At 41.7% G+C, this 257,088-nt stretch overlaps 1 protein-coding gene and 1 long non-coding RNA gene across 2 annotated transcripts; both read left to right on the plus strand.

Moving 5' to 3' along the window:
• Window positions 1-24,425: 24,425 nt before the first annotated feature.
• UST (uronyl 2-sulfotransferase) lies at window positions 24,426-190,295 on the plus strand. Its single transcript, XM_086745714.1, has 8 exons — window positions 24,426-25,029; window positions 87,390-87,433; window positions 101,974-102,129; window positions 110,097-110,176; window positions 125,724-125,877; window positions 153,631-153,728; window positions 156,111-156,268; window positions 187,391-190,295. Exons 1-8 carry the CDS (start codon window positions 24,756-24,758, stop codon window positions 187,669-187,671), a joined length of 1,245 nt encoding a protein of 414 aa, XP_086601840.1. The 5' UTR covers window positions 24,426-24,755; the 3' UTR covers window positions 187,672-190,295.
• Window positions 190,296-247,344: 57,049 nt separating this feature from the next.
• On the plus strand, window positions 247,345-251,904 carry LOC147601391 (uncharacterized). The gene is made up of 3 exons (XR_015258258.1): window positions 247,345-247,471; window positions 251,385-251,493; window positions 251,611-251,904. It is a non-coding gene; the product is annotated as an uncharacterized LOC147601391 (long non-coding RNA).
• Window positions 251,905-257,088: the final 5,184 nt, after the last annotated feature.

The raw sequence follows: 257,088 nt of genomic DNA on the forward strand, positions 1-257,088 counted from the left end.
TCTCCATTTTGTGGCAGTGTGAGCAGTGCAAGGGGGGCAGGTGTGTGATTGTAACTCAGAAGCAGTCAGCTCTGGGTCATGCTACATCTTCTGTTCCAAACTGAATGTTCCCCGGGTGCTCACTGACTGCTGTGGCCACAGCAGCAGTGCTTGTTTGTGCTCAGTTGTCTTTCTTAGGGAAACTTGTGTATTTCACCCTTGAAAAAACGAAATGGTGTTTTGTCAGGAAGCAAAGGGTGGGCTGAGGGGGTGTGTGGGCCCTGGTTATCTTACACGTGATGCAAGGGGCTATCGCTGGCCCTCTTCCCTGTGAGTGAGCCCTCAACCTGTGTCTCCAGAAGGATTGTTCCTTTCCTTTTGCTCCCTTTTTTATTTTTATAGGTTTCCCTCCCACCCTGGCGCTTGACTCCTTAAACTAATGCACGATGATTCACCTTTAAAGCCTTTTAGCTCTACCTAAAAGCTTTCATTGCAGTTTAACTCCTTTTAGCTATCCAAGCAGTAGTGGAGGGCTCTTAGCATGTTTTCCTCTCCCTCTGCAGCTTGTTTATATTTCTCTGATGTAATTATTTGAATGATGTCTTCCTCTTGTCTATGCTCTCTCCTACTAAGTTCCTGCCTTCCAGATCTGCTTTTCCCCTTCAGTGGCAGTTTTTCTCTCTCATCTATTTATGTGTGACTCTGCATATACTAATAATGGAGTTCAGTGCTGCATATGCTCTGCATACACCAATAACAGGGTTCAGTGCTCGCCCTAGAAGGTAACTTTCCTTGCGTTACAAACATGCATAAATGTTCCTATTCTGAACTGGTTTGATCTGCACTCTCACTTAGTGGAATGATAAGAAACTGTTTTATTGAGTAAATGCCAATCTATTTACAAGTAGCTCACTTTAAAGAGGAAAGAAGTTGGCAACTATTTCATTTATTAAATCAATGTCAGTGCAGTTATGCTTTTAAATGAGTGAGGTCTTATATTGGAGGGGGCAAAAGCTGCCTAGTATGGGCCATTAGAGTGTTGTTACAAATTGTTTTTAACTGGTAAAGACCATGTAAACAACTGCTGTGTGACTAATAAACACATTGTCATCTTTAAGCTATAAAAACTAACCCATTCCCTCCACCCTTAGGAAAGAAGGTATCACTTATCAACCTCTACAGCTCCAGAGTGTGAGTGTTCAAGATGGTGATGTAAGCACACTTTTTGTACAATCATAGAATCACAGAACAGTTTGGGTTGGAAGGGACATTTAAAGGCCAGGTAGTCCAACCCCCCTGCAAGAAGCAGGGACATCTCCAACTAGACCAGGTTGCTCAGGGCCCGGTCCAACCTGGCCTTGAATGTTTCCAGGGATGGAAACATACTACCTCTCTGGGCAACCTGTGCCAGTGTTCCACCACCCTCAGTGTAAAAAAAAATTTTTTGTGTAAAAAAATTGCTTCCTTAATGCTGAACCTGTAGGGAGTTATTTCATTTTTACTTTGAGGCTAAGAGTCAACTGAACCTTTATCATGGATCTAAGGAATACACATATACGTATGTTGTTTCCTGTTCTGTTAAATCTCAGTAAACAGAGTTACGCTTCCAACAATAAAAATAATTCTGGCAGCTACGGCAGAAGGCAAGAGAGACTAGGACATTTCACCCCACTAAGGAAAAGATAATGCCCTCTAATTAGGATAAAGCACATGACTGTGAGGTGTGGGGGTCCAGCCTCCTATTTACCCTCCCCAATGACACAAGTAAAAGTGGCTTAGTTTCCACAACTGCCAGTAGCTCATTCTCTCTGTGCTGTGGAAATCAGAGGGAGATTTTTTTTGAAGGAGAAGGGGGAAATGAATGTCATGAAGTGGATGAAGACTACACTACTCATTGGCTTTGTTTTATGACTGTCATGGCTCCAGGTAGCACAAGACCATTGCCCTCAGCCTAAACTGAGCCATTGCCAACTGTAGTTTCTACGATCCCTTATCGTAGGAAGATTTACCAGAGCATCATTTCTCTAAGTCACTGCGCAGAAGTGGCAGCACTTGTAAACAGATGTTGATGAACTACCCGTGGGAATTATTCCTCCTACATGTAGTGCTGTTGGAGGGCAATATCTGCCTGGCAGCAGACAGCTGCAGGAATCCAGCGGGAACAGGGGGACTAGAGAGATTACTCATCATCCCACTCTTCTGCCCTGCAGCAGCTTGACTTTTGGCAGGACAGCTTTGGGGACTGTATGGTAAACATGATGTTTGCATTGCCTCTTCAGTGATACAATTAAACACCGCACTTGCTGAAACAAGAGGCTGGGACATAAGAAGGGAGTGAGAAGGCGGGGAGCTGTAGCTCTTTCCTACACAGAAGCATCAGTGCCACACAATCACTCTGTTCCCCTCTGCAACACTGACTGTATTTCCAAAGCTCTCCAGCAAACATGCTCCTCCAATGCCACCTACATTTACCTTTTCACAAGAGCATCTATCAAGGTCTGATTAAAACCAGAATATGCTCCTTGACAAGACCAAAGGATCAGGATACCAAAGGATCAGTCTGGTAGAGACAAAATGCTCTCTGGAGATGGGTACAATCATTTGGGGATGGAGATACACCTAGCTTCCACTTTTGCCAGCGCTCACAAATGCGATCCCCACAAACAGTCAAACCTCACGTGTGCTGCCAGCAACCCGGAGAGACAGCACTTCAGCTGCCTCAGTGATGCCCCTGCTCAGACGATACCACGCACCCCATCCTGTCGGCTGGCACTCCTCAGCACATGCTCAACAGCCTCAGTGCTGGAACCTATTTAACATGTTTTATGAAGATAGTTTTTTTTAAAATAGAAAGGAAAGCAAGTTTCCTTGTTACTTTTCTTTTTTTTTTTTTTTAAAAAAGTCCCTTCTCTCATATGGGCATGTTGGGTAAAGGACTGTGCAAAAGCGATGCTTTCTTCTCCCCTCACTTTCAAGTCTGACTTGTTCGCAATTTAATCTGGTCATGAAAAGCCAGAAGTATCAAAGCTTTCTTTCCCACCTCAGGAAAGTGTAATCTTCTGCTGGCAGCCAACAAAATCATTCATCTGTCACTTATTGTCATGTTTCATGAATTTTATGACATTTCAAGCACCTCTTTTTATGGAATCTAGAAGAGACTTAGAGAATTTTCTCACTGAAGATTTCAGACACACGCACACGACAAGCTAATACACAACGGCTTTCATCTAGTTAATTCTATGAAAGAATACTTCATTCATTTTCTGTATTGTGAAAAAAATGCTTTCATAAGAATACAGAGGACATACAACATTCTTCTAGTATTAAGGTAGGAAATGCACATGTTTTGGCTTGGAGTTTATTGAACCTTACCATAGGACTCATGCTTGGTGGGGTTTTAGGGTTGGTTGTTTGTTTGGTTTTTAGTGTACATATTTAAAGCTGAGCAAAGCACAGCAAGGGTGTTCACTCCCAGAGCACCGGGTAAGATTTTTGGTCCTGATCTGGCTCTGCACTGCCTGTAACAGGTCCTGGCTGAGACCTGACCTGAGCTACTGAGTTGTCTCTGTTGTGCTCCCAAGTCTCTGTGTTGTGCTGGTAACATTTTTGCTCAGGATGCTTTCTTAGGGTCTCTCCAAAGCTGAGCAGCATTGTGTTAGTGGGCTGGTTGGAGAGAATGACACCATCCATAACTTAGATATGGAAAACCACAGGAATTCAGTCTTTAGGGTGTGGACTATGACACTTTTAAAAGTACTGACCTGTCTGTTATGATCACACTGACTTTTCTTCTCAATACCAGACTCAAGCCCTCTGCGAATTTATGAACATATACATTCACTGAACAGTGTTGTCGTGACCTGTTGCATAGATTTCATAGAGTAGAACTCAAGCTATGCATGTTACTTCATTTGCACATCTAATGCATTGTTTCTCTAATACTTACAGTTGTGTGCTGGATATAATAGAGTTTGATGAACCATATTAACAATTTAACAGCATATGTATGATACCATACAGTACAGAAAACTGAACAAGGAAGAGATTTAATCCGTGATCTTTATCACGTGGTGTACCTGTGCACCTGAGTCTAAATTTAGAGAATGAAACACTTACTGTTATATTTTCAGATTGATGTTTGCAAGTACCCACCTTTACCTTTCTGCATTGTAAATTCTTCACCAGTTCTACATTGTAAATGCTGCATGAATTCCCTTGGGGTTCCCACGTGATCCAGCTTTTGGTGGAGTCTAGTCCTCTCTTCCCCTTACCCAAGTAAATGCTTTGTATACTCTGTGAAAGAAGACATGCAGAAACAGACTCCCAGCTCAGGGGAAACCACCCATTTCAATCCCTGAAGAAGATAATCCCCCCCCCCCCCCCCCCCAGTACTGCTTTATTTAGATAAGGAGATATTATGGAGCAATATTGCAATGCAAATCCAGATCACCATGTCCAATATCTGAAAATGAACCTACTCGGATATGTTGTTGTTTAAACATGCCCTGGTAAACAGACAAAAAATCTGCAGACCATATCTCATTTGGATCAGTTGAGGTGAATGCCACTGAGGTTGCAGCGTTTTGTATGCTGTGTAGGAGTAAAGCCAGATTCAAAGCCAGGTTCAGAAAACCTTCAGTAAAATCAACAGAGATTTTGATTGTTGCATTTGTTTTTCCTCCCAGTGGAAAAGCAGATGAGAATTCAGGATAGCTAGCAGCATGCTAGCTTTAAGGAAAATAATGCAGGAAGGCCCATGGAGTAGGATGACAAATAGAGTTGCTGTGAGTACTGCCTGTTGACCTGGTTTATGTTTAGATCCTTTTCTGAAAAGAATCTTTCTGTTTTGTTGTGGCTGAGTGTTTCTCTAATCTCCATTTAAAACATGAGACAGACCTTGAAAAGATATAAAAATCAATGACGCATGCAAATAAAAAGCTGACATACAGGTTTATCACACTTTTGTAACTAGCAATTTTTTTTCATTAGAAAGGAGATGCCATAGTCAAATATACAATACATACATACTAAATGCATACTGTACATATACATTCCTACATGTGCTTAAGTTTGGATAATTTTCTATTGGTGACCTAGGCAACTTGTCTAAGCTCCACCTCCCATGCATCCCTTACTGCTTCTTCGTATGGCTTTACATTTTCTTCATCACTGAAGCTCACAGTATACACTAAAACATCTGTTGCCAAGAGAAATAATGTTCCTGGTGGTGTTCTTAGCAATGAAAATGTTTTGTTTTTTTTTTATTAAGGCTCAAGTGCTAATGCAAGCTCATTTACAGTTACTTTTGGCATTGTAAGAAATAAGGCTGAGCATTCTGCTCAGAAATGTGACAACTTAGGTTAAGTAAACAAAAAACTATTTTGCATTCTTTTTATTAAACCTTCTATGTAGGAAGGAGGTAGCCTGCAGAGAAAGTGTTGGAAAATTATTTCAAAGGCAAGTTATAGATTACTGAGGAGAGACCCAGTAAGATCTGTCCCAAAGCCAAAAGATTTTGAAGGAAAAAGATTAACCAGTTGGAAGAAAACGACAGATGATTTTGTCAGCTTGAATCAAGCAGAAGAGCGAAACCCAATTTCCTGGGAATTTATGAAAGGGGATATTTCAAAAAAAGAAATAAAGTAAGGATGCTGCATCCAGCTGGTCAAAATCACAGTCTTTAGCAGGTGGATATTGCCAGCCTCTTTCAGTGGTGATGCCAAGTCTCATCCACTAAAGCACTGCAGATGCAAGAAATAGTTGGGCAGGAGGCATCCAGAAAAATCTCTGAGTTGGAAAGGACAAGAGAGAGAGTTCAAAAGTCCTGGTCCCAACCTCTTCAGGTTCTGGATGCCCTCTGGAGAAAACTGCATGCGGTGCTGCCACTCTGCTGTGGGATGAAGCCTGGCAGCCAGGGAAGAGGCCACGAAAGTTCCAGCCATCTAAAGCTTTTCTACGCTAAAAAGTAAAGTTCTAAGTACAGGTCCTGTGGCTGCATTACCGGGTCTTCAGCTGCTGGTCTTGACTGCTTGCACTGTTACTGGCGGTTTAAAACTCCAGGTGGAAACTTTTCTTTTAGCTTCTGCACTCTCTCCTTAATCTCCCATTTGGTCCTCTCTTGTATCAATGTTTTTTTTTTTTTTTTTTTTTCACGTAAAACCTGAACATTTACCTAGTATTCTACATTTGGAATTCTGGGTTAATAACAACGAGGTGTTTATGCTTGCACTCATCTGTTACTGTGAAGACTGTCATCTGTTACTGTGGGGTTTGGCTTGATGGTTTTTTTTTTTTCTGCTGTTTTCATGGGCAAAGTCTGCTTCCTGTCTCCTGTGCATACCACCATAACTTGGGAAGGAGGGGCCCAGCTCAGCTGTGGTGAAACAATGGGTTAGGGGCTATTTTGACTGATATTGATTGTATTGGAATCCATGGACCAGCTGATTCACATGAGAGTACTGACTACATAGTAATAAGCCTTAAAAAAAAAAATAGCCTTCCATTTTGGGATAGGTGAATCAATTTTCAGCTCCTAACTCTAGATTTTTTTTTTTTTCCTAGATGGCCTTGAAAAGTTGTTGAAGTCATCACAAATATTCAGCAAAGATCTATGAACATATTATTGTGAGATTTATTTCTGTTCAGAAATACCAAGTAAAATCAGTTTGATTGTACAATCAGGATGATTCGGTGCTCTAAGTGGAACATAATCAAATTCTTGTCTTTAGGTATATTTTCTATATTAGCTAACTTTCTACTAAAATGATCAGCAGTCAAAGAGTTAACAATGTTCACATTTAGTCTGTCATCTTCAGATTTCAGAGTTAGTATGGTATAGGGATGGACAGTTCAGACCAATTGAAAATTATTCTTTTGCTTGTCTTTGTTCTCTTGAAGATAAGACTGCATCAGTTCTGTTTGATTCATGTCTTCAAGGACTTCTTCACAGCCATGACTCTGAGGAACATAATTCTATTTTAAATGGAATGTGAGTCTTTAGAGCACCAGCTTGATAACAAATCTAATAACGACATAAAATCTTGTGTGAAGGCAGCACAAGACACTTCAGAAGCACAAAAATTCAATTGAACATGCCCTTCTCCCTTCCACCTTCTTGCTTTCTCCCTGTCCTACCTAAGTTTGGATCGGTATGTGTTTACACAGCACGCAGTAAGCTAACACCAGCTACAATCTCTTGACTCCTCCTGCCTGTTTATTTCCATCTCTGTCAACTATTTATTGCTGTTTCATATATTCTTATATCCTGAGGGGTATGGCTTTTGTTTATATCTTAACAGAATTAAGTAGCAGGATGTGTCTGCACAAGCCTTACAGGCATGCTCCCGCTTGGTCTGTTCAGGTATGAATAAAAGCTGCTTCTGAGGGACTTGAAAACTCAAGTTTTGTAAGCAAAGATCTGTGTTTCTGGTGGGACAGAAAGTCTTTTACATTACATAACAAGACAAAATGTGTCACCTTGGGACAATTCACTCAGCTGAGCAGTTTATTTCCCTGCAGTAATAAATGTATTTTGTATCTTTCTACTCTTTATGTGATTCACAATTCTCTATCTTTACCTCTAACAAGGCATGGATACAACCTAATCATTTGGCAGGAGGTTTGCCAGTTTAAAATCTGTTTGCCTATACCTAAATCTACCACCAAACAATTTCTCATTTGTAATTACATTTACAAAAGGATGTAGCTGTCTTAACACTGCAACACTTGATTTACAGGCAAGCACAGCCCTCTCACACAAGGGGTAGGGGATGACTGATGAGTCTTCCTCTCGCCTCAAACAATTTAAAGTCGGATCTGTCACTTTTCTGCAAAGCTCCCTCTTTTGGAGGCTGCTGGTCTTTGCTCCTGGGCCCAAGGATCTTCAAGTCTTTTGCAAAGTGGAGCACCTTTAAAGAGGGCCAGCGTGAGACTGCCTGCTTCTGCCCAGTAGGTCCCTGGGTAGGACACTCACCTATGGGTGAGAGGGAGATGAGCCTCATGTCCCATTTTCTATGTGCACTGAATGGCCTGATAGAAATCATTAGTGGGGACAAAAAAAAAAAAAACAACACTCTTTGCATGTCTATCTGGCACCTGAGAGCTCTGAGGAAGTTATCGTCTCTGTATTGTCTGTATATGGGCCTGTTGTGAAAGGACGAGGGGTAATGGTTTTAAAATACAGGGAGGTAGATTGAGACTGGACATAAGGAAGAATTTTTTACAATGAGGGTGGTGGAACACTGGAACAGGTTGCCCAGAGAGGTGGTGGATGCCCCATCCCTGGAAACATTCAAGGCCAGGCTGGGCGGGGCTCTGAGCAACCTGATCTGGTTGGAGATAGATAATTAAGCTCCTAAATAACTCAGATGTTGCAGAAAGTAATCCCCCCTCTCATTTCCTAATTAACTAATTAACTTCCTTAGAAAAGAACAGCTTAGTTAAAGAACAGCTGAAGCTAAAGTTTTGCATAGTCTGTCATTTGTTATAGGGACTAAGAAAGATTCCCTAAGAAGTCAGAACAATTATTAATACCCCTGTATCTGTAAGAGAAAAGAACTTAGAGTTCTTTTGTTATGTTTCAGGGAAAATGCCAATTGGAAGATTCTTGATTGGTGTCCAACTTTCAAAGATAATTTTCTTAATTAGGACTCTTGCTTCATCATTTTGCCATTCCCATTGCCTGTGAAAATGAGAAGTTTGGGTCCCAGAGAGCAAGCTTAAACGACAAAAGGCAGAACTGCCCGCCCTGGTGAGAGATCACCAAACCATAGCACTGCCCCTGCTTCTCAGCACTACCTATAAATAGGATACGTACAGAAAGGGTATTGAACAACTGAAGAGTCATGGGCAGCAAGAGCAGTGAGCAGAGAGGTTGAGGAAATACGTGGACAGTGACAAAAGTCATGGGAATTTGGTTTGTTTAGCTTGGAGAAAAGGTGACTTAGAAAAATGGCAAGAATGATCCTCAGAAATGCTAGACAGCACTAGGAAAAAAAAAAGGAATAAAACTGTTCTTTGTGACCTCTGCAAATAGGACAAAAAATAAGGATCTCAAATTGCATCAAGTGAGATGTCCTAACTGGGCAGAATAGTGAAGGAGTGGAGCCTGCTGAGGTGGTAGGCTCTTTGTTGTCTGAGGTTTTAAGAACATCTCTTTAGATGTTTCAGTACAAACACCTGACAGGGCGGTCTAGGCACAGCCACTTCTGCCTTGGGAGAGGTGGATGTGCTAAATGACCTACCAAGGTCCTCTGTGGACCTACTTTCATTGTTCTACTACTCTTAAAACAAAACACAGCACTCCTTAGCTACTATATATGTAGAAAAAACAAACAAACAAACAACCCTTTTTTGTTTTCTAATGCTGTTCTTTCCTGGGTCACTCCCCACCTGGAGTACTGTGTCCAGTTCTGGAGCCCCCAACATAAGAAGGACATGGACCAGTTGGAGAAGGTCCAGAGGAGGGCCACGAAGATGATAAAAGGGCTGGAGCACCTCTCTTATGAGGACAGGCTGAGAGAGTTGGTGCTGTTCAGCCTGCAGAAGAGGAGGCTCCGGGGAGACCTGATAGCGGTCTTCCAGTACCTCAAGGGGGCCTACAAGAAAGATGGGGACAGGCTGTTTAGTAGGGCCTGTTGCGATAGGACGAGGGGTAATGGTTTTAAAATAGAGGGGGGTAGATTTAGATTAGAAATTAGGAAAAAATTTTTTACAATGTGAGTTATAGAACACTGGAACAGGTTGCCCAGAAAGGTGGTGGAGGCCCCATCCCTGGAAACGTTCAAGGCCAGGCTGGATGAGGCTCTGAGCAACCTGATCTAGTCAGGGATGTCCCTGCTCCTTGCAGGGGGGTTGGACTAGATGACCTTTGAAGGTCCCTTCCAACCCTAACCATTCTATAATTCTATGATTCTATGAAAAGACAGAGGAATCCTCCTGCTGTAAGGCTTCTGATAAATGGTTTCGCCAAACGTTGTCTGAATGCATCATTTCTACCCCTTCCCATCCTCAGCTTAGTCCTAGAAAATTGCTTTACACTTGAGCGGAAAAAAAAATATCTTGACGCTCAATCCTCACCACAGTAACTTGGAAAGAGTGGTGTTTTACATGAGCAAAAACATGCCTTACTTTTTGGAAAATGTTCTCCATGTTTCTGATCTTGGCCGCAGAGTTAAAAAGTGAATGACATAGCTGGACGTGTTGCATACTTGTTTTTTTTTCACTGAACACAATGGCAGAAACCACAACTACAGCACAGCCTTTCTCTGCTACGTCCTATGAATTCCATAATTGGCTGGGGTTGTTCACGGAGTCAGTCTACGCCATCTTTAAGCTCATTCAAGGGGAGGAAAATCTATAATTAAAGCCTCTTGTGTTTCATGTCAAAGCATATATGAGAAAAATTTTTAAAGTAATGAGATGGATATCTATTCAGCAAAATGTGTACACGTGTTTTTTTTTTTTTAATCTATTGAGTTCTTGATACCTGAACACATTCAAGAGTGGGCCTTGCTGAATCACAGCTGTGATGCTGTTAGACTTTGCTGGTTTGTAACTATGGAGCTGAGAAGTGTTGTGTCCCCTGACAAAACCTGAATATGTGAAAATGCACAGTACGGAGAATAGCAGCTTTTTTTTTTTTCTTCCAATCTATTTATATACCTCTAATCTACTCTCTCTTCTCTTTCTAGTCCTGCTATGCTTATTGCAGGCTGCTTGGTCATTTACTTTTGAAGATTTTTCTACTAAAAAGTGGTGACTTTCAATTCATCATGCAGCACATCATCTCCTCTACCCTGCTGTCCCTGCTTAATTTTGGTGTCTTTGATTGTCCTCTTTGATTCTATGATTCCTTCTCATTCCAGATCGTCTTAGATTAAGATCAAAGCTTTTAAATGTCCTCTCTATCTATCTTAGTCCATATCACAGCCAAAGCTTGCTTCTGTCCCTTGAAATGCCATCTTGGGATTAAGGAAATGGCCATCTGAAACCTTGACTGAGCAGCCTGCCTGTTCTGTAAGCAAGAACCTAGGTTTTGTAAATATTTAAAGGAACAATTAGTGTTCCTATATCACTTCTAAACCCCACAGGAAAGGCCCTGTGTCAAAGCTAAGTATTATAGTTTAATCTGCGTTCCTGTCTAAAGTACAAGTTTTGCTTAGCACCTGTTATTTTATTCATTTTTCCTGTGTTCAGAAACCGTTCACATGATAGGTGTACCTGTGACATCAAAACACCAGAGGAGTTGTACTCCTGTAAGCTGATACATTTTTTCATCAGCTAGATTATATTCAACTAACTATGCATTATCTGAAAGGGAGAAATGGTAAACTAAAAGGGGATAAACAAGCTACCTTTTTTTTTTTTGTAGCATAGAGGGAATTAAAATGCAGTGTGTAAAGTTTGTATGTCTGTCATGTATAAAGCTGCTCTGCTTCCAAAACACTAACTCTGCAACTTGAGTTAGAAAAATCCATCCAGTCACTCAGCTACATCAGTATTACACAAAGAAGAGACGACATAAATCACTAGTGTCTTTTTCTCTTATCTTTTTTTTGCTTCTATTATTAATAAAAGTAAGAAGCAATAAAAACTTGTTATGCAAGGTAGGTTATTCAGTAAGCTGGTTATAATTCATATGGAGACAGAATATTGATTTTTATGGAAAGGCTGAAAAGAGACTAAAAGATATGAAGAACCCTTTTGTCAGATAAGTTTCTTGGACTAACTACTTCAACAACATTCAGAAACAAAGAGTGCACTTCTAAGAAGAGAAATAATCCTGAAAACTAGACTGCAAGACCATAACACTTTTATCTAAGTAATGAAATTTCTCTACTGGATTAAAAAAAAAGAAAAAATTATAGCAGGCACAATGATCCATTGGAAGAAAATTGTAGATGCAAGTTTCAGTTTAGCGTCTTTTTTTCCATGAAAAATCAATGACCTATGGTGTATAGTAAATTAGTTCATTATGTAAGATGTCAAACCCTGTACACTATGTAAGATTTGATTTCACAAATCATTTCTGCCTATGAGAAGTTTTGCAATAGTATGTACTAGTCATTAAAATGTCAGCATGGAAGACTGCTGCAGATTCTACGACTGTAATAACAGAATGTAATAATTACATGCTTGGAAAGTCCACATAATAACAAATATAAAGTTCAAATTATTTTAAAGAGTGGTTTCAACTTAAAATTTAAAAAAAAAACCAGCACTAAGGTGCAGCAAGGTGGTCTCCATATGTGGCCCTTTTAAAAATCGGCACATACTCCACAGCTGCCTTTGCAGCGCATTTACCACCCTGCCAGCCACAAGACCCTCGCTTGGGGGCTGGGTCAGATTGCCTGTGGCTGGCTTTTGCAAAAACTGCACATATTCTGAACATGGTGCACTTGAAATTTCTTAAAACACTCCCCTATTCTCAGTTATTTGCATTCTTCATTTCCCACTCAGCCAAATCCCAACAGGACTTGACAGTTCCAATGACAGCAGCTTCTTCTCGCTTTCTAGAGCATAACATAAAGAAAACACAGCAGAATTCCCACAGGCTTTACCTTACCTCTTGGTGTAGCGCTTGCTTTCAATATAAGATCCAGTCCCTGACAAGTCTAGTACTACTATTTTTAAGTGCAAAAGGAACCTGTTGCATCACATCGTAGTCACAGCTCAAAACCGCTTTGTGGTGGCGGTTTAGGTTCATTTTATAGGCAGTTTACCTTCTTTGAAAGGTAAAGTGACATTATGTGTTTTTCACATTTGCCAAAATGGAGACTGTTGGAAAATAGTGGCAATGGAAAACTTTTTTTAAGCTCTAAATTTGGAAATTTCCCTACTGTAATGTTTTTTGCATTCTTTTCCTGTTCAGTGTCTCCTTCCTATAGTTTGCTTTCATTCAACTAGAACTGTACCTGCTTGCAAGAATACAGCTTGTCCCATTTTGTTGTTACAGATATGTTCTGCACACTTCCAGATTTGTGATATTTTTTGCATCTTAACTTTCTGAAAAACTTTTATTGGAAGCATTGCTGTCCCTGAAGCAACTTCTTCAACAACTTCTGCTAGTTGGAGGCATTGCCGAAGCAGGTATGTGATTATTGCTTTTGGAGACGATGTTACAAAGCATGCTCAAAGTGCAAACATCTGGCAACCTCTCTGAAGCAAAGAGTTGTACACAGTATCCCATCAGCATCCCATCTCAGCTTCTCCCTGCAGACATCCCCAAAGCATTAACGTGTTGTTGGGGGGTTGGACTTGATGACCTTTAAAGGTCCCTTCCAACTCAAACTGTTCTCTGATTCTATACTCATTTAGTGAAGAACAGCTAGAGTTTAAATTAGGAGACAGTGGACAAACTTTGGGAGTTCTCACCTTGCTATCATCAGCTACTCCTTGCCTCTCTGCAAGTTAGCATGCAGTGCTGAAAGAGGGAGAAGATTTCTACTCACAGTAGAAATCACGCTATGAGTAATTTCCCTTGAAAAACATAAGACAATGATGTAAATGTTATAAAATGTTTCACAGTCTTTCTGCCAAACTTCTTTGGGATCTTCCAGCCCTGCTTTAATTTACAAAAGTCTGGAGCTATGCATAAAAACAGCACGTGGGGTGCTCATGTGCCTTCACCGGTCCCCATTTAATAAGTCCCACCATTAAGCAATGTTATCCAGTCTTCAGAAATTATATTGATTTGTTTGCTTCTTGGAGTTTTCCCAGCCATAAAACTTCAGTAAAATGACTACCATCACCTCCTCCTAGTTTTGGTTACTTAACTATAGGTTTGCTTTAGCAAACCTATTCCATCTATTGGATGAGAAATACCTTTAAAGCAGAGCCAGAGGATGAGAAATAGAGGCATCCTGGGGGTTGCAGCTAGTGTGGTGGAATTATTTGGATTTTTGTGTTGCCAGCTTTCATTTATCAAACAAAACCCAGTGGAAGGAGCATCTGTCTGGTTGAGATACAGGAAATATGTGGCACTGTCTTCAGGAGAGCTGTGGCTCTGCCCCAATAGCAAATGGTCACCCTGAGGAAAGGGAAAGACTTAGGAAAGCAGCCTATGAGGTTTGTAAGCCAGGATTCACCTTTGTATAGAGTTGTAGGAAGGGGATATCCTTTCAAATATTTGCAAATAAAGCAAAGACCTGGAGGCTCATACTATGTGGGCATTTGGTTGCTCATTTTTGCAGAGACTGGAAAGGAATTCCCACAAGAAGATTAATTAATTATGTGTGCCACCCAAGATTTTGGCTTTCTCTGTATCATCAGGAGACAGGTGTAGCTGTTAGGACAGGAAGGCATGTTGCTTCCTTAGGCAACCAGAGTCCCGACTTTCAGTATGCAGGGCAATAAAACCAGGCTTCAGAAGGTAAAAGATAGAGGAGCGAGGTGGGAGACTATAAGCTGGAAATAGTCCAAGAAGGACCTCTAAGGAGCGTGGAGACCACCAGACCAAGTCTCTTATTTAATGGACTCCTGCTGTAGGTGGCACTCTAAACTCATGCACTGAATCCTCAGTTTTCCTGGGTTTAGACATATAAAAAGTGATATATAAATAATAAAACTTACAGCTTGCTGTTTCAGCACTATGGCAAACAACTGGGCTTGTAGTTCTTGTGCATCCAAACCATGCAGAAAATGGATTTAAACTTCCATGTCCACAAGCCCAGAGAAGTTGAAATGTCTCAGCTACAAGACTTGCAGTTACCAGAACCTCAGCTGCCTATTAATATTAGAAATCTAGACTGACAATTAATAGGTAATTTACTCATCTTATATTCCCTTAAGAATTCGAAGAACAGAAGTGAAAAGCCTTTTTTTAAAAAAAAAAAAGAAAATAGAATGAGTTGCAAAAAGGATATAGGAGAGAATGTATCCTCTGTAATAAGAGGTGAATGTTTGTCATTAATTTAACGAAGGGGCCCCAGAAGCCTCTTGCAGCCCCCCATTAATCTAACAGTTAGTCCACTGTATACCTCTACAATACACAGTCACTTGTCCTTGTGGGGGACCAGGTCTGCGGCAAGTCTCATGGCTAAAAATGAAGACATTTCCACATTTCTGAAGCTTAGATTTAAAGCATCCATAATTTTTTTAAAAAAACAAGCAAAGAAAGAAAACCCCTAAACCCACCAAACTTTTGAGGTCTCTGTTTTTTTTTAAATGATGTCTCTTCACTACAGCAAACTTTCTCCTTTGGTTTTGGCTGAGGGCTCGGTCTAATAATTATTTATTTCCATCTAATATTTATATTTCTGGTTAAAAGGAGAAGAATTTTCAAAACATCGGTGTTCAGTTTTGCATCCACTTCCCCTGGCTTGAACAAACATACTACATTTGGGAAGACAGAGATATTTTGGCCACTTATGTGAGCAATACATGCAGTAATGAAGAGTGGGAAAGTTTTAGCTTTCCATCTTGAGAAGAGTTAGAGGGACAAGGCTGTCATTTGGAAGAGGAACTTGAATAAGGATAAAAGGTGCAGTTTATCCTCTTATTGCTGTGATCCATAACTGATGGTGTAACACTCAAGCAAATAGTAATTAAAGTAATTGTTAAAATATCCTCTTGGAGTGAAACTCAGCTCTTGCAGAGACCAATGAGCTAATCAAATCTCTGAATTCAGTGGGAGAATCACACTTTTGACCCTGTATCATAATTTCTTCCACAGCACTTGCATTTCATACACTTGCGGCCCAGTGCTGTAGTTTTTTCCTGACCTCAGATCAGACACAGATGGTCCCTGAGGAACATTATGAGGAATAATCTTCATCATGCTGTGCTTGGCATAAAGCACCTAGGCTGAGGTCCAGAAGAAGGGAGATGCAGCTGGTGCAATGTGCAGATTTTGGAGCAATAGCCTTGTCCTGCCACCCTTTTCTTGTTATCTATCCAAAAGCAAAGAGGGATTTACACACCATATGACCTCTGTGTGTATTTGGGGCTTTCTGCTATGCAGTTTGGGGTGAGATTTCCTACCAAGATGCACATCTGTCAATTCCCATCCTTCAGCCAACATAAGATTCTACAAATATAAGGAGTCTGTAACTCATCTAAGGGTGTAAGCAGGGATTGTCACACACAGTCTTTGCAACAGTCTTCTGTCCATAGCTAATTGTGGTTGTGAAATAAAAAGGCAAGGCTAAGGAGAAGGCAATATGACCTTTATTTTACAGTAAATTAACAAACACTTTTCATGAAGTTACAAACCTACAGCCTTTTTGCTTCATGCTGTTTGAAAATGAAAAGGCAAGAACGCTTTAAGCAGATCTTCAAAAGACACGGTGTACTCTTTTCTTAAATGCAAATGGCATATGGTTGAGCTTGCTTGCGTTAATTTGAGACAAAAAGAGAGGGAGGAAAAATGTGACATCTTTTGCAAGAGCCTCCCATAAGGGCAGTAGGAGCTGCTTTTACAAGGTGTGATGTTAAAGTCTGGCTTAGCTCAACCAGCTGTGCGCACGCAGTCCCACTGAAACAGCTAAGGCTGCAGCAGCAAGAGAAGAGAAAGTAAAATATAGTGGAGACAAAATAATATCAGCAGCAACAACAGAGTCAATTTTTATTTCATCAAGCAACAGAAACCAGGCCAGTTGATCATAATTGTTGCTCCGGCTTTTAAACTCGAGTGTCTCAATCAGGAGATTACTCCATTGAAGGCCCAGTATAACGAGAATATATCCTTTATTTTTCCACGAGAATTGGAAATAGTATGATCTAAGACTGATAACCCCAGCATCTGGGAGTGCTTAAAGCAATTCATAGTTTTGCTCCAGTCACGTGGCCCTGGACAAAGACTGCAGAAAAATCAAATTGGTCCAGAGGAAGCCCTGATGTTGGGTAAAACTCAATAAATTGAGCAAGGAGCCTTTGATTTATTTGCCTTAATTAATTATAAATGAATGACATTCTTTCTCCTCTTACAAATGCTTGGCTGCTATTTATGTGTAAACATTCATGGGTATGTTAATTGCATTGCATCTTTTTACATTCATTTTATAGATTTTTATTGCTCCACTTTAGAAGTCCTAAACAAAGGATTTATATAGTCTACTTTTTCAACAGGCATTTTCATCGGCATTATGTTTCAGATGTATTTTGTATATGTTTAAAAGAAATGCTTACTGCATTCCAGAAATACTGTTGCCAAAGAATCTAATTTAAAAGTGGGGGGGGGGGAAATAGCTTGCAATATGCAGATCTATTGCTGCTTTGCATATTTCACATTTTAACAGCAACATGAAACTGCAAGAGTAACAAGAATGAATTATTTACTGAATTAAAAAATTAAAAGAAAGGTTCCGTATTTCCCACAGTTATTCTGCAAGCTGGCAATGAATAAAACTCCTAATCTGACTGTATAGTATCAAAATGAAACTTTACACACAATTTAAAAACTTGCAGGTTTATATGTGCATATGTCAAGGCTAGGAAGCCAAAGTTACATATGTAACTGTCTGGGAAATGAGTCAAAACTAAGTTAGAAAAATAACTCTCTGGGCTGTTGCAATAAGCTGCCTGAACTAGCGTAAATCAGCGTTTTACACCTCTAGCTACCTCGTATGCGTGTGAGTGCATACTTGTATACAGGGCAGTGTCTTCACCTTTGGTGCATCACTCTTCCAGTCCTCCATATGAGAGGAAAATTATCAGGTATTGTTCTAGCACTTTACATATTAGTCTGTCGGCTTGAGGTTTTTAAATTTTGACCCTCAGTTTCCATTCACAGCGATGTATCACCACTCTACAGTTAAAAGTTTGCTGATAAAAGTGAGGGCCTAGAACACCAAGTCACCTATACAGCAAATAGTTCTGAAGGACATTGCCTCTACTGCAGCTCAGGAGTAAAGTTTGTACCATCTGAACTGTGGTGTACTGTTGCTTTGGGGCTGGAAGCAGGAGGGCACCGGTAGCTGAAGGAAGAGCAAAGGCAGTGTCATGCAGCACATGCACCATGGGGCCACCACTCGTGGGGGGGGGCGGTGGAGATGAAGTGACCCGATTTACAACTTTACAGTAAACTTTCTCTCGTAGGTCAGTCTCTTTTCTGTACACTGCTTTTTCCAAAATTTGACCTAATATATGTAATGACACCCCTGTGTCAGATCAGACAAAAGCAGCCAGTGCATAACTGTTTTTGCTTAATACTGCTTTACCATGTGAGGGATCCACGCTAAAGAGCTGACATTTGCTGGCTTTTTGATAAGTGAACAAACAGTTTTTCTGAAAATACTTTTATTACATGTAATCTGTCTAAGAATAATTCAGCAAAGTAACTTTCAGCTTGTGAATTGTTTCATATCTAGCATCAGAGATGAGCTGAAAAAACAGGGCCAAATTTACTGAGGGATTTAGGCCCCTCGCTGTTCAGACAGCTGCTTTTGGAAAATTCCACCTAGAGCCTGAGGCTGCTAAGGATTAAATGCACCACATCAAGTGCTGTTTTCCCCAGCACACTAGGAAGGAAGGAGTTTTCTCCTTCTCCCTTATAAGTACCGATCACCTCTCCACCTTACATGTCACACTAGGTGTAGGATCTTTGGTGTGCCACTTCTTTCTAGTCCCTCATATGAATCTGACTCCCAGTTCTTTTTTAAATTTATTTTCACTGGCTTTTTGTCTTCCTTCTTCCTCACTTTCCTTCCCTCGCCCCCCAAAAAACCCTAAAACCAAAACCCAGACAAGTTGGAGAATCTTCTCCCACTGGCTGGAGCCCTTGCCTGTGGAGGAGAGACTTTGGTTATAGGCCAGCCGTATTTGATAAGACAGCAGCGCCAGCATTAGCAGAATACTAGGAGTTGGAATAGGAATTTTACGAGTGCTTTCAGAGATGTGGATTGGGGTTTCTCATAGGCTAGACTAGATGGCTTTGGCTGACGAAGCCTGTTTCATCCTCCTGTGACTTGCCCAGCTATAGCACCAATGCACCCCTTGGTGCGTCAGCTTACTTCTCCCCAAAGTTTTTCCCTACGCTATGGCATGCGGTGCAGTACGGGGAGCTGTAAAATGGCTCTGGGATTGGCGAAGGTACTGCAAAGCCAGGATGGCTCTCTGCCCCGCGCTAACCCAGCCCTGCTGCTCCCTGCTAGGACAATGGCATCAGTCTGTGTGGGGTTGCAGGCATGCACCAGCTATTTTGGAGGTAGCTGCGTGTTTCTAATATGTTTTTGCATTTCCTGGATTTAGGCATAAGTGCCTAACTATCTACTTTAATTAGTCCCTAATTAGCGCCAGTACTGTATTTTCCCCATGTGACTGTCTCCATCTTTACATGTCTAAATCTGTCCAGTACATCATACGGTGTTACTCTGTTAACTCTCTAAACAAGTGTAGCTTTTATGGGTCTGCTGTGTGAAAACTCAGGTTTACACATTGCAGCTTCTCCCTTTCTATTAGTAGTTTCTGCAGACAAATGCAGGAATTAGACTGCTATTTGAAAATCAATACCAAGAGGACACAAAGTCAAAGGGAACTCATTTAGGGGGTGCTGAGTGGATACTTAGGAGAGGAAAAGATTGATCGGGACCATATATTATACAACATCCTCTTGTACCTCCAGCTTCAGTTGCCTCTTCTGAATGATAAGTGTGCTGATTAAAAAGGAAACTGTCCTGATTGAATTCCCTTGCTACCCATTTTCTGAGAAAATTAAGCAAACAAATAAAAAGAGTGGTATCAGGAGTTAGGATAGCCCTGTGAGTAGCACTTTGGCGGAGACAGCCAGCAATGCCGTGGGATTAATATAAATACCTTTTGATAAATCCTATTACTCTCCAAGTGATGGCAGTAGAACATGCTCATGTAATTTCAAACACCATTTCAATTAGAAATTACAAATACCTCTTCTGAAGTGAACCTGCTCCATCAGGGTGTCAGTAAGTTGTATTCATCTGACACACAAGCTCATTTCCCTGTCTTCAGATATTTACTGTCATATTTTTCCCAGAGATATATTCCTGAACCTTCCAGAAAGGACAGAAATTAATACAACCAGCCAGCGCAGGGCTGCAATTCCGGTTCAGTCAAGGCAGACGAACCTTGCAAGAATTCTATATGCATGAAACTACAGCGTATGGTGCAGCCTTATTTGATCTCCATCAAATTATCAACTGTTGCTGAATAAAGCGAAATAAAGCCTGTGCGGTTGCCATCAATCGCTCTGTTATGCTCTCAACCCTTTCTGAATCAGAGAGAGTGCTGGAGGAATCTAAAGCTGCCATCTTTCATGGGTGCTTCTCCGATGACATTACATTGTGTTACTCTGTTATACCAGTAAACCTTTACTCAGTGAAGACTTGTATCTAATTTTCCTCTGCCCTTACTGTCTCATGAAAACTAGGCCCCAGGCTATAACTTATCCCTTTCTAGTTGCTTAGACCTTTGCAAACTGCCTGTTCTGAAATATTCCCAGCTGGAGAATTTTGCTTCATGAGAATTTATTTAGAGAATTTATTTAGAAAATTTCAACAAACAGTGTTCAGATGTTTCTAAGAATAAGGGAAAGATGTTTTGCCTATGTTAGAAACAAAATTCTACCACTGCAAAACCAGGAAATCATAGTGCATCTGTTTTTTGGAGCGCTGGCATTTGTTTTTAAGGCGTGTGTGTGTTTTGCTATTCCCATGTGCCCGAATGAGTTTCTCTGCCAAGTACTGCCCGACGCATAACCTCCACACACTCTTTATCTCACTCATTGAACTTGTTTCTGAACCCATCCATTGGGAGTTATGAACCAGCCCAGGAATCTCTAGCCCAGCACCAATATGGATCCACTTTGAAATTTTTGGCAGCTCTGTTCTCCGCTCCTTTGATCGTGCGGAGCATCCTCTTCCAGCCCTGGGGAAGCACCTTGGTGCTCACAAAGTCCTTCTCGCTGCAAGCACTGCAGTCAGGAGCAGGGTTCAGTCTGAGCAAAAGCTGGACCTAGACTGGATGAGGTCAGGGAAGGAAACAGATTTGGACAAAGACCTTGGAGCTGAGACTACATCTAGGTCAGGAGGAAAAAGAAGAGTGAGAGAAGGACAAGGCAAGCAGAGGATGAGAACTGCTGCAGTGAATACCACTCTGAAAATGATTGATTCTGTGTCTGCTAGCACCAGAGTACTCCTATACAATGTCAGGCAGATTACTTGAACTACAGGTGGCCACCGAGTGCTCTTCTTATGCTTGGTGTTCGGTTTGAGAGCCTGGGGTCTGATTTGCAGAAGTAGTTAGCATTCACAGCTGCATCTGAAGTCAAAGGGAGCTATGCTTCCAACATACAAAGTGCTGCGTAAAGCTAACTATTTCACCAAGGCAGACCCCAGTCACCTCAAGGCTGGCAACCAAAATTAATAGACACATTTAACCTTCATCTCTCTGTGTGTCATTTCCCAATCAGTAAAATGGTGGCATTAGCTGCATCTCATGGAAGTAATTCACAAGCATCCATCGTATGCCCAGGTACTGTAACAATGAATGCTGTAGGAAAGCCTGCTATGACGTTAATAATTCCGTATTACAAGCAGGATTTAAATAGCTTTAAACAAAGCCTGAGGACATATGCCGAACAAAGAGATTAAAAATAAACTGAAAAGCTGCACGTACAGTGAACAGTGTCTGCCCCACGCACTGTACAAGGCAGCGGTCCTCTGAGCAAAACAATACCATCATGCAATTAAAGGCTGAATTGTAAGTCATACCCTCTACAAGTCAAAACAAGTTTGTCTGAAAAAATGTTACCTTTGGATCGCCCTAAAGTGTCAACGCTTGGCTTTTCAACTGTCATGTGCCTTTAATGTGGGGTTTGTGTTTTGGATTCTTGGGTTTTTTTTTTGTGTGTGTGAATGGGAACGTAATAAGGATGGATGTATCTTTTAATTGCTTTATGCTGTGCATGCAAAATCATGCTGCTTTCACTAAAGTAGATGAGTAACAGGGGAATTAAAAATAGGAAAACAGTTGCACTGTATCAAGCTATAACACAAAATAGTATTTACTTTCCTGCTTATTGCCCTAGTTTGATTTAGGCATTCTAACTCACAGCGTAATGTAGGTGTGAAAGTAACTAATTTTACAGCTAATTTATACATTTAAGTACATGTTCCAGCAACAAAGATTTCTACTTCTTCTTCCTCATGAGATAATTTTTTCCCTCTTAGTGATTAGAAATACGGCAAGAACTCTCAACAGTACAGTCTTCCCACTTACATTTTACTCCATTGATTGGTCTGTTTTTCCATCTTTTCTTTTTTTTTTTTTTTAAATAAATCTCTCCCTAGAGATCAAAGACATTCTTTGCAACCAGAAAAATAAAGATTTATTGATTCACCTTACAGGTGTTGTCTGTCTTCTCGTCAAAGCATCCATTTTTCTCAAACATTCAGTGTAAGTACTTACCCGTTTCTCATCTGCGACGGCAACTGGCGCTATTAAACAAATCTGCAGTGTGGTCATTCAAACAAGCCAGCAGGTACGGAAGCGTTCAAAAGAATATAAAACAGTGCGAAACATCCACGGAAGCAGTGCAAGACAAAACATCCAGCAGCACACGTTAAGTAAGCCTCCAATACTTCCCAAGTGTTTCAAAGCAACATTCATGAGAATTAAGAAGTGTTAGTTTAATCACGCAATTAGAGTTATGACTTTGCATGGTGAAAGGTGTTGGATATTTCTATTTAAAGTTAACTGGGCTCCTAAAGATTTACCTTTTGCTGTCTCTTTTTTTGGGTTGGGTTTTTTTTTGGTGCTTAAACACTAGCCCAAAGTGGACTTATTTTTTGTGCCATATTACTTTTCTCTTTTTCAAAAATGAGGTGTCGTTCCTAACTTTGTCTTTGCTACAGGTTTCATCTAAGATTGTGAAGGATCTGTGCAGTGATGTCGCAGAACTGTGTAACTAAAACCAGGAGATTCCTCTCCAAACTAGACTAGCTAAGAAGGTCTGCTCTTTCAGCCAGGGTGGGGATATTTTTTATCAAGGAATGCAATGGGATTAGTTATTTGTTGTCAGATTCTGGCTTTGTGCTCTTGTCCACACCAGCAAGATTAATTTCCCTGTTTCAGCAGATGCCCTTTGCTGTCGGAGGCCAGCAACAAAACGAAGCCAGTAGTGTAGGTAAGATTCAGGCACTTACCCCAAGCCTTTCAGCGTGAGTGGCAAAAACATCTGAATGCAGTCCCCTGAGACAAATTTCCAGCTGCAAGTGCGCAAAGATTATGAGTCAGGCCCCCTAAATCAGGATGCATTTTTTAAGCCCAAAAAGGAAGAGGATGATTTCTTTTTAATTTCTGACCTGGCGAGTTGCACTTGGGTCGTGATTTCATGCTTTTCTCCCAAACCACAGTGGATAGCACTTGCTGTTGCTTAGAAATGAAAACGAAGAGTTTCATGTGATCCCATGAGCAGGATCTTAGGGAAGCACCCCTCCCTCCTCCCCCACTTCCAGCCAGGTCCATAAAACGAAAACGGTGAACGGGCAATACCACCCCAAACCCTCCTCCCTCCATTGCTGCGCTGGCAACACAGCCACGTGGGGGAACGAAACGTATTTCTACTTCAGACAATGCCCAAGGACAAGAACAGCTCCAATAAGCCAGCAGGACATATTGGGGACATATGTTGTATAAAGAGGATGAAGCTATTAAACAGCTCAGCGCTGAGCGAACACCAGTCACCCTATGCACGGTGGGAAGCAGTTCTCTAGGAGAAATAAGCATAATTGAGTAATTAGAGGCTGTATCATAAGCCATATGTGCAAGGGGGTCAAATTAAGGTTGCACGAGCAATCTTAATTTGGTAATTTCCGTACTTGTCTAAAACCTTGTCCCCAGTAGACAACAGCCCCACTTTAATCATGCCAGCAAAGCCACAAGCAGGAGAATGATCCCTCTCTTCCCCCACCAACGATGCTACTCGTCTAAATCGCCCTAATATTGAACCTTCTTCCCGCTGCCATCATCACTGTGAGGAAAGATACGGCAGCCCTAACGCAGCACGGGTGGGCCCTGGTACCCGCCGGCTGGGACGAGGCCCCTCGCCCGGGCCCCGGCGGGGTGTCCCGCGGCCCGTCCCAGCGGGAGAGGGGCGGGCAGGGGGCCCCGGGCACGACCGCTGCTCCCCGCCGGGCCGGCTGCGAGGGCAGAGAGAAACCCTGTCACAACCCTTATCCCGCGAGGTACCGGCCCCGCAACCCGAGGGGCAGCCGACGGCGGCGGGGGCGGGCCGGGGCAGGTGGGTGAGGCGGGCCGGGACCCGCCGCCAGCCGGGTCGGTGAGGCGGCGGCGCCCGGCGGCGCCCGCAGGGGTCGCTCGCGCGGAGGCAACGGGCGCGTCGCGGGGACCGGGGGCCGGGGGCCGGGGCCGGGGCCGGGGCCGGGGCGGGCCGGGCCGGGGCGTGCGGGCGGCGGGGCCGGGGCCGGGCGGCGCGCACGAGTCGGCCGCGAGTTGCAGGCGGTCGGTGGCGGAGTAGCGCTGGCTGTAACCCGACACCGGAGCGAGAGGCCGAGCGGAGAGAGGGAGCGAGAGCGGCGACGGAGGAGGAGGAGAGGAGCCCCGGGGAGCGGGATGGTGACCACCTCCTTCCCCTCCCCTTAGCGGCGCTCCGCAGCAGCCGCCGCCGCAGCGCCGGGGACTCTCGCCTGCCTGCGGGGCCGGAGGCGGCCGGCGATGGGGACGGGACGGGTCCCCTGAGCTCCCGGGAACTTTCACCGCCGCGGGCAGCCGGAGCCGGGCAGGCGGATGGAGGATGCGCTTTTCCCGGCGGGCTGCGTGACCCGGCGGCGGCGAAGGGGAGGATGAAGAAGAAGCAGCAGCACGGCGGCGGGGACTGCCCGGCGGCCCGGCCCCCCGCGGCGGCAGCAGCAGCGGCGGCGGCGGCGGGAGGGGGCCCGGGCCCGGGCCAGGGCGGGGGCTGGAAGAGGCGGCGGCCCCTCTCGCTGCTGCCTTTCCTCTCGCTACGCGACTACGGCTTCTGCATGGCCGCTCTGCTGCTCTTCTGCCTGGGCTCCCTCTTCTACCAGCTCAACGGGGGGCCCCCGCACTTTCTGCTGGACCTGCGGCACTATCTGGGTAAGGGCGGCCGGCGGCGGCGACTTGTTGCGGCTCCTCCTCGCCCCCCGTGGCGGCTGGGCTGGGGCCTCCCTCCAGCGCCGGGGTTGCGGGGGGGGGGGGCGGCTTCCCGGGCGGCAGGAGCGGGGCCTGAGGGGTGGGGGGGCGGCGGGAGGCCGGGGCTGCCCGGGAGGGGTGGGAAGGGTCTGATACTGAGGTTGGGAAGGGCCGACGGCGCCGTGGGAGCGGGGCGGGGAGGGGGGAGTGCGCCCTCTCAGAAGTTGATTTTGGCGAAAGGTGGAGCCCCCCCGCCCCGAGACCCTTCCTCAGACCCGAGAGAGATCGGTGTCCGGAGACGGGTCTTTGTCTGACACCTCTCGCCGGCAGGTCGGGTCTGAGGCGGCAGCGGAGGGGAGGGGCGGGCGGCCCCCGGGTCCCGCCGCGGGGGAGCTGGGGGGCGGTGGCCCTGTCAGCGCCTCCCCGCCCCTCTCCGGTGGGCGCGGGGGCTCGGCCATGCCCGGGGGAGGGGTGCGGGATTACCGATGGCTCGTGGCAGAGGATGCTGCTGTTAAAAAAAAAAAAAAAAACAAACAACAAACCAACCGAAAAACCAATCACAAAACCCCCAAAACCAGCCACCCCCCCAAAAAAAAAAAAAAACCCCAACACGTACACTTTTTGAACCACTTTATGAACCGAGCATCCATCCATCTGCGGCTGCTTTCCTTCTGGAGAGAGAAGTGCGCTGGTAGGGCGAGAGCAGCAGCAGTCAAAGACTTCAGCTGGCTCCGGTGCCCTGCCACGCAGCCCGCATCACCCCGACGGAGCAGGTAGCAGGTCTTGCGCTGTGGCCTGTGGTCCTCATCCTGGTCATGACCACAAGTTTGCACGTGGTTTTTCGTGGTGCCCAGTTTCCACATCGCTGCATGTCGCTTCCCTGCTTAACAGAGAAGTTGTGAGGAACGGAGCTTATCGTGAGGTGATGTAAGTACCTCAGGCTGGCGGGGCTAGTTCAAATAAGGAACAAAAACGAAAGGTTTCTCTGTGTGGGAGGATTACTACAGAATAACTTGTGGTGTGAGTTTTTAAAACACTTGCTACTCTGTGCTTAGTTGTCTGTTGGGGTAAGCCTTTGGTGGTACATGCTGCAAGTGGGCAATCTGTAAGAGACAGTGTTGGGTTGCAAACAAAAATATAGTGCTTATAATTAAAAAAAAAAGCTGAAAATCCATATGTGGATTTATGAACATTTTGGGAATACAACTCTGGGTGTGTTGCTTTTCTTTAAGGGAAAACTATCCTGTGTCTTCAGTTAACTGATGAGAGGGTATGGAGAGGACACAGCCAGGCTCTTGCGGGAGGTGCGCGGCAGTAGGACAGGAGGCAACAGACACAAACTGCAACAGGGGAAATTCCAGTGAGATACTAGAAAAAAAAAAAACCCTTTAAACGTTAGGGTGGCCAAACATTGGAACTATCCAGGGAGGCTGGGATGTCCTTGCAAATATTCAGAACTCAGCTAGACAAGGCCCAGAAGTTGCTTCTGGTTCATATGAGTCTCTACTGTAACTGGAGGAAAAAAAAAATCAGTGAAAATTCAAGTGAAAACAGAAGAAGAAACACGTTGAATATCACTTATTCATCAAGGATGAGCGTTACTTGGCTTGTGTGGGAATAGACTGCGAGAAACGCAGGGTTACGCAGCTTCTCACTTTGTGGCCTTTTGACTGCTTTTGAGAGATCTGGGAAATAAAACTGGGATCTACTACCCTAACCGCTCTAGCCAGTAGTTGTGTCTCTGCTGGAAAATCTTCTGAGGCCTGCAGATAAAAGGCTTGGAAACCACTGCGTCTTGGTGGATGGGTTGTGGTGATTTTTGTGAGGTGCTCGGCAAGTGCAGAAAAGCCCATACTGTGTGTGCCTGAACGTGATGAGCCTCTGGGGAAGGAGTGTACTCTTCTTTGAAAATGGTTTTGGGGTTTTTTTTTTTTTTAAGTGCTGGATTCCCTCAGGAGACGGTAGACGGATCTATTAGTATCTATCTTGTACTGAACTTCTGCACTTGTTATGTCAATTAGTATAGGAATTTCCTCTCTGTGCCTGGGTCACCTGGGCTGTTGAGGAGACAAGGACTCGTCTGACGTCCTGCAGCAGGCCAGTGGCTGAGAGGGAAGCGGAGTCCTTGTGACTGGGGGCCTAGTACCCACTAAACAAGCAGTGCCGCTGCCTCTGCAGAGAAGTGGAACATCCTTTGTCTGCATGCTAAGTTGCCTGTTTGCGTGCAACTTTCTAAAGTTATTTTACACTTCCTCGGTGTACAGTTTTGCTTCGGTTGTCAAAGTTGATCCATGTGGATGACATTGCTGAAGATTTTTGTTTGTTTGTTTGTTTTCTACTGAGTGTGGGTTTTGCAAGAATGGTGCATGGTCCTTGAGGTATCCAACTGGGAAGATTTCCAAACTATGAACATTTTTTTTTGTAACCAGTAGTCTTATTGTCTTCCAGGGAACTAATAGAACTGTTCAAAGGAATAGGTATTGGACATCCAGTCCTGCTAACTACCAAAGCCCTGCGTATGTACATGTGTGTTTTATACAACAGTTGGACGAGGCAAGTCTCATAACGTTAAAAAAATTAAAGCTTTTTTTTTTTTTCCCTGAAGCCACAGATCCAGTGTACAAGCAAATCTTTCCTTCCAGTCCTTCCCTGCCAACCCATAATTTATGGTGTTAAAATGTAAATCCCCAAACAGAAAGAAGCAGTTAGTTTGGAAACCATGTTTGCAATGTGTGAATTTTGCAGCCGCCTTTAGTGCATTTAAATCTAGAAGAAGCAAGGACTAGACCAAAGGGAAAACTGATTTCTCTGTTTAACTACTTTGTGGCCTCTGCAGCCTGGGGAGGGGTAATCTTGCCTAGCTTTGGGTTTTTTATTTGCATTGCCATTTCAGTGTGCTGCTCGTGGCTAGTGGTGTTACTCTGGAGAGAATGCTTGGATGTTTTTTACCTCAGAACCTGAAAGGATGTTCCTAAGTAACAACACAAAACTTCAATAGCGATCAGGATAGAAATCACACCTGCATCAGGCAGGTGTGTGCATAAGAGAAAACTTAGGCAGTGTGAAACCACTGGGGTTGAGAAACTTTTATTTTGTTCTTAGGCCTGCATCATACACTGTGGAGGAGGAGGCGGAATTAGTTTGTTTTCAAAGGAATTAAATGTGAAGATTTGCTAGTTCTGTGAACTTTCCTTTGGTGGTGATGGCAATGACTGTATTTTCAGAATATTCAGACTATTAGTAATTTTTTTTTCTCCTGGACCAACTTCTCTGGTGTCTTGGACCAGCTTCTCTGGTGTCCTGTCCATATGCATCTCCCTTTTTCTTTGATTGTCATGCTGACTGGGGAGAATCTGTTGGAAAAACATTTTGGCAGTTTGTAGTGGGAGAAGGTATGTGTATTCAGTATTTCCACTTTGCATCACCTTCTCCTCTTGTAAAACTCTAACAGAGTCATGTGGAGCACATGAGAGTAAATTAGTAGATACGAGGCTGGAGGACTTCAAGCTCATAATAGTTCAGAGGACAGAAAGGTCTGTGGAAAGCTAATGATTTCTGCTGTCCATTCTGGCTATGGTTCACAGGAACATGGCTCAAGTTTCACACTGTAGTCATCTGGTCAGGATAGATCTAGAGCTCTGTTTTTCAGCATGTAATCCACGGGGACATGGACATTAGGGGTTGTTTCTAAAGAATCTGTGAAGATACTTAAAAGCACAGCTGTTCCCAGTAGGCTTAAATTTGCTGTATGGGGTTGCGTACCAGTCCAGGACCATCTATGAGCTCCAAAAACCCAGGAAGTTTAAAAATTGCCAGGCTTTCCAGTAATAAACTGGAGTATTGGGACTTGCACAACATCTATGAGGTCTTCCTTGTTGATTCTGCCAAGGTAATCCTGGCTCACTAATCAAAAACCAGCTCCAGCAGTGGGAGGAAGTGAGAAGAGTCTTCCCTTAGATGAGTAAGTCTAAAATCCTAAATCTTGGACAACCCTGTGGCTTTTGGGGAACACGCTAGGGACTCAATTCCCCTGCAACTGTGCTGGTTTTGGATTGCTTTATTTTTCCCTGCGTTGGCCTGTGATATATACATGCTTCAAAATACAGAAATGAGTATTTCCAAGGGCTGGCAGCAATCCTCTAATGGCCAATAAAAAAAAAATGAACTTTTGATCTTCAGTATTTGCAGTGCAAACTTGTTGTTCATGTCAACTAACGCATTTCCCCTGTTGAACTCCCCAGGAGCCTGCCAGCAAGTAAGCTGGTTTGACTGCATGTGGAAGTTGCCAATGCTGTGGCTTCCTATGCAAGACGAAGGACTTAACTGGCCAGTTGTGTTCTTCAAACAATCTCTAAATTGTTCCCTACTCTCACTCTTCATGTCACTGGAAGCTCTCAGGTATTTTGGCCAGATGTGCTCAGTAGGCTTAAAGTTGTCACAACAACAGTTAGGTTTGTTTTAGACACATGGGGGAATATAACCATAATTTTGTCAAATAGAAGCAGCAGAAAAAAAATGAGTAACTGGGGAAGTTGTAACAAAAATCTGCAAAATATTTAAAACTAAACATGAAGTGAAATTTAAAAAAAAAATTGAAATAATATAAATTGGCTTTATATCAGAAGGGGTTTAGGATGTGGGTTTTTTTTTTGTCTGGGTTTTTTTTTTGTTTTTGTTTGTTTGTTTTTCCCCCTGAAGTGTCTGGCTTTTTTCTATTAACATGTTAAGAGAGGGACAACAAAGAAACTGACTATCCAAAACGAAGAGTAAAAGTGACTGACAGTGTTTTGTATACCAATTTTATTCCTAAGCTGTTGGGTGGAAACAGCAGTTGGGTTTTGTTTTTTTTTTTTATTGGAGTGGTTTGGATTTTTTATTCTGGTAATACTGCATTTATATCTAAAATGATGGAAAGCGCAGGGCAAGCTTTTCTAAACAATAAAAGCATCTAGATGCATCTAGCATCTGGCACATGGATCATGAATCCTTTACAGTTTTGAAGGCCCTTCAGGTGTGTGAGTAGGAGACACACACTGAAGGAAAGACACTTAGGTCTATGGATGAGGCTTACTGTGTGATGACACAATACCTGGTTTTGAAATGAACAGGCTTTTAACAAGGCCCTGGCTATGTTCTTAGTGATTTTTTTTTTTCCTTTTTCAAGAACATGCACGGTTCTCAAAAGAGCTCTTCTGTACTTTAAAGCATTTTGATTTTTCACTGTCTTTTCAGTGGATTGTTTAATTCTATTGCACTTGGAATTTGTTACATTTTAAAATCCATTACCATTGTAAGGAACTGAAAAGTCAGCTTAGAAGCTGCTTCCAAAAACCTTGAAGAGAGATGTTCTGAATCAAAAATGACAGTCTGTAGCTGTATCTTTCTTAATTAACTTTTCTCTCCTCTTTGAACTTCCTCATTTTGCTATTGTGAATATGGTATGTATTACCTTTTAGATAAAATATGTTTGGACTTCCACTTACATTGCTAAGCTCTTAAGTGAGCTTTTTTGGAAGACAAAAGATGCGCCTCATCTCCAAGAAGCTTTTATTAAAAGGCTGCATGAGTTGCTCATCACTCACAGCTTGTCCAACTGGAAGATTAACAAAACTCTACCTAACACATGGTGCTGTCAAGGAATACTCTACGGTGAACCAGCATGTGCCTCATTTTATGACCCACTCGAGCCTTTCCCTTTCAAAAAGATGAAGTAGTCGCTGGACTACGTTATCCTGGCCGGCCATAAAACACTGTGTACAGTGAAGTCATAGCAAGAAATGTTTAAGACTGTGTGAGTGTGTTGTGATTATATTCTAAACATATTTGGAAAATTGGACAGTATTTATTCAGAGATGTGTTTTCTGCCTTCAGAATTAAATCTGGGAATCAGGTATTGTATATATGCAGCTGTGTACATTTCTCTGTTTCATATTGTCAACTTTATCTGTTGATAAAGGCTTTAAAGGATTAATTCAGTTCCTGATGAGAAGGAATATTACTACAGCTCTTTCAAAAATGTATTTGGTTTTGGTTTACTTTCGGATTGTATGACAGTGGGATGTATTTAACCTGTGAGAGGTTAAATGGGATTCTCCATCTGGGCTTGGGGAGATGAGAGAGGCTTCAGTTCCCTGCCCTGATAGACTTCATGTGACTTTGAACAAGTTGTGTGTTAATTCTGCCTACATTTAATGCCCTTCTGTCAAAAGGACATTTTGGAGATAAATGTGTAACAGAATATGATATTCTCAGATATTACAGTGATCGTAGCCATAGACATATTAAAGGAAAAAGATACTTGTGATAAATCCTGTTGTCATGGAGGGATTTTGGCCATGTCAAAGGGATAAGGCAGACATGGAGTGTCAGAAGGGAACTCCTGTGTAGGCTGAAACAGAGTCAGTGGTCCAGCTACTTTTCTTTCAAGGCTATCACCACTGGTCATTAACACAGTCTCTGTGTGGTTTTACTTCAGGAGTTATTGCTATAATTGGTTTCCAGAGTCTCGTGAAAGGGCATCAGCTTTTATATGTGTCCTTCTATAGAAGACTTCACGTCCAGGAAAACGTAACCGGGTCACTTATTTCTTCTTTCCGGCGGTGCTGCTTAGACTTCATCTGCAAAAATGAAAGTAAAAAGACGGTTTCTTGAAGCGTTGTTCACCCAAAGTGAATGGCAAGCACTTTGTGCTCCATCAGAGGGTAGTCAGCCAAAATGAATTGTGGCTGTCAGGGGAGGAAAAAAGTGGTTGATGCATTGGTTCTCATATTTTCATACGAAATTAGGGAGGAGAGAGATTGCTTTTGCTTAGAATTTGACAAAGAACGATAAGCGTTAAAGGCTGCCAGAGAGGGAGACTCTCTAGCAAAACTAACTTGTACAAAAGCTTCAACACTTAATGCTCTGTGGGGAAAATAAAGGCTGTCTAATTTTTTTTTTTTTTTTCTCCTTAACTCTAGTAGCGGATCTGAGTTTAACATATGTGCTAGCTCTACTCCACTGATTCCTGACAAAACTTTTGAAATCAATAGCGCATGTCAAAATCAGCAGTGACAGTAAGTGGAGGTTTTTTGTTTGTTACTGAAGTATAGGTCTATATTGTTAAAATTTACAGAATGCATGATGAAGGTGCAACGGAGGAACTTAATTTTGATGTGATTTTTGGTGAGAGCTCTCTGTAAAAGGGTTGAACAGGTCAAATAACATCTTAGGACTGTTCTGACACAAAAGCTTGAAACAGTAAATACAGTGGGATAAAATGAAAAAAAGAACAACACATTTATTTTTCATATCTCTTATTTTTCTGATATCCTATTCCACCCCCAGTTTCCAGCTGATAATAGATTCTTTTTTCCCCCATCTTCTTCTTATCTCATCATTTAAATTCATATACTAATAGCAAGAGAGAGTTTCTAATGTCTTTTGTGTCTAGCAAGAAACTGGAATTACTGGAATTGCTTGACTGTGTTTTGTATGCCAATCACCCCGTTTTTTTGGGCGTAAGTTTTGAGCACTTACGAGAGCCCTTCTTCCTGGGTTGTTGTCTTAGCCTCATGTGAAAGTACTTGCGCGTTGTTAGCTCCTGGCTCCTGTAACCCATTCAAGAAGAGCACTGCTGGTTATTGTGGTCTTGCAGCGGCCCCTCGGTGCAAAGGCAAGTTTGCAGGTGAGGTGTAAGGGTTTGCATTTTCATCTTGGACTGGAGAAAAATGTCTCTTTATAGATTTTTTTTTTTTTTTTTTAAGTTGTGACTTTGCACCTGCTGCTGACCCCCTGCGAGCGCTGTCTTAAATTGCAGCAGGGCTGTGAAAGGAAGCCCTGTGCGCTTCCGCCGTCAGGAGTGCAGCCAAGGGGGTGAATGGCCCTCTGTGCGCTCCTGCGAGCGCGTACCGGCACACTTACTGAAACAAACTACTGCCTCGTTATTCAGGGCAGATATTTTTTAAGGGTGCATTTACAGACATTTCTAATTGGATTGTCTTTCCTGAAGAAATAGGGGGATGTCCTGTTATCCCCCTTCTGTGCTGTTTTGCTTTTGGAGCAGTAAGTTGTGGAGCCAGGGCTTGCAAGGGTCCAGGGGCTGCTTGTTCTTACCATGTAGACAAGAAAGGGACGAGAATGTTTTTGAAATTAGTGAGAATTAGGTGCCTCTTTGCATCTTGCTATAAGATGTGTATCACTCTCAGCTCTTTATCTGGATTTCCTGTCTTGTCGGTGAGGAGAGTCATGTCTAGGTCATTACAGTTTATGACAGACGTGTGATGGAGGCAGGATCAGCCCTTTTCAGAGATGTCAGTCAGCTGTAGCCTGTTGCCATTAACTTGGAAGGGAACACCAGGCTTGAGTAGGCTGCTGCCTTTCCCTGGGCAGCAGAGGTGCTTGCCTGTAAGACCTAGTCAGACTGGTGCAGCAGTGGCTGAAAACCATAAGCTAAAAGCTTGTGGTTTTTTGTTTTTTGTTTTTTTTTTTAAAACTTTCCAGTGAAAGCTGTGGAAACTGATGACACATGACTTTTCAGCAAGGAAAGTTTCCCCATCGTTATTGGTGAGCAAGCAAATAGATTTTCAAACATAATTTATGTTTATATAATGAGGCATTTGTTTTTCTTTGTTTTAGAATCTGGGGTAGAGGATGTTTGGAGACTGGAGGGGTGGATAGGAAGTGGAAAGCAATTATTTGACTGAAATTTATTTTACTCTCTTGCTCTTTAGAGCTGCACTGAGGGAAGCAGACCCTCTTGTGTGGAAAATAGATGTTTAGCTTTGTTTGTAAGCAGGGAAGCACAATTATTACTATTTCTGAGTATGAGTGCTTTAGAAACAGACATTTGGGTGCTTGCCAAAGCTTGCTTCTTATCACATTTAATGATTCAGGGTAGAAGTCATCAGGAGGCTGGGATGGAGATCATTGAGCCCGTGGTGATTTGAGTAAAGAAGCAGTGCATCTCTGCTGTATGTAAACAGTATGTTTTAGCACCCCTGAGAATGTTTATTTTAAAAGCCTCTACTCGTCAAGTGGGTGATTGACTCAGTTTAATGTATCTGCCCCAGAGAGAGGATGCCAGCATAACATTGTGCTCGTACAAGGTCACCAAACTGCTAGCAAGTGACAAATCTGTAAGATAAACTACCAGTGGTTGGATTAAAAACTGCTAGGCAAGGGGATTTGGCTTATTGTTTCCACTTTTTTTTTTTTTTCAACTTGCAAAGTCCTGGACATTTGAGGAGGAGGAGGTGCTCCTTACAACTGTCCTTGTAGTTTAACAACAGGTGTTTCTAAAGTACGTACAACAAATTTCTAACAAATAAGTGACTATTTCATAGCTTTTGCCTAATTGCTACTAGGAACTATTGTGAAGTCTCTGTTGTTGCTTGGCTGCGGATCAGAATGGCAGGTTGCTTTGGAGAAAACTATGATTGTCTCAAAGATTTTTACACAATGTTTCAGCCCAGAATTCAAAGCTTACTTTTGAGATATAAGTTCCAATTTTGTATCTTTTTACCTTGTAAGATCTCCTAAACTTTGGGGAATTCTTGTGCAGAGTAGACCTTGTATTGTTTTTCTGAATAGGTTGGTTTGTTTGTTTGGGGTTTTGGTTTGGTTTTTTTTTGTGTGTGTGTTGGTTTTTTTGTTGTTTTTGTTTTTTTTTTTTTTTTTAATTGTCTATTCGGAATATGAAGTTGTACGCTTTTCCTCCATAGCAGTGACTTATGTTGAAGTGGACGCAAGAGCTGAAGGTGTTGGGGCAGGTGGGAAGATGTGAGAAGAAACAAAGCCTTATGGTGTTGTTTCAGGAAGTGTTTGAGAATTGTCCCACAGTGTACCAGTTTCAGCTTTGATTTCAGATTATATTAATTTTGTGAATGCCTACAGTAATTCATTAGTGTTATCATGACTCTGTTTATCTCATAGCAATTAGTAGGAGATAGCTTTAAGTTTGGCCATTTTTTTCCTTTTTTTTTTTTTTAATCAGAAAGGAGTTAAATATAGCACTGATGTAGTCTTTTTCATCACTCTCATTTTCTCTCATCTGTTTTCTTATTGCCTTCTAAGATGTGAGCACATTCTTTTCCTTTCACTCCTATTATATTTACAGGTCGTTGCCCAGTCCTTATGTTAATCTGTTCCTGTGAAACACCAGACCGTGTTTAGCAGCTAGTGGTTTCCAAATCATGTCTTGCTGGTGGTCCTGCTTCCTTCAGCCACTTTCTCTTTCCTCAGTGGCTTGCATTATAGAGCAAATACTCTTGCCTCTTTTGTCTGCCCTACATCCTGAGAAGAGCTATCTGAATCTGTCCATTGAAAATCAGAACTGGGATCTTAGAAGTGTCCCATGAGTAGCCCTTGCCTTTGCATTCTTAAAAGGTAAGGAAGAATACTGGTGAGGTACTTTGAAATACACAAATCTTGGAGCTGGGGTGTTGGTAAACAAGTTTGATGCGATTACAGCTAGAAATTTCATTCAGGTTGGGCAGTACAGTACCAAGAAGAGATTTTTAGGTGAGAGAACTACTGAGGGGAAAGAGAGGACGGACAGGTGTCTTGATGATCAGAAAAAATTACATGAGATTTAGATGTGTATAGCTTGTCTATAAGGCCTTGACTCCTTCTGTCAGAGGTTCCCTCTGAACTCAGCAGGGAGAGGCAGAGGTGCCTCCAAAGAGCAACTCAGGCTACCTGTGTGTTTGACAGCTGAGCCGCTGACTTTAAGTTTGGTGGGAAGAATCTGGGTTTTCATGGTATTTTTTCTTAGAAACATTGGTTGATGACCAGTGGAAGGCTCCAAAGAGAAAGAGAGGGGAGAGGAGCCTGAAAGTTACACTAGCAAGATTTTTAGGTGGATGGGTCACTTCATTTCAGTAGGTCATTGAAACCTAAGTGCTTAGGATGCCTAAAAATAAAGGGTACATAAAGCATTGGAAAAATAGCACTTCAGGGGATATCTGTCCCTGCTTGATGGGTGGATTTGATGCCGTGTTTGTTTCTCCCTCAGTCTTCCAGTTCTGTGAAAAGGGTGTGCAACAACAGCTTTGATGTAGTCTGAAATGTTGCTGCAGATATTGTACGGCAAAGGCTGTGAAATTGCTGACTTCTCCGTTCCTTTCATATCTGCAGCTGATTGTTCTTTCCTAGTAGAACTCCCCATACAAATGTACAGATTTCTTTTGTATTGCCCATTGGGAGATACCACAATAAGTAAATTAGGATGAATAACAAAATAGCAGGGCCTAAACCCTACCACCTGTGGTTGTTTGAAGTTTTTTTGAGGGGGATGTGTTTTGTTTTGTTTTCTCCAGTTGTATCGGTTTGGTCATCGCTGCATCTGTGCAACAGGCCAACAGAGATAGCTGTGTGTATGTATGTGAATAGTAGGAAATGTATTGGCTGCCGTTGGGAACAGGCACGGAGGCAGGACAGACTGGGAGAGCGCTGCAATCTGAGGATGCCACTTACTGGCTAAGGAAATGTTGAAACCAGAGACAATTTGGGAGGAAAGAGAAGTTTGATGTTTTATGAAAATCAAGGAGTAGCTACTATAGATATAGATTGCCTGGTTATTGAGTATTTCTCGGACAATTAATTTTCTGACAGAACAAAATGATTTTCAGCCTGCCTCACAGAATCACAGGGTGGTTGAGCTTGGAGGGGACCTCTGGAAGTCATTTAGTCCAGACTCACGTGCTCAAGCTGGTTGTCCAGGACCACGTCCAGGTTACTTTTGACTGTCTCCAAGGATGGAGTCTCCACAACCTCCGTGGGCGACTGGTGCCAGTGCTTGGTCACTCTCAGAGTAAAAAAGTGTTTCCTGATGTTCAGAGGGAGCCTCCTGTGTTTCAGTTTGTGCTACTCTGGCGCTATCACTGGGCAGCACTGAAAAGAGCCCAGCTCTGCCGCCTTCTCCCTTCAGTTATTTATATACATTGATAAGATCGCTCTGAGCCTTCTCATCTCCAGGCTGAACAGTCTCAGCTCTCTCAGCCTGTCCTCATATGTAAGGTGCTCCAGTCCTTTCATCATCTTCGTGGCCCTTCACTGGACTCTCTCCAGTATGTCCATCTCTCTTGTACTGAGGAGCCCAGAACTGGACACGGAGTACTCCAGGTGTGGGCTCACCTTCTGGACAAGGGAATGTGATCTGAGAATGCGTGAGGGAAGTCCTTTGCAAAGTAGGGGCTTCTTAGGCGGTCTTTTTCAGCATGTAGGAGAGGGAGAGAGGAATCTGAGTAAATACTGCATACCTGCATATTGTCTTTCTGCTGCAGGTTTGTTTCTTAAACCACTTTTGACCTGATGGAAGTTCATGTTCAAAACTGGATAATATTACCGCTCTTTTGGTTGTGAAGTAGCTGTTCTCAGAAGTGTGATTAAATGAAAGCTGAAGCAGTAACTGCTCCTTCCTGTAACTGCGAGCTCTCTACATTGCCTCGCTAATAATGAGCGAAACCAATCACTTGTTTTCATCTATTCAAGAATGTTTTTCTGCTGAGACAGTCAAATTCAGTGTGAGTTATTTAATCTTCTGATAAACATCCTTATGCTATTAAGCCTGTTGCATTTTCCCTGCTCTAGTTTTGAATTTGAGACTTGTCTCATCTAATCAATGAGGCAGATTTTGGCAAAGCTCTGGCATTCTTTATAGCTCAGTGATTGTCTCGTTTTTGCTCTATGCTACATAGAAACAGCTGACAGCTTCAGTTTTGTTTCCCTGGCACGTTTTGGTTATTAATGTTAGTAGCTGAAAGATTTTTAAATAGCATGTAGTGTCTTTCAGGTTCTGACTCCAGCTCAAATACAGCTGAGATTGACAGTAACTGGATCTTATTACTGTGCTGAGATGTTCAGTGGCTCACGTGCAGCAAGTTCATTGTGTAAGTTGTTGTGATACATTACTGGCACTGCTGCTTTCCTCCTCACTCCACTGGTGCAAGGACACGGTGTGTCAGGGCAGCGTGGGAACGTATAGCGGCAGTGGAGGATCCAAGGGGCTGTTGCAGTTTCCTCCCCATTTCTGTGTGCTGTGATGCTGGGCTTGGTGGTGGCATATGCCCTGTCCGTGCTTAGTGCAAGAGGCAAATGAGATTCAGAAGAATGTTACTGAGGGTTATAAAGCTTGCAGGGAGCATGGACCCAACTGTCCCCAAGGTAAGACCTGTGCCTGTGTACTGGATTTCTTTGTACTACCCTGCTCCATAGTTAGAGGTGTTTGTTTGGAGCTACTGTATCAATAATAAATATATTTCTTTAAAAAAAAAAAAAAAGGCAAGCCTGGAGTTAACTGCTAGGTGTCACAGACCAAGAAGTTTTTCCATCTTCTGCAAAAGAAGCTGCTAAGTGTCCTCCTGGCTTCCTCTTCTCTCTCTGTTACTGCTGACTGGAGAGTACGGCTTTCTTGGTTTTGGTCTCATACAGCAGTTTCTATCTAGCCGGTGAAAGAGGAAGGTAAATATTAACATTTCTCTTTAATTTAAAAGGCAGAGAGAGAGGGCATGTGCCTTTCTTGGTGTAACTTGGCTGATCAATAGCAGTATCAAGAACAGGGTAATGATTCCTGCATTTTTAGAAGGGCAGGGGTTTGCCTGGAAATGCGTGCAGTGTACGCGACAAAACACTGATGCTCAGCAATAAGGAAATTCTGCTACTTTCCCTTATCTCAGCACTTACCTGCCTCTCCTGGCTGGGGTGACCTGAGTTTATTCAATCAGTGGGGCTCATATCTGTACAACGTTCCTGAAAATCAGTAAAGTTGTTTTTCTGATGGGGCTTCTGCAGCACAGGATGGTTCAGAGAAGGGTGAAAACAGATCTACCAAACTGTGAAGCAGCTTTTACCCAGCAGAGCCTCCATCCAGCCACGGGTATAGAAATTTGCGTTTTCCTGTCTGTGAGCAACAACTTTTTAGTCTTTCCTCACCCTGTTCCCATCGGCAGGGAAGCTGGCTACTGCAGAGCCGTATGTCGGGCTCGGGGCTTTCAAAATGGCAGGGAAGCATGTGGGAGGGAGCGATAGCTGGGAAAAGAAAAAGTGGGGTGAGAGAAGGACAGGCTGCTGGGTAAAACTTTCCCGATTTAAGCTAGAACAGCATACCTCTTAATGTATTCTGTTTAAAATGAGCCCGCGAGAGACAGGAATAGTACTGGGGGAACAGATAAATGGCGTGTTAAGGAGGCTATTCCCACCAAAAAAATATTTCTTGCTGCTTTCTGCAGCTGTCTTCGACACCTCTGTGGAATTTGCTCACCAAAGCCTCTACTGTAGGTGGAAAAAGTTGTATTTGCAGCACGGGTGGATGTTAAAACAGCTGCTTTATGTAGCCAGCGCAGCTTAAAAGCTGTATAGTCAGCTTCAGAAATGTTTCCTTAACTTATTTATTCTGAAGACAGCAATATTTTTAATAAAAAGGAGCTCATAATGTAAGGGAGTCGATGAGAGGCTTGTGCAAATTCTATCCATCTTTGAGGCCCTCTGGCTATTTTTGGCTAAAGTTTTACACCCACAGATTTCCTTAATTCTGAGGTAATGGTTGCATTGTGTGAGAAACATGACCAGAGAACTTGTTTCCTTATTTTAACAGAATCATCATTGTGTCACGAGCACAAAATAATTATGAAACTTTAAGGCAGATCAGTTGAATGGCTTATGCTCTAGCTTTGCTCTTTCAGCATGATGATGTTTTGGCTCACAAAACATGAAAATGTTCTGTTTTCAGGCAGAGTACTCTAGATTCTCATTCAAGCCTGAAATTTCGTTTCTGTAAGAGATAAATGTGGTGGTCTCAGACTATTCCTTTGTGAGTACGGTCAACATTAAAGAAAACAAGAAACCCAGGTTGATTCAATATATAGTTAAGACCAAGTTAAAAATGACAAGTTTAGCTATTCAATCATAATATGGCCCTGGTTAAAAATATTTCCTTACTCATACTCTATAAATAACCTCATAAGTATAGTTTACACTCTCTTTCTCCAAACACCCATGCTTCACTTCTGTTCTAAACTGTTTGCACTCCTGATCTCTCACTGCATGGGGTCCTGCTCGCTGGCCAGACGTCTCTCTTATTTTCAATAAATCTCTTTTATTTGCTTTTGTGGTGTGCTGGAGAAGGGAATGGTTTGTGGATGGCGGAACTGAGGACTTTGAGCTCCTAATGCCATGTGGCTGGGTAGATTTCTTGGTAGAAATCTGCACGTTGCATTTGGTCGTATCGCACGGAGACATGTAATACTGTGGCGGTGGCACGTGCAGTTTGGCAAATGCTCCTGCTCAACTTGAAAGAAAAGAAGGTTGGAGGGAAGAGCAAGGAAGAGGAACATTGTAAGCATTCTTACTCTTCCCTTCCTTCACTGTGTTTTTGGACACTCGTAATAAAGTGATATTAGTGCTAGTATGATGCTTAGTGTGTTCTAATTCCTGCAGCTGTACTTGTGAACCATGAAAAACAGTTTGTATAAACTTGGTGAAATGTTCTTTTGAATGCATTGCAGTTTCTTTGACCAAAAAAAAAAAAAAAAAAAAAAAAAGAAAAAATTGCTTTACCAGCTTAAAAATCCTGGAAAGAAAAGGAGTTTAGAAGTGAGAAAGTTTGTATTAGGCAACTAAAAAGTCAGAGTTTGCATTAATGGTTCTTATGTGTGTCTTACCAGCTTCATTCTGTATGTGACACAAAAGTTAGTTTCCTGCTGAGAATTACACTTCAGTAGGGCCTGATGTTTATTTTCTTTAACTAGAAATAACATAAGAGCGTGTGACCAAAGTAGGTTTGTTATACTGGCATACATTGAAATTTCTTAGAATTTACATTTCATTATTTAATATTATTTTATTTATGCAACTCTATCTTCAGTTTGTTTTATTTGGAGCTCAGTCTGTAGTGCCATATTTTCTTTTTTTAGGAGGAAGGTCTGCTAGATTTGTTTCTTCAGTAGTATTTTTTTTTCCTGCATGTTTCTGAGTGTAGAGGTGGTGCAGGGCTTAGATGCTGGGTTATGGGACTTTTTCTGAATTACAGATAAGATGTAATCTTCTAGGTAAAAAACGAGATCAATAATACGTGTGTGTGAATGTATGTATTAAAACAGAAATCATATTCTAGTTACACACATGTTAATCATCACGAAAACAATTCCGCTGTTTATGCACAACATAAAGCTGAAGCATGTCTAATACACTGTTTAAATCCGTGCTTTCTTCTTTGCCTTGATACTTGGCAGTATTTGTGTCCTCCGTCTGAGGTAAAAATGAATAAGGAGTGGATATAAAGAGTTAAGACACTTATCACTGGATCTCCTTTATCCGTGAGGTTCAGGTGAGAACTATTTGATGATGTAGCTGTGGTAACAGATAGCTGGTATTAAGTGAGGATTGAAGTAGTTAATAGACTTTGTATATAAGAAGGGTCAAATAACCCAGCAGATTGATCCCAAATGCACCTATATTTATCTGTTTCCTACAAATCCTTGTCAAGATGAAAATGGCCAGATTGCCTGTGAATGTAGATACCAGTGTGCCTATGAAGAAATTGGTCTGAGGTGCTGTTGAGAGTAACTTTGGTTTGTCTGGGTGCTCTTCTCTTGGAATTCAGGAGCTTAGACAGCAATGAGTGTGTCTTGCTCCTGTAAAAAGTTACTTTATATTTTAGACTTCTTAAATATTTTGTAAGTTTCTACGTGTGAACTCACTGATGACTTTCTGGTAAGATCTATATTGAATTCATCCTAGGAGGGATACAGAGAAACTGTTCCAGCTTATGCAGAGGTGGGGTTAGCAAAGCCAAAGCCCAGTTGCAGTTGACTCTAGTGAAGGAAATGAAGGGGAACAAGAAGGGCTCCTGCAGGAATGTCAGCAGCAGTAGGAAGAGCAGGGAAAATGAGGGCCTGCTGCTAAATGGGACAGAAAAACCTGAGGTCCTTAATGCCGTCTCTTCACCTCAACCTTTACTGGTGAGATTTGCCTTCAAGGAAGACTTGCTCTCTGATGTGGGAGATCAAGTTAGGGAACATTAAAACAAACTGGACATACATAAGTCCATGGGGCCTGATGGGATCTACCCATGAGTGCTGAGAGCTGATGCAAGGCTGCTCTTGGTTATCTTTTGAAAGATTGCGGTAACTGGGGAAGATTCCTCAGAACTGGAAGAACAAAAGTCAATACTATCTTTAAGAAAGGCAAGAATAGCCAACCAGCCTCATCTTGATCCCTGTGATGGAGCAAATAATCCTACAAACCATTTCCAGACATATGAAGGACAAGAAGGTGGTTTGGAATAGTTAGCATCTATTTATGAAGGGGAAATCATGCCTGACCAACCTGATGGCTTTCTGCAGTGAGATGACTTTGTCGGTGGATGAGGGGAGAGCAACGGATGCTGTTTGTCTCAATGTTGGCAAGACTTTTGACTTTTGTCTCCTCTGGCATCCTGATAGACAAACTGAAGTGTGGCCAGTGAGGTTGACTGGCCACTGCCTGAACTGTCAGGCTCAAAGGGTTGTGGTCAGCAGCACAAAGTCCAGACAGAGGCAGTCATTAGTGGTATATCCCAGGATCACCACCAAGGCTGGTACTGTTTGACATCTTCATTAATGACCTGGATGATGGGCAAGAGTGCACCTTCAGTAAGTGCAAGAAAGCTATGGGCTTAGTGGAGTGTGTCCAGTGTAGGGCCACTCAGATGATTGTGGGACTGGAGCGTGTGCCATGTGAGGAAGGGCTCAGAGAGCTGGGACTGTTCAGCCTGGAAAGATCTTACCGATGTGTATGCATGCCCATGGTGGGAGTAAAGATGGAGCCAGACTCTTCCCAATAATACCCAACGACAGGACAAGAGGCAGTGGGCACGGACTGAAATGCAGGAAACTCCATTTAAACATAAGAAAACACTTTTTTTTTTTTTTTTTTTTTTTTTTTTTTTTAATGTGAGGCTGATTGAATGCTAGCACAGGTTGCCCCAAGATACTCAAAGCCCATCCCTGAGCACCCTGCTCCAGCTGGCCCTTGTCTGAGCAGGGGGTCAGAGCGGGCGAGAGGCTCTGCTGAGATACGTTCCTGCCCTGCCATGCTGTGGGGCTGTGCTCCTGGGCTCTAACGGGGTGTGCTGACCCTTCAGAAACGTGGTTAGGAGTAGGAGTGAAAAGTCAGTTCTAGCATGAAGTGTGGAGAAAAATGCTTCCTTTCTAGTGCTAGGAAATGAAAAGGCGTAGAAAAAGCATTCATCAATTACTCTATTTCTTGCTGTAGATGAGATTTTGTAAAATTAAGACTTTGAACATTGTGAGAAGAGAGCCTGGTCCATGTAGCCAGTTTTCACTATTTGTGGTACTGTACTTTATGTGGAGCTATTTAGTCTCTAATGTATACCTGTATTAAGGAAAATGGACATGATAAACACATTGCTGATTAGTGACAGGTCTAGGAATAGAGCTTGGATTCTGCTATCAGTCTCAGCCTAAAGGAGATTCCAAGACCTGAATTTTTTTTCAGGACTCTGAAAAACTGTTTTCTAGGAATTGATTAATTACACATGCAAGAATGCAATTTTTGTGTTGCAGAGAGAAGGACGGACTACTTGACTGCTAACTACTGAACTTCAGACACTTTGAATCTTACCTGTTCTTTTAAGCTGAAAGGTGGAATATGCTGCTGCAAACTTTTCTTGATCATGGTGTTCCTTGCCTAGGTTTCTTCTAGTAGCTATGTGAAATCTGTCTGTTGTCTTGCATCATGTCATTCTCAAAGAAGGATATAGCGAGTGATTAAAGAAAAAATTAAGTAGTGACTTTGGTAATAAACTTCAGTTTAGGTTTTACACAGAGTTAAATATCCAGTTGGACTTAAGCCTTGGAATCAAACCAAAATAATTCAGACCTACAGTTTACTGTAGCTGAAAAAAAATTTAGAAGTACTGTTTGATTAGCTTCTGTATGTATTCTACAAAATGATTTTTTTTTTCCAAAAGAGAGTCTTGGATGATGTGTGCGTTTGGGTTTGATGAAGAGAGAGAATGGGTAGGAAATCCAGCAGAGGATGAATATGATCATGTTGAGAAGGGAATGCTGCTTAGCGACTACAGTTACAATTTACCACTTTTTAGCACGATCACAATTTTCCCCTTTTCTTCTTACTCTGTGTGTTTTTCCTTTTGGGTCAGTAGGAGAGCAATTTCTTAGAAGGGGAAAGTAGTACAGTAAATCCATTGTGCCTCTAGGATGTATTAACTTCAAAAGATATGGTGCTTCAGTCTCCTAGCTGAAGTCAGAGCGAATCTGGCCTGCTTGTTTTTGTTTCTCTGACTCCAGTGTGATTCTATCTTGCAAAGGCATGGTCTAATTTCTTTCAAGTGAAAAATATTGAAGCAGATTTGTTTCAATGAAATTGATACCTCTGGCAAGTTGGACCTAATTCAGATGGCTGTGCCAAGGACGAGAATCTCAAAGTTTAAGTAGACAAAAGAGAACAAAGAATTTTTTCAATTACAGTTTAATTTTTAGAAAATTATAGAAAGCTTATCTTGAAGTTATGTGTGGATTGAGATGGAATTGCTATTGTGTTCATTTATTTACTGAGATGAGCAGTAATATTCTGAAATTTTCCTTCACATACATGACATTTGTATTTGGCACCAGGAAGCATTCCTATCTGAAGGAATCTTTCCTGATTTTTTTGCAGCTCTTTTTCTGTTTCCTAGGGTGAAGGAAGAGCAACTTGAGCACCTTTGCATCCCTTTGCCTACAGTCCTCCTTTAATTGCATGTGTTAACTAGATCTATTTAATTGGCTAAGAGAGTCTGAGCAAGTTTTAAAGGAAGCCTTTAAGACTGAAAGGATGGGTACTGTTTCATCAGGGCAGGCTCTGATATCTTTGCAGAGGTTCAATGAACGCAGTGATGTTGCAAGTTGACAAAGTGTTAATTTGAATAATTCAAATGATAGAATTGAGGTCTAGAATTGCATTTCTTTTATTTTTCTTTTTTTTTTTGCCTACTTCCTTTTTCCTCAAATGTCTTAATAGATCATACAAGTCTGTGTTGTGATGTTCTCCATTTAAACAGATACCAAGTACTTTCCTCTTTTTTTTTCAAAAGGCTTTGCTTTGTCTCTTTATTCTCTGTACCCCTTCCCACTGGGTTCCTTACTGATTGCCTAAAACTCCGGACATCTGAGTTAGAGTAGCAGGAAGAGGACAAACCAGCTAATGGTGACTTTTCAGCCTTTAACGTGGAGTCTACTACTTGAATCACCATTGGGTTAGAGGTGAAGGACACTTCCAGAAAAACCCGACACACCAAAACTAGGAAACAAAGGAAAATAAAAAGGATTAAACACTTAAAAGACAACTTGTGACCTTTGTGGAAGGTACCTGTCTGTTAAGAATTTAATTATCCAACTAGACAAAACAGGGGGGCAGTAACTGGACTTGTTGTTGGTGGATGCTAGCACCCAGACTGCAAGGATGAGCCAGGTGAGAGGGTCTTCTTGAGAGGGCAGGGGGACTGTGGTACTGCACCAGTGTCCAGTGGTCACTTAGAACTGATGATTCACTGCTCTGAGAAATAAACAATGGCAATAAAGAGTTGGGAATACAGATAAGCATTGATACTGTGGGGTCAATATTCTGTCCTGCTTTATAGACTCCTGTACCACTTTTACAAAGCTACACTTTGTGGAGCTGTATGTGCTGTTGCAAAGAATAGGAAATCTCCCTCAAGTAACCTTTGGGTAGGAGTGGTTTCTCAGCCCTTTGTGAGATGGCAACTTTATGATACACTGGCAGTGAGCATTCCCTCATCCACTGTGTTTGCTCTTCCAGCCTACCTTTTTTTTTGGAAAGGCAGGAGTGTAAGTAATAGCAGAAAGAATTTCTTCTGAAGTTGCATTGGAATTTAAATTTTATCTTCTTAAAATACATACAATACCTTACACTGTGATGTAGTTTTAGACTTTGGAAAAAATGATTATGTGATTTCTTGTTCTTAGATGCCGGAGATACAAACTTCTCCCTTCAGTTTGTAAGGAAATTACAATCCAACTGCGGCACAACTTAGGAAAAAAAAATATATTAAAAAGTATGTAAGTTAAAAATGTAAATAATCAGAGCAAGGTTGTGGGAACAGTGCCTATGAGAAACCAACACTAAAAACCCAGCACAGATATCTTAAAATGTTTTGAGACCAGAAAGAGGAAACAGTCTAGGACGCAATGTTCATTATTATTAAATACAAAGTAAACTCCCTTAAATACAAACTTTATTTTAGATAGACAGGAATTTACAAAGAAGGAACCTTTTGTAGCCGTAGGGAGGAATGAGAAATTACTTGAATTTTAAGCTTCTTTCTGTCAGGTACCATTCTCTGCACCACGTGAACAAGTATCTAGGAACAACTAGGAATGAGATGGTGTTCCAGAAAGTCAGCAGTGTTTTGATCTTCAAGGAGGAACGTTTGAAATTGCAAGAATCTCTGAGTATCTCTTTTGCTTTTCTCTTCAAGAAAGAATTTGGATGTGCATTTGAATCTGGCTTTCTTGAAAGTGAATATCAATATGGTCTATAAACTTTGAAATATGTTGCAATTTTCATCACATAACTGACACTACTAACAGTTAAGAAAACCCCACAATCTAAAGAGAACAAATAACCACTGCTTACTGTTGGACTTGCATCAAAATCCTTCTCTCTCTCTCTCAGAAAAATGCAGCCGGCTGTAGCTGCCAGCTAATGTACAAACAGAACCGAGAGAGGGAACAGCTGCGCTCTGAAAAATAGCAAAGCTTAAAGGCAGCAGCACCCGCCTCGGCTTCTCTGGTGTTTGATTTCAGGCTAGAATTATGTATTTTGGGGTAATTTCACATATGGAAGCAAGCTTTTCTGGGTGACTGGTAGGGTTAAAGATTTCTTGACTAAAAAAAGAAGTAACAATATGTTGGTTTTAAGAGTAACTTAATCCCTTTTTTTTTTTCTTTATCTTTGTGCTTCTAGCATTTGTGAAACGCTTCTGTCACAGTCAGTCTTTGTTGGATAGGGCCTGTCGGTCCAGTATTCCATAGTCAGCATCCATGATGCTACTTAATGAGTGCATGTTGGCCAAAAAGGCCTTATGCCTGGCTCATCTGGATTATGAGGAATATCTTCTAGAAATACATGGTGGTGGCCTAATGACATATTTCTACGTGGCGGGCTTCTGCATTGCGAGAAGTGCGACCCCTTTGTGAAGGAGCCAATAGCGTGTGTCACATTTCAGTTAAAACTGCAACTGAGTCTGCACGTGGCAGATTTAAAATGAGAGAGAGAAAGTTGTGCCTAAAATTAGGGAAACTACACTATCAGAAAAAAATAAAGTGGTAAGTATAAAGAGTGGTAGTATGAAGGTGTGCATTCATGCAGCTTCTTGTGTGCGTTATGGTGTGCCGCGTATCACTGTATCTCACTGAAAGGTTCTTGGAGCTTGTCATATGGAAGGAAGATGTTTACAAACTACAAACTTGACTGACTATCTTCTAGAGAATGTAAATTAAATATTGTTGCAAAATCTGACTTCCAATGACTGCTTTAAGTGACTCCAAGTTTTTATATAGTATTATGTCCATTGGTTACTACTGAGAACCAACAGCATTTTGTCTCCGTATTTTATTTTTGAACTCCACAAAAACAAGCCAAAAGAGCATTTATTTCCTATTTGTTACATTTTAGCCAATGTGCTGTATTTTAGAAAGGGTGTAACGCTGGCATTTTCTAGGTAGCGTGAATATAATTGTCATGCAGGAAAAAAAAATGTGCAGATTGTCTTAATTTCCAAAGAGGTAACTTGTTTCTGGGTTCGTGTCACAAAGTTCTGGTTTACTGAGGAAGCAGGGATTACTCCTCCCAGGAGCATATATATGGTGTTTTGTTTTCTACATAAAACTTGGTAATTTTCAAGGGCAAGACAATTGCAACTTGTGTACTGTTTTTAGAAACTTGGGTGCTGCCGTTGCCAAGCATACAAAGCAGTGTTTTACATTGGTATTTGGCAGGGCTACTAACATGCAGCCAGGATGTGTCTGTCTGCTCCTTCACTGATGCCTTGCTCCTGGATCCAAGTCTTTCGTTGCTGGGGAAGTGGCAGGCAGAATCTGTCCCTGGCCTTGCTGCCCTGGGGTCTGTCACCTCACCTGGCCGTGGGGCACCGTCTGGTCGGAACAGTGGCCCTCATCACTGGGTGTAGTTTTGAGCACAATTATGTCTGGTGTACCAACATAAATGTTCCCCAATAGATGGAGAAATAGTGCTAACGTGGGCCCTGGTAATAAATCTTTTAAAGGGCACGGCGAAATAGGTATTTGAGTTTAGTAACAGCTTCTGTGAATGTCATGATACATTAATATACTTAATTGAAAGTGTATTTTGATTGATACTGTCCTAAATTATTTTTGTGGGGTCACACTAGGTAGTTTGGGACAAAATGAATTCTCAAAGTAAACTTATTCTTAATTAAAGACATCTTTGGTTGCAGTAACATTGCTTATGCAATGTCTCACTGTTTAGGAAGAGAGGAGAAAAACAATTATGGAAGGTACAGATCTATTAATCCGTTTTTTATTTTAGAGCTCCTAAGAGATTTGTTCCATAAATACAGATGATGCTTCTCTGAAGAACAAAGATAAGTCACTTTTTATTCTAGTTGCAGGGGAAGGAAAAAAAAAAAGAGCCTGATACTTACTGGCCACTTTTAGTTTTCTATGTAAAGCATTTTAAAATGTTATAATGGCAAGTGTGGTGGTGGTGATGGCACACAGACAAGGTTGGAGAAAAGAGAGAACATTGGCAGAAGGGAGATTAAGTTCTCAAATTTTTTCAAAAATTGTAGCATTTCAGCTTTATTTCTATTTTAGTTCACAGTTTTCTGTTGCTTCAGAGCTCTGGAACCATAGTAATTCATGCATTTTGTCTGTACTTGGGTTTTAGCAATCACTCAGTTGTTTTCTTCTGACATTCTGGAAATCTGATGGCTCCTGGGATAGGCACATCTTTGATAAATTAGAAAACTCTTTAGTTTTATGAAATGATATCAAGAATGTAATACAGATTTTTGTATTAAAGCTTCTAGTAATGCTGAACATCTGGAAAAAATTATGAATGTTCTAAAACCAAAATAAACAGAGCAGATGCAGGAGAATATTGTTTTGAACATGCCGTAGCCATGTCTTCTGGTAATTTCAGGCCATGTCCTGGTCGCTTTGGCTGGTGAATATCTCCTGTAGAGCTGGAAGTGGAGTGAAGGCTGTGAAGCCAGCCAGCTTCCCTCAGGGTTCGCCAGTGGTGTGTGCTGGGCTGGACAGGCCGCCCTGCCGAAGCTGTGATTTTCTGTTAGTGCCAGTGACTTAGATATAGTGTAGTCAGTATTATCTGTTAAAATATTGAGTCATGTTAGCTGAGTAATACTAGTTGGATGGATGCTGAATCATCTATACTAACCCTTGCAGAATGACAGGAGGTGCCATTGTAGGCCCTGTGTAGGCTCTTATGCTGTTGAATGCTACCATCAACATTGAAAATGACTTTAAAGTTGTGGCAGTAAGCACACAAGGGCTTTGTGGCTTATTGACCAGAAGGTTTTCCTTCAGCTTACCAACAGGGGACGTAAGCTACATACAAAATCCTTGCCTTCCTCCAAAAAGCATGGACCCTGCTGAATTCCCAGTCTGCTCTGGGCTCTGACTAGATGGCCAGCCAGTACCTCTCATGATGGCCCTGACTATGTTTGGACCAGCACTTTGTACCTCTATGTTAGATTTTTTAATTTTTTTTTTGCGGGGGGGGGATATGTTAGAATAAGTTGTGATGTATTTCAGTGAATCTAGAAGCTATGGGCAAGGCCATGGAGGGGTGCAGAAGTTTCATGCAATACCTGGATGCCTGCGCTGGTCCTGAAACACACCCGTAGGGCTGTGTCCTCTCTTCCCATCCCAAATCATGGAGTTACCAGTGGTGAACTGATAAACAAACTGAACAATTTTTTTTTTTGTTTACTTTGTGAGATAAGGAAATAAACTGTGTATTGGCTAAATTAAGAATATGTAAACTATATGTACTTATGTTTATCCTTAACTTTTTCTCTGGATTTAGATCTAAATGCTGGGAGGTTGCACTTGTGAATTTTCTAAATAGTTAATCTCCTGCCTTTCAAAAGGGATGCTATGGCCTTGATTATGATACCAGATCCCATCTTTCCAGCTGGTTTCATCATGCTACTTCAGATTGTGTTAACACTTGAATGGGAAAGTAAATGATTGCTAGTTTGTTTTGTGTGACGTTAATAAAACTGGGGATTTGAAAGTAAAAAAAATTAGTTACATTAAATGATTGAGCTTTTTCTGTAGATCATGGAGAATGGCATTTACAAAAGCTGGAGATCATAAACTGCATATAGATTTTTGGAGGTGTTTTTTAGGTCTGTTGAAAACTGATTGCAGCGAACTTCTCAATTTCAGTACTACCAAGTTCCCTGGAAGTGCTGTCTTTGTCTTTTGAGCTTTGCAGATGTCAGACATTTCTTTAGTGCGTTGAAAATACTTCCACAAAGCTACCGCTCAATGCATGTATTTGTAGCATAAAGCTAAGACCAAAAACACTGTTCTGTCAAGTGATTCTTCCCCAGATGTCGAGAACCTTTGCGATACTCTGGTTAAGATGTTTTGTTTCATTTTTTTCCCTGTATGTTAGAGCTGTTGACGTTTTAGGAATTTTTGTAACAACAGTTTAGTGGAGGAAAACATGATTAGAGGTTTGGGATGGGAGAGACAACCCACATTCTATATATGCGTCTACTACTGGATATATTTGGTACGTTGTTTAAAATAGCTTACCTTTATTTTCCCTTTTGATAAGCATATGGGCTAACCTGTTTGTATTTGAATAGTAAGCCACACTGGTGATTCTGGATGTGTAATTACTGGAAAGAATCGGATCGTAAACTTACTTTTTTGGCGTTGTCTGAGTTGGACTAAAATAAGCAGCTTTTAATAGCACCTTTCAGCAAACTTGCCTGTTTAGAAGTTGTTGACTTTATCTCTTACACTTGAATTTTAAAATTCAACTGAAACTTCAAGATGATGTGGCATAATTTGCTGAAAATATGAGGGTGGATTTTTTCTGTTTGTTAGCTCTTGTTGCGTTGTCAAGAGTGGGAAGTTGCAAATAAGCCAAAAAAAATCTGATGCTGAACTACTTCCAAATTTGATTTGTATGTTTGGCGGCATAAATGAGACACCGTGTTTGAAGAGACATTCCACCCCTCTCGTGGGATGCTAGCCATCAGCAACAGAGTGCAGAAGCTGCCATTGGCCATAGGTCCGCAATTAAGAAATTTAGTTCCCCTATTGAGTGTTTCATTAGAAATGATCTAGCTTGTAATGTTTTCTTGTTAGAAGTGATTGTTTTTTTTTTTTTTATTGCAGATCACAATACATCACTTACTACAGATTGAAAAGAATAAAGAGGAAGTGCAACTTAAAGAGAGAAAAAATTAGTGGTAAATGTTTTGGAAGCATCTGGAGTAGGTTATATGGAAATGAATGTTACTGTCTCTGGCTCTCAGGTAGCTGTGGCTCCGCACTGCATTTCGTACCAATTGATGCCTCATGGGTGCTGATTGAGCTGTAAGGTGAAGGACTGGATTTGTGTGGGTGACGATCTTGTGCTGAATCCCTCTCTTGTCTGTTTAGACATATTGCTTGAGCAGTAAGCTGTGAACACAAGTGGCAACAGTGATAGTAACTTCTGGGTGCAGGTCTTTCAGTTCCTACAGTTAGCTGAGGTGAGAATTCTCCCCTCCTTCTTAGCAAATATTTTCTTCTGATCATGGATCACTAATTTTTTAGATGTCTGAGCTTGCCAATAGTTTTGGAACTGCAGAGGGATGTTTTTAAGTTAATATACTGAGGCATCCTTAAAGATCCAGCCCTAGGAATGTGAGCTAAGGGCTGAGCACTCTTCTTGGGCATCCTGCTTCAGTGCACTTTCTCCTTTGTGTTCCCTCTTTCTCCAAGGTCACTTTGAAAGCTTACCTCCTTTGAAGACTTCCTGATTCCAGCTTGCGTACTCTGGCGACAACATGGGATTATGGAGGGAGTTGAAGGGAATGGATGTTGCCCAGCAGCTGAAATCCCTACCCTTGTGTTTTCTTCTCAGAGTATATACATGAATCCATAAACAAATAAAGATTACAGGTTTGTTACTAAACACTGTGTTTGAGGATGCTTCTATGGACACCAGCTATACTGGGGAAAAAATAACTAATAATATCAGCTAGGTTGTCGGGCTGCCAAACTGCAAGGAGAAAATTGTAGAACACTACCTGAAGAAATCTCAAGTGCTCTTTTCTTTCTTTTCAGCAGAGCTAGAGAGTTGTGAGCTATGTAATACGGAATTCAAAGCTAGAAATACAGGAAAGATGGACCCTACAATCCAATCCCCTGCTACTGTAAGCAACTAACTCCTATAATCAATTTAAAAAACATTATAAAACTAGTTAGGTTTGTTTACTTTTGCACCCCTTCTGAAAGCTTGTTACCAAACAACACTGCTCTGATGTTTAGAAAATTCTCATTTCCACCTGAAACTTTTCACTCTGGCATCTTTATCCATCTTTGTTCTTGTGCCACAGTCTTTTTGTAGTTTAAATAGCTCTTGTTCCCCTGAGGCTGTAAGAGCTAGTGTAGCCCTTTCATGTAAACAAAAACCAGCACTTTTAGTTTCTGGCAGGACTCCTTCCTTTGTTCTGATGATGCTAGCAACACTTCTTGCACCTGTTACAGGATGAATTACTCTTTCTGGAACAAAATGGACAAGAATGGTACATGCTATTTTGTATACAGTCTCATGCAAAACAGTGGTGTTATTACTTCCTTTTCTGCACTGGGCATAACCTTCCTGATGCACGCTACACTCCTGTTTCCCTTTCTTAACAGTCATTGCCATCTTTTTATAGATATGGACATGTTAATTGATACCCGTTGTTTCCAGGTGAAAGCTCGTGTCCTGTTAGGAAGGGTCCCTCAGTGTGCGGTTTTGTACTATTCAGTTTAATCTCATTTTTGTTGTTCTCATCCTCAGCATCACCACAGTTCTCCATAGACCAAGTTGTAATCCTCCTCTGCTGACAGTTCCTTCCAGCTTCATGTTGCCAGGAAGCTTCATTATAACTGTCCTAAACTTTTTCCCACAGTAATTACCAAAATTATGCCACTCTGATTATAGACTGCTGCACGTCCTAAGTAAGATTTGTGCAACTTTTGGTTCTTATTATACAGTTAAAAACTTCTTTTCTGTCTTTCTCCAGTGGAAATTAAGTTCAGAGCAGACGGCCAAATTCTGTTGTATTTTGGTTTCGTGTTGATCTGCAGACATCGTGTGAAACTATAACAATGCTGCATTTCTTTGAGTATCAGACTAAGATCAAACAAGCCTTTCCCTCTGAATTTGCCATTTCTGTTCCTTATAACTTAAAGTGTATTTGTAAAATAAAAGCACACGATTGGAAATTGTATAAGTCTGAGATGGTTGGTAGTAGGGAACACTCTAAGATTACTCATTAGAACTGGATAACTGTTACTGTTACTTTTCCCATCTATTTTGTATATGTGTTCTGCCCTGTACCTGGAGAGCCTCTGGGCCAGCTGTGTAAGGTCCGGTGCGTTCATTCCGCGACCCTGGCAGAGCTCCCAGGAGACCAAATTCCAGATAAAAGGATGAGATACACGTGTGGGTGATTGCTCTGGCTGGATCTCAAAAGACTTGTCGAGTCATTAGTTAGTTATTTCTTGAGTAGTAGCAGCAGCAAATATTTGGAAATTCCCAAAATTGTTATTTTATTGGAAAAAAATCTAATAAATCATTAACTACAGGTATTTAATATTTATTCAAAACAAATTTAAAAATATTAAGGTGGTGTTTTATACAGATCTCTGTTGAAGGGAGCTTAGTTTTGTAGTCCACAATCTTACAAGATCATGATAAAGAATAAGGTTGCTGAACTAAGTTAATGTAAGTAATTCCTTTCTGTCATGGCAGTTTCCATTTATGTGGTTTGGGTTTAGAGATAGGGTTGAAAAGTCGTCTTGGCGGTATGGAGCCATTTCAACAGTTGCTGCTGAAATGCTGTTGAAGATCTGTGAATTTATTTTATGAATAAATACCACAAGTAAAATCTTAATGTGTTAGGTATAAGCTGCTTACCTTGCCCTTTCCATGTGCCGGATATAATGCATCCAATTCTGGATATTATTGGCTGCCTTCAGAAGACGTTCTTTTCAGAGAAACGTGTGAGATATCAAAGTATCTTTCTTTCCATCGTGTAAAAATGTGATATACTTCTAAATGCTGACCTCTGTCATCTCCTATATTTTTGTACGTTTGCTAAAGCAAATGAACTGTCACAATGAGGATAGATATTTCTGCCTTGTAAAACCTGTGAGATCTGAGCTATTAAGCAAAGAAGGACTGCACATCTGCAAGAGAAACTTTGTCTAGAGCTTTAAAGTGTGCGTAGTCTGGTTTCCCTCTTGGAGTTTTCCAAGGTTGCTGAAGTACCTGAGTGGTTTATTCCAAAGGAAAGCTTTCTTATGTTTTCTTGTGCTGGAAATAGGCAGCATTTGCCCCAGAATTGTGAGGTAGAGGGAGAATTGGGATGAGTTTCATGCTGGGGCAAGAAAACTGCTAAAAAGACAGACTTACAAGTTGGATTTTTTGCAAGATTGGCCTAAATCACCCTAATCTGGATGTAGCCCTGGAGTGGCCCTATTAGCTCTTGTTCCTCTTACTGAATTAAGCAATTAATAACATGGCAATAGGCTGCTTGAGAAGTAACATCTGCTATTTGAAAACTTTCTAAAATGCCTTAAGTGCATTGATTTTGCTTTCTTACAGCAATTTTTTTTAACTGTTAGACGACAAAAAGGTTGTCTAGATGCTGAGTAGTGCACCAAGCATTTTGAAGTACTCAAGCAATCTGCTCAGTACCGCTGAAACTGGTGCAGGGACTTTTGTTAGGAAGTCAGTTTAGGCCACTTTGAAAGAAGTAGTAGCTTACACGAACAACTGGTATTCTGAACATGGTCGTGGATGCATAGGAAAGCTAATGTCAAACAAGTATTTTCTGGAAGATACAGAATTCAAGAAGCAACTTCCTTGTGAGAGTCTAATCGCAATGGGACCTGTACATACATCCAGTGTGATGGATGGCGCTTGGTGTATTTAGCCTCTGGAAATCCAATCCTCATTTTCCAGGACTTCCAGTGAGTGGATTCACACTTCAGTTCTGTACTGTTCCCCCTCACTAATGAGGGCTGGAGGGGATTTGGGTTTGGTTTTAGTCTGATGCCCTGAGTTTTGATTATTGTTGCCGTTGTGTTCTAATGCTGTACAGCCCCATGCCAGTACTCCCTTTAAGAGGCTGAGGGGAGTAAAGCAGGTCCATAAAGTAAAGGGAGGATAGCATATATTAATACCATGGCCTTTTTGTTCTCTCTGGTCGTCTTCTCAACTGTTGCTGTGCATCGATGGCCATCAAGGACCTGCCTTGAAGAGAATGAGTGGTGAATCGAGACTCAAGGTGGAACAGAAATCAGAGGAGTCATCCTGCCCTGCAGTGAACTTCCTTAGCATTGGTGGGTTTTGCTGACACTCCTGCTGTTTCCATCTATAATGACATAATATGTAGTTGTCTTTAAGCAATGCAGGAGAAGCCAGCTGTCTTGTATCTGAAATTCTTCATTTTATTTTAGCCTGAAACTGATAGAGCTAAGCAAACTGTGAAAAGTAACACTTCAGACAATTTTATTTGAAGTTGTGTTAAAGTAGAATTCCAATAACTTTCAGGATACTTCTCAATGCTCAGAGCTGAGGGGAGTAGAAGTATTACAATTCCTCCCTAAGAAACCCATCTGACATTTTTGCTGCTCAGAACAGCCTTGGAGAATAAGTCAACTTCTTGTGTCTTCCCCTGACCTTATGAAAAGTATAGTTTATTCCCAAATAATGTGTCTTTGCTTTATAATACAATAGGAAATTGGGTTAATGCTTTAGACATTAACAGTTTGTCCTCTTTAACATACCTGAGTAATTGGCCTGTTAAGAATTAAGATGCAATAGGATATCAAGAAGTTAAACAGATGCAGCCCTTTCTCAGGGAGAGTCATGAGGAAGCGTTGCTCAAAATGTGTGGTAAGGTTAATGGAAAACGGTAACTGGAAAAGTATTTAGTCTAGGAACTTTTCCCTCAACTAAGTTAGTAAGAACAATGAAGAGCCCTGTATTTTACCTTGTATTTAAATTTTGCTTAGACGGTTTAATGGGGAGCAATATGAACTGATTGTGTTACGTATCAGAACTTCAGAATACAAGACAGAGGAGATGGCTCCACAGCTTAAACCATAAGAACCAGAGAGAGTCACTGCTTTACTAATTAACTGGTAGGACAGGCAGAGGAAAAGAGTAGGTTTTATGCATTTAGTTACATGTCCCAATGCAGAAGTAAGAAAGCTAAACTGAAGAAGATTGGAGAGCAAACAATGCCATCTGCATACATCCTTCAGGATGCGTCTGAGTCAAAACTTATTGATATCTTTAATGCTTAAGGTTAACAAACATGACTGAAACAGCAGGAAATTCAGGGTAAGATCTGCTGATTTTTAAATTTTGTGTTGTCATGTGTATGCCGTATGACTCAGATGATTAGAGACATCTCAAACTCAACATGTGGGGATGGATTTTGAGGAATTGCCAAGACAGCCTTCCTTATGCAGTGGTGACCAACTGTGCAGTTTTAGCTCATGGGGAAGTGCATAATTTCATTTTGGTTGATGAAGATGAATGGAAAACTTTGTTCCGGTACTTACAGGCACTGTAGGTGTCTAAACTTGCAAGTTCAGTTGGGAATATTGTAAAGCTATGTGGTTCGTACCATGTTGCAAGGAAGACTTAGGCATGCAGTGGACATGAGAGAAAGTAATAGCAAGAGCCTGGGTTTTAAGGGTCTCCAAGGAGACCCACTGCCATTCAGGAAAGGGAAAAAACATGGCTATACTGATTGGAATACAGGCAAGTATGTTTTCAATGTAAAAGCGTACTGGAGTGGCCAGATGCTACAGTTCTACTGAAGATGAGAAGAATATGACAGTAATCTGTAGTCTCCGTAAGCTTTCTTTAGTTAATTTTGTAATTCATGTACTGATCAGGATAATGAGCTCAAGTGGAGTACTGCGCTAGTGCAGTGAGACTGGTGCAACATCAGAGTGGCTTGTTTCCAGGACTAGCTGGGTGTCCCCCACAGGACTTCACTGGGCAGTGTAAATGTGACCTGAGAGCTTTCTGGTTGTCTGGCCAGGCTACATCTCAGTTCTGGTGAGCACAGCAATCATCACCTAGAAAAAAACAGTATTGTGTTTAGTTTGTCCTAGGTACAGTCTGCCTTTCTTTGGCTGTATGTTTGATTTTGCTGGAATGAGGAATATTTTTATCATGGCCATAGTCTGCAAATCCAGCCTTCACGATGGCTAATGGGAACGGCTGTTCAGGTCTCTGTGTAGCTCATTCAGTTAAAGGGAATGATGGAAAGCAGTTGGCTTTTTTAGCATTTATCCACTGCTTGTCCTTGGAAAAGAGCCTGTGATCCTCAGTCCTTCTCCCTCACGTCAAATAGTTATGCCTCAAACAGATAGCACTTCTCGTGAAAAAAAAAAAAAAACTTGAAAGATTTCCCTATCTGTATTCATGACACAGACAAATTAACATTTAAAAATTATTATATGCGTAGTTACTCCTGTTTGCAGAAGTTGGTACTCCAGTAGGTAGAGAGCACAGTAGAGATTTAGTCTTGGTTATCACAATCTTTGAAATGTTTAAGCATATGCAACTTCTGCTTTTGCATTCTTGCTTCCTTACATGCAGGGAGAAGGATTTAAACAATCAGTCTACATCAGAGCTGATGCTCCTGTGAAATAGGTGAAGGCCTCCTCTCTTGAAAGATTTGTTCTCTTTGAAAGTTGTTACTTCTTTGTAATTAGTTTTTCTTGTTTTGAGTGGCATGTGTATTCCAGAAAATGTTGGCGGGGGGGGGTGGGGGGGGGGGGTGGGGCTTTGAGTGCGTATACCTTTACTGCTGTTTCTCTGGAAATTATTACTGTATGAAGCCAGCAGAAAGCTTTTCTGCTGGTTTTTGTGCTGGTTGCAGTTTGTGAAGTAGGTCAAAGGGGTTTGAAGATATACAGAAAGATGAGAGACATATGTTGGGCTTTTCATAGTTAGGCAATTAAGTAAGAGTGTTACAATAGCAACAAAGAGTCAATAAACTGTGCTGTGTGCTGGAATCCCCAGCCTGTGGGATTTCATGCATGTCCCTGAAGGTCTTAGTGTAGATTCGAATAATTTGCCTAAAACAGGGATTGTGTAATAATGAAAGATATTTTTTTTTTCAGTTAATGTTTCCTAGGAGGAAGAAAAATTTGAATCCTTTATTTAGGGAATACCTATTTCAATGATAATGCTGTCAAGCTCTTGTCATTGGGAGGTGGGAGGAAGAGGGGATTGAGTTGGCTGTTGCAGGAGAGAGGTCACACAGGTGCGGGAGAAGATGCCAGCAGACCAAGCAGTGGTCAGTATGATACTTGCAGTTGTGGCAGATCCTCTTGGGAGGTGTAATGCCTTCCTTCACTTCCTACACCTCCTGCCTACACTCTGTTTACACGAGTAATTTTACTCACAGAGTTACTTTGAGGACTGTGGTGGTGGTGGTTATCTCATGGCCACTGCTCTTCTAGAGGTACAGGCTCTGGGGATGTGTGTGAGTATTTTTAGCTGTTGGAAATGGTTAGGAATAGTTATAAAACAGACACTTTCTTTTTGGAGGGATGGAAAAGGAGATGGTAGATAATAACCTGAGAAAAAGGGAGGAAAGAGAAGCCTTTACATTTGTCGTGTCCTTTCTTGTATAAGCCAAAAGACAAGAGAGGAGAAATGATTAGTGGAAGTCGAGAAAGAAATGACTTTGAACTTTCTTATTCACAAAAAAAAAAAAAAAGTCTTAGAAAAGTGGTTGACAGGTTTGCAAGTGAAGACAAGTAGAGCCTTTTGATATTTTCACTGCAGATATCTCAAGTTCCTTCCTAGGGGGGGGGAGAATTTTCGGCGTGTGCTCCAGTTGGCTCTGGAGGCAATGAGGGCCCCTTGGTGTGGGCTGGAAAATGCTGTGGTGAGGAGCAGCTGGGTATGTTTGTTGCATTGGCTTCTAGTTACTGCCTTTGAGTCACTTGTCTTGTTATAGATACGTCTTTGCAGTTTCTTTAAAAAGGTACATGTTTATAACTGTAAGAAACTGGGTGCTCGGGGTCATACTGCAGATCTAGATACTGTTTGGTTTGATGTTGTGCTTTCTCTGCCAGATGCTTCGTGTGTACACACATTCGTGTTAGACTTCAGAGACAAGAACTTTCAAATATGAAAGTTATTGTGTCTCCCATCTTGTACTGTCTTATCCATGGACAGTGTATCTGGGAGAGATGCCTTGAAAGTGAAGGAGGTGAAATCGGTAGTGCTCTGCCGAGTATTGATGTCAGGTAGAAGCTGTGTGTTTGTGCATCAGTGACACTTCTGCCTTCAAGAGTTGGAAAAAATGTTTCTTTTCTGCCACAGGATTGATGAAGCTGAGCATTATGCAAAGAGGGCTAAGGTTTGTTTTTGTTAGCTAATGGTTATGAGTGGGATGGGGGGAAGAACTCTATTAAAAATATTTGCTAGCTGAGATGACTAGTTTGTGAGAGCAGGATTTCTTACTAGCTCTGCAGATGTACTCGATATTTCTCTTATCTATTATAATAGAAATCTTGTTTTCTTTGCTCTGCATCTTGTACGTAACCCCTTTATTTAATCCACAGGGTCAGTAGGGTACTTCCTGGCTTGCTCTCGTGGAGAGTGTGCACACCTCAGTAAGGTTTATGCTTCCTAGCACTGCCAGTTCTTCGTGATGGGATAAACAAGTCCTCTGTCTCTCACGTAGTCAGTAATGGCTATTGCTTGTGTATTTGATAAAAGAAGACTTCCTTTTGCATATGTCAAGTGTTACTTCCTGAAAGCCTACAGCACAAGAAAAAGGTTTGATGTGAAAAATACTGGTCGAAACAGTCAAAACTCTTTTAGATTCTAAGCAAGTGGAAATGGGACCTTGCAGGGTGAGTGCCGCTGTTGGTAGTAGGTGCAGCTAACAGTCTGTTCCCAGCTGCTGTTGCTGCAAGACTGAGGGAGACCAGCTAAAGGCCACGGGCAGCCTACTCTGGTCAGACCCAAGCGGTGGTAGAAGGCCACACCTGCAGTGCTGGGACACCACTCAGCACACAGAGACATCCACGCCTGGCGAGGGCTGGCGTTGCCCACATGCAGGACCAGGCAGCAGGGGTATGTTACCAGGCAAGGCTGTCACATTAGCAGCGTGGTGTGCCCCAGTGTGGTCTGGCTCTGGAGTGCCGGCCCGCCATTGAGGTGATGTGGTCTTTCTGTTTCCAGGTGTGGCTTTGTTATCTGTACCACCCACTATGGGTCACAGAGGTGTCCACAGTTTCCTGCTTTCGTGTTATCATCAGTACATTCTTTGGCAAAAATCTATAAATGCGTATGTTTAAATGTTTTCTTGCTTTCCACCAGCTTCATGGCCAGCTCTAATCATCTATTACGAGAGGAACTTGTCAACATGAGGGTGGTTCAACATTTGCAGGGAAGAAATGCTATTTTGAAGAAAGAACTTCTAATGAAAATGGAATGTGAAAAAGAACTACTGGAGACCTCTGGAAAAAAATTGTTTTTCTTGTTTCTGGTACTAGCAGAGCTTCAAGATTTAAAGGCCTGCCAGCAGATCAGTGAGGAACTGATGCTTGCGGAGGAGGCATGTGCTAACATTTGGAGAGATTTAGATGTGAAATTGCTAGTTCGGATTCACTTGATAGGTATTTAAGAAAAATCTGAAATATAAAATCTGTGATACTTAACCACAATGGGGGAACTGAGAGATGTAAGAACCTTCTAAAAATTGTCTGGGTGTTGTCTTTGTTGTTTACGTGTGGAAAGGGCAGATGCTAAGTATATTTCTTTCCTTGTTTTAAAAGCTAAGCCCAGACGAAGGCAGGAAGTGCCTGGGCACTTCTGTGTACTTCTGTCTAAGTCACCAGGATAGGGTAGGAAATTGCCTGTACATATGGAAAAAAAAAAAAAAAGAGGGGAAAAAAAAAATCTATGGAATGCTTAAAAAAATTAAATACAACAAATACAGTTCTTTGGGGTTTAAGACATTATAGTCTTTTTGGCTATGTCCAGTCAAATATTTTCTCCATAAGAAAGGAAGACTCTTCAAAAATTGTGAAGATAAATTCTGCAGAAACATATATAAAATATATATATAAAAATATATTATATATATATATATATATATAAAATATATGAATATATATGAGGGGAAGACCTATCCGGTCCTTTTGTAAAACAGTGTTTTCATCCAAAACATTACGCCAGTATGATGACCAACGATGGTAACAGATTTTGTTAAAAGTCACAGTTTGACTTCTCCTGCTGCAGGCTTAACTTTTTGAATGTAGATAAGCTATTTCACTTCAGAAATATTTAGTGACAGTGACTGACATGACATATAATTCAATGGCTATTGACAAAATATCAGTTTTAAATTATAGCTATAATTAACTTGTTGCTGGTGTTTATTTAGAATCAGTACCTTCTGTCTTGCTGACTAAAATATTTGATGTTAAGTATTGTGTCTGTGACCAAATGGAAAATAGTCCCAATCCATAGGTCAAAGGCAGAATTTTTAGAGACTAATCCTGAAAACGAGTTGGACAAGTAATGCTTGTTAACTCTATTTAATAAACAGCATTGTCCTGTTCAACTTTTCTTGGCTATTAGTGTTGCCGGTATCAAGTGTAGTTGTTTTAAGGAGTAAAACTTGTTTTGGTTGTTAAAATCTGAAAAATCCTCTCAGTCTTGCAGAGATAGACCTGGATTTTATGTGTTTAAATAACTGTTAATTTTTGCCTGAGCAGCAGTTGCTACATCACTACTGTAATGTTTGTGCCATCTGGATTTAGAATCCTTGCAAATACTTAAATACACAAAATTACTCAATTGTGTAGGTCAATATTCAAGCTTAAGCTTGTGTTTTATGTAATTTTCTTTTCTGCATATCAACATGCCCTCCAGACTGATACTGTGGTAAAAAAAGGAATTATTTGCTCCTGATACAAGTGAACAGAAGAACAGCGAGATGACATTTATCTCCATGCAGAGTATAGTTTTGAACAGCCATATTTTTTAGAAGGAAAAAAACAAATTGGAGAGAGTATTAGGAAAAAAAAAGTAAAATATTTGAGGACTGGAAAAAATACCTTGCAATGTGAAACTTGGTATTGGTTTAGCATAAAGGAGACTGGGATATTACTTGATCACAGCGGTCAACTACCTTTGCAGGGAGAAAATACCAAGGAAATTACAGTACATGAGAAAGTCATAACAGGAAGCAATAGCTGGAAGCTGCAGTCAGATAAATTTGAATTGGAAATAGCAATGATAATGTGATTATATGGAGAACTGGGGACAACCATGATATGTGAAGAGAAAAATCTGTTGTGGAGAATCTGGCTGTAACAATGTCAGCATCAGTAGCAAGTTCTTCGTTGAAAGTTTTATTATGAGAAACATTTTGGCTTTCCTATGCTGTTTGTGTAGAAGCTATGGAAAAAACTCACATTTTTTTTAATTAAGGGAGGAGAAAAATGTCCTGAGAGGTTATAAAAAAACCATGTCTTGTGGCAAGGACTCAAAGATATGTCTTTTCTGAGGGGAAAAAAAAAAAAAAGAACATTCTGATGGTTTATTTGGCGAATGCTAGAGTTGTAATACTCAGTACTCCAAAAATAAGTCAGTTTTTTACAACCTCATTGTGGCACTTCAGTTTTGAAATTAAACTGTCTGTAACTGTCTTTGTCAAAATGGACTTGAGCTGTTTTGAGCAGCATCAACTGCTTTGCTTATGCCTTCAGAAACGACAGCTCTCACTGCAAGCAGGTGGACTCTGCAGATAGTTTGTAAATTCTCTACGGGACAACTGGGCAGTAATTCAGGGGTAAAATTTCCTAACCTGTTCTACTGGACCATGATACGAGAGTAACCTCTCCTGGCCTCTGGGAGGGGAGAAAAGGGAGATGCTTTCTGATTTCAGGAAAGAATGTGAACTTTATGTGGCATTTTTGGCCATGCTTGTTCATTCTACATACTTTGCCCAAGGCTTAAACTCTGTGTGCTTGAGCTGGATAGTTGTCTCTTTACAAAGTACGGGCACTGGGAGGCTTGCTATTATAAACAACTGCGGATAATAGCTTACCCGTGACACGGCCTTGAACAAGTAGCTTGTGTGGGAGCCAGAGAGAGGAGAGCTCCTGGGCTCGAGCAGACTTTGTCACCAGCAGACCTACAAAGTTGTCATGGAAAGGAGTTCCCCGCGAGCTCTCTGAACAGGCTGTGTAAGATTTCACTGAGCAAGTTTTTCAGTAAGAATGGTTTCTTATCTAATTTTTCTCCGACAGGATCCCTCTTCAAGATCATAATCCCTTTTGACTGCAAGGAAGGAAGAAAGGTTGTGAGCCTAACGTGACTCAGGAGACACGGGGGCAAGGGAGGATGCTTTGCTGAGCCCGAACCTGATGGAGCTGGGTTGCGTTTTGCAGGTAGAGGCAGAGAGAGGAAGCGGGCTGGGGAGGAGTCAGGGAGGCTGGCAGAGGCGCCGCAAAACGCGGCCAGCCAGCGAGGGCTGCCTTCGGCCATGCCGACCAGCCAGGTCTCGCAGCTGACAGCGGCGGTGGAGCGGGACTGTCCCAGAAGCGGAGCCAAGCAACCAACGAAACAATCATAGCTGCTCCTGGGAAATTTTCCTGCATGCCAGGAGAAAGCTTTGCTTGTGCTTTTCTTGGATCTCTTGTCTTGAGCTTTTCGTAGAAAACAGCAAGAGGGTTAGCATCACATTGAATTTGGAGTTCAACCTCCTGAAAAAGTGAAGTTGGAAATCAAAAAGCAAAAGCATGTGAATTCTTGTGGTTTAAGAGCAGATGTCCAGTTTAACCTTATAGACCTCCCCAAAACACTGCATATTTCCAAATAGTTCTAAAAACCAGTGCCAGATATCAACATCAATGTTCGTGCTCTGTTTCTGCATTGACCTTGCAGTACTTGGACTCTCTTCAACAGGATGGCAGTCAGTCTTTTTTCCTAGCAGTAGCCGAGCCTTTTATACTTCCATTCTTAATGTTTTGCACAACAGGACTAAAAATGCTGCGTGATGATTCTTTCCTTCTCTATTCCTTAGCGTAACACAGCAGGAAAAGTAGGAGACTAGCCCTTTGTCATAACTGAATAATCCCAGCTGCTCTGGGATTTGCAGTTAGTGTAGGCTTTAACACATCAGGAGTAACATGCACGTGCCCAGCATTACCAGTGTTGGCTGTGAGCTGGTAATTTGCTCAAAGAGAGACTAGAAGAGTGCTTTCGCTTGGGATCACCACCAGAATGTCACTTAAAAAGCTGATTTTATATGTAGAATGGTTTTAGGAAACCAAACATACTGGTTCATTTTGGTCTTCCCCAAAAGAAATGGTATAGTGTCTCTTCCCACCTTTTTGTGGAAGTCAGTGATGTTCTGCGGTGTTTGATCGTCTCACTCGAATGTGCGTGCTTTGATTACAGAGAACAAGAACTAGTTTCTCACATTTTGAATCTGTTTATTTTGAAACTGACATTTGCTACTTTGGAGAAAAAAATAAGGCCTTAAAATTAGGGTTGGGTTTACTGTGGCTGATAGAATAGAATCATAGGTATTATGATATTGTCATGTGGTTTGAGTATTTTGTTGTGGACTTCGTGATGTATCTACAGTTTCACAGAGGACTCACAGGCCACAAGATGCACATCTCCACCTGCGTAATAACCCAGCCTTTTCTTCCCATAAAGCTGGAGATCTAATAGGATTACCAGTTTATTAACCCAAGGAAACTTGCCGTGTTGAAGATGGAGGAAAGAGAGGCATAAATGCCTGCATTTAAATAATGGGATACTACAAATAGGACTGGATTTAGTTACTTTTATTGGACACTGTAGAGACAACAAAAGAAGTTAATGGGCTCAAGCTGTGCAAAGGAAAGCATTCACGTGGACAGTGCTGGAAGACTTCTTGCTGTCACCGTCTGCTTGCTGAGGTCTGTACTTCTGTCTCAGCTCTTGTTTTTAAACAAATACTTGATGGGGATATTTTGTAAGAAGAAAAAGTTTAGAAAGGAGAATTTTTTTTTTTTGGAAAATAATCGTCATGGCTCCTGTGCAAGGCACAACAGCCTGAGATATCTCTGTATGTACAGCCTTTGGAAGAGGAATGATCTCATAATGCAGAATGTTACATAGCATGTGTCAGCCAGGGCAGCACCCCTAAAAAGGCCGGAGAAGAGACTGTTGCGATCTGTTAACAGACTAATCAGTGTCTGAAATTGATATTTTATCTCTATTGCATGGCTTAACTCTATCAACAGCTAAAATCCGCCCTCCCCACCCCCAAACTGCTTCTCTCTCTCATCGGTAGTAGCAGCCTGCCTCCATTTTAATGTATTTTAGCAAGACTATTCAATCTTACTGCTGTGTTCCTAATACTGCTGTGGGGTTTTGTGGATGTTCAGGATTTCATGGCTTTCAGTGCATGTTCTTGCAGACCTAATAAACCACTCTGCTCCTCAGTGTTTTGTAGCAGCAACGCTCTGTCGCCAGTGTAATAGGGATCAGGATCCATTGGGATCGTGGCAGGTTTTGGAGGGGCACAGTTGTGTAAGTTTGGGTGGTCATTCACACCTCTTAAAGGATGGTAAAGGAAGCCTCATGTTGGTCAAGTCTATAGCTTGCCTATGAGACATACTCCAAATAAAAATTGGAAAGTTAACACCAGGGATGTGCTTCTATAGAAACACAAATTTTCATGAGTGACAGCAGAAAGAAGCTACTGACTATTTCTGTGATGTTGCATCAGAACTTTCTGTGTATTGATCTCCGCATATCAGGTGTGAAACAATATCTGGAAATATTTGGAAAAAAAGAACTCTTAATTACAAGCATTTTTCAAGTTTACGCATTCGAGTGGCCTTTATATTACGAGAAACAAAAAGAACCTTAATCTCTCTTCTGAGGAAAAGTCATTAAAATGAGACAGTTGGGAAAAAATTAGCACATCATCTGTATGCTCAAGTATTTGAGGATAAACAACTACCAAAATTCAGGATATATGAATTAGTGACAGCATGACTGTTACACATCTCGCTGCAGTATTTCAATGGGATCACATTCCACGCTTATTTTGCATACAGCTTTATCCTAAGGAGCTATTCAAAACTTGGATTACGCTTTTACCATCCCATGATCCTGACGTTCAACAAAAATGAGTTCACATAGTTAAATTTTCAGTACTTAAATAACAAAACAAAACCACTAAAAAAAAAAAAATGCAACCCCCAAAACAAAACTCCTATTAATTGAATTCAGATGTCTTGTTTGGACAACATTCAATTAAACACAAAAATAGGATACTTTTTGGTTCAGCCAAAAAAAAATTTTTTTCTTAGTTTTAATTTCTTTGTTTCTTCTTGTATAATTGTGTTTCTCATGTGTACTGAAAACTGTCTGGATAGCCCAGTATCAAGCTTTTGTCTGTATATATTGTCTTTCTTACTTTTTTTTTCTGCTCAGTAAAAAATGAGGTTGTGTTTCCAGCTGTAATTTCTATGTCTGGCCTGAGAGTCTATTTCAAAATAGATGTTCACTGTTTTTACAAGTCTTTGTGAATTATAAGGCTTTAGGAGGAAAATGCACGAAGTTGTTCACACATTCTGCAGTCATCTAAAGACTTTTAATGACTCCTTGTAGAAAATAATGTCATTTTAAAAAAATTCACTTTAACCTTGTTTTTAACATGACTTGATGCCAGAAATGATATCACATTATGAAAATAATGGTTTGGCTGGGGGAAAGGGGTGAGTAAAAGAGAGTGTGTTTAGTTGTAATAGTGCCATGTGAAGCTGCAGACATCTGATAGTTAAAATATTGGTCATGTTTTCCTCACTATTTTCATGAAAAGAACTCGCTCCTGTCAATTAGTTGTTCTGTTGTCAACCTGGGAAGGTCAACGAGAGCAGATCTCCTGTGCCCAGCCATGCTGTCACGGGGCAGCGTGTTGTGCCGTCAGGGCCACTGCCAAGGACGGAAAATCAGGAGACTGCGCATACTGAAAGTGTCGGTGATGATACCAAGGAGCATAAGCAGAGAAGCTGGAGAGTAGGTGCGGGACTCTGTATTGCGTCAGTGACGCAGGGAGGCAGGCTGCCCTCAGCTTCGTCAGGTGTCGGTGTAAGACTGGTCCCAAAGGAGGCGGAACGTGGCAGGGTGGGAGAGGAAAGCCCACCGCCGGCTGGGCTGGTGTCCTGCTGGAGGCTGGCATTAGTTCTCGCCTCTGCGAGCTTGTTTTACGGACTGCTCCGTAACTCCAGCAGCAGATGTGCACACGTGTACAGGTATTACATGCTTGTTAATGCTCTTCAGTGGCATGTGTACCTTGGCCTGTCCTACTAGCAAGAGGGCTTGTTGCCCTGAAGAGCCTTCCTCAGATTAATTACTACTGTGGCTGCCTGCGTGGCCGTGGCAAACACACCGTGGCCACAGGTCTGAGAGTGACCTCAGTGCCTCTGTGGGAGGCAGAAATTCCTGCTGGGTGCCTGTGGGTGTGGGGAACATTAAATTTTCCATGGTGGTCTTGCACAAGGATCCCTCATGGCCAGGCTTGCAAAATGCTGCTGTGGGGCTGCAGGCTGGGGCCCCTCAGGGTTTGGCTCGTGTAGGAGCTGGTGGGAGAACTGTAACAGGTCCTTTGGAGGAGAATGTGATTGCTCAGCTCAGCAGGGGACTTCTGTTTCTGTGCTGAGCAGGGCGGCCGTTGGAAGTGCTGATGGGACTGTAAGGCTGAATCAATGCCCACCTGGCTTGCACTGTACACTTGCCATGCCTTGCGGCAAAAGGCTGTCAGGAGGCTTAGTTTGGCTTGGATTGCAAGTGAAGTGGATCTGTAGCGCTTGGGCAAAAGCTGCCATTCTTAAATATTGTACGGTTGACGCTGATGTGAGGGACTTTTCTTTATTGTTATTGCATTAGGATGGCATTCCTAACAGTTGAAGAAGGTGCAAAATTGTCATGGCTAAAGTGTTTACAGGAAATGTAAACGTATGATGGAGTATACTGGAAGAGCAATGTAGCTGTCCTGTTTAATTTGGCAAAATCTCAAATATCATTGAGTGGTACTGGGTTATTCAGCTGTCGCTTTGAATGTTTTCTCTCTCAGTTGTTGCTGATCAGCTGGATGACTGAATCAGACGGAGTTTAGGAAGAAGCGGATCAGCAGCAGCAGCACAGCTCTCCCACTGTTCGGTACAAGATGCTCTTGTCACACCAGAAGTATTGCCTTTTTAAAGTATTTTATGGAATGAAGATTTCTGCTAAAGTAAAGGCAAGAGATTAAATGAAAGTGAATGTACTTGAGTTTTTCTAAAAACAGCAGTAGGAGGAGAAAGCAAACAGGTTTTGGTTTCTGTAGAAACAAAGAGAGAAAAAAGAATATCTCAAACCAGCCTGTAATTCCTGTGTCTCCTTTCTCACTTCAGCACTTAACCAGAAGTTTCCGCAGTAACCAGCTTTCGGATGTCCCGCTTCCAAAGTGCGTGGTTTCAATTCAAGGCTGCTAGAAACAAAAATACAGTAAAGAATTGTATCTCAATGAATAATTTCATATGTGCCACGTTGTAGTTTTGGAGCATTCAAAGCTGCATTTGCTAATTCAGTCATAAACTATTTCAAGTTCAAAACCACCATTGTGTGTAGTGTCACAGAGTTTGCTATCGGCCATAAAAACCTCACAGTTCAAGTGCTTTACACAACGCGTGGAGAAGCTGGAGGGCGACTGCTGTGTGCTGGGGACAATGGTCTTGCTGCAGTGGTTCAGTGCTCAGAGGTGGTGTTGAAAGCCACCCATGGAGTGGGTGGTGTGACACTTCCCTGTCCTGCTTGGAAGAGAAAGGGGCACCACTGAGGTGCGCCTCCGGTCCAGGTGGAAGGACCGGTGGAAGGAGGCTGCTGCCGGGATGTCAGTCTGGGCACTGCGGGATGGCACCGGGGGCTCGGTCACGCGGGTGCCACGTTTGTGCCCAGGTACAGCTCAGGGCAGGCTTGCAGGAGGCAGAGGGATTGCCATGTGCTGGTCGCGGTGCTGAGGATGCTGCTGGTTTGGAATGGGGTCTGATTGCTGTGTGTGGTTGTGTGTCATTTAGGGTGTGCTAGAGGGCAACACCGCAATTATAATCAGAAACCTGATGATAATTTTATAGAAGCAAGTTTTCTTTACTTCATTTAACCCACACTCTCCATTAGCTGTAATAGCACATGTACACGTTAAGGAAGGTGTCTGTTAAGGATCAGTACTCTGGTTTTGTGCAACGTCTGCTTTAATACTTAGAAAGTGGAGAGTTAACATTTTGATTATATTTGCAGATGATTCTGGAGTAAAGATACTATAAAAGCCAGTAAAGACAGAGATGCATTTCAGAACAGTCTAGAAAATTTAGGTTGACAGTAAATAACGGGTCAGTTGTGGAAAAATATGGAACTGGCATAATTGCAGAAAAATAGTTAAAATGCCAGAATTGCGTAATGTTCTGAGTACTGAATAGCATGCTAACAACGGAAGTCAAGTCAAAAACAGGTTGTATGCCAGATTGCAAAGAAATAAAAAAGACTATAATTTCAGCTGTGTGAAAACTATGTTAGATGTTAAAAGATATTCTTCCATTTGTAGTGGCAGAAATTTTCTGGTCACTGAAGACATCGTAACTGAGTTTCTGACATTTCTATGCTGCCTTTATGAGTTTCCTGAAAAGTGTGAACTGCCTTCACTTATTTCTGTACTGAAAACAAATTTTGAAACTGTAAAATGCCTGTTTCTCCATGATCGTTTTAACAGAAACTGTAGCTCTTCCAGGATATTGGTCAGTGGCTGAGAGGAGTAAAACTGCTTTCCCCTTTGTGATCTTTGAGTGACTAAATTATTCCTAGATCATAGTTATACTATGAAATCACATTTCCCAACCTACCCTAACTACTCCTGACATACATTGTTGTCCTGTTCTGTCTGGGTGAAGCTGTTGCTGACTAGCAACGTCATATAGAGTAATATAAACATGTTAGAGTTCGTGAAGTTTCAGAGTCACTTTTTATTTGTGTGTTGTGCACTTCTGGATGCACGTGTGCATGCTTTGGAAAGGGTGCCTTGACAGCCTGGTATTTTTGTGTTAATAGTGTCGGAATATTGCACGGAAAGTGAAGTGTCAGAAATGTCCACCTTAGAACAGCTTGGGTCTGTGCAGGAAATCCCTCTTTCCTTCAGAAGAGAAACTATTCTGTGTAACCAAAAGTTGAGCAGCTGGAAGTTTCCTCTGATTTCAACACAGGCTTCCAACAGAAATGATTTTAAAAGTTCATTTGGGTTCTGATGACACAAGTATCTATTCTGCAAAATGTCTGAGAAATTAACATCAGGAGTCCCTAGATAAATGGCTGTTTGATTTTTCTTTGTTTTTTTTTTTGTTTGTTTTTATTTTTTTTTCTTGTGGTTTGTGGCTAGAGCACCATTACCTAATGTGATGATATAACCTATTTGCTGCTCGTGCATTGTCTGCCTTAGCCCCAGCAATGGTACTGATGTCTGTCAATGTATTGGGTCAACTCTCTTGAATTCACAAGTTGGAGAAACAACTGCAGAAGTCCAAAAACTCCTTAACAACAATTCAGCTTGCTAATATTTTTTTCCAGTTCATTTTTGGTGAAAGAGGAGAGGGATCCACCTGATGCTGTAATGGTTCGCTCCACATTTCTTGGGACTCATCTGCACTACCCTTTTTCTGTGTTAGCTCCCACAGTAGCTTTGATCTGTTTGCATTCAAATGTGTTCAAATTACATGTCCAAAAAAAAGCAACAAAGCTGGTGAAGGATCTGGAGCCACAAGTATGATGAGGAATGGCAGAGGGAACTCAGGTTGTTTAGCCTGGAGAAGAGGAGGCTGAGGGGAGACCTCATTGCTCTCTACAGCGACCTGAAAGGATGTTGTAGGGAGGTGGGTGTTGGTCTCTTCTCCCACGTAACAAGCAACAGGACAAAAGGAAATGGCCTTAAGTTGTGGCAGGGGAGGTTTAGATTGGATATTAGGAAAAATGTATTCACCAAAAGGATTGTCAAGTATTGGAACAGGCTGTCCAGGGAGGTGGTTGAGTTACCATCCCTGGAGGTGTTTAAAAGCTGTGTAGATGTGGTGCTTAGGGACATGGTTTAGTGGTGGTCTTGGCAGTGTTAGGTTAACGGTTAGACTTGACAATTTTATAGGTCTTTTCAACCTAAATGATTCTATAATTCTACAGTGTAAGTCAAGGCTTGTGATTCCTGGGAGCTCACAATTCCTGGGAGCTGTGGATGTTGGCAGCTTGTGAACATTGTGTCTCAGGCTCTGTAGGTGTTTATCTTAAGTGATCTTGCTGTTGCTGGTAGCTCTCTCAGATTCAGTAGTGATGGTGGAAGAGGTTGAGGATGTAGCCCTGCCCCCTGAAGTGAGGCTGGCATTTTGCATGGGATCTGGGATTTTCCTTGAGTCTGTGTACCTGCAGCAGCCCAGCTGCCAGCATAGCCCAGGAGGCTGCGGCGCAGGGCCGAGACTTTGCAATGTCAGTGACGAGGTGCTGATATCCATGTTTCTGTTTGTTTGTTTTTTTTTCTTCTCCCGGGGAGTTCATAAGGGATGACTTCTGTTAGTTAATAGCTTTCAGTCGTGGTACTTAAAGTTTGACTAAACATTCAGCCAGTGCCAGGAGAATACATGGTGAAAATGGAGCCTGTCATTCAGCTGCGTTGTGAAACGGGAGATCATCAGAGCTACGGTCTGTGGAATGCTAGAGAGAAGCAGAAGGCCCTGGAAGCTTTTGCTTGACTGAAGGTGGCGGAAGAGGGTATGCTGAGCCTGCTGGCATCATTCCCAGCCCAAGCAGAAATAGTAGCTTAATATGACATGATAAATCAAGTGCAAATTTGCTTTTCTTCCCGTGGAGATCATCTGTAGAATAATCTATGATTCCATTACAATAAAGACACACTTCTAAAATAGCAGGTGAGGAGGAAGGAGAGAAGCAATGAGCAAATCGAAACTACAAATGGTGTGTGAGGGCAAAGCTGACCTTCCTGCTTCTGCTGTTGAGCTTTAGGCTTTTTCTGATTTTAGTTTTGGGGGGGATGTGCACTGGTTTCCTGCTGTGATTCATGCACCAGGCTATTTGTTTCTAAAAAGAAAACAAAAGCAACGCAACCACCTTGGTCTCCACTCAGGGTGGTATGTAGGAGTCTGCATCTTGATGTAAAATGGTCTAGTTTTACATGACCCTTGTGTAGCCGCCTGTGCAAAATCTGAGTTGTACTCGCTGGCCACGTGTTCCAGCTGATGGCACCGTATTTATGCCTCTTGCTTCAAGTTTCCATGAACTAAAATGGCAGCGTATTTCAGGGTTTTTAGGAGCTAAATGCAATCCTTGTTTACATCTCAAAGAAACAGCAACAAGTTTAAGAGTATGTAAAGTCCTGGACTTAAATGAATGAATAACAAACTCTTAGGGATGCTGGAAACCTGATGTGTTTTAATTAATTGTGAAGTTAGTCAGTGCTGGGCGCTACATGAGCATGTCCGTAGGCTGTATCCTCTTTCCAAAGAGGTGCTAATCTGAAGGCTCAATCCTGCAAGTGTTACTGGTGTAAAACTTATTTCATCAGTTGCTCCCATGGCTTTCCAATAACTACCGTACTAAAGTAACCCTTCACCGGGATTTTAGGTCAGTTTATGTCTATAAATGTAAATCAAACTTTGATTTAGATTTTAAAATGACTCCAAGGAAGAAATTGCTGGAGATGTCTGAGGTGACACTGTTTTGTCTCACTTTAAGGAAGGATTGCAAAGAAGGGAGGAAAATGGCCTGGCATGGCAGGAGGGGCTCTGGGCCCAGTTGAGTCATTTGAAGCACTTTTTTATTGCTTGTGCCTTGGCTGCGACCTCACATTTCAACCTGAGTAAATACACCGGTGACTTCTCAAGTATGAATATTAGTAATCCCAGTGCCACAGTATTTTGTCAAGGTTTGTACCCTACTTTTACCTCCTTAAGGTCTCATTTTCAGCTTCCTAATTTTCAACAGCTTGGGCTGGTATATTTTCAGTGCCAGAAGTCTGTCTCAGGCTGATGATATTTTTTTTTCCCCTTAACTATTTGTTTTAATTTGAGTAAAAAATGAGGTACTAGTTTTGAGAAGGCAGCTAGGGTAGTTACATTGTTTTAAGGTTTGACAAAAATAAGTCCTGGAGGGTTCTTGACTGGTAAATAATATCATACAGTGGAAAGTGCTGTGGGAAATGAGAAGAAAACAGTGGAGACCTCTTAAAGGGCTTGTGTGAAGTTGCAGCAGAGAGGAGGTGTTTTCACAGCTGTATTTTGTTTGGAGTTAGGGGAGCTGAGGAGCTGACACTCTGGCTGACCATAGCATGAGAGCTGCTGATAGCAGATCCATAAGGACATCAAGACCTCGAACAAAACGACTTGTGGTAGGAAGTCTGAGATGAATTTTTGGAGGGCAAGAGGGGAAAATAATGCCACAGAAGTCCTGACACATGTCCGAAAGCCTAGAGCATTCTCAGGCCAAGGGTACTGAAGCCATGAGCAATCTGCTACAACCATTGCTGAAAGGTTATTTCATCTTCATAGCAGGGTAGGAAATTGAGCGTGCCTGCTGCTGCAGCAGTGCAGTTCAGTCAAAGGTACTCCTTTAAAGTGCGAAGGCTGCGTTCAGATTGAAACAAATTGGATGTTGGCATTATACTGATTTTGGGGTGTTTTTTGAAATATAATCCCTTTCCCACAAGAGTCCATTCAAAGGAGAGTTCAGTATTCATCCAAAAGTACCTTCTGTCTTTAGATCAGAGGTCAGGACAACCCACAGAAGCATTACATTCTCTGTATGTAACTAATGTTGGTCCTGCAGGCACCATCCACGTAGTTGTCTCTCTGTCCTGATGATTTTTACACTGCAGACCATTGTTTCAGTGTGTGGAGTTGCTAGGTTCTTTAATTGTTAGGTACCTGGCTTCAGAAAAATCTGAGTATTGATCCCCTGAAAATGGCCTCTTTCAAGATGCAGGATATCCAGGCTGTCATATGGCTTTAAAACGTAAGCATTAAAGAAAAAAAAAAAAACAACAAACAAAACCTGTGAGCAGCAAACATTTCAGTATGTGGAATGAGATTTAATTTTGTTTCTGTGGTGCTTGTGTGATTGCATCTCCGTTATACATCTCCTGCGTAAAGATGCCAGCCATGCTAAATGGAGCTCACTTAGAAGAAGTGACTTTTGTGATATGTTGCTGACTGGGGAACTCAATAATTTAACTTCAGACTTACTGTACTTTGAAAACCTCTGTTGTAAAGGGACATAAATCCTATGTGAAGAAAGACAAAGCCATAAGAAAATTAATGAGTGAGAGCTGAATGATCTTCCCCTATAAGAATGTTTTTACTTCAGGAAACATAGTATGTAAAAGTAAACTGAGGTATACTTTTATGTGAGTTAGTACTTGAGCTTCTAATACATAGAAAACTGTAACTCTGTACATTTTGTAATAGGGGAGAAGATACTTCTTATGTATTACATTTGTATAAGATTTTATTTTGGTATTCTTGCTTAGGTATAACAAAATGAGAAGAAACAGTGTTTAGTAGTTCATTTTGACATTTTCATAAAATCATGTTAACAAGTGCTGCTCTTGGCGTTTAGATAACGTTAAACAGTAGCCTGGCTTGGCTCTACAGAGTCTTCAGGCTTTCTTTTATGTAAAATGATACACAATTCTCTAGATTAGATTTTTCTAGGTAGATTTCTCTGTCATTGTTGGTGACCAAATGTCCTGAGAAATGTAGAATCTAATACAGAATAAAGGACAAAGAATTGTGTTTTTCATGTGTCTGAATGTTAATTTCAGTATGCTGCAATTTCTTCACTCTGTATCTGAGCCAATCTCAATGGAAATTTGTAGAAATGAAATACTGTCACTGAAATGACAGAAATGTGAAATGTTGTAGAATGACACCATTCTGCCTGCTATATGATTACAACAATTCAGAAGTTTAAAGGCCTTGCCATAAAGCTCTGGCATTAAAAAAGCATTCTTACTCTGACAGGTATGTATTATTGCATTACATTACCAGGGTGTGTATTATTTTTAGGACATCTAAGTTATACTGTCCTGTAGTATGTGCCAGTATGAATACCTTTGGCTTTTTTAAACAACTAATTTCATACTGGTTAGGAGTCTCCCAACCATTCAAGGAAAGCAAAGATTGTTGCTGAGCTATATTTATATGGTTATATGTAGATATAGTAAAAAAATTATCTTAATGCATATATACACTGAGAAGCTGAATTTAGATAGTGGCTACTGTATTGTGGTAGTCTACATGGCACAGATGTTTTTCATATATTTTAAGATGTCTCTTGTAAGAAGCGTAGTCTGCAGAAGGGCTGGTGAGTGGCAGTTAGAGATCTATTAAACTGCCACATCTTAGTGGTGACATCCTGATGTGGTTTTGCAAACTAAATAAAACACAGGAAAATGATATAAAAAGAAAGAGCACGCCTAGGTAATTGTTACCAGTAGTGAATGTTTGCATCTCAGAGTTCCTAAGTGCGGTCAGAGCACCCAAGAGCCGTCCTAAATAAACAGTTATCCCAGTGAGTCAAAATGCGTTTTAGACATTCTTAGTACCTTCATCGAGTTGAACTCCTCACCAGTCAGGTTCATAGTATATATGGAAAGTGCCAGTCTTTCTGAGGCAGATAGAGAGTATGAGAGGAATAACGCCAATTTGGAGACTTCTGCTGAGGTGGATGAAACTTGGACTGCTTGTGTGGTTGTAGGACACTGCATCCCGTTTAGTTAGCTTTTTAAAATAAATACATTAATGCCGAACCTGTCACTGCTGACATTTTTGAGGCACTGTTTTAGTCCATGGAGAGCTTAAGGCCGCAAGAATTAATCAATACATCTGAAAACTCTTAATGTGTCTGTTGTCTTCCAAATGTTTTCGCTCAAACTTTGGAAAATTGAAAGCATACTAAATGCTTGGTAATTGATGGCCAAATCTTTGCGGTTTATTATTTGTGAAAAAACATCAGTACATATTTGTATTTACTGTTGGATACGTTTGTGAGTTGATGAAAGTCAAGAATGTTGTGTTATCTCTCTCATACAGGTTGTGCGTTGTGGATCTTGGGCTTCAGTAATAAGGACATTCGATTTTGAAGAGCAAAAGTTTTTCTAACAATACATTGAATAATTTTTTCATGGCTCATCCTACAGAATGTTTGTGAATCGATCTAACATATTATGCACTGGTACAAAACCAGGTACAAATCTTGTTTAAGATCATGAGAAGTGAGGCAGAAGGCAGAAAAAGTCATCTTTCTAGAAGTTGTAATGTTTGTGCCTGGCTCTTGCAGGGCTTTATAGGCGATGATGATTCTTTCAGAAACATTGAGTTTTAAGTTACCTGTTCTGTGTACTAAAATAACTCTTTTCTCAGTAAAGGCTGAAATCTGGAATAGAAGGTACATATTACAAGGGGTTGGAATGCCAGGAATGGGGTTAATCCCGTCCTTTTACAGTTGCAGGAGATGAAAGGGTGTGCTGAAATGGAAAATAAGGTTTAAGCCAAGTCCAGTGCTCTGTGGTTGCTGAATCTTGCCTCTTATTTTTAAACATGCAATTTCTATATAGAAATTCCTAAAATACAAACCACTTGCACTGAGAAGTCTTTTCATCACTCAAATGCATCTGTTTGAGACACGGATAGAAATGAGTTAAAATGTCATAGTGAACAGAAGCCAGCAGCTGGATAGTGTGAAAATTGAGCAGTTTGGCCAAAGAATTTATAGTAATGGAAAATATGTGTGTTAAATCATATTGAAGCATAGAAAACCATCTGACACTTTAGTATGTTTTGTAATAGAGATTAATGAAACTTTATGCTGAAGTGTCACAAAGAACAAATAGCTCATTCAGTTACAGCATGTTCCTTATCTGACCTACTTATATATTCTGTTTTGCAGTTACAGGCTTCTGGCAGACCTTGGCAAGAAGTGCTTCTTCCAGTTTTGTGCCTGTTAAGCCTTTTGAGGATGGGAAGCTAATAATGGTTAAATAATTTGTAAATTTTTATCTTCAGAGGAGAAAGCAATACAAAGATAGCCACTTCTTACATAGATTGCTCTTTCTTTTCAAGAGCTGTATAAGTAAAGGGAAGGGTTTTACAGTGATTCTATCATGGCACAAAAAAAAAAAATGATAGGAGGGAAAGGAGACAGTCTTGTAAAAAGACTCTATTTTCCGTCGTACTTTTTGAGGTCAAATAAGAAGAGAACCTGAGTTGTAGAGGAAGGTGAAAACATACAGACATATAGGTTGATCCTGCGGGCTACCTCATATGAGGGTATCCTAAACGTTATCCTAAACGCAGCTGCTTCTGTAAAGTTTGAGAAAATCATAGCAACCGTATGACTCAAGAGATGTTGTGAAAAGCACACGCAAGGAAAACTCATTTGGCTTTAGCATGATTAAAATGTGAATAGTTCTTTAGAGCTTTAAGTGAGCAATTGTCTGTGAAGCGTGTTTGTTTCTTCTCCACTAGGAAGGTGTCGCTGGGGTCAGACCACAGACCTAGGCAGCTTCTCGGAAATGTGCCTCCAGGGACAGGAACTTCAAACCAAACGCCCAACAAACAACCCATTCTGGACGGCATTTGCAGCATAGTATTTAATAATACTAATAATAGTAATAAAAGATTTTGTTGAATAAGTGGTGACTTGCCAGCTGGCTGTTTTCCAAAATTCATTGACTTGCTGTTTTCCAAGATTGCCTGTGCAGGGGTAAAAGAGAGAGGTGGATCTGAAAATATCAGCGTAAATGCAGTAGACAGGAATAAAGCTTGCAAGATGGGTTAAGTTTAAATAATAAAATCTTTGTGTCTGGAAAAACATCGTTCGAAAGAGCAGAACTGGTGTCTGGTGTTGATGTAATAGGAAACTCTTGAGACTGGTATCATCTGAGGAGGTGTCTGGTCAGATAAAGATTCCCTGGAGTCTGAATGGCAACATGAAGTGGGACTAAGAGGCCTTGCATGTGACAGGGTCTTTATTGAAGCTTCATCATTCTGTCCTTCGTCCAGCCCTCAACCCCACCTTTAGATTGCCATCCCTTTGGTAAGGGAGAGCCTTGTAGCGAGAGGGTTTATCTGTGGAGTTGCAGTCCTCTACTTCAGATGTGCAGAGGGAGGTCTCCTGCGTTGGGTGTGCTGCTCTCCGTGCAGGGGAGAGCATGCGCATTGAGAGAAGAGGTGTCACGGCCCTGCCATCATCTTTTGTCCCACAAAATTTCTTTCTGTGTGTCGTGCATTCTGCAGGGTAGAGGTAAAAAAAGTTTTCTCTGATGAAGGCAAATGGCCTGCGAATAATCTTGTGCCTGTCTATCACTCTGGAGGAAAAAGGGGAAATGGAGTAACCCTAAGGCTTAAAGTTTATTCGTATGACAGTCAATTAAAGCAGACTTTTTGCCAGGCTAGTGAAACTTTCACTGTACATCCACTGTAGCCTGGAGTGAAAAGATCTTCCTGAAATTTTTCATAGAGTGCTCAAAGAGATCCGGAGGAGAGAATTGGTACCCACCTCCCAGCGTCTCTCCCTACGCTCTTTTCTGCAGTTTCCCCTTTGTTTATATTCTGCTTTTAGGAAGATGCTGCTCTTATACAAGTTGAAGTTTTAATGTTTGTTTTTACTGAATTGCACCTTATGTTTTCAGACCGCTTTAACTGATCAGCATCTTTCTGTGTTCACCCCAGAGTTTCAGCGGATGTCAAACCCATTCATTTGATATTGTTATCAAGTTTAATACCAGTGCTCCTAAATGCATTTTTTTTTTTCAAGTAATGAATGAGAATATTGAGTGATAGGACCCAGAACAACACCCAGGGGAACTTTGCTTGATTAAAGAAACCAAACCAAACCAAAACAACACACATTAAAAAGAAATAAGGCTGGAGTAGGAGCAGGTTTAATTTGCCTTGGAGATCTCCACTGGTGACCAATCTGCATCCCCCTTACTGCAGCATTTTTCTGTTTCCAATTTAAGAGTATTGGTTTTTGATAACTACTTTCAGAGAACTGTCTTTCAGACAGATTTTCACTCACTCATTCTCTGTTAATGTTCAAAGACAGTTCTTAATGCAGCCTGTATATGCTACCGGAGCATCATTAAGTCAAGCCCATTTCCAAATGTCAGATGTTTCTTACTCCTCTCTAACTTGCTGGTTTCTGTGCTACACTGATCCTTTTTGTATTCAGCTGTAGTAATTTGATACAGTTTCCCCTATTCTTCTCGTGTTAGCCAGTTAGAAAATGAAGTAGGAGAGCAGTCTTTGTGTGTTTTCAGTGGGTGGCTGGCAGTTCAGCAGTTGAACTGTGAGCTTTTCCCAGCTCACCCCTTAAACTTTGAACAGCTTCATTTGTAGTTGCCTAGCTGTAAGTATTGCTTGACCACACATTTTGGGATGAGAGTTTTTCCCAGGGGCACCCCAAAAGTCACCGAGAAGCATGGTAATGTGTATTTATAGAACTGACTCTGCATTTTTGTTAAGGTAAATCTTGCTAAGGGAATTAACAAAAGAATACAAGTCATTACAAAACATCTGGCACACTTTTGTGACAGAAGGTAGGATAAAAATCTTTTTTTGGTGGAAAAAAAACCCAAACAACCCACCCATGTTTAATCAGTGTCCACTTGCTATGTGACATGAGAAAGCACAATTTGAGAACCAGCTGAAAAGTAGAGTGAAGATGAAGAACAGATTAATGGGGCTTTGAGGTGTACTTAGTAAAGAGCTACCTGGCCACAGAGATAAATCACAGTCTGTGTTCTCATAGCGAAATGCATTCAAATAAAATTGAAATAGTTTGGTTTAATGGCACTTTATTTTTTTTGGTCGTTAAGTTTTCTCTGCACTGTCTTGATAAAGAGCTGCATATCTGCTTTTCCTTTGGCTGCAGGAAAATACCTGTTGGGGCTGGCTTTGTTAGTTTATTTGATTTTTGTTCCTCTTGCTGCCCCTAGTAATAATAAAGCATTTTATTGACAAAACAAACAATAAAATGAAACATGTGTCTGTACATTTTGAAATGTTTATTACCTTTCAGTATAAGAGGTGTTGAAGCAAGGCGTAACCATTACGAACTTTCTAATGTCAAACTACTTAGGTCTGTCTTTGTGAGTTTGTAAGAGGGAAGGATTTCTCTCCTTATTTGAGAGCAGTTTTACCCAACAGTTTTCATTATTGTATATTCAATTTCATCTAGCCAGTCCTTCTAAACGTTCATTAAAATTGGTCTTTCATCTTCTAGAATTGTAGGCTGGAAAGTCTGTCATTAGAGGGTGGAAGCAAAAGCAAAAAGCACCAGCACCAGGAATATCACTGATAAACTCGATGTCTGCTTGCTGTAGATCACATAATTTGGATAGATGGGGTCATATCAGAACTTCGATGATTTTTTTTTTTTTTTAATTTTTAATTTGTACTAAACCACTGGAAGTCTTGAATTTCTTATTTATGATTTTTTGTTATACATTTCAGCATGTTTGAATGTAACAAATGCAGTTAATGTGGACATTTTTCCTAAGAAATTGATCTGTGGAGCAAGTTAACACGCTAGTCTTGAGTATGTTAAAAGACAGGTGTATAAATATGGACAGTAACAGATTTGGACAAACTGATAAGTGTACAGAAAGTCAGTATTCTTTAATACTTGTCATAAAAGTATTTTTCTTCATTTAGAACCTTTCTCTGATGTATATTCTTCACTCATTTAGAACCTACCATTTTCCTAAACCCTTTGTATCTGTATTCCAGTGGTACTTTTGTATATATTACATATGCAGAATTTCCAGTAAGTTTTCAAAAACTGTACTTATGTGTGCCAATTTCCTCTCCTAATTGTGTTAGAAGTATAAAAATGGTAGGTAAACAAATATGAATTATGTCTTAATGAAGTTTCCAGGGTTCGGTTGACTGGGTAATAAAGCCAAATAGGTATTTTATCATGTTTCAGCTTCTTTACTTGATTGTATGCAGTGATGTAGAGTGAATTAAATGTATGGGTTTGAGGTTTTTTTTGGTATTTATGATTTAAAAAAAAATGAGGAATAACCAAAATGTTTTGAAAGGAAGCATGAAAGTCCATTTCAGAATGTTTTTTTAAGAAAGAATGCTTACTCTACTTTTTTTTTCATGGTTAAAATGAAAATTTTGACAGGATGTTTGTCTTGCACAGAGGAAACCAATTGTAGGCAGAGAGCCTTTTACATATGATGGAAGAACTTGCAATAAGCTACTTTGTATTCCGGTTCAGACTGGTCGGTGGGGTTTTGCTATGTTAATTTTCTCTGTACACCTCTGAAAAAGTTCCCTCTGTTAAAGTTGGTGTGGCTCTGCTGACCTCAGCAATAGCAGGGTTTTCCTTTTAGGTTTGGATTTGAGCTGGGCAATGTCATTTTGCTAAGCTACTAGTTTTCAAATTGTAGTCCCTAGCCCCTTTCCTGCCTTTGAACCGCAAAGGAAGGGCTCCATGATATGATGACTAAGATGATCTTATTATTTCAGTTGTGTAAAAAAAAAAAAAAAAAAATCTATGAAATTTCTAATGATGTCCCTGCTCCACTGGGAGGAAAAAAAAAAAAAAAAAAAAAAAAGACAGACACACTTATAAAATGCAGGAGGCTCAGAATAAACTGCAGAAACCACCCCCAGTCTGTTGTTCTGGCGCTCCTGTCTGGCCTGGGTATGTGCTGCCAGCCACAAGCATCCTGTTCGAGTGCAGCCTTCTCTGTGTTTTCTGGAGCAGGATATTTTTCATAGTGGAAAGAAAAGAGTGAGGAAATTGCATAGAGTAAAAGATAACTGGCACTGGGGAGCTGTGAACTCACTTTGGTTGTGGGTAGCTTTACAGTTTCTTGCTTAAGTAATTTTTTGTCTGGAAGCAAAGCAGAACTGATGCTCTTCTGATTGCTCACTGGCACTTTAATTTATTTGGAATCACACAATCATGGTATTATTTTGGGTGGAAAAGACCTTTAAGATCATGGAGTCTAACAGTTCTTAATGAGGAGGGGTGCTTGGTGGGGGAGTCATTCTTCAAAGCCTGGACTTCCAGACCAGAAGACTCATCAGACAACTATTAAACTGCTCCTTCCCTCTAGGCATCAGATGATCTAAGGTGTGGTACGCCAGTAAAGATTGTATTGGCGCCTGGAAGCTTGAGGGCGGTGACCAAGTGAGGAAAACAAAGTAAGATTTTCACAAGACACGTTAAATTTGGCAGTAGCTGGATCCCAGCTCCCTTAGACTGCTGCTTGTGACTCCCACCAAGGGAAAACCCAGCTCCAGGAAAGTAGTCAAAACTCCACATTTTCCATGTTGGCTTTCTCCCTTCATCTCTACTTAATTCTTTCCACGTGATATTTAAATTGTTCAAATGGAGTGATCCTGTTTTGGTTGCTATCAAAAGGTCTTCAGTTCATACATAAGCCCATTTACCATCTCTTTGCATACTCCCAGGTCATTTTTTGGAAAGGTTTTTTCCAGGATCACAGTTATTATTGTTTTCTGTGGTTGTGAACTGGACACAGTAATACTTGTCCTTAATCCTGGTGACTGACCATCTTTCTCTCTATAAACTTGGCTTGCTTCAAGCAAAACCCCCACACTTCAGTGATTCCAAGAAAAAAGGAACATAACCACAGGTTTCCCCAAAGATTTTACATACAGCTGATTCACTTAACCTCAAAGATAATAAATTATGGAAAAATTTGGACTGCTTCCACATATTCACTATTTTCTGTAATAAAGCTGAATTATTTTTTTTTCCTTCCTGACAGGGACTGAAGGAGACTGTGTGTTCAGTCAGCTCAAGTGTGCTGTTGATCCTATTTGTGGAATGCATAATACCACTGTTTTGAGACTTGATTATTCTGTCTGACTTGTTTCTAATGCCTTAGACTTTTATGCTATTACAGGAAGGTAGAATATATAAGGCAGAAAATTTTATTTTTAAAGAATAAATACTCCTCTACAGGAAGAGAAAAATAAATCTAGAAGTGTCTTGTCGAGCAGCAAAGAACAACGGTGTCTTTAGTAAAGTTTTATTAAAAGACTTCAGAGAAGTCATCCTAATAATTTAATGACACAGGTTGCTTCAGGGCAATGGACTGGACTCTTAATGAGGAAAGATTACCTCCTCTTCTATCACTTTATCATTTCTGTCAGAGAAAGCCTTTGTGCTTCTGGTGGTACTTGGTGATGTCAAACACATGCTGTCTGTGCCAGAGCATATAAAAGCTGCATAATAATATTCTCCATCTTAGTTAAGCTTGTCGTGTTGATGTAGTTATAGTAAACACTTGAGCTTATGAACAGTGGTTGCGGTGTTTATGGTATTCATTCCTAAGTCCCTGATTTTTATGGTGAAACTCTCTTTTTGCTACTACTTTGTCATCTCTTAGCGGACAATAGTACATAGATTGGCTTTGCCTTGGTATTTCTCCATTATTGCAATATTTATAGTGCTGAATTTTGCTTTTGTTTTTAAACTAACCTAGTCTGAGATGTATTCTCTGAAAAGTACCCTGTGTGTGAAAACAGCATCCTGTCTTAAGTTCCTAAAGTTTGTAAATACCCAGCTCAGGAGTCATGCTTGATATGCTCCTCATGGCCTCTTCTTTTGTTAGAAAGTCGTCATCTTTCCTGCAGGTTTTCTGCAGAAGTATTCTGACCTAGATGCACGTTTTTCAGGATATTTCTGTGCGTTAAGGCTCCTGTCATGCAGCCCCTGTGTTGCAAGCAGAATGGAAGCAAGCCCTGTTCTACGATACGATGATCAGTGAGAGCACGTATGGGGCTTCATGGGGTTAAGGAACTGGCCGGTGTACCCCAGAGCCTCCCCGCCCCACTCCATCGCAGCTGGATTTGTTGAGTTATTTTAGTGCTTTTTACTTAAGGTATGGTATGAATCATACAGCAAAAGGTTTTACTTTTATTACTGAAAACAAATACTCATTTAAAACTTGAACCCAAAAGAATTCAGACTATTGAATTGATGTGGCTTGCTGGGGATGCTGGGGTCGGCTCTGGTTCACGTGCCTGAGGAGCAGAAGCAGGAGGTCTGCCAGGGAGAGGGAGCTGGCTCAGCACGTGGCGTTTGGGGCAGCGTAAGGCACAGGGAATGTCTGCAGCGTTCCTTCCTCTGCTCTTCGTTTGTGGGTTATTCAGACTAGATTTCAAATCAGTACTCTTCTTTTCCTCGGTAGCTTGTGTCTGGCTGGCAGCTAGTTTCTATCACTTTTAGTTGCTTCTGGCTTTGAGCAAGAAACTGCCGTAAAGAAGACCTATATAAAATGGGCCAAAATTGTACTGTTATCTTTGAGGTGGATACAGTAGTAACTAGACTGTGCTGTAAAAAACCAACATTCTGAGAACAGAAATCAAATCTACTGAGGATGTATGTTCAATTTGATGTAATTTTAATAATTAAAAAATTACAAAGTAAGGAAACTTTTTTATGCATACTAAGAACATAGATTACTGATACAGAAAGGTGAGATTGGTTATTAGCTCCTTAATTTTAAAGAATATCTCAAAAAGGTTTCCGTAATATAGCTCAGACAGTTAACACTTCCCTAGAAGTTACTGTATAAACTATGGCTGTAATGATCTGTTTTCTCAAGGGAAAAGTGGTAGTTCAAATCCTTCTCTACAGCAGAATGGGCCATGGTAGGTGATTGCTAAAGATACAGTTAATATGTATGTAGATAATATTCCTTTCTATTTAGGTAAGCATAAACTGCCTACATTTTGGGGATATGAGGTGTATATATGACTATTAATGTATTCTTTTTAATACCAATTATAAACATCAACGTTTTGCTACTCTTTTTAAACAAATTAGTAGTTTTCATATGTTTATGGCATATCTAATGTGCCTAGTTGTTTAGACAACACAAATGCTTTTTAGCAAACATCACTTGTTTTAGCATGGATCAAAATGAAACCATTTTCCTGACACCATGAGAAAACAATAGGATTTATTTTTACCGACAACAGTGGCAGTCTTTCAGCTTGCTTAATTACAAAGAGGAGAAAGTTGCTGTGAGCTACATAGTAACAGCCTGATCCTACAGAAAAGTTAAATCCTGAGCGAGTGTGGAAAGAGAGACACTAACAGAGCTTTCCTTGCTTACCTCCCAGGTGTAACTCTGGGCTTTCCTGAAATGCTTATTGTCAAGTCCATCTCACTGTGTATGGAGTAGCTGCTTTGTTGGAAAGCCGTACGCACCTCTGTTAGCAGTCTGGGAACTGAATTACTTCCCTGGCAGTTAGAATCGTATCAGAGGAATGAATAATAGAAATTCTCCTGAATCTAGGGAATCAGTTGTATTATCTATGGCATTAAATTAATCATCTGGGTTGTCTGAAGGATGAGTATTTGTGTCAAATGTATAGAAAGATGAGTTTCTGGTATGCTTCAGAAGATGATTCTTGATTTCAGATGACCATCAAAAAGTTACTGTTCAGACTTTTGTAGTTGTGTGAACACTTGCAAGATCAAGGTACATACATCTGTAAAAGAATGAGTTTTGGGGTATTGGGCCTTACCTTTAGATGAGTTGGAAGCCTTTTGACTCAGATTTTCATAACTTCATGGCCTACGCTGGAAAAGCATAGAAAAAAAACCAAAATACTTCTGCAAAGTAATCCTGACTTTTCATTGTACATGGAAATTCATCACACTCACTCACACACAAGCTTCTCCTTCCTGCCTCCTGGATTCTGAAATCTCTTTGGTTTTTAGAGTACCAGAAAAAACAATGTGACACAGTGTCCTTTTGGCCAGATTGACACGAGAGGAGCTCTTTGGTGCCAAATTATATTTTACTCCCACTAGCCACAGAGGAAATATCTGCTGCCCATTCAATGCCCCGGAACAGAGATGCTCATGAGTGGGATGTGATTTTTACAGTCCTCCTCCATGTGATGTTTGGATGTCTAGTAGGCACGTGTAAAAATGATTCTCATACTCCGTACTGATGTAGGTTTAGAGCAGAGGTATTTTTGCTGTCTTTGGTACGAGAATAACTGAGCGGAGAGGCATGTGTAGCCCAAGGGGAAGTTTTAGACTTGCTGCAAGGTTTCATCCTCTCCTGGGACATGCTGGGAAAGCTCCTGATTTAATCCTTTGGGAGAAGGACAGTTGTGGGAAAGTCTATGGGTGTATGTGGGAGGGTGTATTTTATGTTTCATTATATGTTTCTAAGTAATGGGTAAAAAGATGGAAATTGTTGCCTTTTTTATTGTAGCTAACTAAGAAGGGAGCACTCAAAAGTTATAGAAGCTTTCTTTTTTTTTTTTTTTTCCTTTTTTTCTTTTTTTTTCTTTTTTTCTTTCTCCTGAGGCTTTTCATCCGAATTAAAAGAGCATCTTGAAAAGGCAGATGTAATTACATCAGATTATAACTCCTATTCAATTGGTACTGTTTGGGAACAAAAGTGTAGCTTGGATGTTGGGGAAAATCCATGTTAGAAGAGAAATAAGTGAGTGCTTATCAGCTCAGTCAGAACAAAAATCTGATTAAGGCCTTTGATACTTTATTATTTAGGAAATCTTTTTGAGGTTAGCTGTGTTGACTTGCTTAAAATATACAAGGATGCAACTGACAATTGTTGTCATGCAAATTATTGAATGCCGTGATTATTTAATTAAAGCTGCCTTGGCTAATTTAGTTTTATGCTAAAATGACAATGTGCATCTAATCTTTTATCACAAACGTAGCCAAAACAAATTTGTTTTGTTTTTCTCTTGTTAATCAAAAAATAAGGCAGAGAGTATTTATTTTTCTTGAATTGTTGGACACCACAGAATGACTGGGAAAGAGATACACTGGTTCCATGAATTGGCAAGTTTTGAAGTTGCTTTGATTACTTTTGTTTATCTCCATCCTTCTTCTTTTTGTAGGAAATTCCACTTACTTGGACGACCACGGACCGCCCCCTCAAAAGGTGAGCTGCTGTCATTTTGCATTTACATGTTATTTTGCATTTACTTTTTCTTGCTTTTTTTTGGTTTTGGTTTTTAACTAATTGTATGTTTACTTGTGTGCAAAGCAACTCTGCTGAGTTTACATGAACAGCACTTGGCCTTTCCAGACTTTTTCCTCCAGTGTTTTCAGGCATTTGTAAGTAACGTGAGTTAAATCTCTCTATGATTAAACTAATGGAATTTTTGTCATTGAGTCAAGGGGAGGTAGGATTTTAGTGATGGTTTGTCTGTGTCGTAGTTCAGCCCCGATCGGGACCAGACTACGCAGTCTCTCTCTCACTCCCCCCACCATCAGAGAGAATAGGGAGAGATAATATAAGGAAAAACGGCTCGAGGTTTGAGATAAGGACAGGGAGAAATCCTTAAAGTTACAGTTATGGGCAAAACAGACTTGACTTGAGGAAAACTATTCATTTGTTACTACAAACAGCAGGATAATGAGACAGAGAACAAGATAACCTCCCTCCACCCCTCCCTCTTCCCAAGCTTAACATTGTCTCTACTACCTTCCCCATCCCGAGCGGCACAGGGGGGAAGAGGGAGTGGGGGTTACGGTCAGTTCATCACGCGCTGTTTTACACCACTGCTTCATGGTCAGGGGAAGAACTCCTCACATTCCTCCCCTACTCTGTTGTGGGGTCCCACCCATATGCCACAGTCCTTCGTATAACTGCTCCGGTGTGGGTCATCTCTTACATGGGGTGCAGTCTTTCCAGAACGGCTGCCCCAGCGGGCCCTCCATGGGCCACAGCCTCTTTCAGGCATCCACCTCCCCCAGTACGGGGTCCTTCACGGGCTGCAGGTGGTTCTCTGCTCCTCCGTGGACCTCCATGGGCTGCAGGGGGACAACCTGCTCCACCATGGTCGTCACCACAGGCTGCAGGGGAATCTTGGCCAGGAGCCGCATTACTCCTCCCCCTCCTTCTGAACTGACCTTGGTGTCTGCAGCCGTTCCTCACAACAGGCTGGCAGATGTCTCTCAGGATCTTTTTACATCACGTCACATCTTATTCACTTCTCATCTCCTCTCCACTTCTTGCAGCTGGGCTGGACCGAGTCGGGCCCAGTCGGCTGCCTGGCGAGAGGCCAGAGGGTGAGGCCTGCAAGGCCCATGAGGCCTGTGCCTCCCCCTCTGCGCCTCTGCCCCCGCTCAGCTTCTTCACATCTTCTCTTCTCTTTTTTTTTCTGTTTTCCCCTTCTTAAATACGTTATCGCAGAGGCGTTATCACGGAACATTCTGCTACCAATTGGCTTGGCCTTGACCAGCAGTGGGTCTGCCCTAGGCCCGGCCGAGTCCACTGAACAAAGGGGAGCGACTTCTAGCAGTTTCCTGCAGAAGCCACCACCTTAGGCCCCCCCTCACTAAACAAAACCACAACAGTCTGTCAGCACATTCATGCAAAAACAAGACACCGCAGTTGTAGCTAATAAGGCAAGTGAAAATGGCCTTTTTTCTAACAGTAGTTCCTAGAACAAGGGCTCTGCTGCAGCTGCAGTGCTTTCAAGCAGAGGGTATATTTAATGAACGTGCATAATGAGTCCTTTTGTTCGGATAGGGTACGCTGTTCCCATCACACATGTCTGTGCAGCACTGACTTTTCCCTCACCATCATCGTGGCACCTCAAGACATTTCAGGTGAGAACCAGCATCATGATGGTTTCTTCAAGAGGAAAAAGTGGAAGCAGCAATTTAGGGTCTCTTGATTTGTTTTCTTTTGTTTTACCCTGTGTTGGTTTATTTCTCTAAAACATGATTTGATACTGTCTTGTGTCCATGTTTTGAAGCAAGAAGGCTATTATTAGTTGTAACACTTGAAGGTGCAGATTTTCTGAAAGTTTCTTTCCCAAATTATGCAGAATTCTCACTGTTACTTGTAAAACACCAAAGCAGAAAGGGGGTGGGAGGTACTGTGATTATGTATATAATAATAATAATTAAACATATAATAAAGCCTATGGCTTTCTTTAATATTAAACTTTTCAAGTAGTGTTGTTTTAATGGAACTTAGTTGCCTGGATGCTTTTGTAAGAACTGTTGGTAAGTAAGTAGAAGTTTTAGCTGCTTTAAGAACTCTCCATGAAAAGGTGAGATTCAGTGGTCACGTCTAGCCAAAAAGTGGAGTCTGCTGATGAAGGGGTCATTTTTTCCTCAGCAGTGCATGATTCCCACCAGGCTGATGTGAGCGAACTAGAGCAGTTACCTGAAATTCTGTCTGTTTTATAGTTTGGTTTTCAGACAGATTGTTCTGCTGATGCGGCCCACCATGAATGCTAGTGCAGCATAGAGAGTGAGTGGTTAGAGACGGGGTGGAGGTAAAGAGCCACTGTCTCTGATGGTAGTCCTCACTCTTCTCTGTTCAAAGTGACCATGAAATGACATCCTGACCCTCCAGGCCTTGGTTTTAAATGCTCAACCACGTGTGTGCATTGATGTGGTGACACAGTTGGCTTTTGGTCAGTGTAAGGAGGATAATGCGGAAAGTTCCTTGACTTAGTTTAGTTGTCAGTAAAAATAAGCTACAGTAAACTGGGTTTCTTCACCGTTTTGCTGCAAACTCTGTGCGCACATGAGGTCTGTAATTTTCAGCTGATATATGGAAATTAGTCACACTCTTAAAGTTCAGGCAGCTCACTTAGAGGGATGATGTATACCTGATTTTCTTCCTCTCATCACAAATACTCTTCCTATCAACACTTTTTCTGCATGCACAGTTACAAAAACAAATGAATGTAGATAGAAGTGACAAAATCCACCTGTTAAGTTCATCATTACTAACTGAGGTGGGACTGGGAGGAATCTAAGAATAAACAAATGTTTCACACCCGAAATTTATTTAGTACCCTCTTGTGCTCTTGAAAGGTTTGGTTTTTTGGTTTTTTTGTTGTTGTTGTTATTTGGGTACCATCTGTTTCTCTTGCCAAGAAGTACAGCAGCTTGCATGGAGTAAAGTATTATTTTCCTCAGGTCTCCACAGTGAACCCGTAGCTCAGAGGAGTACTTATTCTGGACCTGTATTTTTCATGCTTGCGTTAGCATTCAGAACTGCCTAGCTGTGCCAGTAAGGAAAATGCTGTAATCTAGATAAGAGTTTTAACCTTGAAAACTTTATTCAGATTTTGATCCTTTTACTTCAGGAATTTTGCGTTACCAATTAACGATGCTCTGGATGGGAGCTGTACTCCAGTGGGCAGTAATAGTTGGACGTGTTTATCCAACCCAAACACTTTCATGTTTACCTTTCGAAAATTTCTTTTGCTTGTTTAAACATGTAATTTTGGGCTGTATTCACACAGTTTCATCCAGCTGCAGCTTAGCTGGCTGTAAAAAGGCTAGCTGATTAGGTACCTACAGAATTCATTGATTGACTCTTTGATTAGCTGCTTATAGTCAGTAAAGATTTTGGGCTTCCTCTGTATTCATCCTCACTACTAAAAGCTTGGAGAATAGCTCAGTGGAATAAAAGGCTACAGCCTTGTGTAAGTTGCAGGTATTTTGCTTTTTGAAGTACTTTCCTGTGTTTACAAACATAGATAAAAGATGGATGTGCACACTTTGATCATCCCTTGGAGGACGTGGGCAAGCCTGCTTGTTCATGGGTGGGGGTTTCTGTTTTGTTTTTCATTCTTCTAACCAAAACATGGGCGGAATTGGTAAAAGGGACGATAGTTCCTGGTGTTTGCTTAGGGTCATGTTTCACACAGAGATGCTCTTGCTTTGTCCATCTCACACATTGCATTATTGGCTAAGTGCAGTTATTTACCCTCCTGCCGCTTCAGCTCTGAACTGTGAACTTTGCCTGTGTGACTGAAACTGAATTCACTGTAGTTGTCATTATCTTCCAGGTAGCCTCTATTCATATGACTAGGTAACTGTCTACACTTAAATTAATAGATGGTTAAGGTTGGTGAATGGCTTAATTTGACATAAAAACGTATCAGAGGAATTTTATCCTGAATCTAACATTTAAAATACTTCATTACAAGTACTATTTTCAGTTGTGATCCTCGCAAAGCACAGATGACATGATGCACCTTTCTTTGGTAGCATGTGTAATGCATAGATGAAAAAGCCTCAATTTGTTTCTTTCCATCCCGGCAGTTGCTTACCCAGGGAAGCATACCTTTGCTCTGCTGCATTCAGTTGTGGTCAGTCCTACGCGGCAATCTTATGTGAAGCTCTCCAGCGCTTTCCTAATGCCCACTGTCTTCATCAGAGGGAATTACAGCATGCCCTGAAAGAAATGAAAAGATGAGAGGGTGATTTGGTAGGTTTGGAAAGTAAATTTTAGAGTCAGAAGGATTCTGATTTTATGTGTCTGCTTAAAAACTAGAAATAGAGATAATGAACAACAATCTGTTGCCTGGGGTTGAAATTACTAGTAACTAATATCGTTGGTATGCAGTCAGCTGTGGTGGAAGGCCACCAACAGTTGATACGCTATTTTGCAGAGTATATTCCCGTGTTCTGTTGGAAATCATATTGGTTTTGGCTTTTCTTCATGGCTAGCTGCCAAAACTTTGGGTTTTCTTAAATACTATGGGTATTTTTTTTTTTTTTTTTTTTCTTCCCAGTGGAAGAACCGAAAATGGCACTCTGAATAAGGAAGAGCATCATCACGTTTTAGGAGATCAGGGTACTGGGCTGTGTTTTCAAATAAATGTGGCAGCAGCAATTTTCTCAGTGCAAGTAGAGAAGGAAGGCTTTGCTCACTGCTGTACGTCAATATTGCTGACGTGATTTTGGTTCTCCCTTGAAAAGCTGGCTCAACTGGTGTTAAAGTCTTCCCCCAGTAAAGGTTTACTTGGCTGTTAAAGATTAGCAGTGATTACCCATGCCTGTGGTATGAAGGTAATGTGTCTGGCATAGACCACTCTTCTTTGGTCCTTAGGCACCAAAGACTTGACCAGAGATGGACCAATCCTAGATTTTCACAAATTCTAAGACAGATCTGTGTGTGCTTCTCTGCAGGTAGATGCAACCTCCAGTAACCCTCACACACCTCTGGTCTTGATGGTGTTAGTGTGTGACATATAAAAAGGGAATATAGCCAAATGTAAGCTCCTACTCTCTCTGTAAAAATAAGCTCTTGAAGGTAAAACACTTGGATTTCCTACTTCAAGTCTTTATCTCACTACCTCCTGGGGTTTTTTAATACACATCTGAAAATACCAATTTTACGTTCTTTGCAAAGTGGTCATTTGTTTGTCCGTTCTCTGTAGATTGGAGTCTAAGTGATAGTCTATAGATGATGCTAGGCTGGTTTTTAAAAAACACTGAAATTTATGTTCATTGGTGACTGATGGTGTTCAGTTGATGTATCTCATGTCTAAGCATTTCAGCAAATGAAACGGGTGTATTTTGCTTCAGTATTTGGGCTGTTTCACTAGCAAAACTTCCTGAGGTTTTTTTCCTCCATCCAAGATGGTGAAGCTGACCTTTGAGGACAAATGATGAGATCTTTATCAAACCTACTGTAGTTACTGATTGAAAGCTTTTTCTCCTGAGAACCTGGCAAGAGCATCAGGATATGTCCCTCTTCTGGTGCAGGTGATATACATGTGTAAAGGAGCTGTGCACATAGATGACAGATAAATTACATTCACATGGTCTATTCTTCTTTTTTTGATGGCTTTCCCATGGGATGCCTCTCATGGACCCAGCGTCTTTTGGCAGCTGCTCAGGTGTCAGCAGAGCCCTGTGCTTAGCATGTGTGTGACAGTGCTTCAAAGCTTTAAGTGAATACAAAAATGGAGGTAGGTCAGGATGAGGCCAGAATGAAAGGAAATAAAACACCTACACAACATAAGTTTGATCTGATTTTTTTTTTTTGAAGCTGGAAAGTGAGTAAGTACCCTTCTCACCATTCTTCAGTTCTTGCCTGGTACTTATGTGATAATTTTTCATGTTTTCCTATTGGATCAAGACTCCATTACATTGAGTTTTTATGTTTGTGTCAGCTTTATTTTTACCAATTCTTTTGATAACAGCCAAAAGCTTTGTATTTTTCTTTTAGTTTTGATTTTTTTTTTAGTACATACTTCCTGTTTCTTTTGAACTTGTGTTTTAGTTCTAGCCGTCTTTTTTGAGAACATGGTTTTATCCCTTCAGCACTCTAGAGTCTTAAGTGATTGATTTGATAAGGATGAACTGCTTGATTTAAAACAAAACAAAACAACAAAACAAAACCAAAAACCAAGCAAGATTTGTTTCCTTTTAGGTACATGCTTATCAGGGGTTGTAAGAGCATGAACCCAACAAACCAACAGCAAATAAGAATTCTGGTATTGTTTTGAAAGACTCATGATTTTGAAGATGAGCTGATAGGTCCTGGTAGTTTTCTGCTCAGGCTATAAAGTGTAGTTCAGGAAACAATAGTGGTGAAGTACGCTAATAAGGGCTATGAGTCTTAATAAAAAATGAGATTGTGAATTCACGTATGAGTGGTCAACAATAGAGTCAGAACATCAGGCGAAGAGGATGGGAGTGTCTTGACTGGGCTGAAGGGGTCTAAGTGAGAGTGGTGGTATCATGGTAATCAGGTGAAGGAGGAGTTTGGGAGAGTAATGTAAGACAGGGCAGTGCAGGTACAAATGGGTAGTTGTCAGGACAGCACCCATGACACCCCGGTGTCCTGGGGGAGTGTGGAGGCCTTTATTGCTGGCACCCTTGGGGATTTTGAGTAGATGCAAGGAGAAGCTCCCTCCATTGAAATGGAAAGGAGTCCTGCCTTGGTCAGCAGAAATGAGGTTTGATTTGCCTGAGCAAGCCAGATTAATCCATTCAGATTGCAGAAGGATGAAATGGGAGCGCTTGATGCTGGGCCCCGTCCGTTATTGCCTCGAGCACGTGTCAGCTCCAACAGCACAGAGTCCACTTGTGACTCTGATGTGGACTTTGGTCAGTGAGAAAGGTGTTCTGGGCCTTTGAGTAGTTCTAGACGGCACTGGAATTTCTCTTATGTTCTGGCTTTGCTGCAAGAGTTGACCAGCAGTACACTGTCCTTCCTGTAGGTGCTTCTTGGTGTTGCTCCTTCCTGGTGGTGACACATTGTCATGAACTAGATTTGAATCTGTTACCTGCGGAAGCTGTGATGGAAATTCAGTCCCTTTGAGTTCCTCTGAGCCTGCAGAGTGAGAGCATCTCGGAGCCGGCTCAGCAGTAACGACTGCGTGGGTTACAGTCCAGCAGAACTGGCCAGTTTTACAAATTAAAATCCAGTTACGGCTATAAACAACCTTTATTTCGTACTGCAATTGACTTACAAAGTGCCCGTGCAAAGTGCAGTGAAAAAGACAAACATACTGGAGACATTAAAATAGAATGTGAAACTACTGAAGGGGACCTGAAGTAAAGGGCAGGGGGGCAAACTGAAACACAGTATGACAGATCCTTGGCAATGGTGAAACCATGAGTTATTGCACTATTTGCAGCCTGATAGACAGTCAACCGCAATAGGTGCAAAATAGTTAAATCTTTAATGTGAAGAAAGACAAGTGCATATGGAGGAATAAATTTAGTCTACCACTCACTCCATTCAAATCCAGGATTATTCGCTCCTGGGGTGAATTCGTGAGTATTGCATTAGGTTACTTAAGGGAACACCAGTGCCATGATGTATTATAAAGAATTTTAAAACCAGGCTTAACTACTTAATATCTCTCATTTTATAAGTATCCAATATAAACATGTCGGATGGATGTGATAGGATTTACTACTTAAACAGAGAGTAACTGTGCCAATGTGTTCTGAGCACATCACAGTGTACAAAACCCAGGGCTCAGGAGGAAAAACAGCAGTTTTAAACTTTACGGTTCCAAGATACATATACGTATAATGTGAAGCTGCTCTGGAGTTAAAATCTGGCTTGTTCAAATTCTGCAGCTTAAGGGGTGTTTTTGATATTACATGGAAAACCTTCCAGTGGAAAACAGGGTAATTAAAGTGACACCAAAATTCTTAACCTATCTGAATTCATGCTAGTTCCCTCAGTGAATACCAGTGTCGGTGAACCGTGTCCTTACATCATTTATCTCCTTTATTTTGTTACGTGATAGGTGGAGCAGTAAGACAACTTCCACAATGTCATCAACTTTAGAAGTAAGAGATGAAAATACTGCTTTGCACGAGAAAACTAGTGAGGATCTTCCTGTTCTTTTTCTGTTGTAATCTGCATGCACTCATGTAGGGTAAAGAAGAAAAAGTGATGGCTTTTTTTTTTTTTTGCACCCCTCTTTATACCAGAGGAAGTCCCATATGCTTTGATTCTTCTAAATGCCATCCTGAGATGTCTTAGAAAGGGATGTCTGCAAGACGTGAAGGATAATTGTTCAGTTCTCTTTGGCACTAGGGTGACAAGATAGAGCACTGTATCTAATTTTGGTCCCATAAGAGGTGAACAAGTTGCAAACTCCAGAGGAAAGCAAGAAGAATGAAGGGGAGGCTGAAAAGCATACTGTGTTAAGAAAGGGTGAAAGGAAAATATTTGGTTAATCTAGCAGGTGTTGGCTATACCCCCTCTCCAAGCAACTATCTGTTTGGTAGGGTGATTTCCTCTCACCTACTTCATCCCTGAGAGGAGCCAGAGCTGCCATTGCTTGTGTACAGCGAGTGCTGCTGAGTGACGAGAGCCAGGAGTTGTGCCCACGCCTCCAGAGGCTGGCTAACATGAGTGACCTCCTAAAAATGTTGAGTGGACAGAGCATCTGCTCTTTACCAACCTGTTTGACTCTTTGTATACACGTGCTGAATTTGAACACTGCTATAACTTCACATACGTGAAATAAACCTGGTTCTGCGCTCTCTTTGGTGGGGAATCTTGTGCAGCAGATTGTAGAGGTTGTAGAGGTTTTGCTCAGCTGTGAGCTGCTATTGTAGGAAGGTAAATCAGGTGTAAAGTATAAAAGGAGCAAAACAAAATCTGTTGACAGGATGCTGTCAAAACTTTGAAAACTTGATCTTTGACCTTTTCTTTGTAATTTTCCCAGTTTGCTGATGCTATTATCGTCTTTTCCATTTGCTGTATGTATAGCTGTAATATCTTGTAATAGGACCTGATCTGAAACTTAACAGGGAGACTTGATTATGCTTTGGACTGAGCTCTTTTTAGATTTGTTAGGGTGCAGTACTTTTTTTACAGAAAAAATATTGGCATTTTTTTATTAGCTATACAGATCTGTTTTGTGGGACATATCAGGAACCATTAGCTTTGGTGGTCACTTCATAGTGATGCTTTTCTTTAGTCTTAATAAGTTTGAACATTTCATCTACAACCAGTTTCCTTTTGCTGCTTGTGCTCTATGCTTATGTTTTTGATTTATTTTGGTACTTAAGGATGTTGAATCATTAGAGAACAACACATTTTAACTTATTCTTACAAATATGTCAGCTGCCAAACGGATGAAATGTTTTGCTTGGGGCAGGACAGGGGGGAAGTCATTCTTTTTCAATTAAATTAGTTGCTTGATGAAAATGCAACAGAAGAATCTTCTGTTTCTTCTCCTGCCTTATTTTCAATGCTCCACTGCAGCTATATGGCTTTCAAACTTTGCAAATAAACACACTTCACCCTTACCTTTCTTGTGTTTTCTGGTGTATTTTCAGTGACCCATAAAGAAGATCATGCTGTCTAGTCTGCTTTGGAGTTGGTTAATTCCAAAATTTTGTCTCTGTCCAGTGTCACTATACTTTACAAGTGGTTCTGGACGGAACTGGGTCTGTGTGGTTTAGCTGGGGAAGAAGGAGGCTAATTAGTACTTTATTTTGTTATCTCTCTTTTTCAACTTTCAGTGATGTTTTCTGCTGACGTATCTTTGTGTTAGCAATTCTTTGTTTTAGCTGCTTTACAAGCGAGTAAGAATAAGTTGATAAGTGTTTGGATTGAGACTTTATGCAGCAATTCCTGAAGTTAGGTTGCAAATATGTTATCTCTTCGTGGCCTTAGAGTTGGCTTTAAATAGGCCGTCACAGGCTTGAGACAAATCTCAATTAAAAAGATCTGATGGATCTAAGATGATCTCAAAACCGGTGACTGAATTATCTGATCTGTGTTCATGAAACCCACAATGTGAGAACGATTATTCTCTGGAAACAGTAGAAGATGAGCTAAAAATGAAATGTGTGGTGGGAAACAAAATTCTGGAATTTGTTGGTGTAGCAGGTTGTTTAAGAAGTTCTTCAGGCAACAGTCAAGGATGTGTCTTCTAAGATCTCATATGCAATATTTTTGGGCACTGGAGGAGGAGGAGATACTGAAGAGAAATGGACTGCTGACAGGGCTCAGGTTTGCAGGTGCCTAAAGAGCTGCTTCCACCACTCAGGAGCCAAATGGGCCATTGCTTTGACCTAATAAACTATTTTTTAAATTCTTATCATTCTGTCTCAGTTGGACAGGGAAAAAAAAAATTGAGAGGTTGCACTGGGAAGATGTGATGCTGTATAGAGAGGTGTGACAGCAGCAAATGGTTCAGTGCTTTCACGATCTTACCAGTTTTGTCTGTGCTGGTTGGCCTCATTCACCTGATAAACACGGAGCACTGTCTGACCACAGGTTAGTGTCTGCTCAGAAACAAGAAGCCAAGTCTGGCACCTGCTTCTGGCCCTTCTCGTGAGTAAGAACAGGGGTTACTTACTTGCAGAAGATGTGAAGATAATGAATTGCTTTCTGGGAATGTGTATCTCTTGACATGAGTTATTTGTCTAGACAAATTGTACCTGGGCTGGAAAATTTTTGGCAAATGGGCAAAATTATACTGGATTTGGCTCAGTAAAAGTGGAATCTTTTAGGCCTTTGGGCAGATCCCTAAATTATGAACACTGCAAGTAATTATCCAGCCTATTTATTTTTTCTGATGGTGCAAAGATTTACCTGGAGACAAAGGCACCACTGAGGATGGAAGCCTGGACTTTTGTCAGGCTGTCTGAGAAATGGCTCCCCTCCCAAGACTGGCAGACCTACCCTGCAGAGCTGCTTAACAGTCGTCGTCCTTAATGCAAATTCATTTTGGGCTAAACTTGCTTTTTCTTCTCCTCTATTCCATTTGCAATGGTTCTTGACATCTTCTTTAACTGTGGAACAAAAGACAAAATCCTCAGTTTGAACTGACAAGTAAATTGTTGTATAACTGTCCAAACCCTTGGAGAGAGCTGTTGTAATTATACTGTGGGTTTTTACTTTTTTATAGCTGTAAGTACTAATTCATATAACTCCAGAGTGAATTACATGTTTGAATTGTTTATATTACCTCTGGGCTTTGATGCAGTGCTCAATAAAGTCACTCTGTAATTATTTTGAAGTTGTGTATATAGTTACATGAATATCATGTTGCCAGAGCATCACCTCAGCAGTTAGTCAGTCCACATGATACATCCTCTCATTGTAAAACAAAACGTAATCCAATTAGTGTTTTGTAAACCTCCAGCTGCTGTTTTCCATCTTGTTTCTGCTAATATAATAGGAGCCTTCTTTTCAAATGCCACCATCTCTTGTATTGTCTGAGTCTGTTGTCGGTATCATGAAAGGGAAAAGAAAGAAGTTCCTTTCTGAAGAAGTTTTCAATTTCCTGCATTTCTAGATCTGCAAACTCACGTTTCTGGGAGAAGTATTTTGTCTTCTAAGAAATTACGTAGACATTTTCTAAAATGCGGAAAGCAGATTTGCAGCATCCTAAGGGAACTACTCACGCTAAACAAATACTTGCTTATGTACCAAAAGCCTGTGTGCTCTGCGGCTTTGTGTACTGGGCACACCCTCTGGTGCCACTTAGGTGTGTAAGTGGAATGGTGACGTAAAGAGATGAAACATGAGCAAAGCTTCAGCAGTGCATCCCTAAAGCCAGCCTCATTCAGCAGTGCTCCAAGCGAAGTTTCGATTACCGTTAATGACTGTTCTTCTGAAGCAAGCTTTGAGCTATAGCCTTTATCTTGAATCTTGTCCCATTTTATCTAAGCGCTTTCAGATATTTACTCAATCAAGGCATTGATATATTGGCCTCCTTTAAGCTAAACAATTATCTGAAAACAATAGCCCTTTTTTTCAGTTTTCTCTATCTGCAGTGAATATTTGCTTATGGGTTCTTTTTGGGGGTTGCCATGGTTATCATCTGTGTGCAGAACAGAATTGTGCTACGTAGGAAGGTGAGTTTCGGGAACAAAGGTGAGAACTGGCCAAACTTGATAGCAACTGTCAGGATTTTTTAGCTAGTAAAGTTTTTTGCACTTAAAATAGAGACTTTACAAAGGCCCACTTTAATTTTATTTCATTTTTAAAGAATGGTATTAATAACATTCACCCAAAGTTACTGGCTAATCAAGTCAGGGATTTAATTAGAACTAGAATGTGATCTGAGTGAAGTACCAATGAAGAAAAAACTTTGCTTGCTGTATTGCAAAGTGCAACCGTGCTATGAAAATCAAAGCAGTTAATAATTGTGAAGTGTTTTTAAGTATTTCCGTAGCCCTACAAACTTTCATCATTTGTCACATTTCCAGGATGCTAGGCAAACACATGCTGTATGTGCTCTTGCTCCTTCACTGGCACTTATCAGCGTCTACTTCACGTTTCCCTTGAAGACTTTCGCATACTTGGACAGCAAAGTATGCCAGGAGTGCCTGAGCAGAGGAGAAACTTCCATTTCACAAGTTACAGTGGTGTTGTGTGGATAGTGCTGCCGGGCTGTGGCAAATACTGATGCTGGTTTTTTGTCATGCGAAGAAATGAATCAGAAAGGGGACAAACGGGATGGCTGGTGTTTGTTCTTGCATAAGAAAAACTTTCATGATGGTGTCTCTGGTGTTATAATCAACATAATAAAATGTGTTCACATGTTAACCTTTCAGACATCATTAGCTGTTGTTTCGGAAAAGGTTAGCTACGGCTGTAACACAGAGATGTTAAATTTATCACCCTTGGAATTCTCTAATCATTGAGGCTGGGATTTTGCCTTTCATAGGAAGCAAAGCTTCTGAAGGAAAAATGGATAAGGAAAGACAGAGAGAGACTCTTCAGCAGGGCCTGTTGTGACAGGACTGGGGGTAACGGATTCAAAATAGAGGGAGGTAGATTTAGATTAGATATTAGGAAAAAAATTTTCACAATGAGGGTGGTGGAAGACTGGCACAGGTTGCCCAGAGAGGTGGTGGATGCCCCATCCCTGGAAACATTCAAGGCCAGGTTGGACGGGGCTCTGAGCAACCTGATCTGGTTGGAGATGTCCCTGCTCCTTGCAGGATTTGACTAGATGACCTTTAAAGGTTCCTTCCAACCCAAACCATTCTATGATTCTATAGTAAGGGGGCTAGGTTTCTCATAGAAAACTCTACAATAATACAAAATAGTAAGACTTGGTGTGTTATGTGGGTTTTATGGAGGCCCATGTTTGCTTGCTGAATTGGCATATGTGATGTCTGGGAACTTGGAAAACTTAACCTTGCGCTGACTGTGTGTTACCTGGAACCAGGGTGCACGTTGACACGGAAAAGTTTTCTGCCCGTTGTCTTAATAGAAAAATGATATTTCCATAAGTGCGTGCCATGTATGCGCTGCTGTGGGTGAACCTGTGAGCTCCTGACTATGTTAGCCAGTTTGAAAGGCTTGAAAAAAGATGCCTCTTGGTCTGTATTATCAGATGCTGCTGCTATAAGCTATACACCAAATACTCATCTAGTGCAATAGTGTGACTGCAGAATAGTTCACAGACATCGTCGAGGAACAAAACAAGGCTGCATCCAGTGTACTTTAAGACAGTGATTTACTGCTTGCTTGTTCTGTTTTCTGGGGAGGGGAGCGTGGTGCGAGAGTTAGTGTGGGCTGCAGACCATTCCTGGTGGGCAGTTTGGATGTGTCTGTTCTGTTTTGAGGTTTAGTGAACATTACCTGTACAAATGGGATCAAACTGTTGGCCTCCAGGCCACTTGTGGCCCCTGGTGTTACTTATTCCACAAGTACATCCCTACCCAGTGGCATGATTTGTTCTCTGAGTCTCTTTGGAAGATTCATGTTTATGTTTGAAATGGAAACGGTTGATTAATTTTAGCTCTATACAACTGGTTGTTGTTTGGGTTTGTTTTTTTTTTCTTTTTAAGCTGAAGTTTTGCAGTTCAAGCATTCCTCTTGTATTATGTCAACTTCACTTTGAATTGCCAAACTCTCGTGAAATTCACTCCTCTGCATTCTTTGTATGGGAGGCAGTCAACTAGAGCTGATTATTTGCATTGAGGTTACAAGCAGCAAGCTTAAGCCCACCAGCAGCTTCACTAGAAGACATCAGCAGTGTTCCTGGAGTAGCTACCAATCTGCACCGTTAGATTAAACTGGATCGTGAAGGAGAAATCTCAGCTTGCCACTGCCAGAGCCATATGTTTCTGTTTTAAAGAACTTCTAGCTTGCTGGGCAGGGTCCTAGAAATTCTCCTGTACATAACTGTTGGTGTATGCTGTGATTCAGAGGTACACAGAAACAAAAATACCAGTACACTGACTCAGTTTTTTTCAATCTTTATTTAGGTACTTCCGTTCCCCAGCCAGGTGGTCTACAACAGGGTTGGAAAATGTGGGAGTCGAACTGTGGTTTTGCTTTTGAGAATTTTGTCAGAGAAACATGGATTCAACCTGGTTACATCTGACATCCATAACAAAACAAGACTGACCAAAAATGAACAGGTAAGTTACTCCTGCTCATCTTAGATCCTGTTTTCTTACTGTGTTTGTGAAACTGAGAAACAAAGGCATATGCTAGCAGGAATCGTGTTGAAAAGGTGTACTGCTACTTTGACTTGAGTAATCAGCCAGAATTAATCATCCTTTAAGTGGCTTCAGTTAGTAGGAGAAATGGATGGTAGAGCCAAGAGCAACACAACGTGGAAGCTAACCAGAAAAACTAATTTCCAGTGAGCCAGCTCTTGAATTTAGTCAGCATAGCAGTTAGTCCAACAGAGAGACAAGAAGAGTTAGTACAAGTGAGGTTAGGTGCTAACAGCTTCTGGGATCTGTATGAATGTTTGCGGGGGGGAGTTTGGAGTGCTCAGCCGTTTATCATATAAGTGAGCCAGCTTATTCAGACCTAGCTTGGGTCTCTTTAAGCAGAGCGGGAGTAAATAATAGCCAACGGGTTTTTTTGATCGCATTGTTAATTCACTTCTAGCAAACTTGGTTCAAAAACTTGTTTCCCACGGCCATGCCAGCCCACGTTGCTATAATCTGACATGTCCTTGATCCTATCTCAGCCTCTTGCTCATCTGCCTTTTTCATGTTATCACACAGCCCTCACCAAAGCAAGTAAAAATACCAAATGGAACCTCTTTCCCCGAACAGCCCTTTTTATGTTCCCTTAAAAGCTGTAGAGGACATTAGCTTTGCAGGTTTGATTCCACAAAAGATTCACTTATTTAAATTCCCTTGTAATCAGGGTAACAATGTGCCCTCTGTGTCACTGCTGTCAGTAGATATTGATGCAAGTAATACAAAAAACCTTGACTCTGAAGTGTAAGGATGTGGTCAGATGCCACAACTGTTGCACACGTTACCCACAGCTCCTATTTTTTATCTGCTCATCAGGTAAATGCCACACTAACTGCCTGTGTCACCCCTAGGAGTAGCAGCCTGCAAACCACAAAAAGATGTATGCGATGATCAAACTGCAGACGTGGGCCTGCCAGTGGCCTTGTGCTCCGATTGGGGGTGATTTATTTGTAGCCTGTTCATGAGCATAATTTTGTTATTTTAGATACAGCAGTTCATTCTAAATGGAAATTTGGGAGCAGATATTGCTCCTGCAGGTCTCACAGTCCTCCCTTCCAAGATGGCCATCGGGATCTCATCGGCAGCCGGCTCACCTAACCCCACACGGTGCCCAAAAGCTTCTGCGTGTGGCTGGGTGCAACACACTGGCAAAAGACTGGGTGGGGTAGGCCAGTGTCACCGCATTGCCCTTACTCTGGCCAAGGGAAGGGGCAGAGCCCTGGGCTGCAGCATCCCTCTGCGTATCCAACCAGGAGCACCATGGAGTCTGGGGAGTTCGCAAAGTGATCCCGTCAGGTCAGGGTCAAACTGTCCTGTGCTACAGAGCCTGTGTGGTTGGTTTTTCTGCTTAACTGTTGGATATGGGATAGAAGATTTCTGTGGGTATGACTGCTTTTGTGTTTTGGGTTGTTTGGGTTTTGTTTTGACTGTGTCCTTCATTGAGTTTCATGGCTAATTGGGAGATGCATCATAAAACCTAAAAACCTTTCAGGACTTAATAATCACCAGCTTTCACCCTAATCAGCTACTTTGTTTCAGTTCTGTTCTGCCTTCCTCTGGTAGGTGAATTGTCCTTTATTAAACATGATACAAGATCACATCTCAGCAGTCTTCTGTGCTGTAGTCCAGCACGTGGAGATTCCGGAGAGGCCCAGACTTAGTTTTGATGCAATCAGTGCACTGACAGAGGATAAATATCTGCATTGCTTTTTGCACTCCAGAGGCTGTTAGGTTACTAGACAGCAAATGTGCTGGAACACAGATGGTGCTGGATGCTGATTATTTACTCTGTAGATTGCCGTACTATAACTTGAGTCTCTTTATTTTCATTTACGGCTTATTTTCATTTTATGGCTTATTTTCATTTATACTTATTTACAATAGGTTCATAATTTAATGAGTACGTTTACTGAAAAGTGCCTTTTATCACCAGGAAACATGCCTGGAGATAGTAACTTCTGTTGTTCAGGGTATTTTTAGTTGTCTTTTTTTTTTTTTTTTTTTTTTTGTGAGCAGAATGTGAAAAAATAAATTATTTCTCCCACCTTTAATGTGGTATACACAAGAGGAAGTTAAGAGAATGGATGGTTTCAGGCTCCAGGCATTGGAACAAGAGAAAAGAGAGCTGGGCTGGGCTGTAGGCTCCCAGCATGAGCATGGGCCTCTTGCTTGGGATGATATTTGTCTCTTCCTTCTGTCGTTTGTCTGTTCTGTATTTGGTTAAAGCCCTGATCCAGCCAAGACTGTTCTGTAAATATTTAGCTTATGCAGTCTGCTGTTGTTAAATAAAGTTAAGCACTTAGGTGTTCTTAGTGACTGTGGAGATTGCACATAACTGGAGTCTATGTTCCCATTGCCTTTTCCAGTCTCCTTGCTACTAAGAAATTTTCCTGAGTTATGTGTGCCTGGCAGCAATTAGACGTGCAGCCTTTGATCATCTATGGGCATAAAGGAGTGAGTTCTGGAAGCAGATGAATTAAATAACTTTTATTTATGTGCCTTACCATTTACTATAATTTTTCCAAGTAAATGAAATACAGAAAATAATATGTAATATTCATGTATACAAAGTCTGTCTAATTGATGTGGCTTTAAAATGACACATGAACTCTTCCCCTTCCCTGACTTCCCCCCACCCTCTTTTTTTTTTTTGTATTTGGAGAAGTAAGAGTGAGTATTCTTAAAGATGTACAAATACTGATCACATACAGGAGTAATCGATAGTTTATTCTGGTATCATTTCCTTCTGCCACCAATCCTAACGGCTGTGCAACCGGCTTTATCTATAATTCCAGTTTAACACGCTAAAAATCCATGACTAATTTTTCTTAAATGCTTTTAAAGACAGAAAATTGGTCATAGCAGTTTGGGGAGCTGAAGAAATTCTTGACACCATTCCAAATTTTTGAGAGCTGAAAATGAAGATCTAGTCTCATTCCTGTGAGTTGTTTATGGAAATGAGTACTGAGATGAAAGTGATATAGCAGATACCTGTAGATACTTGTGCCTCCTGGACCCTGCGTGCCTTCAGTAGAGACTGAAAACAGTAGAGGAAGGTAAAAAAACTCACAAGAAATACAGATACAGAGGGGGTTTTTTTTTGTCCTATTTGTATCAATGTTAGCAGAGACCACAGTGTCATCCAGCTGTCCTCACTTGGAAAATCCCAGTTGCTTGATTGTTTTTATACATTTTGACCTCAAATTCTCCCAGCTGAAATACAGCAGCTTAAAAAAAAAAAAAAAGTAGTAACATTTTTGGCTGTTGTCTGGGCGTGATTATTCTCTCTGGTCCTTTCTTTTTGTTCCCAGTAGAGTTTTCCTATTACAGATCTCAAACCAAGTAGAACTGCTCCGAGCAGCCAGCACAGGGGACTGGCCCTTTCCAGAAGAGGGAAAGAAGGTGTCCTCCCTCACAAGCCTGAGTTGAGTTTTTGTGCAGGAACAGTGCTGTGGCTGGAGCAAAGCCATCCTCCACGTTTCTCCACTCTTGAGGAGGGCCCCATCCAGTCTCTCTCAGCGTCATTTCACTGTGCCATCTGCTGGATTGTTATTTACAACGCAGCAACGACTGAATACAAATGCAGTGATGATGCTGAGCCATCAGTACCTTCAGTACAGTCAACTGAGATCCTACAGTGGTAGAGTAGGACAGTTGACAAGGAGAAACCTTTCTCCGTGGAGTATTGCCTCTTGGTGTTTTTTCTCGGCTGGGCTTGAAGATTTGAAAATAGCTTGTGATTTACAGGATTGCCTGTTTGCAGATCTGGTCTTGTTTAAAGGTCCTGGTAAAAGTCAGGGCAGAAGATGAATTTTGCAGAAAAATTTAGAATAAAAGCTTAAGCAAGGAGTCACAGTGGTAGGAAGATGTTATGCTAGGGAGCAAATCAGCATTTAGGCTGAAGACTGTTACTTACAACTAATTGATATTGGGTGGGAGGTGGAATTGATTTGGGCATTTTATGGCCATGTAGTTTAACTTTAAATCCCAGATAACTTCTGTCAAAGGTAGGGCAATGCTGTGGGCTCCACTGGTGGACGTGAGCGCATGGGCACAGGGTGCCACCACCTGCCTCTCCCCACATGCTCTTGTGTCCTGGGATTTCCCTCTCCCTGGATCCTTGTTTAGCAGCATTAACTCTCTGCTGCAATTTAGTTCATTTCAAAGGCAAATTACTATCGTTTTCAGCACTGTCTCAGTGAAACAGATGAAAGTTAACTCCTGCAGGAGAGCTTGGGGCAGCAGCAAGAAAGGAAAAACTTTTTATGGGCCCTTACCATAGCGGGCGTGTGCTCCTTTCAGTCTTCCCCCAGATAGTTTTATAGTTTCTACCTCCAAACATGGGTGTGTTCTGGTTCATCTCTTCCCATAACGGTATTTGCCATTGTAGTTTACCTTCTGCTGCTTGTGCTTTTTCATCTCTTTTCAAACTTAGGTTGGCATAAGACTATCTCCTAGATGATCTGTGTTTGTATCTCTCTCCTGCATCACCCATTCTGTCCAAAGGTACTTGCTTTCCTCAGCTGTCGTCCTCTGCTCTCTCTCTCTCTCTCTCTGTGGGTCCTCTACACTAACCATCTTGTAAAAAAAAAAAAAACCAAAAAAAAACCCAAAAAACCAAAACCAACCATCCAACAAACAAGAAAACCTCCACAACACAAAATCCAACCAAAAAAAAAGCCCAAAAAACAAACTAACAAAAAAACCCAGTAGAGACCTTACTCTTCTGGGAGATGTTGGAAGATAATGCTGAATAGGATGATTATTATTATTATTATTATTATTATTATTAATAATAATAATAATAATAATCTTAAAAGAAGGGGTGGATCACTAGCTATTCCTGAGCAGTATGTTTGGCTTGTTAGACTGAAATCAGTTCAGCACAGTGGTATTAGAGAGAGAGAGGCCCACGGGAAATATGGCCACAATTTGCATGTGGCCATGAGCCATTACAGTTATTTATTTTTCCCTCCTGACATCTGTGTGTTGTTTCTGTTGAGCCTTACTTACCCTTCTGGCACGGTTTTTAAAAGAATGGGTTTTGCTTATTTGTTCATAAGCACATTGTAGCTCTGTCCACATCTGCTTACAAGCCCAGTTGATCATTAAGTGTCTAAATACAAAGGTACTTTAAGTCAAAACAAAATTCCGTGTCTGCTTTGGAGTAAGCTATTATCATAGCACAAGAGATTGAGTTTGGTAGCAAGGGATTAAAAATAGCCAGGAGCCAGATGCTGTCCTGCTCTCCGTGCGTCTTTCCAGACTCCCTTCACTCCTGAGGCAGACGTGCCCGTGCTGGCCCGGCAGCAGGTTGACATGAGCCTACCACTGACGTCGCGTGAAATACAGTGGGAAACGGGGCGTCTTGTGAATTGGTGCCAGCCCCAGGCTGAGCGTGGTACTTTGTAGCACTCACCTATACCCAAACGCATGTTTATCTAGCGGTATTATATTAACACTGCTTGTCTTTTTAAACTCAGTGGGATTACTTTATATGAATATACTATCTTTACATCACCGTATTTATACTTTAATGACAGGTTTTTTTGTTTTTGTTCCAAGATGAAATTGCAGTGGTGACTGTAGTGGCATGAATAAAGTTTTTACCCCTTATCAATAACTTCCTTCTGCCATCTTCGTTCCTTCCTTAATTCATGCAAATAGAGTAACATAGGAAAAATGGCAGTGTAACTTAAGCTTCATATGGTTTCTAGAATTTCACTTCTCCTATAACTTGTCTGGATAAAAACAAATAAAGCAGCCAATTGAGACATCTGTTACCCAGCCTCTAGCGTCTCTCCTTGTTTCATTCTGCAAGGTGAATGAATATAATTTTTTTTTTGACAGAGAGTTACCAGTCCTAAATAAATATTGGCTTATTTGGTTTGCTAGGAAGGCTTTTGTCTCTTCGGAGCATTGACAAACAGTACTCAGTTACTTTGTGCCAGTTATTGCAAATTTTCTTGGGCTTTCTAATTCTGGTCTGGGCAAGCTCTGCTCTTCAGGCTTATTAATTTCTTGCTCATAGCATTTATAGTGTATTAAAGGAGCTGTATAAAGACCTTTTTGTACTTGAATCAAACAATCCAGAGTCCAGATCTGACTGACTAAAGCAGGGGGCTGTTTCCTTCTTGCTGCCCCTTTTTTTTTTTTTTTTTTCCTCCACGCATTTTTTTGATGGTCTCTTCTTTACATTCCATTCCCTTGGGTTTAAAGCCTTTCCCAGACCTAATATACCTTGATATACTTTCTCAGACCTCATATGCCTTGATATACCAGCTCTGTGCCTAATATGCTTTGATGTGCTCAAACTAGTTTGACAGGAAAAGGCTTCTCCTGAGAAGATGGACAAACTGAACTGTTTGCTTCAGTGCTCATTGTACATGTATGTGTATAGAATTGTTGAAGGCAGAGGAAAAGTAGGGAAAAGCAAATTAGTGTGTGCACTTTTTTTATTCGGTCCTAGAAGTGAAATGGCTGTAGCTTGTGTTGTCTGAAAGAAGATGGCAGGTTATGTGTCCTAGGAAAAAAAAATGGAGAATGAAAGATGGATGAGAAGCAGTAAAATATGACAGAGTGTAAAAACTGTGGCGAGATATCAGTATATCGAAACTGGGAAGTAGAAAGAAAAAACATTGACAATTGCTGTCCTTTAAATGGAGTTTTGTATTTTTTAGGGCAAGGACATAATTTTCTACCATACTCTTCAGGCTTTTACTACGGTAACTCATCACACGCCAGTCAGTTTATCTTGCCCACGTAACAGGCTGGACTCCATGTTTTTCCTTATTTTGTCTATGTCTAGCTATAGCATTCAAGTTTTAAGAAATATAGTTTTTTAATATCCCCTTAATTGTGTTTAAGTTTAGTATATTAATTGGTATGATTCAACCAGAATGTTTGATTCACCTTCTCTTATGTGTTTTTTGGGTGGTTTTTTTTTTTTCCACTTATGAATTTCTGTTTTTTTCTGTATTACTTTCTATTACTCAGTTTGTAAAATCAATAAATCAATTACATTTATGTTCAATGACCGTAATATAGCCTGTGTTTCAGCACAGACCAGAAAATCTGAAAATAAATCTTAGGAAATTAAATCTTAGGAAATTAATAGTAAGGAAGCAAAATGAACCAAGATGTCTCAACTCTCTAGCATGATGCTGCGCTAAACACTTTCAGTTTCCTCTAGATCATAGCTGGAGCTCAGCTTACACAACATAGATATTCATATCCATGGTGCACAGTCTTCAATATGTGCTGGTTACATTATTCCATTTTAATGATCTGAAAATGTAAATAATCTATTAAAAAAAAAAAAATTAAAATGGTGTGAATGTGCCTAAACTGGAACTTAGCATCATCTTTCTAAAACTGCGCTTTTGATTTGTAGTCTTACTTTGCTGTAATAGTAAAAGGAATGACAAGTGGTGATTTCTATATCTAACCAGACTAATCGTTCAGTGTTTTGGCAATGTTCACAGTTTTTATTGTTATATGAAAACGTTCATTGACTTTCTCTTACAGTTTCAGATGTTTTACATTTTGGCATTCTAGTGAATAGAGCCAATGTCTTCAGAGGGCACCTGCCACTTGGAAAGCTCTGGTGCAGATTTTGGAGGGGTTTAGATTTACTTTTCCTTAAACTGATCACCACTTTTGGAAGTACATAAGCTCCACAATAGCAGGATGGTGTCTGCAGCTTAATCTTTCTTGCTTAAACACGAAATAATAGTTGTGCTATCTTGATGACAGTGTTTGGGAGGGATAATGTGGATGGAGTTCCTGAGTAATTCGGACTTGAAAATTACATCATCATGTGTTGTTTGTTTGTCTCAAAATGTGCATTGAAGTTAACATGGAAAATTTGATTTGTTAATTCTTTTTAGATGGAATTGATTAAAAACATAAGCACTGCTGAGCAGCCCTATTTATTCACTAGACATGTTCATTTCCTCAACTTCTCAAGGTAAGGCATTTTTTCAGTTAAAAGTCTTTTTCATTGATCTGTATTAATTGTATTACATAGGACATTTTCCCTCCTTTTTTACATATAAACAATACAATGTACTTTTTTTTTTTTTTTTCCCCCTCCTTTCTGGTTCTGGAAGTCACATTCAGAAACTGTTCTTGTTTTGGTTTTTTTTCCTACACTGTCTTTGCTACAGAATAGTTACGTACAGTATGTTTGTGAAAAACCAGCATGCCTTTGCCTCTGAGATTATCTTGGTTTATAACATTTCCAGCCAACATGCATGAGATGGTAATTTGGATCTTTAAACTGCACTCTCATGTTTTAAAAGTTATAAAACAACAACTCGCTGTTGTGAATGTTTCATCTAGGCATAGTCAGATACCAATACAAGACTGAAAGCTTCACCAAGTTCATTAATTTAGTACCTGGAATGATTCTTCACCAATTTAACCAATTTAATTTTGTTCTGACAAAATGTTTCACAGGATACAGAAGTATTTATAAACCATGCAAATGGATTACGCTCTGTATCATGGGAGTGCAGTCACTTCTGGCAGCTATTTGAAAGTATGCAGCAAGACTCTAGAGACATTTATAGCACGGAATGTGAAGAAAATTGAATTTGGATGAAACTTCTAAGGAATTTCTGGAAGGATGCGAATCAGTGATGCCAGTTAGCATTCAGCCAGGACACAGAGGTTAAAGCTGACTACAGACAGTTGTTGCCCAGGCTGTAAATTGAATTTGGAAATTGTATTTAGGAACTGTGCCATCTGTGCCACTAGGTTGGACTCCTCGCATTTAGATTTAAAAATTTCTGTAGAAGTGAGAATTTGCTGCAGATCTTTGCAAGAGCTTGCCTAACTTTCCAGCATTTTGTTTACATGGTGATGTCAGTTCATGGCTTCAGGCATGGGTAGAGAAGATGTGATAAAATTTGGGAAGGGCTGCTGTTTTATTTTGCTTTTTTAGAAAATAAAATTTTTTGAGCAATTGGAAATTCACTTGATGTATACTTAACTGTGAGCATGATTTCGTTACTTGAAAACAAGAAGAGTTAAACAAAATTCTTATCTTCTATATTCTCTATTACAATTGCATGGGAGTTCAATTTCTAATGTATTATCTCTAAAGAATAAAATTCATTAGAATAGAACTTCACCTTTGCTAAATGATCTCTTCTCTCTGCTGAAATGCAAGATCAAGTAGCCACACCTGAGAGTCAAGGGGATGTTTTTTGATTAAACTGATTTTTCAGAGATGGCAGGCAACATTAGGTACACGAGAAAAAGATGAATGTCCTTACCTTTTCCTCCTCCCAAGATCCTATTATATATATATATGGTATCTCCTTACGACATAGGTAGCATGTTTCTACTGTAGTGTATCCTTGAGATTAAATCACTCTACGTTTTTCTTTCAATAAAAGTTTGTGAAAATATATAAAAATTATATAGGATATATAAAAGTATTTTGCAGCTTCCTGTTTGGCTGTTCCTTGCAAACCTGAAAAACATATTTTTCATTTTACTGAGAGGACACTTGTTTTAACTAGAATCATAGAAAAGTTAGAGTTGGAAGGGACCTTTTAAGGCCATCTAGTCCAACATCTCTGCAGGGAGCAGGGACATCTCCAACCAGATCAGGTTGCTCAGAGCCCCGTCCAACCAGGCCTTGAACGTTTCCAGGGATGGGGCATCCACTGCCTCTCTGGGCAATCTGTGCCAGTGTTCTACAACCCTCAGTATAAAAAAAATTCTTCCTTATATCCAGTCTGAATCAGCTTCCTTCCATTTAAAACCATTACCCCTCGTCCTGTCACAACAGGCCCTGCTGAAGAGTTTTTCCCTGTCTTTCCTGTAGGACCTCTTGTGGTACTGGAAGACCACTATAAGGTCTCCCCGGAGCCTCCTCTTCTCCAGGCTGAACAACCCCAGCTCTCTCAGCCTGTCCTCATAGGAGAGGTGCTCCAGCCCTCTTATCATCTTTGTGGCCCTCCTCTCGACCCTCTCCAACTGGTCCACATCCTTCTTATGTTAGGGGCTCCAGAACTGGATGCAGTACTGTAGATGGGGTCTTACCAGGGCAGAGTAGAGGGGGAGAATCACCTCCCTCGACCTGCTGGCCATGCTCCTTTTGATGCAGCCCAGGATGCGGTTGGCCTTCTGGGCTGCAAGCACACATTGCTGGCTCACGTTGAGCTTCTCGTCCACCATCACTCCCAAGTCCTTATCCTCAGGGCTGCTGTCAATCCATGGAGATGTGGGCCCGTGCCAACCTCATGAAGTTCAACCAGACCAAGTGCAAGATCCTGCACCTGGGTCATGGCAACCCCCGGCACAAATACAGGCTGGGTGGAGAATATGTTGAGAGCAGCCCTGAGGAGAGGGACTTGGGAGTGCTGGTGGACGAGAAGCTCAACATGAGCAGGCAATGCACCCTTGCAGCCCAGAAGGCCAACCGCATCCTGGGTTGCATCAAGAGAAGCGTGGCCAGCAGGTTGAGGGAGGCGATTCTGCCCCTCTACTCTGCCCTCGTAAGACCCCACCTGGAGTACTGTGTCCAGTTCTGGAGCCTCCAACATAAGAAGGACATGGACCAGTTGGGAAGGTCCATAGGAGGGCCACGAAGATGATAAAAGGGCCGGAGCACCTTTCCTATGAGGACAGGCTGAGAGAGTTGGGGCTGTTCAGCCTGGAGAAGAGGAGGCTCCGGGGAGACCTGATAGCGGTCTTCCAGTATTTCAAGGGGGCCTACAAGAAAATGGGGAGAGGCTGTTCAGTAGGGCCTGTTGTGATAGGACAAGGGGTAATGGTTTTAAAATAGAGGGAGGTAGATTTAGATTGGATATTAGGAAAACATCTTTTACAATGCGAGTTGTAGAACACTGGACCAAGTTGCCCAGAGAGCTGGTGGATGCCCCATCCCTGGAAACATTCAAGGCCACATTGGACGGGGCTCTGAGCAACCTGATCTAGTCAGGGATTTCTCTGCTCCTTCTAAGTGGGTTGGACTAGATGACCTTTGAAGGTCCCTTCCAACTCTAACCATTCTATGATTCTATGAATAGTAGCAATGACAAATGACTTGAATTTGCCCCTCTGCACCTGCTTATAAACCTGTTAGCACTTAAAGCTCTCCGATTATTCAGAAAAGTGTCACAGCATTTACTTATGATTGTTTCCAACTGAAAAAAAAAAGGGACTATATTTTCTTTCCAGAAAAAAAAAAATCTCTCATGGAAGTGAGCTAAAGCCTTCAGTGGTGAATTTGAGCACATGCATGTTTCTGGTGCACCATTAGTTCTGCTGAACAAAGTTCTGAAAGCTTGAAAATCTCATCCTGACTTGAATGCTTGCCAGGGACATTTTCCCTTCGTTTTTGAACAGTGGTTTAAGAGTGCCTGCTGGTTCAGCTGTGTAAATGAATCCTCAGTTACTCTCCTATGTCTTCAACTTTTAGTTCAGTACTGTCTTTTCTCAATCCAAAGTAGTGCAAATAGGCAGACAAAAGGCGAATCTTAAAAGGACACATTAAAGCAAATCCTACGTGAATTTTTACAGGGATAAATCTAATTAATTGCAGCTTCAAACAGAAGATAAAAAAAACCTAAGTTTCTTGCTCTTCTTTGATGTGAGTGTATTCCTACATAGCAGTTGTCACAGGAAAAACTTCTGTTCCCAGTCTCTCCCATGCAGCTTTAGGAGACGACCCAGTGCCTCGGGAGGGTGGCTACTCCATCTAGTCCGTTTCGGGACCATTCCTTTTGGGGAAGGTGGTGCTGTTTATTGAATTGTCCTTCACTTGTGATTCCTTTTTGTTATGGTCTGTGTTCATCATCCCGCTCGTTTCGCACTAGATGCTGGACTGACCTCTCCATACCTGGCTTTCTTCTAATAAACTCTACTTGGAAATGTAGGATTAATGTATTAATGTTCTTATACGCAGGGGTAAACATTTGGGTGTGTTTTGGTTTCATATTGGCTGTTGCTACTGGGGCTAGCCCAGCATGGGATTTTCTTGCTCTTAATTGGAAGAAGAGTGTATTTCTCAGAAGTCTTCTGTGAAAGCATCCAGGCCACATTTGAAGGCATCCTTAGGCACTTGGTTCCAGTTGTCTGTCAGCTCTGCTGTCAAATTGTTGTGGCTAATTTCTAATGTGAATTTCTCTGGCTTTTACTCCTTACTGACTGAAATGCTGTTTTGGTCCCTGGTGTTTCTCCTTTGTGCATCTATTTGCCGCTGCTGTCTCCAAACACCTTTCACTCTTCCCTTTGATCACAGGTACTGTCAACCTTTTGCCAGCAGGTGTTTTCCTCATCTGTTTAATAGTTCTGTGACTCTTCTCTGAAACTTCTCCCCAAGTTCCATAGTCTTTATTAAGTGTAAGCATCAAAACTGTACTCTGGACCTGTATCAGCTTCACTAATGCTGTATATGGTAGGAAAACTTTTGCAGTTACCATGCTTCTATCTTCTGAAGCTACAGTTGCACCAGAGCAATCTGGACTTTCAGGGCACGTTGTTTTTCCAGTGTGTCCCCTGGATCCTTTCCTAGTCACTGCTTACCAGGCTGCCATTTCCCGTTCTGTAGAAATGGCTTTCCTTATTCTTAAAGGTGTTAAGCAAGGGGGAAAAAAATGAGCAGGATGAAGCATGCGAAATTACTAGCTGCTGTGCTGCTGCAGTGGTTGTGAAGCAGAAAATTCTTTGAATTTAAAAAAAAAAAAAGAAAATCTCCTTTGATATTTATGCATCTCTCAGAATGCTGAGATCTGTTGGCCTGTGTTTAAAAAAAAAAAAAACAAGACAAAGAATTTTTTTTCTCACATGCCCAAGGAGCTCTAGAAGTTGTCATTCGTAACCTGTGCTATGGTCTGCCGTGCATGGGACAGAGGCACCCACCTCCACTTGTGCAGAACTCGGGAATTCACGAGGTTTGCCTCCACACAGGGATGTGTGCCGAAAAGGACGCATTGCAGGACTGGGATGACAGCTATCATTTGTTTCTGTCATACTCCAGTTCCTTTTCAAAGTCAGTGCTGCATGTATTTAAAAAGAATTGCGGTAGATGTTAAATTTGTAAAAATACTGATAATTTTTTTTTTTGTCTCTTCATGAGTTGGAGTTTATATACTAAAGGTGCTGGGGAAAGCATCCGAAATGTTAATCAGAAGTGAATATATAAGATTGTCTCTAAGTGGATGAAGATCTGTATGCTGATACATTTGCTGAGATTGCAGGTGTTACTGGTAGATCCAAGCAGTACGGTGTTAAGAGTGTAGAAGCTGTGAAGGACTGAAATAACCTGCAGAGAGACAAAAAGCTATTTCAGGTTGGCTGCAGGTTGTTCACTGTGCTTTATCTTAAATGCCGCTTGTCATCTATTTATTTAGCCTCAGAAAAAAAATGAAGCGGGAAGAAGCTTCAAGCTTGTGGAAAAGCCCCACTTGACCTCTTAGTAATCTGCTAAATTAAGTAACTCTAACAGTCTTTGAGCAGCTACTGAAGATGCTTGGTTTGTGCTCCAAGTGTCACAGATTTCAGAGAAGCAGAAAGAACATTTGCAGGAATGCACAGGGGGTGGTGAGGCCACGGCTTTGGGTCAGGATGAGTCAGGAATAGGGAGAATTGCGCAAGTCCCGCTTTGGATGTGGGAAGGCAACTTTCCTCCCTCCCACACTGAACTGTTATCTTCCAAGTACGCACTTACGGACCCCGGTTCAGGCAGAACGGGAAGCTTGGTCGCTCACTCCTGTCTCAGAATAAATGAATGTTACAGGGAAATGTGTAAAAACCTAAAGACATGCCTTGGTCAGAGACTGGTAGGTGACTTCTGCTTGATTAAAGGTTGGCTGATTAGGTCAGCGTAAAGTCATAGTGTTAAAAAGACCACCCAGAGAGAGAAACAGGCTTTTTCATGTCTCACTGGAGCCATGAATTCTTTACTTTCTGCAGTAGTTATAGGCCACTGGGGAGTGATTGCTTTTAAAATTTCCTGTGATGTGGTAAGGAGATGCAGAGATAAAGCATGGACTCATTTTAATTAGCCCTTATAATTCAGTTCAGTATATCTTATTTGTTTGAAGCCAGGATGAATTATTACTCAGCATTAGCATGTGAGGAGTCATCCTTTCTATGCTGTCAGGCTGCTGCCCTCTTCTTCCTTTCAGCTGCAGTTTAGTATCTGCGGCGTGTATTTAGCGTATAGGTGCCTGTGTTCGAGGAGAGGGGACAACACTTCTAGCATATTTTTCTGAGGAAATAAGACTCATACAGCAGTTCCAGCTCTTCTGCATGTTTTTCCAGTTTCCCCCTGCACCTAATCTCTAAATAATTTCTGAACCCCTTGGCCAGTTTCAAACCAAATTTGGAAGGCCGGTTGAAGACTCGGAGACAACCATGCTACCGCAAGTACATCTGCTGAAGGGAAAGGCAAGCAAAACAGAGCTGCGGGACCTTCTGCTGGGCCACAGCCAGCAGCCACCTCCCTATGCCCTGCTTGGATGCCAGCCCCAGCTCTGCCGTGTCCCTCCTGCTCAGTGTATGAGGGGTGTGGGGGGACAGATTTTGGGGAAAAGAGAAAGATCTGTTGGGTCTTCTGCTTGGGAAGGTAGTTGCCTTTAGTCCCTGGAATCAATAGAAGAAATATTTCTGGTTTTCTGTTATTCATTAGCAGAGTTAATATGTAAAGTTCTTGTTTTTCTTGAAAAAGTAATCTTTGGTAGACAATCTGCATTAGCATTACCGTTTGGGGGGGTCTTAATATATATTACTTCTTTAAACAGACACAATGGCCAACACTAATAAAAATTAGTAAATGGAGCTTCTGTAGCAGCAGTGTCACATGCAGCAGTGCTGATCAGTTTGGACACTTTCCTTCAGCTCTGAACTGAGTTCTGAATTACGGGTAGCAGTAAATCATGTGCTGTATGAAGGCAGAGGTAGACAAAGAGAGAGTCGGTCTGGATAAGCCCCAAAATAAACTTAGTTTCTGAATGTTGTTCAAGTTTTTTTGTTGTTCATCTGGTTTGTGCTTTTCCTCATGCAGAAGCAGTTCTAAAAGTTGCAGTTTAACACAGCACTTTGATATTGCGGCATTCCCTGTTGTTGGGCTCTGTAAAATGTGTCTGTAGCCAGCAAACAAAAAGAGGTGAATCTTGAAGAATTAACTCGACTGTATGTCATGCAAATAAGCTGCATGTTTGGAAGCAGGAGCACACTCTGTGCTGACAGTGTGGTGTTCAGAGGCCTTGCCCGTTAGCTTGTTTGTAAAGGTTGGATGATACGTTTACAATTTTTTATGTCAAATATCTTGCTTTGCCATGACTTAACATATGTATGTGTCTTTGGGCCATTGATTTGGAACTAGTATTTCACTTTAAAATTTTTTTATAGACTGGTAAGAGATTGGTAAAACCAGGGTGAATCTGTGATGCTATTTTCATTGACTGAAAACAGAGTCATGGGATATGTGTCACAACACTTAGATGTATTAATAACTTGAGCATTCTTGTTTCTTCCTTTCTCTGGAACAAGTACTACCGCACAGAGCGTGGATGTTTTGCAGAACACGTGTTTTAACCGCATTCCACTAGCTTTTGAAAATAGTGTGTTGGGCAAATGTGTGGAGCTGGCATAAGATGATGCTGAATGTCTGTGACACTTTGAGTGCAAACTCAGGTATACTGTATGTTGTCGGCAGTAGTTCAGTCAGGTTGCACTGGTTGGTTCTGTACCACTCAGCTCTGGGAGGGATTGGGCTCTTTGAATGCATCCTTGAATCAACACCTTGAAACAATGATTGCAGCCTAAGATGATCTACTAAAGTAGTTTCATGGTGTGGATTTTGTTCTCCTTTAAGAACATACCTAGGAAATGTCATTAAAAATATGGTAACAAAAAAATTACTGCCCTCTGGGTAGGCTCTTAAAAGTAGGGAAATGTCAGCTAAACCTATGTGCACGGCCTTAACACTGTGTCTTTATGTGTGTTCATTATAATCTATACTTTTTGCTAACACATCATGAAACACTTTCTACCATCATGTGAGGTCTGCCTTGTAAAGTACACATTTAATGAATGGCCACATGGTGCTGTAATCCCTCCTACATCTTTCTTCCTTTTTTTTATACTGCATTTTTTTAATGATGTGAGTGTGTAATGATGTTTTTTAACTGTGGCTTGATGGAAGACTAAGCACAAATCTAACATGCAGGTTGACCTTTCTATGGTCTAAGGAGCTTGGGGGGGTTATTTTTTTAAAAAAACATTGTTCTATGGTGAGTTTTTCCACAGATTTTAAGATTATCTGATTTAAAATTTGTTCCCTAGATTTCCCGTGTTCTTTCCAAAATAGACTTTTTAGCTTTCATTCAGCTGTTAATACGATATTCTCAGAATGGAGGTGATTGCTTGAAATTTAGTTACTGAAGGTGGGATCAGGCATAACACCTAAATTAGCCTTTTTACTGTTGTTTGTTTTCTGTGCTCACATTCACGCTGTAGATTATATTGCCAGTTCATGAGTAACTTAATTTGAGAAAGATGTTGATTACTCCAAAGGAGTCCAAAAGAGAATAAAGAGAATGATTAGAGATATTTAAAAAAATGGTCTGTGAAGAAAGATTGAAAGGGCAGAAAAAGAAAGATCCCACTTTAACACTTTTGAATTTTATATTGGAAAGGTTTTGCAGACATAAAGGGACAATACGGTTCTTTATGAATAATGATAGCAGAAGTGGGGGTCTTAAATTGCATTGACGGAGTTCTAGATCAGACCTTTAGGAAAAGGCTTGAACAACAAGGACAGCGAAGCAACAGACTAGATTGTAGTTGAGGATTTTGGTAGTGGCACTTAGCTGATCCTGCCTTCAGGCAAAAAGATGGATTGTGGCAGTCCCAAGTCATTTCTAGGCTTTCTCACCCTTGTGTAATGCATGATACAGACTATTTAGGTTTGAACCTAAAACGTTCATCTTTCAGGAAGGAAATTTAAATTTTGATTCAAAATTGCAAGTAATGGGGAATCTGCTGCCCTTGGTAACTTCTTCCAGTACTGAATTGTTCTCTTGGATTGTAAATTATGAGGTTTTTTCCTCTTAGTTTTTCTGAGAAATCCCTTTCCTTGGATCTCAGAGTACATTTGCCACTAGGTTGACTCCTGTTATAGAATTTTTCCCCTGTGTAAACTTTCATGTGTGATTTCTTACACACCATGGTGCAGTCACCTCTCAGCCTTCTCTGTATTTTTTTTCCCTTCTCATTTTCATTTCAAGCTGAAGGTTTTCAGTTTATTGACATTTTTCTGTTGCAAGGCAATTTATTTCATCCTTCTTGTGACTCTGCAGTGAACTTTGTGCATAATTTGCTTAAAATGGACTGAGTTAGTGGTCACATCAGTGCTGTGCCAGGTCTCTCCTGCTTCTGCTTCTCAGAAAAAGGGAAACTAGGATTATTCTGGCCTGCAAGGTCTTACACGCTCCTGATAATCTGCGGGGGGGCCATGCAAGTCCTTGCCAGAACTCCTCTTTCCCTATGAGTGTCCTCTCCTTCTTGTTCTAGATGCCCTGGGTTTTATTTGCTGTACTGTGGTGCGTGATGCTGGCTTAGGTCTTGATGGTGATTACGCAGAATTTCACATCTGGGTCAGGACAGCAATGTTTTCCATTTCGTTGACATTGATTTTTATATTCTTTATATTGTATGCACGATACATACCACTAAGTTGCAGTGATTTTTGTTATTATACCCAATTTGCTATATTTCCATTTCCATATGGACATTCCTAGCGTTGAGTAGCTCTCTGCAGCAGCCATTTCCACAGGACAGCTGGAGTCACCCCTGACACTCTTGATAAATGTTTTCTTATGGGAAGTCGAATATGCAGTGCCAAGTGCAATGCAACATCCTTTGCATTGTAACCTTCCTAGGAAGTCAAGCCTCAAGTCAAGGATTTTATGTGAACATAACTATCTCAGCCAAATCTTTGCTCTTGTGCAATTTTGAAGATATGTCTTTTCTCCACGCCACATTTGTTGATTTAATACTTTGCAAAGAGCTGTATCAGCTGTTCTACTATTTGCTGGAAATTTATTGTAATAATTTGGAATTAGTTTTTCTGTTCCTCTATATAATATACAACATTTGCATCTCTGAATTATAATTAAATTTTAATCAGAAGTCCAGATAGATCCTGAGCCAGACCTTTGGAAAGTCTTGAATACAAGGGATATGGAATTAAGGGATTTTAAATAATATGGAGGTTGAGTATAGCTGCTGTTAGTGTTTTGTGGAGTATTATTTTTTTCTCTCTTACTTGTTTCCAGCTGTAACTTTGCATTACATAAATGAAAACACCATTAGTATTTCCTCCTCAAGTGTTGCATTTACGTGAGTCGAGGATGCTCTATAGACCCAGAGAAGATTTCTGTAAGTGTTGGTGCTGTTCATTATTAATGTATATATTAAAGTGCTTTGATACCCTTAGCATAAGAAAGGCATAGGGGGAAAAGAAACCTCCATTGTTTAGCATGCATGAATGTAAAAGACTGACAGAAATACAATGTACAATATTATGGGAGATTTACAGGATAGTGAAATAGAGAAATAGAAGGGTCTATAGTCTAATCTTTTAGCCTTTTGCTGGTCTCGAGGCAGTTTACTAAGCAATTCCTGGAGGACTCAATTGTGATGTTTATGATCACATTACCCGGGCACATCACTTCCGAAGCTGAAATTTCTACTATTGAAAGCACAGCTCCAGAAAGGGTAATTAATGAGTGGAGTGTTGCCACTTTGCACTATTTTACTGTTAACCTTGAACTGTGGGTCATTTTGGACGCCCCCCATCCCCCCCTCCCCGACACCTCCCATTCAAGGCCAGGCTGGCCAAGGATGCGGTTTTGAAATGAAAGTATTTATCTCAACTAGCTTTCCTTGTTTCCCTCCTAATTCCAAAGAAAAGCTTGAAAACATGACTACAGTGTAGGGTGAAGGCATAAAAGCTGGAAGGGAGGCACTGCAGACAAAAGCAAGGAGATAAACTCCTTCATTTTGGAGGCTGGCAATACCATGTGGTCTGGTGCAGGCAGTACCTCAGCCTGCTCCTCCGGGAACCTTTGCAGCTCTACCTTGAGGATTGTTGCTGGAGCATCCCAGAGGTGCCTGGTGCCTTATAAGCAGCATAGGGTTGCTTTGCCACAAGTGCAGGCTAATACAAGATATTGTAACATCTTTTCATGTCGAGATGCCTTTTTCAGAAGATAGGTTTTCGTGTAACTGCATCTTATTTAAGTCCTAAAAAGGTGAAAGTTGTGCATTAGTGCTTTTACGTGACCTCCCCGTGAAGCTGTGCTGCAGAGCAGGTAATGGAGCTGTGACATAATTGTTGAGTAAAGCTTGCTGGGTAATTGTGCTCTCCGCATTTGATTCTCAGTTACATGAAGCCAAAAAAGGAAATAGTGCTTCTTTTCTAAGAAGGACACAATATTCCAGTCCCTATTAATATTAGGTGACTGTCAGTTCTTGTTGGATTCTATTATATTGAATTTCAAGCAAGCAACTCATTTGTTTAAGGGGAGACGTTTTACATTAAAAGAGAAGGAGGCAGCCAAAGTTCTTATAGAACGTAAGTTGGGAATCTTCTTTTCTTTGAGGTGCGTGGTTTGCCTGCAGGGATGAGGAAGCCTGCTTCGGCTTGTGCTGCACGGAAATGTAGCAGCCTCCTGATGTGAAGTGAAATGAAAAATAATAGGAGCTGAGAGATCCTCCATTTTAAAGCCAAGCAAATCACTTTGGTTGAATTTTTAAAATTCTTTTTTTTAAAAAAAAAAACAAAACAAACCTCATATTATAGGGGGTTTGTAAATGGTTTTGAATAAAGATTTTGCTCATGTAAATAATAAAATTGGAATTCGTCAGAGGCATTTTTCTAAGGGGCAGACTTGCAAGATCTGTCATACTTCTCAGGCCTTTTTTTTTTTTTTTTTTTTTCTTTTATTAAAAAAGAGATGGGGGAATATATTATTAATGAACCTAAGTGTTATTGATTGCAGCCTGCAAATATTCTAGTTATTTTGGTAAGGACTCCAAAAATATACTTGTCCCAACAAAGCAGTTAAAACTAATGGGAATTAATAGTATATACTGAATAAATTAGAAGTTAAGTACAGGAAGGGCACTGCAGAGGATGACGATGTACATTTTCAGTCCTCCGCTGGAGTGGTGGTGTCCTGGCCCACTCTACCCAGTTGCAATGATGTTGCTGCTGGGAACAAGAATGATTGGGTGCCTTTATCATGCAGGATCCAATCTTGATCCCATTCAGAGAAGGTAAGCCTTCTGCTCAAACCTAGAAAAATAGGATTGTGTCCCTCTTTGAATCCTTCACAGTAGACATTTGAGTATAAATAAGGTGACATGGTGTATAATGAGAGTACAATATGTTATTGTTTGCAAGAGCACTTTCATGTGGGTGGTGTTAGTTTCAAAAGTTTCACTCTGGAGAGCTAAGTAATATTTAATATGTTGTGATTGATAGGTACCTAAAAATATGTAGAATGTACTTGAACAAATGGAACATTGATTTTTTTCCTTTTTTTTTTTTTTTGTCTAAACGGCTTAAGATTATTGGGGGTTTTTTTGGTTTGTTTTTTTTCTTAACCAGTAGGATATTTTTGTGCCATGTAAGTGCTGCTTAGCTTTCATAAGAGTCTCGGTACAGTCCATAGAAACAAATGGTTGGAATCTGAAGTATTATAAACTATGTTTTTAAAAAATGCAGATTTGAATAAGAGCCAGAACAGATTTAATTTTTCTAAAAATTCCCTGCTTGTTGCTTGGTGGAACAACTGCAGCTGGGTGCGTACCAAGCTAGTTACAGTGCACAGGAAATCAGAAATTCAAGCTGTCCTGTCTTTTGGGGGGTTTAACAGACCCAATTTCAGAAATGAGAAGTGCCTCTGTACCTCTTTATGAAAGAGTGACGTCCTGTCTCAGCTTTCTTCTCAAGAGAGATAAGCTTGCATGCACCTCTTCTCTCAGAGTTGTTGGTGCTGGATTCGCAGTTCAGGTGTTCAGGAACATGACCCTACCAGCAAAGGATGGACCCTGACACTTTGGTGGGTGGGTTACGCAATCCGACCCCTCCTTTTACTTCAGAAAAAAACAATATGTGTTCAATATTTCTATCTAGAGAGCTAATAGCTACCTGCTTTTGGTTTTTCTCTCTTCTGAGGAGCATTAGCATCCTCTACAAAACGCAGGGCAGGATATCTCTGCTCTTGCTTCCCTAGATCTTGTAATCTTTTTGTCTCTTATCTTAAGACAACTTGCTGCTGTCATCGCTTCTTATTGTCTTCGTTGCTTCCCCTTTTCTTTGCTCTTCTCTGCTCCCTTCTGTCTTTAGGTTTTTCCTGATCTACATCAAGCAGCAGGAAGATAATGTGTTCAGAAAGTTAGGGTGCAACCTATTTTTGCCAGCAGTTTTCCTTGAAAAATTTAGTTTTCATGGCTACCAGCCATGGCATTCACCAAAAGCTTTCTATTTGAATAAATATTATGAAAGCTTTATGCACTCATTGTCCTATGGTATTTGCAGGAATGCCTTTTTTCTTAATGTTGATTTTATTTCTGTATGAAGACAAAAAGCAGCAAAGAACAGCTTAGAGAAGAATTCAGGGTACTGAGTTCAGGGTACTTCCCTTGCACACCCATGTCCAAACTGTGCACTAATGAGGAAGCAAGGAGCATCTGTCTTCTTAATTAAAGTTTTATGCTGTCTGTGCAATTTCAAATTATGGCAGTGATCCTGCAACATTGAGGTCAATGAAATTACTGATATGCATAGTTATTCATGAGACAAGCCTTTGCAGACTGTATTTAGTGGTCTGGGGAATCATACAGAATAAAAATTAAGCTGAAACTCTATGGAATTCTTCATGTCTTTTACTAGAATTAATATTTTTTAAACGATTTTGCTGGCTCTTTAATATTTCTGAGAAACCCTGATCTTTTATTATACATGTTCAATTATTCATCTGACTGAAAAGATTAGGAGAAGCCAGGAGGGTTTTTTAAATCTCAAGAATGTCTTTCCTTTTGCCTCTTCTAATATAGTGTTTTCCATTTTTAAAGAAAATATATAGATTGTGAATCAGAAAGTCGTTAGAGCAGCATTTAAATACTTAAATATTTCTATGTCCTCATGCTTCCCAAAATAAAGCATAAGCTAATGCTTAAGTAAGAGATATTCTCCTAAACTGGGGAAAGACAAGGGAGAAACATAATTCATGTTCTTAGGCAAATTCCAAGTTGAATTTATCCTATGAACTTCTCAGTCTAAAAAGTTTTCATTTTGGTCTTTATCTCACAGTGTTTGTAGTCCGTAAGTCCATTCTGTAGCATAAATGTCCATCCTTCTATTTTGACCAGGAAAGAGTGTAAGCAACTTTCCTTTTGTCTTTCGGTTAGGCCTGTTCTCCTGATGCTGTGTACTGATGTAAAATAAGCAGTCAATATTTTAACACTGTAAAAATAACATTATAATCACAGACCTTCTCAAGCTCCATTCACCTCCTTTCCCCTTTTTGTGTCCCGCCTATTAAACGGAAGATGTTTGTCATTAACTACCAGGAGGAGTTGTACAAGAGGGTAAAGTCGAGCCAGTGAGGTTGCTCTGGTTTGTCTTCTCATCTCTAAATTTCAGGTACCTATGCTGCATTTTGCTTTTGTGCAGAGTCTGGTCACAACTGGTTTTATGCCTTCCTTTTGCTTGAACTTGTGTGTGCTTGAAATTGATACTTAATTTCTTTTTTTTTCTTTTTTTTTTTTTTTTTGAAGCAGGAATTTTCATATTGACTTTTTTTAAAAGAAAATCTTCATGAAGTGCAGTTTAAGGATACAGTTATGCATAGGTAGGGTTATGCACTGCGTTGTGTAACCACGAGATAATCTCAAATCCAGCCTTTGGTGCAGGCTGGGGCTGAGGGGAGGAAGATCTGCACAAGTTCCAGCAAATACAAAGATAGAATACTGTGCATATCTGTCAGTTCATGCAAAGGAAGCCCTTTGAAATAAGCTTGGATGTTGCAAAACCCCTTGCGCGTTATTACACTTACTGTACACTTACTTAGTGTCAGGCGGTGCCTGCCGTGACGTGACTTTGCATATGAGAAACGTGTGTGGAGAAGAAGAAATGCTCATTCTTGGATTCAGCTGCAGAAGGTTCTTCATCTGCAAACAGCCAGGAGAAGACTGAAGAAGCAAAACCATTGACACAATGTTAAAAATGGTCTTAAACAAAAATGTCTGTAGCATACATGTGGCTTAATGTGATATCATGTTTCCTGTTCATCCTAAAGAGATCTTACATGCTCTCGCAAAGTTTTGGTAACTAGTTGTAAGCTGCTTAGTTTTACTCCCAGTCTTGTAAAAGCTCTAAACTTCTGTAGAGAATAATTTGAAAACATTCAGATGAAAGATGGATGTATGTGCCTGTGTGGAACCTTCTGATCAGATGCACCCATTTTTCTTCCCACCAGGTTTGGAGGAGACCAGCCGGTGTACATCAATATTATTAGAGATCCTGTCAATAGATTTTTATCCAATTATTTTTTTCGACGTTTCGGAGACTGGAGAGGAGAACAGAATCATATGATCCGTACCCCCAGCATGAGGCAGGAGGAAAGATACCTGGTATGTTTAAATAAAAAGCTCTGATTACCGATTTTCTGGCTTCTTTACATCATAATGGATACTGGAAAAGTGGGAGACTGAGGCATCTTCTGTCTGGGGTTTTTTCCTGTGTCTTTGTTTTGCCTGGTCCTTAGTTTAGTCTGCTTTAGTATGTAGAGTGCTGCTGATGAATGCAGTGATCCAGTTTGATCTCGTGTAAGCTGACAGCCAAGTCCCAGATTGCCACCGCTGATTTATGGTCCTTCCACTGAGTTGGATTTGCACTGTGTAGTGGTTAGGCATAATAATTCTGCCTATATTTATCGCTGTGAATATCCAGACAGATTTTTAGGTTGAAACTATGTCTGTAGCTGTGCAGCCCCAGGGGAAAATTGGGAAATGGAGCAATTCAGCGAGCCCAAGCCTCTAATGTTCTTGCTGGTGAGTTGTGCATAGTGTTCTTTATACCAAGGCTCTGATCTCAGTTCTTGCTTTGGTTTTGTTGCCTTTTTTGGATTAAGAAGGTAGCAATAATTCTGGATAAGCTGGTCATAATAAGTTTTAATTTTGCACAACTGCTGAACTGTCATAATGCCTGTCACCCTTTGCCGCAAACCAAGAGCTCATGGCAGTAGGTGTTCTACAAATGCTGAATGAGAAATACAGAAGCTAGAGAGGTGGTCGGTTTCTTTGACACTGATCTCTTTGCATGCACCCTGACACCTCCCTAAGAAGACAAAATGTTGGAAGATATTCTTATCCTCTCTGTAATGGGGATCCAGTTTGATTGAACTCAGTCTTCAGCCACACTTGGACCTGCAGAGGCTTTCGTGACACAGCGGTGGCAGGACAGCTTGATGGTCTGCTATGAGATGTTGCAGGCCAGATGTAACATCAAAACAAGAGAGGGCTGTGGCTTTTGGAGAATAAAAAGGATGTTTTGACGATGTTTTGGAGGGGCAGTAGAATACAAGATGTGGTGTGGATGAGCCACAGAGAACATAGCTCTGAATGACTGCCACACAATGCGTTTCAGTCCTGGCTGAGGTCAGATGGATCCAAGGAGGGCTGGCTTTTTTTGTGTATGACAGGGCTGTGTTGATTTCTTTTGTACTTTAGTACTGTTGTTTGTCATGCAAAGCCCTGTGAACAGACAAGCTTATAAATTATGAATAATTGAAGGAGAAGGGTATCAGTGTAACTATGTAACTATGTAACTATGTAACCTTAAACTTTAATGACATCTGCTATACAGATATAAACTCCTTTTGATAATATAGCAAAGGGTTTCTTATTTGCTATATGTCTAGAGATACCAAAGAGGCTTCTGCATCAACTGAGTTGGTTTTGACTTCCTGGTATGCAGAGCTGAGATGCAGTCCCAACAGCTTTGCATGCTGTGTGCATGGACTTTTGTTTCCCCATCTGTGAATGGGATGGAGGAGTTGCAGAAATGAATTGATGCCCCATTCCTGGAAACATCTAATGCCAGGTTGGATGGGGCTCTGAGCAACCTGATCTGGTTGAAGATGTCCCTGCTTCTTGCAGGAGGGTTGGACTAAGATGGCCTTTAAAGGTCCCTTCCAACTCTAACGATTCTATGATTCTATGTGGGGTAGGTTTTTTACTACATTATTATTTCGTTATTACTGTGAAGTTTTATTTTTTGAAAATGTTAATAATGAGTGGTACAGTCTGTACTTCACTCTGAGTGCCTTCTCATTTGAAGTGGAACATGCAGTGATTGGCATCTCTCGCAACTGACTGATCCTGCAAAAGCTGGTGTTAATTCCATACTGCCTGTGCAGTTTAAGATGTGATATGTAGAGCCAGTGAAACTTTATTTCAAGCAGAACTGAAATGAATAGAACTAATTCCTGTTGTTTGTGTTGGTTTAAAAGCTAACAGAAAGAAATTACCTTGCATTTTTGTTGGCATTGGGATAGTCTTTAACAAATTCATTATTTATATATACATGCACATATGTACACATACACAGATGACTGCGAAAGCTATAATGAAAAGAAAATAAAAAGCGGCCATCTGAGGTCTGTAGTCATTTTGTTCAAAAGACAGTTTGTCGGTCTGAGGCACCATCATCAGCATCCTCTATAGAAACTATTTTTGCTTTTTCATTTTTACCTTCTCTGGTGGTAATTCAGCGTTAGAATCCTGGAAACATTTTTGGAATCTGTTCCTCATCCCTCCTTGGCAGACTTTGGCTGTCGCTTGCACTGCTCAAAGAGGGCAGTTGCTCCTGTCACAGTGACATATAGGCCACCCGCCACTGAAATTCATTTTAACAAAAGCCACTCATTCCGAATGTTAAGCATTTTTAAGACGTGCTATCCAACCACGAAATATATTGCATGACTGCATTTTAATCTTTTCCTCGGTGGTGCAGGAAATCTGCTGGCATATATTTTAATGGTAACGGATTTTGTGAAATGGTAGCTTCAGAAGTCTGCTGTATCAATTGCCTGATCTAGCTGAGAAGAAAGTAAGCAGGCAGCGTTACCTCTGAGCATGAGCCAGTGCAGCCCTTTAGCACACAACTGATGGCTGGAGTGATTGCTGGCCTCATACTTTTTGCAATTCTTCCTTAATATTTTTTTCTTTTCTTTTTTTTTTTTTTTTTTTAATTCAAAACTCATCATAAAGCATTGGTTTTTTTTACATGGGACTGTTTGAAGGATAAGCTTAGAGTTAGCATATTAAATAGTTTCTGTATTGATCACAGCGTTAAATCCAAGTCGTTTGGGACGAGATGTGCCTGACTGTGAGCAGATGCATGGAAAGCAGGCAGGAGGATACAAGAAGCTTTTACTTTTGTTCTTCCATCAGCCTCAGGTCAACTGCTAGGAAATGCAAAACTGCTGACTGCTCTACAATATTGAGCTAATTGCTGAAGAGCCTGGGAAGCCTTGTGTTGACAGCAGTTATAGACTTCCAAAATGGACTGGAAAAGCTGTAAATGTAACTCCTCTGTTTTTACCAGAAGAGACAGGTTTGCCTGAGGAAGCATGTACATCCCTTGAAACTGGAGTATTGGGGGCTAATTGTGCTTTTCTCAACCATGATATGTTCCTAGCTTCCCTTCTTCTGGAAGGTGTTGTGGACAACTGGGAACCTTTCCAGGCCATCTTAGCATCTTGGTGAATAGCTGCCAACACTGGCCTCCTCCCTTGAAAAGCTGAGGGCAGTGTGCGTTTTCTCTCAAAATCTGCAGTGTGAAAGTGTGGGAGCTCAGCACCTCTATAGAACAGGCTCTGAAGGGAAAAGCATTTTAAGATCAGGTTTTGTATCCAGTGAATTCCTGCTTGACCGTTGGGCTGTGATACCCTTAATGGAGGCATTCCTTCCCCTTAGTTCTGATCCTTAAGAAAAAAAGGGAGGTGGAAAAAGAAAAAAAACCCTTGAAGTCTTGTAGTACCTTGGGAGCTGTTTTTTTCACTTTGAAAATCTGAACTGCTGACATTGCAAAACAGAGACAGAAATTTCTGCCCTTCGCTGATCATTTGAAATTTTCTCTGAATAGAGCTTCAGGCTTTGACTCTGTTCCAGAGGAAACAGCCACTCATTCACAAGTCAGATAAATTGTTTCAAACATTTTGGCAAATGTTTGTGTTTACCAAAATTTAGTTGAAAGCCAGGATAGAAAACAAGCCCTTTATTCATGGGTCAGATACAGCAGAGGCAACTGTTTCAGCGTGAGACTTTCCACCCAGATCAGCCAGCCCCTTGCCCCAACCTGGTGCTTTCTCTGCTGGCGTGAGTTACTGTCAGGGACCTATAGAGATCACTGCCAAGCTTCCCCAAAATAAATAGCAGCAATGCGTTAGCATGGAATATGGCAGAGAGGTGATGGTCTGGAACGGTGGCAAGCACCTCAGGTCGAGTCTCAAGCGTGCTCGTGCAAGAGTCACCCTACCTTATGGTCCTATAAGATGAGATAAGTTCACAAAAGTTAATTTAAATCCATCACAGTGGATATGTTTCAGGTTGAAGTAGAGTTCTTTACACTTCAGTAAAGCCAGTAGCCCCTTATCAGTGCAGCTGTGAGTGCCGCTGGTACCAAGCAAAAGAAAAATATGCACCCGATGATGGAGTTTAATGCCTGAGAGTGCAAAAAGTAGGAAGCACTCCTGACCAAGAGCGGGACTACAATAAATACTTGAAAGCTTTGTATTAAAAATTGTCCTTTCCAGAAGGTTTGTTAGTGATTACCTAGTATTTGTTACAACGGCAGCATGAGACATCAAATATAAAAGTGTGTATGGGTTTTTCATCTTCCCTTAATACTTGCTGAAGCTTTGATCTAAGACTGCTAAGGCTTGAATGAGTGTGTGATGCCGCGTGGGCTGCGTATTGTTGGCTGAACTGCAGGAAATCTGGCTGGATGCAACTCTGACACCAAGGCTCACGAGAAGCATGGCTCCTGATTTAGTCAAGTAGAAGATTTTAACATCTTTGAGCTAATTTGCCAGAAGAGAGAGGTTTTGTATTAAAAAAAAAAATTGTTCAATAGATTAAGAACTTGTCACCTACCTATAAGACGTTTCAGACTTTCATTATAATTAGTGCTCTAGTATGCAATGCAGCTCTGTCAGGCTCAGCGTAGTCTTTCAGCTTCATCTCTGAAAATAAATGTGCTTTTCTCAGCTAAAAATAAAAATAGTCTAACAGCATTCAGCCTCAGTTATGCCAAAGATTATTCATGCAAGTAATCCCATAAAGAAGCATCTGTCTTTTTGTCTTTTAAATTAAATGTTAAAATACTTGTAAAGAGTGTGTTAGGATTACTGCAAAGGAGGGAAGTAAAATTCAGAGGATATCGTGGAACTTTCAAGTCAGGTTTCTTGCAATAACAGGGACCTCTTCTGGGGCAAAGGTTGGCTTTTCTTCCTAAATATTTAAACCAATGTTGTTTAGGTTATTTCAGAAAGTTTAAAAAAATTATAGAAAAAGCTGAACAGTTAAACTCCATAGAACATTTTTCTTTCAATTCCTGGATTTTGAGAATTTACTTTTATGACTGCATTGGTTTTCATTAACATAAGAATTGTCAATAAATACGCTTAACCAATTTTATTACTCATATCCCCAAATTTTTATCTACAGTGAAAATTGTTTACCAATTTTTTTTACCAATTGCATTACTTTTCTGATGGTAGCTAGCTGTTTTGGTTCCTGCCATTATCTAGATAATAAAAATATTTAACTATGCCTAAATACATTGTGAATTTTCGGCAGTGGTAACACATTGAACTTTCTCCTTCATTAATTTAGTTAAATTCCTTAAAGCTGTTCAGTCTACCAGGGACCTCACCTTCAAAGGAGAGACCATGGTGCGGAGCCCATGCCTGCCCCACCTGACTGTCACTCTCACGTGTGGTGTCGTGTATGAAAAAGGGAGTGGGAGAGTTACCTGCCTGCAGGTTTGGTGGAGGAGGGAGTAAAGGGTTCACTTCTGTATCAGATTTTTCGGCTGAGGACCTCAAAAGGGGCTACACGTGTCCGTTGATTGAACCTTGAAACTTTTGGGGAGGGTCTGGCAAGCGTAGTTAACATTGTTTACAGTGGAAAACTGAGGTATGCAGAGGTTAAAATGATGTGCCCATATCCATGCAATGCATAACAGATATTAGGGAGTTGAAATAAATATATAATGAGGGTGGTGGAGCACTGGCACAGGTTGCCCAGAGAGGTGGTGGATGCCCCATCCCTGGAAATATTTCAAGGCCAGGTTGGACAGGGCTCTGAGCAACCTGATCTGGTTGGAGATGTCCCTGCTCCTTGCAGGGGGGTTGGACTAGATGGCCTTTAAAGATCCCTTCCAACCCAAACTATTCTATGATTCTATATAGATGAAGTTCCTTTTCCAGTTACTGGATTCTGAGCTGTAGTTAAGAGACTAAATATTTTATGAACCCTCAGTGTTTTTCCCTAATTCACTTCCCATACATACAGTGGTCATTTTGCTCCCTGTGTTGGATATCAGCACTGAGATGGTTTGAAATGGTCAGTGAACATCCTACAGCATGTCCTGAGCTTCAGCACAGCTTTGCAGCTGTAGATCTGGTTTGGGGATTGCACAGTAGCATCAATCTCCCTGGCTGTGACTGGGCTGCCGGGAGGGCACTGGTGAAGAGCAGCCACCTGTCAGCTGACCCAATTAGAACAGTTTGCTGCTTCTTCCCTCTAATGAGTGCTTTTAATGGTCTCCAGCTGTTCCCTTTTACTGCATTAACTCCTCACAGCAAAATTTCTGGTCCATTTTTGTAACTCTTCATCTGCTGTGTATTCTTTAAAGCACCATCTTTCCCTTAGATTCTCCCATTTGGTATTAAAAATTTATTGAACCACAAAGTTAATGATAATTCAGACCTCAGCTGGAGGAGGGACCGATTAAACAACTTATAAAATGTAATATTAAAGGAAATGTTTTCACGGCTGACATTTACTTTTCAGTGGCTTTAATTTACAAACCAATATTTTTTAATGTTCCCCTGCGGAGTTTGCATTCCAAACATTGCAGCATTATGCGATTACAGTAGAGCAACAAAATGTGCCTTCCTAATCTGTTTTCATTTTCTAGTCTAAGTCAATTGCATGTAGTAAATAAGCAATATACCACTGGTTAAGATTGCAGCACTAAAATCTTTTATGTAATTCGTAATACATACTTATATTAATAGCAAAGATAAAAGTATCTGGATTTTATTAATACCATGCTTTTATTTTAATGCTACCATTCTGTATTGCATTTGTTTTCATGGAAACAAGAAACAGGAAAACCATAATATTTTGCTGCAGAATGTAAAAATGTGAGGTATTTTTTTATGCAATGTTGTACTGATCTGAAAATTTCTGGCCTTTGCACATGTTAAGAAACTGCATGAGAAACCAGAAGCCAAGTAGTCCCAAGCACTAAGTACCCACAATCTTGTTTAAACTTAACGTTATTACAGGATCTTAGGACCGCCAATAAGCAGTATATGGTATTCAAGACATTTGTATATGTAGTAAATTATGTTATTTTGTTTAACGACCTGGCTGTATTAAGTAAGTTGAGAATGATGAATCTTCATTTTTGTGGCGATTTTGAAAAGTTTGTCATTTGTGCCTTTCGGAGTATGAGTACAGCGTGGCTCTTGATGTTCTCTTTTGTGTTCTTTTTTGGGTTTCATGTGTTGTGGTATCCTGGGGATCTGGTTTTCTCCAATTTCTCTATAGGAAGCTATTGTTTGTAGAGTGGAAAATCCCAAATGCAGAACAAAGAGTCTAATAGATTGATGCTAGCCTTCTAAGGCTGTATAAACTGTATGGGAGAAGAGGGTATGTCCATGTTATATTTTCAGGAGGTATATTTTTGGAGATTGAAACAAGAACAGAAAGGAGCATTCTTGTGTAGCCCAGGGATAAGAGCTAGCCTTGCCTTCAGCAAAGGCAGGAAAGCAGTTTGGGCAGGGATAATCCTTATTTCATATAGAAAATGATGGGTTCTCAGCAGGCTGTAAGAGTCAAGAATGAGATCTTCTGTGTGTGGTGGCTGGTTCTCAGTAGCAGTCAAAACAACGCAAATCAAAAGCAGCAGAGAACCTCATGTATAAATTTGTAGTATGGTTGCATTTGACTTCCTTCATTTGACATTTGTGACCTCCCATTCCCAAAATGGGTTTGGAAGAACTGGAAAATAGAAATGAGTAGGAGCAACGATGAAAGGATGGAGTAATGTCCATATGAAGAATGCCCAAGTAGATTAGGACTCTTCAGATGAGGAAGAAGGAAACAAAGGAAAGGATATGAGAAGACAAATTTGTAGGAGGCATGGAAAAGTTGCGTCAAGGATGATTGCTTCTGGGCTGTTTCAGTTCTAAAGACCTAGAAGATCACAACTGGAACAGGCAGCTGCCAGATCCAGGAAACAGCAGAAAGACGTGATGATTCAGACAAGATGCAACTAAGCCATGGAAGTCCTTGCTTGACGTTGTTGTGGATAACAGAAGTTTATATGTATTCAAAAAGGAAACATTTTGGGAAACATTTATTTACAGAGGTGGTCAAGCATTGGAACAGGCTTCCTATAGAGGTGGTCAATGCCCCAAGCCTGTCAGTGTTTACGAGGCATTTGGACAGTGCCCTTAAAAACGTTTTAACTTTTGGTCAGCCCTGAATTGGTTGGGCAGTTAGCCTAGATGGTCGTTGTAGGTCCCTTCCAACTGAAATATTCTACTCTGCTCTATTCTATTTAAAAAGAGTAAATACATAGCTGTCAAGGGCTATTCGTTACCAAGGCAAGATCTCTTCACCAGCAAATCTCTGGTAAGTACATAGCCGGAGCCTCGGGCATACCCAGAAAAGGGTCCTGTGTGTACGGTAGATGTTCCTTGTAGTCTATACTGATTTTCTGAAATTAGTGACTATTCTTGGTAACTTAAAAGCAAACTTTTTAATTACATGCTTGCAAATAAATTCTGCTACTAGATGATTTATATAAGATAGTTACTATTATAGGCACCTCCAGTTGAATGTATTATGTCTTGACTTTAAAGCAATTGAGTGTTCTTGGGTTTATGCCATAGTGGCTAAGGTTTTGTTGTCTTACAGCTCTGCCAATCAAATGAATTTTTGTAATTTCCAAACTGGCACTGAAGCTCTTAATAAATAATGCTGTCATAACTATTCTCAAATTTATCTTAGAAGCTAAGATACAAATACAATTGAAGTATGGCAGGCATCCACAACTTTACATTACGCAATTGCCAATAGTAAATGTATCGAAACAGAAGATGTGAAAATCCTGAAGACAGTGGGTTTAAACATTTTTTTGAAAGCATGCTTTCCACAAAGTTAAAAGTCTCTTGGTTTTGATGTAAAACAGTTTCAGTATGATGAGTTTCAGGTGTTCTGGTAATTTTTCTAAGTCTTGATTTGAGTATTAGTGTTTTCAGTTTGCATATATTTTGTTACTACAAAAGCAACAGGAAGACACATCCAAGGAGACAGTGCTTACATGAGTCCCAGTAAGTGATGGCTTAATGATAATTAGCTGGCAAGTAACCATTGCAGGTGAATGGAAACAAGAGAATCTCTGTGTGATGTGAATGTGGGCTGGAGCACCTCTCCTATGAAGACAGGCTGAGAGAGTTGGGGCTGTTCAGCCTGGAGAAGAGGAGGCTCCGGGGAGACCTGATAGCGGTCTTCCAGTACCTCAAGGGGGCCTACAAGAAAGATGGGGAGAGGCTGTTCAGTAGGGCCTGTTGTGATAGGATGAGGGGTAATGGTTTTGAAATAGAGGGAGGTAGATTTAGATTGGATATTAGGAAAAAGTTTTTTCCAATGTGAGTTGTAGAACACTGGACCAAGTTGCCCAGAGAGGTGGTGGAAGCCCCATCCCTGGAAACATTCAAGGCCAGGTTGGATGGGGCCCTGAACAACCTGATCTGGTTGGGGATGTCCCTGCTCCTTGCAGAGGGGTTGGAATAGATGACCTTTGAAGGTCCCTTCCAACCCTAACCATTCTCTGATTCTGTGATCCTGTGCATAGTCCAGCATTTTGTGTACTGTGAAGCTGGAGAGTAGTCCTTAGTAGCCATCAAGTAAAACTGATTATTGATTGATATTTTGTTTGTCTAAAGTTGGAATAGAGTGATTTTTAGAACTGCAGTGTTTTATCATGCAGAAGAAAAGAATGCCTCCAATTTTAATTTCTGTTAGTGTAAGTTCTAAAACTAATATTTTTAAAGTTACATTTTATACATGGCCTAAATAACAAAGATGAAGCATTGTCCAGCAAGTAGACTGTTTTAAAAATACGATGTAATCATATATTTATATATGTATGTGTGTGTGTGTGTGTGTATTTAGAAGTCTGACTTTCTGAAATGTTTGGTATTGTATTCATGTTTAATTAAAAAATGTTTTGAAGTCTTGTCTAATGAAATCATGGTAGCCTTGCCTAGAAAACCCTACTAAATACCCTCATAAGTACACTCCTTGCTAGGAGTAGACCTGTTTGCTTTTCCTGGCTGCTTTATGCTCAGCCACCTTAAATGAAAACTGTTTTCTTGGCGATGTGCTGGGGAAGGACACTGCAGAACGTTTTAGTCCTCTTGATAGAGGAAGGGCAGAGAGAGGCAGCCCTTTCCTTACTACCAATATATTGAACATGTTCGGGCTGTGGCGTGATAATGTAATTTCAAGCAGTCAGGTGTTCTCTTCACTCTGTAAGTGTCAAAACCTGCAGGAACTGACAACCCGTGAGAATAAAACTGAATTTATTAGCCTGTTTTATTTCTTGTCCGTCATTCTCCTTCCTCTTTCCTTTTTGTGGTTTATATGTGAGTTTTCTGGCTGTCAGCACTGCCAGTGAAGTGAAATAAACTGCAGTCCTGATCTCTAAAACTTATTCACTAAAGCAAAGCTGAAGCTCAGAGGTGGTGAGTGGCGGGGAGAATTCAGGGTGGTGGGGTTAGGAGAACCATCTGCCCATGGTGCATGGCTGACGTGATGAAGGACAGCATCCAAGGCTGTCCTGGGCTTTAGGTGTGTATCGTCAACAAAATATTTTCCTATTGTGTAATTTTTTTTGGTGGTGGTGTGGACTCTTCTGTTGGCTGCAGAATCACTGGGTCACACTTGTGAATTCTGTGGTTTTAAGACTCTGAAGTAGTTTGTGTTGAAACCACATGGAAGTGGAGATGGCACGTTGCAGGAAAAAGGGACATTCAGTGCCCAGATATACTTAAGACTTAGTGTATCCTAGTTCTTCTGAAGTCTCTAGGGTTTATTCTAAGCTACAGAGTTAAATCCTCTGCCAGGTCCTGGTCCCAGCTCGCATGGACCCAGGGGCCGGCTGGAGTACAGGGTGTTCCCTGGATGGTGCTGGAATGTCTCTTGGATCACAGCTAGGGTATATGTCCATACTGGGGAGGTGGGATGTGCTTACCAGCCAGCTCACTGGGCAGAGCCTGCTGAGCCTCCACAGCTTCTTGCCTTGCTGCCTTCCCCAGCAACTGCACAGTGTCTGAGCTGCCTCTGCATGCACCCTCCCAGCAGGTACTGATGCTGCAAGGTCACGGCTGAGGTTTCTTTCAGATGCTGATGCTGATATATTGTTGTCTGCCGAGGCTATGAATAAAACTATTACTACCTGTGATCAATAGTTCTTCTGTGAGGGCAATCCCTATCCAGTAGTGTCTGTCTGGACAATGTCAGACCATGGCTTTAAGGTTTGGCTTCTCAATAAAGAACATCCTGGAGCACCGTGGAAAAGATGCCAGCCCTGCTTAATCTGACAGTGTAATCTTTCAGATTGGGTTATCATGTGAATTTAGAATCAAGAAGAGCAAGATGGAGCTAGAGGAGAGAAGAGGGAGAAATGCTGGTGGGAATGGGAGAAGTCTCAAATCCACGTCCTCTGTGCAGGGATCACAATGTTTTCCAGGATAGTGTTGCTATTTGTTCAGGTCTTTCTAGTTAAATGGAGGAAGGGACAAAAAAAAAAAGGTTACTTGAATTAAAAGGACTAATGTCAACAACCACAGCAGGAATGTCTGATTCAACCACAAAAATCTCATCATGTGAGATTTGAGGACGTCTTTGGCCACTGTTCAGACCAACGCTTCCTATTTCAGAGCGCACCGTCTTTACCCTGAGTATCACACTGGAAGCCATCAGGACAGGGAGTGCTTCCCTGTGCGACACTGTGATCAGCCCTCTCAGACTTTGTCTTGAGTGGAGAAGGACGTGCATCAGTTTTCTCTGCAGTGTCACGTATTGGGATTCTCCTTGGTTGAATGAAGTTTGTGCAGTCTTAGTAGTAAGTAAATGTAGTGAAGGATACTTCAGAAGTAAGGGTCTTGGATTCACCATATTGTGAACACAAAGCACTGCATGCTGAGTAGGGTCTCTTTTTCCTTTTCTTTTAAAAATAGAAGTGACTATAATTCTTCAATAAAGGAAAATAAATTTTCCTTTATTTCTCAGTAGAGAAAATGAAGCACAGAGGTGTGAGTGTAGTTTTTGTTTGTCTCATCACAGAATGAACAGAATTGAACTGGGAATAGTTTTCCCAAAAAAAACAGGTGTTGGCTGTCTAGTCTTGCTGTTTGCTTCAGTATGCTCCTGTGAAGTGGAAATACACATTTGTATTCCTACAAAACAACAACCAAATGCCGTAGGTTTTTGTTGGCAACTAGATTGGGATGTTCTCTCTGGTTGCTTGGCCCTGCCTGGCTAGTGGCTGGTGTGCTCTTCAGGTGTTGGATATTCCAGAAATCAGATTTTCCATCTTGGCATAAAGGATATTGTTACAGCTGGTTTTTGGTTTTGTTTTTTTTTTCTTAGGGATTTTTTTTTTCCAAAAGTGTAAGTTGTGTTATGTGGTTATTAGCACACTAATAGCTTCAGTTAAATGAACTTTTATGGAGGCTCCAGACTTGTATTAGGTATCCTCCCTTCTCATTTTTTCTCAAAGGGATATGAAAGGATCAGGGTCTTCAGACAATGCGGAGACAGATTGTCTTCTTTGCCAGATCGATACGCAATTGCAATCAGAAGAGCAGTTGGCAAGTTTTGTTGCTTAGTTCAGTAGCTTTGGGAAGACTGATGGCTTCTGTGCGCTGATAAGGGGACTGATTCAAACCTTTAAGGCATTTTGGCACTTTAATGAAATTGAAACCTGGTGGAAATAAACTTAGGCATCGGAAGTATACTGATGGTCACTGAGAGTCCTTCAGAAAGCTATGCGCACCCAGATTCCTTCAGACTTTTTGTGGTGGATTTTTACCTGAATTCAGAAGAAAAATATAAAAGTTGTTGTTCATAACTTGGTGATGTGGTACTGCAAAGGGGAAAACCTGAGGAAACAGACTGGGTCAAGCTGCAGACCTGAGTTTGTTGGCATTGAGTGGGGCATTTGGCCATTGTTTCCTTATAGTTGGTCAAACAAGGCAGGGTATTGCTGCCAGGAACTAATTTTTTGGTCTTTCTTATAATTCTGTCTTTTTTTGAAGAAAGAAATGAGGAAGAAACAAGAGACAAGTGTCAACTGTTTGAAATGTTTTATTATTTTTTCCATAAGAGGACTATTTAAAGTCAAATATTTATTAAAAAATACATGCATCCCTCACCAGTTGGCTCATGATGTTGCATGGTAGTGAACTATCACGAGGGTCAGGGGAGCCTGTCTTGAATTAAAAGGTAATTACATCTTTCAGAATAAGCAGTAGACCTTCTGGGGCAGTTGGGAAAATATGTTGTCCATTAAGTGTTTCAAGGTAGGGAAATTCTCCTTTAAAATAAAAGCAGTGTTCACTTCTGCTAATTTTTATTCTATGCATTTTTGTTTTGATTGTTGACTACTATTTTCAAGGCTCCTTTATCTATAGTTGCTATACATGAAAACAAACAACAAACACACCAAAAAAACTCAACAAAGGGTATTCAGCTGATTATTTGGTGTTACAGACTCTGGAAAATGGACTGCCATTGTTTCAGCAAAGTTGCCTACTGCTCAGTGAATTATTGAAACATGGTCTGGTCAGGTTACCTTGAACACAACTTTTTCCTATGAACTCTGATCCAAGCGAAGTCAGCCACTATTCATAACTGAGCTTGTCAAGAGTAATTTCCTTTTTCTTGGGGAAAAATCCACTAACCAGTGGCAAATAGGAAACTTTCCGTGGTGAGTGTGGATTGCTAAATGAGATTTTTAATATTTTTTTTTTTAGAAATTAATTTTCTGTTCTCTTTAAAAGGGAAAAAAACAAAACTAAAGTGCTCAATAGTAGTTGAAGAAAAAAAATAAAACAAAATTTCTTCAGAATGTAATCCAAAGAGATGATGTTCCCGTCCATCTAGCAGAGTTATTAACCTCCATGATTTTTGTAATTGATCTTGTTACTTGCTGTGCTTTTTGAAGCCACAGCATCTGAGATGAATGAATTGAGAGATTCTGGGTTTCTGTGTGGCGAGGTAGTCATGGTTTTGTTTTTCATCATTGCAGAAAAGAACTGCAGCAGATGACTCAAGGTTCAAAAAAGTTTTAAAAAGAGGCAAATAGGAACATTAATTATGCCTCTGAATCTTGTAATTTTAGGAGGTTCTAAATACTTGGAGTTGTCAATACAGTCATAGTCTTGTCAAACTGAGAAGTGGAATCTGTATATTTGTTCCATTTCATGGCTGTTGTTTGGAATGGCAGTGCTACAAATGATGCAAAGTATTAGTGACTTTCCAGAAAAGCATTAGAGCTGTTCATCAGGGGGAGGAAAATTAGAAATTGGGTAGGGGCAGCAGAGCAGAAACCCTCCCCAGCTGCAGAGCAGGGAAGCCCCATGCAGCAGCAGGGTGGTTTTCTGCTCTGCGGCTCCTTTTGCCTTTCAGCCCCGAGAGATGAAGGGAGAGATTCAGAGTCAGTCGACACTGGGCAGGAGGCTGATGAGAAAGCAGAATTAGCACACAAATCGCACTTCGAGCTTTTTTCTTACCGTACAAGAGGATTGTGGTGAAGTGCCACCACAAATGTGGTGGGTTGAGAGGACATAGAAGACGTTCAGACCTTGCTGCTATGAGGAAGCCAGTTATTTTTTCTTGAAAGCCAGTACTGTGCTTTTAAAATTAAAAAACTTCTAAACATGGGCAAAACTGAAGAAATTGATAACCTATACTGGATGATGAGCCTCATATATTTTCTCTGTTTTAATGGACAAGTCAGCAGCAAGTTTCTTTTTCTTTTTTGCTAGGCAGTGTACTTGATGTGACTGGATTATTTCAGGTGCACATCACTGGATACAGTTCCTCTCCCTTTAGCATCAGTGACAGGGAGTTAATTGTATCACTGTAATTCGTGTCACCAGGTAGTCTAAGCTGTAACTGAGCAGTATGTAGAAATAATACTTTTAAAATGCATCAGCTAGCCAGTGTTCATTTTCTTTAGTGAAAATTTTGCTCCATCTGCAGATGAGAGAAGCTTAATAATAAAAATAAATACTACTTTCCTGAAGCCTTCAGTATTTTTTTTAGATTTATTGTGGCATGTCTTCCCTTTTTCTTGTATATACTGAAGAAAGTAAGCATTCTCCTCCCTAACTCTTGTCACGTGGTTTTCTGTAAAAATACATGCAAATAGAATTGCATGTACTGTTTGCTTTGCCTCTCTTGTTGGTTCTGCCTCTGTCTTGATGGGATATAGGAGAGCAATAATATTGAGTGCTCATTGGCAATGAAATTAATTTCCTTTTAGCTCATGGATTGGTTCTTTCTGATAATATTTTTAACATCTTAACCTGTCTTCCAGTAACTCAAGGGGGGCCTACAGGAAAGATGGGGAGAGACTGTTCGGTAGGGCCTGTTGTGATAGGACAAGGGGTAATGGTTTCAAAATAGAGGGAGGTAGATTTAGATTGGATATTAGGAAAAAAAATTTACAATGAGGGTTGTAGAACACTGGAGCAGGTTGCCCAGAGAGGTGGTGGATGCCCCACCCCTGGAAACATTCAAGGCCAGGTTGGATGAGGCTCTGAGCAACCTGATCTGGTTGGAGATTTCCCTGCTCCTTGTAGGGGAGCTGGTCTAGATGACCTTTGATGGCCCCTTCGAACCCAAACCATTCTCTGATTCTGTGATTGATTCAGTACTCTGATATTTGTTTTAATAAGCCTCTTTAAAACTTCTGTATTGTTAAAACTATTTTCTGTGGGCCTCTACTGAAAACAGTGTAATGCTAGCTTCAAGATGTTGTGGCATTCATAGAATTAAATGTGTTTGTGTTAGTATGTGCCGTTTTGAGGTTTGGGCTAAAATCTGCTGAGCATAATTTCTGTGCATGCAATCAAGCTTTAAAGGAATGAGAACATTTGACCTGGGAAAGAAGATGTGAGAAAAATGTGAAACTATAGAAAAGTCTCATTATTAAAATAGGCTTTTCTGTATTGTAGCAATGAAGCAGTATTTTGAAGTATTTAAATCTCATTATATCTGTGCATATGACATTGTGTCCTATGGAAAGGTGTCAGCTTTCTGCCTTAAGTTCTTCCTGAGCCATGAGCACCGTCCAGCGCAGCTGGGGAGGACGGTACAAGCTGGGGAGAGGCTAAGGGGTTGCTGCCATCCCCACTTCCGATGTTCTTCAGCTTACAAATTTCCTGAGCCAGACGTTGCTTCCATATCTGTGTTTAACAGCCTTTGATAAACATTTCTTCTATTAATGTATCTTTTTTCTTTCTTTTTTTTTTATTATTATTTTTGTTGTTGGTTGTGGGTTTTTTTAAACCCAGTTACACCTTTGTGGTCCAGAGTATCCTGTTGCAAGGACCTATGCGTTTACCAGCACTGAATTTCTTCCAGCATTTTATTGTCTAATCAGCATTATAGGATCCTTCTGGAACTTCTTGAGGTCATATTCCTTATCTGCTCTCATTAACATTCCCTGAAAAATGTGCTACTTCATATTAACTCTTCTCTGTTATGCACAAGAGATGTCTCAGCACAGATGCTGTGTGTTCCTACTCGGTATCTCATTTCACTAAGAAAACTAACCATTTTTCTCCTGTCCTTAGTTTCCTATCCTTTGTCAGCCCCTTCTCTTTTTTACCCCTGAGAACTGAGGAATGCAGGACTGCCTTTATCATGTGTTTATTGACTGGATCAAAGACCTGCGGGAAGTTGGAGAGGCACAGCTTTCTCTACTGTTGTTGATTCTTCCCCTTGCTGGTGGTGATCTCCGTTATAGCACCCTCTAATACTGGCTGGTCCTGGCAATCTTCTGCTCGTTTTATCCATTTTTTTCTGAAGTATTTTTGACTGTCACTTCAGTTTGAGACTGTTTTTTTTCCTGACTTGTGCTCTCTCTGAAGGGCCTTTTCTGCCATGTGAAAGCATCCCAGATCCCCTCTGGTGTTTTTTGTGACTCAGTTTTTCATTCTGAGCAATCTGTAATGCATGTCACTGCTCGGTTGTGAGCAGGACGTGCTCTAAATCCAGGATACACTGAGTCTTAGTATTATAATGTGTTTGGCTCGACATCAAGGCTTTTGACATTAACAGAGTGGTATATTAGAGAGGTGATGATCTGCAGTGTTATACAATGATTTCCTCTGTATCTTCTCCAATTTGGTTTTTAAAAAATGTGTAGCACAAAATGTTTCTGGGATCCAGCGTTTCAAGTCGAATAAAAGATGCTGAGTTCCAGGAGCTGGAGACGTTAAATTATTCCTTCATTCCCTCCATGGTGCTCTCTTGTTCAGATGAGAACTGAACAGAGCCTTTTCTGCTTTACTTGGAGCTGAAAAAGCCTAAGTTGAAAGTGTTCTGGTTTAGGACTTCTAAGAAATTGAAGAGAGTCCAGAAGACAGTCTTAAAAAGGAAATACTGTAGGGAAATGTAAATCTGCAGATGAATAAAAATGTGCTGTGAAGTGGATGCCCTTCAGTTATTCCTTGTGTTCATCGAGATCAAGACAAAAAGTAGTTCCCTTAAATTACATTGAGGTGTTTGCATGTCAGATACTAGGAAAAGTAGAGAGCAGGAATAGTAAAGCACTGATATGAATTAGAGAGAGAAGATGTCAACATCTTAATGAACAGATAGGACAAATGACAACCCTAGTTTAGATAAGCTTGGCTCTCGCTTAGCAAAGGATGGACTGAAGTGCTTTAGTCCCCTGGTACGGGGGACAGGCCGTCATCTGTCAAAGAACAACTTTTATCTGGGCTCCAGAACTACCTTTTGTGAGTGTAAATGACTGGGTGTATCTGTTGACTCACTGTTTTTCTCCTAGGCATCTGTTAGCTAGGATCCAGCAGCGCTGCATTAGGGAGGGCTGAAAAATCCTTGAGGTGAGGGGTATTTCCTGCTCAGCGTTCGCAGAATTGAATATATGCCATTCCTAGTTGATTTTATTAAGGGTCATCATCAAAGCAGACTAATTTTCCAGGTTCTTTTATGAAGAGGTGTTAGTAAATAGCATTAACAGAGGTACTCTTTCCCTGCTGTTAGTTGCCACCGGGATTCATTCTTGATTGCAGTATAATGGTTTGTATTTTTGGTCTTCTCTGGGTCTGTGCCTTCTGTAACAGGATGGTTATTTAATGCTTATACACGTTGTCCAGCTGGCAGGCCCTCTTCCCTTTTTTTGGCATAATTTCTTCCTATTTTTTTCATGTATTTCCCATACTAAGATAGTTTGAGGTGAAAAATACAAAAGTGATGGAAGAGAAAGAGATGAGAAGGTGCCTAATAACAGCTTTGAAGTGATTCTGTTCTAATTGGTAAAACTGGTCTTTGACAAATGACCAATATGATTTCTGATAACAGAGAAGAGAGAAATAATCCACCTATGTATTATCTTCATGTTGCATATCATTATAAGTTAGAAAATTGGGATTTGTAAATGTGTTTAATGTTGTCACATCTAAATAGTAGTTTTATGGGCATAGTTTGTCACCTTTTCTATGTTAGTGCCAGCAAAAGTTTGTATATGAATGAACAATTTATGCCTGCACTAAGTGAAAATGTAGACAGTTAGCAGAAGACACTGTTTTGTTAGCTGCTGCTTCACTTGCGAAGATGCCAGGAAGAAGAGCTGAATACATTGTTGGCAGAAAAGCCAAGCAAAGTAGCTGAGCCAAAAGAATCCCTCAAAAAGAAAAAAAAAAAAAAAAGGGGGGAATTAAACTTGGCATCCTATTTGCTTATGTGGTCTAGGGGAAAAAACAAAGAACACATCTTTTGCCAGAAAAAAAAAAAAGTGGGAAGTCAATTCAAAGAAAACTGAGAGTTATCCTCTACAAATAAATTAAATAAATAATAATAATCAGGAAATCTATACTGATGTCAAGACAGCACAAACTGAATCGAAGCAAGCCGTAGGCTACCCTAGGCTAGCTTTAAAAAGTCAAGTTTCCTCATTAGAGCACAATTAAAAGAAGACTTAACTGAACCAGCCTTCATATCCTAACATTTGAAAATACTTTTATCTTTTTTTTTTCCAGATTTTCGCAATAGAATTTTCTCTTGAATAATTGTACTTTTGCAATACAGGCTTTTTTAATTAAAGAAAAAAATATCACATACTATGAAACAAAGTGCAGTTTCATTAACTTGCAATTATAAATGCCTAGCCTACCAATGTGGTTACTCAGGAAAAGTATCAGGCTTGGAGGAGAGGAATAGAAGATGTATATATTCCTTATTTTACTATCTCTGCTGATATTTAGCATTGAGCTCCAGTCATCAGTAGTTACCAAGAGTTCTGTTAGCTTCCCATCCCCTCTCTCAAATGCAGCATTAATGTGCTGCGCTGGAGCGTGTGAAATAGAACTATTTAGTGTAAGTCTTTAAGCTGTCCTCGTAATCATAGGTGGAGAAGGCTTAGCAGGAAGCTGTGGGGAGTTACGGCGTCACTGCTGCTCGGTGGTGCAGTCTGGTGGGGTGCTTTACACATCCCAAAGGGATGGGGCAGTGAGGAGGTCACTGCATGTGTTGTCTGGATTAAAGCCATTTTTATGAGAACTGCAGTCGTTCTACACATAAGTAACAGCAGACGTATCTACTCAAACCTTTACGTTTGGATGCTGGTTTGAGTACAGGGCTAAGTTCACTTTTGATCTAAACATCTTAATTGGTGAAAACTCATTCCCTGGAGATGAAACTAGGGAGAAAAAAAAAAATATCTCCAGGCTTTCCAAGGTTTTATCACAAGTACCAGAAATACTTTTAAATTTTATTTTCTCAAGTCAACAAAGCACTTGCAGGCAGCTCCCTCCACCCTTTCTCGGGATGGCTGGTGGACTTCCCCTGCCTGGAGGGGAAGGAGAGCTGGCCTGTCTTCTCCATCCACTGGGTCTCTCAGCTGGAGACTGAGAAGAGGAAGGTGTAGCAGTCAATGCTCATGAGAGAGAGTGCCATGCTAGAGAACAAACAAAAATTCTTCTTTTCCTTTAATTTTATTTAGGTTAAACATTGGAGAACTAGGGGTTTTTCCAAGTTTCTAAAGTGCATTTTTCTTTAAAGGAATATTTTTCAAAGCTGAGACTGTTATGTACTTTTTTAAATATAATTTTTGTTGTGTACAGAGTTGACTGGCTTCAAGCCAACATACTGGTGTGACTTGCTACCCGGACTAGTAATGCCAGAGAGGGAGCTCACTCTCAGAGATGGAACAAAATTTCTTTGGAGCCTTGTGGCTTGCAGTAGCCTAGCTAGATGGTTGATACAGGGAAGAGCTGAAGTGTTGGCACTTGAACGTTGCTTCCATCCATAGCTGTCTGTTGTTTCCCCAGAACAACTGTGTATATGGTAACTTTTCAAAAGAGTTTTTTCAAAAACAGGCCCGTGAATAATCAGGAAAACATAGCAGGGTCCTCATTGTTTCCCAGGGACTCCCTGGGGCTTTTCTGCAAGACGCTGGGTTTGCCTTGGTAGCCCTTGGCTACTTACAGCATGCTGCCACTGCCTCTCGGTCCCCAGGACTTCTATTTGCCTGCAGGAAAGCCAGTCATCTGCAAGAGAGAGACTTTATTGTAGCTCGTAGATGAACTCCTCCAAGTGTCAAAGCGAGTGGTTGGCTAATGATTTCCTGACAGAAGTGTTGGTCATAGGAAGCATCTGAAGACCTGGAAAAGAGGAGAAGGGAAGAGAGTCTGTTTCTGAATAACAGTAAGTGAAAAATTATTCAGAGGAAAAAAGACCCAATGCGTTTATAAAAGCACATTGCTTTATTTTACAGGACAGCTTCTGTTTTGAACCAACCTTTAAATAAGGTGGCTGGAGGACAGCAGCTTGAATCAAATGACCTGGTGCTATGCTGTGCTTTTACTCGTCCAGTACGCTGCAGCTAGAAGTCCCTGAAACTTTCTAGAGGACAATCTTCTGATTGCCTGCGTGGGCTGTTACGCTGTCTCCTTCTCTAGCAGTACACTGAGCATTACACAAGTATGGGTGATGAAAGGGCTTTTCTCTTCATTCTCCAGTTACTTTTGCTGCTGCTTTTTGTCAGATACATGATTTAGCTGAAGGCAAAGAGTAGTTTGTTGGAGAAATGATAATGAGGGTTTTCTGGGAATTCAAGAGATCAAGGATTTTTTTTTTAAAAAAAGCATATTTCAACTGCTGACAAATATATAGAGGAAAGGAACTTGGATACCTGCAAAGGTGTGAAATGTCTGTGCAGCCTTTCAAGCAGCTGTGCATGTCTCTGCAGCTGTACAAAAGCTCTTGAAGTGTACAAGTGTATCTCTTCAAAAACAGACACGCCAAGCGAGAAAGAGTTGAAAGGAATATTATCTGTGACTGAAAAGTAGTTTTAAAATGCAAACCTAAGCTCAACTTTCAAATGTACTCTTTGTCGAAGGTAAAGTGACATACCTCTTCACCTTTAAGCAGGAAAGAGCTGATTAAAGCCAGTTGATGGAAGTCATCTTTGCGGGGCACAGCCCGAGCTGGTTGGTATCCCACGCATTTCCCTGGTTGTTGTGCTCTTGTCCCCCAAATCCTGTCCCTGGCCTCCATGTGCTGTAGCATCTCTTCTCGCAGGGCAGACCTACATCGGTTGCATGAGCCCACCAGAGGATTAGCCTCACTGGATGTCTCTCATAGCTGTAGTCTTCTCTTTCACAGCAGCTGAGATCCTCTTCAGGATGAAACATGAGTCCCACCTCTGCTGTCTCATCAGTAACTACCTGAGATCTACGAGGTGGCTAAAAAGAGAGAAGTCCCTGGCATCCATGGATTTCATGGTGCCACAGAAGAAAATGCTGGGAGCATGGGTGGCTGTTGTGGTGGTGGCAGTGTTTGGGCTCAGGGGGACAGCCAGTGCTGGGGTGAAAAGGCCATATTCTCTCTTGACCGTTTCCTAGTCATTGCAATGACCGCGTTGGCAAAATGACTCAAAGAAATGAACTGGTGACTGAAGTCATTACATGTGGCCAGCGTTGCTCCAAGGGGGGCATGTCCTGCACAGCCGGAGTATGGCAGTGCTGCGGTGGCATCACAGTATTTCACTGAGTAAGACCGCGTTATTCACTCTTCTGGTAGAAGACCAGAAGGCAACGGAGGAAAAGAAAAGGGTTCCTGTTGCTTTTTGAGCTGGAGGAGCATGCACAAGAGTGAAGACGCAGTCACAGCTGGTGCAAAGTGGATATTTGGGGACAGAAACCCACATTTTGGTTAGCTCAGTCAGCTCTGCCATCTCGTGGAGCTTCTCTCTGAAGTGCCTGCAGCCTGTCACTGATGTCCCAGTAGACTTGTCCAGCTTGCTGTCATCTCCAGAGGACCATCATCCCACCCAGTCTGGCACAATCCACCCCACTTGGCAGCCTTCCTTGGAGAGGCTCAGTACCACAATAGCACCGGCCGGAAAACACTTGGCTTTGGCTGTGTTTGTGGTGCTGGTTTGGGAAGTGATGCCCAGCACCTGTCCACGCCACAGCTACTAGTGCCGTTAGCATAGATGCATGAGCAAGTACCAAATGCCTCCAGAATTTGAAAGACATGGGTCATCTTGCTGCTGTGTGGCTCTAGTTATCCAGAGACTTGATTGAATTTGAATAGAAGCGTTAATTATCACGCAATGAAGTAAAAATCTCTCTAACTAGAGTTAAAAAAATGTATTGCATTATAGTTTATTTTCCATTAAAATGCGTAAAAAATTTCTGCTCCTAAATAAGGTTTAGTAAGTCATGCCAACTGTACCTTGGCTTTTCGGTGTCTTTCTGCAGCCTTACAAAGTAGGAAGTTGTGCTTTTCCTTCTTCCATTTCATATTTACACTCTCGAGCCCTTTTCTGAGCCGTTCTGTTTACATTTTCTTCCGCATCGCTCTGCGGCCACCCAGAGCTCCGTAGCTGGGGTCAGAGAAAGTGGCGGGTTTTGTTGGTTTTTTTTTTTCAGTGCGGTTGTATTTCTTTCATATGATGCAACGTTGTCCTCAGGATGTAACGGTCAGTTTGACCTCTTTACAAACGCCAAGCAAGTATGCGAAAAAACATTTTACAAGCCACGAGAGGATTCTCAGGGGCTCTCAGAAGAATTTTCCTTGGCTGGCCACAGTGAGGACGAGACTGTGTCGCTGCAGCGTATGAAGAACAGCCTTGTAAGCGGGAGAGGTCACCATAGACTGGGCTCACTCACTGGTTTTCCACATCATTTTATTTCATTTCCTTTTATGGAAACTTGAAAGGTATTTATTTAGGTCGCTGCTTCCTCTGTAGCCTTCGTGACAGACCTCAGCTTTACATCTGCAACCGTCAGACTTCAGTAAGGAGCGTGCACCGTGGCCGGTCTCTAAGCAGGGTCTCCTGGTTTCACAGAAGTTGCAGTATCCCACGAGGGCAGGGCGTGGAAAGACAATATGTCGTGTTTTTAATTTTGATTGTGAGAGAAACACCGTTTTTATGGTTTCCCATAGATTAATAGATGATTAATGGAAAAATATTAGCAAGGCGTGTACGTGTTGTAAGTTACGTTTCCTCATTTTAAATTGTTAGGCATACTAAGGATTGCTGTGCATCCGTGGCAGAATCTGGTGTTTCTGTAATTTTTGGTTGAGACACTGAGGATCAAGATGTAGGGAATGCTTTGGAGCCCAAGAATTATTTCTTTTTTAAAAAAACTAAGGTGTTCCTTCTGCTGGACAAAAAAAAAAAAAAAAAGAAAAAAAGTTGTTATTTCCCCAGTACTCTTAGGATTTTATATTAGGAGGAAAAAAAAAAAAATCCAGCTCTCAAATCTAAGGTCACATCTTTTTGTATGTTTCCCATGAGTTAAAGACATTGTTTATTCTTCTACAAGAAATACTTTAAAGTTTGCTCTTTTAGTGATAGCATTAAAATTCCCGAAGGAATTTTGTATCCTTGAAATATTTTTAATTGTGTGCCGACTTCCTCTTATGACATGTATGAACTTGCTATGGCAAATGAAATAATTTGTTATTAACTTCAAAAAATGCATTAATAACACACTTTTGATATATTTATGATAAATCAGTAGTCTGCCTGGTTGACAGATTAATAGATTAGGGCACGTTGTGATTTTTAAATGAAAGACAATTTTACAGAAGAAGGAAGTAGATGCTAGCAATTTACCATTTCAGCCAAAATTGTAACAATAGAAAAATACAGTTCTGTTAAAAAGAAAGATGGTTTCTGCTGTTACTTGCAGCCGCGGAGCTGATTCCTGGGCTTCCCTCTGCCCTGCTGGAGCCCGAAGCCCAGCGGGACATGAGCAGTGTGGATTGGAGCCAGGAGCTGAGGAATAAAATAAAATTCCTCTTTCTTTATTATGGAGGAGTATGATCAAAGTAGCTCTGTTTCTTTCTTTCTGTATTTTTCTCAGCTGTGTTTGAATATTTTTTTTTTTTTTTTTTTTTTTTTTTACAAGGCTCCTCTAGTGATTTAAATGAGCAAGGCTGTCATCTGTCACCTTGCAATTTTTTTGTCTCACATAAAAACCTTTCTGCCCGGAAAGATCTGCGTCCTGCTGGGAAAACATGCATTACTGGGAAATCCAGCATTAGTGTTGCTTGGGCTAACGGAATAACACTGCCTAGAATAAATAAATTTCACCTTAGCTTTTCGTGCTCAGAAAAAAACCAAAAATTCCCGTAAGTCCTGCTAGAGCAACTTCCTTCAGCTGTGCTTAAGTTTTGTGATGACTAGCGCACCTCAGGCCGACCCACGTCTTGGTTACAAACTGTGGTTTCACATCTCGTGGAGCTGCGTAATTATCATCAAGTGACATCTCCGAAGGGATGGACGGTGGCTGGCGATTCATTGCACAGATGGATACAGTAAAACAAGAACGGTGAGCGGGTGCTGCAAATGCATCAGGACCCCTCAGTAGCTGTCACGCGGATCGCAGCAGCGGTGGTAACAGAGGCTGGAAAGGGGTAGTGCTTCTAACATGGAGGAAAACTGGTGCTTCTGACATCAGGAACATGAAATATGAGCCATTGTGTGGTGAAAAATTGTAGGTTCCTATGAAAGCGTAGCTGGCCTTTATCTGAAAAGCCTTGAGTGCGTGAATGAGAAGGTGGAAAGATTTTTTTCAATCTAATTCTTTTGCATTCCTTCCACAAATCAAATTTGAAGGGAATTGCCACTCGGTAGTTGAGTAGTGCTTTCCCGATTGTTTCAGTAATCCTACAGCAGTTTGCCCTAAAAAAGGAATACAAAAATCTTTTTGACCAATATAAGCTGTTTGTTTGTTAAAGCGGCAGGATTTTCCACATGAATTTGCATTGCTTTCATTGTATGCATGTTCCTCCAGCCATATCAAGCAAATATTGCTTTCAGAAGGTCAAGAATGTCCCTGTCATGCTTTTGGATTGGGTATTGATACTTATTTATCTCAAGGAATGTTTTCTGACTCACTGTGTTCATTCTTTTAGCAAAGAAATTATAAGTTTGTATTTTGAGTTCATGTCCCTTCAGCTGTGTAGAGGAACGAGAAAGGAGGAACAGCTCTTAGTTGGCTGTTAGTAATGATTTTTAAATCTTGCATAAGTTTTTCTGTCTTCTAATTAGTCCATTAATAAAGTGGAACCTGGCTTTGGACATATTTTAAAGCATTGTCAGGAGAGTATTTCAAATTTTTTTAAATCCAAGCAATTAATGCAGATCTCTGGAGGTTCTTATGAAAACTGAAAATACGTATCCCTGAAAACATCTCTGGTGATGTCTATAGCAAGAGCACAATAAACCTTTTAGGAACTGCAGTTTTAAATTTGTGTTAAAAAAAAATATATATATTGGGATGATAGGAGGGACATACTGCCTGTGTCACCAGTAGATTTCTTAGTAATGTTCATAGCATTGAGAACGGGGGGCTGGTTAGCTTCAGCTCAGAGCCTTTAATGTCAGATACCAGGTCTGGACCGTAAATCTTCTGGTACGTATTTAAGGCAAGCCCTTCTCGGTGTGTTTGAATACACTGTGGGGAGCAGGGGAGATGGGTTGTTTGTATCCCAGTTGGTAATTTTTACGTTGTTTTGTTTGATGGTTGCTTGCCATGTGATTTACTTCCCAGCCCAGGATCATTTGATGTGCTTATAAAATCTGATTTACATAAGTGTAAGACAGGAAACAAGAATGTGCTTTAAAAAAGGTTTACTGGACCCAAATGTGACTCTAATGAAGTCAGGCGTGAGGGCCGAAGATGTGGGAAGAGCCTTTCTGCGCTGAGGTCTCCGAAGCGGACACTGCGGCTGGAGGCCTGTACCCCACACTGCCCGGGAGAGCAGGGGATGCTCTCCATGGCTCCCGCACTGCCGAGCACCTCTGTCTTGCGGAGGGCATGTTGCCCACCAAAGTGTTTTCTGTCACATTTTATTTAGAATCATAGAATCATAGAATGGTTAGGGTTGGAAGGGACCTTCAAAGGTCATCTAGTCCAACCCCCCTGCAAGGAGCAGGGACATCCCTGACTAGGTCAGGTTGCTCAGAGCCTCATCCAGCCTGGCCTTGAACGTTTCCAGGGATGGGGCCTCCACCACCTTTCTGGGCAACCTGTTCCAGTGTTCTATAACTCGCATCGTAAAAAACTTTTTCCTAATATCCAATCTAAATCTGCCCCCCTCTATTTTAAAACCACTACCCCTCGTCCTGTCACAACAGGCCCTACTAAACAGCCTTTCCCCATCTTTCCTGTAGGCCCCCTTGAGGTACTGGAAGACCGCTATCAGGTCTCCCCGGAGCCTCCTCTTCTGCAGGCTGAACAGCCCCAACTCTCTCAGCCTGTCCTCATAAGAGAGGTGCTCCAGCCCTTTTATCATCTTATCATTTACTTGATGAAGTATGGATTTGGTTAGTTATGGGTTTGATATTGGTGTGTATCAAGCCTATTGCGTTATAAAAGCACACGTCTTTAAATAAGAATGAAGATTGGTTTTGCAAAGGTGAGAATCTTTCATCTTTACTTGTGTTATCTTGCATTTTTTTTGCCCCTGTATGTCTCTCTGGAGTCAGTGCATGTGCTTGTAGAGTAAGGGTCTGTTAGACAAGATAAGGATAGTGGCATTGGATCCCAATTGCAGATTCATTTAGCATTGTGCTAGAGTAAAGCTAGAAGCGGAATATGGTTCCTCAGCATTCAGTCTTTGATGAATAGCTCCTAATTAGATGAAAGGTAAATCAGGAAAATGATAAATACTTCCTAATAAGCCCTTTGCTCAGTGGGGGTTTACACAATAGGCTCAGTTCTGAACATCTGAGGAAGGTACAGAATTGTAATCAAAAGTGATGTATGTTTTTATATCAAGAGTAACCTGTGCGAATTATGGCGTACATTTGTTCATTCCAGTCATTGGAGGAAGCAGAATAAAAACAAATAAAGAAAATAATTGTTTTCTCAGTTTGATTTATTCTGGCTACCTCAGGTTTCCCCAAGGGTGTGTTTAGAAGAAAGAAGAGTCTAAAAATAATGTGCTGAATATTTTAAATATAACTCAATATGAAAGTTGATCCATGTGTCATGCTTTGAATCATGCCGTAATCTTAATATAATAGTGTTATTTGCAGCAAGGAGAAAAAAAAAAAAAATTGGTTTTTGCATTCTGTTCTAGGACAAAAAAAAAATGTTGTTTTTTTTTTTATTTTCCTCCTGAAACTTTCACCAGTAGATGGCTTTTTAAGTATTTGGTATAGCCTCAGCACAGTTCTTTGTGAGATGTCTGTATATATTACGAGATAAAGAAAACACTTGTTAATAAAGAAAGGAAAATGCAATATTCAAGCTCTTTTTTTTTTTTTTTCTTCCCTTTCCTCCCCAACAGGACATTAATGTATGTATCCTTGAAAACTACCCTGAATGTTCCAATCCCAGGTTATTTTACATCATACCATATTTCTGTGGACAGCATCCAAGATGCAGGTAAATATATACAAAGTATGCCAGTTTGTTCAGCAATAGCTATTGCCAATGTTTTGTCAGAAACTGGCAATAAAGAGGCAACGGTTATTTGAAATACAAGGGAAAAGTGTAAGTACAGCGTGGCACACTGTCTGTGGTAACTGCATGCATATATTCTGGAGTAAGGAGGATAATGCAAATGTAGTACTATTATTTTTTTCTTGATTTAATACCTGAATAATTCATCAAATCTGGATATATTTGTGTGGATTTTTTTTTTCCTGGTTTGGCAAGGTGAGAATGGCAGTGATTGTATGTGCTCGTTACTCATTTTACCTGTACTGTAATTTTGTAATACATGTTTCAGCTCTGCTCAGATGCTTGTATCAGGTCTGTATATGAGGAACTCCAGGTTTCTATGTCTGTGTAAGAAATAGTAATCATGCTTAAAACTGTGTGAAGTGCAGCCTTCCACTGCTGTAACTGAGCTAGCTCATTTTTAATGTGTCTGTTCATGCCATTCTCATATTGCTGTATTACTGATACTGCATAGTAAACCTTTATGCAATAAGATGTGAATAATTTTAAAAACCTTCTTGTTTTCAAATACTTTTGTATTGTTGGTCACAGCACATTCTTTACTAGACTTGTTCATCTTCAAGGTATTCTGTTTATTTATTGTCAGGGCTTCTCCATAGTGGAACTACTGCACACGTTTTCAAAAATTTCTTTCAAAAGCCATACTTTTTTGTAGCAGCAATAACAAGTGAAAATACGTTTCTTCTTATGTTGCAGTTTCTAAGTATCTTTGGTGTAAAATCCTGCTTTAGTTTTTTTGCGTAAGTAAAGTTACCATAAAGAAACAAACCAGATTCATTAGAATCATGGAACGGTTTGGTTTGGAAGGGACTTTTAAAGGCCATCCAGTCCAACTTCCCTACAAGGAGCAGGGACATCTCCAACCAGATCAGGTTGCTCAGAGCCCCATCCAACCTGGCCTTGAAATTTTCCCAGGGATGGGGCATCCACCACCCCTCTGGGCAACCTGTTCGATTTCCATTATACGTTTTTTTCTTAATGCATTTTGGCCTCATTTGCAAATGCTTATGGTTGTGCATTTAACTTGTGCACATGAGTAATCCCACTGACAACAGTCACATACCTGAATACTTTCACAACACATCTCAGTGAGGTTCCCAAGCAGTACGTTGAAGCACTGGTTTGTAGCTTGTTAGATATGTCTCCTGTCATGCCCTTGCACTTCTTTCAGCTACTACTTAGTCTCTCAAGGAGCTGCAAGGAGGCTTGTAGTATTTGTTAGGACACTCTGCTTTTCCAGAAAATGGATTGGTGCACAGAAAGTGGTAGGGAATGAAAAACATGTTCCAAGTAGGGGTGTAAAGCAGTAAGCTTTTCCATATGTCATCAAAAGAGTTTGACAAATGTTGTTAAATTCAGTATTGCATAGAGTTTACAGTCACTTAATGGAGTCGGGGAAGAGGTGTGCTCTCCAGCCACTCTCAAGCAGTATATGTGACTCAGATATTCATCATGCCAGCTGGACCCTGTGAAAAAGCTGATTTCCTTTAGTTTGGAACACTGGCATTATGTCCTCTACCAATATGAATACTGACTGTTGCTCCCAGGACATAATTACTGTGAGTTAGTCTAAGGGAGTTAGGGTTAGACATGCTGGTCTAACCACATTGTGCTTCCAGGAAACTATTAGAGAAGCATAAAGATGTACTGGTGTTCTGCCACCTTCTCCCGCTGCGGGAAAAGATAGAATAATCCTAAACTGATCTTCAAAACCAGTGTCAGTCAGAGCAAACAAATGTGAATCCGGTAGCAGAGCCACAGGGCAGTCAGGGATAATGGCAGGGAAAGAGAAGCTCATGGAGACTTTGGCAGAAGTTAAAATTAAGGACAAGGTGCGAAATAGGTTGGTAGCCTCTTGTGTGGTATTCACTGGCTAACAGCAGGCAGTGGTTGCTTGCAGGAGTTCTCCAGATGTGGTTCAGGGACACCACCACCCCTTAGCACCCTTCATCGCCCAGGGAACTTGTTCCTCTGGTGAGATGGGTCCTGCTTCCGAGTTAAAATACAGGAGTTCACAAGTTTGAGCTTTTAAACAACTTGGCGAAAGATGTCTTCAGAATGGAGTACTTCCATGCAGTGATGGACCTCCTTTTATTGTGATCATGTTTTTGTATGCCAAACCAATTCTAGATGATGTGCAGAAAAGCTCAGTAAGCCACTCAGGTTTGATGGGGTTTTTTTTTTATGTTCTGTTGAAGTACAGCACTGGATATTTTTTGATTCAGTTGTGTTCTTGGCTTTAATTTCTGAAGTAATGCATACTTAAACATGTTTTTTTTTTCTTCCTCCATTCATTTCATACAGGGAGCCTGGTGAATGGGCCCTTGAAAGAGCAAAGCTGAACGTTAATGAAAATTTTCTGCTTGTGGGCATTCTGGAGGAGTTGGAGGATGTGCTGCTTTTATTAGAAAGATTCTTACCTCATTATTTCAAGGATGTGCTTAGCATCTACAAAAACCCAGGTAACTTTTTCCAATAAAAAGCTGTTCTTACAGAAACTTCGGCAAAATCTGCATGGCTGCTGAAACGTTGTCCTGGTTCTGGCCAGGGGAGAGTTAATTTTCACCTGAACTGGGAGAGGAACTGGAGCTGGTGGCCCCTCTGGCTGGGGGATACAGGTGGGATAGCTTACCTATTAGCCAACAGCTGGGACAGGTTACCCAAATTGGCCCAAGGGCTGTTCCATCCCATGGGACACCATGCTCAGTGTATAAAGTGGGGATGGTGGTGAGGGGAGGCCCCTGCTATTTGGGAGGGAGCTGGGCATCAGGATCCACTGTGAGCTACTGTGCTGTAAGTTCAGTATTTTCTGTTATTGAGGGGTTTGTTTATTGGTTTTCCATCTCTGTTTTCTTTTCCTCTGTTGTTCTCTTAAACTTTTTTTTTATCTCAACCCATGAGTTTTGCCTTATTTTCTTTACTAGTTCCTCTTCCTGTCCCCCTGTGGGGGATGGTGGTGAGGGGGGAGTGAGCAACTATGTGGCATTTCAGCTGTTGAATAGGGCTAAACCACATCAAAGGTACATGTTTATGTCTTTTTTTTTTTTTTCAGTCAATTAAGAGTTCTATCTCTCTTTTAGGGAGCAGATTTGATTGATGGGGAAGGGTAAATATTCTCCTTTTATTCTTAATGTTCTTGTGTAGTTTTCATTCCTGGCAAGCGCTTGGTGCTCCGGTGATCTTGCCCTGTGCCAGAAAGCTTCCTGTTCCGCACTGGAGTGGCTTTTTCTTCTTTGAATTCTGTCATACTCAGCTCTCAAATAATACTCTCAAAATGGTGTCAGCAGTATCTACCTAAGTAAACATTCAGTAAATGGTTTGGGGACCTCAGTACTTTGGAGATTCTCTAGTACCAGGATACTTATTTTCCCTCAACCTTCACTAAGAGTTGAAATGAAATGAATCTTCAGTTAAACTGAGTTAAGATAAAGTACAAATAAGAATGTGTATTTACAGCGCTTCAAGTACAAAGCAGGCTGAGGAAAAAGACTTGGGTGACTTGAGTAGAGAATGAAAACAGAGAGCACTTAATCTACCCCTTAATTTGTACTCCACAGTCAATCTGAGAGAGTTCTCTCTTCTCTGTGTCAGTCTGTCCCAGCCAATGCTTATTTATTGTTAACTTCTTTAGAAGACTGTCTTGTGTCCTGTGCCTAAAGCAAGAAAGACAATGCTTCTGTGGGGCTGCGCATGTCATTCTGGCAGAACTGATTTCCTGCTTGCATTTGGCTGGACCATCAACGTCGTATGAACCAGGGAGGGGTAAAACTTCCCTCCTTGCTCGGTGACTCGGTTATGTTCATGTCAGTGTGAAATGCCTACAGGCACTGGAATGTGTGTTTTGTACCAAGTTGTGTATTAAAAACACATAGATCAAGGATGGAATTTTGTTAGCAATGCACGCAGCTGATGGCTGGCTTTTGACTGAGAGCAATGATCACAGTAATTGGTCACTTTGGATAAATTACAGGTTTCTTTCCATAACCAGGAATTATGGGTGACTGTCCACCAGTCCCTGCTTGCAGGGATTTAATGTGTAAGACTGGTCTTGTGTCATGTCTGAAGATTCATCTCTTTCGTTCAGTGTTCCCCACACAGATTAAACCTTTGTTTTATTTTTCCTGTTCACTTATTGACAAGGAAGAACAGAAATGAAACAGTTTCCTTGTGTTAACACTCATCCTCTTTTTCATACATGCATATGTTTGGTGTTTTTTTTCCAGTCATAGTGATTTTCAGGTTATTTCTGAGTTGGTGCTAATGCTTACAAAAAACAGAATCAGCCAGAAAGGAGGGGGAAAAAAAAAATATCCCAGTGCTGTGTAAGAAGTCCTACATGGTTCTCCTCAAGGCACGTTAGACCTGATCTGCAACACCCTCTACTGTTGCATCATGAAGTGCTGGGAAGATGTTGTTCTAGGCAGATGTTATTCTGCCTAGCTGTGTGGTGATCTCACAAAGCAGTGGATACTCTGGGCCAAAACTGACCTTTTGTTAAAACTAACACTTGCAGATTGAATCTCTACAATTTACAGTATTGTCTGCTGACCTGCTGCTCCACCTGACATCCTCTTATGGATCCTTTCCTCTTTGTAGAAAGAAAGTAAAGCTTTACCAGAACTTATATTTTATCAGTTGAGTATATTGAGATGAGAGAATCGCAGTGAAGGACTGTGTACAGAAAGGTGATTTACTTCCAAGTCAGCAAATCTCTGCACCGGAGTCCACTGCAATAAGTGGTTCTGGATTAGACACAATTCCAAAACTGGATTTGTAGAGCTCCTCTGAAGCAGAAAGTAACTGAACGAAGGCAATTTCCATCCAATGTTGCTTTAGTGGATTATATAGATCGGAAATTGGAGTAGGAAATCAGTGATTGCTGTCCTGCCAACATCATAACCTAAACCAAATTAAAAGCACCTGCCTCTTGCTGTAGGAAGCAAACTGCTGGATGTTATCAAACCCATAAAATCAGAAGTGCATTTAAGGTATGTCTGTGGGAGTTCTGGGTTAAACCCCTTCTTCCCAAAGCTGAGAACCCTCCTCCCTCATTACAGGTGCTTTGGGTGGGCACCAGATTGCTACAGCTCCCATCTGAGCAAATTTCGTATTATCAGGAGCCTTTGGTATAGGTTGATGCTAATAGAAATCAGGAAACTTTTTCTCATCTCTGTTTCTTTGAACCATGCAAGCCATATTCGAACTTCTCTGTTTCTTCTGTATTTGTAGAAAAAATTCTCATCTGAGATAGCACGTTAACAAAATTTTTTAAGGAACCCTTGCTCAGTGTCCTCCTCCTCCTAGCTAGCAAACAAAGCCTGTAGCCCTTTTACCTTCACAAATACTTTGCTGCTATTGTTCTGAAGCAGAAGATCAATAAAACTGTGGCTCTGTTGATCAGATAGAGAGTGGGACACTTACATCGGAGAGCACAGAAATGTGAGTGCGGGGGTCTATGTATGTAGTGATACAGAGAACTTCTTAATGCAATGACTTGAGTGCTTTTGTCAGTGGTGATTTGTTTTGCATAAGCTGGCAGAAGGAAACTGAAGAAAGGTAAAATATAAAAAAAATTTAAGAGGGATATGCAGTTGACTTGTTCAGACATTATCACTAATGCTTGGTTATTGAGATTTTTAATATGTTTTGCTTGCCGGCTGCTGTGTATTTGTTCTGTGTGGGCTTTTTCTTTTCTTTTTGTCAGTGCCACATTTTGGAATGCACACCACTTTTTCTCAAACTTTGTGAGTTTAAAAAAAGTTGGCAGTTCTGTGTGACAAGAAATTTTAATGTCAGAGGACACTAGTAGGATAATTTTCTTCATTGCCTGAATAAAAATGTTACCTTCAGCTAAACCATACACTAAATATTTTGATTTGTGTGTTTTATAACAATGTGCAACAAAATGTGAAAGCTCTTTGTAGTGCTAAAGTTTTCATTGGAATCAATCTGATTTTATCTTGTAGAATACTTTAGAGCTGCCGGCTTCCTGTTTTTCTCTTTTTTCCACTCTCTCCTTGAAATTAAATATTTTCTTAATGCTGATACCAAGTCAAGAATTGAAAAAGATCTCTCTTTTTTGATGCCAGTCTTGTCCAAACTCTTGCTGCCTTGCCAGCCAGAACTGTCTTTGACAAGAGATCAGAAGGGAAGGGTGGAGTTGGGGGGGGGGGGCAGCAGACAAATTATGAAATAGATAGATGGATCGATAGATGGATAGCATAAATTAAAAAAAAAAATGTGTATTCCTGTGTTTAATAGATTTATTTGCTAGCACAGTAAAAACTGCTCAAAGTTTTGTCTTTTTTTCCCCAGCTTTGGCACACATAGGGTTCAATTGCAAAGCCTTAGAGTGTACTTACTTCAAAATTTGGAGTATTCATTATCTCTTTGAAAGGCCTGAAATAGGTATAGCATAACTTTATATGTAAAATCTTTTCTCGCTCTCGGGAGCACAACTGAAGGAAAAATAATTGGTCGGTCCTGTTCATTTTTGCTGGCTATAGCTCACTTCCGTAGCCTGGCTGGTAGCCAGAACGCAGAGAAGGCTTACACAGTTTCTTTTCAAATGGGCACGTGTGGGTTTCCTACCTTTGGTGTTTTCAAGAGGCAGAAAATACACACTATACACAACAAAACGTAGAATTTTCTTCTGCCTAGTCAACTTCCATGGCATGGGGTAAAAGTTAACAGCATCTTATGTAAAAGAATAGGCAGTAAAATGCTTTGTGTTGCCTCAGAAATAGCCTGTATGCTCTCACCTTTCTGCAGGAGTTCATAGATTTTTCTTTGGCACCAGAAGCCATTTAAAAACACTGCTTCCAAATACCAGGAAAAAAAAAAAAAAAATCTTTGTTTCTTGAAAGTTACATTTTGCGTGGAGGATGTGTAGGCCTTAGTTTAGAGCCAGAAGACCGACTTAAGCTTTTCAAACAGTGAATTTTATTGAGTGCAATGAAATTACTCTTCTGTCAGCTGGAAGAAAATATGTTGCCCAGGTAAACTGTAAAATGTGCTGCTTTGAAAATGCAATGAAAATGTGATTCTCCTTAGGAGAATTGTGATTCTCCTTACGAATCACATTTACAGGGAAAGTTTTAAACTGTAACAGTAATATTATCCCAGGTAACATAAACCTGCTGATTTTTTAAAATCCATTCTGTTAATGAATGCTAGTCTTGACGTTTTCTATTTATAAGCTTCCCCTTCTTTTTAGACCCAGTAAGGAGGGAGGTGGTGCCATTTGTCTTTACTGCAGGGCTGAGGTTCTGTAAGGCAGATGAAGCCTTTTTTGATGGAGTTAGGAAAAGGGTGAGATCAACCTCAGAGACCTTTGCACCATGCTGAAGATGGCTCCTGTGCTGGAAGTGGAAAAGAGCATTTTCCCACTCCTTGTCAAAATAAAACTCTTTGCAAGTGACGAAGGCTGAGAGGGGCTTTTCTTTCTTTCCTTACCCCCTCTTCTAGGCCATCCCTTTGTTAGCAGTGCTCCCCATAGTCTGATCCCTTTAGTACTAAATTTTAGTGGCAGCCTTTCTCCCGCTCTGTTTTTGGGCTGCTCTGGCAAGATGTGGATGCTGTGCATTTGGAAATGTTCAGGCACTGAGAGTCATTGCTGGAAAAGTTGCTGTGATATAGAGAAAGCAAAGGGAGAGGAGGAAGATCCCACTGTTCTTTTTTCCCCTCTGAGAAACTGGAATTTATGTCTTTGCAGGCACAACCTCCAAGAGCAAAAACTCTGGTAAGAAATTTTGAAAAAAGTTTGATGGAAGGAGGCAGTGCTTTTTGTGCAGTGTCCTTAAATAGCGATCATCCTATAGAATGCATTTGTTCAGCATAGAATGAAAGGAAAGAAAAAAATTAGGACAGGTGATCTGCAGCTTCTAATAGTCTGCCTGCTTCTCATCAGCTGTACTTTCTGGAGAGGGATGTGACTGATATGTGGAAAGGGGAATATACTGGCTCATCTCTTGTGCAAAAATGTACAACCTTTCTCTCTCCTGCAAGCATCTGCACTCCTGATGTGAGATAAAAGCAGCTTGGGTTAGATTCAATTTAGATGCTGAGATTTTTTTTTTTTTTTTTTTGCATCGCTTAGTTGCATCTGCTACTTTCTTAAAACAGAATCTTGGAAAACTTTGAACACATTCAAATGCTAAAAAACTTTAGAGGCTCCAAACATGCTGTCTTTTCTTTTGCCTCACATTCTGAAACAGCTTTATGCTTTCCCTAAATAATACTCTCAAGAGGAATCGCTGTGTGTGAAAGTTTTCTACAGAGGAAAATTCTGAATTTTGTGTGAAGGTAAAACATGAGATTGGACCTGGGAAGTAACTAACTACATAACGCTTCCATGGAGTGTTCCCATCCAAAGCAAACTGTATGTGCAACTTTAAAAAGTTTGCCCAGAAGGTGGTGTAATCTCCCTGCTTTTTCAGGACTTTCCTAGGACTTGAACGTCGTGCCAGTGGTAATAGCACATGTGAATTTACATTCTGCCTGGGTGGCGTTTTCTTCTTTATCACCCAACATCCTGTTCTGAAAATAGAAAATAAAAATAGGAAATGTGAACAAATGGTTCCTTTCTTCTCCCTCTGAAGTCTGAACTTTTGAAATTACTTAGAATGCTCTAAAACAATGTGTATGCTAAAACAGGCAGTTTAAGCTCTAGAAAGAGCGTTTAATTGTAGTTTTGTTTCTTGTAAAACAAATTCCCAGTTCTCTGTGTGCAAGAAAGGCAGGGAAAGAGGAAGAGTCCCAGCGCGTATCCCCAAGGACATTTGTTCCCAATTAGGTCGATAGCATCTAGGACAGTCTGCACAACTAATGTGCTCCTTGGTTTGTTTTATAAAGCTGAAGGTATTATCAAGAGCTGTAGATAGATTATTTAGCTCTTCAGCCGTGAAAATACAAGGTTTGGAGAACAGGGACAAAACCGAGCTGCCTGATCTAAGATGCCTTGAAGTTAGCAGATGCACCAATCAGTGATAAGCACAATCAATGGAAATATCCTTTCTTTTTGCAATTCCATAGAAAGAAAATAAGTTGCTTTCTGTCTTTTGGAGACTTCAAGTCCCATTGTGAATAAACTAAGCAGTTTCAAGAACAGGAGCTCTTGGAAGGATTAGAGTATTTCTGGGCTTTCTCATGACTGTGTTTTTCAGGAGACCCGCTAGGTCTTTGGAAGATTTGTCTCAGAAGCTAAACTACTCTGTGGCAAGTTCTGCAGCAAAGATTGGCAGCTCATGACAGCTGGGGTGGTTCTTCTGCTGAGGAAGGTGAAGCCACTACAGACTGTGTGTGTGTTGCACGAGAGACATAACTGTGGCACCAAAAGATTTATCCAAGGTAGTATCAAGCTTATTGCTAGAATGAGCAGCAGTGAAGGTGTGACAAAGGAGTTTGGCATGGCTTTCCCAGCCCACATGGAACTTGTAAGCATCCAGGCTCAAGACTTGAGGCTGGCGTGTCTTGCTCAATTGGAGTTAACTGGTATGTGCATGGTTACGCAGCAGAGCATTTGCCTATAAATACATCTCGTGGCCCAAAATGAATGGCACATTTTGAGATGAAAAGTGAGGTAGCTGACAGCCTGACATGACAATGACATTCACTCTGGGTAAATCTGTTCCCTGAGCTTACAATGCAGGGAGGTCCATCTGCCAAACATAGTAATCTGGTTCTGCTTTCTCCTGGAGTCAAGATGAGTGGTTGTCTTTGTAAGTGCAGCAGACACATTTTGTATTGGCAGGTTGGGATGGTGGGCACGGTTCATGAACTGGAGGAATGTAGAGGGCCCGTGTTGATCCCCAGCGCTTTAAGCGTTTGAGGAGGTTGACTGCCTTCCAGGTCTCAAGACTGAGTATGTCAAAGAAGGATATGGTTTCTCTGCTTGCCAGTTACAATGCAGATTTTTAAATCCTTATTTTAGGCTTGGATTTTCATGGGAATCGGCTTTGCTCAGAATGAGTTACACTGGAAGGTGAAGTCCATGTTCCCTTAAAGCATCCTTTGAAAAGCCCAGATCAATGTTTCTGTTCTGCTAAAGTTTCTGGACCTGTGAGCTCATAGACTGGCTCTGACAACCTACAATGAGTTTTAGAGAGAGGCTAAGTATTTTTTTCAAAGAATTACCAGATATTTAGAATCATAGAATGGTTGGAGTTGGAAGGGACCTTCACAGGTCACCTAGTCCAACCCCCCCTGCAAGGAGCAGGGATATCCCTGACTAGATCAGGTTGTTCGGAGCCCCGTCCAACGTGGCCTTGAATGTTTCCAGGGATGGGGCATCCATCACCTCTCTGGGCAGCCTGTTTCAGTGTTCTACAACCCTCATTGTAAAAAACTTTTTGCTAATATCCAATCTAAATCTACCTCCCTCTATTTTAAAACCATTACCCCTTGTCCTATCACAACAGGCCCTACTGAACAGTCTCTCCCCATCTTTCTTGTAGGCCCCCTTGAGGTACTGGAAGACTGCTATCAGGTCTTCCCAGAGCCTCCTCTTCTCCAGGCTGAACAGCCCCAACTCTCTCAGCCTGTCCTCATAGGAAAGGTGCTCCAGCCCTCTGATCATCTTCGTGGCCCTCCTCTGGACCTTCTCCAACTGGTCCATGTCCTTCTTATGTTGGGGGCTCCAGAACTGGACACAGTACTCCAGGTGGGGTCTCACCAGGGCAGAGTAGAGGGGCAGAATCACCTCCCTCAACCTGCTGGCCACGCTTCTCTTGATGCAGCCCAGGATGCGGTTGGCCTTCTGGGCCACAGGAGCACATTGCCTGCTCATGTTGAGCTTCTCGTCCACCAGCACTCCCAAGTCCTTCTCCTCAGGGCTGCTCTCGATCCATTCTCCGCCCATGAGGCCGACTTCATGAGGTTGGCATGGGCCCACCTGTCCAGCCTGTCAAGGTTCCTCTGGATGGTATCCCTCCCCTCCAGTGTGTCGACGGCACCGCACAGCTTGGTGTCATCAGCAAACTTACTGAGGGTGCACTCTATCCCACTGTCCATGTCCCCGACAAAGATGTTGAGCAGGGGGGTCCAACACAGACCCCTGAGGGACGCCACTCATGACCGGTCTCCACTTGGACATTGAGCCGTTGACCACCACTCTCTGAGTGTGACCATCCAGCCAACTCCTTATCTACTGAGTGGTCCGTCCATCAAACCCATGTCTCTCTAGTTTAGAGAGAAGGATTTCGTGCAGGACAGTGTCAAAAGCTTTGCACAAGTCTAGGTAGATGATATCTGTTGCTTGTCCCTTGTCCACCGATTTTCCTTTCTTTGTGCTATAATACACATTGTACATACAGAGCTTGTGCTCTGCGGTTTGCTACATTTCTCCTATTCTTCTCCTCCACCTTTTTTGTATTGCCCTTTCCCATCAGCTGGCAAGGTCTTTACCGGAAGCCAAACACTTGGTTTGTTTTTTTTGTTTTGTTTTGTTTTGTTTTGTTTTTTTTTGCATACTCTTGTCTGAGCCTCTTCGTCAAGAGCAGAATTTCCCCTCTCTGAACTTTCTATGTAATGCCTTCATAGCTGTAGGACTGTGAAGGCTGAGACCACCTATGGCATCATCTTTGTCTTTTAGTGCAATTCCAAAAGACTTCAGCCTCTGGATTTTGCATTTCATGCCACATCTTCACGATGCTCGCATTGTTTCAATGACCTTTCATCAGATCTGTTGATGGGCTGTCTGGTTTTGGATTAAACCCACACAGATGTAATTTCATACTTTGTTGCAGTAAAAACAAAACTTATTTGTGGTCTAAATCCCAAGGGGCCAGTCAGCCAAATGCTTGCATCCCACGTATTAAGAATTCATGTGTATTTTCTTTTGTGGCAGGAGATCATTCTGAAGGGTCGGCGCTGGTATCTTTCAAGCGACTGTCCTGTTTATCTAATGAGCATATCGGTCACTAAAGATGTTTTGGTTTATAAGAGTGCTCCTGCTATTCATCTGAGGATGAATATTTCCTGTTCCTAGTATAACAAAATGAAAAACCCATGGTCAAGCAGCTTTATTAAAGCTCTGGCACAGAGGAAAAGCTGCATTCGGATACAGCATTAGCTATATCTCATAAATAATCCAGGGTCACTGATGACAAAACACCACAAACTTTTTAATGACAGATAATTAAAGCTTGCAACAACAGTTAATTCCTTCTTGACTAATTTACTAAATAACATCATAATGCTATTTTAATCAGTAACATTCCAGCTAAAGCTCTGTTAGTGCTTCTGCTTTAAAAATAGCATTTGAATAAAAATTATAGCAGTAACAGATTATGCGAATTGCTTCTCTGACAACTTTGACCTCTATTCAGGCAACAAAAGGCACAGAGGAGGAGGCGGATGGCCATTAAATCCCAGTTAATAGGCCTACCTCTGTTCCCAGCTGCAGCCCCAGTACATTCAGCAGGGCCTGTTGTGATAGGACGAGGGGTAATGGTTTCAAAATAAAGGGAGGTAGATTCAGATTAGATATTAGGAAAAAATTTTTTACATTGAGGGTGGTGAAACACTGGCACAGGTTGCCCAGAGAGGTGGTGGAAGCCCCATCCCTGGAAACGTTCAAGGCCAGGTTGGACGGGGCTCTGAGCAACCTGATCTGGTTGGAGATGTGCCTGCTTCTTGCAGGGGGGTTGGACTAAACGACCTTTGAAGGTCCCTTCCAACCCAAACCATTCTATGATTTGCACAGGTTTTCATCTCACCCTCATGGAAACAAGCCAGTTGCACAAGGTGGCTGAGGCTGGAATCTGAAAAAAACTTTTGTTAATTATAGGATCAAAAAACCTGAGAATTTAGCTTGATTATCATTGTGTCCCGGGGTACATTTTCAGGGTCAGTGTTTGGGGAGAAACATCTTTTAACTGAAAACTGAGTATATTTGGCGTTGAATTCCTAAGGAATTACTTGGGTTTTCACATAAACTTTGCAATTTAAAATCAAGTTTTTACAGTGATACAAACGAGCTGCTACAATAATTAAAATGCTGTAATAATTAAAATCAGGAAAACATGAAACAGTGTAAATTCTGACAAGTTAGGTGTGAAATTATAGCAAGGCACTTTCTGGCATGCAGCTTGCTGAAGGCATTAAAGCTCGTACCAAAAGGGTTTTTTTTTTTTTCAATAGCAAGATAATTAGCTGGCCTACCAGAGAGTTGAGGACAGGGGGACAGTGGGTAGCTGGGAGAGGTGGCAGGGAGGCACCCTCAGGGAAGAGAGATTCCCCAGAGTACCTCTGTAAATAGAGCAGTCGCTCCCAAAGGAAAGAGAGTATTGCACTCTAAGTTATCTTAGGACCACTGTTATTACTATTAAAGAAGAAGGGAAATAATTAGTAGAATAAATTTCAGCAAAGTGCAAGGGTTGGCCCTCGATTACAAGGTTGTAAGAATTAAAATGAGGGGAATACATTAGCAGTGTAGCTGTCAGCTGCTACACCGGAGTCCTTTGCTACATCTCCCAGCCATCCGCTCCTGAGGGCGTAATCTGCTGCCTGGAGCATGGCTTCACACCATCCCTGTGCTCCTTCCTCCAAGCCCCTCTGCTTTTCCCGCCCTGGAGGCAGTTGGTGGTGCTGGAGAGTTGACCCCCTGCTCTTCCAAGAGAGAGTCTTTCTTGGAGCTTATGCTCCCTACTTCCTTTCCTGGTTGAAATTTCCCAGCCTTTTTGATCTGTCCGTCTTGAAAAGTTGCTCTCCAAGAAGCTATAGCAAGAGTAGAGGTTTTTACTAAATATGGCTAGGAAGATTCCTTTTTCCGTCTTTTTCTCTGTTCTTGGAGTGGAATCACAAATTTAGAAATGTAGTAAGAAAGGGCGTCGTCCTCTCCACTGCTCTCCAGGCTCATCTTCCCTGTCTCCTCCCTTTCTTCCAAGTTGCATTCCCATTGTGTTCTTTAATTAGTATCTTCTTTCCGGTGGGCTCCTTTTTCGATCTCCAACATTTGCACAATTGTTACTGCACTTCATAAATCTCATTGTTTGAGTTGTAGTGTTTGGACTCAATTTGAATAATTTTTCAGTTACTTGCAGATGCCAGCTAAAATACAGATAACAGATTTGGTGTTGGGGTGTGGCATTTTTTTTCTCCTCAGCTATCTTTCCTCCTTGGCAGTGTCAGGAGTGCTGCTGGTGTCAGAGCTGGTATTCACCAAGAATCTTTTTGAAACTGAAATTGCCAGCTCTGCGGTGTGTCCTGTCATTCAGTCAGCAGCTATTTTGGAAAAATGGAAGGCAGTTAATGCGATTCCAAGCTTTTAAAGGGCTGCAGTGGTCACCTGGATAGCAACAGATGAAAGAATCCAATTTATGCACTGGTAGGAACTGTAATAAAGAATGGGATTAATAGACAGCTGGGAAAAGTCAATATGGTGTTTGTAGAGCCTCACAAATCAACTAGTTCCTTGTAGGAGTTGGCACGTGCAGAGGTATGAGATGGTGCAGGTGTGATTTTCAGCAAGATCTCTGTCCAAAAGCTCTTCAAGATAATAAGTTGTCAGGGTATGAGAGAGAATGTTCTCCTGCAGGGTGAAATTGGTTAAAGAGGTAGGTATTAATTGTTTGGTAGTCTCCCCTTATTTTAAACAAGTCGGGGAGTACCGCCAGGGACTCTGCTCCAGCCTGGGATAAATATTCTCTTAAAAAGATGAGACTGAGGTGAGAGAGGTCACTGCCAATATGAAATTACCAGGAAGCAGCAAGAACAACACTGAAGTGCTTTAGTAATTGTGATAAAGCAATGCATTGAAATTCAGCTTATGTGCATTTGAGAAGGTCTGTCTTTGGCTATCAGGACTGCAGTCCGCTGATGCTCTGGGTCCTGGTCTGTGTCCAGGTTGGTAGGAAAGCACACAGATTGTTAGGTGGGTGGGCATTTCTTTCTACACAGGGAGACAGTCCCCTACAGAAGAAATTTTTATGCGAAGCTAGATAAAGCCATGGCTCAGTTATTCCAGATGGCAGAAAAAGATGATGCAGGACAGAGAGACCAAATCTCCAGAGCAGATGAAGGAAAGACGTTCACGTTTGAGGTGCTGCCCTAGCTGCAAAGCAGGGAGTTCATACAGCTGTAGTTCTGATCTAGATTTTATTGTAGGTGATTCAGGAGCATGAGTACCTTCTTGCTCCAGTTTATCCATTCTCTTTCTAGTCTGTGCTCTGGGTAGGCAAAAGGTGGCAAGGACAACAGTGAAGCAAAACAAAGGTGACTTTCTGTAGAAACACCAGGCCTCATTTGCCAGCTAGACTTACCAGAGGAAGAAAGAAACTGTTGAGTTGGTCTCTGGTTTTCTAGCAGTGAGCAGCAGCTGTTTTGGTAGCAGTAGCAGCAGCTCATATAACAAATGTTTCGTGATGAATGCAAACAAAAGCCAGCCCTGAAATTCCAGCTCCACTATGTATGCATAAAATATAAAACCAGTTCAAAATAACATAACTACTCAACTTAAGGGATTTTTCCCCGCCTCTAAATAAATTCCATATGAGTATTAGTGTTTGGTCTGCTTGGTTCTCCAGGGCTCGCCCAGAAAGCATTTTTATCATACAGGCTGAGGGCAAAAAGTGAGCATAAAAACAGACCAAGAAAAAATATTTTTAGGAGAAGTGCACGTGCAAAGAGGTGTGTGGTTTGGGGGAAGGTTTTGAGAATACCAAACATGCTTACTGGATTGAAATTACTGCTGATGTTTGTGAGTTGGCTGAATTCACTTGCCTCCAAAATAGGTCTTGGAGGAATTCTTCATGCACCTCCATGCAATTTGGTTTCTGAAGATGACTTGTGGTTTTAAAGGCATCTACATGTTAGAAGAGTGTTATGCCCTCTAGCATGAATGTCTTTCCAGATAGCTAGTGGGAGGATTTCTGGGGAATGCAAGTTGCTGATGAGTGCATACTCAGGGGAAATGAGGGTATTGAAGAGAAAGAAAAAAATAATAATTGAAGACTTAGGAGAAATAGAAGAGCTGTCCAGAGGGCAGTGCCTTAAATTGTCATCTTCCTCCTATTGCTCAAATTAAAACGAGTAAACCCCAGCATTTACCCATCTCTCCCTGCTTGTTGCTTGCTGAAAGTCTGAAGCAGCATCTGTTGTCTGCCCACGCAAGCGCTCCCGCTCTGTTCTCAGGCCCTGAAATACTCACAGTCGCTTTGCTTTCCCTATGGCTTTCTTTGACTCCTCTGGTCTGGCTTCCCTGTAACTGTGGGATTAATCATCTTTGTGCATCCAACATAGGAAGAAACCTTACTTCTTGTGTTCTGGCAGATCAATGATAAAAAAATATACCCTATTCTTGTGCATTTTGTAGTGTGATTCCATCTAATATTTTTTATGTAGTGAAAATCTTAAACAAGGTAGTTGCAGTGGTCAGTCTTCTTTCATAGTGTTTCTTTGAATTGAGTTTTGGAGGATCTATGAAGTTGTGTTACTGTGGGATGTATTGCTGTAGTTATGGTATATGCATACCTGTAAGCCATTAATGAGTATTGCATCTTTGGTGTTACAGAGCATGCAGGTGCAGGACCTAGAACAAAATCTGTGTGCTTGTCTCGGTCTTTGCTCCTCCTGCTACTGCACTGCTTTGATTTGTTTCCAAACAGCAGCTACGCTATTTGGTTTCTTGCTTGTGGAGTGGAAGCAGGGAAAGGAGATGGAAAAAAAAGCACCGTTGCATCTAGCAAAAAGAAAAGAGGAAAGAGGGAGTGAGTTGTTGCATTGTTGGCTTGTTTCTAGCTTGAAAAAAGTGCAGGACAAGTTTCTGGGAGAGGCCAGTGGCTGGTTGTGTTGGGCCTACGTTGAGGGAAGACGTGGAGCGTGCTGACATTGCTGCAGCACAGTGTTTGATGCTTGCCTGCCTTGCACCAAGCACATGTGCTCTGAGTGTGGCCAAAGCCCCCGGAGCTTTGCAGAGCTGCACGCTTGGGGCTTTCGGGACGTTAGCAAGTTTGGAGGGTTAGTGCTTGGGCAAGAGCATGTGCTTTTTCTGTTACGTAAAATGCACGTGTGGTATTAATGTGTGGCTGATACGTAATATACATCTCCTGAAAGCTACTGGAAATTGGACGTGACAGGAAGGAGAGCGCAGCCAAAGCAAATTTATTTAAAATGTTGAATGAAAATATTCGCGGGAAACTGTTTTAACCTAAATACCACTAAATGTTTTGCTGGGCATCGAAGACTTATTTTTATTTTTTTAAGTTTTCTTCTGCTCTCCACTGTCCCTGTAAGCGCTCTGCGAATTTCACAGTACTTGTAGCTGATCTTCAAATGGTCATCAGGCAGCTGACAGACCTGGTTTACCTCACCAGGTATTAACATTACTTAATGTTAGGTGCTTAAATTATGTACCACGGAAACTGAACTCTCTGCATGACCAGTGAAGAGAGGTGAATGGCTGTCTGTCTGGCTGGGGGTTGGTTTGATGCTCTGAGTGACTGCCTGGAATTCAGCAGCGGGGGTATTTCTCGCTCGTGCTGTATATGGGTATGCAGTTGGGTAGAGATGGATGTTGTCAGGAATTGGCATGCAATAGTGTTTGTAGCAGCAAAGGTGAAGTATGCATAGAAAAACAAAGTTGAGATCATGCTTTCTTAGTGTTGTCATCTATGCAATAGATAGATTTCTGCATCATTGAGTGCTATTTGAGCTGAGCTTTTGTGGAATTATTTTGGGGGGTTTTGTAGGGTTTGTTTAGGGGTTTTTTTAGCACTCTTGGTAGTATCTTTTCCTGCAGTGTTTCCAGGAGCAGAGTCTATGACCTAGTTCCCTGTAGGGCAAAGAAACACAGCAGAAGCCTAGGACTGTCTTGCCAAGGGTAAGAGAGATGAATGAAGAGGAAGGTCTATTCTAGTAAGCTCTTGAGAAACCCCTGCGTGGTGACCAAAGCAGCTGCTGGAAGAGTGTTTAGAGTGAATGAACTGCAGAAGATGGGAATCCTGGGGAAGGAGTTTGGATAGTCAAATTACAAATTGAAGAGGGTGAAGCATGGCAGGACCAGCTAGGGTAGGGAATGATGGTCAGACAAACCTGCTCAGGTATTTGGCAGCGAGGTCATTTCACCAGTTGCTTCCTCTGTGTTCTCTTCAAGGTTTTTTGGATGCAGCATATATGAGATGCGTTTCTGGTCTTGCACTGTCCACAGCTTATATTTCAGTGTTTGAGAAGTCCTCAGTGTGTTTTTCTGCACTGAATCCTGGTTCATAGGCCCTTGTGTTTGTCCAGTTTCACCATAAAGGTATCGGGTAGTAGTGCATTCTGTGTCTTCCTTAGGGTTATTATTGCAGGATTTGTGGATCTTTCAGGTGTGGGGTTTTTTTCCCTCTAGATTCTTATCCTATCCATTCCCATTCTTAATTTAGTTCAGTAAGTGGTAAATTCAGTGGTAAATTTTGAGTGTCCATGATGGAAATGAAAAGCCATTGGACACAGGGTATAATCTGGGAATCCTGAATTTTCAGTGGTACTTTGAAGAGGTTGTGGTCTTTCCTGGTTTGGGTTACTTAGTTTAGACCATGATTTTGTGTGTTAAACCAATTGATTTTCTTTAATGAACAGGTGAGATGCTTAGCATGGAGGATGTATACTCTTTTTAAGCACAATGAAACAGATTTCTCTTGTTAAGGTTAGTTTGTTTTGTTTGCAAATGGCAAATTGTTCTTTTCAGTCAGCATGGTGAAAAAGGGTGAGATGAGTGCTGTTGGTGTTCAAGCCCTTGAAAGACAGAAATTATCCTGATAGGCATATAGACGAACACACATCCTGATATATGTGTGTGTATATGTCCTGATATACCAAAAATAGCTCCTATAGGACTGCACACTCTTTTCATAGACAGCTGTTTTCAGCTCTTATTACCTGAAAATAACAGAAACAAAGTGCAGCTTGTGCAGCTGTGCCAACGCAGGTGGCTGATTGCAAGAAACCTCTCTCTCTGTTGTCTTATATTAGCTAACTGCTTATGAAAAATCTCATAGAATCATAGAGTAGTTTGGATTGAAAGGGACCTTTTAAAGGTCATCTAGTCCAACCCCCCTGCAAGGAGCAGGGACATCTCCAACCAGATCAGGTTGCTCAGAGCCCTGTCCAACCTGGCCTTGAACATTTCCAGGGATGGGGCATCCACCACCTCTCTGGGCAGCCTGTGTCAGTGTTCCACCACCCTCATTGCAAAAAATTTATTCCTTATGCCCAGTCTGAATCTTCCACCTCTTAGTTTAAAACCATTACCCCTTGTCCTATCAAAACAGGCCGTGCTAAAGAGTTTCTCCCCATCTTTCTTGTAGATCTTGTAGATCATCTTTCTTCCAGTACCTTGAGGTACTGGAAGACTGGTATAAGGTCTCCCTGGAGCCTTCTCTTCTCCAGGCTGAACAGCCCCAACTCTCTCAGCTTGTACTCATAGGAGAGGTGCTCCAGCCCTCTGATCATGTTTGTGGCCCTCCTCTGGACCCTCTCCAACTGGTCCATGTCCTTCTGATGCTGGGGGCTCCAGAGCTGGACGCAATACTGCAGGTGGGGTCTCACCAGGGCAGAGTTAGAGGGGCAGAATCTCCTATCTTGACCTGCTGGCCACACTCCTTTTGATGCAGGCCAGGATGCAGTTGGCTTTCTGAGCTGCAAGTGCACATTGCTGGCTCTTGTCAGCCCAATTTGTATAGAACTTTTACTGACAGTAGAGCAGTGAAGTTGCAAAGCACATTTGTCTGTATATTGAATTTCAGTGTTTACTTGGCACTGCCTTCTGCTGCTGGTGGAATATGGCATGTGGTCCCTGGTAGGCTCCAGTACTTTGTGCAGTGTGCAGTTGCAGAACACATTATTTAGCCAATTAAAGGGCAGACTCACCATTTAGCCAAAGGTTCTGCTTTTAATTGCTGAAAATTATTTTCCTTGGTGCATATTTTTGCCGGCTACTTGTAGAAATCAGTGGTTTGAGTTCCTGCTTAATTCAGCTATTTAATGCACAGGCTGCTTCTGTTGTCCTTCCAGACCACATATTGGAGTACATCTCACTTCTTCAACAGGTTTTGTTTTAACAGAAATACAAAATATCTATGTGCTAACTTTTTATCTCATCTGCAGAAAGGGAAAAACTCCCAAGTCTACACATCTTTTCATATTTATATATACATGTGTGAGTAATTTTGTGGAGAAATGGCACATGATACATTGGTATATTTTATTAGCAGTTGGCAATGGCCAGACCAACATTTTTATTTCAAAGCAGTGGCAGAACTTTCACAGATTGCCACTAAAATCAAAGGATGAATCTAGCACCGCATCCCTGTTTCTAAGTCTTAGAGGGTAGACTGGATAATCGAAGGCAAAAGAGATACAACAAAAGTGTTGTGATAAACAGATGTCACCCACTTTAGAGTGCTGACTCTCAGTTCAGTTTTTCCCATGCTACATAAATAGTCCCTTCACTTCCTTCAGCCTTGTGGTTTTTCATTTCCCGCTGTTATTCAGACCAAATTTTAAAAATATTTTTAAAAACTAGTTACATTTATGAGGACTCTGTATTTTTCTCAATTTAGGAGCTTTTGTTTCTTCAATAGATGTACTTAACAAAACTAAATGCTCTGGGAATGTGCCAGAAGTGCTGTCAGCCACTGTGGCAGGCAGGTGGATGAAGTTTCAGCTGAATGTGACGTGCCCAGGTTACCGTGTTTATTTAGAAACCGGTGATCGTACTCAGTGGCCACACCAGAGTTAGTCTGTGAGGAATGTATTTTTTAAAGAGCTTGGAGTCACAATTCCGTATTTACAGCACCCACGGGCTTACAGGAGAACTTGGTCTCCATCTAGACACTGAACGGGGTTCTGGGACCCGTACACTCAGCACAGACAAAACCTGATTGCATGCGCTGGTGTCCCAATGAGTGCTAAGCCTAGGTCAAAACACGTGCCTCAGGGCCCTGTTGCCATGTGTAAGTGCACATACACATCCAACCTGATAGGTGTCCCTTCTACAGAAAGTTGCGCCAAGCCTCCCAGAGATGAAGTTTTTATTTTCTGGACAGGCCTTTACAAAGCTCCTTTGATCCTACCCCCCTCCCCATTGTTTTTATTACTATGGAAACCCTGAATCAGATAACTTTTTCATCACGTTTTCCACAAAACTTCGTTAGAATATTCTATTTTAAATATATATATTTTTTCAATGATGCATTCTGTCTGCAGGTTTTAATAAGCTGATAACTTATGGTTTCAGGATTTCTTTGGACTGTTGGACAAGAGTTAAATTTAGGCATTTAGTCTTCTGGCAAGCTTAGCAAATTGAATAAGATTTCATAGATTCAGAATCACATTCTTTGTTCAGAGCAATATCTGGTGAAATTGGGCACTTTAATGTTAACTCTTGGTTTTTGGTGATACATTCTATGTTACTTTACCAGATAAGTTAAATTTACTTATGGGTTCCTCTCTTGCTTTTAGAATTAGCCTATGAAGTTGAAGACATCTCTTGCCCTGAATTGCATTTTTTTAAAGAACTACTCTCAGTTTGTACTTTAGGACAAGCAACAGTTCAAATCTGTGTGTAAAGGCACATAGGTTATCATTTATTTCTGGTTCTTGAACATGAAAAAAAGTTAAAATTAGTTATGTTGCGTAGCTTTTTAACCACAAATTGCAGCATTTTCCATTAATTATTTGTAGCTCTAATCACACCATCTCAAAAAAGATCTAACAGAACAAGCAGGAGCAAGGGAGGTGGTCAGAGACATGGAATGGCTTCTGTAGGGAAATAAATTTAATGAATAGATCTCTGAGTTTGGAAAAGAGACAACTGAAGTGGGAGATGCTAGAAACAAAAAACAAATTGTGCAAAGAGATTGAATGCAGAATGATTAGTCTGGATTTCTCAGGGAGAATAATTTTTAAAAGTTTAAAATAGACAATAAAGGGTTGGCTGGTCTTGGTTGTGGTTTTGGTTTGTTTTGTTGTTTTTTTTAAACCAACAAGTAACTGTAGTGTGAAACTCCCTGCAACACGCCATGCTGATGACCAAAACCTTGGTAGGATTGCAAAACTGCTGCAGTCATGGAGAAGTTCATTGTGTCACAACATTGAGCAGCCATCTACACAGCTCCTGGCTCAAGGGACGCATGGCTGCTGAGCACTAGAAGGTGCGAGACGGCACTGGGGAAGACACGGTCTGCGCATCTGCCAATCCTCCTTGAGGCATCCACTGCTGGCCACCATCAAATACTCCGTGTCATGACTAAGTGGGTACTTCATCTGATCCATTGTGCCTGTTACGTGCATTATATATATATTTTGTGTGTATTTTAAATTTGCTCGAGATAGGTGTGTCAGGTTTGCCCACACCTGACAGCGACCCGTTTTGCTCTCCTGGCTCTGGATGGGTTCAAGCAAACTTTCTTTATAGCTGCCCATATAGTGCCGTAGTTTTGGATTTGTGGCTAAAACAAAGCTGACAACACACCAGTATTTTGGCTGTTGCTGAGCAGAGCTCACAGCTTCAAGGCCGCTGCTTCTCACTCTGCCCCCTCAAACAGAAGGCTGGTGATGGGCAAGAAGGTGGGAGGGATGCAGCCAGGACAGCTGACCTAAATTGGTCAAAAGGATACTCCATGCCATATAATGTCATGCCTAGCAATAAAAGCAGAGATGGAGGAGGAAGAAGAGGGATTTTGGCTTCTGAGATGGCCATAGCTCAGAGACTGGCTGGGCATTGGTCTGTCGGTGGGAGGTGATTTCCTTTGCATTGTTTTGTTTCCCCCCCTCACCTTATAAAACTGTCTTTATCTCCCATGAGTTTTCTTGCTTTCATTCTTCCTGTTCTCTCCCTTGTCCCATTTTGGGGCCAGGGGTAGTGAGCAAGTGGTCATGTGAGTACTCCACTGCTGGCTGCAGTCAACCCACCACAACAGGGTTTCTCTCTTTGTCTAGGTGCAGCCCTTAACATTGCATGTCTCATGAATAACGTTGAGGGCCTTTATTGTGCCACTCCTGAAGATGCCAATGTAGAAAATGGCAATGTTCTTCAACAAAAGCCTGGTTTGTTGCAGGTTTAGGGTTTGGGGTTTTTTTTTGTTTTGTTTTTGGGCTTTTTTGGTTGGTTTTGGTTTTTTTTTTTGTAGTAACCTTGCTTCCTTTCAAAATTGCTTTTTCTAGAAGAGTTCTTCCTAATTGCTGTCACGTCCTTCCTGGTTTCTGTCCCATTTTATCCTCATTCAGAGGTGTTAATGTTTACTTGTGCCCATAAATACTGAAATGGAAAAAAGACAGCAGGTCGTTTTATCTCCTCTTTTCTTAAGCACAAGGGAAAGTTTTTTGTGTGGTATAACCTTGAAGCGTGGTAGTTATTATGTTAGTCTTGTAATTAAATCAGAACAGTGCACTCATCCTGGAAACTTTGATACTAGCCAGTCTCACTGACACTGGAATGAAACTACTGATTGAAACACTGCAGACATAAGACAATTTGTAGAACTACGTGCAGGAGCAGTGGCTTTTCATACGCTGTAAACCCTCCTGTTCTGATTCATGGGTGTGTTCACAGTACGCAGCTAACTCCTTTACCCTGCAATAGAGTTAAGGCTACTGAGTATATACCTCCTGTAAACAAGGTGATGGAAGGCAGGATGATGTGCCCATGTATCCCTTCCCTGTCAGCACAGCAATGCTAAATGTGAATCGAATTAAAATGGATTGTTGAGCAAACGCGGTTTCCTCAACAGATTGCTCTGGGCACTGACGCGTGAGCAGGAATGGTCAAGGTGTGCGGGAGCTGGTCGCGTAAGTCATTGAAGACAGATAAAAGGTACTGTTGGGGAGGCTGTCTTTGCTACTGGCTGGTGCAGATGCACAGGGTGCATAGGGAGGACTTCAACTGCAAAGATCTTGGTCTTGTAAGTATGTCTGAAATGCTGTTTCCCCCCTCCTTTGGGAGGAAAAGCTGTTACCTGGAATACAGAGCAAGTACATACATGCGTAAGCCTGGATGGTGTTTGAACAGCACCTAAGCACATAAAACATTCTGTATTCATTTATATTAATCCAAGCAGATTAAAATCACACTTCTCCTTGAATTGAGGCCTGCTTCCTAAAACTCTCAGTTGTGTAAGTAGTCACTTGGGGAAGTTTCCTGCTGCAGCTTACTGAGACACGACATCCTGTGATACAGCCTCTGAGGTAGCTTACCTCACCCAAGTACTTTGGTGCTCGGAACCAAACAGATCACACCAGACCCAGGGATTTTCTTCTACTGTTTCACCTGTGGCTGTGCTGCTAAAGAAGTGCTGAGGTTGGCATGAAGGGCCGCTGCATCTCTGTGTAACCCTGCAACAGCATCTGCCTCGGAGGTTTCGGGGAGGGGCACAACTTCTCAACTTGCAGGGAACCCCAAGTGTCCCAAGTTCACCATCACAGGCCAGGGCTGTAGGCTCTGTTACAGAGACAGCAAAAAGCCCAGTAATGAATTCACCTTGACTCGGGTTTAATGACTCTGGAAATCCAGCAGGAGCCTCAGTCACTGGGACAGTGACCTGAAGATAGCTAAATGTTTGCCTTATTTATCTGTCAGACTCTTCAAGGTCTACTAGGTGCATAGACATTTCTGTCTTTTTATGAGTGAGGACGCGCACCCTTCACACAAGCTGATTAGTGGAGGCGTGGAGGGGAGCAGTGGGTCACCTGGGGCTTCCTGGAAGGGGGAAGATGATGCGTTCTTGTTTCTGGTTCACAGTAACCTAAGGAGACGTGAAGACCCTGGCAGTATAAGATCTTAGGGTCTTCTAGCCTTTATACTTTGCCTTCTAGCCTGAACAGTAGAGAACCAAGACGTTCCTTCTCCAGGAAAACCATGGGGTGAGAATTGCATTAGCCACACTAGGAGATTACTGTCCTCTCCCAGGACTTCCAGTTAATATAACTCCCTTTATTTTTTTTTTTTTCTTGCTGAAACAAGTCTGCCTGTGTTAAACAACAGACCCTTTTCCTCAGTTTTGGCCGGAGGACGAAGCCTTTGTCCCGATAGCCTGGCAGCTGGCCAAGGCAGTCGGGCTGCAGGCCAGGAGGGGGTGAACTTGAAAGGAACAGTGTGTTGTTTCTGCTCTGATAGCATTCTTCCTTCTTCATCAGTGCCTCAGCCCCTGGCCGGCTTCAGTCACTCATTATACACAAAAGAACCTAAGGGGCAAAAGAGAATTTTCTCTTGGCCGCCTGTAACTTGCAATAATAAGAAATAAAGCAATTTCAGGGCTTTCAGTTGTCTGTGTGCAGACATAGCTGGGAGAAAATCTTCTTAGAACTGACAGCTTTCTCACAAGGGAGAAGAGAACTGATAACTTTTTTTCTTTTCTCCCTTTATTTTAATAGCAGCTTTTGTACAGTAATGTACGTCGTCCCATCCTGTATACCCTGTCAGTAGAGGTTCTACCTTGGCAGTCCATAAATTTTATTATTGGCCATCACTTTAGTCCTAGTTAGTATTTATGCTTTCGTTTCTCATTTCAATAGTTATATAAAAGTAATAAGCGCTCATATGTATGCTCTAGGAAGACAGAAAGAGGCAGCACTTAGAATTAATAATTTTTAAGGCTGTGTTCTCAAACTTTTTTATTAATGTAGTGTTCCTTCACATTCCTGCAAGGCCTGATATTGCACGGTGGTGACCACTAGGTTTCAATAGCCAACGGCTGGAAAAGGTAGCAAATTAGGTGTTCAGACGTCTTCCAAAAATGGTGTTCACATTGAGGTATCTTGAAGGCACTGACAAAAGGCTTTTGCAAGTGGTGCTTGGAAGCTGACACGTACAAGACTTTTGGAACTTGCATCTATGAAAGACTTAAATGGACCGTTGGGTTGTTCAGCTTTGCTTCTTGTGTGCTACAGGCCATGTAGTTTCTCTTAGCACTGCACAGAGATCAGCAACTGGAGTTGGTTAAGTTATCCAGCATTGATGTAAAAATATCAAGCAGTAGCAAATCAACTCCTTTTATTTTGTTCTAGTGATCAATCACATTCACCACTTTGAAAAGCTCTGCCTTACTTCCAGTCCATATTTATCTGGCTTCAGCTTCCAACCCTTCAGTATCCATAGCTTTCTCACCGTGAAAGTATGCAGATGCTGTAAAAAAGTCACCTCTCAATCTTCTTTTTTTGGTCAGCTTACCAAAAATAAATTTATCATCTTTCTCTAAAGTGTCCCTTCCAACCCCAGTATTCATTCTGAGGCTGTTTTCATGCCCTCTCTGATTTAGGATGTGGTTACAAAACTGGATGCTATATGCCAGTGTTGCACTCATCAATACTATATATGGAAATAAAGACACCTCCACCTCACTCCGTCCCTCTTAGACATCTTAAGCTTCCACAGCATGCCTCTTCCATCGCTTCCTTTTTGTGGACAAAAATCACAGCAGCCTATGGTGACTCAAAGCACAAAGGCAAGATGCCTGCTCTAGGTTCTTAAGTCTCAGGCTAGATCACTGCAGATTTTCTGCATGGCATACCTGTGGTGAAGACTTTGCCACTTGTGAGCGCTGCTGAAATTTGTCTCGATCATTGCAACTTTCTGTTCTCTCTGCAAAAAAGTAAATATGTTAGTATCTGCGTAACCTACTGTGCAATGCTGTTCACAATCAATCTGCAAGAAACTATTTTTAAATTGTGGTTTTTCAGATCCAGATTTGACTGGATCCATTCAATGATACTTATACAGCTATAAAACATACGTCAGAAATCGCATATGAACTGCAACCATAGCAATTCTCTCAGCAGCTCAAACTAGAGAATCCTGGCATTTCCTCTGCAGATTACTTTGGTTTTGGCACCTCCAACTCTGTCTCGTTCAACTTAGAAGTTGCTTAACAGCAATAAAACTACCTGACCGCATTCTCATAAGAATCTGCATTTTCATTCTACCAATGTGGGTTAATTTTCAGCTTCTATTTTTTTTTTTTTCCTTCTCTGTTAACTTACCTTAACTGGGAATGCAACATTAAAGCGCACCAAATAAAGGAGTCTCTTAGAAGATCTTGCTGAGATTTGCTATCTGATCATGTGTGAGATACAGCACATTCCCAGGCTGGAGCAGCAGCAGAGGCAGTATGTGGCACAGGATGCTCAGTTGAGATGTCCCATACAGCTGGAAATCCACACAGCTTTGAACTGGTAGGAGCGAAGGCATAACACTAAATTTTCCAAGAGGCAAGTTGAAGATTTCATGATAAATACTTTCTGCCCAGAGAAGAGACCTCAGAGAGTGGTAGTTGTGTACAAAGTATGGAGAAAGTTATATATTTGTATTGCGTATTGAGCGTGTTGTAAGGCAAGTGTTTCATAGTAGTGACATAATGTCTTTAATAGCTTAATTAGTATTTTAGAGCGCTGTTAGATGCATATCACTGTTACATGGTCCAGTTGATAACCAGACTGGTGCAGTGTTGACCTCTGCAATATATTCCCAATATATGTTACTTGAATACCATAGGAAGATGTTTCTTTTGTTATTTTCAACCTTATTGGCCCAAGATGGTACTTAAATTTATCACTAACTTTTTTTTTTTTCCTTCCATGTTTCTTCCTTGTTCTGAATTTGTGCCATGCCTCCTTGGTGTTTACATCCTTGAGCATTAATAGTTGTTTGCTTATGCATCTTTCACATTCTCTCTGTGAGCTCTACCTGGCTAATCTGTTTTTCTCTCCCAGAATATCGTTCTCTGAGCTCCTTGCATTTTGTCCATCATAATGTTAGTAATGAAATTATATTAGGTTAACAGTGACATTGTTCTTCCCTTTGATTTCCTTATTCAGTGTGGTGGTGGTAAGAAAGAAGAAAGAGCATTGCTGCAACTGTCTCGCCTAGTTCAGTCTCTGCCATCGGCAGCCATCGTTTTGCAGTGTCTGTGCTGGTTACAGTCTGGTGTATTTGCTCCCAAGTTTAAGTTTGATAAATAGGACATCTGATTTGCCTAGGACTGCAGGTCTCTGGAGTTCTGGGTGTTTCTGTGACCCCTGGAGAGCTGACCTTTCCAAGAGATCATTGCAGAGATGTTTGCTTTAGCAAACATGAGCCTACGCGAGGTGCTCAGTCGCACAGTACGGCCACGGTGCCCCACCATCCCTCCTCTCACCTGGGACCTGCCCCAGGCCAGACGCACTCCTGAGCAGTAGCAGCCCTGTGGCCGTTGGAAAGATGGCACATGAGCCAAACACATTGGCATCTCATCTGTTCTCCCAACACCATCCTTTCCCAGGTACCCTTCAAGAGCCCAGCTAAAGCTTTCAAGTTTGAAAAGCGGATCAATCGCGCCCGAAACTTTTCTGCTGAGCTGCAGTTAGATATTACGGGGGGAGACAATTTCTAGCAGAGCCGTCAGAGCGCTGCTGTAGCACCACTGCGATCGTTTAGAGTGGCATATCAAGCAGAGGCCCTCACCGATTCGTACGTCACATCTAACCACAGTGACATACATTTATTTCCATTTAAAACTGTGGAGAAGTGGGTATGTGCTCTGGCCCAGCTGCGTATGATTGAAACACGAGGCCTCCCCGTGTAGTTCCAGGAAATGAATTTACTATATCTGTGACAGCCATCGTGTTCGCACAGCCTTAGAGCAGCAGAGCTCGGCGTGGGGTTTTTCCGCCATGAGCGTTAGCCGGGCGAGCTCGTGGTTACGCTCGCCCGCAGCCGTCCTGCGCCAGCTCCAGCCTCGCTCACCTCTCCCTGCCGGATCCCCAAGGGCGCTGGACTCCCTGCGGATTCATACAGGAGTAGCGCTGGGGAGCAAGCCTCTGCGTCGCACCCGCTGAAAGGGCGGGGTGCTGGCGAGAGCATCACTCCAAAATTCTCTTTTGAGATGGAAAATGCCTTTAGGATCATTTTGTCTAAATATGGCAATCCAAGGTTTTTTGAGCCACAAAGTATAAAAACCACTTTTCCCTATGGTTTGAATTGATGCAGTGAGTAATGCCAATTTCTTAGTTTTGAGGAAAAAAAAAATTAAAAAAGTGACAGTGGGGGAAAGCATTGGTGAATACTCATCATTTGGTAAGCCAAAAGAATTTTATTTTCTTCACCCATATCTGCATATGCATTTAGTCTTCATTGAAGGCATGAGCAGGCTGCACTGGGAGGTTGGGTTACTGTATAATACATTATTTTTAGTAATTTAAAAGAATGCCAAAGCAAACACCATTTAAAAAAAAACAAACCTAAAAGTAAATGGTGTCGTTTGTTGCCCTCCATATGGTTAGCTGTCTCTAAGGCCATAAAATGGGGGTCCTTTGGTGGGACAGCTGGGTTTATGTAGCATATGCAGATTGTTATTTTGGCTCTAAGCCAGATCTACCTAATTTTTCCATCTTGTTTCTATGATGAGGAGAGGTGGTTAAGGTGACTTTAAGGGGCAGTTCTGTGATTTCATTCGTATTTGTATTAAAGAGCCTTTTAAGAGTATTTAAGATTAGAAACCAGTCTAAATAAAACTCAAGGGCAAAAAAAACCCGCAGCTGATTTGTTTTATCAAAAGGCTTGAACCTGCAGCCAGGCACAGCCCCAGGAACCAGCACCTCACAGCTTACGCACTGCAGTTACTGGTAACTGTACCGCGAGGTGAACCAACAGAAGCGCAAAACTGCGTTGTTCCCGTAGCTTTCCAGAGCGTAGGTATTTCTGTCTGTACATATGTATACATCTGTACACCTAGGTGTGTGCGTGGAGCAAGGAAGAATTGCCCATATCCAGGAATTGTCTGTCATGACTACTGCAAATTCAGATGATGAGTATATTTCACTGCTTTTTTGCTGCCCGCTGCGAGGGTGCCAGGCAGCGCCTGGCTGCTTTGGCAGAGGGGATGCCAGCGGGCTGCTCCCTGCCTGGCACACCACCAGTGAATTCTCCTTTGGCTGGTCCTGCCCCACACTGACCACCCCCCAAGAAACCAGTGCAGTGCTTTTCACCTTGTCATCCTTGGCAGCGCTCCTGGGCCGAAAACAAGCGCTTCTCTCTCTGCTGGGAGGAGCAGCCACCAAAGGGAGCTGGGGCTGTAAGAAGTGGCTTTTCCCGATTAGAGTCCTGGAGGGACTGTATAAGTGAAGAGCTTTTTCCAGCGAGGTAAATGGAGTTTTCTGTAACAGAAATAACCTATGTAAAGTAAAAATGAAGTTGGCAAGCAGTATAAAGGCTTAAGCTTAATAAATGCAATATTTAGGAGTGTATATTTGCTGCTGAGTTTGTAAAGAAAACCAGACTGCAAAGCTGGCAAGAGCTACCAGCTAAGCACCAGAGAGGAATGTCTTGAAGCGCTCAGTAATCACAAGGCAGCGAGCGCCTTCTCACCCAGGGACAGACTGAGAACAGTGTCCTTCCTGGAGTATATTCGTCTCATACCCATCAATGGCAATCTGAACAACTGACTGAGAATTTAAATAGATGAGACATCTGTTAGTCTGTTCTGGTCCGTAGGTAAAGGTGGTGTAGAAGAGAATAAGCTCTTGGGGAACCCAAATATTTTCACCAAAAATATTTCACAGCGTTCACTAGCTACAGGTAGTGCTTTCTATACTAATTGTCTATTTTAAATGCAAACGTGTCATGATCTTTCCTCTATACTGTTTCTTAGCTAGACAGCATGTTAAAGATAGCTTCTTTATTTTTAATTCAGCTTTTGTATATTTTAATCATTTTACCCCATCTAAATAAAACTATACAAATTGATAAATTGTGAACAGTCAGTAAGTATAGAGTATATCACCATACATCACTGTAATTAAAGAACAAAAAAACTGTGTACTGTTTTTTAATTACTTCAATACATGAGTAGAGACAGCAATTTCAGTGTAAAGAACTATGAAGTTTGGTGTAAAAGCTCAATTTAATTACAGACCAGTGTGTTTTAATTGTTACCAAGTAATGAAAACCATTCTTCCTTTAGAGAAGGAATTAAAAGTACAAATGCAAAATGGAATTAATGGTCTAAATATTTTTTTGTCATTTAGAACAGCATTACATTTGGTATGTTACTGTATTATATTCTTCTTACATGTCAAATTACTCTGCTGTAATTGGTAAGCAAAACCGAGAGGGAGAATATTTTTCAGAGACAACTTTTTTGTTCTGTACCAGATGTGTGTGACGCAGCGAAGTCAAATGAATGTGAGAATGTCTAGCCCAGCAGCACTTGCTGTCTCATGTAGTATTATGAAAATGAATGGTTCTCAGTTGTCTGTCTTTAATTCCTTTACTCTGAAGTAGGAAAATGTGTGTCCATTGTCTGAAAATTAGGATGTGTTTATAGGTGGGGATACCCTAAGCTATATGAACTATATTAATCTTTTAAAGCTAACTTTCAAAGCTATATTAATCTTTTAAAATGTCAAGAAAGCAGTTCATTTTCACATAGTGTGTCCTACCCTTCTGTTGTACTTTTCAAGATTTAAAATCTTGCATAACAACAACTTTTTGTCTAAAGATCACTGCTGTTGTGTTTGTTAGCTGGACTTGCTCATCTTTTATTTCCTCTTGAAATAAATGAGTTTGCCTTTGCTTAAAATTTCTCTGTTCCCTAAAAAGTTATTCTTGATTGTTTTTCGTGGATGAACTTCCTGCTTGTGGAATCCCAAAAATAACTCACTTTTCCTGCTAGGAACCATTGATCCATCCCTTAGCCTTACGTGTAAGCAATTCTGAAAATGTGGCTCTCTGTAGAGCTGCTAAGCGTGTGTTTAACTTTGCTGGCAGATGCTTTGGAAGACCTTAGTTTGGACTGCTTGTGTAAGCAAAACTCTGCCGATGATAAAATCCCATTTTGATTCAGGGACTCCCTCTGGAAGTGAAAGTCGTCGCTGCCACTGGGACCTGGTTGGAAACATGAAATGTTCTTTGTTGTCTAGTTCCTCCTTGCAAGTTTTTTCTTCATGGCTGACCCTTTTGAATTCCTCCAACTTGCAGAACTTCTGTTACAGTAAGAATCAGGTTTCCGTATCAGAATCCAGCTCTTCTTCACTGCAAGAGTTTGTCCGTGAAGTCATGTAGAATAGAGGGATTTCTGTTTGGCTTTTGAGGCAGCACAAATAGAGAATATAAATATTAAGGAAAGAATGAGCAGGAGAAGCCAAGACATAATCCTGGAATATAAAAAAAAAAAAAAAACAAACAACCAATTCTCATGCAGACCTTGCTATTGTAGCAAAGAGCGAGGAAGTGAAGTAAGGACTGACAAGATTAAAATTAATCTATTGGTTTTAGAGTCATGGAAAACAGCCTTAAGATGTCCCCTAGTCGAGTGGCTTCCTTCAGGAGAGAATTAATTAATCTGCTCTTAAATCCTCCAGAAGATACAGCTTTTGTAACTTGTATGCTTTACTGCACTGCCTAACTATCCTTGCCATGAAGAAGGTTTTTTATCTAATGTCCAACTTGCATCTCCTTGCTTCCATGCAAGCCCATTGATCTTGCTGTATCTGAACTCGGGTGTATTCTGAGGTTGTTATTCTCATTTTCATGGGCATCACGTTCTCTCAGAGAAACACATGAGTCTTACTGGATTGGAGCATTGAGCTTTCAGAAAACCTCATTATAGAAGGTGGTAGTTCATCAGTGTAACTTTCATCTGCACTTCTAAAGAAAGTTGCATTTGTTAGGGGTGATACAGTTGATGCTACAGGTCAGTACTTCCAGCTTCTTCTGTTCCCTTCTTCACGGGTGAATTTCAGTTATGTTTCTGTCTTGGAGAAGAAGAAAATACTTAGGATACTCTGGCAGCCTGTTGCCATGTGGTAGAAAACAGCAATATTATTCCCTTGAGGGTTCGCTTTACCCCTTGTTCAAATACATTAATCTCCAATGGTAGAAAAATGTATTAAGAGACGAAGCAAATAGGCAAGTCAGTATTTTTGTTAGTAACTCTAATTCTTTATCAACAATAAAGGTCTTTGATTTCAGTTTACTAAAGTAAAAGTTGTCAGGTCAAGAAAAACATACTGAAATCTTCAACTCTCAGAGCACGACAGGAAAATGAGTCTGGTTTAATTAGCAGATATAACAGGATGATAAAGTTAACAGACACATTCAGTCTTGTAGGTGTCGTGGTGATGCCAACAATACTTTGGTGCTAGCCTGAGATGGGTTCAGCTTGATAAATGTCATTTGAACAGTGGTAAAGCACAACTGAGACATGACATGGTATGCCACATAGGAAATAATTGATTAGTTCAGCTCAGCTGGGTGCTGGATATGTACTTCACATCCATCAGGCAAAATGTCCAAAGCTAGACAAGATCATGGGTTTCTCCACGTGTAGTTTATGCTCGTAATTAGTATGACCTAATTTGCCTTTTCAGATAACCATTACCAATTAAGACCCTTGGTGACTATACGCAGTGCCAAATTCCATGTATGACCTAGACATTTAAATGTGCAAGTCTAACTTCAAACATGTCTATTTTTTTCATCCCTTGTTAAAAGTAAATCCATTATTAAGGAGACAAATTGAGCTCATTTGTATTAGTAATGCAGTAGGGCCATGGCTTAATCTATATAAAAAAAAAAAAAATTTAGGTCTGCTCTCATTAATCAGATTTTTTTTTTTTTTTTTTTTTTTTTACAGAACATAGGAAACTTGGCAATCTGACTGTGACAGTGAAGAAGACCGTCCCCTCTCCAGAAGCAATACAGATCCTCTACCAACGCATGAGATATGAATATGAGTTTTATTACTATGTCAAAGAACAGTTCCACTTGCTAAAGCGCAAGTTTGGACTGAAGTCTCATATCAGGAAACCGCGTCCCAGACCAGAATTCTTCATTCCTTCTCCCCTGGAAACAGAAGAACCAATAGATGATGAAGAAGATGATGAAAAGTGGCTAGAGGATATCTATAAAAGGTGATGATGGAAGAGCTATCCTTTCTTTTCTGGTGACCCCTCCAGCTTTCTTAAGATTTTTTTTTAATTATTACTAAAAGTAATTCCTTAAGGAACTGAGTTAATGCGCAGCAGCATTTGAAATGGAACAGAGGAGACCATTCCCACATGCTGGGGCCATCGGGTGATACCTGGTTTTGCAGGTTTAATTCATTATACGGTGTTGGCTCTATGGCATCCTTGCTATAGCAGAGTTCAAGAGAGAAGCATGTACTGTCTATCACAAAATAACTTTTGGAGTACACAGTAGTCCTCTGGGAACCTGCAAAACATAATAATTAGGCAGTCTTGAAATAAATTTGACAGACTCTCATCTCTCTCTTTCTCCAGAAGCAAGTCTTCATTGTGTAACACCGTGGCATTAACTACCGGCAATGAGGGCTACAGGCAGTGAGCCATTTGGGAAGAGTGCCTCTTTGTGCCCAGAGGACACTGATATCCCAGTGGTATGGTCAGAGCCACCATTGTGTCTGTGCACATCCAAGGATAACAGGCTCAGAAAGGGACTAGATAATGGCTTCCAAATTATCCAGTATGCGAGGAGCGAGGCTGCTGTTCTGGCAAATTAATATTAGTAGACATAAGGCAAGTTACAGGAACCAGATGTTTCTGGTAAATCCTTCTAGTTCACAGAGTGGAAAAAGTTACCAGGTCAGTGAATGGCAACAACAGATGAAAAGTGCAAGGCAGGGTTACCTAAATGGTACCGTTTTGTTTCTGCACTTTTAGCAGATCTCTATTAGACTCTGAAGGAAAAGGTGCAGCATATGTTTTTTGTGTTCAGGAAGTGTATTTGTAGATTTTTATTCTTCTTATGGGTCAAAAATCCAAAGAGATACAGAAAAAGTAACTCACTAAAAAACTTAGATGATCTGGAACTCCTATTAAGCGTGACCGGTTATTTCTGTGATTGTAGAATTTAGTTGTGCACATCTGAAGCTGAATGCAGCTGTTCCACCGGTGCAAACACCAGATGCCTACTTTTAGCATGGCTAGAAGTACAATAACAATTTATCCAGTTGAAATATTTCAGAATGATGAAACAAGGAAAAGAAGGTATGCTCTGTGAAACCAAAGCCAATTCAATGATACGTTGTCGAGAGAGTCACTGTGAGAGTTGTCCTTGTTAATCACTACAAGTATTATCAGCAAACACTAGAAAGGGGATGGGTGGAAGCTGGGAGGGGAAAGAGGAATAGCTCCAGTATGTGACATGCTGTTGTCTTTAAGGTAGGTGTCCCCAGGGTTCTGTGTGATGCGCGGGCTTGCTGGCTATTCGACAGCCTGCCAGGACTGGGGGTGCAGAAATGAGAACCTGCGGGCAGCAACGGGCAGAGCTATTTGGCCATCTGCTCCGTAGCTGAATAGGAGGGAGGTAGGGGTCTTGATGAGGTCTTGGCCTCTTGTGCACCATTTTTGCCAGAGGAAGCTGGGCTAGTAGAGGATAATAGCAATAAATTCCTGTTCTAGAGCACAGGAAAGAAGCAGGGCTGAGGAGTTGCAGCTCCTTGCCAGAATGAGTCCCGGTAATACTTCAGGGACAATGCACCTCTGTCTAACTCATGTTGTTTCTCAAACATCTACCAGGCGTTTTTTGCTTCCCGTTCTGCTGCCTCAGCAGCATCTCTGCCATCTGCAAAGTCATACTTTGGTTTGCAGTAACAAGCAAAAGTTATTTTGTGATGGATGAGGCACTGGGCTAAGCTCAAAGGTGCTTTCTAAGGGTTTCCTCTTCCATGAGCCTGCTGAGAGCCAATAAACATTATGGCCAATCTTCATCACCAGTCAGTCTTTACTGTACCTACACGCAGAGAACAAAAATAAAGAAGTGTAATGATGTTAAGACAAGATGCTAACTTACAGAAAATATTATGTAGAAGAGTCTGTTCTCATTATTAACATCCCAGGTTGGTGGTAGCAATGCAGTACCGTGGGGGAGCATGTTAAAGAAAGCTGAGAATGGGACAGGTAACAACTAACATTAGCTAAAGTATGAATCTGCTGCATTGTATATTTTAAGTGGTTTCTATGAAATTACATTGAAAGAGTAATGATTAGTTTACACACTGTGGAGTTGTTATATTTTGGAAAGAAAACTAATATTCTCACCTTTCTGAAATTCTGTTTGAATTCTTTTTGTCAACGTTGTAACAGAATAATCAGTCACTTAACACATTCACCCTTCCTGCAAGTTCACTGCTGCTTACCGTAAAGTCTATTTTTATCTGTTTATTTAATGGTATCTTCAGCCGTCACTACTTATAACCTAGATGCAAAACTTGTTTAATGATTTACTCGCTAGGTTTTAATGTTGTTGTATTTTTCATAACAATCAACCTGGCCTCTCCTCCTTGAATGGTACTTTATAAATTTATCTGGCACATAGCATCTAAGATTCCTGGTCCTACAGCCTAATTGTTTGTCATGAAATATATTTTACTTAATTGTTAAAAGATGCATTTTAAGCTGGTTTATCTTTGACTTATTTATTGAAACTTTTCAGCACATTCCAAATTCTAAGTTGCTCAGGAAGAAGTTGATTTAAATGATTATATTTTGGTCCGATGAATATTTCTTTTTCCAAAGTGGGGGGGGGGGGATCAGTCTGTAAGCCTTTAGCCCACAACAGCTTTGTAGGAAGTGCCATGCATGTACTTGTAAATCTTTGGGGGGGGGGAAAGGTGGGTGCCTGACATTTATGAAAGTAAGAAAACATATGTGTACATTTAGCTTAGCTATAAATGAAAGCAACGTATGTTTTGGGATGAAATATTCTTTAACTTATTCACTACCATCTCCTGAAATACAAATAAGCCATATGACTCTCTATTTTTCAGTCCAGTGATGTTTAAAAATAAAACTTGTACATTTCTTCCTAGTGCCATAGTCCACTTGCTTACGCTAGTTTTCTTGTCCAGGTACAGCAGCTGTGGGTAAGATGTTGGAGCTGCACCTAGCAGAACAGAATTGTGTATGGCATGGTTTATCATCTAAAAGTCTTGAACAGTGAGATTGGGGCAGGTTATTCTATGTTCTGAACTGTCTGGAAGTGTGAGAGTGAAGGCAGAATTATTTTACACACCTGAGACGTGCAGTAAATACCCTGAAGTACGTTGTCTCGTATACTTTGGGGCTGCTAGGTAGAAATAAGTTTTATCCAGGAGAGAAACAGCTTGGGTCCCCATACATTGCGTTTTATTAGGCCAGGTGTGAAAGCTCCAGTAGTCCAGAGTGATGGTGTAACGTAAGTGAAACGTCAGTGCTTTCCCACTAAAGAGAGAATCAACTGTTGTTAAAATGCAGCATTCTGGAAAAAAATAAACTTTAGTCTTTAAGTTTCAAGTGACAGTCACAAATGGTCCGGTTTTTTGTTCCTGTTTAATTTACTTCTTTTCCACGTAAATTGTGCTGATGATGCAAGGCTACGTCTGAGTATCTGCTTATGTGTAGTGAAGTAGCTCGGCAGAACTGAAGGTGTATGAAAATGATGGTGTATCTGAAGCTTTTCAATTTCTTTGTGATTTTTTTTATCATTGGACCTTTGCTGAATTGTCTGAATGTTATAATATAGAAGGGTATGTACTATCATAAAGACACAAACAAATCCACAAACTTTAAACATTGGAGAACAGATCTGTGGATTCCAGCCATTGAATTCTTCTTCCTTTCAATACCTGATGTAATAAAAGTATTTAATGTAAAGGTAGATTTCTTGACGAACAAAGGAAACCACACTGCATGCCAACTTGAGTCTTCTTTTCAAGTGAAAAAAAACATCATCCACCAAAGGATAAAACTCTACATCCTCTTACAAAATAAAGGTTTGTACTGTTGCTCTGATCTTTCCCTCCATTTTAAGAACGGGAACATCTGTGACGTTAGACCATAGCCTAAAACAACACAGCAACATTTTTGAGAGCTAGAATACTGTAATACAATACCACAGCATTCCTTCTGTTTTATTTCTAAGGAATCAGCCTTTATGGCAAAGAGTTCAGCAAACTTAAAAAGCACTGTCGATCAATCTGCTTGCATGAGCCAGGACCAAAGAAAAGAACTGAGTGTTGTTACGTATAGATCTCCATATGCAGACTCCAAGGGAAAAACAAGGAAGGTCTTACCAAGCTTTGGAAGTGTCTGTCTACTGATGTTGGAATCACCGGGGCCACTTTTGTAGAGTCTGTCCCAAGGGAGGGTTTGCAAAGTCAGGCTTTGCTTTGGTGCCCACAGGTATGGTGGGAAGGGTGCTTGAAGGCAGCTCCGTGAGAAACGCCCATCGAGGGATGAACAAGTCCCCTGCAAAGTGTTAGAAGTGGATGGAAAGGATCTTATTTTTGAAGGTTGAAAGTTAAATCTCAACCAGCATAAAATCAGTTGCTGGTGTCTCACAATTGAAAAACTGTCATACATTTTCTTTCGTTTGCTCAGAAATGCCATTGTATGCCAAGCTGCCGCACAAAGTGAACTTCAAAGCTCAGTTGAAGCTTTTGAAAATAGGTGTGTGTAATGGAAGCACCAGAACACCGTAACGGTTATGTCCCAGCACCAATGTCTGATGCCATCATATTGGAAGAGCCTGGAGGTGGGATGGAAGGTTGTTCTGGGGGCATCAGGGGATGGGGAAGGGGGGAGGCTTTCTGCAAATACGTATTTGGCCTTTCAGATGCTGCAAGATGGTAAGATTTGACCAGCGGTATATTTAAATGTGGATTTCGAATATAAACATGTGGATTTCCTTTTCTGAGTATGTAAAGGAAGAATGCAAGTCTGGTTTTGTATTTAACTGATTGTGGCTGAAAGGGTAAGTTAATAACAGTGCTGTCAGGCAGGCGTGGTAGGAGTGTGCTTTATGCAAACTTTTGCCATCCTTCTGTTCCCTTCTTTGGATCCAATGGGCAAAAAGGCTGATGGCAAAACGTTCTGCCACACCATGGGGGACTTGGTCCTGTGAAAAGTAGAGATTAGCAAGAATACATGGAGATGATGCTATTCATCAGGGTTAAGATTAATGATCTAAACACTAGGATGACACTGAGCACCCAGCAGAAGTGTTACACAAACTGCTCTCTTTATGGCTTTGACTCATCTGGAAAACTTGGGACCATGCTTCAAATTCAAATGCTGCTTCAGATTTGTGATTTGTATTGAGTTAGCATTGTGTTGGCTTTTTCCGTGCACTTCCAAATTGCCACTGTACCTCAGAAACCTGGCAGAGAATAAGCACGCAGCCTATACCCGTATCTGATGTGCAGGAGCTGATCTGAGACATAGATTTGATTCTTCAGCAAACCTCTCTCCAAGTTGAGTGCAAGTACAGTCCGTGGCAGACACAAAAATGACAGTCCAGGGTATGGCTTCCCACAGCACATGGGAATTTCTCTTCTAGGATGTAGTTTTTGTGGTGGTAAGCTCGGGGAGGGGAAATCAACTCTAGTTGTTAGTCTCTGATTCCCCAAAGATGACAAGATTCCCAAGATAGTGCTGGAGAGATGCGCTAGAAGAAGCGGCAGTGAGGGACCTAGACCTCACTGAAGAGCTGTGAGCCTTTTTCGTTTTCACTTTCTCCGTTTGTTTGTATTTGAACAAACCATAGACCGTATTTGGTGTATTTCCCAAGGTCAGTCTCCGTAAGATATTTCTGCAGTAACCATATTGTCTGAGCATCTTGAAAAATTATTAATAACTTTATCCTTTTGATCCACAGTGGAGGTAAAGAAGTGCTGTTATCTCCATTTCATACGTGGGGAATGGATACAGCAAGTGGGTAAGTGATATTCCCAGTGTCACACAGGAAGACTGTGAAAAAGCACTGATTATAACTCAGCCAAGTGTCTTAATCCTTGAACTTTCTTTCCTGCTCTAAAATCAGTCCTGGATTTTAGAAGGCAAAACAAATACAATGGAAAATTTTAGTTACATGGAGTTGTCTCCCCTTATCTTTTCCTTAAAACTCTGCAAACTTTTTAGGTAACTGCTTAAATATGAATGACTTCTTAGCCTTCAGCAGATCATTTATGTCCTTTGGGGACAAAGATTAATTCCTAGTCCTGTCTATTTAGTTGCGTAACAAACACCTGCAGAAGTGGCATGGCTGCAAGGTAGCTTTATGTTTGGAAAAGGTGATCTTGCAGCAGCAAAAGCAGATAAGTAGTTGGATGGGTGGCTGAAGTCACATCTTGCAAATTTAGCCATTCACAAGAATTTGCTCATATTTTCTCCGGAAATATGTGCTGCTTGTAGCCTACCTGAAAAGTAATCAAATCTATGTTCCTGTATGTACTCTTAAGTGGCATTTTCCTTTGTTTCTCCACAGTGCTTAGAAACCCAGAACATGAAGCAATGCATTACTCTTCAGCAACCAAGACCAACATGGAGTGAAAAGGCCGTTCTCTCTCAGCTCACCGAGTAGTTGGTTTTGTCTGGTGTATCCATAAACCAGAAAGTTTCTGCCGCTATCAGACAGGGGTATCAGCTGAGAGATCTGGTGCTTTCTCCTCATCTCCTCCCAGTCCTTCCCTTACCTGGACAGTACGCATCATTAAAGTTTTTGCCTTCATCTTCTGGAGAGCATCTTAGGGAAGAGTGAGAAACGGGGACATAATCTAAACTACTGTGTCCAAGTGCCCGTGCCTGGTGGAGGAGCATGCCCTGCTGAGCCCTGCTCTAAACTTTGATGCTGGGAGCAGGCTCTTGAGGTTGAGCCCACCTTGCAGGTGTCAGCTTTGCTTCTGCTTCAGATCTAGTTTCTGCTTCCAAGTATTAGGACAAGTCCTGGCCTGTCTCTGTTGAAATAACTGGGGCTTAGCAATGCCAAATCCCTCCCTTTTGGCTTCAGGCCGGGAGGCTGAAATGCACTGGCAGGTGAGCGCATCAGGGTGCAAAGTCATCTCTGCAGTGTCAGTCCTCCGATGCGAGCAGATATGCTCGGTGTCAGCAGCAGCCCTGGAGGCTGGTGTTTGAGGGGGGGAGAGGGAAAGGGAGCCAGTTTCTCAGTCCTAGCTAGCTGGTGGGCATTTCTGCCAAATCTCCCTTGGACAAGTTTGTTCTAGTCCTGTCAGCACTTGCTGTGGGAAAAGCCTTTCTTCCTACACTTCTTGGGACAGAAAGCTGGCAAGGAGAAGCCGGGCAGTGCCTCTCTTCCAAAGAGGCTGGAGGGATCCAGGATAGATGTAAGGGTGCAGGAGAGGGAGGGAGGCAGCCTCCTGCCTGCCTATCCAGAGGGGCTGGGCTCTGGGCTGTTTCTCACCAGACCCAGGTGGGACGGTGCTGATAGAGGACAGTGTTGCTCCTTGAAGCGTGAAAACCCAGCTCCTCACAATGGGGTTTCTTGTCAGAAACTGCTGTGAAAACTCTCTGGAGTCTCCACATAATTGTACTGTTCCAGCAGGTTTTGCCCCTAAGAACGTGATTTGGCCCATCAGCATTGGCTGGAAACTGAGCTTTCTAGTGACTCCACAATCCAGCCCTTGTCAGTCATGCCACTTGGGTCCGTGCATGGGTCTCTTTGTGATAAACCTCACTGGAATTTGGAAACCATTCAGCAAATTTGACCTCTACTTTGTCTTATAAATATCACAGTGTCAAGCAGCATCACGCATGTCTCACTACTCCAATACTGGGAGAAGGAGATGGAATTATTATGTGGTCAGCTCTGATTTTCCAAAACAATATCTTTCGAGTCAAAGGAAAAAGCTTTTCAGTTCACAGAAAGAAAAGAGAACGTCCTCTTTTTGCCTGGGGAAGGGGGTTTTTCTCAGACTTACTCTGATCTCTCATGAGCATGTGCCGATCACCTCAAAGGAGCCTAAAGCATTTTTGTCTTTTGTAGGTAGAGCACCATGGCAGCCAGCTCCTGTGAGGAGGGCGAGATGAGACCTAACCCATTTCTCTGTTCTCACCACGGGAAAGGGAGTGGAGGAATCAGCAAAACCTTGGCCAAGAACAGCTCTGACGAAAGTTAAGAGCTTCTAACTTCTCTGCAAAATAGATAGAAAAGTGCAAAAGAGATAGCAAAGTTTACACTGGAGCAATCCAGGGCGAATGGGACACAATTTAGCTGCAGGTCAGCATCTTTTAAGAAAGCTGCTGCTCCTCGCTACGATGAGGAAGGCCAGGCCCTTTCTTTCCTTAAAAACCTTATGTGGTCCCACAGTGGACTCTCTTGCTGCCACTTTCCCGGGCTGCTGCAGCTGTGCCAGTGCTGTCGTAGGCGGCAGAAGAGGACACGGTGACATCGCTGCCTTGGGACCCCCGCACAGCTGGTGGCCCGGTTTGCTGCCGAATCACTGTGTGGCCTGGTCTAATTGCTTAAAGCTTTCCTTTTCCCTTCACCACACAGGCTGGAGTGTAGTATTTATCTACTCTGCAAAACTTTTATGAGAATTGGTATGGTTTTGTAGAATTCCTGAATAACAGGGATCACAATAGCTGCGGTGGAGCCAGACTGCACAAACCCCGATGCCTGCGCTGTTTGCCTTTTTTATGCGCGGTCTCGGCAGGCAGGAATCATGCTCCCCTGCCTCCAGCCTATCCCAGTGGCAAGTGCCCCAGAACACTCAGAATCCAGCTGAAGTGCAACTGCCCAGCGTGCCCCAGGCACTTTGGCCTCTACCTCCTTCCTTCTGTGTCAGTCCCAGGCTCGGAAAGGAGCCCAGGCGCCACTGGAAGGCAGCTGAATATAGCTCGCTCAGCTACTCAGGGACTTTGCACTAGTTTATATTTCTCTGGGAGTAAAAAGGAGCCACTGAGAATTTCCCTGGGGAAATTTTCCATGGGGAAAACCTCCTTGTTTTCCTGCCAGATAGTGAGCTGGGAAAAGTAATTTGAAACAGAACAGGTAATCTCCACCTTCCCCAAAATATTCCTTCAGGTTTTGGCCAGCCCTGATGTACTGTGAAGCCAGCATTGTCACGTCATACCCTTGAAGACTCCTCTTACAGGCAACATTTAAGATCAAATAGTAATAGCAATGCCTAATAGTAATGATAGTAATATGGTGTTTACCTCACAGTGTTAATGTTCAGCTGAGTAGTAGATGCTGCAATTGAAAACAACCAAAAATATGCTTTGTATGCAGAGGAAACCTTATGCAAGAGCCGGATGAGTGCAGGTTAAACTGCAAGAAACTCTTCCTGAGGAGCCCTAGACTGCAGTACTCAATGCCTGAGGCGTAGCTAGCTTTTCCTTCTTCCCTCCCATCCAGTGCACGCCAGTCACTTCAGTTTAGATGAAACAGCCTTTTAGAAAAAACTAGCAAGCCAAGCCAAATCCAGATACGCATTGTTCTCTCCAGCCTGTCCTTCCAAAAATGGTTTGCTTTAGTCCGGTGAGTCAAAAGGTATTGCTCCCTTACTCATCATTCCCATTTGCATTTCTCAAGAGTAGACCTGGCAGAGAAATGGTGTGGACAAGCCCTGAAGATTACACTGGGACTTGGTTGCTCATTCTCAGGGAAGCGTTGCGTTAGCTGTTGGGGCTTCAGGCTTGCAGACTGTCTAAATGGTTGTTTTTAGTTGCTCAGGGCCAATGGAGCTCATATGAAGGTGCCATCCTAAAGGGAACTGCAAAACCAAGTGGAGAAAAACCAGGCTGGTACATGCAGCAATGGCAGGTTCCCACCGTAGCGCTGCAATTAGACAGTTAACATGTTAGGTTTCTGCACCGTATAGGAACATAAGTAAGTACATGTGTATAGCATCAAAACACTAGCTACAGCACTCTGGAGCTCCACAGGCTTTTTAGACATGACAGACAGAAGGGGTTTGCTTCTATAAAGTTTAAAAGAAGTTTGGAGACCAGAGCAGAGAAACCAGCAAAGAAGCAAGGTGTGTGGTGAGGTGTAAGGAGCAGAATCCCGTAGAAGGGGAGGCAAGGAAAGATACTCCCGGTGCAGGTATTAAGCAGCTGGACATCCATAAGGGAACTTTCAGAAAGGGCAGTCACAGCCTCTCTGGTTCCACTCTCCCTGCCCCTGCTGCTGAGAGCACACTTTGTGAAAAGCCCACACTTGATAGACAAGAGCACGAAGCAATAGGGATAAGATTCAGCCTGGGTCCAGTTGTGGTGGTGGGTCCAGGTGAAACTGCTTAATAACCTTGGAAGTCACTGCTGGAGCCAATCTGAGGGGAGGTGAGTAGAGGCAGGATCCTTTCTTCCTTTTGGTTCCTGTCAGTGAAGGCCGCTGCTGTTGCAAATTAACGAACACTGCACATGTATAAAAAGAGGCAAGGCTGCCTATAATAGCGTTTCAAGCTTTCTCCTAGCAACTGGCCAATATCAGCTTTGTTTAAAGCTTTTCTTCACCTCTCAGTCTCAACTTTTTTCCCTCTGCTTCTCCATACAAAAAGTGCCGAAGTCAGGCAAGGCAGGCTGACTCACTTTTCTCAGAGGAAGGGTTTTTCCTCCTCTGGCTGCTGCGGTCCCTTGTTCCCACACCTCGTGCGTCTCCGCAGCCTGCGCTCCGCAAAAAAAAAAAAAAAAAGGAAAAATGCACTGCAAGCTTTCAAAGAATGCATCTGTTTATATCACCTCTCCCTGGCCCAATATCCTGTTTGGGGGGGGAAAAAAAAAAAAAAACTTATTTTCTGTTTGGGGGGTGGGCTCCTTTTTTCCCCAGAATGACTGCCTGCAGCAAGCAGGGGACAGGCCTCGCCCCCTGCCTCCGAGGGGAGCGGCCTGAGCCTGGGCTCCGGCCCTGCCAGGCCCTTTCCCGCCGCCGGGCGGGCGCTAGGTGGAGCCGCCGCCCCGGCCCCCGGGCGTGGAGAGGGGGAAGCGGCACCGGGGGTGGCTGCCGGCCGCAAAATAACCCCAGAAACTTGCTGTGGGAGCCGGCCCCGTGGTCTAGCTGCGGGTTAGAGCTCTTACTCGGCCGTGGTTTGGTGGCGGCAGCACCCCCGCCTCGCTTCGCTCCCCCTCGTCTGCATCGGCCGGGCCCCGCGTACCTGCAGGCCCGGGGAAGCCGGCGAGGAGGTGGAGGAGGAGGACTCACTTTTTTTTTTTTTTTTTTTCTCTTCTTTTCGCACAAGAAGGGAGCTGCCAGGGAGGGCCTGGAGGGAGCCAGGGCTGCCAAACCAACGGTTCTGGAAGGCAGCGAGCATGCAGGCAGGGAGAAAAGCGGGAGGTTACAGGCGGGAGATGAGGTGAAGCATTGCAGGGTGTTAAGAGGAAAACCCAGGAGTGGCCACATCTCGGGAGATCGCAGCAAGGACAGGCTCGCTCCAGGAGGGAGGAAGAGAGAGGCAGCATCTTTCTGTGTACCGGACTGATCGCATACAGCTTACTTTCAAGAGCCAACCAAATACGTGAAAAGTCCTTTCCTGGCTGGGGCTATAGCAATCTTTGGTGAACAAACGTAAAACCTGCAAAACCATATTCCCATTGACTTTTGGCAGTGAGGAGAACAAATTAAACTTCTGCACAGATGGTACCTTTCTTCTGGCAACATCAAAGCCTAGAAAAGATGAATAGCCTAAACTTTACCGCTCTTTCTCAAGATCATTCACTGATATAATCCCAGCTTTGCCTGGCACATTTAGAAGCACGTGACTTACCCAGTCTCAGACTTCAGGAACAGGAGCCTAGGTCTCTTCCGAGCATCTCACTATAAACAGGAGCTTTCCCCCCCATACCTCCCCCGCTTCCCATTACCTCTCCTCCAGCGGCACCGTACAGGGTACGGGCAATCGTCGTTAGGTGAACTCACCCGTGGTTCCTTGTTCGCTATTTTAGTCTGGACAGAACATAGATCCTGGGACATGGGCACAGAGAGAGATTAGGTGGTTTAAATCTTCTGCCTCGGGCCCCTCTCCAAGGAAAAGCTGTTGCTAACTTACAGCTGTCTCGTGCTCTCTGTGGAATGAGAGGGAAGTCCATTCAGTCTGGTGAAAATAAACCCACCATCATAGCTGGCATTCTCGTTGGCAGTCTCAGTGCAGAGGCCAAGGATTTGAGGGCTATGACACATGAGGCAGCTCACTCCTAAAGAGCTTGATCTGGGTCGAAACATGTCATCAGAAAAGCATGAGGAGCCTTGTGCTCCTGCTGTCAGTACAGTACTTGCCCTCTTCACACAGACTGGCTTTCCTTTTCTGTCCTGCCAGTCTGGCACACGGCATGGGGACTCTTTACTGTACATTCAGTTTAAAGGAGAAGAACACCCAGTTTCCTCTCACTAAGCTCAACCATCCATCCTGCAGCTACCATTTTGCCATCACCATTTGCCCATCTCTCTTCCTGAATAAAATGTTGTGTCCTGTCCTGCCTGCTACCTGGCAGGCACTCCATCAGCTCCTCTGCCCGTTTACCCTCCTCTCTTGTTCTCAGGCTCTTCCTGGGCATGGAGCTGAGTGCCCAGGCGGTACCTGAGTGCAGTGACACACAGCTTGGCAGACCGTCAAACAGATAAGCAGTGATGAATCTGCTGTTTCACAGACATAATTTTGCTAACAGTCTGGTGAGGAGGAACTGAGAATCTCTGCAGACACAACTGCACCACACTGCATCCCAGGGAATGCCCAGGGTGCCCAGGGTCCTGGGCAGTAGCCATTATTTTTGGTCTCCTGATGATGGCTGTCAAGGGACTTGAGAAACTACCCCTTGCCCTACAATATCAGCCATTTAAGCATCCTCTAGCAGCTGAACTTCCATGAAGAAAAGTGCTTCTGTTTTGTGAAGCACTGTTCGCTGGAGGGCCACAAAAATAGTGCTCGTGTTTTATTTGTTGCTCTTCACAGCACTTCAAATGAAGTTACTACAAGACATTGCGAAGAGGGATGTTAAATAGAAGCATTAAATCTCATCAAAGAATTGTTCGGCTCACTGACTCGCCACAGGTGCAGCTCTAAGAATAAAGCGTTTGTAGGACCCCTTCCAGGAGCACGGCAGCCATGTAGCTGTGTACCTGCTCTGCCGTTGTCAGCCTTCCCCTCCAGTTTAGGATCAAGAACAAGTCTAGGGCTCTGCAAGAGGCTATCTCAGGCAAGAAGGGTTGACTCTAATAAAGCTATTTATCTTACGATACGAGAAAGCAGAAGCTTTCATCGTAGAAGCCTGGAGGTTTTTCTCTTTGCTGCTTTATCAACAGGTCTGAGAGTTTATACAGGCTCCTCCTAAGGTGTGAAATCTCTGTTGAAGTGGGTTTCATAATCTTCCCGGATGAATTCATTCAATATGGTAAATGTAGGCATAGCAGACAACAAATAGACCAATAGACCAGAACAACAATGTGAGACAAGAAGCTACAGTGATCAAGACAGACGTGGTGGTGGGATACAACACCATCAGAAACCAGAATGCAAAGAAAATCCTTCTAGAAGAGCTGTCATCCATCAAAACTGATTTGCCGCCTTGCATCACCACTGTAAGAGTCTCACATTTCACAAGCTTTTCCTCATGGAGCCTCATCCAATGGCCACTACCCCTGTGGGTGAAATTAAGGAGGTGAATCACCCTGGGGATGACCTGCAGACTTTTCCAGTGAAAGAACCATCAAAAAAAAAGAGAAAAGTTAAAAAAAAAAAACAATTCTGTCTTGCGTCTCCAAGCTTTCCCAAGCAATTCTGGGTGGCCTGGTTTGATCTCTTCCCCCTGCATTCATGGACATAGGTGGTTTCACACACTCACTGTGAGTCCTCCTCAGAGCTGAACGTACTTGGTGCTCAGTCTCCAACTTAAAAAAAAAAAAAAAAAAAAAAAAAAAAAAGTGAGGAGTGCTCCAGCAAGGCCATGTGGACATCTCTGCAGCCTCTGCAGCGCCTGGCTCCTGCACACCTTCCTCTGAAGGCTATGGAAAGGGTTTTAAATTATATGGTGCCAAGAGAAGGGGAGGCCTGCAGCTGGTTTGAGTCCCAGAGTGAGGAAGTTGAAAGAATAAAAGAATTAGAGGCAGCTCTTTCACGTAGGTGATTAGTGCAAAGGAATGTCAGATTCGGCAAAGAAAGTTTGCTTATCAAGCTGCAGATTTATTAAATGCGTTCCAGACTTGCATTGCTTCATTCAAGTTTAACAGAGCTGTAATACTTAATATGCCCTTTAGCAATTTAATACTCTCTTGTACAAATCATTGGAAAATTTAAAATAGAAAAATATGTCCAGGCTTAACTGTAAGAAGAAGGGGAACTCTGTACAAAAACAGAGGAGAAAGAATGCATGGGGAAAGCTGAATATTACTGAATATCTTACCACATGTATTATTCTGCTGAGTTATTAGTACATGCACTCTCATCTGCAGGCTAAAGGAGGAACTAGCAGTAATAAGTTACAGAACAACAATTTTCAGCATCAAGGCTGAAGACTGGCATCACATCATGCCCAGAAATTACTCCTCAGGAAACACGTTTTATACCTATTTTTTTTTCCTTCGGAGAGCACAAATGCGGGTTTCTTCTTTAAGGAAATGAAAATCAGTTGTTGGTGCTGCTTATAACAGACAGGAAATATTGCTGTCAAACATCATACAATTGCTTTTACAATAAAAAGGGATGTGAACATTGAACTGGTACATCATTGAGACATTAAAGGCAATCTTTGCTGGAGACAGAGCGAGGACAAGGCTGTAAAATGCCTCGCTGCTGCATAATTCATGTGAATATAAACGCATCCATTTAAACAGATTTCTGCATAAACATTTTGGGTCTCATGCCCTGTGTAAGAGCGCTCCTTCGAGGCTCTGGGCACCCAAGGTGTACAGGGGTGCTATTTAATATTGGGCCTGGATGTGGGTAAGAAGGGAACAGAACTGGAGTGCAGGAAAGGGATAGTTACAGACGTGGTGAGTAGGTCCACCTCATTCTAGGTGTAACTGATGCAAAACTGGATATGGTACCACACTGCATGCTGGCTAGCGACACTTCCAGTGACACTGAATCATTCTCTCAGGATATTGCTGCTGACCCAGCCTGACTGCCGGTAGCCAGCATGAGTCGATGATACGCACAGATCACAGGGTCTTGCGTTGCTCCTGGGGGACAAACTTACTTGGAATATAAAGGACAGCAGGATTAAAGATTTGCCAGAACTCATGAATTGAGTTAAGCAATAGCTGGGACCAAAATCTCCCCTCTCCTGGCCTAGTCACACACTGCCAGGCCCTGAGCCATTTTTAACAATTTTCGTTGCCTTCCACTGGCAACCTCAGACTAACTCTTTCCATACTATTTAAGGGCTGCACGACTGGAAGTGACCTCCTGAATCACTGATCCCGGTCCCTTCTAATTGGAGGCGACCACATCATATGAGCCTAGTCAGAAATGCCTCAAAGTGAGCGGGGTGGTGGGACGTGTGATGATTTCATCCTTCCAAATTCCAGAGGCAACACCCAAGCGGTTGTGGCAGTGATTGTCTCTTGCTCAGACATTACGGGAAGACTATGGTGGCCTGTTAACAAAAGGAATTTGTGCTGAAAGGTGTTTTGTTTTGCTTGTAGTTTTCCTGACTTGGCTATGGAAATGCAAGTGAGGTGGGATCTGGGTAGAGCAGACACTCATCTCTCCCACCATGCTAAGCAGCAATGGCACCGAGTGCTGACAAGCAACTTGCCAGCATCTGAGACGTAAAAGAGAGCCTTACTGAAGCAGAAGCTGGTACAATATATGGAATGTCAGGAAGATCTGGTGTATGCTAATAGGGCCTAATTTAGGCACGGGTGTGTTAGCAATGTCTGCCTTTGAAAGGCACATATTTCATGGCCTCTGGGGTACACAGAATTTATTTCCTGAGCAGGCAGAGAGGGTTGTGATGCTCCTTCTCCATTAGCCTCTATCTCCCACTTCTCTAGATGGCAGGCTGTCTCTATGCCTGCGGGAATGACAGAAGGGAGGACCTGGGCAGTGGGTGGTTCAGATTCTGCAGGGTGCAGGTCTTAAAGATAATTTTTTTTTTTTTTGTTCCTTCTTGTCATCTGATCCACTTGGTGGAAGGAATGCCCTGTAGGATCAGCTCTCTTGTTTGCTGGGGAACACAGCCTGCAATGCACTTCTGCCAGTCCTTTCAGAGGCCATGAGCTAGGGAGCAGCATGGAAGCAGCACGATGTGCCTGAGGTGGGGATAGGTGACCACAAGAAAGAGATGGGTGAGCAGGATTGCTTGGATTTTGAAAGTGGGATAGAGAAACAACTGAAACTTTGGAAACATTCAAGGCCAGGCTGGATGAGGCTCTGAGCAACCTGATCTGGTTGGAGATGTCCCTGCTCCTTGCAGGGAAGTTGGACTAGATGACCTTTAAAGGTCCCTTCCAACCCTAACCATTCTGTGATTCTAAAACAAGAGGTATAGAGCTGTCACACCAGCCTCTCTACAGACCTTAGAGCCAGCTGGGGGCCTGGGTCACCTGGGTGCTGCTTCAAAAGTGCTCTTGGACATAGGCAATATATGAGGGCATCTGAATACGGGCCAGAAGCAGAGGGGGAAAAGGAATGGAAAGGATTTTGGAAAGGAGGGCATGGATGCTTGCAGCAGCTAGAAAGCTAGAGCTCCTAGCAAGTGTCAGATTCACCCAGGCATGGCAAAGCCCAACAGCATCTTCTACAAGGGCACGGCAGAAACAAGCAGCAGGAATTCAGGACTTCAGACTTTCTACAGAAACAACCTTTTTGTGTTGGTGTCCAAAGAAGCTGCCAAAGTACGACAGCAAACAGCTATGTGTTAAAGAACAAAGGCCCCTTACATATCAAGTAGTGTTTTAACTTGCTCCAAAATGCAGGAATGAAACTGAGTTTCATGTCACCACTGAATTGTGACAAGCTACCAACAAAACCTACTTTGGAGAAGCTGGCATGGTTTCCATAGCTGATATCCAAAAGCTACATAGAATTATCTGCAGCAATAAAGTGAGGGCAGCAAGCAAAAGAGATCCTGTTGTCAGGAGCAGGAAAGGGGAATCACATAGCTCAGACGTACTGAGGCAAGTGATCCAAATAGCTCAGGGGTTTTTTTAAGTCTCATCTTCAACAAATACTTAAAAGAAGAACGTATTAAAGCTGCTTTCTCAGGAAGAAGGAGGCAGATTAGTTGTATGCATTGTGTGGATTTCATTCACATAGCATTCATGTAGCTGCTAGCTTAAGTACAGGTTATTTTGCTTACATTTACATTTTTAAATTTGAAAGTGACACTCTTGTGAGTCCTGTTATTTAGATTACTATAAATTAGTGTGGACTAGGAGTCAAGATTTGGAAATTTGTGTTGGGAAGAAGAAGTCACGTTGACCGTTGCGGGAAAATAGTGCAGTCCTGCACGTAGTGGCTCAAGACGTTGGCCATTCACAGCAAGTGGGACATAATTGACAATAAAAAGTGAGGAGAAATTCAGCACATTCCCAAGCAGTTAAAGCTGTTTTTCGCTGTGAGGAGCTGCAGTGGTGAGAGGCTTGGGCATGCTCCGTGCATCAGTGTGCCCACAGGCAGCCAATATGTTCTGAGCTTTCGTCTCTTTTCGTAAGATGCTGGCATGCCTGTGGGCGTTACGTTCAGAGATAACCTTTCAAACCACCAAAAAGTACACAGGAGGCTTAATCCATTATCTGCTGGAGATTTGTGTGGTTATTTCTACATGTGGTTGTGTGAAATTTCTTGGCAAAGTTCAGCGTCTAGGAAGGATATTTTAGAATAGAGATTGTGCTGCATCAGCATTGTGTGAAGAGATATTAAAAATAGACATACATAAGAATGGCAGGTGTTGGTAGCATCAGTCTTTAAGTCAATTGCATGTGGTTTCCATAAAGTTCTTTCCTCATGAAAAATCAGTGCTAAGAAAATATGATTACTTCTGCACCTACTCTGGAAACAAAGAGATCACTGTGCAGGACCTGAGGAAGCGACCTCCTCAGCTGAAAACGGTGCAGCGTGCTGGCAGCTCCCGTTGCTCTCCCCTGTGCCCTCAGCCCGCTCCTGTCCCTGGCACAGGAGCAGGAGCAGAGTAGCACTGCCTCTCACCTGAGCACTTCTCCACATGCAGCTGCTTTTACAGAATCCTTCCAGCAGCAGAAGGGTAAAATTCGAGCCTCTCCAAAGTGGTCCCATAATCTCCCCTTAACACAAGGCAGGATTTTTGCCTAGTTAGAAGGAAGACACAAAGTTTTTCCTTGCACTTTTCCTTTCCTTTCCAGCTAATCCAGGAGCCAGGACATCAGCTGTTGCTACTCTTAGATTGTCGCATTTTCTCCCGAAGCTGATGACAAAAGACGTGGTGTGACCACAGGCTTGGATGGGGGTGACAAGGAGGAATTAACGAGAAAAAAATTCACTTCAAAACTTGACATGCGCCCCGCTGGGGTGGTGGTGGCTGGCAGTGGAGTGACAAAGCTGTTTAATGCCTGTGGCAGGTCAGTTCTTAAAGCACGTAAGGTGCTGTGGTGTGCCAGTTTTTCTTAGTAGTTTTTGTTGCTAAGTAGACAAATTGAAGCTGCCTCTGCAGCTCAGAACATCGGTACTCATTGCAAGTTAACAGACCCAGATGTCTGTCTCAGGCTGCGGGTCCAGAAGCACATCTCTCTAGCAAGAGCAGCAGATTTGGGGCACTGCAGGCCTCTCCCTCCTCCCCATGTTGTTCCAAGGCAAACGGTCTGCTAGCACTGGGATAAGATGAGCTTTTACCCATGTCTGGGAACTCTGGTCTGGTGGTGGCACTTCACCAGACTGTGGTAAGGCCAGACAAGGTAAAGGCGGATTACGGGAGTCCAGCCTCCAGGACGTTAGAGAGAGAAGACTTTCCAAATCTTTGACAGAGAATTCTTCAATACTGTAAGGAAAACATTGAGCCTGTATTTCCAAGAAAATACTGGCAGTCCAGCCAGATCTTCACTGTCACAATGGGTCTATTACAGTTGTGGAAAAAAGGTTCCCCATTCAAAACAGAGACTCACTAAGAGAGAGGCTCTGAGAATCCTGTTAGAGATACCAGAAGGTGACTGCGGACTGCCAGTTCCCAATGAATCGTTCTGTTTATTACAGTATTTGAAATATGAGATCCTGAGATAATGACTCAAGGATTGCTCAAGAGGACAGGATGCAAGCTCTCTGAAAAACCTCTTTCTGCTCTTTTGCTGGTAAGATAGCTAATACACTCTGGTGCAGATTGCCAAAATTCAATTTGTGCATTTGTCCTTCTGAGGCAAAGATGTTGAGTGATGAAAACCAAATTGCCAGTGTCAGCTCAGTAAAACCAGTTACTATTCTGTAGCCTGGAATACAGTTCCCATACCTGCATTCCTCCTAGGTGCAGTTCACTTAAGCATTTCAAATATCCCCTGAGTGAATACTTTGGGGTTTGGAGGTCAGCAGTGGTTAAAACAGAAGTGCTCAGAGGCTAGTTTGCAGAACAAGCTCTTTGACTGGAGAAAATGAGATATAAACCAGCACTTTTTCCTGAGGCACAAAAGACACAAGATAATTTAAGAGCTTGAACAGTCTGCCTTCTGTTAAAATGCATCCAGTTGTGTTAGGTGGTTCAGCAGCCAGGGCTCAGCAGCGTGCCCTAGCAAGTAAGTTCCCAAGCACAGAACATCTACAATTTAGAACAGAATAGAAAAGGTCTTCAGCTATTGCACTGTGCACCTCACAGTGGCAACAGTGCTACCACCACGACAACTCAGAAATAGCCAATGGCAGGATAGAATCACAGATTCATAGAATAGTTTGGCTTGGAAGGGATCTTTAAAGGCCCTCCATCCAATTCCTTATCCACTGAGTGGTCCATCCATCAAATCCATGTCTGTCCAGTTCAGAGACAAGGATGTCGTGTGGGACAGTGTCAAATGCTTTGCATAATTCCAGGTAGATTATGTCAGTTGGTTGTCCTTTGTCCACCAATGCTGTAACCCTGTCATAGGAGGCCACCAAATCGGTCAGGCATTATTTGCCCTTCATGAAGCCATGTTGGCTGTCACCAATCACCTCCTTATTTTCCATGAGCCTTAGCATGGTTTCCAGGAGAATCTGCTCCATGACCTGGCCAGGCACAGAGATGAGACTGACTGGCCTAGCATGGTTTCCAGGAGAATCTGCTCCATGACCTGGCCAGGCACAGAGATGAGACTGACTGGCCTGTAGTTCCCCAGGTCTTCCTTGTACCCCGTTTCCAGTCATCAGGGACCTCACCAGACTGCCATGACTTCTCTAATATGATGGACAGCAGCTTGGCAACTTCATCCGCCAGTTCCCTCAGGACCTGCGGGTACATCTCCTCAGGTCCCATGGACTTGTGCACCTTCAGGTTCCTTAGATGTTCCCGAACCTGCTCTTCTGCTACTGTGGGCAGTTCTTCATTCTCCCAGTCCCTGCTTTTGCCTTCTGCAACTTGAGCAATGTGGCTAGAGCCCTCACCAGTGAAGACTGAGGCAAAAAAGTCATTTAGTACCTCAACCTTCTCTATGTTCGGTAACCAGGTCTCCCATTTCCTTCCAGAGAGGACCCACATTCTCCTTGGTCTTCCTTTTATCCAGGACATACCTAAAGAAGCTTTTCTCATTGTCCTTGATACCCCTGGCTAGATTTAATTCTGTTAGGGCTTTAGCCTTCCTTACCTGATCCCTGGCCACTCCAACAATCTCTCTGTAATCTTCCCAGACTACCTGTCCTTCTTTTCACCCTCTATAGGCTTCCTTTGTGTTTTTTACTTGGTCCAAGAGCTCCTTGTTCATCCACGCAGGCTCCTGGTGTTGTTACCTGACTTCCTCTTCATTGGGATGCATCACTCCTGAGCTTGGTGTAGGTTCTCATTGAATATCAACCAACTTCACCAACTTCCCTGGGCCCCTCTTCCCTCCAGGGCTTTATCCCATGGCACTTTACCCAGAAGATCCCTGAAAAGGCCAAAGTCTGCTCTCCTGAAGTCCAGAGCTTTGTGCACGCCCTCCTCACTGCCCTAAGGATCTCAAACTCCACCTCATGGTCACTGCAGCCAAGGTTGCCCTTGAGCTCCACGTTCCCCACTAGCCCTTCCTTGTTGCTGAGATCAAGGTCCAGCACAGCACCTCTCCTCCTTGGCTCCTCTATCACTTGCAGGAAGAAGTTATCATCCACACATTCCAGGAACCTCATGGATTTCTTGTGCCCTCCTGCTGCCTTGATCCAGTGTATTTTTCTCTGCTGAAAATGAAAGCATCTCTCTTCTGAATGGCAGAACATTACAGCCAGTGAAACAGTAACTACTGAGATAAGGACCAACCCGAGAAACTTACAGAGCAACTATGACTCAGAGGAAGGAGCTAATGCTCCAGGACACCTGCCTGTTTGTGACCATTACTTTCAGTAAGCAGCCTCTGGCCTGGCAGCTGAAGGAAGGTGGAGACTCATTTGTATCAGGGCCTGACAGACATCCGTCCAGATCAGTGCAATCCCTGGAGTTACAGACCGTCAGCATTTGTGTCAGCAGGAGCAGAGCCAGTCCCATGCTTCCTCATACTAAAATCTTGAGGAGAGGAGATCCACAACAGACAGGCTAAGGGGAATCAACATAGGTCAGGTAGGTCAGTGGGTCTTTCCACAGGAAAGAGGCTTTTCTGTTGCTCCTCCCACACGAGGAAATAGATGCAGATGCAGAAACTGAAGAATTCGCAATTTTGTGCTGAAGTAATTTTGAAGCTTTGTGTTTTATTTTCAAGGGCAGGCATTGCACTCACTGCATTGAGCTCAAAGTATCTCTAGGTTTGAATCTGTCCTGTGGGATTAGCGTCACTAGATTTGGAACCAACCAGCCTGTCATTTGGGGAGAGTGAAGAGGTGGCTGTGTCTGAACTACCCACCCAATCTTGCCAACTTTTTAGTGACTTTTCTCTAGAAGTGGAGAGCTGGAGTCCAGTCAGAGCACAACCATAGCTTTAGAAAGGAAATAAGTGGAGGCAGGTTCTGATTTTGGCAGCATAAGCCCACCTCTGTGTAGCAGCTTCAGACTTCACACCAGCGAGAGTGAGCCTGGAATGTGGTTTCCTCTTCTCACTGAAACCAAATTTGAGCCATATCAATAAATATTTAAGGAGATGCGTATGTATGTATGTCTTTAATTACTGGAGCGCTATGGCCTAGAAGGTCAACGTGCTCGAGCACCCTGCTCCCTTAATCATTTAAAGTGCTGTGCATACTGCTTGGATACCTCCTAACACTGTTTGCTAGATCAGATATCAAATAGGAATGTTAAACTTTGAAAGCGGGGCAGCGGTATGCCTCGGTAATTGCCCTTCTCTCTGAATAATGGAAGCCCGCTGGATAGGATAATGATTTATTAACATTACCTCTCCTGCCTTCCCCCTTCTCCATGTGCCATCCCAAGCAATTCAATCAGTAATTTTTTATCACTGTATTTTATCGTGGCATACTTATCCTAGAGGACTAACAAATTTATGCCCCTAGAAAACTCATATTCTCATAGTTGTTGTTGGAATCCAAAATATTTTTCTACCATTGTTGTGTGAACATTTTTCTCATTCTCAGAGCCACAATATTCTGTATTGCTGCTCTGGCTCCTCTCCCCTTTACTCCCATCAATAACAAGAAATTGCTGGAAGTTAGAAGTAGTCCTAGGGCTGGGATCTAGGTTGTGAGCTCTTCACTGCTGTGATGGTTAGGACATCTTGGACATGCCAGTAAATCCAGGTGTGACAGAGCAGGGTTTGGACTGGAGCCCCCCACAAATGCTAACCAGATTGCAGGAGCTGCTACCTGCCCCACAGACATCACCGCTTGCGTTTCGTTTCTAGCTAGTCTAGGAAATTTGTCGTATTTCATCTGCTCATTGGCTTTACATTTGCTGAGGTGTCAAATTAGTATCAGGAAAACAACCTGGTGTGCGCAGTGGTCAAAAGTCGACTTCCAGTGTCTGGTGAAGCTTTCCCCTCCATTGCTCCAGGGACTCTATTTGCCCACCAGGACCATGTTTGGCTCAGAAAATCCCTATTAGCAGAGGAGACAAACTGATACCAGCCCATGGTCATCTGGAGCTGATCTCTCTGCTGAGCAAGTGGAGGTGTGTGTCCCTCCCGGCATGGGTGGTGCACTCTTTTCTCGCTCATGCTCCAGTACCTGCACCCCCTCGCCTCTGGAGCCTGTGGCTACATGTGGCCTGCTCTACCTGCCCAACCTACACCACTCCTGCCGCATGCCACTGATTGATGCTCCACACCAGCAGGCACTTGCCACCTCCTCAAAGCTATTATCTCAGAATCTGGAAATAATAGCCCAGCAGGACTTCTTGGATGTGCCGGCAAGACTAAGCGAGAGATCTGCTTCTAAAAATCAGAAAAATTGCTGCTCTTTGTAATTTCTTTGTAATTGGGCAAATTTAGCCCCTTCTGCGCTGCCGATGGGGCTTAAAAGGCCTCATTTACCCAACTGACACTCTTCTCAAGAGAGTGCAATAAAATCTCCCAAACTGGAATGCAAGCAATGACATTTGCCAAGTTCATGTGTAAATAATTGGGTTTTGTAGTGAGCCAAATAAGCCACTGGAGCAAGCTATCCAGAGAAATTTTTCAGAAATAGCTGACTCCTGACAAAGCAGGTCAAAACTAACCATCTCTTTGAACTTCAAAACCTATGAAGTTATGGTGAAACACAGCAAAGCACTCAAATAACTCTTCGTTCACTGCAAACAAGATATGAAAGACACAGAAGATGCACAACTACAGTCAGTCTCACTGTTAGTATACGCCAATTCAATCTCCCATCTCCTTAAAGCTTTCCCCTTGCTGCTCCCCGATGGACATCATGACTGCACTAATCTTGAAAAGAGATTTTTGAGGGGTTTTGTGGTTTTTTTTTTCCAAGTGATGGCTTACCTGTGGGAAGCAAACTGTGTCAGAACCAACCTCTAGGCTGCATAGATACATCTTTAATAACTTATTGAAAATGTGACAGATATGCCCCAAATGGATCCTATGGAAACTGCTACCAAGAGAAACCCAGTTCATGTTTTGCAAAGCAGTGATCAATACATAACATTTTTACACATGCTTTGCTAATAAGAGTCAGTATTTTGTCTTTAAAGGGGAGGCAAACATTTTTTTCACTCCTTTACAGTGCAAGTATCTTTCCCGCCCTGTGGATGGTAGCTTGCAGGTGGAGCGTGTTCCCATAGGGATGTCTGGATTTGGTCCATGAGCCAGGGGATTGGTAGGTGCTTTGGGATTCAGCCATGACACACATGGGAGGCTCATGCGGTGCCTGTGCTGTGGTCTCTCCACAAAGAGCACAGTGTGGATCCCATCTACATGCTCAGTGTGGGGCTGCCTCTGTAAGTGTGGCAGAGGCTCGCCGGCTCACCCACACAAGGTGGAAGTAAAGAAGTCTTTACAGGCAGCCTAGATATAGCCATGCGCCTGTCAGTATGTTTCTCCTTTCCATGCTTATCAATTTTTTACACTCATCTGAGGGACTGGCCAAATTAAAACACCAAGCAGAAATAGAGCTGCCCATTTTTCTCCCTCCCTATTCAATGAGCCAAATTCTGCCCAAAGTGCAGCACAGAGAGGTCTCCTCACTGGCGTCTTGCTAGAACCGCACTGTGCCTGGGGTCTAGCTCAGAGAGCAGCTACAGATGAAATTAGGAGAGAAAGTGATTGTTCCCACATCAGCTTTGATTCGGGATGAGATGAGAAATGCACATCAACACAGGTTAGAAACGTTCATAGCACTAGTCTTTCCGATGTCGTTCATGCTTACTGTGCCTTCATAAACACATTTCAAAAGCAACCTGTGTCAATGGAAAACAGCACCTTTGTATGAGGAGGCCTGATCTCAATTGTTTCCATGGAGCTAGGCACTCAGTTCAGGCCCTTGTCCAGAACGACGCAGCAGAAAACATGGTATCACATCAAAAAGCCATTTCCTGGTAACATGGCATCTTCCTTGGCAAAAGCTTCTTAAAACAAACAAAAAAAGGCACAATAGATAAATTTCTCGATTCCAGTCTCATTTTAGACCATATCTGCCAGACAGCAAGCACTGTTGGTAACACAGTAAGTGACTTTCCCTTCCTGCCTTATTCCTGCTCCGAGGTCCTGGACACGCTTTATGTGTGTTTACGGATACAGCTCTGTGATTACTTTGGAAGTGCAAAATACTTGGCGTAAGGGATTGTGACAGAGTTTCCTTGGCTCCAACAAGTCTCCTTAGTGCCTTCAGTTTTGGCTAGCCCAAACCAGAGTTTTTACTTCAAAATACCATTCAGTTTTTCAGCTATAAAGCCACCATCTCAGAGGGCGTGCTCTGGTGTCACCTGACCATCCCACCTGCTGCCTTCAGGATTTACGGAGGAGGCTGGGGGAAGAATGCAAATGCACATCTGAAGCTGGCACTTGGGAGGGATTCCTGGCTTTGATTCCTCCTTTGTGGAGTCTTGTCAACCAGCCAGTTGTCTGGGCGTGAGTGTCTGAGTGGCCTTGCCTGGCCATTTCAGTGTGGAAATGGCCCACAGCAAGCATGTGGGATCCACTCTGCTCCTTTGGAGACAACCTTCTGCTGGGATTTAAGGTCATTTATTGCTTCGGGTTTGCTACAGGCTCTTTCCTCTCAGTGACCTTGTACCTGAAATGTACATTTTGTACTGGTTCCCTTCCCCTTTCTCCTACCTATACGCTCCTGCTTCTTCTGGCTCCAGCTAAACCTGCGTCGGACAACTCAAGCTTACGCTTGTTACTGAGCTTGGGACCGCTCAGGGCATTTGCAAGAGCTCCACACAACGTGCGCATGGCACTGGTGAATGAGGAGTTTTGTATTGGCACATTAATTACCGAGCGGCCTGGCGCAGAACAGGAAATACAAGTCCTTTTCTTATATAAACATTTTCAGTTTGGGTTGGCTGAATACCTGGATACCAATTCTCTATGGGCTGGGATGCCTTAGGTTTATTTATCCAGTTATGTTCCTGTTTTCGAATTTAGCAACTCCCTAACTATCATCACTGTGGTAGAAAAAATATTGATATGCAAGTTACAAGAGACAATTTTATGTTTAATTTCACAGTAACTAAGAAAACTGTTCAGCCAGAGGCACCACTGAACAGCTCTGTCTATTCACACACAAAAATAGATGAACTGTACATCATTTCTTGCCATCAAACAGCATTTTCTATTTCTTCTGCTTTCCAGAATGGGGACTTAAAGCTCAGACATGAATAAACAGCAACATTTTTTTTAAGCTCTCCTCATTCTGATAAAAATATTTTGTTATAGGAAAAACAAAACTAAAAACCCTACACTTAGGGAAATTGAGGGGGTTATAATCAGAATACTGCATCCCATATGGTGTCTAATTGCACCAGTATCAGAGATTTGTACACTGGAAGAAATACTCTTGACACTGAAAATAGTCTCAGCAATACTGCTTCGAGTTTTTAATAACATGGAGTGTCACATAAACAGAGTTTGGGGTAAATACAGGTATTGATTAATTATGTCTCATTAAGTAGAAAAGAGGCAGAGTCATTCCAGATATCGAAACAAGTGTACTGCTTAATACAGTGGAAATGGGTAAGGGTTGAGAAGAGTGCCCATGAGCAACCTGATCTAGTTGGGGATGTCCCTGCTCCTTGCAGGGGGGTTGGACTAGATGACCTTTGAAGGTCCCTTCCAACCCTAACCATTCTATGATTCTATGATTCTATGAAGTAAGTTCACTGATTTGTCTACCTCTCGGCCAGCCTTACTCCGTCTGTCTGCCTCTACCCCTCCTCCCTTTTTGCTCTTGTTTCCAGCACAAAGCCACAGATGGAGAATTTGGGAGGGCTGGGCAGGAGCAGATATGACTAATTGCTTTATTTAAAAAGAAAAAATCTGAAGAGGTAAGATTCCCTTCTGAGATAATCCTTGTCTGAAAAGAATTTCTAACAAAAAGTGTATTGTGCCCACAGAGGTAAATCTTTTGGTTTTCTTTATAGTAGATAAAGATAATTAGTCACTGGCCTGAAACTTGATAGTAGCCTGCCTGTAGCAGCATGACAGTCAGTAGGGGCAAATGGAAGACACTGCTGATGAGTTGTAGACATATTTTTAAAAAAAAAAAAGTGTTTCCTGGAATTGAGAGGACTCCGGAGAAAAAAAAAGTAGGTAGAAGAAAAATTATTATTAACTTAGAGACAAATGTATTCAATGGTCATATAAAACTGATTTAGTCATTTGGTAAAACTTAAGAGAGAAAGAAAACTTGAGTTAAAAGGATGTAAATTAGGACCAAAAGCTGATCTAAAGTGATCCACACAGTTGTAACACTCACCCTCATTCAAATTTTCAAACTTTAGTGAAATTCAGAGCATACCACACAAGGGCCTGAATTCCCTGCTGAAGGAGAGCGATTCTTCTAGAGAATGACCCAGGTGCCAAAACTTCAGACCATATGAATATTTTAGTGTCTCTCAGAAAATTGTCTCCAGTCATCAGGAACAATATTCAAGTGAAATGACCTATGCATTAATAAGAGAGAGAGAAAAGTTTGGAGCTTTAGTAACATGGAAGTTGTAAAAACCAGCTGAAGACAGGTAAGAATGGGGCACCTGTATTTGTGTCATAAGCAACAGTATGACTATTTTGAGGCAAGGAATATTACAAGAGGGAAATGACACCTTGGTAGATAAAGATGATAAAATTATCAGTGGTCATGTAGAAAATATAGACACATTCTGTTCTTATCTGTATTTGGAAGCCAGAAAGCTAATCTGCATAAATGCCTTCTTTCCACGCATAGAAGAGGACTTTATTAAACCACACTGACTCAGAATGAATATCTTGAAAATCAGCAGACTTAGAAAACTTGCAGTCAAGAGACCTACAGAGATGATGGAGAAGATCCTGGCCTAGAAATACTCATTTTTAGTGAATCTTAAAACACCAGAAGGACACCAGAACAATGCAGAATGTTCAGCCAACATCACAGTAGGTCACCAGCACACTTGACAGCACTGCAGCTTAGTTTGCCTGACAAGGGATCCTAGGCAGTAGAAAAATTAATTGTTAATAAAATTAGATGGGAACACAATCACTAGAAGTCTACGCTGCTTTATAACATAGCATTCTTGTAAGAAACTAATGATATACAATGTCTGTGTGGTTTCTTCCAAAGGGATTAACGTAGGGCTTGAAGCCACTCCAAAAAGCTCATTAGCTGGTTCCCCTCAGATGGCCATCCGTATACAGCAGGTTATTCAGTGCTGCTTAGATATGACCAGACAGAACCAACAAGCAGTCAGCTTGTAGTTTCATTACGGTGTCTCCGTCATCAGCTGTGGGTCACAGGTAGGACCGAGGCAGAATCGATCTTGCCACATTGGCCAGGAACTGTTCAGGTGAGAGAGGCATGACTGATCCCTGCTGTAAAAAAAAAAAAGGTGAAAACCTCACAAAGGTCCTTGATGATTTGACCTTTTGAAGCCAAGTCAGGCAATCAGTATGACTTTGAGCATGTGAGCAAGGGACACCAGCAAAGCACCTAAGGGAATGGGACCCCATTAGTGACTGGAATCCAGCTTAGCTTCTGATGATAGCAATTGAAAAAAAAAAAACCCACCTCAGAATAAGAAACAGAAAATTTTACTACCTCGATCCAGTTTGAGCAGGGATGTGCTTTTATCCTGGTGTACAGTATTAGGGAGATTGTTTCAATGCCCACAGTTTTAGAAGGTTGTTGAAATATTGGAATGGGTGTAGAAAACAGCTACAAAAATTATGCAAGGTCTAGAGAAAAAGGTCAGAGAAAAGACTTGGAGAACTCAGTCTGCTGAGTTTAATAAAGACTTGTAAAAAATGAGAAATGACTCTATTACAGAGGACGTTTCTCTCCTGGGGGAAAATGTCATGGACTAAAGAGCTCTTAATCTAGGAGAGAGATGTGCAACAAAAGCCAATAGCTGAAAGCGGAAGCCTGGAAAATTCAAATGAGAAAATAATTACAAATGTTTAGCAGTGACAGTAAGCATTAAAACAAATTGCCAAAGAAAGTGGTCAGTTCTTCATGACAAGCTATCATCACATCAAAGCTCCAGGCCCTTCTAAATTCTTCTGTTAGACAAGCCATTGGGCTTCTTGTGAGAATGACTGTCCAAAACTTAATGGCCCATCCCAAGGACTGAAACTTAACTGGCTTAGGGAGGATCAGACCAGATGAGTTATGGACCTCTCTAGCCCTCATTCTGTGGATCTAAGAGACTGGTACAGGTGAGATGAAATTTTAAAATTCTTATTGACCAGCCTTATTTGTCATCTCTATTGTAAACAAAGACTTCCCGCATTTTTCGCCTGTCTGGACTCTATGGGTGAGTGAACTGTCTCTGCATCTCCGGAGATGCAAGCCCTCTGCTGAGTGACTCTCTCCTTGTAGCTAAGTACCCTGCAATAGCAGGGGCTTTTCTTTTCTCAGACTTTTCAATCTTTCCTGGAAAAATGGCAGTTTCTCTCTATCTGTCTCTCTCTTTCTCTCTTTCTCCATCTCAAGCCACAATTGCCAAGTCTCCTGGAAAATATTTTCTAGCTTCTGGAACAGATTATTATCCTTGCTTGGTGCAGATCTTCTGTACTGTATTTCTCTGGGTGGTTTTCAGAGCCTCTCGGGGCCCACTACTTCCCATGGTCTGGCAAAATCCCTGACCACCACTTGGGACCTTGGTTTGTTAACATTCATAGTGAAAAAAAACCTGAAACTGATCAATGCCAACCATTGGGACAGAACAAAAAATTAATATAGACCAAATACATTTCTATCCACTAAAGAAAGATGTAGAATAAAGGCCTCACCCAGTGTCAAATTAAATAAAGGCCAGAGTTAAAAGTTTTGTCTTGCAACACATTCTACAACTGTCCAAACTGCATGGCAAGAAGTAATAAATACTGGAGCCAAGGACTTGGGGGGACGAGTCCTCCTGCCTGGTCCCAGCAGCTCAAGCCCAGAGATAGACAGCAGGAGCATTGTGGTTCATTTCAACTATTGTAAAAATTTAATAGCCCCAGGGCAGATACCAGCTTCTGTTGGAAAGGATGGGGCTGACAAAGCGCTCAGCTCTAGGAAAGCTGGTGTCTTAAATAAACACACGTGGCACAGACCCCAGAGGAACACATGCCTCTTACCTTGGGCCCTACTCGTCTGACACTCCAGCTTTCTTACTTCTCTCCTGCTTCATGCGGGAGGTGGGCTATGGGACTGACTTTCTCTATGGTCTTTACTTCAATCTTTGCACATCTCTGGTCTTCCCAGTTTGGGGGATTTCTCTGCTCTGTTGTAAAAGAGGAGGTGAAGGAATTAAGTATCACTGAGGCATCTGGGAAAAGCTGTCTTACACTTCATCATGGCCTGCACACCAAGGTTGAAAACGGCGATCTGCCTTGACTCTCTTTCCTAGGTCCCTGGTGTTGCTCCTCGTCCTAGTAGGGCTCCTGGGTTTCCAGCCCTTAGTTCCATGGCTCAGACGGTGCCAAAGTCATTGTTTTTTGTGCTGGAGCTATGTGGTTCTTGTGCCAGAATTATAAGTAAACCATGAAAAAAATATTAACATTTTTGTGTAGACTTATGCAACTTTTTCCATGAAGACCCTCAAAAATGGCAAGTCTTGCCTTGTCATTAACCGTAGGGAAGTGTATGGTACATCTGTGTCTTCTTAAAGGAGCAATAGCTTGTCCAGAAAGAGCATGTTTGCAGACCAGAGATTTCCTGAAGGACATCATGTACACAACTCCCACCAAAAGGCCTCTGCAAAGGCCCAGCTAAGCAAATGGATACGAAATATTTTTTCCAGGCAAACTTCAGACTACCAGTACGGTTACTACTGGTTTTCAGCAGTCACAAAGCATGGCTACAATATCAATTAGGTTGGTGGTGAAGGGCTACAAAAAGACCGAGCATCCTCTAGGTCCCAGCATGGTGCCACTTTTTACCAGGAATGGTTATCTTTTCTATCCTGGGGCGAGAACGGTAGTCATTGCCAGCCATGCGTGGGGGGACAAGTGGCTTCACCACTGCCTCTCACCTAGGGCCCCAGCAATGCTCCCTTTGCTCTCCTACCACAAAATGCTATTGTACATGAGATCCCAAACACTTTATAAAGTGCTTTCAGCCTTAGCATGCATATCAGCACTTTGTAAAACACATGGGGATGGAAACACACATGCCAAATTCTTTGACCACTGAGTGGTTCAAGGTTCCTCCTGAGAAAATGCTTGCCTTTATAAAATGGTGGGCTGCTGTCACTCCTGCTTGAGCAGCCTTCATTGCTCAGGAGCTCAGATATATCCTGTGAAATCCGCATGGACCACCACATGATTTTGAGGTTGGTGGGCGGACATATGTCCATTACAGAGACTAGCTATACAGATACTCAACAATTAAGCCATTGGTGGACTCCTACACACTTGTAAGGTACACAGGGCTTATGGAGTGCCTGCCAAGTTCCTCAAGTAGTAACGGTTCATGACACTCTTGAGATATCTGCCAGATGCCGACACAGTGTTCTGAAGCTCCTATTTCAGGACATAATTTCAAAAATACTTCTAGCTCAGGATTTAGATGCCAAAAAGCATTTGTGTATGAATTGTAATGTAAACCATAAACCCAACAGGAAACATCAGAGCTTTCTCCTTTTGTACATACGATGTGACTAAGGAGAGTTAGGAAAATGTTCCTTTATTGGCCAGAAAGCAAATACATTTTACTGTCCCATGTGTGCAAAATGAAACAACCAATTAACATATATCTGGCAAAGAAAGAATATTTTTACCTTCCAGCATTGCCCACACATCCCAAATTGTATATTGATTGCAACATTTACGAGTATTGCACAGGGGACAGACGGTGAACACTGAGTTTGGCTGACAAGGAGGCACTGCAGTTTTAACAACTGAATCAGCAACTCAGATCAGCCCGAATTTGCTCATGTTTGTGGAGCTCACACTGGGAATGCTCAGTGGCCTAGCAAAAGCTTTAACATAGCTGCTTTCATCAGTTGGCTGGCAAAATCACTCTCGTAGTGCTAATATAATTCTTATCCATTCAGTAGACACCAAAATTAATTTCAGTAGAAAAGAATACCCAGGAAGAGACACTTGTCTGCTTCGCCTAATATAAGATTTACATTTGTAGATCTAAGTTCAGTAAAAAGCGAGTGCATGTGTACACCGTGTGTATTCACTTTCAGCACGTTGGCCCTTTGAACCTGACTTTTCCTTTTTTTTACCTCAATTAAGATTCAGATGAGTATGAGGAAGTCTTAAAGCTAACAAGATGCTAGCTCTGTTTTTCCTAGTATGTTTTTACTGGAGAACTGCAAAGACAACAACAGCATGAAGAAGAGAATTCAACTCCCACCCCTGTGGCAAGCCATCCTCAGTGCGTGTCTTCAGCCTAACCACAACTGGCTTCTGGGCCAGAATAAAATACACAGTTGTTGTTTCTGGGATATTGTCACTGGTTCTTTGTAACTGCTGAGTAGATTCAAATATCCCATGTCACCATTTTGGGCCACCTCCAATCTTTATCAAGTTTATGTATGTCAGGCCCTTGAGTGCACTAATAAGCCTCAATGGCCTTGATCAGCCTCAGCTGGGGCTTCCATCCATACCCATGGGCCCAGAAGCTCTATTTTAGCTCAGCCCAGGCCTATCAGTCCCTGGCTGAGCTCTGCTGGTAGGGTGTTGTTTTCCAGCTTGTTTGTGCCCATGTCTTTATTTTGCTATGGGCTTTGTTGATCCAGACCTCAACCTGCAGATGGACATGCTGGCTAGACCTCAGCCCAGCCTTGTTGTTGTGGACCTTCCCAGCTATTGCTAGACCTGATCTTAACCCTGACCTACAGATTGAATTTCCAGCTTGACCTCAGACCTGTCTTATTGCCATGGTATTGCCTTATGATTTGGACTTGTGGCTGGTTCTGGAAATCACCTTCAGGTTTGTCCTACTCACCTCACTCAGATACTGTGGGTGGGCCCTGGTTGTGGAAGTTGGGCCCTGGTAGCCCTGGGTTCCCATTACCTCCCTTTAGGGAGCAGCTGGCCTGTGTGGTGCCAAGACAGTGGGACCTACAATTATATTTACAGGAGTGTAAAAATGGCCAAGTTGGACTGAACAAAAGTCCCTCAGTGCAGTATCCTTGTCACACAGTAGCTGGTAGGCAATGGTTACAGAAAAGTGTAAGTGGCCTATGCTGCCAAATTTCATCAGCTGGCACCTGAAGAACCTTCTGAACTTTATGATAAAGCTCAAAGTTCAGGCACATTGGTTCATGCCACTCTGACCCTTATGGTCAGTCTGTGGGCTGATGGCCAGCTCTACTAGGAGTCCTTGCTGCTGGCGATTACCTGGGTCATCTTGGAAGCTCCACGGTTTGTCATAGAATCATGGAATGGTTTGGGTTGGAAGGGACCTTTAAAGGCCATCTAGTCCAACCCCCCTGCAAGGAGCAGGAACATCTCCAACCAGATCAGGTTGCTCAGAGTCCTGGGTTCAAGAGTCCCTGGGAAAAGGGCTGATAGACAGATGGGATTTGCATAAGCCCTTGTTCCTCTGAACGCTGGCACTGTTAAGTGAGATTAAAGTGCTCGGGGAGTGGAGTGATTTTACCTCCCTCACTATTTAGTTTAAATAATCCAACAACAACAGTAATAGTGTATTAGGGGTATTTAAAAATATTTTAAACCAACAGCTTTCTACCTTCTGTTTTCAGAACTGCTGTGCAAGATCAGCGTTTTACACTGGGCTGTGATAAGAAAGAACTTTTGAGCAGCTGTTACACTGCACGAGTACGTGGGGAACTGCTCATCATTAACTTACAACAGAGGGAATTTTGCAATTCTGGAAGAAAGACGAGTAAGTGTAGTGCAAATGTGCCCCACTCCTTTTCTCTTTTCACTGTTTCTGCACCAGCCTGATGTGTAACCAGATAGTTTTCCGAGACCTCTGTTAGCAAGCAGAGTTTAGTGTGTAGGCACCAATCCTAATATTATGGGAGCTTAGAGGCCCTTGAGTGTGGAACAAATTGGTTTTAAAAGCAATAGCAATTGCTAAAAGGATCATATTACAATAATAGATTTGAAAGCTTGCACTGTGAGCAGTGCAGCAGATGAGAGTCGATGGTATAGATGGAGTACTTTGTGAGCTGCTGGGAGCAAAGCAGGTCCTGATTATTGCATTGACAGAGGTGGGTTGTGGGGGCAGCTGACACCTCATTAAAATCAGGGCTTTCCATCCATCCACAACTACCGCGGCACTTGGGAAGGGTGCAGGAGCAGCACTACCTGTCACAGGCTGAGGGAAGGAGGAGAGCCTTTATCTGTATATTCAGTAGCACTCTGCACTGACTAACCTAAATGCTGCTGAGATAAATGCTAATTAACCCTAATTGGGAAATGAAGAAGTTAAAAAAGAAAAAAAAAAAAAAAAGGGGGGGGGTGGCGCCCAGAGTGAAGGGACCTTGAAAGAAATCTGTATGACCCTGACAAAAGATACCAAGGCCCAGAACCCCAAAGCTGCTTGAATGACAGTCAGGTGGCTGAATAACTTAAGATCTCACCCACAGTCTGGAGAGACAGAAAGGGAGCTGGCAGCCTACTAAGCTGCTTCTTGACAGACTGCTTTTCATCCATTTTGAGAGGGAGCATGAAAGGCTGAGCTGTCAATATTTTTCAGGATGTTCAGGCTATTGGGAATTTCTCATGCTTTTATTTACTGGATCATAATATTTGCATTCTGGTTTACATGTGGTATATGCATCGGAAGTAGCTTGAAATGCTAGAGATTTCTTTGCCTGGATGCCAAAATACAGCAACACCTTGTTTGGCAGACTGAAGAACAGATTAAAAGTGTTTCTGGCTGTGTGTAACTCCCTGCCATGGTCAGATCAAGACCTTGATTTCCTCAAACACGAACTCCTCATTAGGAGCACACTTCAGCAGCAATAGTTTACGTCTCTAAAATAGAACAGTTGTTATTATTAGCTAAAGCCAAAACATATTCAGTTAATCAGATTCTGTTTTGGGGATGTTACGGATGGTGTGTAAAATGAAGTACTAATGGCTGACAAAAAAGCACAGCAATGGAATTCTGTTCATAAATTCATGCTCACTAGTTTCAAAACTATTGTTAATGGCAACTTCTTTCTGAATGTCAACGAGGCAGAAACAGAAAGACAGGAAAACAAGGGTCACTAAACTAAATTTTAATGTCCATACACATACAAGCATGCTCATACATAGACACACGTGCTTATTTTTACAAGCAAGATAATGCCATGTCCACTCTAAATGTCGTTTTTCTGCTGTTCCATCTGTACAATTTATAAAAAGATACAGAAGACAAAGGGAGGAGTGAGGGAGTACATGACCCAAGAGAAGCACACAAATCATGCGGACACATACTGTGTGGGCAGTTTGAGCTGGCTCACAGGCAGCACAAGATGAGCCTCTCTCACAGAGGATGCCACTTTACACTCTGTTCCCTGGCTTTAATATTTTACAAACATCCTGCTGGCCCTCGAATGGCTTTAAGGAGGGTCTTAAAATGTAAGCCAAAGATAAGCAATGCAAAGGTGTCCAGAGGCTGGCAAAGCAAGATCTTCAAAGATCTGAACCTGTGCCATTCATCTTAATGGCATGTTATTGCTTAAGTCATGCAGCAATATACACTTTGGTCTTGTTAACTATTTCATTGCTGGGTAAAACTTGCAAGGAAAAACTAGAGTAATAGGAAGATATACACTAGTTGCTCTCACTGGCATCTCATTTTGGCCTCACATCACAGTAACGTTTTTATCTGAGCTTCATATTTGCATTATAAAGGATTGTCTTGAAGCTATTTACTACTAAGTAAGCTGATATTCTAACTGCTGCTTACCTGACAACCTGCCTGTGCATCACAATTTGAGACCCAGTTCCTTCCATTTTCCTTAACTGTCTGAATAAGCCATTGATTCATCTCTTCATTCTTCCTGTGACCTTTTTTTCCTATGCAGCTTATTCTGATTCCCCACTGTAATACAATCAAGACATAAATCTCATATGACAGCAAAGATCACTAAGTCATGCAAGTAAATGCAGACAAAAATGGTTGATGTGTGCAAATGTCTCTTCCCCAAGCAGCAATAACATGCAGATCTTTGAAGGCAGGACATAGATATTTGTCACAATATTGTAGGGCATTTTGACAGACCATGGCATTTTGAAATGCTTATTTCTTGTTTCTCCCTACTGAAATGGACATGTTCTTTGTGACCTGAGGTGATGAGAACATTGAGGCAGATGCCAAAATTTTTTTTTTTTCCTCCTCTTAAGTTGGACACTCTCAAGACTGCAAAAGAGCTTTTAAATGCAAACTCAAGTTTTATTTTAACAGAAACTAGATCCCATCACTTTTAAAACAGATAAAACTTAGTGTGAGACAAAACAGAAGTGAAAGCATTTGGAAACTGAATTCCTTCTTGCCCACTATGTCCTGGCAGGAGGGGTCCTTTTTTTTTTTCAGGCTTCCTCTCAGTTCAGCAGCTCAGGAACTTTCTGTATTGCAACAAAATCTCCTTTGAGAAGATCTTCTTTGAAACTCTAGGAAATATCTTTTGCCCCATCACCGAGGCCTGGCTGCATGTCTGCTCTTCTGAGTACTTTGCCGGTCTCTGCTCTGTGCTTGCCGAGTTCTCCTCACACCCTCAGCGTCGGTACTTACACATTTTACTCGGTGATGAAGTATTTTAATTTGATTGCTATTTAATTGGATTCTTAGATTATACAGTGTCTAAAAAAAAACCTTACCTGAAAAATGAAAGCAGCTGACGAGAGGGCAACTATCTGGCAGGGGCAGGGGGGAGGTTGGAGGATATAAACTGTCAAAGGAAGTTTATTTTAAGACCAGCTTGGCACTGAACATATGTGGTAAAAGAACACCATGTAAAGAGAAGTCTCTGGCCAAGTTTTTGGGGTTGGTTCCTTTGTTGGTTTTTTTTTTTCTTTAGCTTTAATCCCATATAAATAGCACATGGCATGATTGGAAGAACTTGCCCAAGATTGCTGTGGCTGTCAGAGAAGGACAGAATAATGAAGATCTTCAGAAAGGGCTATAGGAGGCAAGGTAAGGAAAGCTACAAGGAGGAGAGAAGCATCAAGCATTGGCAGAAAGGGAAACTGAAATTAAGAGAGGAGATTTTACCATATGATAACACATTGTATTGTAGTAATATTGTAAATACCATATGAAATTTCAATCTATATTGTACATAAACTCTTTTAGAAAGGTAAGTTGCATGTAGGAAAGAAATTATCTGGTAAATATACATTAACGTAAGAAAGTAGCTTTGTTCACAGGCAGTTTTTCTTTTTAATGGAAAACTGCAAGAGGCATACAGATGGTTTTCAAAGACTTAGTTCATTCAGTTTAATGCCATGTAAAACCACTGGTTGGCATAAGGCTGTTCTAGCCCTCAGTTTTGGCTTTTACCTATTTTTAATCTGGAATTGTGAAACCAAGCTATCCGAGACTCTAACAGTACCTGCTAAAGCAATGGTTCCCAGACACACAGAGAAAGCTATACAAATACCTTACTTTTATTTTGCTTTTAAAAGGACTGGGTGCCCAGAAAGTGGTGCCAATATTTCGGTCGTTCCACTCTGAGCCACAGACAGCTGTGCAAAGGAGAACCCAGCCCCCTCTCTGAGCCCACTGGCAGTGACCAATCTGCAGCTGCACAGCTCAGAGTAGATGCCACACCACCAGTGGCTGTGGTGGCAAGACAAAGACCTGACCAGGCCAGCGAGATGGTGGGTTCTTGGCAGTTTATAGCGGGAGGAAGGTCTGAGCATGAGGAGAGAGCATGGTACCCAGCTGTGAGTCACAGCAGCAGGTTGGGGTCCCCGAAAGGGCAGCATCACACACGCGTGTGGGATGCTCAAAGAGCTATTCCTTAATGAGTCTGCAGCATGCCAGTCTTTAGATTGGCATGAGTCAACCATTTGTTTTTTAATCTCTTCCTCTGCGTGCATAGTGACTATTCATGGGAGAATTACTATGAAGTGCCCTGAAACTAAATGGCATGTTTAGGATCTCATGGCTATGTGAATAAAAGTCACAGGCAAGCTTGGACAGCGCAAGGAAGATGCAGCTTTGTTCATGTTTTCCAAAAAGAAACTTAAAAGATCAAATGCTCAATGTCAAACTCTTAGATTTATCCAAACTCATAATGCAACATCAGCTGTATAAGTTCAACTGCTGTTGCCGGTATGTAAGTGAAATACCTCACATGGGTGTCACCTCTTGAGGATCACCTTGTTCTCCCAGCTCGAGAAGGCAAGCAATGGGAGCAGGTGATCACATCAGCTGAGAAAGTAGACAAGCCAGTATCTTCTGCAGACCTAATTCTTTAAAATGTTTTAAACAAGCATGTGCCTGCCTGGATTTACCCTGTAAGACAATATAATACCCAGCTGTGTAACTACAGGGTTACTGCTTGCCAAAATAAGACTTCTGTGAAGCTACTTCTATGTAGATCCAGGTACTTCAGGCTCACTCTCCTCTCCGGCGCACGCTTTGCAGCGCTTCGCAGTTAAGGTTACATGCATATGCTCAACAAAACAAGATCCCTTCCACTGGGGGTGAAGGGAACAGGGGCATGCTAAAGAAAGAGGAAAATGAGTCACAGTCATTAAATAGGTCACTTCCACTTTGTGTAAAAGTGCTCTTCCAGTATTCAGGTTAGCCTCTGAAATGAGGAACTGTCTGGGCTCAAGTTTCCTTCTGTGCTTGCTGTTTCTGCTCCAGATAAATGGGGAAAAGTAAGGAAAAAAAAAAAAATCCCTGTATAAAATTGGTGTTTTCAGCTGCTGAATGTATGATTGTGGATTCTAGTGAAATTATTCTAACTCCCACTGATTGAACATGTGGTTTAGTTTTGTTTCATGCATCTATGTATCTTCTTTAAAAAAAAAAAAAAAACCAACAAAACACCCCTGTAGCAGCTGCATTGGCTTCTGCTAATATTGCTTCCCTTACAGAAGAGCCTAAGCAGTTCAGCAAAAGATGAGAATCCTTTCTTTACTTTTACGTCAAATCATGTCTTCAAAACATGAGTTTCTGCTGGAAGATGGAGCACAAGCTTATCTATAGTGAGTGGGAGGCTGCGGTATTACATCTTCTTTCAGGAAGCCTCTTTGACCCCCAAGAGAGGAGCCAAAGCATTTTGACCGTCAAACCCCACCACCCCATCCCCCCCAAACAAGAGATTTTACAGCATTTGAAGATCTACAGATAACAATGGGGGTTTTTTGTTTTTTTTTTTCCAGGAAATTTCTCAAAGAGGGAGGAATATTATTGTTGTTGTTTTGTTGTAGCAGATAGATTGCTATCAGGAGACGCTCTCCTTGATGGAAAATTGATTACGGTTCAGATTTGAAAAGCTGGTATTTTCTCTGCTTTTAGTTACCATATTTAGGTTTTCATAAGGAAGAAAAAAAAAACCAAACACCCTCGTTTCTCATGTTCTTGTTACTTCCCTGAGTGTTCTGTGTCACAATGACTTACTGAATGTGAAGCAAGCTGCTGCTGCTCTTTTTTTTTTTTTTTTTTTTCCCTCCTCCTCTAGGAAACAGTTGCTTTAGGACTGATTCTGGTAACCTGATACCACTTGATGTATTTTTGCTGGAATATAAAGCCTACATAAATTGCACCATAAGCAAATTTCTTTATAATGGAAGGATCGGGAAGCTGCAGCTTGGCAGGCCATTTCATTGGTGTGGTTTTTTTAAGGTGGATTTTCCAGACGCTTTTTAACAGATGATATTGGAGACTTTTGCAGAAGGTATTAGGAATATACAGTTCTGTTTGTACGGAGCATCTCAACCGTAGACAAAATGCTCTACATTCAGAAAAGCTCCTATCTGCCTGACAGATACCACTCTACAACCTGAAAGGAAAAACTGCTGTTATTTGCCCTCCCCAATGTGGCTAATTATTTATTATCAGCGTTACAGGGGCCCAGAGGCTCCTGCTGAAATCCAGTCCAATCTTCACACAGTCTTAAATACTCATGAAAAGTTAGTTCCCTCTTCCACAGAGGTGAACTGATGAAAAATCTACAAAAAGTAGTAAAAAATTTATGCATTTCATTAAACCAAAACATCCTTTCTTTCTGACTGGGACACAGTAGTTGATACAGGGACTTAGATACAGAATGGGCAGATGTGAGCGACTGCAGTGTGGCACGATGCAGGCAGGGGCTCTTCCACTGCTGGTCCCGAAAAGGAGCCTGAACAGAGCTTCAAGCAGGAGAGCTTTCTCCCAGCTGCGCAAAAGCTTTTGTCGATGATGGCTAGAGTGAGATCAAGCAAACCAGCTGAATCTGCTGCACACAGAGTGCATCCCAGGACTCCCCTTCCATTTGAGCAACCAGTAAGCTGAGCCTGTGCTCCAAAAATTTTTCTTTTAAATTGTTTGCATTGGAAGTAATGCCAGAGGGAGAGTGAAATCCTTTGGGCATCCCTGGGGCATATATAGCAAGCATGGCTGTGAGAGAAGATTCCCCAGGCTGCCCTGCCAGCAGATATTTGGATCTTGCAGGGCTTCACCTCTGAGGAGAAAGGAGAATAAAGCTTCAAGGCGCCTTTATTTCCTTATTCCCCTTGGGGACTCTGTCAACAAGGGTGCCAGATGAACCGAACAGGTGTCTGTAACGCCAATGCCACAGCTGCTAACCAAACTGGCCCAGGTGACCAGGCAGTATGTAGGTGCAGCGGTCCTAGCCACAGGTCCCCACGGCCATGGGCTGTGTTTCGGCTGGTGAGAGCCTTCCTGTCCTCATACTGATGTCCTGAGATGCTTGGCCCTCAGCACCTCCTGCACAGTGAGGGGCCGGCACTGTCTGAGCAGATGAGCAGCAGCATGTCCTTCGCCTCAGGCCTTTCCAGGGTGCCACACTGCTGATGCCTTTGCTAGGATTTCCTGACAGCTCTGAGAAAAACAATTCCTCATAAGGCCAAGACTTACTTATTCCTGCTATCAGGTGGAGCTGCCATCCCCTCCTGCATTCAGACAACGGAGCGGGAAACTCTGCCCGGTAACTTTGACATGGGCAGCATTTTCCAGAGAGTTTAAAACTTGCGTTGTTTGCCTGGCACAGGCTGAGGTAGCAGGGAACGCTCTGAACTATGCAGACCATGCAATCTCTGTCACCGCGTCATCCCAAAGGGAGAGCTCCATTACAACCCATTAAAGCTCCCAGCCCATTCAGACTTGATCATGTTGTTGTTATGGAATTATCTGTCCCCAAGATATTGCAGAGTAGTGCACCTTCCAGCAGCTCTTCCTCTTGCTACGGCACGTGAATGCACGTTGCACATGGCTGAGCTGTTTGTCAGGCTGTACCATTCGGGAATTCCTCCTGATAAGGTAAGCCCTCACGCTCTGCCCAGAAATTAAGCCTAGCCCTTCAGAAGGAAGGAAAGCAGGAGATTCCCACTTTATTCCTTTCGCTGGAAAGAATGCTGCCCAGTGATCAGATTGAAGTAAACACCAGATAGGAGGCTGGAATGCAACTCTTGTCTTATCAGCTCCTGGCCCCTGCAGCAGGAACCCTTTGTCATCTCATAGCATTCATTATGGGCTTACCAAGCATCAGAAAGGCTTCTGGGTTTTGGGCTTCTGCTGCTAAGTAACTTGTGTGATGATGAATGAGCACTTTAAACTTACAACACGTTGCTTCATTCATCTCCAAAACTCTTAACAGGAATTTCACTGGGCTGCCTGGAAACTTAGTGTTCGTAAATTGCTTCGAGAGCCTTTGCTCCAAGGCTGTAAAGACACAAAACATATCTTCTTGTTATGTACAAATAGTGTAATAATCGTAACTCCAAGTTATAATTCCCTAGCCAAGAGGTAAATACCGGCTCAAATTCACGCTCCTCGGGGTTTGTCTGCCCTGGAGCAGAGCGGCTGCATCCATGCTGTGCTGCTGCCTTTGGCCTGGGTTTCCTCTAGGTCCCATTTAGCATAACTGTGGCTGTGAAACTTAGCTTTTCTTTTATGCTTAACTTTTTGAGTTCAAAGTCTCGGAAATAACCTGATCTCCTGGCAAATTACCCAATGAGAAAGTCCTTCAAAAACAGCCTCAGAGGCTCCTGTTCAAAGAAGTGGTTACAAGAAACTAAGCCATGCATCATCACATAATAATTATTATAATTAAGTCCTCTCCCTCAGTCTTATGCTTTAACTATTCAAAAATGAGGGTATATCCTTAAAAAGCCCCTTTGAAGATATGCACTGAGAATATGTAGCAACTCGGTTTCCATAAGCAAAAGATCTTCTCTGCTGCTTGCTGACTGCTGAGGAGGAGCTGGTCTGTGCCTGCAGGAGGGATTTCCCCAAAACTCAGCACCTGGGGATCCCAGCCCTCAGACAGTGACACTTTGCATAACACCTCCAGCCCTGGGGGTTGCCCCATGTCATCTCAGCTGAATTTTCTTCTTTACTAGAATTTTACTATTTGTTTTGGTTGGGTTTTTGGTTTTACTGCCTTGGTCCATATCCTCATTACAAAGGTAATGTTTCTTTTTTCACTTGTGTAACTTTTTTGTTTCTGTGCAGAATTCTGAATAAGAGTTCAGTTATCCCATGGGGACACACAAAAGAAAGACAAGGACAGAATAAAATGAGAAAGAGTGCTTTGGTAGAAAACATGGTATATCTAACAATGTATAATTGGCAATAGAAAATTGGTCGTGTGGGATTTTGCTGGAGAAGACTTTCCAAACAAGGCTCAGAGACAAGCTGAAGTAGTCACCTAAGGGTACTTTGAGATTTATGTGCTGATTTATGTGCCTGTGGGGAAAGCATTCAAACAGAGTGAAGTCCACGCCCACCAGTTCAACTGGTCAGTTCCCAGTGAATGAATAATTACTGTTCCTGTTTGACATTGCATGGGACAGGTATCCAACACTAAAGTTTTTAAAATATAGAATAAAAAGGAGATCGTCATGATATAGATCTCATAACTCTAAGGTGGTACTACAATTCTACATTATGTGGCTATGATAACATGTCCACATCTTACCTGTTTCAGATGGAAAACCCTTATGGAAAACTAACTGAGCAATATTAATCAGAATGTACCAGACATTTTCTGTCCTATCAATAAAACAACAGTACAAACAAGTTATTTCCCAGAGAGAATAAACAGCAAGGTGTTTATAGTAGAGCTTGTAACATGTTGTGCAGTCTATGCTGCTGCAAAACACAGCAATTCCTTCTGATTTGGGGATGATGAGAGATCAGTGTAACTTGGTTAGCATGGGGGGAGTACGTTGTTCAAAGAGAATGAGAGATCATTAAAAGACAAGAAGGATGTGCGTGAGTGTATCAGAAATGCGTGTAACATTTGTTCTTTCCCATTCTCTATATTCAGGATTAATTCTTTACAGAGTGCACTGAAAGATGAGGATGAAGTGGCAGACGAAATTCAGTGATGAGAAATACAAGCCAGGCGATGCAGGGAAACAAGAGAAATCAAGCTCCCTATGCAGAATGCTGGGTACTATATTACTTACTGCTGCTTAGGAAGGAGACCTTGGAGTCATTGTGGTTAATTCTCTGGAAAATGATTACATTAGAATCAGAAAGAGTCAAAAAGCCTCTAAGAAAGGAAAGGAGAGTGAAATAGAAAACATTTTTTCACTGTGTAAATTTATCATCCACCTACACGGTGGTTTTTGCAGGCAGTTTTGTTCCCCTGTCTCAGAAAGCACTGGTTGAACGAGAGAAAGGTCAGGAAAGAGAGACAGGATGCTCAGAGGTGTGGAATGTGAGGGGAAACTAAAGAGCTTGCCATTTTTTAGCCTGAAAAAAAAAAAGAGATAATTGTGAGGAGATATGGTAGCTATAAAACAAGGGCAGCAGAGGAGAAGACATTTAGGAAGCACTTATTCAATACATCTTATATCAGAAAAACTAGGCATCACCTGAAAGAATGATCAGGCATCAGGTTTAAATCAATACACACAGGGCACAATTATGCTGTGGAATTCATTCACACAGGATGCCACGGCAGCCAAAAGAATAAATTAATTCATAAGAAAATATTCAGCAATTTATAGGGAATAGCTCAATCAAGACCTATTAATGCAGCAATCAAGGTGCCATCTCCTGCTCCAGAAATTCCCTCCCTGCTGATGGCTGGAAAGGTGTATCGGAGAAAGGATCACCCTCCCCATACTACTTCTGCTCTGTCTCTAGGCATCGGGTGTGGTCCATGGTAAGAAATAGGACTCTGGATGAGAGCAATCAGTACAAATACTCATACAGGCCAAGTTCACGCCAATTATGTGAGCTAAGGAACACTCCACAAAACAATCAGAAAGTGAAAGTCATTTATAAGAACTAAGTTTTCCAAAGGACTTAACATTGCATTAAGTTGACCAGAAGTGTCAGGAATAATGAAATTAAACACAGAAGCACAGGTCATGTTTTAAAGTCTTTAGAAATAATAGTAACCTCATTCAATCAACAGAAGAGCGATTCATTAGATACTTGTTTTCCTTACCACGTTCTTTTTTTCCTTTGGGGATGCAGAACAAATACTAGAAACTAATCATCAGGGTCCTTAATTTACACCCAAATTACAATGACATTATTTATAACAAGGAAAAGTTATTGCTCCACTCGAGGTGGGAACGTGAAACTTTTTAAAGCCAGTGACCTATTGCACTTCAGAGCAAAAGCGCCACTCTAATAGAGCAGAGACTGGCTGCTGGGTGGCCCTCACAGGGTTTCGTTGCAAGAAAAGCTCCTCAGCAAAGGAGACGGAGGCACTTTCAGAAACAGGGTGAAAACCCAGTAGCTTTTGTTTCCATATCTCAATGCATTTCCTATTTCCCTCTCTAGACAGACGAACTTTTGACAAATAACAAGCCATTTGGGCTCTCTGTACCCCCGACAGCTGTAGTGCAAGCGCATAGCAGGTACTGACTTTCCAGATACTTTGCTTCAGAACAAGGGCAGTGAATGTCGACACCTCTGAGCACCATGACATTTTTCTAAGGCTCTGAAGCAATTAGGCACATATAGGTATTTTTATGTATTTATACAAGTATAAAAAATACATCCATACACACTTACGTATTACATATATTCAAATAGGTTGCAATTTTTAGTAGAAAATGTGCAACTGGATTTGTGTGACAGTATTCAGTTTGGGGGACTCAGATCTGCACACCGTGGACACTGGTATATCTGTCCTTCTTAGAAGAGGAAGGACAGATATACCAGTACTCAGATAAAGTAAAGACTTTTGTCCAACCTCCAGAAATGGCCAGTAACTGGATTCTGGAGAAGGTTTATCCTGTATCTTCGGACTGTGGGTCTAGGGTGTGCGAGCCATTCCCCAGCAAAATAATCTCACATAGCACATCAGAAATGAAATCTGTGTTTTTCATAAATACACAGAGGTGAGGAGGAAGGTATTAAGAGGCTGCAGACATCCTCTATTAGAAGACAGGGGCAAAAAATGTTTTAAGGCTGTTGAGTGGAAGGAATGCAGGTGGAAATATTCAGACTGAGTAGCACAGAGGGGATCAGTGCTACTGCTTTTTCTTTGCAGTAAAAGAAGCGCTGGGCAGGACTGAGAGGGCTTAGCTGGCAGCATCCTAACCAGCAACAAGGAGAGGAAGCCAGAAGTAAGCCTGAAGTAGGAGACTGAAGTAGGAGAAAATGAAGGAGTAAAGAAAATAAGGCTGCTAAGGTGCTGCAGTGAGACGTGCCTGTCAGGATGCAGCAGGAGGGTAGAGCTCACTAGGCCCAACCACCTCCCGCTGTAAATAAAAGTAATTCCCTTGAAACTAATGGACATTCATTAGGTGAGGACAGCAAGGGGATGAAAGAAGAAGATGATGATGGTGGAAAAGGGAGTTCTGGAACATAATTAGTCTCTAAACCTGCCGGATAATGTCTGGCTTGGGCAGGGCTGTGCAGCCAGGGACACCAACAGCAGGAGAGTAACTCCATGCCTGCCATGGCGGTGAAGCGGAAGGGAACAAAGTGAATTATTAACCGTAGTTTTATGTCAACAATGGCATAATGCTAATCCTGTAACGAGCTAAACTAATAATAACTAGTAAGAACTGTTTATGGCTTATTCAATGTAAATTAAGCCAACAATGAGTAAAATGTAATCAGATATGCAATAAATGCTAATTAACAAATTAGAGGCAGTGAGACAATCATTGGCAAGCATGATTAGAAATGCTTAAGTGCTGTAGTAGTTGCAGAGCAGATGTAAATTAAGTTAAATGGACAGTCTTGGTGACAGAGAAGATATATTTAACAGGTAGTAAAATCAGCAAGCAAAACCATATTCCGCAGTGGACTCGGAGAATAACATAGGGACTAGGAGAGCAGGATTGCATTGCCATATATTGAATGTTTTGTTTGTAACATAGCCATTATTTCTGCCTTTTTACAAGAAAAATGAAAAATAAAACATCCACATTCAGTCCATGAAAGAAACCATATCTGCAAAATTTGCCAAAGCAAGTCTGAAAGAGCATGGAAAGTTATCATTCTTTTTGATTCAGTAATCTGGAGGATCTCTGCCTCAGGAAGGTAATAAACACATTATTTGCAACAACTATTAATATTATATTAAGGATGAAATACAAGTAAGCTCAGCAACTTACTGCAAGCAGGGGTAAACTGGTATGTTAAACCTATAGTTTGCTTATATATTTTATATTATAATATTGTTTGTATTAGCTGCCTCATACCGTGAAAAAAATGCAATTTGTTGGAATACATTTTGTTACAGTATGTTTCTTTTGGCTGTTGCAAATTTTCCTGTAACTCAGGTCATGCCAATAAAGAAAAAAAATATTCTACCTGAGGTATTGCTGTTGTCACCCTGCAATTGTGTTGCTGATACACAGGAACATGTTTGCTTAGCCTCTTGTTGTAAGGCCATCGTGAAGCAACAAGTGGTTTCTGAAACAAAACTAAGTGGACGTAGCCTGTAATTTAAAGATAAAATCTGAAAAACAATGTGTGAGGTAGGAGTCTTTGTGTTCACTCTCTGGTCCTCTCCTGGCAGAACGAAGCCTCTGTGTGGGAGCTACGATGCTGAAGCCTGGAGCTTTGTACTTATCCCTGCCTTCTAGCTGGGGAGAGCTGTACCTTCTCACCATCCAGCTGAGTCAGGTTTTCATGTGGCCTCTGCAAATCTGTTGTCTTTCTGCTTTCTCCCATATCCAAATATTTAATTCCTAGATTATACACTCAAGGGGCATCAGTCAGGGTCTTTTTTTGAAAACTCCAGTGAGAAAGGGGAAAGAGTTCTCTTCCTTCCATACAACACGGTGTATTAGTTTTCCAGAATAAACTCTTTCAGTGTATAATTTGGATAGAAAGAAAAAAAAAATCCCTTCTTGAGACAAAATGAGTGAAGGTTCCTGGTTTGAAAAATGCATTTTGTATTCTGTATTTTTGGAAGACGTTTTTCTTGCAGTTTTTTCTGTTTGATAGTTTTATTTTTATTAAAGGAGAAGAATTCAAGGGAATGAAATTAAGCCCATGAACGAGCACCAGTAATCACAATAAACATGGGAGAACTGAACTAGCAATTTCCTCCAGCTGTAGGCAGTTTGTGAACTGCCAGGTGGTAAATCCACTGCCATCTACCACAGAAAGAGCTGTTGCCTGGTTTCCCTTCCCTCCTTTTTGGGATTTGCTTTGCACTGGGTAGATTGTTTCAAATCCTTGCCTGCATTCAGTACGAAGGCCGTGGTCCAAGAGCAGTGGAGGGTTTCCTCCTTCACAATCACTGACCAGGGCCAGGCCTTTGAGTATTAACCATGCCTCAGGGGACGGGCACAAAGAAGTGATCATTTGCTGGGGAGCCTCCTGTGCTGCAGAACTCAGAAAATAGGTCAGCTGTCCTTCAGCTGCCTTGCAGAATAAATTAAAAAAAAAAAAAAAAAAAAGGAGGGGGAGGAATAAACTTGTTTTTCTTTCCTTCCTATCAACATTGTTCCAAACCCAGAGAAGGGGGTGGGGGAGAAATCTCCATCTCTTCCAAGCTGCACAACTGCTGATGTTCAGATTATCGGTTGTTTCATCATCTTCCTTCCACTGTGAGTTCTCTGCTCCATGGGCTCTTAAGGGACGTGGGTGCCTGTGCAGTGCTGGGGCAAGTGGGAATGCTGCTGGGGCAGATCCGTGGCTGACCCCTTGCAGCGCGACGGTGTTGGTGACAGGGCACGACAGTGCTCTGCCCCGACCGCCTTTCTAAGCAGAACCACAGCTCTGTAGAAAGACCTCCTTTCTCTACCCTGGCTTTAATTTCCTCACTAATCCTGCAAACAGTTGGTTGTTTTGGTTTTTTTTTCCTTTTCTTTCCCTCTGTACAAAGAAAAACCTCTCTATGAAAAAGAGGACTTGTACTTGGCATGTAGCACAGTAACATGAGCATAATAAACAAGAGTGGCTGTCCCCATAAATAATAAAAGGAATGTTTCTCCTCACATGGCAGCTTTTCAGAGGAGAAAAGGCAGGGAATAGGTAGTCCTGCTGTAACGCGCACATTGCAAGCTCTAATCCCCACTTCTGCTGTTTTCTTTGGCAAGGCACCGGCCGGTAAAGCTGGGGGGTACCTCTCTGCTCTGCATTCCCTTGTAACTTTTATTTTGTTTCTTATCTCCTGTGCCCTGTGCCTGCTGGAAACTAGAAGGCTCCTTAAAAACTGCTGTTGTATTTCTTCCCTCCATCTGCGCGGCGTTTTACGTTCTCACGAGGACAGAGCCACGCTCTGCTGGCGATGATGAGCTTGGACTCGTAATACCAGCTCGGAGGTGAAAATAGACCATTCTCTGCTTAACATCCTCCTGATTTATGTCGCTGCAGCGAAGGTGATGAGCTTTTGCTACAAGTGAATAACTGTATCACTGGAAAATGTTTCTGATGTTGTTTCAGCTGCTTATGTAAAAATGTTAAGCTTTCTCACCATTAGGGACATGATTTACTGGCACGTCAAAATTTCCCTTTTCTGGCCACTCAGTTCAAACTTTGAATATATTGTAGTTGGCTTCAGCCTTCAGAGCCATGTGTGAGCTACTGCGGTAGCTGAAAACGCATGCAAATTATCCTCTTATTCTGGCTGAGATTACAACATTAAAACAACAACAACAGAGAAAGGCCTGTGCGGAGAGTATCATAAATAATTTAGCTTAAGTGAATGCTGAAATTAGTCAAGGCACCGCATTGCTTGGCTCCAAGCAGTCTATTTGCAGCCAGACATGTAAAGTACCCTCTGGCCAAAGCCTAGCCTTTCAAAAATGGAAAGCAGGAAAAACAATATGATCTTCTTTTAAAGAAGCTACGTTGGAATGATCCGCAGGGTTAAATATACCTAGACAGTCCTCCGGGCTGCAGCTCCAGCGATCTGCAGAGAAAACAGACTGTTTATAAAGAGCTGGGGAAGGAGATAATGAAATGGGCTCGTGTATTATTGGCAAGTGCTCTGAATGGCACAGGCGAGCGGAGCACATACAGTATTATCTTGCATAATTATTGGGTCACCGTACTGTAAACTAAGTGGTTGCTATACTTAGCCATACTACTGCGCTCGCTGCCTGATTAAGGACGAGATCCAGCTCTCACTCAAACCAGGCTGTATTTACACCCAGTTCAAAGGATTGAATCGGGACCTGGCAGTTCTTCTTGGGGTGGCCTTCATTTCTGAATAGCTGGGATGAAAGTGGTGACAAAACAGTGACAGGTACTTCTCATCATAGCTCCCATTGTGGGGGTGTTGGGGGAGCTCCCAGGGATTGGGAGCTGGTTGCAGCCAGGCGCTGCACAGCCTTTCCCAGGGAGTCCAGGGCCTGAAGACACAGTGAGACAGCAGGTGGAGAAACCCAAACAGATGACTTGGAGGATTTCAGAGAGAGAGAGAGAGAACTGATGTGAACTACGGACTGGACTATTTTGTAGCTACTGCTTAGTCTGCATGGATCAGAAATCCCAGATAATCTCAGCTGGGGACCAAGCGTGTGTTCCTCATATGTTCCTTGGAATGTGGGTACCACGTACAGGTAGCATTTGAAGAGAGACTTCTACCAGCAAAGTCCAGGAGCTCAGGGAGCAGCCCATCTGGGCACTCACAGATTTAAAGACAGCTCTGACAGGCAAAAACTGCATTCTGTGGAAGGGGAAAAGCTGAAGGAGTTTTTTTACTATAGGCACTTTCGAAACCAGCCTCTTTAGCACATTTAAGAGTCCCAAAGTAACTGTGCAGTTGAATAAGTCATGGAGAATGGAGGAGACACCCAACGTAGACCAAGGCAATTAGTTAAGCAACAAAGAGTATGTGTGTGTGTGCGCGTATCCTCATTTAAAACCACACAGCCAGGGAGAGTTTAGCAGGCTATTTGTAGTGACACAGGACTGTGCTAATGTCAAGAAGAGAGGCTGGGAGAACAAGGGATGAGAGAAGGAAAAGAAGCCAAGATCACGGACTGAGATGAGAAACATGTGGAAACAAAGGCCAGGAACTGAGACACAGAAATGGGAACTAGAAAATGCAGCAGCATGAAGTGAAGTTGTGAAGAGAAAACAAATAGACAGGGAATGGAAAATGAAAATAAAATAAATATTTCTGCTGGTTAAAGGAATAATAAACACCTTGAGCCTTGGGAAATATAGCAGGTGAGAGAATAAATGAAAGAGAAAACTTGTGTAAATAAGGTAGTGGGAGAAATCACTGAACAACATTAACGTAGCAGAGGAGATGAGAAACGTGTCCCAGGGTGCCAGTGGCAGTATTTTCTCCTAGCTGGCAGGTGAAGAATGGGCTAGGTTTTATATCCTTACTGCCCTTAACCAATGCCACCACTTTTTCTAAATGGTTGTGTTGCACTATGGCAGGCCCCTACCAGTGCTTACTCTGAAAAATTTGCCGTATAAGAGTGAATACAGAGATGATTAAAAGTGCAGGTTTTATTTATACACCTGTATTGCCTGACATACTAGCAACGCTCTTCAAGTCCCAGAGAAACACTCTGAATTACTAGATCCTAAGGTCAACTTAAGAAGGTTCCTGCCAACTGGGGCTTCTTTCAGTTCCAGTTTCATGGGAAAATGTAATGACAAACCCTAGACGCTAAGGATTCCCTGTGCATACAGCCATCCTCCCCAAGGCAATCGCTGGGTGTATTGTATTGGGTGACTGCTGTAACAGAGAATTTCTTTAGACAGTCACACTTGCCCTGTCACTGGTGTCTATCAACCAAAAAAGGGGACAGGAAGAGGGAATGGTACTGCCCTCCTTGGAAAAGAGGAGATGGTGAACTTGCTTTAGGTAGTAGGCAAAGGACCTTTAACACCTCTTCACATCTAATACATCCCTAATGCCACTTTCATAGAGGGAAGAAAAGGCAAAAATAGTCTGCCTTTATCAGTTACACATGAAACATAAAATTCTGGGTCAGATTCTTCTAACCATGTGTGTTTTAAGCTCTATAAAAATATATTTTCCAAAGATTTAATTCTGTTTGTAAACAATGTGTTCCAAAGAGACCTAAATCCAAACAACTAGTGAAAAAAAAAGAAGCCAAGATCTGACACAAAACCTTAGAAAAACTTAGTTAAGCTGCTTCATATGACCTGAAGAGTACCAGTGGAAATAGAGGCTTAACTGATTCACCTCCCTTCCTCTGGCAGCTGGGACAGGGCTCGCTGCAGGAGAAGCAGCTGGCCTGGCCGCGGGCAGGCACAGGGGGAAGCGGCCTTCGCTGCGTGACGATGCAGAGCACGCTACAGCTCACCCCTTATCACTGGACTTGGACTGGCTATGAACCTTGTCTGCGGATACGGTGTTGTGAAATACTGTGGTAAGGCTGCTTCTATTTCTTTCTTTCTGTCTCTTTTTTTTTTTTTTTTTTAAGCTGAAGACTGCTGGTGTGGTCCTTGGGAGCCCAAATGTATGTCATTTTTGTGGCACAAAAATTAATCTTTTGACTAGAGTGAACCAGTCCACTTATGGTAACTGGCAGGTGGTTTAATTCCCTGTTTCAGCGATGGCTAGTTATGGAAAAGGTAGCTTGATTATTGAGACTGAGAGGTGTGGCTTTGTAACACTGCAAGTGAAGCCTGAGGTACGCTAGCAAAAAGCATTTCCAAAGCACCTCTGTCATGAGAGCTGTTTGGTTTTTTCACTTTTAAAGACAAAAAGTCTCCCCTACGTATTTAAGATAAGGAAAAAAAACTTACTTACAGCACAGGACTGTTTGCCATATTAAATCATGTTCACCCCACATATATAACCAGCCTGCTGAAAAAGATGCCATTAGGGCTAGGTATCGTTAATAGAAACTCGCTACAAGTCAGAAAATCTCACAAGGACACGAGCTTGGTGCTTCTCATCAGCAATCTTCACACTTTTCCTTGTGGAGGGCTCAGGATGCACAGGAGCCCCTCGTGAACATAAAGGTGAGGTCTAAACAGACATTTCAGCAAACAGAAATTATTTTTGGAGGTTTTTGATCTTCAGTAAGCTCACACATGAAGCAAGTTGCTCTGACTTAATAATCTTTTTTTCTGAATCCTGACAGGGTTTGTTTGGTTTGGTTTGTTTTGAGGGAATTAAATTATGCTTGCAATTTAAACCTGCAGCGTGTGCATCCAAGGTAGAAGGAGGTTGCTCAGAGGGAAAGGGTTATACATTCAGCAACCTTTGTATATTTATTTGTTCAGCATGCTAGCTCTTGTGCTATTTGCTGGGAAGGAATGCCTGCACGAAAAGCTATGAGGTGGCTCAAATAAAAAAGCCTAGAATGTTTTGAAAGCCTCCCCCTTGACTTCTGATTGAAGGGATCTGTAGAGTTTTTGGCACACTATAAATCTGTGTTTACTGAAAAGAAAAAAAATAAGCAACCCAACAGCGCCACTCCAATTCTGGGTTTATGTCTATGAAGGTCTATGTTAGCTCCAGTTTATAGAATGTCAAGCACTAATAAGTCACAATAGATCCAAGACAAAAGAAGACATTTTGGGTCAAAACATGTACACTATTAAAGTCTAAAAATACTATGTAATTTGATCTTAAGAGAATGAGAAGATCCAAGCTTACTCCACATTGTTCCAACTCTTCTCCTAGAAACTTGAATGTAAACTTTGTGTTTAAATGTAAGTCCACCTCTGGATGTGGCCTATTCTCTTTATTTCTTTTATTTACCATGCTGCTATAAAGGTCACGCGCGCAAAAAGAATGCATGAGCTACCCCGTCAATAGCTTAAAAAGATTAAGAGATTAATCTTTTTAGGCTATTGACGGGGTAGCTCATGCAAAGCACTTTGTTTCATTGTGCCTCTAGAAATGGAAAGCAAACTCTCTTTCTAATTCCTCCGTTCCTTTTTTCACACTGCTGCCTTTATGTTTTTCTCTCTTAAATATTCATTCAGGGCTTTGGTTACAGACACTCACATTCGTATGAGATATAGATATATTTCACAGTTTAGAAGTAACTTGGGCACAAAACTCTTCCAACAAGATAAAATATTTCTTTATTAAGTCTTTGCTAATACAAACAGAATAAGCTGGCATTTCATCACATATTACTTGTTTTAATCCTATCGGCCAGTTGTTCATATGCCTCCTGAGAACTTTGGGAACAGAAGACTGTATGGTTACCTAGGGTGTCGCCAACCTCGTAACCTAAATCTGAGCTCAAGATGAAATCCAGCACTGAGGCATGTGAGTTGATGTCATTTTCCCCACAGTACCTTCTCATTTTTTTCTACATTTCTGTCTTCTGAATTTTTTCAGATGTTTTCACACCTCACCTTGCATATGCATCCCTCATCACTTGCACCCTGGAAGAGGTAGAGCTGTCTGCTTAAAACAGCAATGTTTGGCTAAACTCTGGTGAACCCCTTTTGTGAGGCACTGAATGAACCAAGAAGCTCAACCCTTTGCTTTCAGCAACACCTCCTCCCCCAGATTTTCAAAACTCATATTTGATCACTCAAATTAAGAGTGAAAAGGTATGAAAGAGATGCTTTATTATATTATATAAGCATAGGGGCTGAATAAAGCCTTTAGAGCTAGTTTCTCTCACGAAAAGAATGTTTCTCTTGCAAAGGGGAAGGTTTTCCACCAAATGTCAGCATCAGAATACAGCTACTGTGATGGATTTGCGGGGCAGAAGAAGCCTCTGAGACAGAGAGGTTTAATGGCATTACAAATTATGATGATTTTTTTTCACTGATACCCAGAAGCTTATAAGGACTCAGTGATAAGCAGAGGGAAGACATCCAACCTCCCTGAGGCATCTTGATGTGTTCTGCTCACGTTGATGCCTCTATGGCAATGGTTACACTGAAGTCCCAAGGACAAGCTTAAAACTACCTGCAAGGTTTCTGTGCTTCTTGCTGCTTACTAATTTAGCTGTGGGTCAGAACTGAAGTATCCAGTTGCTCTTTGGAAGAGTTGAGTTTAGGGTATCCACTGGGGACCAGGCTGCTGCGCTTGTGGCACCACCTGAGGGTAAAACCCCCCTTGAGTGTCTGGCAGTAAATGATCGGTGAGGCAGGAAAAGCCAGAGTGATGCTACCACGTTCTACCTCATCTCTTTTCTGCAGTTCCCAGATGAGGTAAAAACTACTGCTCCTTTGGAACAGTGCCACATACAAAAAAAAAAAAAAATCTAAACTATTACTGAAGCGGAATTCAATGAGCCCTCCACAAAGCACACCTTGCCTTTTAGCACCTGAGGAGCCTTAGGCATTTCTGGTTTTCTGCTGCCACCTGCTCAGGACGACTGCCCCTTGGTGCAGCTGAGCATCTCCACCCCTGCTTCCATTTAACCTCAACTCAAATTCACCAGCTAGTCCCTGGTCATTCATAGGCCTTGTTTTCATAAGGATACACTGAACTCAGCATGCCAGTACTGTGGTCAACTTTCCTTGTGACTCTTCTGGTCTGTGGTCAGGAATGTGTCTTGTACGGAGCTAAAAGTGACCTCTGCCAGGAATGAAGGAATGTGAAAAGTCTCCTTCATCAATACAACAGCCCTGGAAATGTTTCTCCTGCATGTTAGAGCATCTCTGCCCTGACAACACTGCATTTAAAACCTTTGGATTCTCATCTCCTCTTCTAATGTGACCAGGTAACTGGGAAAAGAAGGAGACCATAAAGCCTGGATTATCTCAGGGAATGTCGGGAAGGGAATGCCCAGCTGGTTCCTTAAATTGGCTTCCCAGAGCACTATGGAGAGGGAGCAAGTACTGCCAGTGACTACCTTCTAGCAAAGTGAGTGGAGCTCTTTCTTTCTTCATTTCTCTTTAGACACAACTTTTTTTTTTGAGCAGATGGAGCTATTTACAGGTGGTAAATTGAGCTGTGTGTCATGAGGATACACCCAGAAAGCTGATTCTGCATACAGCAGCAGGAGTAAACGCTGTAAATGAGCATAAAGGTAGTAGCAAAAATTGCCAGATTTAGAAGTTTGCTGATAACCAGAGCTTTATGAAGTTGCTGAAACAGAAAGCCTATGAGCTGCTTCACTCTGCTCTAGTGGAATACAGAGGCTTATTTTGTACTTGCTGGCCTTTTTTGTATTTATTTTGCATGGATGAGGCAAAAGAAATGCTCAAATGAAGAGCAGGATTGAATCTTTAAAGCACGCTATGAGGTTTTATTTATTCCTGCATGTTATCACTGCAAACTCGCTCATCTTTGCTGGCTTTTTAGACCTCCCCCCCCTCCCCCAGTTGCTCTACCCTCAGCACTGCCTGATAACAGGACATTTGTAAAAACGTCTCTGTGCAAAAGAGAAGGGGGTGAACAGAAACAAATTTTTGACAGTGACTCAGAATTATCTCACTGGTAAGTTTAGAGAGAAACAGCTTTTCAAAGGCTCCTGCTGCCTTTAGAACAAATTGGGAGGGGGGGGAAACAGTATTCATTTACATTGTAAAATATTCATTTTTAAACAGAGGGAAAGACAGAGGTATTTAAAGGATGAGGATCCTGTGTTTTTCATAGCAACACTTCGCTTTTCACCAGTAGTTCTAGAATTTCCATCAGACAAAAAAAAAAAAAAAACAAAAACCAAATAGCGAGGCTGCCAACCACAGAGATGAAAGAAGCTGCCAATGGAAAGAAACAGATTTTTACAAACAGCGCAGCAATGACAAAATACCAAGGCTCATTGACAGCATTGTCAAAGCTCAAAATTAGAGTTAATGATACAGTAGTGGCTCTCAGACATTTTCAAGCACCATGGCACATGGATTTCTCACTGCATTTGTGGTTTCCTTCTTCTCTAGAGAGCAACAAACTGATCCTGCTGCTAGGTGATAACAGCCAATGTAAAACAATTATCGTCTTGGGCTATGGCATAAATTGGATCAGGCGCTCTTTCGTACACTTTGTTATCAGCGCGCTGGGCGCAAACATAGCAGTGTTGTGTCAAGAGTCGTTAGTTCAAGTCAGGACTTGGGTGACTGAGCAGGTGGAAGTTTTACGTGTCAGATGGAGGAAGCTCAATGCAATATTGAGTAGCAGTTACATAAACTCCACTCGGGTGTTACCGCTCCCCTGCAGACGGGCGAGCTGCAGAGGTTAGGGAGTCTGACGTGGTTAGAAAATTCAATAGGCCACAGCCATAAAGCTTCTCTTTAATTTCTGTTGGACTCAGGTTTTATCAGCAAATTATTGATAAAGGAGTAAGTTTGTAAGCACCAAAGTGCTTACCTTTGGTTTAAAGGTAATCCTCACCACAGTGGCAGGCTTCTCTCTCCCACGCCGTCAGTAGGCACTGAAATGTGAATGAGACATGGCATTTCCCATTTGCTCAGGGTGATTTTTGTTGTGAATCTCATCTTGGAGCACCCACCTCTCTGCATCTGACCCACGGAGAGCTGGTGCAGCCAGCCAGTGCTGTGCGCTACACCACCTCTGAGTGAAAACCTCTGAGGCTACACCTCAGGAGTCACTTCTGCCCAAAACCCTGACGCTGGCCTCTAGACACAAGTTCTTTCTTCTGCCCTCCAGTTTTGGCCCCAAGAAGTTGTTGGGTTTTTTTATTATTTTAACTATGCAGTAGCTCAAGCTAACAGATGGGAGGCCCTACATGAGAATTGCCTGTAGTGGGGTGCGTGAGCAGAGCATTCATGCAGGAATGACTTGGACCCTCTCTGGTCAAGGAGGACTCCACATCCTAGTTGCCTCCTTTCTAGTGAGCACTGTAGGCTACCCCGCAAAATATAGCTGGTGAGAATGTTGTCTGGAACGTTGTGCCAACAATCATCCATTCGAGCATGGAAACATGTAAAGGGAGTGAAGCTATAGGTAAAAAAAAATGATATTAGCTCTAAGTTACTGAGGAATACACCAAGAAATGGAAATAAGCACACCTGAGACGGCAGCCAAGTCAGAAGACTTGAATGTGCTCATTTGAAGGGTGGGACAGAGATAATACATTAAAATAGCCAGTATATTGGAAGAACTAGCAGGTGAAATGAAATCCAGAAGTAAAGATTTTGCATAAATAGCTGAGACTTGGTCAGAGAGTGAGGAAAGGACATAAATGGCAAATATGATGCCTATGATTAGGATGAAGCAAGACTACAACATAAGCAGGTGGATCAATTGATCACATCTGAGCCCTATGCAAGGCTTAAAAATATTGAGGGAAATATAACTGAAAATACTGAGAAAAATTAAAAATAAGATAAACCACAACATATATTTTAGGAGTACGCCATACTGATGAGGTACACGTCTTTACCAACTGATCTTCTTGCTGACAAGGAAAGAATTGGATCCAATCCATCTGGATGTCAAAGAAATACATCAAGGAAAACAAGAGTTAATGCAGCAAAGCTGAAAATGAGTAGTACAAAATGAAAGGTGGCTAAAGGACGAGCTAAAGAAGAAACAAAAAAAAAAATTATCCTAAAAACCAAGAGAGGATAGGATTGCTGTCACTGGGGGACAGAAAGGAGATATTTAAGGTAAAAATCAGTGCTGGCACAGGAGTGAAGTAGTATAAACTGACCTAACTAAATTTACATTGAAAACTTAAGAAGTTTTGAGACATCAGAGGAGAGGGATCTGGAACAGCCACCCACCCAGTGCAATGGAAACTGCATTTTAAGACAGAACTTTGCAAACAAATTTAAGCTTGATAGATTATATACTGCAGGGCTACTCTGATAACAGGGGCCTGCGCTTGATGACCCAGGAGACCTTCCAAGCCTTTGTATATAAATTGGAATACAGGAGCTGGAATACTTCTTGACCAGTCTTCTTACTGATAATGCACGAGATGATAATTTCTAATACCAAACAGCATTAAAGTTACTTGTTTCTTTATCACCTGTTAGTCTGAGGGAAGAGGTAAAGAAGAGAGGTGTAGCCTTTTGTGAACCATAAGACTTTGTAAAAATGCAGATCTGTTTTCTGTTTACATTGAACAACATTTTTTTTTTTTTGCATATATCTAACATGGTAGTGTTTTACATTGAAAAGCAGTTTATCACAACGGTTAATAACTGTGATAAGCTAACAGAAATGAATCTTAATTTTTACATCTTAATTATTAATTTTTATTGTATAACCAGACTCGTGTATAATAGAAAGAGGCCTGGGGAGGGCTTTAAAGATGTAATTTAATCCGTCCGCTCTTGGGTGAACTGTACCCTACAGCATTCCTGACAGATGTTTATACATTAACCTGTTTGTAGAAACTTCCAAAGATGGAACTACGTGAACTCCCCTCGCTATTGCAGCGCTTTTGTTGCACTCGCTGTTTAGAAAGGTCCACTTAAGGTCTAGCCACAAACCTTGCACCAATTGATTTTTTTTTTTTTTTAAGCAGCTGTTCCATACTTGAAGACTGTTAGTTTATCTGCCTTCAGCCTTTTCTTCTCTTGATCAAACAGCCCCCTTTCTTTCAATCTTTTCCTCATAGGTTGTGCTTCTAACTTCTAATCCTTCCTTGTTCCTCTTCTCTGCTGGTAATAAACCTGATCTGCAGCTGTACTGAGCTCTGAAAGCCAATGCTGAGTAGGGCAAGATGACTTTCCGTATCTTGCATACTTTACTTGTGTTTATAAAGCCTAATATGACATTGTTTACTCAGAAGGTTTTCCTGTTTTAAAAAAAAAAAGGATCATTTCATGAAGGTGAGAACACGTGTCAGCCAGGCACTTTCAAAAAAAAAAAAAAAACAAACCAGAAAACAAAAAAACTGAAACAAACTGATGTGAATGATGGGCAAGAACTGGCTCTTAGTAGAAATGTTTTTAATAAGCTGTAAATAAGAAAAAAACCCCACACAGTTAAAAGGAATAGGTTTTGAGTTTTAAAAGGAAAAACAGAAGCACAAATAAAAAGGGGAGTTGCTTGTTCATAAGTTTAAATCTAAGAATTGTAGAACTTTGCTAAGGGAGAGTACACTGGTAGAAATGAACCAGTAAACATCAGTAGAAATGTTAATTTCTTTTGTTTTAAGCATATTGAAAACTAAAGGAATTCTAATAATAGTTAGAATTTTATCTAATACAAGGCAGAAATGTTACGCTGAGAGTGTCATGGAAAAGAAAAAAAGAAAACATTCAATAATGGAACTGCTCTGTATTTTGAAATAATTCAGTGATGCATTTGATCTATTTCCCAGCTTTTGCTGTTGTCGGGGTGAAGAGCTTCTGTGTTTTCAGGTTGTTCTGTGCTGTGGGGATGCCAAACGCCAATGGCTCCATGCTCCTAGTGTGCCTTCGTTCTGCCTGGGTTTCCTTCAGGTGTGCCAAGGAGCCTGTTCTGCACCAGGGGGGAAGGACCTATCCTTTGCCCAGGTAATTCTGCTGCTCTTTGTGTTTTTGGAGAGGTTTTTCAACATGTAGATTTGTTTGTTACAAATCTGTTTGTTGCTGCACTGTCCTACATGCTTGCCTTTTAATTAAAACATTTTGTAATGTCTCCAGAGTTAGGTGGATGTCACATTACTTTTTTTTTTTTTCTTACCACAAAAGGAAATAAATATTTTATAGGTGAGTGTCTTCCTACAGAATTAAAATGTTAGGAATTACAGCACTTAACAAATGTCTTTATTAACAGTGTTTCAGGCATTACTCCTGTCAGAAACCTCTTGCTCACTTGTTATTCTCTGTTTTTCCCATAAAAAATGAGACGACGGCGTTACCTCTCCCTGCCCCCTTTCCTTTGCCAGGGCAGCGATATAAGCAGTACTCGCTTTAGAGCACATGCGCTGCTGGGCGTTATGCAATGTGATTCAAAGACACGTCCTGCTGCCCTCCGAATCTGTCGACAGCACACTCCTGAGCAGGGTGTCTTTAAGGCACGCGTCGCCACCACGGTCCAGGTACCGCGCATGGAGTAGTGACCTGAAAGAACTCTGCTCATAAAATTATCGTGATTAACGAGGGGTCTGTTTCGAGACGGGCTGCAGAGGCAGCCGGGGTTGTAGCTGTGCGCTACAAACCGCTGTCTGGTACTTCCTGCAGCCTCTCGTTCCTCCCTCTACTTCTGCATAGGTTGTTTATAAGCCAGATGGGAGAGTTTCTGCTTGCGCAGAGTGAGGTGATGCAGCACCCGTTGCTGCCAGCGTGACACTCCAGTTTTGCCTGGTGCTACCTGGAGCTATGCCACGAACGCAGGACCTCACTGCAAGCTACACTAGTCAGCTCCGCCAGGTCCATCAGCAAAAGCCTTCAGATTTACATTTGAAATGCTCTCCTAGCTAAGGACCAAACCAGGAACTAAGGCTCACAGCACCACACACTTTGTGGACTTTAAAATCATAGAATCATAGAATGGTTAGGGTTGGAAATGTTTATCATTTGTACCAGAACCACAGTAACGAGGCCTCATAAAATACATAACAGATTTATTAAACAAGTTCTTTTTAACTACTGATCTTTTCCTTAAGTACAAAGACTAAAAGCTCTATTGACCCAATGCTTGGCCAGGCAACCAGAACAGAAAGTACCTCCGCTAGCCACATTGCACTGGAGCCGTGCTCAGCAAAACATTTTAAGTGTGTATTTGAACACTCTGATTATCCCATCTGCATATTTAAAGGCAGGGCACTGGATTATCTCAAGAAGATGGAAACTGATACGGATACTGCAACTCTCCTATATTTCAATAGCTGTTTGCAGCCTAATTTCAGTGCCTAGAAGTGGTCCCACCGCAATACTGCTAAAAGTACTTCCCAAAGTAAGAGACGCTTCTTTTTTTCTTAAAAGTTGCATCAAAATATTGCTGTTTCAAAATTATCCACTTTTTATTGTTTCTCTATTATAAGATGGTTAGAGCAATTTCTAGGAATTGTTACAAATCAATATGAATGAAACGCAATGTTTGCCCCAAGATATCCATGAAAGTGTTCTTCATTTTAGTGAGACAACAGCAATAGGAAACGCCTTACAAGAAACGTAGGTGTACTATCTGCAAGCCAACTCCTTTATTGCAATGCATTGTGATTTAATGTTGTACACTATTATTTTATTGCATCAGCTATGACAGCGTGTCCTTTAATTTCAGCAAAAAAAAAATTACATACTGTACTGCAACTTTTTTCCCTTCCCTTTTACAACATTTCTGGTTTATTCCATTCCAAAATGATACCAGGTACTGTTTTTTCATCACTACATTGCTTAAGGCTGACTACATATATATAATTTTCCTGCACAACTCGTCATACCTCTAAAAGAAATAGAAAGCACTTGTGGTTATATTGCCCTGTTACATGGCCACGCAGTCTATGTTATTCCTCTTATCTAAGCTGCAAACTAAAAATTTATTTATTTATGAGAAATAGAGGGTGTAGACTAAAGTAGAGGGAATTGTGTCTGAAAATGCATGGCTTGTACATTCTTGAAGTAAAAGTTGGATAGATTAATGATTTATCATAAATGAACAACTAGAAGGAAACCTGTTATTTAGGGCATATTGACTTAGACACTTTAAAAATAACTTGTTCTTTCTACAGGTACCTTATGAGTCTCAGCTGCAGCAGCCTAACACAGGGTCTTAATCATTTTCCACATCTGTTTTTCTTTCATTGTGATCTTCCTTTGTTTTTTTCAGGTTTAGGATAACCACATCAAAATAATAACCAAAACCTAACTTTTCTTTCTGGGTCCTTTGTTGTATGTCATTTCGGGGTTTTCTGTCTCCTATATATGCTGATGGCAGCATAGAAGCTGGTGTAGATTTAAAAGTACTGATTTGTAACCCTGAAGTTCCTAAGAGCACTAATCATACTTGAATCACACTTACTACTTGAATATTTATTGCCTTGGGCATGCACAGGTGCTTTTGTCATTTAATATATTCATTGCCGTTGTAGACCTTCATTATTTGGAACAAAAATTTGTGCATAGTACTGTAGCAAGATTTCTGGATAGAAATACTACTCCTAAAAATAAAAGTGAAGCTCCCTAAATTAAAAAGAAAGTCTGTTTATGCTGTTGGGCATCAAGTATTTACAAGTGACTTATTATTAAAAAACTCAATTATCAACAGTGCTTTAAATCTTTTGCTTTTCTGAGGGTGATGGTCTCTAAATAAATACTCAGTGACAATTATTTTAATTAGTAACAGTTCAATGCATATACAAATTTCAGATGACTACTAGGTATTGGATTTTGGTAGCTAGGAAATTGAACTGGATGAGACCTCTATGCTTCATTGAGCATAGTTCCATGAAGCTGCAATAATACATTTTTATTGCATTTTGAGCCTGGTTTTCACTCCCTGTTACTGTTGGTAGACTATTTCAGAACTTCATTTCTGTGATAAAACTTGTTTTTTATTTTTGCTTTAACTACAGCCTGTTACCCAGCACTGGGACTAATTCTGACAAAGATTAACTGAAACGGGTAGGAGTTTTGCTTGGAGAAGGGCTGATGATTAAACTTTAAAATATGTAGTACACTAGGAAAAAGCTCCCAAACTGGAGACCTCAACCTGGTGGGAGTTTTTATGGTTCCATTACTACAGCTATTTAAAAACACAGCACTGAGTTAACCGTTGGTGAATCTGAACTGTCATCCTGGCCATCTCGTGTCTTAGCCTGGTATACGGGGCTGGTTTCTGTAGGCAGGCTCGCACATCTTGGCTTAGCTGGCCAGCTTGACTCAGCCCTGACCTTGCTGCTACTGCCAATAAATCAAATTTTCCTTTCTCCCACACTTCTGACCAAGGCGCAGGGGAATGCTAAGGCTTCTCTGCAGCGCTGTCTCGACACTAAAACTTGCACACATGCACAATTTCAATTTGTGCTCAAGTCTCCTGCCCAGTGGTCGAAGACAACAGGCATATAATGGAAGTGAGATGTGACTGATATGTGCTATGGGTTCCACGGTGCTTATTTCCAGCTGAACAGGTAGCACCGTCGTTTACTAGAAGTGTGCCATTTAAAAAACGATTAAAAACTTTAACCTGATTAATGGTATCCGTATACATCACTGCCATCATGCAGAAATCAAAACAGGAACTCAGAAGTGTTGGTAAACAGGTAAATTTGGAAGAAAAGGCAACCTCTGACATAGAGGTAGGAAGAAGAATGGATCTTTTTTTTTTTTTTTTTTGTTTCACAAACTGTGCTAATTAAAGTCCCATAAGTGTCCCTAAGAATTACTGGAGAAAATATTCTCTTGGAGCCATTTTTCTTCCCATCTGTGATCTCGTAAGTTTTATGCAGTTAATAAATTTGCTCTTTCATGTTTGTTTGTACTGCAGGGCACTGGGACCTTGAACAAGTCTTCATTGAGCAGTGGACTGTGCAAATAAGGTATGAAAAGAGGAATGAGGATCCTGAGCTTGGAATCCCAGTGAAATCAGGAATCTGGTAACAGTGGAGCCATTAAATCTGCTTTCTCTGTGTCTCAAGGCTGAGGTTTCTAGTGGATGCTCTCATGTGTCACAAGGGTGAGGGACAATCCAACTTTATTCTTCCTTTTTGCAGGAACATTACTGTCTCTCTTTGTACCCCAGACACTTATTTTCTGAAAAACTTGAGAAATACAGATATGTCTGTCTGGAACTATCCAACAGGCCCGGAGGCTGTGGCTGGGAATGAGAGATGAGCACAAACACCTGCAGGCTGTGAACTCAGCAAGCTTGTCCTCTTCAGAAAACTGGCTGTAAGGAGAGGGCTACTAAAGATGGGAGAAAAAGGTAACTTGGAAAAAAAAAAATGATTATGTCTTGTCATTTGAGTGATGGATTTTCCTTTTGAAAACATAGAAAATACAATGCACATGCACTGCCTGGTGATTCACGTGTGAAGTAATGCTCAAGGAATAAATGACGCCATTATTGCAAAAGAGATTAACGCGTTTTCTGTGTAAGGACATTAGTGAGAGGATTGCCCATCGGTACAGCTCCAGCTGGGGAGAGCCAAAGCGCTAGCGCCGAGTAAGCTGCTGTGACCACTGGCATCTCGATATATAAGACAGAGCTGGTCTGAACGGGGACAGATAGCACTGCCCTTGAAACGCCAGAGGAGCTATATCTACACTAGAATTCATACTTCGCTGCACTGTTGTTAGCAACAGAAAGTTTTTGCTGGAAAAAAAAAAATTAACATAGACACAGCCTAGTAGAATTGCATCCATTCTGTTTTTGCAAATGATGTAAGTTCTCTTTAAAGGCTAGACATATAATACCAAATATTTAGAGAGCTTCTTAGCATTAAAAATAAATACATAGCAGTGCACAATGCATACAAGAGAATTAGTTAGCTGACATTTATTGTATAGATGCAATTATATACAAGTATATACACTGGAATGAGCAAATTCAAGTGCACATGTGTCAGGAAACTCAGCGTTTAAAAAGCTTGGCCTCCTGTCTGTCCCTTTCTCCAGGGAATGCAATGGTATCTCTGGAACAGCCAGGCTGTCACTAAACAGTGGGAAAATTGCTTTTGAAGCTTATACTTGCAAAACATTTTTTTCCTTGATGTGTGGACTAATTTGCTTTTGGGGATGCAAGGATGCAAAAAATGTTTTTAATCAAATTAAGAAAAATGAAGGTGCTTGTGTAGCAGACTAATTAGATAGCTATCTAAAATAAATGTTTTGTTTAACGCCTGATTTCTTCTTTAAATATATAAATACCAGCTAGTGTTTTAAAGCTCCTGTAGCTGTGAATGGCTCTGCTGTCCCTCACTGCAAGCTACATTTTTATTACTTCTTCCCAAGAAATTTATTTTGCTGACATGGGCCCTAATCCAGTAAAGTGTTAAAACATATGCTTAATTTTAAGCATGTGAGTAAAGCCAACAGAACTTTCCTATGCCTAAATTTAAGCACAAATTTGCATTTGGCTTAGGTGGGGTTATAGTTTCTGGGTTACGTTCTTAAGCGTTGTGTGTGCTTCGCAGAATGGTCGCCCTCGTGATGGAAGAACAGACTTTCATGGATTTTTAAAGTTATTTTGTTATTTATCAGAAGATCTTGCGAAGAAAAATGTACCAACAAGTAAACACTAAAATATTTGGACATTACTGCATTCCTTTAAGTATCTATGTTATGCAACTTCTAAGAACTTCCCACAATTTCCTCTTCTACCTCTGTGATATCGTAGTAGCTGAAAACAGCTGTGATACTAGCTGATTGTTTTAATGAATAAGCTTATTTTCTCTACGGGTTTTCCTAGTTGTATCAAGCATTTTAGCTTGGAGATGAGATGACCTTTCTTAATTTTAGTTAGCTGATGAGTTAGAAATTCAGTATTTCTTTATATTTCGCTCTGCGATACTGAAACATTTTTAACTGTGGGGACATAAAAGTGATCTTTTCCCACAGAAAAGATAAAAACTTGAGAGATGATGACCAAAACAGCTCCACTTGGAACTTGAAAGTCACACAGGTAGAATAGGAACTTGGTGATTTTGAGGCAGTAGCTAAAGGATAGCTGGTTAGATAGTGAAATGCATTCCTGCGATTTTCACTCCTGCTGGCAGTCTCAGACAGACCTAGGACAGAGTGGACCTGGAATCTGAGCTGCCTTCCCCTTACAAGGGCTTGCATGAGATCCAGGAGGAAACAAACTGGGGTACAGTGCGGATATAAGCTTACACAACTGATTCTGTTTTGTTACACCAGTGAGTGTTCTACAGAAATGGATAATCCAGTATGGCTCTTCATCAAAATTTACTGTTTCTAATACATGTCATCATTATAGACCTCTGAGTTACTTTTTTTTTTAAAAAAAAAAAAAAAATGGGATGGCTTAAAGGCTTTGTGTGTTTCATTTGTACCATGCAAGCTGTCAAGCACCACAGTTGAAGAGAGGAAAGAATGCAGAGAATCTGTACTAAGCTTTAATTTTACTTAATAGCAGGCACAGGATTTGTTCCAAGAGTCTTATTATTGGGTGAGGAGTCAAGGTAATTACAGCAGTGAGGCAGAAGGCCAGAAGATGATGGAGAAATCTAAGCATGAACCATTTAAGTTTAGAGACTACTCTGGGTTATTTTTAAAAATATGCTAGGCACCTACCAATAACCTCCTCCACAGTTGGGGGAATTTAAACACAATATAATTATTGTACCTTGTGTGTTAACATATATAATAAGATTAAGTATATTGCAGTTTACACTCTCACATTTATAAAGTGTGTAAAGGAAAGGGATTTGGCTGAAGTCAATGAGACAGAAGAGGTTAAAATCAGTAGCTGGAAAATGAAAGAGCTGCAAGACGTCCTGCAAGGGTTTTTACTATGAAAACATTCATGCCTGATTTGAATCTGGAACAGGAAGGTCATTTGCTTGGACTTCAAGGTAGGTTTCCTGTCTCAAATCAGCAAGTTATACCTGTCCAAAAAAACACTTAAGCCCATTCTTTGCCTCGGGTTTCAACACAGCAAAAAGTTTAAGCAAGTGGTTGAAAGGTATCCTGAATACAGATGGACTTTAGCAAGAGACCAGGTGTTTCGCTGAATCAAGATCCTAAAGACATGCAGTGACTAATACCAGTATTATAAAGATCTTAAGAAAAGCAGAAATTTATTGTTATCATTACTTTCTACTGAGTTTCCCACAAAGCATAGAAAACAGTGAATTTGGGAAGAAACATAACCAATATTTTTTCTGAAGTATCTGTGAGCCTCAAATGGTCTTGGCTTTCTACATTTTATGTCATTCAGTTATCAAAAAATAGTTTTATAGAAAAGGCATATGGTAGCATTAAGTAATACTAAATTTGCCTCCCTAGTAGGTCTTGACTAACTGTATGTCATGTGAACATATATGAGCTTTTACTCATACAATTTTAATTCTTTTATTGATAGCACTGAAATATCTGTAAATTGCTGATGCTGTCAATGATGCACTTTTTTCAACTTAGTCAAAAGATTAATTTAATATGATGGTTTTTCCCAGTTTTAAAACAGTTATTTTAAAAACTTCAGAATTGCTTTGCCTAGGCTAAGGTATTTTCCTCCAAGTATAAATATTCTTCTAAGACACTCATGAACAATATAAATGAGTGGGTTTTTATAAGAGATTGGAAAAAAAAAAAAAAAAGTCTTATCAAGTCCCCAAAAACATATTATTTTGGTATGTCAGGTTAATACATAGCCTACAATGATGCTGCACTCTAACACAGCTCACTGTGCTTTGAAAATTGAAATGCCAGGGTAGGCTGTCTCTCAATGGATTTCCCTGACGCAAAGGCCTTATCCAAATCTTGCGAGGCTGCTAGAACTCATGAACTGCTAAGGCACCTCTTAATCATATCCTTATCTCAAGTGTCATGTTTGCTCTCTACTCCTAAATAGATGAGCTGTTAGGAAGTAAAAAAGCTGGTGCTATCTTGAAGAAAGGAAGGGAGCAACCTGGAAAACCAAGGGAGTCTCAACAGCGATGGCAGAGCTGTTTGCATACTCTGGGTTGAAAAGAAAAACAGGGCACAACAGCTTTTCCTAACTGCACACGTGCAATCCAAGCAACCGGAGTTCACTACAGTCTTTGAATAATTTGACCTGAAACCCATTTCTTTACCAAAATATTTTCTTCTACTTGAATGATTATACTTGTTTGTTATTTTAGGACTGTTCATAAATTCTGAAGCTCCTAGAGCTGATTAAAGAAGAGTGGCTTGGGTTTGGTTTGTTTTTTTAAACCAGGCTGACTTTTAAAACAGAAGGAAAAGATAGTAAACTAGAATATTGACGCTACAGTTTCCAACAAACTCCTCCAAATAAAGATCACTAGCTGGACTACTCCTGCACTGGAAACAAAGGGTTGGGGTTTTTTTAAGCTATTACATGGTATAAGCACTGATAGTGGGGTGGGGAGACAAGTGCTGAGAACCTTCACTTGAGCAAAGCTATGCTGTGTATTATTACAGCTTTGGCTTTATGCTGAGGCTCTGCAGCTGAATTTACTTCCAAATCCAGCATGACTCTACACCAGGCTGGTCAAACTATTGTACTGCAGCACACAGCTGATAACTTCTAGAAGAGGAAAAGTACAACACACAAATCTTGTGAAATAAGGCGAATTTCTGTATTTCCTTGTCATGTTACTAATTTAAATTCTAATTGTTTTTCTAGGAGAAGCCGTGGATGTAACCTCAGACTGGGAGGGCTGTCCTTTAGCCAGTGAGTGCTACCTCTGTTTCTGTCAGCCTGAAGACTGACAGACCTTCTGTCTAGAAGAATGAAAGATAAATTGCCAGGTGAATGTTCAAGGGAAAAGCGGTGTTTTTAAAGCTGCCAATGCCACCTTTTTCCACTGTGGAAAACTAATGTTAAACTCAGTTTCCGAAATAATTATGTGGATTGGTTTTAACCCGACTTGTTCTTGCTTTTTCTAAAAAGCATTCTCAGGAAATGTCAGCATCAGAAATGGCAGTACCGAGATGACAAAATTGACTGTACTTTGCAGAAACAGTTTTTCTGTACAATATGTTTAGAATAATTCCCCAATCCTATTTATAATTTAACTTTCTAGCAGTGAGGAATATAAACAGTTTGAGGAAGGTTTTAAAAACACGAACTCATACCTTGTATGGCCAGAAAAAAAATGGGTAATATCTAAAATCTGCAGGGAAATAAGCAAGGCTCTGAATCAACTGGACTGCTGGGCAGGCAGCTCCCTGTGCCTCACTGGTGACTGGTGATTTGTGCCACGACAAGAGTTACACCCAGATTTTAGTATTAGATAGATCCTCCTAGTTCTTGTTACAGATAGACAGGAAAAGAGTTCTTTTCTGAATCTCAGTACAGAGAACTATGTTTCCCAAATATATTGTTCTTTGATTTTGGAAAGGTGTTAAAGATGATTTGAAATTAGCTGATACAGAGGAGAGAAGAGCAACTTTTGCAAAGGGCTCAGACACAGATGCAGCGTGGAGAGTCTGAGAGAGGGGGGAGAGGGCCGTGCAGCTCGCTCACATGATCCCAGTGCTTGAACACTGCAGTAAATACTGCT

This window comes from Chlamydotis macqueenii, chromosome 3, assembly GCF_036417535.1.
Source record: "Chlamydotis macqueenii isolate bChlMac1 chromosome 3, bChlMac1.mat, whole genome shotgun sequence".
Lineage (NCBI taxonomy): Eukaryota > Metazoa > Chordata > Aves > Otidiformes > Otididae > Chlamydotis > Chlamydotis macqueenii.

What these genes read in the sequence shown, in the direction of transcription:
- UST (XM_086745714.1), top strand. Translation starts at nt 24,756, where the DNA reads ATGAAGAAGAAGCAGCAGCACGGCGGCGGGGACTGCCCGGCGGCCCGG. An exon ending in ACGGACCGCCCCCTCAAAAG is followed by an intron (nt 87,434 to 101,973) that starts GTGAGCTGCTGT and finishes ATCTTTATTTAG; the next exon opens with GTACTTCCGTTCCCCAGCCA. An exon ending in GACTGACCAAAAATGAACAG is followed by an intron (nt 102,130 to 110,096) that starts GTAAGTTACTCC and finishes AATTCTTTTTAG; the next exon opens with ATGGAATTGATTAAAAACAT.